This window comes from Drosophila bipectinata, chromosome XR, assembly GCF_030179905.1.
Source record: "Drosophila bipectinata strain 14024-0381.07 chromosome XR, DbipHiC1v2, whole genome shotgun sequence".
NCBI classification, from domain to species: domain Eukaryota; kingdom Metazoa; phylum Arthropoda; class Insecta; order Diptera; family Drosophilidae; genus Drosophila; species Drosophila bipectinata.
Window position 1 is genome coordinate 7,069,592 of NC_091735.1, and position 288,358 is coordinate 7,357,949.

Genomic DNA, 288,358 nt, shown 5'->3' on the forward strand with positions numbered 1-288,358 from the left:
TGGACGTCGCTAGTCCACCAAATTCGTGAAATTGTAGTTTTAGATTTAAATTGTTTAGTTTTAGAGGGGCAAAACTAACACATGTTTAAAATTTGAGTGTGTGCGTAGCAGAGAAAAACAATGAGAGCAGAGAATTCACTGAGCGAAAAAAACTTTTATTTCATTATACCCTTGCAGAGGGTATTATAATTTTGGTCAAAAGTGTGCAACGCAGTGAAGGAGACATCTCCGACCCTATAAAGTATATATATTCTTGATCAGGATCACCTCCTGAGTTGATATAAGCATGTCCGTCTTTCCGTCTGTCCGTCTGTCTGTCCGTCTGTCTGTCCGTCTGTCTGTTTCTACGCAAACTAGTCTCTCAGTTTTAAAGCTATCGTCTTGAAACTTTGCACACACCCTTCTTTCCTTTGCACGCAGTATATAAGTCGGAACGGCCCGGATCGGCCGACTATATCCTATAGCTGCCATAAAACTGATTGATCGGAAATGGTATAACTTTGGTGTTTTTAAAGTTAGAGAGTTCAACTTTTAGGTGAGAGCTATTTTTGGCAAAATAATACGACATGCTAAATTTCGTAAGGATCGGCCGACTATATCCTATAGCTGCCATATAACTGAACGATCGGAAATGACCCAACTTTGACCCAACTCGTGTTTTTGAAGATAGAAAGCTGGAACTTGGTACAGATTATATATTTGGTCAGTTGATCCGACCTACCAAATTTTATTAGGATCGGCCGACTATATCCTATAGCTGCCATATAACTGAACGATCGGAAATGGTACTTGGTAGAAATATCAACTTTCGTATTTTTGAAGATAGAAGTTTGGGACTTTTTTTAGATTTTGTATTGTAAAAAATTGGATTATATATTCCTTTTGCCATAAGGATCGGCCAACTATATCCGATGTTTGTGATATATATCCGGTTTTAACTGCAAGGGTATATAAACTTCGGCTCCGCCCGAAGTTAGCTTTCCTTTCTTGTTTTTCGTTAATTCAAAAGTTGGAATGGGCATTAAAATTGAGTATTTTATTTTAATAAAAGCTTTGCTAGCAACATTTCTTAAACAAATGAAAAACTACGCTTCCCTATCTATATTCTCCATGAAGAAAACTTTTTCCAACCCAATTTCTGAGAAAATTTTTTTGTCAGTGGAAAAATTTTGATTTTTAGTTTGGGTTGTCAAATGAATCAAAATAAGAGCAAATGAGAGAGCGTCTAAAAAAAATTTGAGATTGCTCACACTGTCAGTGTGCCGGCAGCGCTGCGGCAGAATTTCCTACCCTATACTCGCGTGCTATGTAAAATGAGAGTTTGCCCACCACTGTTTTAGATGATAATTTTAGTCTTGACCTCTCCCAAGTAAATAGTATTTTTAATGATTTATTTAAAAATTTGATTCTTATTTTTCAATAAAGTGGTTAATAATAAATTAGAATTATGCAATATACCATTAGGTCCATGTTGTGTTCTTGTTGAGTTCTATTTCAGACTGACTTTATTGTATGCGAAGCTTATAGAGTTTTCAGATTCTTAAAGTGATTCTTAAAGATTCATAGGTGTATTAGTGTATAGAATGGAGGAGTACAAAATAGATGTGAAATTTACAATATATAACACATCTCCTCCCTCAATTAAGAACGAATAGGATTTTTACGTTTTCGGAAATCCTTGGGCTTAAAACGATCTACTTCATAGCGAACACGACTACTTTGGCGAACTGGTATGCCGGATGAAAGTCGTGCTGGTTGTTTTTGCCTTGGTTGTTGGTTTGACGTCGTGGAGCTCTCGGTTGGCTCAGGTTCAGAATGACGTTGCTGAACGGTTGACGGAGTAACTGGTTCATCTTTTTGTTGTTGTAATTGTTGATCTTGCTGTTGTAGTGGTTGATCTTGTTGTTGTAGTGGATGAATTGAAGAGGGTGGAATATCCGGGATCCAAAAGAACTCTTGAGGCTTTTCGATGGGGCTGCTTGCTGAGAACTTCGGTTTTAGCTGGTTGAAATGGCGCTTGATATAACCATTTGTGGTGCGAACCAAGAAAACCATTTTTCCAATTGGACGGTCAATAGAGCCTTCAATCCACTTTTCTCCCCTTGCATAATTACGAGCGTAGACCATTTGATTTGGGACGTACTTGGTTACTGATAGCTTGGCTTCGACAGGCTGCTCGAAAAGTTGGCATAGTACGGTACGGACTGGACAACCATGGATGAACTCGGCGGGAGATTTTCCGTAGGAATTTGGAGTGAACCTGTAGGAAGCAAGGTATTTAGTAACTGCTGCTCGGACTGGTATACCGTCTTTGAGGTTTTTTTTTGACAGAGAATTTAAACGTCTGAACGAAACGCTCTGCTAATCCATTGGATGCTGGATGAAACGGTGCTGTGGTAATGTGCTTTATTCCATGAAGTTTGCAGAATTCCTCAAAGGCGTCAGCCGTTAGCTGCGGACCGTTGTCGCTGACAGGCTTTTAATGTCTGCGTCGATTGTAGGCCACCAAACATGTTGCCTCGCTAGCTGCTTCATTCGAACTATGCCCCAATGTCCTTCATGTAGCAGATTCAGGACACGCGCTTGAAGAGTTACTGGGATTACTACACGACTGGCATCTGTGTGTAGGCAAAGCAATTTTTTGTTGATTGTGAGGGCAAATTTTCGATTAAAGTATGGTGATAATGCTTCCTCGCCTTGCTGAAGTTTTTCTGGCCATCCAACAGTAACATACCGTAAGACTTGTTTGAGAAGTTTGTCCTTTTCGATGTGGTTGCGAATGATCTCAGAATTGGTCGGTGGTGACTGTTCCATTTCGCTGTGGCAGGCTTCTTCTTCTCTGTCGAAATTCGGATCCATGCCCACGGGTAGGCGCGATAGGGCATCTGCGTTGCCATGAGCAGATGTAAAAAAATATAGGCCATGAGAAAGATGGCCCAGCGCTGTAGCCTGTTTGATGTCATTAAAGGCAGATGCTTGCCTGGATTGAAAATCGTTACTATTGGCTTGTGATCCGTTATAAGGGTAAACTTTCGGCCGTACAAATATTGGTGAAAATGCTTGTCAAGCGTTTTGGATGCGAAAACAATAGGTCTCTCCTTGCCATTCCGTTGGATATGTGAAAGGACTACACCAATACTAAAAAATGATGCATCCGTCGCTAGGACTAGTGGTAGATTTTCATCGAAATGAGCTAGCTGAGTCGCGTTGATAATATGGGACTTCAGGGCTGTAAAAGCTTGTTGTTGTTGCGGCCCGAAAAGGTATGCTACATTTTTTCTACAAAGTTGGTTTAAAGGTGCGGCCAACTAAAAATAGTGTCTGGAAGAATCCCTTAAGCGCTGATTCTTCGTCCTAAGTACTCAATTTCGTCCTTGAAAAAAAAACATTTTTCCTTTTTGCATCTAATACCGTTCTCACGAAGAATACTGAGAACTTGGTCGATTCGCTTTAGATGTTGCTCGCTTGTAGGTGCTGAGATAATGATGTTATCTAAGTAGTTTCCACATCCTTCTACTCCTTTTAGAAGCTGTTCCAAATACCTCTGGAAGATTGCTGGAGCACTGGCAATCCCGTAGGGAAGGCACTGGTATTGAAAAAGGCCATTTGAAATATGTATTGAATAGGTATTGAAATAGGTTTTTGAATCCTCATCCAGTTCCATTTGAAGATATGCATCTTTTAAATCTATTTTGCTGAACTGCTTGCCGTGACGTATTATGTGAAACAGAGACTCTTTTGCTGGTAACGGGTACTGTTCGACATCGATCTGCGCGTTGACTGCTTGCTTAAAATCGCCACATATGCAAATAGCGCCACCTGGTTTAGGTGCTAGCACAATTGGTGATGCCCAATTACTGAATTTGATCGGCTTCCAAATTCCGGCTTGATTAAGTCTGTCTGCTTCAGCTCTGAATTTGTCCATCTGTGCGAATGGAATTTGACGGCACTTTAAAAACTTTGGTGTTGCTGATGGCTTTAAAAAGACACTTGCTTTGAAGTCTTTTATGACACCCATGGCTGGTTCGAACACTTCGTTGTACTTACTGCAAAGGTCACGTAATTCGTCTTCGTGCACCCCTTGAACGTTTGATACTTGCATGATATCAAAGCCGAAAATTTTGAATAAATCCATACCAAATAGATTGTTTGACGTCTCAATGTTCGCAGCGATAATAACTACTTGCTCCTCTTTTTCACCGCACTTTGCAATTGTGTGCGGCTCCCCAAACAATGGTATTGGTGTATGACCAAACGCATGTAATACTCGGGAACAATTGCGTAATTTAGGCTTATTCAACAGCGCGTATGTAGTGGCGTTGATCACGGACGCTGTGGCTCCGGAATCCATTTGAAATGATATAACATTGCCGTGTATTTCAAGATCTATAAGAATCTTGTTCTGCTGACGCTTGACTTGACCTGTAACACTGTTTACAGCTTCAATCGTTTCGATTTCGTTTGCTTCGGATTTGCGACTTTTTTGCTTTATCCATTTACTTTTGTCTTGCTTCGACATGCATACAACAGCTATATGACCTTTTCTACCGCACTTGTGACATACGGCATCGCGAAAAATTTCTCTCTGGCATGATTGTGTCCACAATCAGAGCATGATTTTAGCGAGCTTTTGTTTGATTTGGCATCACTTTCACCACCACCAAGAAATGGTTTCTATGTATAGGTGTGAACTGCGTTTATTGGGTCTTGCTTTGATACTGTTTCTTTGAGGGCTGCCACGGTTTTTGTTGTTGTCTCATAGGTTTCTGCAACTATAAGCACATCTTCAAGAGTTGGCTGGGACTTCTGAAGAGCAGATGCACGGATGGCATCGTATGGTGTATAACTATGATCTGATCTCGATTCATTTCATTTACATAGTTAGAAGAACAACCGTTGGCATTACAGACGAATTGGCTTTTCCGAGCGAACCCGCTTAAGTCGGCTACCCACTCTCTGTGTGTTTGTGAATGCTTCATCTCCCTTTTAAAAAACTCACAGCGAGCAGCAATAACGTGTTGTTTTGTTGTGAAATGTTCCGTTAACTTGTCTGTGAGTTCCTTTTATGTATACGTGTTCAGATTGTTGCTTCCGAACAGATTTTTCAATAGTTCGAATATGTTTATGCCACACCACGAAAGAAAATAAGCCTTTTGCTTTATTTCTGCACTAACTGAATACGCGTTAAATTGCTGGGTTAACTGTTCAAGGTAAGACTCCCAGTTTTGATTGTCTTTGTCGAATTTGTGGAATGGGGGACACGCAGATAATTCACCCATGTGGCTTGAATCACCCTGCCCTGGAGAAGCGTTTCTATCCATCATTCCTTGCATCCATTTTTGTTGCTGTTCCATAATGTCTCTTGTAAATGCTTGCTGTTGAGCAAGTATCGATTGGATTAAATCCTCATCTGCCGGCATCTTGATGAAAATCAACGACTACTCGACACGATTTACGCGATTTTACTGTTTTTATCTTTCGACTAAAAACTTCACTTTTTTCTCGTCGCTAATATGTTGTGTTCTTGTTGAGTTCTATTTCAGACTGACTTTATTGTATGCGAAGCTTATAGAGTTACCAGATTCTTAAAGTACTAAATAGGTGTATTAGTGTATAGAATGGAGGAGTACAAAACATATGTGAAATTGACAATATATAACAATCCATGTGATATTCACCACAAGCCGTTAGTAATTCATATTGAGTTAAATAGTTTTTTTCCCTTCTGCTTCACCCATTTCATATTATCATCTGAATGATCTTAGCTTGTAACTTATTAATGCTTCTACTTCAGGTTTTGATTGGGTTTCCCTTTTTTTCGGAGGGCTTAATTGATGATTGTTACACAAAATTTTTGGTTGCCCATTTTAATATGGTATTAATGCCCCTGTAAAGGGATGAAGATCCTATAGGCTTCCCTGGTATAAAAAATGTTACAAAAAAAACTTAAAGAACAGAAGGGATAAGCATTAAAAACGATTTATAAAGACAGGAGAGCCTCGAGCAGGAGAGCTGTACCGGCAATTTAAGCGGGAGTTTGAATTCCTCAACAAGTTTCTTTACAAACAGTATATATCCGATGTCGAAGATAGCCTCTGATCCGATCCTATGCATTTTTGCGGTTTTTTAATAGCAAAATGTTAAAATCGGACATACCTTCTTCCATATCTTATGGTAATTTAGTAGCCGACGCAGATCAAAGCTTTTTGGAAAGTTTTGGCGTTTTGCTTCTGACATGGTCTTTACTTGCCGCCGAAGGTTCCTTGGAATGATAATGAAACTCTTTATACCATTGAGCCTTTTCTTAATATGAGTAATATGGACACCTGACTTGGATGGTATTTTTCTTTCGTTTTTAAGAAGAGTATTGCTTCATTCTCTACTCCCCTTCAACTGCTGTTTGTTGTCGCTCTCATCAGGTAGATTCCCCTATCGGTGAAAGATTACTTCTATCACGCCTATTCACAAAGGTGCCAGTAGGTCTGATGTTACCAACTTATGACCTATAGCTCAAATTTGCAACGTCGCTAATCATAGCCAGACATGGTTTCTTGCCTATGTGAAACACTAAAAATAATTTTGCGGTCTTTTCTAAGCACTGCATTAAGCTTTTGAAAACTGATTTAAGGTTGATGCCTTTTTTAACTGACTTTTCCAAAGCTTTTTGACATAATTGACATGCTGCCCTTCTGGCCAAGTTATAAAAATTAAGTATTCATTCGGCTTAAGTCTTATCTGGCAGACCGACCTTGCCACGTTTCCATTGGAGACGCTATCTCAAATCCATTTTTCACCTCCTCTGGTCTTCCAAAAGGAAGCTCTCTGGGCCCTTACCTATTTATTATCTTCATTAATGACATCTTTTCATGCTTTCCCTTTTTTTTATGTATGCAGATGACCTTAAAATCTATAAGGCCAATAGTGGGTTTAGTGAAAGTTATTTGTTACAGGAAGATATACCCAGAGTTTACTCATGGTGCTCCTGTAATCTTCTCCCATTAAACTTATCGAATTGTCTGCTTACTCGTTACAGTAAGGAGTTACTCGTTACCGGTTCTGCGTCTTAGGTTTCATGATCCTTCATTCTGAGCCTTCATTCAGAGCTGCTGCCTTCTTCTCAATGTTTGCAGGTTGGAGGATCGACGTACACTGACAGCTTTGGCTTTTGGCAATAATGTAGACGCTGATAACATTGATTGCTCTTTTTTACTGGGACTTATTTATTTAAATATTCCTCAAAGGGATCATCGTACCTTTTCCCCCTTTCTTTGCACTTTGCACACACCCTTCTATCCTCTGCACGCAGTATATAAGTCGGAACGACTATATCCTAAAGCTGCCATGTAACTGATTGATCGGAAATGGTATAACTTTAGTGTTTTTAGAGTTAGAGAGTTCAGATTTTACATAAGAGCTATTTAAGATTTATAAATCTTAGCTATTTATTTCGCTAATCTTAGCCGTAAAATAATTAAACTGACTTCTCCAAAGCCTTTGACAAAATTTTTCAAGCTGCCCTTCCTGCCAAGTTATATAAATTAGGTATTCATTACTCCTTATTGAGTTGGTTCGAGTGTTATCTGACAGACAGACCTTGTTCCTATTGGAGACGCTATCTCAAGTCCTTTTTTCACCTTCTCTGGTCTTCCAAAAGTTCTCTTTGGAACCTAACCTATTTATTATCTTCATTAATGGCATCTCCCTACTGTTTGATGTATGCGGAGTACCTTAAAATCTATAAGGCCAATAGCTGGATAAGTGACAGCTATTTGTTACAGGGGGATATATCCAGAGTTTCCTCATTAAGCTTCCGTAATCTTCTCCCATTTAACATACCGAAATGTTAGTTTGCCCTCTAGAGTACGTCGACCTTTAACATCTGCATGGCTTATTTATCGACAGTTATAGTTTTACAGCTGGAGGTGTTAGATCTAGGTGTCTTATTCGACAACAAATTTAAATTTTCCGGTCACTTAGACTCACATAGGCTAAAGAGGAGGTGTTAGATCTAGGTGTCTTATTCGACAGCAAATTCAAATATTATTTTCGAGCCTCAGCGTCAATGCATATGTTCGGTCAAGGCTGGAATATGCTTCAATCATTTGGAATCCGGATTGTAAAGTTGTTTCCAACAGAATTGAGCGACTCCAGAAAAAATATTTTAAATTTGCTCTTTTGCCTCTAAGGTTTCAAGATCCATCATACCAGAGCTGCTGCCTTCTTCTTAATGTTTGCACGTTGACGGATCGGCGTACACTGACAGCTTTGACTTTTGTCAATAATAAAGTCGCTGATAACATTCATTGCCGTTTTTGACTGGGACTTATTAATTTTAATGTTCCTCAAAGGGATTGTCGTACCTTTTTCCCCTTTCGGATCAAGTAGCACAGGGCCAATTATCATTTAAATGAGCCGATGAAGCGGGTTCTTTCATATTTTAACTCTTTTCCGCCTAGCCTCCGAATTAAGAGGTGCTCTGATAGGGGTGTTTTTAAAGGCTTGATAATCAGTCATTTATTATGTAGGACATACTACTAGTTACTTATTAAGGATTTACCCATTGGCGAAATTAATAAATATATGGGAAATATGTGATAGATGAGGAAATTTTGGCAGTCGATGAATGTGCTTATTTAATTTTATACATACAGTATTTTTATGTACAGAAACTTTTCCACTGACAATTGTAGCAGTTATTTAGAAAAGGTTTCGGTAGATGGGTTTCGAACAATTTGAACTGGCGTTTTCATCAGTTGTTCCAAAGTCGCGATGACTTAAAGCAAACAATGATTTCATGAATAACAGGCTGGAATGGTAGTCGAAGAAATTACCCTGCATTCACATTGCTCAAAAAACTTGTTGGCGTTATTGGTCAATTCTTCTACGTCTATCAACTGTACCAGGGGCATATGAAATTTCTCTGCCGCACACCCACACACACTATTAATGTACGAAACATTACGCTCACAGTCTACTTTCTGTTGTTCGTTGCTTTAAGTGGAACCATTTTGGAGGAGTAGAGTTAGATTAATTAATGAATACCCCCCCTTAAAAGTAAGAGGCATAAAAAATAGATGCAGTCCTATTATCAGGCCTAATGGATATTTACAAAAAATTGCATCTCTTTCCTCTAATTGCGACAAGGCAATCTGTATTTTTTTCCACTCTGTTTCCAAGGGTAGTGGAATTGTCACAACCCAATCTTTATTTTTTTTGTTGTGTTTATTTATTTATTTACAATCTGTCTACTAAAAAAACAATAAGTAAATTTTATAAATCATGTTAAGTTAACAGAAATGGCAGTTTTCCAATGAGCCCTACTATTATATATTACATATTTACAGTATTTTGAATTTATCTATCGGGAAGACCGAGAATATGGTATCTTTCCAGTCTTCTTACTGTTAAGCTATTGTCCACTAGATTTAAGGCTAAATTATTTTCGTGATTGTGGAGTCTGTCGATGTATTTCTTACTAATTTTATTTATTTCTTCTTTTATGGTTGAGATGTTGAGATCTTTATGAATGTTTGCATTAGTTACGTAGAATGGAGCATTGACAATTTGTCTCAACGTTTTGGATTGGTAACGCTGAAGAATTTCAATATTCGAGTTGCTAGCAGTTTCCTAGAGATGCATCGCATAGGTCCAGACGGGCTTTAGTATAGCTTTGTAGAGCCAAATTTTGTTTTCCAGAGTGGTTTGTGATTTTTTTCTTAACAACCAGGACATTTTTAGTGTTTTAAGTCTGAGCTGTTGACATTCTGCTTTGATATGATTTTTCCATGTTTCCATGTGTCGAGATGCAACCCGAGATACTTTACACATGTAGTTTGTGGAATTGCTGAGCCGTTAAGTGCAACATTTGGGCAGCTGCCTGGTCTTACGGAAAAAGTGATTTGGACTGATTTCAGGGAGTTGATTCTTATTTTCCATCGAAGAAACCATTCTTCAATAAGGCTTAGCTCACGCTGCAGGAGTTCGGATGCTTCATTTTTGGATATGCTTGTGGCCAAAATGGCTGTATCATCAGCATATGTTGCAACAGTGCATGTGTTTCTACCTGGCATGTCAGCCGTGTATAGGGTGTACAGAATTGGCCCCAGTACGCTTCCTTGTGGGACGCCGGCATTAATGCGATTTAGTGAAGATGAGTCGTTTTTCTGATGAACGTAAATCCTCCTTTCCTTTGATGAATATTGGGCGCAATAAGCCAAGGGGGCTAAACAGCTTCGACGTCACCAAAAGAATGTTCCGCTTAGTCATCCTTCGATCCATAACTGAATCATCAATTTCAAAGTTAAATATATATTTTTAGGAACCCAAGCGATTCCTAAAGCTTTAGTCAGCTCTGATTCCAAATGTGTATCTGTTTTTCAAACATGAGAGTTTCTAAACCACTTTCTCAATAAACACCAAGCGTTTTTGAATAATTTACTTACAGAGTTCCTTGAGACTTCATTTTTTTAAGCTCCTCAATGCAACAATCACAATTTGTCGACAGTAGTCTGGTAGTAGTCTGACCCAACAGCTTCACTCAACCTCTTCAAGCAACTTATGAACTCTGATGAGTCTTTCCGCCACAAAATCAACTGATATCGCCTATCGGCTTCATTTACCATAACTTGGCGATACATTATTTTTTCGGCTGTCAGAGCGAATCTGTATAGCCGAAATCAAGGAAGAGTTTAATATTACTCCTCCTGGATTGTAGGCATGTCGTTTAGGCATGTCTGTGTAAATGTAAAACAAAACGCATTAAAAAGGTCTCGTAGTTTCGGTGGGGTGTAAAATAGTGTGGAGTAGTGTAGTGTATGCAGTTTTTTATAGTCAATGATTACTGTACAAAAAATATGAACTAAGCACTGGGCAACAGCAGTAAAACTAACTGCTGAGCTTGATTTTCTGAAAGAAAGCCTCCAGCCACAAAAGCTTCCCAAAACCGCAACTCACTCAGCAAATATTAAAGTTATAAATGAAATTAACAATCCACCATTTCCAAAGCCTTTTCCGAAAAAACGTTATGTGTGCCCGAAAGACTGTCCTGGACCAGTAAATGCTTTAGCATGCAAATTCACATCCATAAAACTAGGCCAAAAGCCAGCAAGGGAAGGGATTTCGTGCCCTTGTAAGAGCCGCGCATAACCCAGCGGCACGCGCGCATTTACGAACGAAAGGAACTCAATCTTTCGGATGTCGTTCTGGAGAGTGGATCTTGGAGAACAACCCAAAACGCCGTCTGGTGGGCGAGGGGGACAAACGCCGACGACGAAGATGAGCAGGAATAGTCGGGGGAACAGCATGCATTCGACGGAGGAGCAGAGTAAGTTTGAATTAAATAGCCACATTGTAAAGACTCAAGGCATTTAAGCTCCTCAATGCAACAATCACAACAGCTTCAGCAGCATGAAGAAATGTATTTTTCGCGGATTCACTCAACCTCTTCAAGCAACTTATGAACTCTGATGAGTCTTTCCGCCACAAAATCAACTGATATCGCCTATCGGCTTCATTTACCATAACTTGGCGATACATTATTTTTTCGGCTGTCAGAGCGAATCTGTATAGGAATCAAGGAAGAGTTTAATATTACTCCTCCTGGATTGTAGGCATGTCGTTAAGGCATGTCTGTGTAAATGTATAACATGAATTCATTTTATTTGATTTTCTCTTTGAATATTGGCTTCGTATCTGGATACTGAAAATAGAAACAACAAAACAAAAAATACATGAAAAATGTAAAGAGTTGATTTAAACAGTTTTTAAATAAACGAAAACTGAATGCCATTAGTTTTTATTTAAATAAAAAATGCATACTATGAACTTTACAAAACAGAAAAATGTTACTAAAGTTACTAATCAAGTCGATACACTCCTGCGACTATTTCCTAAATCAAAAGTTGATTATTGAAAGCTTTTATATAACGATTTTCAATAGAGCTAGTAAACTTTATTTAAGATACAAGAAAGCCAATTTAATCGATTTTGGGTTTTTATAAAAAATAGCCTTTTTCAGAAACGCGTCAATTTATTAAAGTTGAAGACATGTTTAAGATACACTGAAAACAAGTACATTTTACTAAATGTGCGATATATATAATAAACACACCATATATTTTACAACGGTTATTAGTTTTGTTAAATATTTATAGGTTATAAATCTTTTTTATTTAATTTTATTTAAACCGTGTTGACAATACATTTGATAGTTCATTAAAAGCTGCTTGTCCAACAGCTTGGTTAACTTGCCCACGCATATGGTCAGGAACGTAACGATTCGCACCACTTTGTTGTGTGATTGCTCCTCCGATGACTCCTGTAATACGTCTTTTAAACAAATTGTACATATAACTTTTATTAGTATTTAATTTTTAAGTACGTGCTTCTAAAAATAATGAGAGCATATTTAAAATATGTCGAATATAAAAAAAACAAACAAAATAGGACGACTATAGTCGAGTTTCTTTTTTTTTTTTTTTTTCGCGGTCTTTCAGAATTTGGAAATGGCTTGTGCATCAATAAGAGCATCAGCTAGCATTCCTGTATTCATCATAAAGCTTAGAGGCCCAGACGACCGAGGGGTGCTCGAGAAACGATTTGTTAGTACATATTAAGCTATTTGAAATTTGTTAAGCTAAGAGGAGTTAGTAAGGAAATTTAAAATTCTATATTTTAAATTAGAGGGACAGGAAAGAGATGTAATAGAGTAGAGACCATTGTAGTTCGAACATAATACCCTAAAAGGGTCATGCAGTGCATATGTCGATCTACAACGGCTAAGGTACAGAGGACTAAAGTTTCGAGTCCTTCTATTAGGAATGTTAAAATTTTAGCGTGTTAGTAAATGCTGGCTATCTACATCCCCGTTAATAAGGTTATGCAGAAAAACTACACCGAGCATTGTCCTACGATTTGTTAAGCTACGTAAGTTTATAAGTAAAAGTCTGCTACTGTAGGATGGAAGCTGAAGATTTGCATCCCAGTATAGACCTCTAAGTACGAATATTAAAAAGTTCTTTTGTACGGATTCTATGCGGACCTTATGTACTCCATATTGGGGACTCCAGACACATGAACCGTACTCTAGTATAGGACGGACCAAGGAAATAAATAATGTTTTGGTTATATAGGGGTCATAAAATTCTTTTGACCACCTTTTGATAAAACCAAGGACTCCTTTAGCCTTATTAACCATTAAGGAAATATGGTCGGCAAATTTAAGTTTGATGTCTAATAGGATGCCGAGATCATTAACCTGGGTTAATTTTTCTAAGGCAATCCCATTAATAGAATAAGTAGCTTACAGAGGGCAAGAACGATAAAAAGACATTTGTTTGCATTTTGATCCATTAAGTATTAGATCATTAGCGAAACACCATTTTTGAAAGTTATTAAGGTCAGACTGAAGACTGCATTGGGCAGAGATGGATTTTTACTGAAGACAAAGCTTTACATCATCTGCATACATAAGAACTAGAGAGTTCTTTAAAGCAGGGGGCAAGTCGTTTATAAAAAGCGTAAATAATAACGGGCCAAGATGACTTCCTTCAGGGACGCCGGATGTAGCACGGACCAGACGGGACTGAATGTTTTTAAATAAGACTCTTTGTGTCCTTCCATCTAGGTAGCTGAAGATCCACGTTAAGAGGTCTTTAGGAAAACCCAGCATATTCAGTTTACTCAACAAGAGTGAGTGATTAACTGAATCAAATGCTTTGCTGAAGTCTGTGTAAATTACATCGGTTTGATATCCCTTACAAAAGCCATCTATGATGTCAACTGTGATGAAAGGATGTCAACTCCAATAAGTTTGTGGTGGTGGAGCGACGCTTAATAAAGCCATGCTGACAAGGAGTAATAATCGAAGAGCAAAGGTGTTGCAAATGAGGGGTAATTAATTTTTCAAATAACTTTGGAATTGCCGACAACTTAGAGATGCCTCTGTAGTTGGCAGCCTCGGACTTTTTCCCTTTTTTATGTAGGGGAATTATAAATGATTCCTTCCACTTAAGGGAAAAAATCGAGGTTTCCAAAGATAAGCTGAAAAGTCTTAGAAGAGGTTTGCACAGAGCCTTGGCGCAGTATTTTAGCACACACCCTGGTACTCCGTCGGGGCCTGGCGAATAAATGGGGTTTACCCTTAAAAGACCAGATAATAAGTTGTTCTCAGAAAAAAACGGACAGAAAATAAGATTTGCTGCTTGAATTTTATAATCGTAAGGCTGATCAGTCAATTTAGGCGGAGAATAAGTTGTGTGAAAAAATTCTGCTAATAGATCAGCAATGGCCTGATCCGAAGTCGCAGAGGGATTTTCAAACGTAAGCAGGGGTGAAAAAGATACGTGTTTACGCTTAGTGTTTACAAAATTATAAAACTGCTTTGGATCCTGAGTAAATTGAATCCGGCAGCGGTCAATATAATTCCTATAACATTCAGCGTTATGCACGGTAAAATTCGACCGAGCTAGTAGGTATCTTGAGAAATCAACACTACTGCAGGATTTTTTTATATTTAAGTAAAAGCTTATTTTTTTTATTTTTTAGGTTAGTGAGGCACCTTGTAAACCAAGGAGGATTTGTTGAAGCGGACGGATATTTCCATGGCACACAGAAGTCAAAAAATTTCTTTAAAGTACAGTACAATTTTTCTTAAGTGACGTTAAGATCAGTGCATGCCAGAATATCGGACCAATCGTATGTATCGATAAGGCTATTAAGTTTCTGAAAATCAGCTTTACGGTAACAGCGAATCTTATTTACCACGCTCGGAGACATCTGATCGATACCAGGAGTGGTTTCGATTGAGACCTCCAGCGTGGGGTGATATGGATCCTCTGGGGTTGAAAGGGGAAAAGCTCTGGAGAGAGCAGTACAGATACAGAACATAAGTCTAAGAGCCGACCTAGCGAATTTCTAACATGATTGATCTGACCTAGGGACATGTCAAACATGCCCGCGGTGAAGTCATGGTAAGTTATAAGTGACAAAGATGGTGAGTTATCGACGTTGGACCACTTTAATTCTGGGATATTAAAGTCGCCCACCGCTACGAGTTGGTCACGATCCGTCATAAGATTAGAGACGTATCGAATAGCGGACAAATGCTGCCAATATGTGGGCGGTTCAGACATAGGAGGTATATATGAACATGTAATGTATAAAGCTTTCACGGACATAGTGATTTTAACGCAAATAAATTCTATGTCACCAAACTCTTGGGATTTCACCTCTTCAGAAGCAAAAGTAGAGTCTACCGAAATGAGTCTACCGAGTCTACGAAATAGACTCCACCTCCTCTTCGCTGAGATCGAGATCTGAGATCGTGTACTTACTTGGAAAAACTTCGGAGCTAAAGATCTCCGGATTTAACCAAGTTTCTGTAAATGCTATTATATGGGATGCAAAGAAAGAACTACCAGAATATAGCTTGGGGAGTTTGCTACGTAGCCCCCTAGTATTCTGATAGGTAAGAGTTAGTAAGGAAACTAGTTTTTTGGGTTAGTGGCCAAAGAAGAGGTGGAGGGTTGGTCAGTGGTTCCGATATTGGGAAGTCTCACTCCCACTGGTTTATTAACTTTTTTTTGTCACGGAACTAGGTTAATGTTCTTGGACGAAAAGATTCTCTGGCCAAAAACTGGGAGAACAAATCGTCTTGAACATCAGCGCGGGCACACGAATCTTGAAAGAAGACGTGCGCCTTGTATAATTATAATTAAATTTTTGTATGTCCTCCACCTTTATATCGGCTTTAGTTTTGACTTTGACATAAGCCGAGATATCAATCTCCGAAGTATCAGGGGCAAGCCGAGAAACAAATATATGTTTCGATGGAGGAATCACCTGTAAGGGTTTTGGTGTCGCAGGTACGAGAACTGCAGCATCAGTCGGTGCCGGTGGTCCGGACTGTGGAATACCCTTTTGGGTGACTTTAATGGGGGTTTCGTTCCTTAGGACCTGTGGCATCACTTGAAGGGATGCCATGGCGGACATATCAGACAATTGCTCATTCTCCCTGAGAAATTCTGACGAATTGTTCTCAGTTCTAGCCCTTGGGGTGGCCAGAGATATAAGCGGCTGATCAGAAACAGCGGATTTCTTACGCTTAGGGGACTCATTTAGCAGCTGAAGGCCACTAAATTGAGTGTCAAGCGCACAGAGCTGGTCATTGATTTTACGAAAACCAGTGATCAGCTCTTTAAATCCATTTTTGGTCTGTCTCATGAACGACCTCATTTCGCCTTGCACAGCACGACAGTTTTCACAACAATAACGGGAAATGGCATCCGAAACTGATGCAGTGAAACCGGCACTAGGCTGGATGCTAGGCTGGGATGTGGAAATTGTCTTGTTACAAGACTTAATGGCACAGACAAGTTTTAATTCCATTTTATTTTTATTTTTTTTTTTATTTAATAAAACAAATTTAATATTTAAATAGTTAAAAAACACAATACCTTGAACCACTGTGCCAAATAGGAAGCCGAAGCGAGAGCTTTGAAATAGTGCAAAAGAGAAATGCAGAAATATAGATAAGCCGGGGAAGAAGCAGAGCTGAGCTATGCTTGGAATAGAATTTAGACAAATTATTAATTCGACTCAAAATATACCACAGCACTCGCGAAGCGATACTTCACAAGATTTAATTCACAAGTATGTAAACACCGGTTTACCAATATTTTTAATAAAACGCAGTGCGCACAAAAAAAACACGACCGTTCGCTTGAAAGAACGGCAGGACAGGGAAGTCTATAGTCCCGACTATATTATACCCGATACTTATCTTTTCTACCCATTTAATTTTATGTTTGGGTTTAACAGACGATGAGACTTTATGGTGATAAGTCAGCAGTTTTCTGTCGTTATATATCTGTTGTTTTGCGGGAACTTTAACAATCATAAAGTACATAAAGATGCACAAGCAAATATGGCTTAAACGGTGTGTTTGTTCATTGGGGGTTTTTGATGCCAGTAAAAAAAAAACCTGAATTTGTGTAGTTTAAAACATTATAAATGTTTATTCCTGCATTAAGATGAAGCCGGATGATCAGAGATAGACCAGCTTATGGTGCATGCAGGGACTCAAGTAAAGTACAGAGAGGGCGGCCCAACCTAGACATTGCGAAACTAAAACTCGGCGGAGCTAAATCCGAGAGAGAGTCGGCTTGCGATCAACTAAGCTATTTATACATACTTAAGCCTAATAAATAAATATTACACTAAACATTACATTAACATTATTTAAATACCAGCATTGAACGTCGCGCTGCTGCCTGACCCGACACGGTGCTTTAATGCAAAAGGATCCGGAAGCTCAGCAGTTCGTCAATAAAATACGCAGGTCGCAAAAGGATGCTTGCGACAATAATTATAGAGTATAATAGCAAAGAATATAAAGTACATATATGGGATATCTCAAAGAAACACAATTTTTCTATTACGGGTTCCAGCGCTGGAACTAGCTGGAACGAGAGGGTAAAAGAGGCGTAAAAGTTATATGACGCCTTACTCAACGGCTCTTACCCCAAACGGATAGACCCGAGATAAATCCGTAGTCAGCTATTCCTGTCAAGTACGGCTTCAAGGTATTCCTACTCAGATCAGTTCACAGAGTCGGCTGAATGAACCCTAATGTCCGCCAACGTAAGAACAAAGATCCCCTAAGCGATCCCTAATTTCCTACCCAGATCGCCAACAAGCTCGACGAAAAAAGTTGACCGTTTTGGGTCCTGGTGTTTCATTGATCTTTGATTACAGTTTTTTTAAGGCTTTAGCTGTGGTGAATGTTTTGAGAAAGTACTTAGTTACTACTACTTACTTACAATTAATTAAAATAAAATATCTAAAAAAAAAAGTCCCAAGCTTCTATGTTCAAAAATACCAAAGTTGGTATTTCTACCAAATACCATTTCCGATCGTTCAGTTATATGGCAGCTAATCCTAATGAAATTTGGAAGGTTGGATCAACTGACCAAAAATAGAATCTGTACTAAGTTTCTATCTTTAAAAAAACGAAACAACCATCGAACTACCGAACTGAGCGGACGTGCTTTGTCTGAGCTCCGGGAATACAGCTAATCAAAAAACTGGGGTAACCCAATATAAGCGAAAAGACGCTGAACTACAATTTATTAAAAGCAGGCGCTATGAATATCAATGTGGAACGCTATTGGTGTCTCACGGCATAAACTTGAATTGTCTCAATTCTTGACCGAAAACCATATTGACGTTATGCTAATAGTGGAAACCATCAATCAAATACAACTTTCATATAAGAGGCTACACAATCTACCGCACAGATCATCCAGATGACCCACGGCGGAACTGGAGTTCTAATTAGAGAACGCATTAAACACCATTTTCACAAAAGGTTTGAAACAAACTTCTTGCAGGCAACATCGATACAATTTCAGTCAAGCAACGAAATCCTTTCAATCGCTCTAGTGACTCTAGTGATCACGTCTAGTGACTCCCAAAGGAAGACAATTGTACAATGGAGTTATAAATGCTAAAAATAAACTAGACTACGTTTTCCCTGGAAGTCCCACATACTGGCCAACAGACTCACGAAAGCTCCCAGACCTTATTGATTTTGCAGTGACAAAAAACATACCTCGCAATCTAATAAGTGCCAAAGCAGTCTCGGACTTATCATCAGACCACTGGCCTGTGCTTCTAACGCTCCTTTATAGCCCAGAAATAACCGAACATGATGACGCATGATGACGCCAAAAACGAACTGGCTAAAATACAAAAAGTACGTGAGTGCCCACAAAGAACTCGCCCCGGAATTTATCATGGAATCGGACTTCGACTACATTACGAGCGCCCTGGAAGAAGTACTCGTTGCAGAAGCTAAAATCTCTACTCCTCATGGGAAAGAATAGACCGAAACGAATACTTCAAATCTAATCAGCAAATCGAACAGCTCGTGTGAGAAAAGAGGCGCACGCGTCGTGATTGGCAAAACAGCAGATCACCAGCTTTAAAACAACGTCTTAAGGAAGCAACCCGATCACTCGACCAGGCTCTTCACCAACAGGAAGAAAATGCACAGCTGAGGTACATCCAGAATCTCTCGCCAACAAGCACAAAGTACCCCCTGTGGAGGGCCCACCCAAATCTTAGCGCCCCAATTGAAACGACCACCCCGATAAGAAACTCTTCGGGATGCTGGGCTCGCAGCGACAAAGACCGTTTGTTTTCCAGCCAAACCCAGCCTCAAATCATTTCTCCTGCCAGTAATTCAGCCAGAGTCCGTCCTCCCCACAGCCAGCAATACCTTCATACTGGCCGAACGAAATCAAAAAAGTCAAAAGTCATAAAACCAAATACAATAATAATACAACTTTCATATAAGAGGCTACACAATCTACCGCACAGATCATCCAGATGGGAAAGCCCACGGCGGAACTGGAGTTCTAATCAGAGAACGAATTAAACACCATTTTCACAAAAGGTTTGCAACAAACTTCTTGCAGGCCACATCGATACAAATTCAGTCAAGCAACGGAATCCTTTCCATTGCTGCCGTTTACTGCCCTCCTCGCTTCTCAATCTCGGAAGGACAATTTATGGACTTCTACAATTCACTTGGGGATCGATTTATAGCCGCAGGAGACTACAACGCCAAACATACGCACTGGGGATCACGTCTAGTGACTCCCAAAGGAAGAAAATTGTACAATGCAATTATAAATGTGAAAAATAAACTGGACTACGTTTCCCCTGGAAGTCCCACATACTGGCCAACAGACTCACGAAAGCTCCCAGACCTTATTGATTTTGCAGTGACAAAAAACATACCTCGCAATCTAATAAGTGCCAAAGCAGTCTCGGACTTATCATCAGACCACTCGCCTGTGCTTCTAACGCTTTTTCAAAGCCCAGAAATAACCGAACACCCCTTCAGTCTGACGACGACAAAAACAAACTGGCTAAAATACAAAAAGTACGTGAGTGCCCACATAGAACTCGCCCCGGATTTTAACATGGAATCGGACATCGACTACACTACGAGCGCCCTGGAAGAAGTACTCGTTGCGGCAGCTAAAATCTCTACTCCTCATAGGAAAGAAGTAGACCGAAACAAACACTTCAAATCTAATCAGCAAATCGAACAGCTCGTGCGAGAAAAGAGGCGCACGCGTCGTGATTGGCAAAACAGCAGATCACCAGCTTCAAAACAACGCCTTAAGGAAGCAACCCGATCACTCGACCAGGCTCTTCACCAACAGGAAGAAAATGCACAGCTGAGGTACATCCAGAATCTCTCGCCAACAAGCACAAAGTACCCCCTGTGGAGGGCCCACCCAAATCTTAGCGCCCCAATTGAAACGACCACCCCGATAAGAAACTCTTCGGGATGCTGGGCTCGCAGCGACAAAGACCGTTTGTTTTCCAGCCAAACCCAGCCTCAAATCATTTCTCCTGCCAGTAATTCAGCCAGAGTCCGTCCTCCCCACAGCCAGCAATACCTTCATACTGGCCGAACGAAATCAAAAAAGTCAAAAGTCATAAAACCAAAAAAGGTTCCCGGTGGTGACCCATTGATGCTGATCGAACTTCCAAAATGCGCTATAGAGGTCGTCTGCAAACTATTTAATGGAATCATTAATCTTGGCTATTTCCCAAAAAATTGGAAGAAGTCCATCATAATGATACCAAAGCCTGGAGAAGACCACACAATTCCGTCATCATACAGACCAAAAAGCCTTCTATCTTGTTTGTCTAAATTGTTTGAAAAATGCTTGTTAACTCGCATAACACTACATCTGGAAGCTTGCAATATTATCCCGGCACACAAATTTGGGTTCCGAAGAAACCACGGAACCATCGAACAAGTGAACACATTAACATCCGAAATACGCCCAGCCTTCGAACAGAACGTATCTCAAGCTTTCGACCGAGTTTGGTTCATGCACAAAATTAAACCGTATTTGCCAACATACACCCACAAGCTACTGAAATCATAACTCCAACTCATGATACCGCTATCCTTAGTCGCTCCAGATGGCCAATGCAGGCAACAACCCAACTGGCTAATCATCCCATACTAGTGGAAAGGTGGTTATCCGACTGGCGCATTATAATAAACGAACAAAAGTGTAAACATATAACGTTTACTCTTAATAGACAAACATGCGCTCCGCTTTTACTAAACGGTATGCAGATCCCTCAAGCTAACGAAGTAACGTACCTTGGCGTCCACCTTGATAGACGTCTTACCTGGCATAAGCACATCGAATGCAAAAAGATGCACCTAAAACTGAAAGCTCTCAGCCTCCACTGGGTCATAAACTTACGATCGCCACTGTGCCTGGCGACACGTTTCTACTCTACAATTCAGTCCTAAAGCCAATCTAGACGTATGGCTCCCAGCTGTGGGGAAACGCGAGCAGCAGCAACATAGACATCATACAGCGTGCACAATCAAAAATCTTAAGAACGTTTTAATTACCTTAAAACCTTAATAAAAACATCCGCCGGGATCTGGGCATCCTCGCAGTGAAAGACGAAATCCAGAAGCAAAAAGAGTCATACAAAGAAAAACTGTCTTCGCATCCAAATTTTCTCGCTCGGGGATTGACTCGGGTTTCTAGCGTATCCCGCCTTAGACGCAACGACCTCCCAACCCAGCAATCGATTTTTAGGGCCGTCTAACTCCGTATCAGTCAATATGACTGTTAGTTAAGTTAAAACTATAAGATTTAAGACACCTCTTGTTAGGCTCGCAAAGAGAAGATTCATAAATAAAAGCAACGTTCAAAAAAAAAAAAAAAACACGAAAGTTGGGTCATTTTCAAACATTCAGTTATATGGCAGCTATAAGATATAGTCGACCGATCTTTATGAAATTTGGCATGTCGTAATGTTTTGTCAAAAATAGCTCTCGTGTTTGAACTCTCTATTTCTAAAAACACGAAAGTTATACCATTTCCGATCAATCAGTTATATGGCAGCTATAGGATATAGTGGGACGATCCGGGCCGTTTCGACTTGTATACTTTGTGCAAAGAAAAGAAGGATGTGTGCAAAGTTTCAAGACGATAGCTTTAAAACTGGGAGACTTGTTCGCGTAGAAACGGACAGACAGACGAACATGCTCATATCAATTAAAGAGGTGATCCTGATCAAGAATATATATACTTTATAGGGTCGGAGATGTCTCCTTCACCTGCACACTTTTAGACAAAATTATAATACCCTCTGCAAGGGTATAAAAAGATAAAACAAGTTGACGTTCTCGCCTAACAGCCTTTTTAGTTTATAATTGAACAAACCAAAATGATTGAATTTAGGCAATAAAAATAGTTCTTGGAGCGTCATTCATTCTAAATGAAATCATTTAGAATCATCTAACAGAAACTGAATCAACAAAACCCGACGTCATCATCTTAAAGGATCACAAATTAAACATAAGACCCACGCCAGGCTAAACGTTAAAAATCTTTAGTTAAAAACAAAAATATGAATGATCATCGATAAGCAATTATAAAGTAACACAGCCATCCAAAGGTTAATTAAAATCTTTACCAAGGACTCAACAGAACAACGCCTTAAGGAGGTCTATTTCGATGAACGACTGCAAAAGCTCACACACGTATGGGCCCAATTAAAAAAAAGCAATTCAAAGCTCCGCGCACTAAAACTGTTAAATTATCATTTTACAAAAGAAAAGGCTCTCGCGGATCTTGTGCAAAAATACGAAGCCATAAACTGGGCGATACCAGGTAAGCGCCCCCAAATAATGGCATTATACATCTGTATAATTGTATAATTATAAGGTACACATGGGTAAAATGGCACTGGCGACCGAGCAAGGCGGTACACACAATGTACCCCATCGAAGCTTTAATGGATCAACCAGGGGACAAAGAACGCCTTCGCGATGAGTTGCAACGATTGCTTAAAGGGGGAAGCCGTATGGCCCTTAGGGGCAGGACCAGGGACGAACGTGACAAATTCGCAAAACCGAAAAGCGTCGAAGCACCGCAACCGCAAACTACACCCACTCGAGAGACTTATAGCAAGGTTGTGAAAACGCGAGCGTACGGGGAAGCCCTTCTCAGGGGCAAATCAGACAACTGCGGGAGAGGTGCCTGAAAAGAAAAACCGTCCCGATCGAAGGGGGATGGAAATTCCCGATGGAAATGGGGGAAACTCCGACAAGACGAAATCTTAACGAAGTTACCAACGAATTCGCGAAACGGAAAAGCGTCGAAGAGGAAACTCTACCTACCCCCACTCGGGAGACTTATAGCATGTTTGTAAAAACGCGAGCGCTCGGGGAACTCTCTCTCGAAGGAAAGTCAGATAACTGCGGGAAAAGTGGCTACAAAGAAAAACCGTCCCGATCGACACTAAAAATGTGGGAAACTCTTATGGCGAGCTTCTTAAGCTGGTAACTTCCCGACAACACGAAAGCTAAGCAAACTTACCAAAAGATTGAAGAAGATCGGAAGGAAAGAGTGAAGGAGGTCTTGGATCCCCTTAAATTGCGGCACACCCTGACCCATGTGCTTGGGGAGACAGCGAGCGTAAATATATGAAATATATGTGAATTTGTTAAACATTTTTTTTTTTAGGAATCTGGGAACCACATGGACGCAAGAGGCCAAGTTCTTTCTGTCCAAAAAGCGCAGTCGCCAAGACGGAACAGCCACATGTTGCCGGTCGCAATATATGCCCTTAGGCATTATAATATATGCCCTTGGGCATTATAGAGACAAGCAGGCGGCTATTAAGATAGTTCAGATTACCCTTAACTTGTGGGAAATAGCCTACTCCAACATTATGTAAGAGAAAAAAGTCTTAATGAAGCCCTTATTAGCGAGCCGTTTAAGAAAGTTAAGAGAGAAAACTACATCCTTTACTCCACGCAAACTGCGGCAATCTGCGTCACCGGCAGCCAAGCATCTATCGGCAAAGATTTTGTTCAAGCCAAGGTGAATGACCTTTTGTTTTTCAGTGGCATCGACCGGAGCGTTTCATATTCCAGCAGATTGGACACGCTCTATGGTATATGAAGAAGTCGATGAGGCTAGGTACAAGGCCGATGTGCTACTTGGCGGGGACTTCATCGGCTAGGCGGAGAAATGGGGTTCAACCCGCACCAATGTTAGAGGTTGAAAGACTTTTGCGACACTAGAAGTGACCCTCCTGAACAATGGAGCCCGAACACGTTCAGTAGGGCAGGATGTAGATCGGTAATTAATCTCACCTTTTGCAGCAATCCGGATCGTTAAGAAGACGTCGTGGACGTCGCCAACCACTTTTTTTGGCCAAAATCCCTTTTTTTAAATTTTAGATATTAATGCAGTGGTGGGCAAACTCTCATTTTACATAGCACGCGAGTATAGGGTAGGAAATTCTGCCGCAGCGCTGCCGGCACACGTATAGTGTGAGCACGCTCACATTTTTCAAAAGCTCTCTTTCTCAGCCCAAGCTTAAAAATCAAAATGTTTCCACTGAGAAAAATTGGTTCAGAAATTGGGCTGGAAAAAGTTTTTTACTGTTGTTTTATTGCATGCCAGTGTAATAGAGATAAATTATTTCAAAGTATCAACGAAAATTTGTTTAAATTCGTAGATAAAGAAAAATTATCTTTTGTGTGCACTGACGGAACACAAGTCATGGAAGAAAACAAGAAAGGACTTGTGGGTATGTGTTTGTCCCACGTTGCACTGCATCATACACCAACAAACCCTTTTTTCAAAACACTTAAATTTGGTAAAATTTATGGACATTTCAATTAAAAATTATAATAAAACAAGAAAGGAAAGCTAACTTCGGGCGGAGCCGAAGTTTATATACCCTTGCAGTTAAAACCGGATATATATCGCAAACATCGGATATAGTTGGCCGATCCTTATGAAAATATGATAATATAACCCAATTTAATATAATACAAAAACCAAACCTAAAACTATCCCAAACTTCTATCTTCAAAAACACGAAAGTTGGGTCATTTCCGATCGTTCAGTTATATGACAGCTATAGGATATAGTCGGCCGATCCTTATGAAATTTGGCATGTTTATAATTTTTTAGTTTATAATTGAACAAACCAAAATGATTGAATTTAGGCAATAAAAATAGTTCTTGGAGCGTCATTCATTCTAAATGAAATCATTTAGAATCATCTAACAGAAACTGAATCAACAAAACCCGACGTCATCATCTTAAAGGATCACAAATTAAACATAAGACCCACGCCAGGCTAAACGTTAAAAATCTTTAGTTAAAAACAAAAATATGAATGATCATCGATAAGCAATTATAAAGTAACACAGCCATCCAAAGGTTAATTAAAATCTTTACCAAGGACTCAACAGAACAACGCCTTAAGGAGGTCTATTTCGATGAACGACTGCAAAAGCTCACACACTTATGGGCCCAAATTAAAAAAAAGCAATTCAAAGCTCCGCGCACTAAAACTGTTAAATTATCATTTTACAAAAGAAAAGGCTCTCGCGGATCTTGTGCAAAAATACGAAGCCATAAACTGGGCGATACCAGGTAAGCGCCCCCAAATACTGGCATTTGCTGTAAAATATTTTAAAACAATTAAAGCTACATCTGTATAATTGTATAATTATAAGGTACACATGGGTAAAATGGCACTGGCGACCGAGCAAGGCGGTACACAAAAACGTTGGGCGGAGCCGAAGTTTATATACCCTTGCAGTTAAAACCGGATATATATCGCAAACATCGGATATAGTTGGCCGATCCTTATGAAAATATGATAATATAACCCAATTTAATATAATACAAAAACCAAACCTAAAACTATCCCAAACTTCTATCTTCAAAAACACGAAAGTTGGGTCATTTCCGATCGTTCAGTTATATGACAGCTATAAGATTTAGTCGGCCGATCCTTATGAAATTTGGCATGTCGTAATTTTTTGCCAAAAAAATGTCAATTTTGAACTCTCTTACTTTAAAAACGTCAAAGTTATACCATTTCCGATCAATCAGTTATATGGCAGCTATAGGATATAGTCGGCCGATCCGGGCCGTTCCGACTTATATACTGCGTGCAAAAGAAAGAAGGGTTCGTGCAAAGTTTCAAGACGATAGCTTTAAAACTGAGAGACTAGTTCGCGTAGATACGGACAGACAGACAGACAGACAGACGGACAGACGGACATGCTCATATCAACTCAGGAGGTGATCCTGATCAAGAATATATATACTTTATAGGGTCGGAGATGTCTCCTTCACTGCGTTGCACACTTTTGGACAAAATTATAATACCCTCTGCAAGGGTATAAAAATGCATGGTGCAAAAGCAGTTACATAAGAAAGTTTTACCCGACTAAGACGATGCGGAGTTAAAGCTCTCGCTAACCGACGGAGTGGCCCGACCTAGACATTGCAAAGCTTAAATTATAGTACACAAGTCCGAATTTTTTCTTTCATACTTCATGCTAAAACTATTTAAATTAATAGTATTAGCAAAGATAATAAAGTACATAGATGGGACATCAGGGCCCAAAACGGTCAACTTTTTCCGTCGAGCTTGTTGGTGAGGGGGGAACGCACAAGCATACGATTCTATTTTTAGAACTTTTTACATGTATCCGTCAACAAAAATGTGAGCCTTTGTATGTATGTGTGACTGCTAGCACGACGGCGTAAAAATGTTTTGGCTTCCAAATTCCCGCTCGTCCCACTGAACCCGGAACCAAGCGCTATGGCAGGCTGATTCTGGTTTAAGCCATCCAAATGATGTACTTCTTTTGGCATACATTGAAAAAACACAAATAAAATGTGTCAGGAACCCCAAGGTTTATTTCTATATTTGCAAGTAATAAAACCTATCACCACTCCCTGGAATATGCATGTGGTTTCCAGCAAAGCTAAGGCGATGATTTTGCATCTGGTGATAAGCGGTTTCTTTTTCGTTATTGATTTTCAATATCGTTAGTTACAAAAATCACGTCTTATTGGTTTCGTTATTAAATTTTGACATCAGCTCCGTAAGCGGACCACCATGATGAAAATGAATAACAAAATACTCTTCGTATATATGCATGTGGTTTCAGAGCTAAGGCGATTTTTTTTGCATCTGGTGATAAGCGGTCTCTTTTTCGTTATTGATTTTGAATATCGTTAGTTACAAGGAACTTCTTTTTATACCCTTGCAGAGGGTATTATAATTTTGTCCAAAAGTGTGCAACGCAGTGAAGGAGACATCTCCGACCCTTTAAATTATATATATTCTTGATCAGGATCACTTCCTGAGTAAATATGAGCATGTTCGTCTGTCCGTCTGGCTATCCGTCTGTTTCTACGCAAACTAGTCTCTCAGTTTTAAAGCTTTCGACTTGAAACTTTGCACACACTCTTCTTTTCTTTGCACGCAGTATATAAGTCGGAACGGCCGGGATCGGCCGACTATATCCTATAGCTGCCATTTAACTGATTGATCGGAAATGGTATAAATTTGGTGTTTTTAAAGTTGGAAGGTTCAAATTTTACAAGAGAGCTATTTTTGACAATAATACGACATGCTAAATTTCATAAGGATCGGCTGACTATATCTTATAGCTGCCATATAACTGAACGATCGGAAATGGTTTTTGGTAGAAATATCAAATTTGGTAGTTCTTAAGATAGAAGCTTAGTATTTTTTTGTGAGATATTTTATTGTAATCAATTGGTTATATTATCATATTCTCATAAGGAGCGGCCAACTATATCCGATGTTTGCGATATATATCCGGTTGTAACTGCAAGGGTATATAAACTTCGGTTCCGGCCGAAGTTAGCTATCCTTTCTTGTTTAAATTTAAATCCATTTTTTGCAACTGATTTTTTTTAAACTGAGCTTACGAGAGTAGGCTGATAGAAAGTCCGCCTTACAAAGAATAAAATTTTTTAAAAATTTGAAAATGTATTCGATTAGTGTTTCCTATAAGCTTATTACTGTGAAAGTTTCATGCGGTTTTATTAACACTGGTAATTTTGGCGGAACTTTTTGCGCATTCACTTTTGCATTGTCGTCAACATGAATAAAATCGAATACCGTTCTGTCATAAGATTTCTGTTTAAAAAAAAAAATCCAACGACGATATTAAAAATAAGTTGGACAAAGTTTATAAGGTTCAGCTTCATCGTTTTGAACAATAAAATATTGGACTGCTGAATCTAAACGCGGGCGGACACGCATTTTTGACGATGATCGTTCGGGTCGTCCCAGAGATGTGACAACACCAGAAATTGTGGATAAAGTCCATAGAATGATATTGGATTGATCGCCCAATCAAGCTGCGAGAGATTGCAAATGCTCTAGACATTTCTCGGGAACGCATTGGAAACAATTTGCGAGCGATTGCTCACAATGGAAAATAAACGCAACCGCTTGCATATTGCGAAGGAGTGTTTGGCATTGCTTAACGCAAACAAAAACGAATTTTTTCGTCGTTTTGTGACTGTTGACGAAACTTGGACTCATCACCATACACCAGAGAGTAAGGAACAGTTAAAGCAATGGATTTCAACTCGAGAAACGGCACCGAAAAGGGGAAAGATAGGTTTGTCGGCCAACAAGGTGATGGCAACGTTTTTCTGGGAGGCCCGAGGTGTAATTCATGTGGAATATCTAGAAAAAGGCAGATAAATTACGGGAGAATACTATTACGGGAGAATACTTTTCCAATCTCTTGGGACGATTTGATTCGGAGCTGAAGAAAAAAAGGCCGCACATGGCGAAGAAAAAAGTTTTGTTTCACCAGGACAATGCTCCCTCTCATAAGAGCGTTGTCGCCATGTCTATCTGTTAGTGTTTACTGGGGCCTTGCATGAAAACACTTTTTCATATACTTTCAAGTTACTCTAAACTTGTTTTCGGTAGGTACTGTTAAATTAACTTCAATCAAACATAATCAAAATATAAATATGACATGTTATTTTACAGCCCAAACTTAAAAAACAGAATAGTTCCACTAAGAAAAATTTTCTCAGAAATTGGGTTGAAACTCGTTTTCTCCATAGGAAAATATAGATAGGGAACGTTGTTTTTCGGTTGTTAAAGAACTGTTGCTAAAAAAAAACGTTCTTTAAAATAAAATACACTATTTTAGTATCCCTTCAAACTTTTGAATTAATAAAAAATTAAATTAAAAGTTTCAAAACTTTTTTTCGCTCAGTAAATGCTCTGCTCTCATTGTTTTTTCTTCTACGCGTACACTTAAATTTTAAACATGTGTGCGTTTTGCCCCCCACTGCACTAATGAATGAATCTTCTATTTTTGATTGATCTATTTGATTTGCTTTACAAAAAAAAAAAAAAAATTATAAAAAAATAATTGATTATATAATGTATATGTATATATGTATTGTGTTTTATTTCTTCAAGGAAATTTTTTTCAACAACTCGGCACGGCGGATATTTCATTACGAATATTGGAGGACCACTTCCACAGCCGAATCTCTTAACAGCTTCTTAACGTTGAATTCCTAAAATTACCGCCAGCAATAAGATCTTCGCATCCCACTGGAAATTCATCAATCTCGTCAACAGCCAGCTGGTGAAACGCTCGCGTGGCCGCTATGAAATACATTTTGTTAGCTTTCAGTTTCAGTTTGTATCAAAGTCTCAACCAATAAAGAGCCTTTTAAATCAAATCTCCAGCACAGCCGTTAAATAGTAAATTCATTTTATTGAATTGGTCACCGTGCCTCAAGGGCCGTGATAACGGAGCAAGTGCTCCCATCATAGAAGGAACTTTCCTCGGCAACCGCCAGGGACCCAAATATCACTCACTACTTACAAGGAGAAGGGCCGTCAGCCAACGGGTACAACAGGGGCACCTACGCGCACGCAATTGCGTGCCGTAACTGTGTACACCGCTGGTAGTGCGACTATACTCTCCACGTGAGGGCGGCTGGGAACAGGTCCCGGTAAGGTCATGTCTCTGCCGAGGATGCTGGCGAATGGTCGTCGGGCGGCGACAAGAACACTCCCTTCCTTAAATCACCCCAATACAAGGTGGAATAGCATATGCCGAAGGATGCGTGTCCGAGGGGGGGCTCGGACGCTAATATGCAAACTCTGGGGGACCGGCCGACCTCCCAGTTTTAACCAGGCTTATCGTGACAAGCGGGCTATGTCATGATGGACGAACCCCTTCCCGCCTACTCGTGGGACCAAAACATGAATTCTAACTTACCGAACAAAAACCTAAGTGGAGGACGGAACTCCCGAAAAAAGTCCGGAAATGGGGTCAGTGACCCGTCAAACTTTAAGGCACTCAAAAGCCAAGGAGTTGCTGAGATGGAGAAGCCCCCACAGAGGGGCAACATCTGGAGGCGGGACGCGCCGGTGCGGAGGAGGTTGCCAAGGCTTCTTCTTCCAAAGTAGGGCTAGCGATGGGACCACCGAACGGCGTGGAGAGGAAGACCCCAGGGACAACCTCCAAACCAACCGGCGGGGCCCCTAAAGCGAACCCTGGTCCGAGAGCGTCTCACTCGACGCAGCGTAAAGGCTCTTATAAAGACAGGAGAAGAGCAGCCTTCATTCTGATGAGAGCGACCCATCAGCCGAAGCCAACCCAGACAAGGCCGAGATCATTAAGTGGGCAAGGGAGATCCTGCCCGACTTTAATCCGGAAAAGGCGGGAGTGAGGCTGGATCCGAACAAGCGTACTGGGTTAGACCCTGCCAAGGACATCGTGCAAAGCGCGAAACGACAGAGGTCCACGAAGGGAGAAGACCCCCAGGCTAAGAAGAGGAAGGCCCAGCCGCAGCCGTCCAACCGCTCGTTCGCCGAAGTGACGAAGGGAAGAACCCTAATTGGAGTCCTGGACAAGGGCTCCAAGGATTGGCTCATCCCCAAGGACCTTTGGCGGCGAGTGGTAAACGAGTTGCATGGGCGCTTCGTGGAGGATATGCTGCGATGCGGAGGACCCCACCAGAATGCGAAGATGCAGGATGGTACCAGGGTAGCGTCAAGGTAATTGCCTGCCAAGACGCGCGACAGGTAGAGACCTACAATCGTATGTAATGTATGTTCGGCGTATATGGGCCACGAGGCCAGGAGGCCCTCCCCCCGCACCCGCTACTCAAACAGCTGGTGGAAGACAACAAGAAGCACAAGATCAACCTGATCATAGGTTGCGATGCTAACGCCCATCACACGAACGAAAGGGGTGAGTCAATCCTCGATTTTATCCTTGTTTGTTACAAACAATCAAGTTAAACAAACCACCATGGTGGTCGCAAACACTTGCGCCCTTTAAGACCAAGGCCCGCAAGGCCTTTAATTTTGCCAACAAGACAAACTCGGAGACAAACCTGGAAGACGTATAAAGCGAACCTTAGGCAATATAACAAATAACTTCGTAAGGCAAAAAGGAATGCCTGGACCAAGTTCTGCACGAACACTCAGCAAACATCAGAGGCCTCCCGACTCCGGAAGGTCCACGCAACTACTGCACCAAATGTAGGATATATTAAAACCTCAGAAGGTCGTCCAATGGACATCGTCCAGCAAAGAAACCCTAGAAGCTCTCACAGAGGCACATTTCCCGGGATGCTCTCTAGAAGTAACAACCCTGGAAACGCAGAGACAGGGGGATAGCCCCTCCCTCCCTGGGCTATAAATAGCTTCAATCCTTTCAAATCCCCAGGCCCAGTTGGCATTGTCCCGGCTCAACTAATTAAAGCCGGACCCAATCTGAGGTCTTGGGTCAAGAAAGCTTTCTCAGAAATTTTCAGAATGGACATCGTACCCGCAATGTGGTTGAGGACGAAAGTCGTATTTATACCCAAGGCGGGAAAACCATCGCACTGCACCCCTAAGGACTTCAGACCAATAAGCCTGTCGACCTTCCTTCTCAAGACAATGGAGAGATTAATCAGCATCCATATTAATTTTACTTTCAACCCAGATGATATCTCGGGAACACAGCATGCGTATAGGAAGGGACGATCCACAGAGACGGCAGAAACGGAGAAACACTCTCCCTTAGCGGTAGCGCCAAGTACCTAGGAATTACGCTAGACAGGAAACTGGACTGGAAGTCAAACACTATGGATAGAGCAAGTAAGGCAACAATCGCGCTCTATAGATGCCAAAAATGCAATGGCCTTAAATGGGGAATGTCCCCAAAAATAGTAAGATGGCTTTACACAGCGGTCATAAGACCCATCCTTTTCTACGGGGTGGTGGTCTGGTGGCCTACTCTCACAAACTCCACAATTAGAGAGAAACTTAGAAAAACGCAAAGGATGGCGGAGGTCTATATCACAGCCATCCTACGTACTACACTGACGGATGCTCTAGGCTTCATACTCGACCTATTACCTGTAGAGATAATGGGGGCCAAAATAGCTACAGTATCGGCAATTAGACTACGCGAGACGGGCATATGGAAATGAACTGACTATGGACATACCAAGTTGGATCTACACCACTGCACGCCAACGGGGACTACAGACTACTGCGTACCTGTTGATCATCCCACCTTAAAATACAAGGTTTCCATTCTAACAAGGGAGGAATTGGCCACACAAACCAGCCGGGACCAGCCGGTTCCTTCCATATTTACACAGACGGTTCAAAATTGAATGACCAGGTGGGAGGCGGTTTCCATTGCGAACGGCTGTGTCTAAATGAGTCCTTCAGACTCCCCGACCACTGTAGTGTGTTCCAAGCAGAAGTAATAGCTATCGGGGAAGCATTTAGATCCCCAGCACTTACTGGCAATCAAGAAACAAACTGTATCTTCTCAGAAAGTCAAGCGGCACTCAAAGCCCTTGACGGATTCCCATCCAACTCCAGGACAGTAAATGACTGTCGCAGATCTCTTAACGAGATGGCAGAGCAGTATGACATCCACCTCATATGGGTGCCCGAACATAGGGACCACGAGGGTAATTGCGCCGCCAACGAACTAGCAAGAGCAGGTACTACCAATCCTCTCCTCCTGGAGAAGGAACCAGTAGGCATCCCCTTAGCTACGTGTAGGCTAAAATGCAGGGATTACTTTTACCGCGCATCACTGAGGAAATTGAGAAATATCCAAAACTGCAGGAACTCACGCATTATATGGCCCATCCGCTCTATGAAGAGGTCAATGATGCTTATCGCCCTTATTAGGCAGGACTGTAGTCTGACAGTCAAGGCCATTACGGGACACTGGTTAATAGGAGCACTGGCCCCGCATCGCCGCCTCAACCTAACGTAACCTACAAAAAGAAGCAACCCCCTCGGCAACTGCCAAGGACGACTACCCCATCATCTCTCTAGTATCTGCGACACCACTGACTGCAGCGAGGGATTACCGATTATAATACAATATACCACCCCATGGTTTAATTTACTTATATAACCGTGTTCAAATTGATGATTGGCAACTCATTTAAGCCCAGGAGGCTGACTAGTCGGGATCGGAGACAAGTTTTTTCTTGAGGTGACTACGAGTACCCAGAGCCAGAATCGAGCAGCGCTAACCAAGCAATTAACTTCCAGAGCGGTTTCGGATTCGGAGGACATTGGCGGTGGCTAGCAGCACCATTTTACCAAAGCAATTCCAAGCTACGAGAGAATTGTCGGGTGCGGACGCTGATGATGAGACGACGCTACTGGAAAACTTCGGGAGCAGAGGGTTGATGGTGGCGCTTTCAAAATGAAGCAGGTTTTGGTGCAGCTTGACGAATTACAATGCCGGGATAGGTCAAGGTACTTAGAGCAAAGTATCGGCGACAAACTTAGAAATGTGCGGTGGGAGTTGATTATGTGAGAACGCCCATAATAGACCATTTACACGGCAGTAGATGAATTATTGATCACAAATGTAGAGCTAACTAATAGGGGCGTGTGATGTGGTCGCAAAATCCGGAAGTGCTCTTCTAGTCCAATGTCCACCTAATAAAGGCTGCAATGGAATTCCACGATGTGATGCAATCCTCAGAGTCAATTTGCATTACCTTCCACTTGCTCTGGGTGGCAACATCAACCTTCTACAACAGTACTTGTAAAATGCTACACCTGGCAACCTGTTTAGTTGTAACTATGCCAACAAGGGCCCGAACTGAATTTGTCCGAGAGATCGCAAAGCGATCAGCTGTAGCACTCAGCTGTAATATCTTAAATACACGAGCTTGAAAAATCAGCTGCCGCTTCCTAAACCTTTGGCAGCTTTAAGATGGCGTCATAGTTTTTGCCGTCAACTCCAACGCACGCACATACTCTAAGGCCGTCTCACAAAGACCGAACTTCAGTCACGGGAATCAGGTGCAGAAGCTTTTCCATCCGACTTATAAATAACACCAGATGAAGATCCGGAAGTAACACCAGATGAAGTTACAAGAGCACTGATGGAGAAAGGTTTTAATGTAAAAAATGTTAGTAACATTTTGAATAGAGAAAGAAAGCCTCAACCTCTTTTCAAGGTAGAACTTGAACCCGAAACCAAATCCAAGCCTCTGAAAAAAAATGAAGTGCATCCAATTTATACTCTCCAGTTCCTACTACACCGCAGAATTACGGTAGAGGAGCCGCACAAAAGAAATGGACCGGTGCAGTGTAATAATTGTCAGGAATATGGCCACACAAGGTCTTATTGCACGCTTCGTCCAGTATGCGTTGCTTGTGGAGACCTTCATGAATCTCACAAATGCCCAAAAAATAAAGAGGATCCCAGCAGCAAAAAGTGCGGAAACTGTGGAGGCAACCATACGGCTAACTACAGGGGTTGTCCAGTCTACAAGGAACTGAAAAGCCGCACACACCAAAGAGTGACCACTGCTCACTCACATACACCACCTATGAAATCTACACGTAATGTCATCCCCCCTTCAGCTGTTAAATCTTTAGCCAATAATGAGGTCACCGACAAATCCGCAAGCTATGCAACTGCTCTAAAATTGGGTCTTAAAAGTACCGCTCCCACCAATCCAAGATCATCAGTTCCCCCTCATCAACCAGAAGAACCGTCTACGAACAAACTTGAAACAATGATATGTAATCTTCAACAAAGTATGATGGAATTCATGTCATTCATGCAGACAACTATGCAAGATCTTATGCGAAACCAGAACGTTTTGATTGAGCTGCTTGTTGCTCAAAAACAGACTAAATAATCAATGGCTCCACTCCGTATAGCACTGTGGAACGCAAACGGCGTCTCACAGCGCAAACTCGAGTTAACTCAGTTCCTTATTAATTACCATATCGATGTAATGCTACTCGCAGAAACTCATCTTACAAATAAATATAATTTTCAAATTCGAGGCTATCTATTCTACAACACGAATCACCCAGACGGGAAAGCTCATGGAGGCACTGGGATTCTGATTAGAAATCGCATCAAGCACTGCTTCCACAACAGCTTCGCCACTAACTTCATGCAAGCTACATCAATAGATGTGCAAATGGATTCCCGATCTTTAAAGCTTGCCGCCGTATACTGTCCTCCTCGGTTCACAATATCAGAATCCCAATTCATGGAATATTTCAACTCTCTGAGTGAACAATTTATAGCAGCAGGAGACTTCAATGCCAAGCACACGCACTGGGGATCTCGACTTGTGACTCCTAAGGGAAGGCAGTTATACAATGCAATAATAAAAGCAAGCAACAAGCTAGACTGTGTGTCACCTGGGACACCTACATATTGGCCAACAGATCCTAGAAAACTGCCAGACTTGATAGATTTTGCAGTCACAAAAAACATTCCTCGCAACCTGCTAAGTGCCAACTCCTTACCAGATCTATCGTCCGATCACTCGCCTGTACTTTTTCATCTTAATCTACATCCAGTTGCGGAAGATAAACCATTCAGACTAACAACGAATAAAACCAATTGGCTTAAGTACAAAAAATATGTAAGTTCGCACATCGAGTTGAATCCACGTCTGAATGACGAAGCTGATATCAACTTATCCACAAACGCTCTTGAATCCGTCTTGGTCGCAGCAGCTCGCGTATCAACTCCACAAACCCCAAAAACATCGTACAATAATAGATACACGAACGTTGAAATAGAGCAGCTCGTTCTGGCAAAGCGACGCTCACGGCGAGAATGGCAATCCAACAGATCACCAACCGCAAAACAAAGGCTGAAAGACGCTACAGAGAGGCTCTCAGCTGCACTTCGTCATGAAGAAGTAGGGTCGCAAAAACACTACATAGAGCAGTTATCCCCAATGAGCTCCAAGTTCCCACTTTGGAGAGCACACTCATCTCTCTGCGCACCAATCGAATCTGCAATGCCAATAAGGACATCCACAGGCAACTGGGCTCGAAGCGACGAAGAAAGAGCCGACAGATTCGCAGAGCATCTTCAAAATGTATTTCAGCCCAACACATCATCAAACGGGATCTCACTGCCAGCAACATCAGATATCGACACATCAACGTATGAACCTATTGTATTTAGGCCACATGAGTTACTCAAAATCATAAACGAACTCAACCCAAAAAAATCTCCAGGATGCGACCTAATATCACCAAAAATGATTATTGAACTTCCTCTCTGTGCTGTTCGAGCTATTTGCCAGCTCTTCAATGCAATAACGAGACACGGACACTTTCCAGAGAGATGGAAAAAGTCGATAATTATAATGATACCAAAACCTGGCAAAGACCGCACAATTGCTTCATCATATAGACCAATTAGTTTACTAACGTGTCTATCAAAACTCTTTGAAAAATGCTTCTTGGCACACATTACCCTATATCTCAGAACACACAGCAAAATCCCTATTCATCAATTCGGTTTTCGAGAAAAACACGGAACCATTGAGCAAGTCAACCGCATAACCTCAGAAATCCGAAATACATTCGAACAAAGGGAGTACTGCACTGCGATATTTCTGGACGTATCACAAGCTTTCGACAGGGTATGGCTAGAAGGTCTAATGCACAAAATTATAGAAATGCTCCCAACCAACACTCACAAACTTCTGAAGTCATACCTATACAACAGGAAATTCTCAGTAAGATGTAATTCAGCCATGTCCGATGACTACACAATTAGAGCCGGAGTTCCTCAAGGCAGCGTGCTTGGACCAACACTCTACCTTATCTACACTGCGGACATCCCAACGAGCAGAAATCTAACCACATCCACTTTTGCAGATGACACAGCGATCCTAAGCCGCGCGAGATGCCCCAAGCAAGCAACGGCGCAACTTGCTACACATCTGGTGGCAGTGGAGAAATGGCTATCCGACTGGCGAATCAAAGTTAACGAACAAAAATGCAAACACGTAACGTTCACTCTTAACAGGCAAGACTGCCCTCCACTTACTCTTAACAACACAGTGGTTCCGATTGCAAATGAAGTAACATATCTTGGCGTACACCTCGATAGACGGCTTACCTGGCGCAGCCACATTGAAGCCAAAAGAACGCATTTAAAGCTCAAAGCCAACAGCCTCCACTGGCTTATCAATAGCCGTTCGCCCCTTAGCTTGGACTACAAGGTACTCCTCTATAACACCGTCTTGAAACCAATCTGGATGTACGGCTCCCAGTTGTGGGGGAATGCCAGTAACAGCAGTGTGGATATAATGCAACGAACTCAGTCAAAAATTCTCAGAACCATCACCGGGGCCCCGTGGTACGTTCGGAATGAAAACATCCACAGGGACCTTCACATACCACTCGTCAGAGAAGAGATAGCACAAATCAAAACAAAGTACTACAACAGGCTATCAGTACATCCAAATCATCTCGCGAGAGCCCTCACGCGAGTTTCCAGCAGTTCTCGTCTTCGCCGCAACGACCTCCGAATCCAGCGCTAATTATTAGGACCACGTAGTCTCTATTCAGTTCAAAATAAACTGTTAGATATTGTATTATTTTAAGATTTGCAACCTTATTGTTAGACTCTTAAAGAGTGATCCAATACAAACAAACTAAGCTTAAAAAAAAAAAAAAAAAAAAACTTATAAATGGATTTGTGCCAAAAATGGTGGAGAACATTTAACACGTCAAAATTGGAGGCGGAAGTAGGGTTAACCAGGGTCGATACAGGCAACCAACTGAAGCATCGAAACATATTTGGCACAAGACTAATAATTGTTATGTTACTTATTGGAAGCTCTCTAGCTAAGGATATTTTTTCTCCATAATTACAGTGGTACAGACAACGCTAACATAGCTGTCGATTCCATTCTATGTGGAAGAGGGGAGCTATGCAGTCACTCTGTTGCGTCGCAACCACCAAACTACATACCCTAGCCACCTACTCAAACAATGATAGTCGGCGCTAGTTCTCTTTAATAGAACATAATGATCCCACCCCTTACCTCACCGAAACGAAGCAACCAGTCTCTCTTTCAGCAATAGGACTAAGTACGTAGAGGCATTAATAGATGGAAGCTAAACTGGAAAGCTTAACTCTTCACCTGCAAAAAAGCAATAGAACTCAAAAAAGGCATGTCACCCTACATATCACCCTCTGACCCTGTCAGAGCTATACTACTGTAAGACAAACTGTACTACTGTAAGGCGTCGACTTATAGGGGCCAGGGGGCATATAGGGGTTAGTCAAAACCGCAGCTCTATACATCAGTGATACTCTTCGATCGACTCCAAGCAAAGCTCTAAATGCCTCTCCTAGCCTACCCAATCCAAGCGTAGCTAGTATCAAAGATTATAAAGTACATAGATGGGACATCTCATACAAAGAAAAATTTTCTATGGCGGGTTCCAGCGGGTTTTCGCGCGACAACGAATGAGGAATATCCGAGTGGTAGAGTGCTTGGCTGGTGTGCAAAGTAAAACGAGTTCAAACCAGGCTCGGGACATCCATTTTTTTTTTAAATTTTAAATCTAATTATATTATATTTTTATTCTTTTGATATGTTTTCCTAAATTTATAATCCAATAAAAAAAAATACAAAATTGTAAAATCACCTTTACATCGTCTCAGTTCGTAGTGGAACCCGCTGTAAAAATGTCTATAAGTGCGGGTTCTACGGCACTTTGGTAGGCCGCGTCATGGAACCCGCTCTCAAATGTTTTCCTTTTTTCTGTCGTGGAACCCGCTGTTATAATGAAAACACTTGAGAGCGGGTTCCACTACAAACGACTGGCAGATGAGATAGGGAGAGAGAGAATTCTATTTTTAGATCGTAACATCTTTGGAACGATGAAAGTTTGAAACGTTGTAATCGAACCAATGTAAGAGTAAAGAGATCAGAAATATCTTTTACTATTGTTACTCGTCATCTCTGTTTTTGGTATGGATTCTAGCCCCTCCTTTAACACCAATTTTAAGTATCATAAAATCGACTTCAAGGGTAGCCTAGATGAATAGTGCGCGGTCTTTATTCATGGGGTCCTGGGTTTGACTTCATTAGCGGGCGGTTGTTTCGATTTTGATAAAGTTTTAGTTTTATGATTCTTTTTATATTTACTTTTATTTTTTTATTATTATTTTTTTTTTTACTTTTAATTTTTACGTTATTATCATTATTTTTAATTGCATTCTATAACAATTGAAGTAAAAATAAGTGACGGACGTGTCGGATGACAACATGCCGGAAGGACTCCCTTGAAATTTTATTAGCCGGACATAATGAAGAACAAAACAATTTTACAATTGTTAAATTAAAGAAAAATATTATAACTAAGGAAAAATAAAAAAATAAATAATTATAAAAGAACGAAAAAGTTCAAAGACCTTACGAGGATTTGAACACAGAAAAATTACAGATAGAGTAACTACTTTATGCATTACGCTACCATCCTGTCTCGATCTGCGGCGATCAAAAATACTATTTGTTCTACCAACTACCACATCGGCGCATCGAAAACAGAAACGAGAAATTGAAATTGAAATTTGGAAGCCAAAACCTTTTTACGCCGTCGTGCGAGCAGTCACACATACACACATAGGTTCACATTTTTGTTGACGGATACATGTGAAGAGTTCTAAAAATAGAATCGTATGCATGTGCGTTTCCCCCCTCACCAACAAGCTCGACGCAAAAGTTGACCGTTTTAAGCCCTGATGTCCCATCTATGTACTTTATAATCTTTGCTAGTATAAAGCAGGCGAGAATAGCGGCGATGACAAGCGAAACAATTGGTTTTATTTCGGTAGTTCAAGATTCATTACGAGAGTAACTTTAAAATTAACTAACTACTTATTGGTTAAAGGAGGCTTGGGTTTCTTTAGTGTCTCTTGTGCAATTTCTTGTGTCTCTTGTTCTCTTCTTCGTTGATAGTCTGGACAAGATTTATATTTAATTTTTTTCCATGCCATTTTCTATTTTCCATGCGGCACCAAACCGATCAAACTTGATCCTAATTTAGCGATCCATTTCGGTCTGTGTGATCAAAAGCACATAACCTTAGTAAATCGTCTGAGATAGCTTGTATGTGTCATCCCTAAAGATGAAACAGCTCGCTCGGATAAAACGTTTTATTGGACTGACGCCTTAACATAATCGTTCTACGTTGCTAAATAAAGACGTTTAGAGATGAAAGACTTTCGCGGTCAAAATGGGGAGGGAGGGATCAAAAATCATCTAAACCGTACGATTTGGGCATCGCCAAAGTTAAAAATGTTTATTAATAAGTCATTTTAAATGTGGTCAGTAGGGCAGGTCGGGTGGTAAATTAAACGGTATAAGAATATCTGAAGAAGAAAGTAGCGGTCTAAAATAATTGCTTACCGAACGCCGAGAAAGGTAAACTTTTCAAAAATCATTTGGCTAAGAACTTCAACGAAGATCCTGAAATATCCAATAAGAAAAGATTTGCTCTCTTGGGAGAGGCTAACATAAGTTGTCAGGGTCTAAATAAAGACCCTGGGTCTCCAAGCCTAGTCCCTAAAATAAAACTTTGAACTCACTAGTAATATCTTGCTCCGGTTAAAATGGTAACTTTCTTCTTATTGCGGTTATTACAGTCAAGTTCCAATACCTATTGCATCGTAGAATATTACCGTACAACCAATTATAGTTGTATATACCGTACAATATGTTATAGTTCCCATGCACTCCCAAAACAAACGGTCATATGTGCGCACTGCGTGCCTTCTTAATAAGTAAACCCGCATTGTAACCTGGTTGTAAACAAACGGCGTTTGCTTATTTTATATAAATATTGCAAATAAAATACTTGAAAAAATTCCATATCGCTTAATATCGTAAATCTAATGAATGTAACCCAATAATGGCTTATTCATTGTAAATTAATAATATGTTTTAATTTTATTCCAAAAATGGTCCTACTTTAATAAAGAATAAAATTCGGCCTCCGAATATCTCTGTATTAATGAGCAATTTGTTGATATGACCACCGTGGCATGCAAATAAATTAAACCCCGTAAAAAAATTCCCCTAACAGAGTTTCTTATCATCAGAACCCCCGGGGCCAACTACATATCCACTGCGTCACCAAAACCTCTACGGATGATTTCTCCATCAATACATATTTTTGTTTGCCGCCCCTGTCCCGCACGCTTCGGAGATTGATATTAGAGGTCTGCAGGAATATTTTTACCTTTGGCATAAAATACATTCGAATGGAATAGAATGAGTGAAAGAGACGCAACTCATGAGCATTCTCTTACTTTGAAACCGAGTGAGTTGGGGTGGGAAGTAAAAGGAGTGCTTTTGGAATGAATGCAGCTGAATTTTAAACTATGCTCTATGCGTTTGTTTATTAAAGTGGTGCCCAAGCTCTGCATATGGAAGAGCACACTCCCATACCAATGCAGAAATCATCAATACATTGGTGCGAGAATTTTTTTCCCATCCATGTGGGTGCACTGAAAAATACAATTATAGTAACACTCATAAATGGTTTAAAAACATCACTATAATAAAAAATTAATTTTATTACAGAAATTATTAGATGGCACTACATTTTTTACAACAGCTTATTATAAGAGACTATGACAAATAATGCAGAGCTTCTTACTTCAACAAAAAATGTTCTGCGAAGAACAAATTCATCGCTTCAGGTCGAGTATTTTGGCAAAAACAAAAATATGAATGAATTTCTTGCAGTAAAAAGTTTTCGGCACTCCAACAACAAAATGCATTCGGATTAGCACGATTGAGGAGTATAGGAAAAACACGAAAAATTGTTATTGTAATTGCCCTTTGCTTATGCTGGGACCAACGAAGCTTTTCGCGTGAGCAACGGAACCTTATGGCGTGAGCAGTCGCACACAACTCCGTATTCAAGAGCATTTGCAAAAACAAATAAGCAGCGAGAGCAATGGGATGAGCAACACTGGTTTATTCTCTTCTGTTGAGTAAAACGCTTCTTTTAATACTTCTTTAATAATGAGTGAGTTGACTGAGAAGTGATTTGAAATGTAGAGTTTTTTTCGCGAATGTATGAATAATTATTTTTTACTTATGGTTTATTTACCGTTATTATCATTTTCTAAGTGTTTTTATACCCTTGCAGAGGGTATTATAATTTCGTCAGAAAGTATGCAACGCAGTGACGAACGTTACCTCTTTTGAGTTAAACATTTAATTTGTATTTTTCTTTCCTTTTATTAAACCTTTTAAGGGGTTATATACAGTTGTGATTGATTAAAAAATTCATTTATTGCATATTCTTTAAGTACATACTGTTGAGAATACTTGCACAAAAATTCATAACGATCGGAGCATTATAACCGAAGTTGTAGCTATTTATAGCGCACTACCTGCATATAAAACTTGAACAAACTTGAAACTTTAAACGCGATTATCTCAGAATCTTTTTTTTGGGAAATTACCTTTGCGGTGGACACGATTACTAAAAAACTACTAATCCGATCAACACCACTTATTTTGACCACTTATTTATTATGATATTAGTTAGTCCGTGAACGAGGGATTTTCAATTTTTTTGAAAACTCCTTTTTTAAAGCATAAAAATCGAAAATCTTATACCATGAAAAAGTATGAAAAAATGAAATTTTTTTATGAAAAAATTTAAATAAGTACCCAGAAACCTGTACTAAACAACGTCGCTAAAACATTTTTCATAAATATTTTCTATAGTGTCAAAAAAAAATCGATAAAATTCCATTTTTTTGTGCGGTACAACTGTACATATATAACTCCTTGAATGACATTTTTTTTAAAGCAAAGGGCAAGTCATAACTGAAAAGTTATGACAAGTCATAACTGAGAAACGCTAGATGTAGCACGGACCAAGCGGGAATGTATATTTATACCCTTGCAGAGGATATTATAATTTTGGTAAAAAGTGTGCAACGCAGTGAAGGAGACAACTCCGACCCTATAAAGTATATATATTAGGATCACCTCCTGAGTTGATATAAGCATGTCCGTCTGTCCGTCTGTCTGTCCGTCTCTCTTTCCGTCTGTCTGTTTCTACGCAAACTAGTCTCTCAGTTTTAAAGCTATCGTCTTGAAAATTTGCACACACCCCTTTATTTTTTGCACGCAGTATATAAGTCGGAACGGCCCGGATCGGCCGACTATATCCTATAGGTGCCATATAACTGATTGATTGGAAAGGGTATAACTTTAGTGTTTTTAGAGTTAGAGACAGTTCAAATTTTACACGAGAGCTATTTTTGGCAAAATAATACGACATGTCAAATTTCATAAGGATTGGCCGACTATATCCTATATCTGCCATACAACTGAACCATCAGAAGTGACACAACTTTCGTGTTTTTGAAGATTGAAAGCTGGAACTTAGTACAGATTATATTTTTGGTCAGTTTATCCGACCTACCTACGATCGGAAATGGTATTTGGTAGAAATACCAACTTTGATATTTTTGAAGATAGAAGCTTGGGTTTTTTTTACATTTTTTATTGTAATTAATTGGTTTTATTATGATATTCTCATAAGGATCGGACAACTATATCCGATGTTTGCGATATATATCCGGTTTTAACTGCAAGGGTATATCAACTTCGGCTTCGCCCGAAGTTAGCTTTCTTTTTTTTGAATTGAAATTGTTCATGCTCCTAAGCTGGAAGTGTGTCCCTCTTCAAGGAAGGTAATCAAACAGTCTTCTAAAGTTTTTTTTTTTATTTTTGGTAAGTTAGAAGCGGATTTCTCTTTAAGGAAGAACTTAACTTACATTTTATTAGAATCTTTGGTCATTTTTGGATTGATATGGTACAAGCATTGGGCGAACGGAGCTTTTCCCTCTCCAAATAAGACATTTAAAAATTATAAAATAATTTTAGTTCCTTGGCTAAAAAGACTAAAGTATAATAAATAGGCTTTTAACTAATGGCGAGAGTTCTGAAGGATTAGTCCCAATTAAAATTAATAATTAATAATTTCATAACGAAAATTATTGATTTACCTTTATCAATCAACAATACCCATACATACATAAATATAATTTCATTACGTAACAAAACATCCATTACCCTACTAAAATTATCATGCAAAATTAAAGTAACAATTATAATAATCGTTCGAGATCATGGCGGTTAGACGAAGTCTTGAAAATATCCCTGCATTGTCACAACCCAGGGAATCTCATAGTTGCACCATTTGCAATGAAGCTTATGAGGAAGCAGAATGGACTACGACCACGTGTAGGCATCAATTCTATTTGAGGTACCTCACAACTTGTCTTGAACCCAATGCCACTTGTCCACTCTGCAGAAGAGCATGTAGTAAAAGCGAATTAGGGAATACTGAAGCAGGTGAGGACCGACAGTTCATCAATGTAGTGCCATCGACTGGCAATAGTCGGCGTACAGGCACCGTTCCGCGTACACGTCCTCAGACCAGGCAGGGCTCTCGTAATAATCGATTTGCCACCACCATTTCCAGGGTAATTTGGAATTCCGTGCAGATTCCCGAAAGGGCGAACAATACGCGAAGTTCTTCGGCTGGCAACGGCGTCTCAGAAGCAGAGTCAACCTCTAATCAAATTAGTGCCACCATGACAAATTTAAATTTGGGTCCAAGTTGTAGAGGATCCCGGGGGGAAATTCCATTCGAATGGGAATATGAAGTACCCAGTTTTATGTCTAGGAGTAACCAACCTCGCGATAATTTCTGAGAAAACGTTCCGTCAAGAAACCGATTAAGCAATCACTCAGTAGATAGACCAGATCGAGTATCCGTCGTAATTTCAAACTGAAACCTTAAATTGAGCGGTTTCAATGGGGAAATCCCTGTCGAGGACTTTATATATCGAGTAAATATTTTAACCGCTCAGTGTCTTTTGCAAACTTACTATTTACTGGACCGGCATTAAAGTTTTATTGACAAGTACATCGGTCTCCCGATCTCACAAATTCGTTTTGTTTGTGTGGCCGACTAAAGGAAAGATATCAAGATCAACAATCAGACCGCGATATCGAAGAATCTCTACGACTTCGAAAGCAGGGAAACACAGAAACCTTTGATGACTTCCTAGATTCGATGTTAAAGATCGCGGACGCGTTAAGGGATCCGTTGTCTGACTCCGAAATAACGGAAGAGGTCCGACATAATCTTAGGGCGTTTCAACACCAACCTTGGCTGCGTTACGCACTGATTGCCACAGGCATGAAGAATTTTTCAAAGGATTTCGTAATAGAGCCGTCCCGCGAACAAATACTCGACCTTCACTTAACGAAATGCAATTCATTAACCAGACGGAGGAGGATTTCGAAGGCGACCAGGTATCAAATGAAGTGTGTGCCATTCGTTCGATGGACAAAATCAAATGTTAGAACTGTGACGAATTAGGACAACGTTATTAATATTGTCTAAAAAGACGTCGCATATTTTGTTATGGATGTGGGTCGATTAACACTTATAAACACAATTGTTCGAAATGTCATTGTTACCGTCGTCATAGAATTAAGTTTATATTTGAAAACTGAAATCGTTAAAATTAGTGTTGAATAATGTTTAGAATAAGTTTTGAAAAACGCTAGACGTAAGCTTATCGATATTCGGAAAAATGGCGGAAGAACGAGGCGTTTGCGATCGCTAGGTGAAGCTAACGAGGCGAGGGAAAACGACGAAGTTTTTTAGCTCTCTCACTCTCGCGCGCCATGATTTGAGTTTAAATAAAGGAAAGAACAACCAAATCCATGTTTGCTTAAAAAATCGTGCATCAACCTCGCCCCGACCTCAACATTTCTAAAAAACTTCCTCCAAAACTTCGTTACCTGCGGATTAAGGCAGAAAAAACAGCGTCGCGTCGCTAGCAGACAACAGCTAGACCGACAGGAGGCGACAAATTTTGGAAGTAACGAAAGTGAAGGCGTCGCGTCCCTAGCAGCCAAGGCTAGGTCGAGTTGAGCTCGCCATTCTTGGGGAAAACCAGAACTCTTGCGGATAAAGGCAGAGGTAAGGCGTCGCGTCCCTAGCAGCCACAGGCTAGGTCGAGTAAGCACGCAGACGAGAAGAAGAAAAACAGACGCCATATTGCAAGCACGCCGGACGACGCGAAGCATGAACATTGAGGTGTGCAGAAATTGCGAGAACAAAAACGAAACAGCGTCAGAAAACTGGGTACAGTACGACGTTTGCGGAAGGTGGTACCATTTCGAGTGGACCGGCGTAGAGGACGACATTGAGAGCAAGGATTGGAGCTGCGATTACTGTCTTGCGGGTTGCAACCACATAGCACCGTTCAGCGGTATGCAACGATCACCAGTACAGCCTCAAACACGTGAAGACGCAATGGATACCCCTGAACCGCACGGCAAAGCGCTAGCCGTCGATACGCTAATCGATACTGCCGGCAACGGAGAGAACATGAATGTTCGGGAAGGCAATCCGGACATGAACAAGAACCAACTCTTGTTAGATATGCTCGAGGAGAAAAGACAGTCTGAGGCAAAGTTCATAGAAGAAAAGTACAAAATTCTCATGCAGATGAACCCCGCTGACATAGCGGTAGCTGGTATATTTCGAGCCACAGATTCACCTACAAGCACTCAAGTAGCGGCCCGGCAAGCTATACCCAAGGACCTTCCAACATTCAGCGGGGATCCTGAGGACTGGCCGTTATTTATCAGTACATTTGAACACAGTACGACAGAAGCGGGATATACGAATGTGGAAAACATGCTACGTCTGCAAAAGTCGCTTAAAGGGAAAGCTCGTGACTTGGTTAGAGATAAACTCCTACTTCCTAACCTAGTTCCAGAAGTCACCAGCACTTAGAAGATGTTCTTCGGCAGACCAGAGCACATCCTAGAAAGAATGGTGGAAAAGGTGCGAAGACTGGCACCACCCAAATACAGATTGGAGGCGTTAATAGAGTACGCGCTGGCAGTGCGAAACGTCTGTGCTACTATGGAAGGTATGACGTGCGATATGAAGGCGCATCTCAACAATCCAATGCTGGTCAAGGAGCTGGTAGATAAGCTTCCCAACCAACACAAGCTAAACTGGGCAATGCAACCCCGCGACGATAGAGTGGCCGCAGTCAAGGCATTCAGTGATTGGCTGTATAAAATCGCAGATGCAGCGTCATTAGTGGTGGCGCCATCGTTTTACAAAACTGGCGCAGTTAATTCCCACAACAGTCGCCGCCCGGACAAGGGAGAGGCAGATGAGACTGGACCAGCACGAGGACAAACGCGATCGAACGCGATCCATACGGAAGCAGCTCAGCAGCAAGTTCAACAGAGGTGCGTAGCTTGCGGCGACCCGAGTCACAACCCAGCACAATGTCAGGTATTCTCGAACCTTGACGCGGAGCACAGGTGGCAGGTAATCAGAGCGGGTAAAGCCTGTTTCTGCTGCCTCAAGGTACACCGGAATAGATGCCGAACCGGGAACTGTGGAATTAACGGCTGTACAAGGAGACACCATGAGTTACTTCATACAGAATATGTTCCCAACACAATCGGCCAAGACAGACCACAGAGTCACGTGAGTACGCATCGAGACGATAACCACGGAAGTCAGTTCTTTCGCATCATTCCAGTCAAGCTGCATTACGGCAGCAGGCAGACCGAGATCTACGCCTTTTTAGATGAAGGATCATCCGTGACCTTAGCAGATGCATCCGTATTCCAAAGATTGGGAATACAAGGCCAGGCAGCGCCAATGTGTTTGCAGTGGACCGCAGAGACGACTCGACTCGAGAGTGGATCCGTGAAAGCATCCGTCCAAATCTCGGAAATGAACTGCGATAAGGTTTACTGGTTGAACAATGTCCAGACCGTTCAGAACCTAGCACTACCGAGAAAGACAGTCAACATGAAGGAGCTATGCGACAGATTCCAGCATTTGAGAGACTTGCCGCTACAGTCCTACTCTGCCCAGCCGACTTTGCTAATCGGAACCAATAATTAGAAGCTGGCAGTCTCTCGCAAGATCAGCGAAGGAAAATGGAACGAGCTGATAGCATCGAAGTGCATGCTGGAATGGAGCATCCAAGGATGTGTGCGAACCTACAACGATCCATTTTCATGCACCGCTGCGACTGCGACTGGCAAGAACTTCATGACGACATCAAGGAACATTTCAACCTTGTTGCACTCGTACCACAAAAGCTACACTCAGCTGAAGATGAGCTGGCAGTGAAGATACTGGAAAGCACCTGCCAAAAGAAGTCCGGAAAATATGAAGTTGAACTTCCGTGGCGCGGTGGTATCGACAAACTTCCTGAGAGCCTAACGCTCTGAAGCGGCTTACTTACATGAGGAAAAAGGTCTCTCAAGAACCAGATCTGTATGAAAAGATTGACGCCCAAATCAAGAACCTCCTAGACAAAGGATACGTGGTTAAGCTATCCGAGGAAGAAACTAGCCGGGAGAACAGCCGTACATGGTATCTGCCAATATTAATGGCGCTGAATCCAAACAAGCCGAAAAAGATAAGGCTCGTATGGGATGCAGCCGCAAAGGCACACGGATACGCGCTAAATGACTACTTACTCAGGGGACCAGATTGCCTGAATCCACTCATAGATGTCTTGCTACCCTTTCGGGTCAACAAAATAGCGATTTGTGGTGACATTGCGGAAATGTTTCATAGGATCAACATTCGCGAGGAGGATATGCAGGCGCAGCGATTTTTGTGGTATGACAAAGGCAGCGACAAAGTAGACACCTACGTCATGCGTGCTATGACTTTTGGGATTAGCTGCGCGCCGTTTATAGCGCACTTCGTTCGAGATAAGAACGCGGAAACCCACCAAGAAGAGTTTCCATTGGACTTAAACGCCATCCAAAGGGCGCACTACGTTGACGACTTCATCGATAGCATGAGGAACGAACAGGAGGCCAACCAGATCACCAGAGAAGTCATAGAAGTACATCGCAGAGGCGGATTCGAGATCCGTAACTGGTCGTCGAATTCGGAAGAAGTGCTCAAAAGCTCGCAGGATAATGGCAACGCTGGAACCCAAAAGCCCGTGGATTTTTGTGCAACAGAAAAGATACTTGGCATGTTCTGGGACCCACATAATGATATGTTCAAATTTATCTGCAGATTTTCAAGGCTGAAGCGTGATGTGCTGGCGGAAAACGTAGTCCCTACCAAGCGAGAAGTATTACAAGTTTTTATGTCGATCTTCGATCCATTGGGATTTTTATCATGCCAAACGATTGGACTAAAGATACTCCTCCAGTGTATATGGCGGCAAAAAATTGAATGGGATCAGGAGCTACCTGAGAGGATTCTAGAAGAATGGCGCCAATGGAAAACCATCTTGCAAGACATAAGAACTTTCGAGGTCCCTAGATGCTTTTCCCCAGCCACATCGGAGCCATGTCAAATTGGACTCCATACATTCGTCGACGCCAGCGAGCAAGCATATTCTGCAGTCTGCTACTTGCGCGTGGCAACGGATAACAGAGTCGTCATATCTTTGGTGATAGCGAAATCTAAGGTGGCACCTTTAAAACCTCTTTCGATTCCGCGTATGGAGCTGAAGGCAGCAGTTATGGGAGCACGCTTAGCCCAAAAGGTGATAAGCACACGCAACCTTCGAGTTGACAACGCCACATACTGGTCGGACTCCAAGACAGTGTTGCAGTGGCTAACTATGGACCCCCGCAACTTTTATCAGTTCGTGATGCACAGAGTCGCTGAAATTCTGGAAACAACACTGGTCGAGCAATGGCGGTGGATTCCTTCAAAGCTGAACGTAGCAGATGGAGCTACCAAGGTCACCGGGAAAACCCAACAAGAGACGTGGATAACGGGCCCGGAGTTCCTGAAGACCGATGCGAGCCGATCCATCGCCTTCCCAGCAGAACTAAAAACGTTATCCGCGGGAACGGCGCTCCTCAAGGGAAGCAGATTGGCCGGATTGAACGCGTGCCTGGACAACGATGGAGTACTACTAACAAAAGGCAGATTGAACGCAGTTGACATAGCTGAGGACGCCATCATACTAGCTCATTGATGCCGGATAACCAACCTCATAGTTAGGAGCTTCCACGAAAAGTATCACCATCTCGCTCATGAGACTGTAATAAACGACATCAAAAATTCGTTTTATATCAGCCGGCTACGAATACTGCACAAATCTGTGCGAAACACATGCCAACGATGCAAGATCGACAGAGCAGTTCCCAGACCACCCCAGATGGCACCGATCCCGAGGGCAAGAGTTGGAAGCTTCGAGAGGCCGTTCACCTATACAGGCGATGACTATTTTGGCCCGTTATTGGTGAACGTCGGCCGGCGCAAAGAGAAGAGATGGGTAGCTCTGTTCACCTGTCTTAGGTTGCGCGCGGTGCGCGAGATCGCCTACAGTCTAGATACTAGTTCATGTATCATGTGCCTAGCCAATTTAATGGCCCTTCGAGGGACACCGAAGGAAATATTCTCAGACAACGGTACAAATTTCAGAGCCACGGAAAAAGCCGTGCGCGAGGAGCTGAAAAAGATCGAGCACGATAAGATAACTATTAAGTTCGACGGCATAAAGTGGCGATTCAACCCACCAGGAGCACCGCACATGGGTGGAGCATGGAAGAGACTCGTCAGGACAACGAAAGGAATCTTGAAGAACATTTGCCCAAGTTACTCTTTCAACGACGAGGGGTTGAGAAACGCACTGATGGAGGCGCAATTTATAATCAACTCGCGGCCTCTCACGTTCGTAAGTTTGGATTCCGAGGATGACGCTGCATTGACTTTAAACCACCTGCTGCTAGGATCAGCGAACGGATACAAGCCGCTGTCAAAAGAGGGAACGAATCTGAAGCGTAGATGGAACGAGACTCAGCGCTTCGGAGACCGCTTTTGGCAACGATGGGTTAAGGAATATGCACCCGTGTTAACCAGGCGCACCAATTGGCTTGAGAAGGTGCCTCCAATCACCATCGGGAGCATCGTCGTAGACGTGGATGAGCTTCTTCCCAGGAACCTGTGGCTAAAAGGACGCGTGACAGACGCAATGATGGCCAACGATGGACAAGTTCGGCGGGTGACAATCAAGACGCAGCATGGTGCTATAGAAAGACCAGCAACAAAGGTAGCAGTTCTGGACGTCGGCTTGGAGAATGGTAACTGACCACGGATCGGGATCAATTACGGGGGAGGGAATGTTACCGCCGTCATAGAATTAAGTTTATATTTGAAAAATGAAATCGTTAAAATTAGTGTTGAATAATTTTTAGAATAAGTTTTGAAAAACGCTAGACGTAAGCTTATCGATATTCGGAAAAATGGCGATCGCTAGGTGAAGCTAACGAGGCGAGGGAAAGCGACGAAGTTTTTTAGCTCTCTCACTCTCGCACGCCATGATTTGAGTTTAAATAAAGGAAAGAACAACCAAATCCATGTTTGCTTAAAAAATCGTGCATCAACCTCGCCCCGACCTCAACAGTCATCCCGGGTCGGAAAACCGATCTCGGGATATTCGTCAAAACCATTAAGCGAATATCCTCTTCAAATCTCGAAATTAATCAAATCAGAACTCGATAAAGACGAACTTTACTTAATCCCTATCAAATTTACTCCCTCTTTTTAAATCATATACGGTAGACAAGCTGCTATCTGACGGCGAAAGTGCGCGGAGCGCATTCTAAATTATTTTAGAAACGTTCGGGAGCTAAAAAAAAGTCGTAATTTCATCACTCTTACACAAGCATAACGACATTCATTCTTTTCACAAATACACATATTAGGTCAATCATATTTAGCTCTGCTGGACAGCGGAGCCAACAAAAGTGTAATAGGTGGTGCTTTAGCATAAAGCATACTGGCGGATAAAAATAATTTTAAGTCCCGAAAGGGGAAGGTAAAAACCGCCGATGGGCAAATGCAGAATATCGCTGGAGTCACCACCGTATCATTGACTTTTAACACCAGACATGACAAAATAGAGTTTCTAATAGTACCGTCAATAAATCAGGATGTTATTTGCGGAATGGATGTCTCGAAGAAATTAGGAATTTCGTTATCTTTGGTGGGAAATATAAGTGAGATAAGCCATACGAAAGGGGAAACAGAAAAAGAAAAAACTCATCTTTCTCTTTCGGAGAAATGTTTAAAATCGGTAATAATTCTTTGAGGTAGACGGGTTAGGGAAAACTTCTCTAGTATAACATTCTATCGACACAGGGGAGGCCAAACCTATCAAACCGAGATTTTATCCGTTGTCTCCTGCCAGGGAAAGGCTTTTATGTGAAGAAATTGATAGATGTATTTGAAGAAGCACCTTCATCAGCGTGGTCATCACCAGTTACGCTGTTAGTAAAACCAAACAAGGTTCGATTCTGTCTAGACGCAAGGAAACTAAACTCAGTCACCGTGAAAGATGCATATCCGATGCCTATATTAGAAGGGTTGTTGAGTCGACTACCACCTGTGCACTGTATTTCGAAAATTGATCTCAAAGATGCCATTCGGCAAATCGGATTAGATTCTCAATCAAGGGCAAAAACAGCGTTCACAGTCCCCAATTGACCGTTGTATCAATTCAAACGTATGACATTTGGATTGTCCAATGCGCCACAGACTTTTTGTAGACTAATGGATATGGTGATTCCATATAATATGAAACCTCATGTTCTCATGTTTACCTTGATGACTTATTTGTTCTATCTCTAACATTTGAGGATCATCTGCAACACTTTACTGAAGTAGCTGTCCAACTTCGAAAGCCAGGGTTAACTATAAATGTCGCAAAAAGTCAATTGGGCTTGATATAAGTACAATACTTGGGTTTTATTGTAGGAGAAGGAACGTTGCAAACCAACTCCGAGAAGGTTAGAGCGGTAGCCGAATTTCCCGTTCCCAGTACTCAGAAACAGCTAATGCGTTTTTTGGGAATGACTGGTTGGTACCAGCGGTTCTTATCCCAATTTTCCACCATAATATTTTCACTAACATAGCTCTTAGGCTTTCAAATGGAATGAGCAAGCTCAATCCGCATTTGAAAAAATTAAAAAGCGACTGTGTTCAGTACCTCTATTAATGCACTCCAATTATGAAAAGCCTTTAATTGCCCAATATGACGCATCTTTTCATGAAGTTGCAGCGGTATTCGCTCAGTCAGACGACAACAACATAAAAAGACCAATTGCGTACATGTCAAAGAAATTGAACAACGCTCAGCGTAATTATACCGTAACCGAAATAGAGTGTTTGGCTGTCGTTTTGGCAGTTTTGAAGTTTCGAATGTACATCGAAAGGCATCCTTGATCATGCCAGTTTACGGAGGTTAATGAACCAGACCGATCTTAGTGGTGGATTGGCCCGATGGGCACTCAAATTACAACGATACACCTTTCAAATTGAACATCGAAAGGGATCGCAAAATATAGTTCCCGATGCGCTTTCTCGTTCTTTCGAAGAAGTGGATGTGGGAAATGCAACTGAGTTAGAGCTTTCACCAACAATTGATTTAACGTGAAGTGCCGTTCAATCCAAAGAATACACGGCACTAAAAGACAAGTTTATCAAAGTCGGATTACCCGATTTCCAGGTTATCAACAATTTTATTTACCAGCGAAATCGCTTTTCCACAACTGAAAATAGGGATGAGGTTTGGAAATTGTACGTTCCAATCGCCCCGCGAGAGTATGTTATTCGCTCTAGTCATGATCAACCTTCTTCGGCACATGGGGGCGTAGCCAAATGTTTGGAACGGCTCCGACGAAATTTCTTTTGTCCAGGAATGGCTTCAAACGTTCGGCAATATATTGCAAAATGTGAATTGTGTTGGGTGTCAAAGTATGCAAATCATAGCCAAAGACCACCTGTGGGAAGCCAAATCATCAGGGAACGACCTTTTCAAAGATTGTATATAGATTTCATAGGGCCTTTTCACGCTCGAAGAAAGGTAATATAGGTATTTTCATCATACTTCACCACTTCTCCAAGTTTACTTTTCTCAAGCCAGTTTGGAAGTATTCGTCCCAGATTATTAGCGACTTCTTAAGGGATGAAATCTTTGCGTGTTTCGGAGTTCCCGAATACAGTGTAAGTGACAATGGATCGCAATTCAAAACTCATGAGTTTGCAGCATTTCTTACTAAGTATGGTATTAAGCATATCTGCACTGCGGCGAACGCCCCTCAAGCTAATGCCGCCGAACGAGTCAATCGCTCCATTAACGCAGCGCTTCGAACTTATGTACGCCATACTCGTAATCAAAGAGAGTGGGATATTATCCTGCCCAGCATAAACCGCGTATTGAGAAACTCAATACATCAATCAGCCGGAGCTGATCCTTATCGTATTGTGTTTGGTTAGACAATCATAACGCATGGAAAAGATTACACGTTGCTTGGGAAGTTAAATCTGTGAAATGGTGGAGCAGGACATATACATACAGAAGACGAATTTACAAACATTCGTGCTGATATTGGGAAATATTTAAAAAGGGCATTCTCGAAAAATAGAAGGACTTACGATCTGAGAGCAAGACCAAAATCGTTTGAAATAGGGAAAAAGGTTATCAAACGAAATTTCAGCTTACTAATTTGGCATCGAATTTTAATGATAAATTGGGGCAAATCGGCATCAAAGCTAGGATATAACATAAAGTTGGCTCTGCCATTTATAGATTGAAAGACCTTAAGGGGAAGGATCTAAGCAATTTTCATACTAAGGATATCTGGAAGGCCTAATTCCAACTCGCCGACCATTTTTCAGATTTTATTTAGGCATGAATACCAAAATAAAACCAGTGATATAGGGGTCGCTCGTTAGACCAAACCCAAAACAAAAAAATAAATAAAAGAATAATTTGAAAATTACAAAAAAAAATAGTAAACAAAAAACATCTGGTCTTATTTACTTATCTGACCCAATTCAGCTATGTATAGCTGAATTATAAATTATAAATATTATAATTATAATAATTATATTATAATAATTATAAATATCGATAGGCTTAGCTGACCCCAACTGATAAAATAGAGGTGAGCAAATATTAAGCTCCACGCCATTCCCTGCATTGGCTTAGTGTTTATTTTCCCGTTTAGGGGATTTTTGTTGCTCAATGACCCTCGATGCCAGTGGATTTGGAGGTCCCACCTGTCCTAACCCCGGCATCCATCCAACGTGAGCACCACGGTGCCACGGTAGACTCTTCTACGGCAGGAGATCTTGTCAAGCTTCTGGAATTATTATTTGCGGACATACAGTCGAATCCCGATAATTCGTACCCCGCTAAATCAAAAATCGCGATAACTCGTAAAAAATTCTGTCCCCTTGAAAAAAACTCGTTATTTCACAATAAAGTACGCATAAGACTTTATCAATCGCACAAAAACAAAACATTATTTCAGCGATTGATAATGAAACATAAAAACAATTCGACAGGTAGCGAAACAATTCGATGTCGCTCCATCAACAATAACATCAATTCTACAGAAAAAAGAGTTTATAATGCAAGCATCCTCTAGTAGTAAACTGAAATGACAGAAACATGCTGAATACCCGAATGTAGAAAAGTCTCTACTTTTGTGGCTTACAATGCCGTCAAAGTAATTGGTGGAAAGTTATTGAAAGAAAAAGCGTAGTTTTTTGCCAAATCTATGAACATAGTGGATTTTAAGGGAAGCAGTGGTTACCAATTACCAATTACTTTAAAGCTTGATTTTTTTATAATTCATACGTTTTTTATAATTTAATGTTTCTGCTTAATTGTTTAATTTTTTGTTAAAGTTTTATGTTATTGTTTAATTTTCCTTTAATTTAAAAAACGTACAAATGAATGTACATACTTATATTGTTTGTTTAATTTTAATAAACTTAAATACATATGTAAACATGATATGAAATGTAAAAACCCGTTCATTCGACTCTTTCATTTTTGAGCCCCGTTAAATAGAAATCTCGATAAATCAAATTCCCGTCTAATTCGTAAAAAAAGTGATCATTGCCATTTCCATACAAAAAAGTGAAAATGGCAAGAGAAAAAAGGGTGAGTTCAAAGTTTCAAGTTGATAGCTTTAAAACTGAGAGACAAGTTCGCGTAGAAAAAAACAGACAGAAATTAGCGGTGTCGAGGTTTAACCTCGGGAGTGAAAGGAAAAAAAAAATTCAAGGATTATATCTCGAAGGGTAAGTGGCTCTATTCCATTGCCCTGTGGCGATTATATAAATGGTTTCCTATTTGGTGATAGCATCAGCTGCAATTGTGTTTACAGTACGGAGGAGCAGCGCTTTACAGAGGAGCAGCGTTAGTAGGAAACGCGGTTCTCAGCTCGGCGGTCGGCGGCGGTATATCCCCTCCAAACGTAAGGTTTCGTTATTCGATCTAAGGCCAAGGCAGGATAGGGTCTCTTAGACACTAGTTTTCTACATAAATAAGCTATAAGGAAACACAATAATGTGAAGTGGACAAAATTGAAAAGAAAAAAAAATCCCCCAGAAAAAGACTAAGTCGATAATGAATTCAGTTACGGTCGTCATATGGGAAGAGGCGAATTAAACGGTCTGTAAGCTCCCTTTTCAGCCGCACCCAGGAAAGCGCTTTCGTGGATCCCTGCCTGGTTTACCATTATTGCTTATAAAACAATTATTGAGAGTTCCCTTTATTGTGAATGGAGCAAAACTTGAAGATAAGTGAAAGCGCACTTGACGGTCCCGTAGGGTCGGTAACAGAATATATTAACGAAATTTAAATTCATTCATTTGGCATGTGTGTATATATGCTGTTAACGAGAGGCCCTTTAGGAAATTTTGTGAAGAGATTAGTTTGGTTTTGAATTATTTTTTTTTGAATTGGCGATTAATAATTTATATTACTATTAATATGCTAGTTAATAAATTTGTTTTTAAATTACAATAAAATCCTTATAACTTTTTTAAGAAAAATTCAATTTTGATCTCCGCTAGGAAACTCCTTCCATAACTCCTTCACTCCCCTCTCTTTCTTTCAAGCGAACGGTCGTGTTTTTTTTGTGCGCACTGCGTTTTTGACAAATATTGGTAAACCGGTGTTTACATACTTTGTGAATTAAATCTTGTGAATTATAACAATCTTAAAGCCTAAACCGTATCGCTTCGTGAGTGCTGTGGTATATTTGGAATCGAATTAAAAATTTGTCTAAATTCTATTCCAAGCATAGCTCAGCTCTGCTTCTTCCCCGGCTTATCTATATTTTCTGCATTTCTCTTTTGCACTCTTTCAAAGCTCCCGCTTCGGCTTCTTGTTTGGCACAGTGGTTCAAGGTATTGTGTTTTTTAACTTTTTAAAAATTTTAATTTTTGTCTTATTAAATAAAAAAAAAAAATAATAAATAAAATGGAATTTAAACTATTCTGTGCCATTAAGTCTTGCAACAAGACAATTTCCACATCCCAGCCTAGTATCCATTGCTGGTTATGTGAAAACGTCGTGCACGCCAAGTGTGCCGGTTTCACTGCATCAGTTTCGGATGCCATTTCCCGTAGGTCTGGGATACATTATTGTTGCGAAAATTGTCGTGCTGTGCAAGGCGAAATGAGGTCGTTCATGAGACAGACCAAAAATGGATTTAAAGAGCTGATCACTGGTTTTCGTAAAATCAATGACCAGCTCTGTGCGCTTGACACTCAATTTAGTGGCCTTCAGCTGTTAAATGAATCCCCTAAGCGTAAGAAATCCGCTGTTTCTGATCCGCCTCAGCCTGCTCAGCCGACATTAATGCAGCCGCTTATATCTCTGGCCACCCCAAGGGCCTTAACTGAGAAAAATTCGTCAGAATTTCTCAGGGATAATGAGCAATTGTCCGATATGTCCGCCATGGCATCCCTTCAAGTGATGCCACAGGTCCTAGGGAACGAAACCCCCATTAGAGTCACCCAAAAGGGTATTCCACAGTCCGGACCACCGGCTCCGACTGATGCTGCAGTTCTCGTACCTGCGACACCAAAACCCTTACAGGTGATTCCTCCATCGAAACATATATTTGTTTCTCGGCTTGCCCCTGATACTTCAGAGATTGATATCTCGGCTTATATCAAATCCAAAACTAAAGCCGATATAAAGGTGGAGGACATACAAAAATTTAAATATAATTATACAAGGCGCACGTCTTCTTTCAAGATTCGTGTGCCCGCGCTGATGTTCAAGACGATTTGTTCTCCCAGTTTTTGGCCAGAGAATCTTTTCGTCCAAGAACATCAGCCTAGTTCCGTAAAAAAAAAGTTAACAAACCAGTGGGAGTGAGACTTCCCAATATCGGAACCACTGACCAACCCTCCACCTCTTCTTTGGCCACTAACCCAAAAAAATAATTTCCTCACTAACTCTTACCTATCAGAATACTAGGGGGCTACGTAGCAAACTCCCCAAGCTATATTCTGATAGTTCTTTCTTTGCATCCCATATAATAGCATTTACAGAAACTTGGTTAAATCCGGAGATCTTTAGCTCCGAAGTTTTTCCAAGTAAGTACACCACTTTTAGACGGGATCGATCTCAGCGAAGAGGAGGTGGAGTCCTCATTTCGGTAGACTCTACTTTAGCTTCTGAAGAGGTGAAATCCCAAGAGTTTGGTGACATAGAATTTATTTGCGTTAAAATCACTATGTCCGTGAAAGCTTTATACATTACATGTTCATATATACCTCCTATGTCTGAACCGCCCACATATTGGCAGCATTTGTCCGCTATTCGATACGTCTCTAATCTTATGACGGATCGTGACCAACTCGTAGTGGTGGGCGACTTTAATATCCCAGAATTAAAGTGGTCCAACGTCGATAACTCACCATCTTTGTCACTTATCACTCACCATGACTTCACCGCGGGCATGTTTGACATGTCCCTAGGTCAGATCAATCATGTTAGAAATTCGCTAGGTCGGCTCTTAGACTTATGTTTTGTATCTGATCCGGATGGTACCGCTCTCTCCAGAGCTTTTCCCCTTTCAACCCCAGAGGATCCATATCACCCCACGCTGGAGGTCTCAATCGAAACCACTCCTGGTATCGATCAGATGTCTCCGAGCGTGGTAAATAAGATTCGCTGTTTCCGTAAAGCTGATTTTCAGAAACATAATAGCCTTATTGATACATTTGACTGGTCTGATATTCTGGCGTGCACTGATCTTAATGTCACTTTAGAAAAATTTTATTTTACTTTAAATACATTTTTTGACTCATGTGTGCCTTGGAAACATCCGTCCGCTTCAACAAATCCTCCTTGGTATACAAGGTGCCTCACTAACCTAAAAAATAAAAAAAATAACCTTTTACTTAAATATAAAAAAACCTGCAGTAGTGTTGATTTCTCAAGATACCTACTAGCTCGGTCGAATTTTACCGTGCATAACGCTGAATGTTATAGGAATTATATTGACCGCTGCCGGATTCAATTTACTCAGGATCCAAAGCAGTTTTATAATTTTGTAAACACTAAGCGTATCTTTTTCACCCCTGCTTACGTTTGAAAATTCTTCTGCGACTTCGGATCAGGCCATTGCCGATCTATTCGCAGAATTTTTTCAAACAACTTATTCTCCTCCTAAATTGACTTATCAGCCTTACGCATATAACATTCAAGCAGCAAATCTTATTTTTTGTCCGTTTTTTTCTGAGAACAACTTATTATCTGGTCTTTTAATGGTAAAACCCATTTATTCGCCAGGCCCCGACGGAGTACCAGGGTGTGTGCTAAAATACTGCGCCAGGGCTCTGTGCAAACCTTTTCTAAGACTTTTCAACTTATCTTTGGAAACCTCGATTTTTCCCCTTAAGTGGAAGGAATCATTTATAATTCCCCTACATAAAAAAGGGAAAAAGTCCGAGGCTGCCAACTACAGAGGCATCTCTAAGTTGTCGGCAATTCCAAAGTTATTTGAAAAATTAATTACCCCTCATTTGCAACACCTTTGCTCTTCGATTATCACTCCTTGTCAGCATGGCTTTATTAAGCGTCGCTCCACCACCACAAACTTATTGGAGTTACATCCTTTGTCATAGACGGCTTTTGTAAGGGATATCAAACCGATGTAATTTACACAGACTTCAGCAAAGCATTTGATTCAGTTAATCACTCACTTTTGTTGAGTAAACTGAATATGCTGGGTTTTCCTAAAGACCTCTTAACGTGGATCTCCAGCTACCTAGATGGAAGGACACAAAGAGTCTTATTTAAAAACATACAGTCCCGTCTGGTCCGTGCTACATCCGGCGTCCCTCAAGGAAGTCATCTTGGCCCGTTATTATTTACGCTTTTTATAAACGACTGCCCCCTGCTTTAACGAACTCTCTAGTTCTTATGTATGCAGATGATGTAAAGCTTTGTCTTCAGTATAAATCCATCTCTGCCCAATGCAGTCTTCAGTCTGACCTTGATAACTTTCAAAAATGGTGTTTAGCTAATGATCTAATACTTAATGGATCAAAATGCAAGCATATGTCTTTTTATCGTTCTTGCCCTCTGCAAGCTACGTATTCCATTAATGGGATTGCCTTAGAAAAATTAACCCAGGTTAATGATCTCGGCATCCTATTAGACATAAAACTTAAATTTGCCGACCATATTTCCTTAATGGTTAATAAGGCTAAAGGAGTCCTTGGTTTTATTAAAAGGTGGTCAAAAGAATTTAATGACCCCTATATAACCAAAACACTATTCATTTCTTTGGTCCGTCCTATACTAGAGTACGGTTCATGTGTCTGGAGTCCCCAATATGGAGTACATAAGGACCGCATAGAATCCGTACAAAAGAACTTTTTAATATTTGCACTTAGAGGTCTATACTGGGATGCAAATCTTCAGCTTCCATCCTACAGTAGCAGACTTTTACTTATTAACTTACCTAGCTTAACAAATCGTAGGACAATGCTCGGTGTAGTTTTTCTGCATAACCTTATTAACGGGGATGTAGATAGCCAGCATTTACTAAGACGCTTAAATTTCAACATTCCTAATAGAAGGACTCGAAACTTTAGTCCTCAGTTCCTTAGCCGTTGTAGTTCGACATATGCACTGCATGACCCTTTTAGGGTATTATGTTCGAACTACAATGGTCTCTACTCTATTACATCTCTTTCCTGTCCCTCTAATTTAAAATATAGAATTTTAAATTTCCTTACTAACTCCTCTTAGCTTAACAAATTTCAATTAGCTTAATATGTACTAACAAATCGTTTCTCGAGCACCCCTCGGTCGTCTGGGCCTCTAAGCTTTATGATGAATACAGGAATGCTAGCTGATGCTCTTATTGATGCACAAGCCATTTCCAAATTCTGAAAGACCGCGAAAAAAAAAAAAAATAAAATAAAAAAAATAACACCTTCAAGGGGCCATCCTATTTTTATGGGAGGAAATTATGGTATGTTGCCAAGGTTGGGTGGGCACAACAGGAGCCGCAACACCAGCAGCGGATTTCACCCGATTGACCCCGAATTAGTGTTGTCCTGTATATTGTCATAGCTCGTTTTTGGTTCGTCTTGGACGTTTCTTTATTATAATAAGCCAGTAGGCCTCGGGATATGGCAATATACCATAACCCCCTCTTTTGACAAGCCAGTAGCCGGAAATCATACGTGCGGCCATATCCGAGCACCCCAACATCTTGCCTACAAACGGTTACCCATTACATGTGTGCAACACAGTGAAGAAGACATCTCCGACCCTATAAAGTATAAATATTTTCGATCAGGATCACCTTCTGAGTTGATATGAGCATGTCCGTCTGTCTGTTTCTACGCAAACGAGTCTCTCAGTTTTAAAGCTATCGACTTGAAACTTTGCACACACCTTTCTTTCCTTTTTACGTAATATATAGTCGGAACGGTCGAGATCGGTAGACTATATCCTGTAGCTGCAATAAAACTGATTGATCAAAAATGCTAAAACTTTGGTGTTTTAAGAGAAAGTTCAGATTCAGATTACGAATGATATTTTTGGCAAAATAATATGACATACCAAATTTCATAAGGATCGGCCGACTATTTCCTATAGCTCCCATAAAACTGAACAATCGGAAATGACCCAACTTTCGTGTTTTTGAAGACAGAAAGTTGGAGCAACGCATTATTTCGGTGTAAGTCCAAATGTTTAGTTTGTCCTTTTCTGAATCCATGTAATTTAGTCTCATTCTGCACTTTTTCGTACTAAGTACTAGAGTCATTTACATTTTGCATATCTTGCCTTTTCTTGCCGGGCGGAGAAGGGAATTAATTGTTTGATAGAGGCCGACGGAGTCGGTCCAATAAAAGTGGCACTTTTTGTGCCAACCTATATTAACATCTTTGTTGTGATTAAAATGGGGTGTAATAGCGTTGTTACACTGCACTATAGGCCGGATAACCACTTTTTCTGGCCAAAATTAATAACTTCTAAACGAAACAAAATATTTGGGCTCTGTTTTTTGATTTGGGTTCTTAGTAAGCTAAGGAACATATTTTTTATAAAATGGCGTGTCACCCACACTTTCTGGCAGGAACTATGGACATGTTTTCTACAGTTGCTGCGCCCGAACCGTTTAAAGTAATTATTATTAAAAAGGCCTGACAGGTAAAATATAATCTAAACTGTTTCACATGCGCACCTAATCAACATCTTCTTCGGTCTCAAGTTCCATATCCCTGATCTCAAGTGGATCGTCTTCAATATTTTCAAACTGATCATCAGCGCTCCCCAAGGGACTGTCGAGCAATTCTAATACTTCTTTTGGAATAAGCAATCTGTTTTTTTGTTTGATACGGTTGGCTAGGTTAACCGATGATATTATATGGTCTGATGATCTGTGGAGGACATATTCCACAGATCATTCCACAGATTAAACTGTTGCTTCGACTGCTTGTTCTCGCATGCTTTTTCTCGGCTTCAAATACAGAACCAGCTATAGAAACTTTGTATCTAGCCAATATTGCGATCTCTTTCGCACATTTGGTCGCAGCAGATCTCCAAACATCGAACAACTCCATGTTGGCGAGCCTGAGGTTGTGACCTTAAAAAGTGAATTACGCAGAAAGTGCGCAAAAGGGCACTTTTATATTACATTTATATGAACAAGATTGAATTACCTTCAATCCAGTATAAATATTAGGGTCAAACTAGCTAAAAGACCGTTTATATCTCTAACTAAACATTGGTTATTGTTATTCATTAACACACACAAAAGCTCTGTTAAAAACACTCAATTACAGGGACAATCACAAACAATCCAACATTTGAGAATCGCAAACATATAGTAAAAACCACTCCCTTTCGATGCCATAACAACTTTTTTTAAAATTACTAAGTTTAGTGCCTTTTTTATTAGCTTTAAACGAACTCTTTTTTCCGATAACAAGCGCACGTGATCACGACACTCCGAACAGCTGTTTTTGAAAGCAGATAACTTAACGGAGCGTGCCTCTATTAAAATTTCTGTTACGTAATATTTAAGTCTGATATTATACTAATATAATCACGTCATAAAATCTTAATTATAAGAACTTTCGAAATATGGCTTTTTGGCCAGAAAAAGTGGTCATCCGGCCTATAGTGCACTGGCGACGAGTAAAAAAATATGCATAGTAATAAGTTACCCAAAGCATTGAGAATTTTGAAAAAGACGAGTTCACAGGAGTCTCAAAATCAAACGTGCAAAGTGACAAGAAGAGCAAGAAAAGTACCGCTTCGAACTCTAAGAACTTGAGCGTAAACAAAAGTAAAAAAAAAAAAAAAACGTTTCATTTGCGAGAAACACGCCAATACCCAAAGTGTGCCGGTACACATGTACATACAGATGTACATAAATGGGTATATAATGATTGAAGTGGCGTGCAAGGCAATAAAACGTAAGTAAAATAAAACTTGTACGGTGTCAGCTGATTAAATTGCGGCTACTGCATAACCAAAGTCTATTTTAAAGGAAAGAGAAGAAGGGAAATAAAAGAATTAATTTCGAAAGAAGAAAATTGGTCCTAAGAAAGGAGATTTTATACAATGTCAGCGTCAGCCGATTAAATTGCAGCTGCTGCGTAATAATAAAACAAAAGGAAAAAATAATAGAAGAGCGAAATAAAGGTTAAGCTAAAAAAAAAAACACTCGTAATTCAATGAATGAAAATTATTTGAAGAGAAAATGACATAAATTGACCAAGAATCATTCGGATTTTAAGCCTTTTTTTTTGTTTTGTTATGATCATAATTCTTGAAATCATAAAATCATTTTTCTTTCCAGTTAAATATAATCAAGACTGATCTCAAACCATTTCTGTGCCAGGCAATGGACAAACGCTATGGCGGAGGCGTGGTTGCACGCATTTGAGATCTATATAGATACGGAGGAGATTACCTCAGCTTATAAGAAGAGAAACAAGCTTCTGAATTTCGGCGGATCTCAGCTTCAAGCAGTAGTTTACAACACTCCAGGAGCCTTAATTCCGTTTGACGAGGAGAAGAAGAACGATGTTTCACACCCCCCATCATTAAGCTGAAGGCATATTTTTCGCCGCAGTGGAACTTGTTTGAAAGACTTCTGTTTAGAACCATGATGCCGCTAGAAGGAGAAGGTTTCACAGAGTTCCTAACCAGGCTGCGCAGCCAAATAGTTAAATGTTCATTCGGTGAGACTAAGGATAAAATCGAGGAGAACTGCTTGAAGGACAAGATCATTGATGTGTAGACTTCGGTAGACTCAAAAAAAAATCTACTCGAAAAGGAATTCACATTGCAGGAGGTTATAGGGACCTGTAATATAGACGAACTGGTGAACAGACTGACGCAGTCTGACTTACCAGGACAAGCCAATCAGCATTAAAAAATTTGTTCAGCGAGGTGTGAGCGGTTAAAAAACGAAGACGCACTGAAGATTCGACAATAAAGGCTATATCTGGTAATATTGGCATTAAGACTGTTAGCTCCATGGATACCGGTTCATTTCAAGTTGGAGAAAAGACACTACAGAAGGCAGAAATCCCTTGTAAAATTGGTGGCGATACAGTCGATATGATTATTGACTCAGGCTCGAAATACAACCGGATAAGTCAGTCAGATTGGCAGAAACTTTGTGGAACAAGAACAATAATGTTTAACCCTCGGGTGGAATCTGCAAACCCGTTTCGCGCTTACGCATCCAACAGTTTACTCAAAGTGCTGCAGGTTTTCGAAGCCCCGATTTCCGTACAGAATAATCCAGAACTGATTGCTACGTTTTACGTAATCGAAAAGGGTAAAAAAAAACTGTTGAGACGCGTCACAGCCATCGAACTCAACGTTCTAAAACTTGGGTTAGACATTAATCCAGTTGAGAAGGCTGTTCCATTTCCCAAATGGGACAATGTCACAATTAAGCTCTCCGTTGACGAGTAGGTAGTCCCGGTACAACAACCCATGAGAAATCTCTTGGACCTCTCCAGTCGTAATCGCTATCAAGGACGATGGGGTTCAAGTATATCTTGATATGCGACGGGGAAACAAAGCCATCCGGCGCGAAAATTATCCTTTGCCAACTTTCGATACGTTTATGACGAAACGTATGACCTTCCCTCTCTTTCTTTTAAGCGAACGGTCGTGATTTTTTTGTGCGCACTGCGTTTATGATAAATATTAGTAAACCGGTGTTTACTCATTTTGTGAATTGAATATATTCTGAATCTTAAGAATCTTAAGCTTAAACCGTATCGCTTCGCGAGTGCAATGTATATTTGGAGTAGAATTAATAATTTGAATAATTTCAATTCCAAGCATAGCTCAGCTCTGCTTCTTCCCCGGCTTATCTCTATTTTTGAATTTTTTTTTGCACTCTCCAAAGCTCCCGCTTCGGCTTCCTATTTGGCACAGTGGTTCAAGGTATAGTGTTCTTTAACTTTTTATATATTAACTTTGTTTTATTTAATAAAAAAAATGGAATTTAAACTTGTCTGCACTATGAAGTCTTGTAACAAGACAATTTCCATATCCCAGCCTACCATCCATTGCTGGCTATGTGAAAACGTAGTACGCGCCAAGTGTGCCGGGTTCACTGCCTCAGTTTCGGATGCCATTTCCCGTAGATCTGGTATACACTATTGTTGTGAAAATTGTCGTGCTGTCCAAGGCGAAATTAGGTCGGTCATGAGACAGACCAAAAATGGATTTAAAGAGTTAATCACTGGTTTTCGTAAAGTCAATGACCAAGTCTGTGCGCTTGACACTCAGTTTAGCAGCCTTCAGCTACTAACAGAGTCTCCTAAGCGTAAAAAATCTGCTGTTTGTGATCCGCCTCAGTCTACTCAGCCGTCAATAACGCAGCCGCTCATATCTGTGGCCACCCCAAGGGCTAGAACTGAGATCAATTCGCCGACCGAATTTCTCAAGGAAAATGAGCAATTGTCTAAGCAAATGTCCTCTGTGGTATCCCTTCAAGTGATACCACAGGTCCTATTAAATGAAACCCCCGTCAGGGTCACCCAAAAGGGTATTCCAAAGTCCGGACCACCAGCACCGACTGATGCTGCAGTTCTCGTACCTGCGACACCAAAACCCTTACAGGTGATTCCTCCATCTAAACATATATTTGTTTCTCGGCTTGCACCTGATACTTCAGAGATGGATATCTCGGCTTATATCAAAGTCAAAACAACAGCCGATATAAAGTTGGAGGACATAACTAAATTTAAATATAATTATACACGGCGCACGTCTTCTTTCAAGATTCGTGTGCCCGCGCTGATGTTCAAGACGATTTGTTCTTCCAGTTTTTGGCCAGAAAATCTTTTCGCCCAAGAACAACAACCTTCCACCTCTTCTTTGGCCACTAACCCAAAAAACTAGTATCGTCACTAACACTGATACTGATGATACTATACCTATCAGAACACTAGGGGGCTCCGTAGCAAACTCCCTAAACTATATTCTGATAGTTTTTCCTTTGCATCCCATATTATAGCCTTTACAGAAACTTGGTTAAAGCCGGAGACCTTTAGCTCCGAAGTTTTTCCAAGTAAGTACACCACTTTTAGACGGGATCGACCTCAGCGAAGGGGGGGTGGAGTCCTCCTTTCGGTAGACTCTACTCTTGCTTCTGAAGAGGTGAAATCCCAAGAGTTTGGTGACATAGAATTTATTTGCGTTAAAATCACTATGTCCGTGAAAGCTTTATACATTACATGTTCATATATAACACCTATGTCTGAACCGCCCACATATTGGCAGCATTTGTCCGCTATTCGATACGTCTTGATTCTTATGACGAATCGTGACCAACTCGTAGTGGTGGGCGACTTTAATATCCCAGAATTAAAGTGGTCCAACGTCGATAACTCACCATCTTTGTCACTTATCACTCACCATGACTTCACCGCGGGCATGTTTGACATGTCCCTAGGTCAGATTAACCATGTAAGAAATTCGTTAGGTCGGCTTTTAGACTTATGTTTTGTATCTGATCCTGATGGTACCGCAGAGGATCCATATCACCCCACGCTGGAGGTCTCTATCAAAACTATTCCTGGTATCGATCAGATGTCTCTATGCGTGGCAAATAAGATTCGCTGCTTCGCTGACTTTCAGAAACTTAATAGCCTTATCGATACATACGATTGGTCCGATATTCTGGCATGCACTGATCTTAACGTCACTTAAGAAAAATTTTACTGTACTTTAAAGAAATTTTTTGACTTCTGTGTGCCATGGAAATATCCGTCCACTTCAACGAATCCTCCTTGGTATACAAGGTGCCTCACTAACCTAAAAAATATTAAAATTAAAGCTCTTACTAAAATATGAAAAAACCTGCAGTAGTGTTGATTTTTCAAGATACTTACTAGCTTGGTCGTATTTTACCGTGCATAATGCTGAATATTATAGGAATTATATTGACCGCTTCCGAATACAATTTACTCAGGATCCAAAGCAGTTTTATAATTTTGTAAACACTAAACGTAAGCACGTATCTTTTTCACCCCTGCTTACGTTTGAAAATTCCTCTGCGACCTCTAATCAGGCCATTGCCGATCTATTCGCAGAATTTTTTCAAATTATTCTCCGCCTAAATTGACAGATCAGCCTTACGCATATAACATTCAAGCAGCAAGTCTTATTTTCTGTCCGTTTTTCTCTGAGAAAAACTTGCTATCTGATCTTCTAAAAGTCAAACCCATTTATTCGCCAGGCCCCGCCAGGCACCAGGCTGTGTGCTAAAATACTCTGCCAGGGCTCTGTGCAAACCTCTTCTAAGACTTTTCAACTTATCTTTGGAAACCTCGATTTTTCCCCTTAAGTGGAAGGAATCATTCATAATTCCCCTTCATAAAAAAGGGAAAAAGTCCGAGGCTGCCAACTACAGAGGCATCTTTAAGTTGTCGGCAATTCCAAAGTTATTTGAAAAATAAATTACCCCTCATTTGCAACACCTTTGCTCTTCGATCATCACTCCTTGTCAGCATGGCTTTATTAAGCGTCGCTCCACCACCACAAACTTGGAGTTGACATCCTTTGTCATAGATGGTTTTTTAAGGGATATCAAACCGATGTAATTTACACAGACTTCAGCAAAGCATTTGAATTAGTTAATCACTCACTCTTGTTGAGTAAACTAAATATGGTGGGTTTTCCTAAAGACCTCTTAACGTGGATCTTCAGCTACCTAGATGGAAGGACACAAAGAGTTTTATTTAAAAACATTCAGTCCCGTCTGGTCCGTGCTACATCCGGCGTCCCTCAAGGAAGTCATCTTGGCCCGTTATTATTTACGCTTTTTATAAACGACTGCCCCCTGCTTTAACGAACTCTCTAGTTCTTATGTATGCAGATGATGTAAAGCTTTGTCTTCAGTACAAATTCATCTCTGCCCAATGCAGTCTTCAGTCTGACCTTGATAACTTTCAAAAATGGTGTTTAGCTAATGATCTAATACTTAATGGATCTAAATGCAAACATATGTCTTTTTATCGTTCTTGCCCTCTGCAAGCTACTTATTCTATTAATGGGATTGCCTTAGAAAAATTAACCCAGGTTAATGATCTCGGCATCCTATTAGACATCAAACTTAAATTTGCCGACCATATTTCCTTAATGGTTAATAAGACTAAAGGAGTCCTTGGTTTTATCAAAAGGTGGTCAAAAGAATTTAATGACCCCTATATAACCAAAACACTATTCATTTCTTTGGTCCGTCCTATACTGGAGTACGGTTCATGTGTCTGGAGTCCCCAATATGGAGTAAATAAGGACCGCATAGAATCCGTACAAAAGAACTTTTTATTATTTGCACTTTGAGGTCTATACTGGGAGGCAAATCTTCAGCCTCCATCCTACAGTAGCAGACTTTTACTTATAAACTTACCTAGCTTAAGAAATCGTAGGACAATGCTCGGTGTAGTTTTTCTGCATAACCTTATTAACGGGGATGTAGATAGCCAGGATTTACTAACACGTTTAAAATTTAACATTTCTAATAGAAGGACTCGAAACTTTAGTCCTCTGTTCCGTAGCCATTGCTGAAAGACCGCGAAAAAAAAACAATTAAAAAAAAAAACAAGAAAGGAAAGCTATTTTTTTTTTTTTGTGTTTTTTTTTTAACGTTGCTTTTATTTCTTGAATCTTCTCTTTGCGAGACTAACAAGAGGTGTATCAAATCTTATATTTTTAACTTAACTAACAGTCATATTGACTGATACGGAGTTAGACGGCCCTAAAAATCGATTGCTGGGTTGGGAGGTCGTTGCGTCTAAGGCGGGATACGCTAGAAACCCGAGTCAATCCCCGAGCGAGAAAATTTGGGTGCGAAGACAGTTTTTCTTTGTATGACTCTTTTTGCTTCTGGATTTCGTCTTTCACTGCGAGGATGCCCAGTTCCCGGTGGATGTTTTCGTTGCGAACATACCAAGGTGCCCCTGTGATAGTTCTCAGGATTTTTGATTGTGCGCGCTGTATGATGTCTATGTTGCTGCTGCTCGCGTTCCCCCACAGCTGAGAGCCATACGTCCAGATTGGCTTTAGGACTGAATTGTACAGTAGTAACTTGTAGTCCAGGCACAGTGGCGATCGTGAGTTTATGATCCAGTGGAGGCTGCTGGCTTTCAGTTTTAGATGCATCTTTTTGCATTCGATGTGCTTACGCCAGGTAAGTCGTCTATCAAGGTGAACGCCAAGGTACGTTACGTCGTTAGCTTGAGGGATCTGCATACCGTTTAGTAAAAGCGGAGGGCATGTTTGTCTATTAAGAGTAAACGTTATATGTTTACACTTTTGTTCGTTTATTTTAATGCGCCAGTCGGACAGCCACCTTTCCACTGTTGTGAGATGATTAGCCAATTGCGTTGTTGCCTGCGTTGGGCATCTGGAGCGACTAAGAATAGCGGTATCATCGGCGAACGTTGACGTTGTTAGTTGTGCGCTCGTAGGAATATCCGCAGTATACAAAACATATAGACACGGCCCGAGTGCGCTTCCCTGTGGAACTCCAGCTTCGATGGTGTAGTCGCCCGAAGTAGCTGCGTTGCATCTCACTGAGAATACCCTATTGAAGAGGTATGATTCCAGTAGCTTGTGGGTGGATGTTGGCAAATACGTTTTAATTTTGTGCATGAGTCCGATGAGCCAAACTCGGTCGAAAGCTTGAGATACGTCGAGGAAAATAGCGCTGCAGTATTCTCGCTGTTCGAAGGCTGAGCATATTTCGGATGTTAATCTGTTCACTTGTTCGATGGTTCCATGGTTTCTTCGAAAGCCAAATTGGTGTGCCGGGATGATATTGCAAGCTTCCAGATGTGGTATTATGCGAGTTAACACGCATTTTTTAAACAATTTAGACAAACAAGATAGAAGGCTTATTGGTCTGTATGATGACGGAATTGTGTGGTCTTTTCCAGGCTTCGGTATCATTATAATAATGGATTTCTTCCACTTTTTTGGGAAATAGCCAAGATTAATGATTCCATTAAATAGTTTGCAGACGACCTCTATAGCGCATTTTGGAAGTTCGATCAGCATCTTTGGGGTCAATAGGTCACCACCGGGAGCCTTTTTTGGTTTTAGCCCTCTTATGACTTTTTCGATTTCGTTCGGCCGGAATGGAGGTGCGGCTGGCTGAGGGGAATTAGGGACTCTGGCTGAATTACTGGCAGGAGGAATGAATTTGAGGCTGGAAGACACTTTGGAGATGTGTGGCGAATGTTTCAGCTCGGTCTTCGTTGCTGCGAGCCCAGCATCCCGAAGAGTTTCTTATCGGGGTGGTCGTTTCAATTGGGGCACTAAGATTTGGGTGGGCCCTCCACAGGGGGTACTTTGTGCTTGTTGGCGAGAGATTCTGGATGTACCTCAGCTGTGCATTTTCTTCCTGTTGGTGAAGAGCCTGGTCGAGTGATCGGGTTGCTTCCTTAAGGCGTTGTTTTGAAGCTGGTGATCTGCTGTTTTGCCAATCACGACGCGTGCGCCTCTTTTCTCGCACGAGCTGTTCGATTTGCTGATTAGATTTGAAGTGTTTGTTTCGGTCTACTTCTTTCCTATGAGGAGTAGAGATTTTAGCTGCCGCAACGAGTACTTCTTCCAGGGCGCTCGTAGTGTAGTCGATGTCCGATTCCATGTTAAAATCCGGGGCGAGTTCTATGTGGGCACTCACGTACTTTTTGTATTTTAGCCAGTTTGTTTTTGTCGTCGTCAGACTGAAGGGGTGTTCGGTTATTTCTGGGCTTTGAAGAAGCGTTAGAAGCACAGGCGAGTGGTCTGATGATAAGTCCGAGACTGCTTTGGCACTTATTAGATTGCGAGGTATGTTTTTTGTCACTGCAAAATCAATAAGGTCTGGGAGCTTTCGTGAGTCTGTTGGCCAGTATGTGGGACTTCCAGGGGAAACGTAGTCCAGTTTATTTTTCACATTTATAATTGCATTGTACAATTGTCTTCCTTTGGGAGTAACTAGACGTGATCCCCAGTGCGTATGTTTGGCGTTGTAGTCTCCTGCGGCTATAAATCGATCCCCAAGTGAATTGTAGAAGTCCATAAATTGTCCTTCCGAGATTGAGAAGCGAGGAGGGCAGTAAACGGCAGCAATTGAAAGGATTCCGTTGCTTGACTGAATTTGTATCGATGTGGCCTGCAAGAAGTTTGTTGCAAACCTTTTGTGAAAATGGTGTTTAATTCGTTCTCTGATTAGAACTCCAGTTCCGCCGTGGGCTTTCCCATCTGGATGATCTGTGCGGTAGATTGTGTAGCCTCTTATATGAAAGTTGTATTTGCTTGTAAGATGCGTTTCCACCAGTAGCATAACGTCAATATGGTTTTCGGTCAAGAATTGTGACAATTCTAGTTTATGCCGTGAGACACCATTGGCGTTCCACATTGATATTCGTAGCGCCTGCATAGATTATTTGGACTGTTGTGCTACGAGCAGCTGTATCACCATGTTCTGGTTTTGAACAAGCGTTTGCATGGTCGTTTTCATGAATGACATAAGCTCCATCATACTTTGTTGGAGGGTAAGCATCATAGTTTCCGTTTTGCTGTGTGGCTGTTCTGGGGCCTGTTGAGCGCTTTGAGAGTTAGGCTGAATTGGAATTTCCCTTCCAGATCGTAGAGCATCGGCATAGGAGAAGCCGTTGGTGGTGTTTAGTGGACCGAATGAGGATCTCGCAGCTTTGGCGAAGAAGACGTCTGGCGTGGTTTTTGACGAAACGTACGCATTCTGTGGATTTTGGTTGCGCGTTGCGGTCGCTTGACGCATGCGACTCTTTAACTCCTTATACACAATACATCCTCTATAGTTTGGCGTATGGCTGCCTCCGCAGTTTCCACATTTCTTCACGGTACTGTCCTTGTTTGTAGTGCAGCAAGCGGACTTGTGGGCGTCCCCGCAGACTACACAGACAGCCCGAAGTGTGCAGTAAGACCTTGTGTGTTCATACTCTTGACAATTAGTGCATTGCACTGGACCGTTACGTTTATGTGGCTCTTCAACAGTGATTTTCCGATGCAAAAGATATTGCAGGTTGTAGATTGGGTGGACTTCGTTCTTCTTCAGCGACCTGCTTTCAGGCTCGAGCTCGACCTTGAAGAGGGGTTGTGGCTTTTTATCTTTATTTAAAATGTTAATAACATTCTTGGCGGCGAAGCCCTTTTCTTTAAGGGCGGTTTTTATTTCCTCGGCGGTAACATCAGGTTCTATTCCCTTTACTACCACTTGTAGGCCCTTACTGCTTTTCAGCTGGTACGTGTAATAGTTTTTCTGTACAGTGTCCAGATATTTGGACACGATTCGGAAGTGCTCTTCAGTCTTGGTTTGCACCTTTGTTTCATGGATGTTCCCTTTGATAAGCGGAACAACATGAAAGTTTTCACCGTTCCCGATCAACGACGCAATTTTGTTGACCAGGGCACTCGAGCTTTTTTCCCTAATATAGATTGGAGGGGGCTTGGGTTTTTTTTGCGGTGTCTTGGGCTGGTTGGTTTTCCTCAGCCTCCGCCAGTAGGGCAAATCTGTTAGTAGTGGATCTGTCTGGTTCATTATCGTTATTCAGGACACGGTTAATTTTTGTTTTGTTGCCTGCCGGATTACTCTGCGGGCTAAGCTTGCGCTTAATTTGGATGTAGCGATCCATTCCAGTCTGTGTGGCCGTTGCCGCTTTGGCACTTTCCGAGGTTGTTGTTTTTGTACTCGCTGTAGTCGTTGACGTCGTGGTACTCTGAGTTGCAGGGGTTTTCGCTGTTGTTGCAGAAGTTGTAGCGCTGCTTTTTGTTGGTGCGAAATTTGTTTCCGATATTGGAGGGGGGGTTTTACACTGCGAACTCCATGACGCGGGAGTCGGAGTGAGCAGAGCGGGTGAGCAAGACCGTGCCCTTTGGGTCTCAGCGGTCAGTAAAGCCGGGTTGCTTTTAAGCGCCGATTTTTCCACTTCGGTATCGCGGGTTGAAAAGTAAGAGTAGAAGCCGTTTCTTTGGTTCACTGAACTTCTACGCTCGTTCTTTTGGTCGTTGCTCAATGAGCTCATTGCGTGGTACGTATTTTTTTTTTTCAACAATGCACTAGTTTTGGTTTAGCACATTACAACTGTTATAAAAAAAAAAAAAAGCTTGTCTGTCGCTTTTAATAAATTGTATTTCAGTGTCTTTTCGCTTATATTGGCGAAAATATAAGCGAAGTGAAGTTTTCCCGGAGCTCGGACAAAGCACGTCCGCTCAGTTCGGTAGTTCGATTTCGATCCATCACACAAATCACAAATCCATCTCTGCCCAATGCAGTCTTCAGTCTGACCTTGATAACTTTCAAAAATGGTGTTTAGCTAATGATCTAATACTTAATGGATCTAAATGCAAACATATGTCTTTTTATCGTTCTTGCCCTCTGCAAGCTACTTATTCTATTAATGGGATTGCCTTAGAAAAATTAACCCAGGTTAATGATCTCGGCATCCTATTAGACATCAAACTTAAATTTGCCGACCATATTTCCTTAATGGTTAATAAGACTAAAGGAGTCCTTGGTTTTATCAAAAGGTGGTCAAAAGAATTTAATGACCCCTATATAACCAAAACACTATTCATTTCTTTGGTCCGTCCTATACTGGAGTACGGTTCATGTGTCTGGAGTCCCCAATATGGAGTAAATAAGGACCGCATAGAATCCGTACAAAAGAACTTTTTATTATTTGCACTTTGAGGTCTATACTGGGAGGCAAATCTTCAGCCTCCATCCTACAGTAGCAGACTTTTACTTATAAACTTACCTAGCTTAAGAAATCGTAGGACAATGCTCGGTGTAGTTTTTCTGCATAACCTTATTAACGGGGATGTAGATAGCCAGGATTTACTAACACGTTTAAAATTTAACATTTCTAATAGAAGGACTCGAAACTTTAGTCCTCTGTTCCTTAGCCATTGCTGAAAGACCGCGAAAAAAAAACAATTAAAAAAAAAAAAAAAGAAAGGAAAGCTATTTTCGGGCGGAGACGAAGTTTATACACCCTAGCAGTTAAAACCGGATATACATCGCAAACATCGGATACAGTTGGCCGATCCTTATGGGAATATGAATATATAATCCAATTTATTACAATACAAAATCTAAAAAAATTCCAAAGCTTCTTCCCAAAAAACACCGAAGTTATACCATTTCCGATCGTTCAGCTATATGGCAGCTATAGGATATAGTCGGCCGATCCGGGCCGTTCCGACTTATAAACTGCGTGCAAAGGAAAGAAGAGTGTGTGCAAAAACTTTAAAACTGAGAGACTAGTTTGCGTAGAAACAGACAGACGGACAGACAGACAGACGGACAGACGGACATGCTCATATCAACTCAGGAAGTGATCCTGATCAAGAATATATATACTTTATAGGGTCGGAGATGCCTCCTTCACTGCGTTGCACACTTTTGGAAAAAAATTATAATACCCTCTGCAAGGGTATAAAAATAACAGATATAACAAATAACAGATAAGATTGAGTCCGGCAAACTAAGTGTCGAAATTTCCCATTCTGCGGCGATGCCTCACAGGTAATATATCGAAAAATCCTACGTGTGTCGATAGCTGTTGAAGTATAGAAACTAACGAAACTTGATTTTTTGTTCTACACTGAAAATTAAGGACTTTAGGTGTCCGGCCATGGACCCCCTTAAAAAAAAAGAGGGCCTACGAAGAAATGCTGCACAACCGCCATTTTGTTTTCGATTTATTCGAATTTATTCGCCACGTTGTGGCAACACTAACACAAACAAAATTTATATAAATGGCATTTTTTAAAAATCCAACAATAAATATACATACATTGTTTAGTTTTCTATTAATAATTACTGTTAACCGTTTTTTATATCTAGTTTTATGTCGGAACTTTACTGAAAAAACGGGCCTATCTTCGGTTAGCTCCGCAATGTCTAGTCGTAACGCACACTCTGTTCACAAAAAAACTTTTTATTAAGGACCGATTGACCGAAGAAGTCAATGTAAAAGGTATTTTCATTAATATACGATCTTTTCATATATTAAGTTGTGTAACTTTTTGAATGAAAACAATTAACAATTAACAGAGCGTTTAGGGTTTGTTTTATTTATTGAACTCTGTCGTTTGCTTTAAATAAATTGTAAAAATGTTTACTTAATTTAGTTTCAAACTATCTTAATACCATAAAATTAATGTACTTTTTTGTTTAATAAACTCCCTATTTTTAACGCCCCACGGACTTTCACATGCGGAAATTACCTTTTAATCGTCTCTCAAAGAAGAACGGTCCGGAAAGGAGCAAAGGAGAACAGAAAATACTGTTCGTCGGTGGAGCGAGAGAGTTATAATATGAAAAATGCAATCGATTGTCCCCAGACTTTTGACTCATAGTCTAAATGAAAACAATGACAACAATTTACAACAATGAAAAGTTTGTACGCAAGTTATTTTTATCCATAAAAAAACCTATTGAAAATAGTCAGGGACATTGTTTGAATAACATAAATCAATGTTTTACGTTTTAAACGTTAACAAAAAAAAACAAAAATAAAAAAAGCCCACCCGATTGTAGTATCCAAATATTATTTTATAAAAAACATACATGTATATACATGTATATCTTGAATGCAAGATATTCTCAAATAAATACTTTTAAGAAACAAACAAATTGTTTTTTTTTTCTGTACCATATTCGGCTATATTTAAGTTTCCCGAATATATTTTACGCAGTTCTCCTCTCGTCCACTAATAAAACCACTGAAGCAATTCATAAGGGAAGCGGAATAGAAAGAGTATAAGTCCTTACTGGCGCTATGTAAGAACTGGCGCTATAACGAGATTTCCGTTTGGGGGCGGAAGTAGGTGTGGAAATTGACACAAACATGTTCTGCAAGAATACCATACGAGTCCAAGTTCCAAATCGGACAGTTCTATTTTCTATAGTCGATAATATCCATACGTTCACAATTTTAACACTTTTGTATGGGAAGTGGTAAATAAAAGTCCTCCTCTTAAAATCGCCCGATTTGGCTGAATTTTATTTTCCAGATATAAATTAACTAATGAAATAGTTTCACATCAAAAGTTTTTTGAAATATCTTCCTTTACATGTCGCTAAAGAAATATTCGATTTTAAGGGGCGGAAGGGGGTTTCCAACCTTGAACTGCGTTGGTATTATAGAAATGGAATTCCTTACCAGTAGTAAGGAATCTTACGCCGAATCCTATAGCTGTACCTCTTATAGTCTCTGAGATCCACGCATTCATACGGACAAACGGAAGGACGTACAGACGAACATGTCTTTATCGACTTAGCTGCTGATGGTTATCAAAAATATATTTACTTTATGCGGTCGGAAGATTCCATCTTTATATTACATACATACACATGAATACAATATAACCTTGTACTCTACGAGTACCGAGTATAAAAAGTTTAAGGAGAATAATTGACGAATTCCAACATATGTGAAGTGATGCTAGAATCTCTTTTTATATTTTCCTATACTGAAAATAGATATTTATTCAGCCAATTGAATATAAAACAGTAAATAGTGTTTATGAAGCGTAGCTTTATTATTAACGTTAAATTTATATTGTTGACAACAGTTTTCGGAATGAATGTTTATTGTAAACCAATTTAACTTTTTAAATTTTCGAAAATTTAATTTATATATAAATAAACAGTAACAATTTATTTTTAACAAGATTCGCCGATTCACAAATATAAACAAAAGGACAAGCACGCTTCGGGCAGAACCGAAGCTTATATACCCTTGCAAATTTAATATTATATTGAACTCCCAAATTTCGCGAGAATTGTTGGAAATAAACGACCAATAATAATTGTTATATGTAAACGAACCCATTTCTTACAAAATAAATCTCAAAGAAATTATAAAATGACAGGTATATGACAGATAAAAGATTAGTTGACCGATTTTAATAAAAAATTTTAAAATTCGTTAGTACAAATTTAAGTCCATCAAGGGTATACATATGCCAATTACGAGTGTTCAGATCCCAGCCATTCCTACATACATAGGCCATTACTCACTAAGAGTAAAATATATCTTCACATCATCATCCATTAAAACTCAACGACTTTTTTGCATTTAAATAAACAGAAAATGTGTTCTATTTATGTTGACTCGGAAGGTGATCGCAATTAAATCCCAATTTCCTTTAAAAGAGTATCATTTTTTCCTTCACTGCATTGGACGTTTTAGGACAAACTCAATTATAACACTCTGCAAGGGTATTTTTTTTCTCAGGTTTTGTCTATGCACAGCTTTCATATCTTTTTAAAAATGTTTTTAAAACAAAAATTAATCAAAGATAAATAGGATCCTCAATGTAAATAGATACTTTTAAATAAAACATATACGTACAATAACTACATTTTTGTATAAGTACAATGGAATGATCTGTGACTTAAATATTTGTAAGCTTGCATATTTATGTTTATATTTTATATTATAGAATACTCTTAATATAATATTCAACAATAACTCAAAAATAAGTTTATAAACACAATTTAATTTTCTTTTTCATTAAAGTTTTAAGTGAATCCACCACAATGCTTGTTTCACGCATTATTATATATAGATATATTATTTTGAGCATATTTTTGACAATATCATCTTTAAATATAATCAACACGTATATTTTCTGGGCTTAAATCAAGAACTTGGATTTTCACAGGGTTATCTTCGTTTATTAATGAACATTAACGTGTCAGAATAATAATATACTACAATTACACAGAAACAATTTTAAGTTTGTAATTTCTTGATTTGACATCGTGGTTATCTATGCTGATTATGCCGGAATAATATCATAGTTGACGCTATCGAAGAAAGATTTGTTGTTTAAATAGACAGCAAGTCATATTTAAAGGTGAATCGGCTATAGATGCATCTCGGTGGCTCACAATAATTTAACGACGTCTGGCATGATGACATACATATTTTTAAACATTGTTACGGATTTTTGTGATTATTTTACAGATGCGTGGTGTATACATGAAAAAGATAGAAAAAGAAAAAAATCGGCAAAATCAAATGAATTAACTTTATCTTTTGCAATAAAATTGTATAAAACCAACACAAAAATCGGAATTTAAAAAAAATATATATAAATTCTTAAAAATTTATTAATTTTACGTTGGTAATTATGACCACATAATTTTAAAAGATCTTGTTTTTTACATTGCGACACACCTTGCGTGACCTTTTTAAAGAGTATTATAGTAGGCACTCATCACATAACTTTTTTTTATTATTAAAATCTGACTTAAAGGGTTTTACGCAGTTCAAATTTTCCAAAAAATAAAAAATAAAATTTTTGTTATCCTAAATACATACATATGTACATGTCCTTTAAAAAAACTCAATCCTATAAATATTTTCGGAGCTATACATGTACATATTTGTATGCTCAAGTTACAGTTTAAAGCATCAAAGGAAGCCGAAGAACTTTGCAAGTGTTTTTCTCAAAACAGCGTTTCTATAGTCAGTGATTTCGATTTCTCGGTAAACCGATCGGTCTGAATTTACACAATCTTCTTCGATATATTCTCCAGGAAGGAATTTTTTTTGAAAAATGTATTACTATTTTTTTTTTAACAATTTATAGACGCTATAAATAAACAAAGCGCTATTTGTTTTCAAAGTTTTGTTAAAAATTGAAACTTGGTTCAAGAACGTTTCGTGCTACAGAAATGGAATTAGAAAATATTCTTTACTTGATCTACATGCTTTTATCTTCTTTCGTACTTTTTTAAAAATAAGTACGAAATAAAATTTTTCGTACAAATTTTAAGACATTTGGACAACTACAATCGACAAAACAAGCAGCTTTTGATCATCGGTCGTAAAATGATCTATGCATTAACCAGATTTTACCAGTATAAAAGCTACATCCAAGCTCTGGATTTACTTTAAAAAATAAATTTTATATATTTGCCCGACTATATCCCATAGCTGGAATATTAGGGATGCCAAAAATAACACTTCCACTGAAATTTCGCTTCAATTTTACTTTAAGGTATCAACAAAGATTATACAGTACATAGATGGGACATCTCATAGAAACAAGTGTTCTTATATGTATGTACGACAAAGGCTAAACCGATGAGAGAGCACAAGGGAGAATTATATTTTTAGACCGCAACATCTTTGGAACATTGGAATAATAAAACGTTAACATGGACCCAAGAGGAAAGAATCAGATATACCCATCGGTGTTATCTTCTATTATCGTTACTCCGTAAATCCATTATCAAATTCGGCTAGGGTCCTTTTCTAGCGTAAATTTTTTTTATTTACACTTATAATTTTGTTTTCTCTTATTTATTGATACTATAAAAAAACATATATAAAAGAAAACCGCATCGATATCATTTGTCTATCTATAGCTTAATTTAGGGTTATTGCAATATTGTTGCTAAAAACCTTTCAAAAAAAAAAAAGAATGTTTATCAAAAAATAAAAAAAGGAAACAGTTTCCCCATAGAACCTGCGACAATACGTTTTAAAGCCAGCATCTCAACACTCTACACCACAATGCCTATTATAGATGCCTATTATAGTGATAAATACGACCACTATTGTCCTCCTGCTCATTATGCAGAAGCCGATATCGTCAGAAATTGAAGGTTGGAATGTAATGTAAAGAGTTCCAAAAATAGAATCGTATGCATTTTTTTCCTCCTCCCGGACTAACTTGATGAAAAAGTTGACCGTTTGGGCCCAGATGTCCCATCTATGTATGTATTTAATGATCTTTGGTTTCACACACTCTTGTTTTGGGTGATTTCAAAAACACCGCAAATCTTACCTAATGTTGTGCCTAAAATCAGTAATGAAACTTCACCTTTATGTGAAACGTTTGATTGATCCATAAGGAGTGTTGTGGCACCAGTGTATAAATAAACGATTGGAAATGACAAAACTTTGGTGTTTGGTACTCGTAGAGTACAAGGGTTAATTGTAGTCGTGTGAATGTATGTAACATAGAGAAGGAATCATCTCCGATCCCATAAATAATGCATATCAGTTTTCAATCTGTCGTCTTGAAACTTTGCCCTTCTTGCCCGACTTGAAACCCTTCTTTTCTTTGCACGCAGTATATAAGTCGGAACGGCCGGGATAGGCAGACTATATTCTATGACTGCCACATAACTAAAAGATCGGATATGACCCAACTTTCGTGTTTTTGAGCTTTCTACATATAATATTTTTTGCCAATTAATTTGAACAAAAAATTTTATTGGGATTGGCCGTCTATATCTAAAAGCAGCCATATAACTGAAATGTCGGACTTTTGCATTTGTTAAAATACAAAATTGGGTATTTTTGAAGCTAGATGATATTTTTTTTAATTTTGTATTTTAATAAATTGGTTTTATAATAAAGTTCTCATAACAATCGGCCATCTATATCCGATAGTTGTGATTTATACCTGATTATAACTGCAAGGGTATATAAACTTCGGCTCCGCCCGAAGTTAGCTTTCCTTTCTTGTTATACCCTTGCAGAGGGTATTATAATTTTGTCCAAAAGTGTGCAACGCAGTGAAGGAGACATCTCCGACCCTATAAAGTATATATATTCTTGATCAGAATCACCTCCTGAGTTGATCCGTCTGTCTGTCCGTCTGTCTGTCCGTTTCTACGCGAACTAGTCTCTCAGTTTTGAAACTTTGCACACACCCTTCTTTCCTTTGCACGCAGTATATAAGTCGGAACGGCCCGGATCGGCCGACTATATCCTATAGCTGTCATATAACTGATTGATCGGAAATGGTATAACTTTGGTGTTTTTAGAGTTAGAGAGTTCAAATTTGACACGAGAGCTATTTTTGGGCTAATAATTCGAGAGCAAATTATTACGACATGCCAAATTTCATAAGGTTCGGCCGACTATATCTTATAGCTGCCATATAACTTAGGAAATGACCTAACTTTCGTGTTTTTGAAGATAGAAAGCTGAAACTTAATACAGATTCTATTATTGGCCAGTTGATCCGACCTACCAAATTTCAGGATCGGTCGACTATATCCTATAGCTGCCATATAACTGAACGATCGGAAATGGTACTTGGTAGAAATATCAACTTTCGTATTTTTAAAGATAGAAGTTTGGGACTTTTTTTAGATTTTGTATTTTAGTAAATTGGTTTTATTATAATGTAATCATGAGGATCGACCAACTATATCCGATATTTGCGATATATATCCGGTCTTAACTGCAAGGGTATATAAACTTCGGCTCCGCCCGAAGTTAGCTTTCCTTTCTTGTTTTATTATGAAATTCTCATAAGGATCGGCCAACTATATCCGATATTTGCGAAACATCCTAACTTAAGGGGTTATATACCTTCTTTTTCGAAGAAAAAGAGGAAAGTTTGAATTTTTTTTTAGGTATGTAGCAATTATTTAATTACACGGATGTTTTAATATTTTAATAGTACACTTTATTAAGAATGTTTTTACAAAATTTGGTGAAAAAATATTGAATAGTTTTTAAGGGGTGGCTGTTTTCCTTAGAGGCCTTTTTTTTTTTAGAGCCTTGCGGTGACAGTTCCCCAGGTCAAACAGGTCAACTTAAATCATAAAAGTAAAAAAATTTCATTAGTTTAGAGTAATCTCTTGTGCTTGAACGATCGATTTTAAAATTTTTTGTTTTTGTTTCGATATGGCAGCGTTTTATGCTAAAAATGAACGTTTTGGTCTCTAGAAATTTCACTAAAAAATTTATTTCGCCGAAAAAAAATTTTGCGCGTGAAAAGTCGATCGTTCAAGCACAAGAGAATTTCATTACGAACATTTTAAAAAAAATTTGAAGTAAATCGGTTCAGTAGTTTTCCGTCAATCATTGTCACCGCAAAGTCATTTTTCAAGAAACACCATTTCGAGATATTCGCGTTTAATGTTTCAAGTTCAGTTCAAGACCGCAATGAGGCGCGCGGTTAGGAGCGCTGTAACTTTTTTTCTACTGCTCCAATCTCTATGAAAATTTGGGAAAATGTTCTCAAGGAATTGTTCTTTAAGATAAAGCAATAAAAAAATTTTCGATTTTTTGAAAATAAAAAAGGTATATAACCCCTTAACTGCAAGGGCATATTACCTTACCTTATATTACCACCTTAAGTATGCTTTCCTTCCTTGTTTGTTAAAATTGTATTATTAAATATTAATTTTTTTGTATTTTATTGACTCCTGCTCCTGCCATGGAAATATTCGTCCCGCTCAACAAATCCGCTTTGGTATCCAGAGCCTATATTAAATTTAAAGAACTTTTTTTTTTGTCCATCCTTATCTAAAAGTGGTTTATTATCGGATCTTCTTAAGGTTAGACCCGTTCATTCGCCAGGCCCAGCCAGGATATACTATACTCTATATAGTATGTACTATAACTTTTATGATAATGCACATATAATCTAATACTTTATTCCTCTAAGGATTGGTCAATTGTATTCGGTATCTGCGATATTTTTGTATATATGTCCATGTATATACATACATATATATATAAAATATATGTACAATTTCGTTAAATTCCAAGGATATAACTGCACATATAACTATAACTTAAGCTCCGTTCGAAGTTTTTTATCCCTTCTTGTTTACATGTAAAAATTATATATAAAGACACGAAATTTTTTTTGACCCAAAACATTTTGTTTATTCGTTTTGTTTTGTCGTATACGTATTACATTTTACACATACATTTTGTATATTCCTGTCTGTCCGCCGCGCTCCGATCGAAAATTCGCTTGAAAAGTCGCAAGGGATGGCGGAGTTCTGCATATCAGACAGTCGGTGCACTTCGCCTAATGACACCTTTAACACCATTATAGACCTTGTACCAACAGAAACAAAAGGGACCAAAACGGACAATCTCTCAGCGATGGGGCCGAGATGAGGCACGATATGAAAGGGAAAACTGATTACTTAACGATGACAAAAAATTGAAGTGGGTTTTTTGTGAAGAACTGGCACTAAACGAATGGTTTCGACTCCCCAATTACTGCAGCGTATTTCAGGTCAAAATCTTTGCCATTATGGAGACACTGAAATTTTCAATCGTGTGCTTTACAAGAGAGATTTTACAATTCCTCTGTAGAAGCTAGACAAGGTTCTAATCTGATGTAGTGCGGTAAAACAATAGACGCATGCGGTCCATATAGGCAAGGCATATAGGCGTGTGCTTTACAAGAGAGATTTTACAATTCCTCTGTAGGAGCTAGACAAGGTTCTAATCTGATGTAGTGCGGTAAAACAATAGACGCATGCGGTCCATATAGGCAAGGCATATAGGCGTGTGCTTTACAAGAGAGATTTTACAATTCCTCTGTAGGAGCTAGACAAGGTTCTAATCTGATGTAGTGCGGTAAAACAATAGACGCATGCGGTCCATATAGGCAAGGTGTTCTTTAGGCAAGGATGGATGAAAATATTAATATATCTGTATACATACAGTAGCGAACAATGAAATTCGGACACCTAACTAGTTGCACTAAATGTGAACTTTGGATAAGTGTGTTAGTAGCGCGTGTTATTTTATCGAGTTGAAATTTTTTCGTTATATGCGGAAGGTTTAGCTTTCATGATCTAAAAGTATTTTTTAAATTATTAAACTTCTTATGTTAAAAAAAAATTTTTTTAAATATGTCGAAAATGACTGAAAATGTCCAAGGGGCCATATTGGCCTTACATCGTGCGGATGGTCTGGATGACATTGAAGAAACAGGACGAGACTGTTGGATCATCTATTTGGCGTTGGAAAAACTGGACGCAGATATTCGACGCAGGTGGATCGAACGCAGTGTGGGGTCAGACTCACCCACACTAGAGGAATGCTTCAAATTCTTGGATGCGCGTTGCGAGGAGCTGGAGCTAAGCAAACGCGAAACAACTAGAGGTAAAACGGCAGGGTCTATTGGTGACAAAACAATGAAGGTCACACATTCGTTGGTTGCGCTTGATGGAAACAAGTGCAGCAAATGCCATTCTACAGAACATCGTCTGTATGGATGTCCAAAATTTTTGGGTATGTCTGCAGGACAAAGAATCTCGTTTGCTAAGGAGAAATTTCTATACTACAATTGTCTGAAACCTGGTCATGGGGTCAGAAAATGCAAATCGACGTTCAACTGCAGACAATGTAAAGGTCACCATACACTATTGCATCTGCAAGGTACGCAACACGCAATTGGTACAATCGCTCAAACTGGTGAGTCACTGGTGACTCACAAACAGAAGGCTCCGCAGCAATTGTATGTGCAACAGACACTGCAAGTTCAACACAATCACATGGATGGAACAGAAGCACCCTGCCCACGGCTATGGTCAACGTTCAACCCGCTAACAGGGATTTGGTAGCATGCCGACTCCTTTTGGCTCAGAACTGTCATATGTATCTGAACGCTGTATACACGGACTTAGTTTGGCCCGTATATTGGTCACTGGAATTTCATCAACTAAAGCAGACACAACCCGGGGATGCAGCACCCTACGCATCCAATCCCGTATTTCAAAGGATCAACAAGTAGTCCAGGCTCACGTGCTTGGAAAGATCACCTCATCATTGGAAAGGCACATCATCGACGCGTCTCCACTACAAGTCTTTAACGATTTACAACTACCAGATTCACAATTCAGCACAAGTGGCCCAATCGATATTCTTTTCGGCAGCGAGCATGTTTGGAGTGCTATTACTGGAAGAAAGATATTTGACAACAAAGGCAAGCTAATCACTATTTTATCAATTTTTGGATAGGTAATCACATCACTGTTTTTACCAAGGGCGAGCAATACTATGGCCCTCACAATGACAATCGACATTGACGCTACACTCAGACGATTCTGGGAATTGGAAAGCGTTCATCGCAAGGCAGAAGTTCAACCTAAGGACAAAGATGTCGATAAACATTTTCTCAACACACACACTCGAGACGATAATGGCAAATACATCGTGGAGCTTCCTTTTAATGCCTCAGGTCCTGAATTTGCAGACACCCTTTGCAGCGGTTCAAATCGGTTGAACCCCGTTTTGAACAAAATCATTTTGAACAAAATCATCAGCTACGTAAGGACTACGTAAACTTCAGTCTTCGACGGCTCATACCGGGACGCCAAAGGCAAGGCGCTAAACGACACACTGTCGATCGGACCCAGTATTCAGCGAGACCTGTTTGCTGTATGCCTGCGGTTCCGTACGCACAAATACGTACTTTCAGCGGATATAGTCAAAATGTTCCGTCAAATCTGAGTGAGCGAAAAACAGAGAAACTTTCAGAGAATTGTATGGCGAGAGGATCCATCAGATCCCATCAAGCACTTTGTACGGTGACGTATGGAACATCATGCGCACCATTCCTAGCAGTTCGAGTACTGGAACAACTGGCTGCTGACCACCAGAAGGAGTTTCCAACTGCAGCAAAAATCTTGATGGAAGACTTCTATGTGGATGACGTTCTCACTGGATCTAATAGTGAGGATTGCGTCCCGCAATCGGGACGAACTCGTCCAACTGATGTCCTGTGCTAAGCTAGAGCTCGGGAAAGGGGTATCGAATACCAAATACATTGTATCGGAGGATAACAAGGATTCATCACACTCATCGGTAAAGGTTCTAGGGCTGCATTGGAACCCTAAGAAGGACACATTGTCGTACACTGTGAATCTAACAAAGAGTCCAAGTTGCACCAAGAGGCAAGTGTTGTCGGATGTGTCACGCATATTCGACCCTCTCGGTCTATTAGCACCAACCGTAGTTCAATTCAAAATACTATTTCAAAAACTCTAGGTGTTAAATTTGAATTGGGACGACGAACTACCGAACTACCGAGCCGACAAGTGGCTTAAATGGCGAGCAGATTTAGAAATCCTACTACAATTCCAGATACCACGCTTGGTCGAGAGCGACACCGACAAGATCGAATTGCACGGAATTTCAGACGCGTCCACGAAAGAATACTCAGCAGTAGTGTACAGCCGAATGGTTAAGGACGATGTAACCATTTCGGTAGCCATACTTGCAGCAAAAACAAAGGTGGCACCTTTAAAGCAACAATCTCTGCAACAAACTTCTTCTAATCCAACTTTTGCAATCCATCAAGGCTGGATTAAAACACAAGGATTTGACAATCTATGCATGGAGCGACTCCACAATAGTCCTATCATGGCTAGCGTACTCACCAGCCCAACTAAAGACGTTTTTTGGGAACCGCACCGCCGAAATCTTGGAAACTATCCCTAAACATGCATGGCGGAATGTGGACTCAAAATCGAACCCAGCGGATTGTCCATCCCGGGGCTTGGGTATATCCGAGCTCATTGACTTCCAATTTTGGTGGAAGGCTGAGGAACAAGGATCAAGTTTTGGTAAAGTTGAACAATTCTCACAACTGTTCCTCTCTTTCAGACAAAAGCGTACAAAGGGAGATATAAATGTCGGTACTGAGCTCAACACAACACAAGGATCACGTAGCGAACTTTCTAGCAGACGAAGGTATTCGATGGACCTTCATCCCACCGCGTGCTCCACATTGGAGAGAAAAGTGGGAATCAGCAGTTCGATGTGTCAAACTGCATCTTCGACGAGTCATTGGCAGCAGCACACTAACACATGAGCAAATGCGCACCTTGCTGGCACAGATCAGTGCGGTTGCCAACTCACGACCCTTATGCTACACGTCGGATGCAGATAGCAACTATCTGTCACCAGCCCATTTCCTGATCGGGCGACCATTTACGACGATCCCGGAGGAGGATCTTGGCCACATTTCTGTCATACTGTCAGAGTATCCAAACGATGTACCAAGGTTTCTGGAAACAATGGCACCAGGAGTACCTGACTAGTATTAAGCAACGACCAAAGTGGACCAAGGCAACACCCAACATCAAGATCGGCAGCGTTGTGCTCGTCAAGGAGTCCAATACACTACCAGCATCATGGCACCTAGCGACGGTAATCGAAACCTACCCAGGAAAGTACAACGTCGTGCGAGCAGTAAGGCGTCAAGATGGCATCAGGAAAATTGACCCGGCCAATAAGGAAAATTGCGGAACTTCCTTATCCAGAAACCGTGTTTCAGAGTGGGCCGGGGTTTTTGGAAACTATCGCTTAATTATTAAGTAGTACACACTACGAATAAGCACCACCTATGGCAACATTTCCAATTTTTATTAGTACCAATTAGACAGCGAAACAATCAAGAACAATAAAATATACAGTGCACTACACAAAGGCTCTACGCATTTAGGATCAATCTTAACAAAAACAAGAAAAGAAAGCTAATTTCGGGCGGAGACTAAGTTGATATACCCTTAAATTTAAAACGGGTTTTATATCGCATCGGATGTAGCTTTACCGGTGATTTTTGCTAAAAAATGTAGTTATTTATGTAGAAAATTTTTTTCTTGTTAGGCGTGTTTCTAACATGATACAAAATTTTCATTCGATGTAGAAAATGCGACAGCTTTAGCTTGTGCTGGGAAATTCCGAGCTGCATGGGCATTATAGGAGTCTCCATGCCAAATCCTATAGGTCTATCTCAACATCATTGCTAGGAAAATTAAAATTAAAAATATATAGGTCATTTATAATGCCAAGAGGTCTAGGTCAGCCAGGATTCTAAAAAAACTTCTATTACTGTTTTTACGTAATTTAATACCTAATAGCTACGCTTTAAAAGTATTTCCATTATTTTGAACTACTGTTTTCTAGATAAAGGTGAAGTACGACCTACAAAGAAACCCACAGGATCTATTTATTGTCGTCGGTTTAATATGACAATGAACAACAAAACAAATCCTTTTTTTTTTTTTTTTCTGATTAATATAAAATTGTCACTTTTTATGAAGTACAATTTTTAAGATACTTACGATGGTAATATTGGTGGTGGCAACGCTCCTACTGGGCGACTTCCGGGAAGAGGCGGTGCTCCACCCCCTGGGCGATTTGGAATCGCTGGGGCTGGGCGCCCTGTAGATGGTGGCAAGGGGGGATTTCGTCCACCTATGTTGCTCTAAAACCACAATGATACAAATCAACCCGAAAGATATGAAAATCGAAAATATTACCGGTGTGGGTCCTGGCTTACGTGGGGCCCCGGGACTTGGCGGAGAAAGTCGCGAATTATCTAAGCCACTCGGTAGCCAATCATTTTTCACTGGAGGTGGCAAAGGCGATGATACAGTTGCCATAGATACATCACCTTAATAAAGTATTTTTTATAATATAACTTAACTTTGAGAAGTTCCAAATGTACTCAAAACATTTACCTATAATTTGTAGGGCATCTTTGCAAGCCCGATACATTCGCAGCATTTCCTCCCTCCGGGTGGCGGACTCAGCTGACTCTTCCATCATTTGTGCCTGGAGATTGTTACCATTTTATGTAATCAATAATAGAATAAGGTTCGGTCAATTTGTTTATTTTAAATACCTGATCTCCAGATGCATAGAGATGAGCAAGAAGTTCTCCATTAATGAAATCCTTGGCATTGTTAATAATGAGCATCATTATTGCTTTTGGAACCATGTCACGCGTAGTCTTCGTAACGATTTTCATATAGGAATCAACGAGATTGCGTATAGTCTCGACTTGACGTTCCAATTGTGGGTCTGACGAACTTTCCTCACTAGTCGACTATGTTAATGAAAATATTTATTTTAAAATTGTTCTAAAAAACACTCTACACATTTTTAAAAATATATTATTTGAATATGAGTGGTGTGAGTTCGGATTATAAAGTTTTAAACGTATGAAATATGTGATAAATAAAATTTTATTTCTTTAATGAAAATTAACATGAAAATCAGTTTTAGTACTTGCGTTTGACTCAAAAAAATATTCTTTATAATAAAAATATTTGAAATTATTTAAGGAATTAGAGAGGACGGATAAAGTCAACTTTATCTACCTTTCAGGGAAAAAAATTATTTAGATAAATTTTGTTGCACAACAGGATTTTTACTTTTTCCTGAAGTCATAATAAAAATTGATGCATAAAATTGGGGATCCTTAACATAGCATTGCCAGAATTCAACTGTTATCTGTTTGTGTCCACTTTATTTCCAAATAAAACTGTCAGGCAGAAATACAGTCTTAGACGTCATGTCAATCTGAATAAGTCTTTATTTTTAAAGACCAACTTAAATATCTTATTCATCAATTTCTACGCCAATAACACTAGCCTATGAAATACAATTTTTTTTCTGTACGCATAATTTTTCCCACTTTATAGCCTCGTTTGGGATAACCTTGGATTTGGATATAAATATTTCAGAGGATATTATAATTTTGCCTAAAAGTGTGTATCGCAGTACACCTCCTACCCCACAAAGTATATATATTCTTGATCAGACTCACGTCCGGAGTGGATATAAAAATTTTTACCCGAACTGGTCTCTCAGTTTTAAAGCTTTCGAAGCTTTAAACTATTCACTCACCCTTCTTTCCTTTGGAGTATCCATGGAGTATATAAGACGGATAGACCGAGATCGGCCGACTATATACCATAGCTGCCATAATACTAGACGATCGGAAATGACCCAACTTTAATATTATTAAATATCCTATAGCTGCCATAAAACTAGACGATTGAAAATGACCCAACATTAAAAAATTTTTAAAGATAAAAGCTTTTTGGACCCTTGCAGAGGGTATTATAATTTTGGTCAAGTGTTCAACGCAGTGAAGGAGACATCTCCGACCCTATAACATTAAAATTCCGACTTCCTGAGTTGATATGAGCATGTCCGTCTGTCTGTCTGTTTCTACGCGAATTAGTCTCTCAGTCTTCTTTCCGTTGCACGCAGTATATAAGTCGGAACGAACGGTATCGGCCGACTATATACTATAGCTGCCATATAAGCTGCCATATATAGCTGCCGTTCCGACTTATATACTGCGTGCAAAGGAAAGAAGGGTGTGTGCAAAAGTTTCAAGTCGATAGCATTAAAACTGAGAGACTAGTGCGTAGAAACAGAGAGACAGACAGACGGACAGACGGACAAGCTCATATCAACTCAGAAGGTGATCCTGATCAAGAATATATATACTTTATAGGGTCGGAGATGTCTCCTTCACTGCGTTTCACACTTTTGGACAATATTATAATACCCTCTGCAAGGGTATAAAAAGAGAGGGAACAAGAGCAAGAGATTGTTATTAATACTCATTTTTTATGACTAGAAACACAAAGTTCCACAAAAAAAAGGTGAAAGGGGACAGTTAGTACCTACATATATACGTATGTATATCATATGTATGTGTCGTGATTTCTTCTTAAATTCTAAATATTAATTAAGAACCATTTAAAATTTAAATTATATGTTTGAGAGACCTACTTAGTACTACGTATATAGTTCAATTAACATACTTTTTGCTAGATACCAAACGGAAGTCGAGTAATATATTCAATATATATTACGCATTTTGGGTAGATATAGTAGATTGGAGAAATAGAAGAAAAACATCAGATATATTAATAAGCTATAAAATTAAAATTATAAAGCCGAAAATCCGGCTATACATTTTTAAAATTTAATTATTTAAAATTAAATGTATATATGTAGGTATTAATCATAAGATATATGTATGTTGAGATTTTTGAGATTAGAGATTTAGAGATTTATTTTCTCTCGATGGGGTGTTTATAACAGTGAATCAATAGCATTCTTCTATGGCTGAGGCAATAAGTATGTGTTCCAGCAGACCTCTAGTCTGAAAACAAAACATTGTTATAATTTGAATGCATTAGCATTAGTAACAACTAACAGGAAGAAATAAAAAATTTAATTTAGTATTTTTTTTATACATATACAAAAATACTTCAATACCTTTTATATGCCTATACAAAAATACTTCAATACCTTTTATATACCTATACAAAAATACTTAGGACTTTAGGTCGGAACTAAAGAAAATTTACAAAAAACAAGAAAGGAAAGCTAACTTCGGGCGGAGCCGAAGTTTATATACCCTTGCAGTTAAAACCGGATATATATCGCAAACATCGGATATAGTTGGCCGATCCCTATGATTACATCATAATAAAACTAATTAACTAAAATAAAAAATCTAAAAAAAGTCCCAAACTTCTATCTTCAAAAATACGAAAGTTGGTATTTCTACCAAAAACCATTTCCGATCGTTCAGTTATATGGCAGCTATAAGATATAGTCGGCCGATCGTTGTAAAATTTGGTAGGTCGGATGATCTGACCAAAAATATAATCAGTACTAAGTTCCAGCTTTCTATCTTCAAAAACACGAAAGTTAGGTCATTTCCGATCGTTCAGTTATATGGCAGCTATAGGATATAGTCGGCCGATCCTTACGAAATTTGGCATGTCGTATTATTTTGCCAAAAATAGCGCTCATGTAAAATTTGAACTCTCTAACTCTAAAAACACCAAAGTTATAGCATTTCCGATCAATCAGTTATATGGCAGCTATAGGATATAGTCGGCCGATCCCGGTCGTTCCGACTTATATACTGCGTGCAAAGGAAAGAAGGGTGTGTGCAAAGTTTCAAGTCGATAGCTTTAAAACTGAGAGACTAGTTTGCGTAGAAACGGACAGACAGACGGACAGACAGACGGACAGACAGACGGACAGACGGACAGACGGACAGACGGACATGCTCATATCAACTCAGGAAGTGATCCTGATCAAGAATATATATACTTTATAGGGTCGGAGATGTCTCCTTCACTGCGTTGCACACTTTTGACCAAAATTATAATACCCTCTGCAAGGGTATAACAAGAAAGGAAAGCTAACTTCGGGCGGAGCCGAAGTTTATATACCCTTGCAGCTAAAACCTGATATATATCGCAAACATCGGATATAGTTGGCCGATCCTTATGAAATTTGGTAGGTTGGATCAACTGACCAAAAATATAATCTGTATAGCTGTATTAAAAAATATAATCCAAGTTCCAGCTTTCTATCTTCAAAAACACGAAAGTTGGGTCATTTCCGATCGTTCAGTTATATGGCAGCTGTAGGATATAGTCGGCCGATCCTTATGAAATTTGGCATGTCGTATTTTTTTGCCAAAAATAGATCTCATGTCAAATTTTAACTCTCTAACTCTAAAAACACCAAAGTTATACCATTTCCGATCAATCAGTTATATGGCAGCTATAGGATATAGTCGGCCGATCCCGGCCGTTCCGACTTATATACTGCGTGCAAAGAAAAGAAGGGTGTGTGCAGTTTCAAGACGATAGCTTTAAAACTGAGAGACTAGTTTGCGTAGAAACAGACAGACGGACAGACGGACATGCTCATATCAACTCAGGAGGTGATCCTGATCAAGAATATATATACTTTATAGGGTCGGAGATGTCTCCTTCACTGCGTTGCACACTTTTGGACAAAATTATAATACCCTCTGTATAAAAACGCCATAAGTCGGAAAAAATATTTTCATTTGCATGCAATAATGTTCAGTCAACCCGTTGTTTGCAGTGCTAAAAGTAGAGAGCGCCCAACGCACATTTGTCAAACTAAGCAGAAAATTCAAAATTTTCGCGTAATGTCCGTTTAAAATCCGAAGTATGTGTGGGCCCCCGGGGGCTATGGCTGCTCAGCCCTGCTTCAGTCCCAATAAATTAAAATAGGAACTAATTTAAATTCTCCTTTTGTTAAAGGAGTACACAAAAAGGCTATAAAATAATATCTGTATTATTTATAATACTTATAACTAATTAGTGCACCAGCTAGCAGTCCTGCATTCATCACAAAACTTAGAGGTCTAGAAGACCGAGGGGCTCTCGGGAAACGATTTATAGAACTAAATAGAAAAGTCCGAAAAATAACTAAAAAGAATTACTTGGAAAATTTAAAATTCAAGTTTTTAATTTTGAAGAAGAGTAAATAAAGACAATACCCTATCCATTGTAGAAACCTTTGTAGCTAGAACATAAGACCCCATATAGAATAACTTTAGGAATAGAGGACTAAAGTTTCTCTGTTAGTCCTTTTATTCCTTTCCTTTTCAATTTCAATATTCCTTTTTTAGTCCTTTTATTAGGAATATTGAAATTTAAGGGTGTTAGTGAATTCTGGCTATTTACATCAATGTTAATGAGGTTATGTAGAACAACGACACAGCATTGTGGGAAGGGGAATAAGTTTATTAGTAAGAGTCTGCTACTATAAGAGGGAAAAAAAGATTTGCATCTTAGTTAAGGCCCCTAAGTGTAAACGTTAAAAAATTCTTTTGTGAGGATTCTATGCGGTCTTGATTGGGGGATCCAAACACATGAACCTTACTCCAGTATCGGACGGACCAAAAAAATAAATAAAGTTGTAGTAATGTATGGGTCGTTAAATTCTTTTGGCCGCCTTTTAATTAAACTAATGACACCCTTAGCCTTATTAACCATTATTGGAAAATTTGAGTTTTAAATCTAATAGGACACGAAGATCATTGACCTGAGTTAATTTTTATAAGGCAATTCCATAGAAAATATACGTAGCCTGGAGAGGGCAAGAACGATAAATATGTAAGTTTGCATTTTGATTAATTTAGTATGAAATAAATTGCTAAACACCATTTTTTGAAAGTTTTCGAGATCGAACTGAAGTTTGTATTGAGCAGAAGCGGATTTGAAAATAAAGCTTAACATCGTCTGAATACATAATTTTTTGCATGCCTAATAAAGCTATGCTTACATAGAGAAATGGTCGAAAAGCAAAGGTGCAAATGAGGAGTAATTAATTTTTCAAAAAACTTTTGAATTGCCGACAACTAAGAGATTCCTCTGTAGTTGGTAGCATCGGACTTTTTCCCTTTTTTATATAGGGAATTATGAAAAATAATTATGATGCTGAGTTATTTTTCTACTACTCAGCATCCTGAGTAACTCCGGCAGCGGCGAACTGCAGCCCTACTTCCTTCAACGTCACCTCTACTGATTCAGTAGGGAAGCAGACTATAAAGTCTATAACTCCTCTGAAATTATCCAATTTGGTTGATTTAAAAAATTTTTCCTTTTTCCATTTCAAAACATTTTTAGGGTCGGGAGTGGGCGTAGCAATATTTTGACACAAAATTGATATTCGCAGATACCATACGAGTCCAAGTTCCAAATCGGATATCTCTATCTACTAAAGGGTTCGAGATCTACGCGTTCAAAATTTTACCCAGTTTGTATGGGAAATGGTATATACGTACATTTTTGTATGAACTTTGTTTTTCAGATATATATTATTTATAGAAATAGTTTTACATCAAAATTTTGTCAAAAACCTTTCTATACTTGCCTTACAGAAATTCAAAATTTGAGGGGGCGTGGAAAAATTTAGAAAAAACAAGAAAGGAAAGCTAACTTCGGGCGGAGCCGAAGTTTATATACCCTTGCAGTTAAAACCGGATATATATCGCAAACATCGGATATAGTTGGCCGATCCTTACGATTACATCATAATAAAACTAATAAACTAAAATAAAAAATCTAAAAAAAGTCCCAAACTTCTATCTTCAAAAATACGAAAGTTGGTATTTCTACCAAAAACCATTTCCGATCGTTCAGTTATATGGCAGCTATAAGATATAGTCGGCCGATCGTTGTAAAATTTGGTAGGTCGGATGATCTGACCAAAAATATAATCAGTACTAAGTTCCAGCTTTCTATCTTCAAAAACACGAAAGTTGGGTCATTTCCGATCGTTCAGTTATATGGCAGCTATAGGATATAGTCGGCCGATCCCGGTCGTTCCGACTTATATACTGCGTGCAAAAGAAAGAAGGGTGTGTGCAAAGTTTCAAGTCGATAGCTTTAAAACTGAGAGACTAGTTTGCGTAGAAACAGACAGACGGACAGACAGACGGACAGACGGACATGCTCATATCAACTCAGGAAGTGATCCTGATCAAGAATATATATACTTTATAGGGTCGGAGATGTCTCCTTCACTGCGTTGCACACTTTTGACCAAAATTATAATACCCTCTGCAAGGGTATAAAAACAAGAAAGCTAAGCTAACTTCGGGCGGAGCCGAAGTTGATATACCCTTGCAGTTAAAACCGGATATATATCGCAAACATCGGATATAGTTGGCCGATCCTTATGATTACATCATAATAAAACCAAATAATTACAATAAAAAATCTAAAAAAAAGTCCCAAGATTCTATCTTCAAAAATACGAAAGTTGATATTTCTACCAAATACCATTTCCGATCGTTCAGTTATATGGCAGCTATAGGACATAGTCCGCCGATCCTAATGAAATTTGGTAGGTTGGATCAACTGACCAAAAATAGAATCTGTATTAAGTTTCAGCTTTCTATCTTCAAAAACACGAAGGTTGAGTCATTTCCGATCGTTCAGTTATATGGCAGCTATAAGATATAGTCGGCCGATCCTTATGAAATTTGGCATGTCGTAATGTGTTGCCAAAAATAGCTCTCGTGTCAACTCTCTAACTCTAAAAACACCAAAGTCGGCCGATCCCGGCCGTTCCGACTTATGTACTGCGTGCAAAGGAAAGAAGGGTGTGTGCCAAGTTTCAAGTCGATAGCTTTAAAACTAAGAGACTAGTTTGCGTAGAAACAGACAGACGGACAGACGGAGATGCTCATATCAACTCAGGAGGTGATCCTGATCAAGAATATATATACTTTATAGGGTCGGAGATGTCTCCTTCACTGCGTTGCACACTTTTGGACAAAATTATAATACCCTCTGCAAGGGTATAAAAACTTGAGTGGGCGTGGGCTTTTATGCCAAATCCTATAGCTCTATCTCTTATAGTCTCTGAGATCAACGCGTTCATACGGACAGACGGGCATGGCTATTCGACTCGACTGTTGATGATGATCAAGAATGTAAAAGTTAATTATATCCGTTTTCAGGATTTATTTAAGACTTGCATGACTGCGCGAATGAGACGAGTCTGGGGCTACGACTGGGGCTTTAGCGAGGCAACGACCGTCACCGTTTATTTCCAAAATTCGACTAAATATTCAGTACATAAATACTTATTCGAATATCAAAAGAAGACTCTGGGTTTAGCGCGGATACGACCGTCACCGTTTATTTCCAAAATTTTCATGTACTCTACGCGTACCGGGTATAAAAAAAACTCTTTCCTACTCGTTTATACACTTAAAATTAAAATATATTTTTCTCAAAATGCATATATATGTATATATAATTAAATATATATAGCTTAGTTGTTGATTAAGATGGGTAAATTAATAGGGTCATAATTAAACGCAATAATAACACATCCACACGAAAAAAAATTAATAGGGTCATAATTAAACGCAATAATAACACATCCACACGAAAAAAAATATTTTTTCGGGTTTGGAGGTTAGACCATGTTTACTATATGTTTTCAGGGTCCCTGAATTCAAATCCGAGGTCCAAAAATCCGAGGCGCTTTCCTTTTAAGTTCAATAACAAGTTTCATAACAAGTTTATTACTTCAAAATCGTAATTAAGTAATATTTGAAAGCCCCCTTACATTCAACTTTCCAGTTGCTTTTAAGGTTTACCACTCAACTTTTTTGAATGTACAGAGCGGAAAAAAATGTGATTTTTCCGCTGTAGAAGATTTTATAGTATAACGTTTTTTTGAATACAACTTGTTATGTGCCAAACAGATCAGGTAGTTTTTTAATAATCAATTATAAAAACTCGTAGGAAAGATTGACCGTTTGAAAGTATGTATAACACTCGCAGGGTATTACCAAAGTTGGTTTTTCTATCAAATACCATTTCCAATCGTTCAGGTATATTGTGTGGCGAAAATTGCACGTCGAAGTGCGTTTAGAAGGCTGGAAATCGGAAAGCTGCAATCACAACAGGCGAAGAATGCATTCTCCACTCACGTCTCGGGGCTATTAAGCCGAGCACCTTCAATACCTGAAGACATAAGCGATATGTGGGCGCTCATATCTCACACCCTGCGAGCTTCGGCAGAAGAAGTGATTGGCTCATCTTTTATCTGGCTCAAGCACAGACTCTGAAGACTATGATCCACGAACCCCAATCTATGGCACTGATATTGAAGTGCCAATCCCAAGTCATATCGAAGTCAAGGATGAAATCCAACGACTTAAAAACAACAAGTCTGCAGGTGCTGACGGCCTGCCGGCAGAATTGTTTAAGGCAGCTGGTGATATGTTGGTAGGGAGCATGCACCAACTAATCAGTATGGCTCAAGGAGAGCATGCCCGAAGATTGGAACCTCAGCATGATCTGTCCCATCCTGAAGAAGGGTGATGCCACGGTGCGCACCAACTACCGCGGAATTAGTCTTCTTCCAGTTGCATACAAGGTCCTAACGAGCGTATTGTATGAAAGACTGAAACCCCATGCTGAAGCACTGATTGGACCTTATCAGTGCGGGTTCAGGCCTGGCAAGTCCACTGTTGACCAGATTTTCACCTTGCGCCAAATCCTGGAGAAGTCTTACGAAAACCAGATCGACACAAACCATCTCTTCGTCGACTACAAAGCCGCATTTGATAGCCCCCGGCGAGTTCGCCTATATGCCGCCATGTCTGAGCTTGGTATACCAGCAAAGCTGACTAGACTTTGCAGAATGACATTGAGCAACATCATTAGCTCTGTCAAGGTAGGAAGTGGCCAATCCGAAACCTTTACTACCAAGTGTGGCCTCAGAGAAGTCTTGTATATTCTTCAATATTTTAATGGAGAGTATTACAAGAAAGGCTGGTGTACATTGGACGGGCACGATATTAACCAACAGATGTGTCCAGCTCATTGGTTACGCTGATGATATTGATATCATTGGCCGCACCAAGCGTGATGTCACAGGAGCCTTCGGAGCTATTGAAAAGGAATCAGCAAAAGTAGGACTAGCAGTGAATATGGAGAAAACAAAGTTTATGGTGTGCTCTAGCAGAGAATTGCGGCGTCTTGATTCTCAGCTGACTGCAGAAAACTATAGCTTTGGGTCCGTCAAGGAGTTTATCTACCTAGGCACTGCTATAACAAGCACAAATGATATCAGTCTGGAGATTAAGCGAAGAATAACACTTGCCAACAGGTGTCACTTTGGGCTCAGTAGGCAGTTCAATAGTAGAGCTCTCTCTCGACGCACAAAAACCAAACTCTACAAGACGCTCATTCTTCCAGTACTCCTATATGGTGCGGAGTGCTGGACAGTGACGCAGTCAGATGCAACTGCTCTTGGAATGTTCGAGAGGAAAATTCTTCGCAAAATCTTTAGTCCAATCTGCGTGGACGATGTTTATCGCATCAGATACAACCACGAGCTGTATGAGCTGTACGGTGATGTTGACGTAGCCAGTCGAGTGAAATCTCAAAGACTTCATTGCCCGAATGGAGGAAGACGCTCCGGCTCGTAAGGTGTTTAATGCGGTAATTGTTGGGACATGAAGGAGAAGACGACCCCGAACGCGTTGGCAAGACCAGGTGATGGAAACCCTGTCCACACTTGGTGTTACCAACTGGCGAAGGCGCGCTCAGGACAGAGACGCGTGCAAGCACATTGCGCTTCAGGCCGAGACCCGATAAAAGGGTTGTCATGGCCATATAATAATAATAATTGCCCTTTGCCTATGCTGGTATTCACACACGTATATGACTTGCATTTACCATATGAAAGATCATTTCCAACAACAAAGAAGCAACGAGAGCAATGGGAGTCACCCCTGTTTTAGTCATTACATATTGTTGGTAAATAATTAAATTACCCTACAAATATATAAACGATTTTTTTCTGCGTTTATTCTTGTGGCACCCTTACATCAAGCTTTTTTGTCGTAGTAGTATTGTAAAATATGTCGAACGTTTTCTTTCTCTTTTCTCTATGTTTGCAACGCTATAACTCACTTCCCGCCTAAAATCACTTCAATCCAAGGCGGAACAGCATATGTCGAGAGTGTTCCCGGACCCTTCAGTTTAAACTAGGTTTATCTTGACACGGGGACACGTTTTGAAATGTCATGAAAAACGAACCCTTTCTTGGCCACTCGTGGGTTAAAGATATGAGCTCTATAAATAAAAATAACTACAAAAGTGAAGAACGGAACTCCCAAAGAAAGTCTGTATATGAGATCATTGATCCGTCAACCTCCAAGGCAAACAAAGGCCGTGTAATACAGAATCTCACCAAAAGGGGATTACATTTGGAGGCAGTATCCTGGAAGGGTATACCTAGGAGGAAAGTGACTTGGCCAGGGCTCTGAGAGGCGGCGTCGAAATATAGGAAGACTCATTGCTGACTTATTGCTGGAGGCGGAAGTTTTAGTTACTGATACAACAGAACCGAAGTCCTAGGCATTAGTCTCTTCTCGGACTCTCTGGCGGACGCACACACAATTTGGTGAGTTCTATTTCCTTCTAAAATTACCGATACGTAAAAATAGAGGTCAAATTTGAGAACTTTATACAGCTAGCAATACGCACCCTAAGAAGGAAATTGGTATTTTGACAAGAAGACAATAAATCCTTGAAAGGATCTGCAATCGGTAATTTTGGCTTCATTAACCCAATAATAAATACTCCCATTTACTTATGGTAGCAAACCAGAAAAGTTACAATAATCAAAAATAATTTGTGCTGGCTTTGAAACGAAATAGCACGCAAACATGCACCCATGTATCTATTTGAATGGGTGAACACGGTAGTGAGCATGGGTACCTAAAACTCCTTTCCAACTTTGGAATAAAATACTAATATAGCTTAGTTTAGGTAGGTAGGTCAAAAACTACAATTAAATTGATGAAATTCTTTTTAACTAACTCTAATTAATTCAACTCGAACTTTTCCTTAAATCAAAAAATTGTATATGATATTATGTTCTGATTTCAATAGGAAAAAAATCGTTCATAGGAAAATGTTTGGGGAAAAATCATAGAAGGAGAAAAGCAAATGTATAAAATCGAGGATTTTAACTTTTGGTGAGTATTCCAAAGATATGGTGCAAGCTGTATGACATTTTTTAATTTGAGTTGGTACACATAGATTTCAAAAGCATGAAAGGAAAGCTAACTTTTCGCGGAGCCGATTTTGAAATACCCTTGCAGCTAGGATTAGGTATATATCACAAATATCGCATAGAGTTGGCCGACCCTTATTATATTTTTATTATAGTAGTAATGTATTAGAATACAAAGTTGCCCCTTAGCAACATGAAAGTGCCAGCTCTAAAAAAAATGAAGAAATCTTCACACCTGCAGGAACTCGCGCATGCGCTGACCCATTCGTCTTAGAAAAACTTTCAGGTAGCTTTCATACGCGAAAAAACACTAACAATGTTTAAAATTTAAGAACACGATTTAAGATACAAATTCCAAAGATTGAGTTTCAAGTGATCGGACCCATAAAAATACGAGATAAACAGCATGGGTTAAAACCGATATCATGCAGCCTAACACAAATACATAAGTAATGCACTTCTCGCACTTAAGAAAGGGTCGTATAGCATCGTGCAGCGTGCAGTCAGCGTGCAGTGCGTTGATTAGTAGTTTTCAATAGATTTAAGATTTTCTTGTATCTTTCGTGTAAAGAAAAGCGGCTTGTTTGCGCTCATCTTTCGTTCATCTTACGCTCATATATTCATTGAATTCTTTATGTTTTTCAGTCTCTGAAAGGAGCGCGATGAGAAGGTTGGTCTGCGCTTCGGTTGCATATGTGCTTGCGATTTCGTTTTGAAGCCAGGGCAAACAAATTTTGATTTTTCTAACTTTTTAAGCTTGCTACCCTAAAAAAATTCGGGTATTCGTTATTGGGTGAAATTCCGAAAGAAATTATATAATTTGTTATATTATTTCAATATTACATTTATTTAGGACTAAGATGAAATGTTAGCAGTAACATTTTTGTTATATATATTTTTTTACGAATCATTAAAAATAAATATACTGAGATAGGAACAGGGTAAATATCAGTCGGAGTTACTTAAAACGCCGAATGCTTTTAAGTTTTTGTTGTTCTGCAAGAGCCTGGTGCATATGCATGCAACGATGGATTGAATTTTAGGGGGGTGTAAAGACACGAAAACAACTGATTGACTTGTTTCGATGATTCGTTAAAATATATATGTATATAAAAAACAGTTTACTGCTAACACATAATCTTATTCCTAAATAAATGTAAAATGTATGCTGAATTCTTAAAAACTATATTATATTTTTCTTCAAATAATATAAAATTATAATGTCTAACAAATAATATAATTTCTTGCGATATTTCACCAATAACGAATACTAGAATTTTCTTAGGGTAGCAAGCTTAAAAAGTTAGAAAAATTAAAATTTGTGTGCGTTGGCGTCGAAACCAAATCGCACGCACACATGCAACCGTGTATGAGAATGTGTGACACGCATTGTACATACAAAGATTAATCGAAGTGCAGACCAAACTTCTTCAACGCGCTCCTTTCAGAGACTGAAAAAAAGAGAGCATTCAATGAGAATATGAGCGAAAGATCAACTACAGATGAGCGTAAGAAAGAGAGTAAGATCTCGCTCTGGGGCCTGCTGGAGCCTGTCGCAAGAAATTTTTACGTCCATTTTCGTTGTATGAAATGGGTAGTCTATATGCTGTATGGTTAGTGCTTTTGGTCAACTCATTTATTTTTAACGAAGCATTAAAAGAAACGTTTTGCTCAACAAAAGAAAATAAACGAATGCATAGAGTGTGTTAAAAAACCATTCGACACATTCAGCTGCATTCCTCCCAACCCAACTCACGCGGTTTGAAAGCAATAGAATGCCCATGAGTTAGAATCCTCTTGTACACCCTCACTCCCACTCACTCAATTCGTTGTGTCACTGGCACTAATTCATTCTATTCCATTCGAATGTTTTCTAAGGCAAAGGCAATAAAAATTTATTCCTGCAGACCTCTAATAAAGAGCCTTAGCGCCTCAAGTGGATGCGGGAGGTTTCCTTGGTCTCACATTGCCGCCCAACTTACCCTACCTTACTAAGACTAATTCATTGAATGCTAATAACAATAGCAGTTTAAATACTACTTAACTTATATAATACGAGATTATAATGTTAGTATAATACTAGCGTATTTATTTCGAAAGCAGTGGTCAGCACGGCCCTATCCCGAGGGCATAGGAAATTTCTCTGCCCGACCTCTGCCACACACACACAGTATAAATGTGTGAAACGTCATGCTCACAGCCTACTTTCTGCTATTCGTTACTAACACTAATGCATTAAAATCATATCAATGGATTGGGGTGCCGACCACTGTTCTAAAGTATTTTTTGCGCCTATACTTCATTCGCTCTGCTGTCATCTTGCACCCAAATTTTTACTACGGCTACGGCTGCTGCACAGGGAAATAACTTGGTTATTACTATGGCTGTAGTTTTTGCTCCGAGAAAACTGGTAGCAGAGCAGAGCACATCAGGTTATATTTATATGCTATAGCTCTGCTTAGCATAGCAATATTTTCATAAATCTGGCTGCTACAGAACAATATATTCCGACCCTGTGCCCATACAAGGTTACTGGCCCTTTTAAAAAATATATAAAATCTAATACGATGATATTTTTTTGCTCAAAACTTAATTTGACATTCTTTTGTCGCTCAAATTTGATTTGACAAGGGTATATTCTTGCAGAGGTTTTTATAATTTTGTTCAAAAGTGTGCTACGCGCCGAAGGTCTTGCTTGTGGCGAGATAGTATTATGAGCTTCTAGATATGGTATTATGCGAGTTACCCTTGCCTTATATACCCTTTTATACCCTTGCAGAGGAGGGTAGTGTAATTTTGGTGAAAAGTGAAGCAGTGAAGGAGACATCTATGACCCTATAAAGTATATATATTCTTTATCAGGATCACCTGAATTGATGTATCCTTCTTTCCTTTGCACGCAGCATATAAGTTCAAACGGCCGAGAAACGGCCGACTATATCCTATAGATGCCATATAACTGAACAACCGGAAATGACCCGTGTTTTTGAATATAGAAAGTTGGAACTTCGTACAGATTCAATTTTTGGTCAGTTAATCCGACCCACTAAATTTCATAACGATCATTCGACAATTTCTTAAAGCTGCCATAGAACTGAACGATCGGAAATGGCATTTGGTAAAAATAACAACTTTGGTGTTCTTGAAGATAGAAGTTTGGAACTTTTTTTATATTTTGTATTCTATTAAATTGGTTATATAATGATATTCTCATAAGGGTCGATCAGCTATATTCGATGTTTGCGATATATATCCGGTTTTAACTGCAAGGGTATATCAACTTCGTCGACCAACTATATCCGATGTTTGCGATATATATCCGGTTTTAGCTGCAAGGGTATATCAAGTTCGGTTCCGAGCGAAGTTAGCTTTCCTTTCTTGTTTAAAATTCACATTATACCCAATTGATCTAATACTTAAGTCCCAATATGTATTCCTATCCGATATTTATCATAACATAAGAAATTCCATTGCAACTGAAGGGTGTAACAACTCTGGCCTACCCGAACATAGCTTTCTTTTCTTGATGTACTCAAAAATAACAAAATTTTGTATGTCAAAAAAAAACCTGTTATCAAAATCGGAATCTATGAAGTATTTTTTGAATATTTCCGAAAAAAGTATAGATTTAAAACAAATTATTGATGGTAAGGATTTCAAACTGTTGTATTTTTAGTGTTTTTTTAAGGTTTAAAAAAAAACAACAAACGGTAACCAATAATATTTGCACAATTTTAATTAATTTATGCAACAAAATTTATATAATTTAATTTAAGTTGTTGTTATAGTTACATACTCAGTGAAAGATTTAAAAACTATGCGGTTAAAATATAAAACTTTAATTCCAACAAAAATTAAAATGAAAAAATAAGAGCAGGCATATTTTAAAACCAAATTTGAAACAAAAAAATAAAACTTGTATATGGTAATAACGGCTCTTCGTGGTAAAAAGAAAAAAAATATCAGTATGAAGTCCTCAAAGTGTGTTCAAAAAACTACAATTTTCGTCAAAAGTGCACAACACAGAACAAGGCTTTTCCGGGTTTTAAAATTTTAAACATTTTTTTATGGAGGTCATGTTGTGTTATTTGGCTATCAACAAACAAATTGACCGATCGCCTTCAAATTTTTATCACATGTTCAGTTTATAAGTGGCTATAGCAAAAAATAAAAAAAAAAAACTAGATAAAAAAGTATTTTTTTTTGTAATTTTTAAGTCGTGTAAAAAGATTATTTATGAATACTGTTTGAAATCTTTAGTTCACGTTACAAGCACTGATATACAAATTAAGATGCTTTATTTCTTCTTTTAAATAAACTAGTTTGGCTGAATCGTGATCGCCAGGAGGAGCTCTTTTTATTTTATGCTACTTCATCTGGCAATATCTTCTTTAATTAACATTTTTATCAATTTAAAAAATGTACATGTATCCTTAAATATAGGTTTCATATACATATGTTAACAAAATTAAAGGTATATGTTTCAATGGGCCTAAGAAACGAATTCAGAAAAATCGTCTTCAACACAAAATGACCCTTTTGTGTATTACATATGGGCTATTCCGGCAGATGGTATACCAGGAACGAAAAAATAAATGTCCATATACCTCGATTCTTAAATGTCCATATTCCTGGATTCTTTTTTTGTATTTTTAATAATAAATATCCAAATTTTCATAATCTTTAGGATTCATAGAATATCTAGCTTTTTTTATACCCTTGCAGAGGGTATTATAATTTTGGTCAAAAGTGTGCAACGCAGTGAAGGATACATCTCCGACCTTATAAAGTATATATAATCTTGATCAGGATCACCTCCTGAGTTGATATGAGCATGTCCGTCTGTCTGGCCGTCTGTCTGTTTCTACGCAAACTAGTCTCTCAGTTTTAAAGCTATCGACTTGAAACTTTGCACACACCCTTCTTACCTATGCACGCAGTATATAAGTCGGAACGACCGGAATCGGCCGACTATATCCTATAGCTGCCATATAACTGATTGATCGGAAATGGTATAACTTCGGTGTTTTTAGAGTTAGAGAGTTAAAATTTTACATGAGCGCTATTTTTGGCAAAATAATACGACATACCAAATTGTAATAGTAAGGATCGGCCGACTATATCCTATTGCTGCCATATAACTGAACGATAGGAAATGACCCAACTTTCGTGTTTTTGAAGATAGAAATCTGGAACTTAGTACAGATTATATTTTTAGTCAGTTGATCCAACCTACCAAATTTTGTAAGGATCGGCCGACTAAATCTTATAGCTGCCATATCGGAAATGGTTTTTGGTAGAAATACCAACTTTGGTATTTTTGAAGATAGAAGTTTGGGATTTTTTTAGATTTTTTATTTTAGTTAATTGGTTTTATTATGATGTATTCATAAGGATCGGCCAACTATATCCGATGTTTGCGATATTTATCCGGTTTTAACTGCAAGGGTATATAAACTTCGGCTCCGCCCGAAGTTAGCTTTCCTTTCTTGTTTTTCTTAAAGTAGCATTTGAACTCTTTAACTCTAAAAGCACCAAAATTATACCATTTCCGTTCAATCAGTTAAATGGCAGCTATAGGATATAGTCGGCCGATCCCGGCCGTTCCGACTTATATACTGCGTGCAAAGGAAGGGTGTGTGATAAGTTTCTAGACGATAGCTTTAAAACTGAGAAACTAGTTTGAATATATCAAGAATATATATACTTTATAGAGTCGGAGATGTCTCCTTCACTGCGTTGCACACTTTTGACCAAAATTATAATACCCTCTGCAAGGGTATAAAAACAATAGCACAGCCACACAAAAAAAAAATTTTTTTCGGGTCTGGAGGTCAGACTATGTTTACTATATGTTTTAGGGGTCGCTGAATCCGTATCCGAGGTCCAAAAAACCCCAGCACGTCAGGGTTCTGACATAACCTCAAAAAACCTGATACAAAATTATATTCGAGTCCGTGGGTCAGACCATGTTTAATATATGTTTTCAGGGTCGCTGAATCCGAATTCAAGGTCTAAAAAACTCCAGAATGTCAGGGTTACGACATAACCTCAAAAACTTGATAAAATTTTTATTTTCCGAGTTCTGGGCTCTGATCATGTTTACCATATGTTTTTGGGGTCGGTCGGAAAATACAAATTTTATCAAGTTTTTGAGGTTATGTCGTAACCCTGACATTCTGGAGTTTTTTAGACCTCGGATTCGGATTCAGCGACCCTGAAAACATATGATAAACATGGTCTGACCCACGGACTCGAATATAATTTTGTATCAGGTTTTTTGAGGTTATGTCAGAACCCTGACGTGCTGGGGTTTTTTGGATCTCGGATTCGGATTTAGCGACCCCGAAAACATGTAGTAAACATAGTCTGACCTCCAGACCCGAAAAAATATTTATTTTTTTTTGTGGCTGTGTAGTTAAACAAAAAACATTTTTTCCCCAAAAATCGCGTGTTTAACTTGAAAGTTCTCCCAAAACTCGAACAATTTAGTATTCGAGAAACCCATTACCGTTACCTGAGCTAATTGATTCTCTTACGATATAATTTTAGTTTTGAATTTTTGATTTTCCATCACCAGCCGTATTGCCGTATTTGTCTATTTATATACATATCTCAACAAAAATACAAACAAAACTTAACAAAGCACTAAAATGATAAAACCTACTCCCATCATAAGGAGTTTTTATAAAACTGTAGGTTGTTTGTTTGTTTTTTAAATTACTATACCGACAAAAAAAAAATTTGACGACCGCTCCTTCCGCAACCATCAAAGGTCATAAAGTTGCTGTTTCAAACTCCTTCCAGGAAATCTATCAATTGTATGCTTCTTGAATATGTATTATATGTATTTATTCATTAGGGATTAGGATATATTAGAGAGGGGTGCAGAATCCACCTAGCACTTTATTATAAATATAGACCACTGCACACTGGGGATTTTGCTGTATTCAAATTTTGGATTATTTACATACCAAAACATACATACCTTGTCTTACATACCAAAAATGGTATTTTTAACGTGGTGTATTTCTAACAATTTCTAATTATAGAAGGGGGTGTCCTTACAAAGCATTCGTAATAAAAGATCAACTTTGGGAAGAGTTTTGAAAAAATTTTTAGGTTTGTTGAGTGAGTGGGTATGTCCATGTTGTAGACTCTACAATGTAGATCAGAGGTCGGCACGGCCCTATCTCGGGGGCATAGGAAATTTCTCTGCCCGACCTCTGCCACACACACACAGTATACATGTGTGAAACGTCATGCTCACAGCCTACTTTCTGCTATTCGTTACTAACACTAATGCGGTAAAATTATATCAATGTATTGGGGTGCCGACCACTGATGTAGATCCATAAATTCTTAATTCAGAACATCTAGCGCCTTTTTCCGAAATTCAGGAAGAAAGGCTACAATAAGAAATGCGGTGCTACTGGAAGTGTGAGGGCAAAAAAAAATTTGCGCGGGGGTGGGACACGCCTACTATGCTTCAAAAACTTTTCATGGAATGTATAACACTAGAAAAAAAACACATACAAATATATTGCCTCGTTTGCAACAGAGCGAATTCCCTGCGATTTTCCGCAAATAAAAAGTACGACCACGCCCATTTTTTTTACAAAATGCATAAATCTACCATTATTGTCATAAAAAATGCCCAAACTTTTTTTTTTACTTTTTACCATAAAAAGTAAAAAAAAAAAAATCAATTAAAAAATAGGCGGAATTATCCCATTTTTTTTAAAGATTTCTTTATATCTTTGTTATTAAATTAATTTAAAAAACCCAATAAAAATATGTTGGTTTGTTTTTTGTTATTTTTTGTTTGTTTAATGCAACAAAAACAGGGAAAATTCCCCACTGTGTAAAAACGCAATGGTTGCATAACACACACATGTCTAAAACTTAAGTGTGTGCGTAGCGGAGAAAAACAATGAGAGCAAAGCATTGACTGAGCGAAAAAAACGTAGTTTTTGATTTCATATTTCGTAAATTCAAAAGTTGGAATGGGCACTGAAATAGTGTATTTTATTTAAAAAAAGCTTTGCGAGCTTCATTTTTTCGTTCATTTTCAAAAAAACATTTTTTAAGTTTGGGCTGACAAATTAAGAAAAACGGGAGCAAATGAGAGGGCTTCTAAAAAAATTTCAGCTTGCTCACACTGTCAGTGTGCCGGCAGCGCTGCGACAGAATTTCCGACCCTATACACGGGTGCTTTGGAAAATGAGAGTTTGCCCAACACTGATATAGACCTAGGTTGGGAAGTTTTTTAAAAATATTAAAAAATACAGCTTCTTATGTGAAATTATAGTTATGGCGTCTCCAAGTTCGCACTATGTCTGCCTGCTTTCTGTTGTTGTCGACCTTTTGTACTACTGTCTGATGTGGTTTTTTTTACTGCTGCTGCTGTTCTTTTACTCCGGTTGACTGCCGCTTTTACTAGCTCGTTTCTCTTTTTAATCTCTTGCGACTTTCTTATTAGCATCCTCTGCCTGTATTTGTTTTACCAATCGTGTCTCTTCAAATTTCCGCTTCTGGTTATACTGCTGCTTCTGAAACTGCTTTCTGTCACTGCTTTTTCGTGGATTTCTACTGCTCCTTCTTTATACTATCTTACATGTATGTAGATACGGTCATTTTCGTTGTCCTTAAGTTTCATTACGTTGTTAGTGCATACCACAACCCTACAATCGATACCTGATTGGTGGCTATCGATCTCGAGACCCCGGTCCCTTTGGAAAGCGGGACATCTCTAGTTTTCTTCCTTACGACTTCTAAGCTTACGACTGAACACACATTTTTTGTTACATTTACCCATTACACATTTTGTTATATCTAAAATCAATTCAAATTAAATTCAGTGACATATCCAACCCTGTGTTTTTATAAAACGGCAACAGCAAAGTCCCCATAGCAGACTTCTGCTAATCATTGACTCCCGTCTATCGGCGCAGTCACAACAATTTATTTATTTATTTATTTATTTATTTATTTCATTTATATTAAAGTGGAAAGTTTTAGTTTTCTTTTACATTTTAAGATAAATTTACTTGGTTTCCTTTATTATTATAGGAATTATTATTATTATAAATACATACCAAAATTGAGTCATTTTCGATCGTTCAGCTATATGGCAGCTACTTATAAGCTTTGGTCAGCCGATAAAATTTAGTTAAAAACAAGAAAGGAAAGCTAATTTCGGGCTGATCGTTATGGAATTTGGTAGGTCGGATTAACTGACTAAAAATAGAATCTGTACTAAGTTCCAGCTTTCTATCTTTAAACACGAAAGTTGGGTCATTTCTGGTCGTTCAGTTATATGACAGCTATAGGATATAGTCGGCCGATCCTTACAATTACAATTTAGTATGTCGCATTATTTTTCCAAAAATAGCACTCATGCAAAATCCGAACTCCCTAACTCACATGCTCATATTTACTCAGGAGGTGATCCTGATCAATAATATATGTATATGCTTTATAGGGTCGGAAATGTCTTCTTTACTGCGTTACACACTTTTTACCAAAATTATAATACCCTCTGCAAGGGTATAAAAACTACGTTTTTTCGCTTAGTAAATGCTCTTCTATCATTGTTGCTTGCTGCTTTACTGCCAGTGCTTTAAAGGTATGGATTCTTTGCAACCAATTTTTACCAAATTTTGCGCAAATCAACACCTTCAGCCCCCCTACGACCATACTGCCGATTTAGTAGGGAAGTAGACTAAAACGTCTATAACTCCTCTAAAAATTATATGATTTGGCTGTTTTTTTTTTAATTTGTGAAGATTAGCAATTGGAATAGTTTGGCAAAACATTTTCCAAAAATTTTAACGAATTGGCGTTAGCACCATGTTTCTGTTTTGGGGGAGGGAGGGGGCGTGGAAAAACACACAAACACAAACTTGATCACCCCGGATACCACACAAGTCTTAGTTCCAAATCTGATAGTTTTATCTCTTATAGTCTTCGAGATTCACGCGCTCAAACTTTTATGGGATGGGAAATTTTTTATGGGCGTTTGTATGGGAAACGTCTGTGTTTCGATGTCTATTTATTGTTTTGCCAATAGCACCCACTTTGACGCGACGATCAGCCATAATTCTTATATGGATCTGCTCTTCTTTCGATAATTTAGTTGGCCGTGGCATTTTTTTAATACCATTTATTTAATGAAAATCCTTTTTTTAATAATTTTATAATGTAAGCATTCATATTAGTTATCTTTGTTTTACTAGAACATCGCCGGAACCCACTCCAAACGTGAATGACGATTTTGCACATACGAGAGTAGGCTGATAAAAAGTCGGCCTTACAAAGAATAACATTTTTTAAAAATTCGAAATTAGTGTTTTCTATCAGCTTATAACTGTGAAAGTTTCATGCGCTTTTATTAACACTGGTAAGTTTGGCGGTACTCTTTGCGCATTCACTTTTGCATTGTCGTCAACATGAATAAAATTAAATATCGTTCTGTCATAAGATTTCTGTTTTGAAAAAAAAAAAATCCAACGACGATATTAAAAAGGAGTTGGACAAAGTTTATAAGGTTCAGCTTCATCGTTTTCAATAATAAAATATTGGACCGCTGAATTTAAACGCGAGCGTACAAGCATTTTTGACGATGATCGCCCGGGTCGTTCCAGAGAGGTGACAACACCAGAAATTGTGGATAAAGTCCATGGAATGATATTGGATTGATCGCCCAATCAAGCTGCGAGAGATTGCAAATGCTCTAGACATTTCTCGGGAACGCATTGGAAAAATTTTACCCGAATTTTTACACATGAGTAAGCTTTCGTCAAGATGGGTGCAGCGATTGCTCACAATGGAAAATAAACGCAACCGCTTGCATATTGCGAAGGAGAGTTTGGCATTGCTTAACGCAAACAAAAACGAATTTTTTCGTCGTTTTGTGACTGTTGACGAAACCTGAATTCATCACCGTACACCAGAAAGTAAGGAACAGTCAAAGCAATGGATTTCAACTGGAGAAACGGCACCGAAAAAGGCAAAGATCGGTTTGTCGGCCAATAACGTGATAGCAACGGTTTTCTGTGACGCCCGAGGTGTAATTCATGTGGATTATCTGGAAAAAGGCAGAACAATTACGGGAGAATACTATTCCAATCTCTTGGGACGATTTGATTCGGAGCTGAAGGAAAAAAGGCCGCACATCGCGAAGAAAAAGGTTTTCTTTCACCAGGACAATGCTCCCGTTTACAAGAGCGTTTCCGCCATGTCGAAATTGTTACGAAATTCTTCATTCATTACGAAATTCTACCCCATCCACCCTATTCTCCAGATTTATCACCGTGTGACTAATATTTTTTTCCAAACTTAAAAAAATGGCTTGGGGGTAAGAAATTTCAGTCAAATGAACAGGTAATCTGTGAAACAAACCCCTATTTAGAGGACCTGGACAAATCTTCCGACTTTTTATCAGCCTACCCTCGTATATATTCACTTTTGCTTTTTTTTTTGGCAGTGCAATAAGAAATTTGAAGGAACATCCTGTGATAGTATGAGTCCAAAATTGTTTTTTTTTTTTTTTCGGCTGTGGGTCCCAGCAGTATGTTTCAAAACATACCTAGTATAATTTTTCCCAAAATATACATTTTAAAACTTTTTCATCTAACAACAGTTCTTAAACAAATGAAAAACTACGCGTCCATGTCTTTTTTTCCTATGGAGAAAACTTTTTCCAATCCAATTTCTGAGAATATTTTTTGCTCAGTGGAAACATTTTTTAAGTTTGGGCTATTAAATGAGGCAAAATGGGAGCTAATGAGAGAGCTTCTAAAAAATTGAGAGAGTGCTCACAGTGTCAGTGTGTGCTGGCCGCGCTGCTGCCTACCTAATGCACTCGTGCTATGGAAAATGAGATCTTGCCTCCACTGCTTTATAATAATCAGTCGTTTAAACATTTGTAGAAAATTTGGCTGTAGTAGGTTTTCCATTAGAATTAAAATTCTTGTGTTATCGCAAACGTAAGGGTATTATAAACAGCTCATTGCCCAAAAGTCTACATCTGAGTAGAATTTTGAAAAAATTTAAAAATTTGTTTTTCGCTTAAAAAATTCTATAGGGTCTTAAAAATAACATATCAAAGATAGAGTCCGGCAAATGTGTCTAAGTGTCGAAATTTTTTATTCTGCGGCGATGCCTCACAAGTATATCCCACAGTACTTAAAACTTTAAATGAGTTTTTCTCGAAACCGTTTTTTTTTTGAGACGGCCGGAAACATAACTCGAACAACTCTTAACCTATCGATCTGCGATTTTAACAGTATATAGAAAATACCTTTGTCTATCGACACACGTAGGATTTTTTTTAAATAGTTTCCTTTATTTATCAACAATTTTGTGATGTTTTTTTTTTCGTGAAAATGTTAACTTTTTTTCAATCACTCACCATTTTGCAAAAAATCAATATACCGAAAAAATCTTATGTGTGTCGATAGTTGTTGATGTATAGAACTTAACCAAACTTGATTTTTTGTTCTAGATCATTTAGGACGTTAGCTGTCCGGCCATGGACCCCCTTCAACAAAATAGGGCCTACGAATGCCCTTATTGTCGGCTGCAGAGCCGCCATTTTGTTTTCGATTTATTAAAAAAAAATTTCTTTTGTACTTTAAATCATTTACAAATTGAGGCTTTGACTTTTTCATTTGGCCAACAAAAATTCCAAAAAATCCCCTTTTTTCGCGTGTTACTCAGATGTCCCCCCTTAAGTTTAAAATTGAAAGGTTATTTAAATGGTTGATGGAAGAAATGAGTACCGGGTATAATATAAATACAATGTGTAAAATGGAAGAATAGTGCGCAAAATGTAAATCGGAAGTATACAGGTATATATAGTGTTAAAAATGTCCCGTTCACTGCGTGGCACACTTTTGACGATAATGAAATATGTATATAAAATATATATCAAATAATGTATTTAGTGGTATATACAGAGGTATAAACAACAAATAATACTGCATTTAAAAATCTTACGAATTAGTTATAGAAAAAAGAGATGTTAAGTTAAAAGGATTGAATAACAAACCTCTGGTCCTTCCTGTAAGAAATAATGTTCATTAAAAAATAAATTTCGAATTTAAAAACATTTTTTTAAATATGTTTTTTTTTTGAATACATATAAACATAATAATTTAAAAATGTATTGCATGTTAGCTTTTGTAAATTTTATATTCATTAGAGAAAATGTATTCAAACCCTTTGCCAAGACATATCTTAGCAACAACTGGCACCACATCAACCGGCCCAATTTATGAGTATGGGTATGAATATTTTCCTGCTCAAGAACACTTTATAACAGAAAGAAAATTATTCACGTACCAGCATAGCCTTAGACAGTCACATATCCAAATGAAAACAATGATTTTAATGCAATAATAAACTTTTGGCATAAAATTGCTTTTGGTATACCATTGCAGATGGTATTATAATTTCGGTCAAACGTGTGCAACGCTGTGAAGGAGATATCTTAAAAAGTCTATATTCTTGATCAGCACCACCTTCTAATTCAGTCTGTTGTTACGCGGTCTTTATTGAAGTCTTATGAATTGACTACACACAACTCATCTGTATATCCAATTTTAAATATAAAGACTGCCACACAAAACACATCCACTCAAATTTCACTTCAATATATCTTTAGGGTGCCACCCACGCCTATTTTAATTGGAAAAAATTGGTAAAAACAAGAAAGGAAAGCTGACTTCGGGCGGAGCCGAAGTTCATATGCCCTTGCAGTTAAAACTGGATATACATATATCGCAAACATCGGATATAGTTAGCCGATCCTTATGATTACATCATAATAAAACCAATTAATTACAATAAAAAATCTAAAAAAAAGTCCCAAGCTTCTATCTTCAAAAATACAAAAGTTGATATTTCTACCAAATACCATTTCCGAACGTTCCGTTATATGGCAGATATATGATATAGTCGGCCGATCCTAATGAAATTTGGTAGGTTAGATCAACTGACCAAAAATAGAATTTGTACTACTGACAAAATAGTTACAGCTTTTTATCTTAAAAAACACGATAGTTGGTTCATTTTCGATCGTTCAGTTATATAGCAGCTATAAGATATAATCGGCCGATCCTTATGAAATTTGGCATGTCGTAATAAGTTGCCAAAAATAGCTCTCGTGTCAACTCTCTAACTCTAACAAGAAAGCAAAGCTAACTCTTCGGGCGGAGCCGAAGTTGATATACCCTTGCAGCTAAAACCGGATATATATCGCAAACATCGGATATAGTTGGCCGATCCTTATGATTACATCATAATAAAACCAATTAATTACAATAAAAAATATAAAAAAAAGTCCCAAGCTTCTATCTTCAAAAATACGAAAGTTGATATATCTACCAAAAACCATTTCCGATCGTACAGTTATATGTCAGCTATAAGATATAGTCAACCGATCTTTATGACATTTGGTAGATCGGAATAACTGACCAAAAATAGAATGTGTACCAAGTGCCAGCTTTCTATCATCAAAAACACGAAAGTTGAATCATTTCCGATCGTTCAGTTATATGGCAGCTATAAGATATAGTCGGCCAATCCTTATGAAAATTGGCATGTCGTAATATTTTGCCAAAAATAGCTCTCATGTCAAATTTGAACTCTCTAACTCTAAAAACACCAAAGTTATACCATTTCCGATCAATCAGTTATATGGCAGCTATAGGATATAGTCGGCCGATCCGGGCCGATCCGGGCCGTTCCGACTTATATGCTGCGTGCAAAGGAAAGAAGAGTGTGTGCAAAGCTTCAAAACGATAGCTTTAAAACTGAGAGACTAGTTCGCGTAGAAACAGACAGACAGACGGACAGACGGACATGCTCATATCAACTCAGGAGATGATCCTGGTCAAAAATACATATACTTTATAGGGTCGGAGATGTCTCCTTCACTGCGTTGCACACTTTTGACCAAAATTATAATACCATCTTCAAGGGTATAAAAATGAGTCAAAACAAGAGGAAAGCTAACTTCGGGCGAAGCCGAAGTTGATATACCCTTTCAGTTAAATACAGATATACATATATCGCAAATATCGGATATAGTTGCCCGATTCAAGTTGAAAGGAAAAAAGAGCACTATCTGAACAAGCAGTACGCAAAATGACATCAAATTCGACTTTGTCCGCAGCTAAGGAATTAGCCGGAGTAAAAGCAATCCTTTTGACTGTTCAGCGTATAATCAGAAATGCAGAACACCTAAAGCTTCTAAAAATCATGAAAAAACCTCTACTGAATGCCATATGCAAAGAAAAACGGCTTCAATTTGGAAAAGAATACATGACGTATAATGTTCAAACTGACACTCGGCCTAATGATTGGCGTTCTGTTGATTTTACTGATGAAAAACATTTTAATTTAGATGGCGACCATATTGATATTCTATTGACCATAAAATTCTATTCTATTCTATTGACCAAGAAAAATGTTGCTTGAGACTTATTTTAAGTTGCTTGAAAACTTTGGTAATGTTGAAAACACAACTTATGTTGTACTTTTATAATATTTTGAATATTATAATTGTAGTATTATTAAATAACCAAGGATTTTGCATATTAACTTTTTTTCAATAATCATTAAAAAACAAGAAAGGAAATCTTGGGCTGGAGCCGAAGTTGATATACCCTTGCAGGTAAAACCGAATATGTATAAAAAAAAACGTCGGATATAGTTGGTTGACTCTTGTTACAATATCATAATATAACCAATATAAAATCCTTTTCAAAAATACCAAAGTTGGCCGGCCTTTCCGACTTATATACTGCGTGCAAAGGAAAGAAGGGTGTGTGCAAAGTTTCAAGTCGATAGCTTTAAAACTGAGAGACTAGTTTGCGTATCAAGAATATATATACTTTATAGGGTCGGAGATGTCTCCTTCACTGCGTTTCACACTTTTGATAAAAATTATAATATCCTTTTGTAAAATACCCTCTGCCAGGGTATAACAAGAAAGGAAAGGTAACCTTTGGCGGAGCCGATATACCCTTGCAGTTAGGATCGGATATGAATCACAAATATTAAATATAGTTGGTCGACCTTTATGACAATTTTCTTATAAAACCAATTTATTTGAATACAAAATTATATATTAGTTATATTATATTATTATATATAAATAGTATATTTATATATTCAAAATTACCAAAGTTGGTATTTTTACCAAATACAAAATACTATTGCCGATCTTTCAGTCACATGACTGCTTATCCTAATACAATCTGTAGAAATTGCAAACCTATTTTTAAAAACACGAAATTTGAGTCATTTCGGATATTTTAGTTAGATGGTAGCTAAAGGATATAGTAGGCGTTGCACACTTCTGACCAAAATTATAAGAGGGCTATATTATAAGGCTATAAAAACAAATTTTATAAAGCTAACACCTCGTGCTTAAAGAGGTTTAATTTATTTTTGAATAGAATATTTTCTAATATTCTAAATAGATAGTAATATTAAATTTCTAAATAGAATAAAAAGGTCACCACCTTTCAGGATTTTCATCCTGACTAGTAATTAGGAAGTCAATGACTAAAAATTAAAGTATATGGATAGCTCCATTTATAGTATAAATGTGATAATAAATTTAAAAAAATGTTGCTCAAGATGTTTCTAATAAATAAATGTTTCTCATGAAGCTTACCTCGTCCCCATTTTCTTGGGTCTCCTGTTTTTCAGGGTAAACGCCTGCACGTAAGAATGAGGCTTTCCATGATTCAACATCTTCGACGGTCTCGCAAGAAAGCTCCAACTGTTTGTAGTCCTAAAATATATAAATCAGAATAATCGGGAAAGCGAGATAAATTGTATTTCTACATAATTGCATACGTTTTGGGTTCAATATATTAAATATATGTAAAATGTAATAAATGTATGTTTAAAAGGTCCATAAAGTTTATTTTATTTGTAAAAATTTATGAAACAAAGAAGAGTAATTTTGGCTGACACAAGTTTAACATTTGAATGTTTGCGTAACCAGCAAAACCAATGTACGCAGGACATTCACTGAGCACTGAAATAGTGTCTTTTTATGTTAACGAAAGCTTTTCTAGAAACAGTAGAAATATTTTTCAATAAAAACATTTTAATGCCCGGTACTTGTATAGTAAATGCATCATTAGAGTATCCGTATATAAAACATAGAGAAGGAATCATCTTCGACCCCAAAAAGTATATATGTTCGTGATCAAAATCAACAGCCGGGTCGATGCAGCCAACAGCTACATATGTCCGTCCGTCTGTCCGTCAGTTTGTCCGTATGAACGCGTGGATCTCAGAGAGATAGTGCTAAAGGGTTTGGCATGGAGGCTCCTATAATGCCCACGCAGTTAAAGTTTGTTTAATTTATTTTTTAATATATTTAATATATTTTTGCAACGCTCCCTCCCGCCCCCACAAAATGCGAAACTCTGTATCGCAAGTACTGGAAAGTTCTTTAAAAAACTTTTGATGCCAAACTATATCTACAGGTAATGTATATCTGAAAATAAATATCTGTATATCTGAAATTTCATTTAAATCAACAGATTTTTTGAGGAGATATATACAATTTCCCATACAAACGCCTATCACAATAACTTCCATCCCATCAAATGTTGAATGCGTGGATCTCGTAGACTATAAGAGATAGAACTACTAGATACTACGTTTTAGCACTAACCATACAGCATATAGACAACCCATTTCATACAACGAAAATGGACGCGAAAATTTCTTGCTACAGGCCCCAGCAGGCCCCAGAGCGGATTTCTTACGCTCTCTTACGCTCATCGTTCGTTCATCTTACGCTCATTCTCGCATTAAATGTTTTCTGTTTCTCAGTCTCTAAACGGAGCGCGATGAAGAAGGTTGGCCTGCGCTTCGGTTGATCTTTGTATGTATGCGTGTCACACATTCACATACATGGGTGTATGTGTGCGTGCGATTTCGTTTCGAAGCCAGCGCACAAAATTTTGATTTTTCTTACTTTTAAGGCTTGCTACCCTAACAAAATTCGGGTATTCGTTATTTGATGAAATGACGAAAGAAATTATATTATTTTGTATATTATATTTTTTTATTATTTCAGCATACATTTTTAATTTATTTAGGAATAAGATTAAGTGTTAGTAGTAAAATGTTTTCTGTATATATATTTTTACGAATCATTAAAAATCAATATACTGAGAAAGTGTCAGAGTATATTTCGGTCGGAGTCACTTAAAGCGCCGTTTGCTTTTAAGTTTTTGTTGTTCTGCAAGAGGCTTGTGCATGCCTACTCTAACGATGGAATGATTTTTAGGGGAGGGTGAAGACGGGTGAAGAATTAAATTACTTTTTAAAGTTATTATATATAAGGAAATATATATAAGGAAATTATTAAATTAACGACAATAATTTAATTAAATCTCACAATAACCCAAAATATAATAACAAGTGCCTGAAAAATTGTAAACAAAAAAGGTAAACAAGTCCATCAGCTGTTTTCGTGTCTTCACCCTCCCCTAAAAATCATTCCATCGTTAGAGTAGGCATGCACAAGCCTCTTGCAGAACAACAAAAACTTAAAAGCAATCGGCGCTTTAAGTGACTCCGACCGAAATATACTCTGACACTTTCTCAGTATATTGATTTTTAATGATTCGTAAAAATATATATACAGAAAACATTTTACTACTAACACTTAATCTTATTCCTAAATAAATTAAAAATGTATGCTGAAATAATAAAAAAAAATAAAATAAAAAATAATATAATTTCTTTCGTCATTTCATCAAATAACGAATACCCGAATTTTGTTAGGGTAGCAAGCCTTAAAAGTAAGAAAAATCAAAATTTTGTGCGCTGGCTTCGAAACGAAATCGCACGCACACATACACCCATGTATGTGAATGTGTGACACGCATACATACAAAGATCAACCGAAGCGCAGGCCAACCTTCTTCATCGCGCTCCGTTTAGAGACTGAGAAACAGAAAACATTTATTGCGAGAATGAGCGTAAGATGAACGAACGATGAGCGTAAGAGAGCGTAAGAAATCCGCTCTGGGGCCTGCTGGGGCCTGTCGCAAGAAATTTTCGCGTCCATTTTCGTTGTATGAAATGGGTTGTCTATATGCTGTATGGTTAGTGGTTTTAGTCTACTTCCCTAATAAATCGGCAGTATGGACGTAGGGGGGCTAAAGTTGTCGATTTGCCCAAGTGTGTAGGAGACATCTCCGACCGTCTAAGGTATATACAGGGTGACAATAAATAACCCGGACAAACTTTGAAGCAATCTATTATAAATGTGTTATGATGCAGCCCTTAAATAAATGCATTTATCGATAGCTTGTACTTTTCTGAAACAAATATATTTACTTTTTTGTGATTTCCATAACTTTGATATTTGTTTCGGGATGTCTAACAATCGTTGTGCAATTTTAAAACTGTTTCAACAAGGAAATCGCCAATGCGACATTGTTCGTTTGCTTGGCATACCAAATCAAACGGTCTCTGACGCTATCCGGCGATTTGATGAGCCTGGCCATGAAGGTGACCGTCCCGGACGAGGCAGACCATGCACCGCTAACACTTCCAGAATTCGCCAGATCGTGAAAAAGCGGATCACTCGGAATTGCAGAGTCTCGGTCAGAAAAAAAGTCCGTGAAATCGGAGTGAATCGAGAAAGTGTTCGGTTGATTGCAAAAAATAAACTTAATCTCAAGCCCTACAAGCTCAAAAAGTGCATCTTCATACGGATGACAATAAGCGCGTGAGACTCCAAAGATGCCATCAACTAAAGCGTCGGGACGCAGGTCAAAATGGGAGCGTATTCTCTTCACGGCAGCCCAAGGAAGCCACTTCGAAACCGGCTGAATATATGTTAACACAATACCTATTTAAAAGTTGTGTATCTGCATTTTTTCTCAAATACAGTTCCTTAAAAAGTTATGATCAAAAATGTTTGTCCGGTTTATTTATTGTCACCCTGTATATTCTTGATCAGGATGACTTCCTGAGTTAATATGAGCATGTCCGTCTGTACGTCTGTCTGTTTCTACTCAAACTTGTCTGTCAGTTTTAAAGCTATCGACTTGAAACTTTGCACACACCCCTCTTTCCTCTTTCCACCCCTCTTGCACGCAGTACATAAGTCGGAACGGCCCGGATCGGCCGACTATATTCTATAGCTGCCATATAACTGATTGATCGGAAATGGTATTTGGTAGAAATTGAACTGGCATTTTTGAAAATAGAAGCTTGGGACTTTTTTTTTGTAGATATTTTTTTGTAATAAATTCCTTATATTATGATATTCCCATAAGGGTCGACCAACTATATCAGATGTTTGTGGTATAGCAGAAGGAGCAGCAGAAAGCATCGAAAGAGCAGTGACAGAATGCAGTTTTAGAAGCAGCAGTACAACCAGAAGCGGGAATTTGAGGAGAGACGATTGGTAACACAAATACAGGCAGAGGATGCTAATAAGAAAGTCGCAAGAGATTAAAAAGAGAAAGCGATCTAGTAAAAATGGCAGTCAACCAAAGTAAAAGAACAGCAGCAGCAGGGGCTTCATGGGCAAACTTTGAAGTAGGCAGCTCTAAAACTGAGAGACTAATTCGCGTAGAAACAGACAGACAGACGGACATGCTCATATCAAATCAGGAGGTGATCCTGATCAAGAATATACATATGTATATACATACCAGAGAACTGCAAAAATTACTACTTTTTTGATTTAATCATATGCGAACTTTTTCAATTAACTCAACTAACTGAACGAAACACAGGGATGAGTAAAAATCAACTCATTTTGCCGTACGCATCATTCCGTTCCAAAAAATGAGCAGGTGTATACGAAAGCATCAATGGGATCAACTTGAGTTGAGTGTGGATGACTAAACGATTAGAGACAACACGACACAATGTGAGCGTTACGACTGCATGTACAATAACAATTTCTATGCCAGCTTCTTGTAGTTTAGCTTGTAGTTTGTAGCTTGTCCTTTTTTTTTTTGACTTTTTGTTGACTACAGCGAAACCAGAGGACAAAAAAGATGCTATTGACGCATGTGTGAAATGGGTGACACAGGACTGCCGACCCTTTTCATCAAATAATGGCAAGGATTTAGGAACATGGCAAAGTTTCTAGTCAATATTGGTGGAAGGTATAAGGAAGGAGTTGATCTTGATGACCTGCTGCCTGATGCAACGACGGTTTCTCGAGCTGCGCAAAAGTTGGCGGATGAGAAAAAAAACATGATTAAAGATGAGATTGCTAATAGTGGTGGAGCAACTGCCACAGTTGACTTGTGGACGGACAGTTACGTTCATCGCAACTTTCTTGGTGCCACCTTGCATTACCAAAAAGATTTTAAATTGGTAGATCTCATCTTAGGTGTCAATGGACTTTGAGCGTTCAACTAGCACAAATGTTTTAAACAAGTTGAACACTTTGTTTGCTGAATTCGGCATATATAATTTGAACCAAATGAAGTTTGTTACCGATCGAGGAACAAATATCGTCAAAGCTTTGCAGAATAATATTAGGTTAAACTGCAGCAGCCATTTGCTTTCCAAAGTTTTGGAGAATTCGTTTAAGGAATCTAAAGAAGTTGATGAATTAGTAGAAATGTGCAAAAAAATTGTCAAATATTTTAAGAAAGCTAATTTACCAACAAGATGGAATTCGAATTTCACAATGTTTAAGGATGTAGTCTCATGTGTGAGGTTGAAAATATCAATTTTTTTTTTTTTTATATTTTGATAGTGGTGTTTATTATGAATGTACTGTTAAAGTTTCAAATAAAAATATCAAATAATGACAGAGATACAGCCCATAATCGAGAGCGCGCCTACACCGAACAGTATGAGTTTCTCGGTAGCGTCTAAACTTTAAACGCGTTTTTCTCGAAACGACATTTTTGTGTGCGGCGCAGGTGATTCACAAAATTCTATGGTACCGATCTAGCCGAAATTTGGATATGTTGTTCTAAAAAGTAACACCTCTGTCCCGTACTAGAATCATTTATTTTTAATGATTAGTTTTTTTTTTATCATTAATTTAAGATAAATTTTTTTAATTTTTTTTAATTTTTTGTTTTGTGAGTTCGCCATTTTGTTGTTTATTGATAAAAATATTTCATTCTAGTACGGGACAGAGCCATTAGCTTACAATCTATTCTAATTTTTTGTTTCGGATGACTCTAGCAGTCGAAATCACCTGCGCCAGGGACCTATCTTTTTTTTTTATATGCATACTTGGCATGCTATAAAGTGTATTAAACTACACAAGAATAAATTAAACAAAATATTTTCAAATAGTTTATGATGCTTATAAAAACATATTTGAAAATTGAAACGATCGCATTATTTTTTATTACAAAAAAAATTTTTTGAAATAACCTCTAAAAAGTAGGCCGGCACATGAGACTACATCCTTAAGTCTATTGTGGACGATTGGTTCAACATTAATGAAATTCTAATAGAAAAACAAGAAGATTGTCAGCGATTGTTGCTTATAAACATATCAACCCTAAAACAATTGGTAGACTTATGTAGCGATTTCGAAATAATTTTTAAGAAGCTTCAATTCTGCAGTTCTCCATCCCTGTGTTTTGTGATACCTTCAATTGAAAAAATGAGGCATATTTGCGCGCCACAAGAGGAAGATGTACCGGCACTGGTAACATTAAAAGAAAAGATATGTAATAACGTTAATGAAATTTGGATTCCAAATATTTGTGTGTGGCATAAAGCTGCTTGTTTTTTGTTTCCACCTGCGTTACAAATGCAGCCTAACGATCAAGACGCAATACGAAAATTTTGCATTTCACAAATTAAGAACTTGGACGTTCCATCAACTAGTTCTTCTCAAATTATCCCAAGCACACCAAACGGCAATTTCTCAGAATTTACATTTGAAAGCTCAACTTTTTCAACAAGGACCCAAGCAGACAAGGATCAGAATGTTTCTTTTTTTTCCCCAACCTAATTAAGAAGTCCACTCTGAATAGCTTCAAAACACCTGAAGATGAGCTGGAAAGCTATTGTAAAAAAATAGTTGATATAGGAGATGACTTTGATGTTTTAAAATGGTGGAAGGATAAAAATCAGACATATCCCAGACTCTCAAAATTCGCACTTAAAGTCCACTCAATGCCGGCAAGTAGTGCTGCTGCAGAGCGCGGATTTTCTTTGGCTGGAAACGTCATTACTGAAAAGAGGAACCGTCTTTGCCCAAAATCTGTCGACAGCCTAATATTTTTAAACTCGTATTATAAAGCATTTGACCATTGATTCTGTTTTTCGATCCTTTAATATAATTTACTAATAAATTTAAAATCAAAATTAAAACATGAAAATAAACGCTTTGTTTTAAAATCATTTTCATTGTGTTGCATTTCACCTTCCTCTTCACACATTTCATCTGTGCAAAAAAAGTTCAGTTTGCGTGAATGAGTAAAATCATATTTCCATGAGTAAAATCATTCGAGTTGATTTTTGTGAGTTGAGCGCTATTCTTGTTCAAAAAAATGATTGTTGAACCGAATGAGTAGCACCCGAAATCATTATGCTGAACACGAGCCGAACAATTTGGAGTGACAAAAAAATCGCTCGCACCTGAGAGAATTTAAAATCTATAACGAAAATGTGAGCGCATGCAAGTTTGATTGGCTGATCCGAACGGTGCGATTATTCGGCTGTTGAGCGCGTACGAATTTTTTTCATTCACCCGAATCCGTTCTCTGATACATACTTTATATGGTCTGCGCTTGTCTATATGTTCTATATACTGCGAATATTCCTACGAACAAACAACTAACAACGTCACCGTTCGCCGACGATCGCTCCAGATCCCCAACCCAAGAAACAAACCAGCGAGTTGGTTAGTTGGTTTTAATCATCCTAGAGTATTGGTAAGATGGCTGTCCGACTGCCGAATTAAAATAACCGAACAAAAGTGTAAACATATAACGTTTACCCTGAATGGACAAAGGGACATTACTTCGTTAGCGAGAGGGATCTGCATACCGCTTAGTTAAAGCGGAGGGTTGCAATATATACAGCGCCCACAATCAAAAATATTGAGAGTTTCACAAAGGGACCTTGGTATGTTCGCAACGAAAACATTCACCGGGACCTAGGAATCCTCGCAGTAAAAGATAAAATCCAGAAGCGAAAAGTTTCCTACAAAGAAAATCTGTTTTTGCACCCAAATTTTCTTGCTCGGGATTTGACTCAGGTTTCCAGCGGATCTCGCCTGCTACGCAACGATCCCAACCCAGCAATGGATTTTTAGGGCCGTCTAGCTCTGTATCGGTCAATATGACTGCTATGTTAACAATTTTAAATTTAATTCATCTCTTGTTAGTCTAGCAAAAAGAAGTAAAACAAAATAAAACAAAAAAGGAAAAAACACCTTGGAAACCGATTCTTTATCGAAACATCAGAGGTGTGAGTCCTAGATTCCAACAGGATACAGAAATTCACTGCTAGCCTAGAGTTTTCAGAACACGGAAAGAGAAGAACCCAAATACGGTATCACAAGAATTAAATCAGACAACTGTCTCAACATAACCTAACCTATTTAAAATTATGGTACCTCGATTCTAGCAAAGTTGACGAAGCTTTCAAAGCTTTAAAACGCCCTCCTGAATCTTCTTATCAAATCAATCTTCTTAGTTGCGTTATTTTTACAGCACTTTTTATTTGATTATTTTTACAGCAATAAATATCCCCGTTTGTTTGGACGAAAATCGTTTTCATATCCTTGCAGAAGCTATTATAATTTTGGTCAAAAGTGTGCAACGCAGTGAAGGAGACATCTCCGACCCTCCCTTATCTCCTGAGTTGATATGAGCATATCCGTGTGTTTATATGCAAACTAGTCTCTCAGTTTTATAGCTATCGACTTGAAACTTTGCACACATCCTTCTTTCCTTTGCACTCCGTATATACAGTTTGTCAATTGCAATTCATTGTAAAGTTGAATTTTGACTAATAATAATACGATTTATTTCATTTTTTCTTTAACATTATTATTAAAGCACTGAGGAACTACAAATATAAACTAAAAAAATCATATTTCTATATAAAACACAACAATAATCCATAAAAAGAAAAAATAGGCAATTTATACGCTGTCAATTATTTCTTTGCAAAATGCAAACAGGAGCTAAGAAGACACGAAAAACAAAGGAATGGTAGAAAAATTCCGGGAAATATTTACGCTTGGGTCTTTGCAATGTTCTTAGCTCCCGTTTTCATTTCAATTTGGGTTTTGTAAACTTCACAAGTAATCGTATTCCGCAAGTTAAACAATGCCTGGCAAACGAGTTGATGAAAACCTAATTCAATTAGTTTACCTAAACTATTACAAGGGTAAAACGGCAAAGGAGTTGTCAACAATGTTTAATATCAAATTAAGGACTATTTACAATATAATAAACCGAGCAGAAAAAGAAAACCGGCTGCACTTAAACAATTCAGCTGGAAGACCACCAAAGCTTACCAGGTGGGACCATACAAAAATTTTGAAAACAATTGAAGATAATCCGCAAACTACACTCAGGCAGTTGGCCTTGGATTTGAAAAATGATTGCAATAAGATAGTGAGCCACGAGACTGTGCGGAAAGTGCTAAACACCCACAAACACTCCTCACACATAGCCAGAAAGAAGCCTCTACTTTCTCCTCTCAACATTGACAGGCGGCTACAATTCTCTATTGCCAACGCTAACAGGTCGGCCGAGTACTGAGACGATGTAAAACAAAAGTCATGTTGTACTATCACGATGGTCCCAGCAAGGTATGGAGAAAGCCCAACACAGCCTTTAAACTAAAAAACATTATACCAACAGTGAAGTTCGGCAAACTTTCGGTAATGGTGTGGGGATGTATTTCATCCAAGAGCGTTGGACAGCTGCGGATATTTAATGACATCATGACGAAAGAATTTTTATTTGGACATATTACAAAAGGAATTGAGTACAAGCGCGATGAATTTTGGCTTCATTAACCCTTAAAAACCAGAAAAACTGAATTACAAACTGTATCAAGATAACGACCCCAAGCAAAAGTCGTTACTTTGCAAGACCTGGATTCTGTATAATTGCACCAAAGTTACCATTGAACCCTATTGAAAATTTGTGGGCGTTATTAAAGAAAAAGGTGGCTAAACGGGGACAAATAAACAGGCTTTAATTAAAGCAATCCAAGAGGAATGGACGAAAATTCCAGAATATTACGACCTAAAACAACTTATTTATTCTATGCCTCGTCGCCTGAATGATGTCCTAGATGCCAAAGGACACCACACCAAGTATTAGTACTATAGTTTATAAGTTTTCATTACAAATGTAAACAATCTTTTAATTTTGCAAATAATTAATTGACAGCGTATGAATTGCCTATTTTTTGTTTTTATGGATTTTTGTTATGTTTTATATGGAAATATCATTTTTATACCCTTGCAGAGGGTATTATAATTTTGGTCAAAAGTGTGCAACGCAGTGAAGGAGACATCTCCGACCCTATAAAGTATATATATTCTTGATCAGGATCACCTCCTGAGTTGATATGAGCATGTCCGTCTGTCCGTCTGTCTGTCCGTCTGTCTGTTTCTACGCGAACTAGTCTCTCAGTTTTAAAGCTATCGACTTGAAACTTTGCACACACCCTTCTTTCCTTTGCACGCAGTATATAAGTCGGAACGGCCCGGATCGGTCGATTATATCCTATAGCTCCCATATAACTGATTGATCGGAAATGGTATAACTTCGATGTTTTTAGAGTTGCAGAGTTCAAATTTGACATGAGAGCTATTTTTGGCAAAACATTACGACGTGCCAAATTTCATAAGGATCGGCCGACTATATCCTATAGCTGCCATATAACTGAACGATCGGAAATGACCCAACTTTCGCGTTTTTGAAGATAGAAAGCTAGAATTTAATACAGATTCTATTTTTGGTTAGTTGATCCAACCTACCAAATTTCATAAGGATCGGCCGACTATATCCTATAGCTGCCATATAACTGAAAGATCGGAATTGACCCAACTTTTGTGTTTTTAAAGATAGAAAGCTGGAACTTGATACAGATTCTATTTTTGGTCAGTTCATCCAACCTTCCAAATTTCATAAGGATCGGCCAACTATATCCGATGTTTGCGATATATATCCGGTTTTAACTGCAAGGGTATATCAACTTCGGCTCCGCCCAAAGTTTGCTTTCCTTTCTTGTTTTTAGTTTATATTTGTAGTTCCTCAGTGCCTTAATAATAATGTTAAAGAAAAAATGAAATAAATCGTATTATTATTAGTTAAAATTCAACTTTAAAATGAATTGCAATGACGTTTTTCATTTTGCAAAGAATTAGTTGACACACTGGAGGTCGGAACGGTATTAAGTATGAAAGCAGTAGAGGTAGAGAACTATAGATAGTGACCGCCATCGATATTCGACGACAGTAATTTGGCTCGCCAAATGTTCTTGAATGTTCTTTCCGATTTAACGGATGTAGTGGGAATTCAAAGCTGCTTGTCAGCGCTTGAAGCACTAAGTGTGGGAGATACTCGACGTTACCCTAAAATTCAACACATTATCGATCCAAATACTCGTACATAATACAAATATACCATTCTTTAAAATTCGACTCATATCGATTTTATTATTGTTTTATTATTTTTTTTACAGAGAATCATCATTGAAGAGCGACTAACAAAACCATCAGGAGTACGTATTACAGCACTCCGTACTTGGCTATCCTTTGCACGATGAACATCTACGGCAACTCCCTATCGACGAATGTTCCCCTTGCTCGTCTCATCCGCGACCAGGATTGACCTTATTATGCGTTCCCAATATTGGATTAACAGGTGGATTAAATGCAAATGTAATACCGGATACTTGCATTCCACATCCGAAGTTCGATCCATTGTCTGATAGAATCTTAATAGGTACGCCTCGACGCGCAGTAAATAGTCTCAGAGCCAAAGCCAAAAGAACTGGACGAACTGTCAAATATCTGAATAATGTTTCCAATATTTTCTCTTGTTGTCTTCCAACAGAAACTTGAAATAGTTCGAAATAATCGACTCCACTACTATTAATCGTACACTACTATTAGATCAGTAGGCCGCAAACTTTCATTTCCCTTAGCACGCGTTTATAGGGTCGGAAATTCTGCCGCAACGCTGTGGGATCGATCACTCTACATTTTTTTTAGAAGCTCTCTCATTTAGCCTCTTTCAGATAAGGAAGCGTAGTTGTTCATTTGTTGAAGAACTATTGTTAAAAAAACGTTTATTAAAATAAAATACTATATATTAGTGCCCATTCCAACTTTTGAATTAACGAAAAATTAAATAAAAAACTACGTTTTTTTCGCTCAGTGAATGCTCTGCTCGTATTGTTTTTTTTTCTCAAATTTTCCACATGTTTGCGTTTTGCACCCCAGTGTATTAGAAACGTTACTAGGTGGGCTATGGTTCATTGGCTAGAACCATAATTTTTCCTCGAACAGCTTCTAAAGCAGCTCTTCTATGGCCCTTCTGAAGTCTTAAAAAATTTACTGCGTTGCTGAATCCACATTTGTGCCTGCGTCAACATGATAGCACATGACCCTGCATTTACGAACTAATTGTTGGCAAAAGGTGATATGTGATTGCCTATTTCACCAGCATTAGGTCCGGTGCTGTTGGTGTTTAACCCACTTTATTGGTATTGATATTCAAGGTAATACACATTCGGCCAACTGACGGTACAAATCTTGCGGAATTGCCTTGGAATCCAAACTTGGCTGCGTGCAATGGCATTCTGAGGTGGAACCTTCTGCGCAGCACTACAATAACTGTGTGGCATATGGCTTATAAACCTCTATTCCTTCTTTTCAAGCGAACCGGTTTACTCATTTGAGAATTGAATTTGGAGAAACTTCACTTTTGACTAAAACCGTATCGCTTCGCGTGTGCTGTGGTATGTTTGTAGGCCAATTAATTTTAAATTGCATAATACTGACTCTAACCAAAATTCAAATGTTGTTCCACGGTGTGAAACGAATGAAAACGTTGCTTTAAAACTGTTGAAAAAGATTCTACTTGTAAAAGTCATTATTGCCCCTAGCATCTCTGAAGTCGATATCGAAACAAGCCGTAATAAGAGTAGAAAATAATTCGAAATTTAAATAAAAATATTTTATGCTGCCGTCATTCTTCTAGTCACGTATAGCTTAGCACGGGTAAACATATTCGTACAAGAAGTTAGAATTCAGTTGAGTACAGTTAAAAAAAAACCGAGCCGATTTCGGCTCTGCCCGAAGTTAGCTTTCCTTTCTTGTTTTAAGCTGCATTGCTGCAAAACTCCATTTTCTTTTGCTAGGATACTTCGCCCTCAGAAGTTTGAAGCTTTCAGTTAAGCCGTCCTTCGTTAGCCGTTATTTATCAGGTGTCTCAGGTCGCTCCGTTGTCTCCTCTTCTTTATATTGAACAACTTTTTGGGGAAATGTGTACATCTGCATGCCTTCACTCACAGCATACGATGAAATGAAATAATTCGAATTGAATTGAATTAGGTGAATGCGTCGCAAAAGAGAAATGAAGTTTTATGAGTTTGTGAATGAGAACAAATTTTTGTAGTTGTTTTGTGATGTAGTTTTATTCAGTTTGGTTCCTTACAATTTATTTGGGCTAGTTTTTTGAAAACAATATCAATCAAGTGGCAACTTTTATTAGCAATTACAAAATGACTCCTTTTTCTGCGTTAGCCATTACCTTTCCGAGCATCTCTGGTGTTATAGCGTCGATTTTAGCACGACGTCCCGGGAATTTTCGTTGAAACCAGTAACCATTTAGACCTTTCTTACGCATTTGCGGGCAGACATTACGAGCCAACATCCACTCGTAAAAAAAAAGAGTCATTTTGTAATTGCTAATAAAGGTGGCCACTTGATTGATATTGTTTTCAAAGACTAGCCCAAAAAAATGTTAAGGAACCAAACTGAATAAAAATACATCACTTATAGGTTGTTTTTTCTTAAAGTTATTCCAAAAAAATGTCATTTTATTTCATGTACTGCATTACATGAAATTTCATTTTTTTCATAAATAAATCCATAGTATGTACTACCAAAGATTATACAGTACATAGATGGGACATCTCATACAAAGAAAAATTTTCTATGGCGGGTTCCAGCAGTGGAACCCGCTGGAACGAGCGGGTTCCATTGCGCGACAAGTTAAGTTTGAGAAATTTTTCGCGAGACAACGAATGAGAAATAGCCGAGTGGTAGAGTGCTTGGCTGGTGTGCAAAGTAAAATGAGTTCAAACCAGGCTCGGGACATCCATTTTTTTTTAATTTTAAATCTATTTATATTATTTTTTTATTATTTTAATGTGTTTTCCTAAATTTATAATCCAATAAAAAAAAAATACAAAATTGTAAAATCACCTTAACATCTTCTCAGTTCATAGTGAAACCCGCTGTAAAAATGTCTATAAGTGCGGGTTCTACGGCATTTTGGCAGGCCGCGTCGTGGAACCCGCTCTCAAATGTTTTCATTTTTTCCGTCGTGGAACCCGCTGTAAATGAAAACATTTGAGAGCGGGTTCCATGACAAACGGCTGGCAGATGAGAGAGGGAAAGAGAGAATTCTATTTTTAGATCGTAACATCTTTGGAACGATGAAAGTTTGAAACGATGTAATCGAACCAATGTAAGAGTAAAGAGATCAGAAATATCTTTTACTATCCTTACTCGTCAGCTCTGTTTTTGGTATGGATTCTAGCGCCTTCTTTAAGACCAATTTTAAGTATAATAAAATCAACTTCGAGGGTAGCCTAGATGGATAGTGCGTGGTCCTTATTCATGGGGTCCTGGGTTCGACTTCATTAGCGGGCGGTTGTTTCGATTTTGATAAAGTTTTAGTTTTATGATTCTTTTTATATTTACTTTTTTTTTATTTTTGTTTTTTTACTTTTAATTTTTACGTTATTATTATTATTTTTAATTCCACTCTATAACAATTAAAGTAAAAATATGTGACGGACGTGTCGGATGACAAAATGCCGGAAGGACTCCCTTGAAATTTTATTAGCCGGACATAATGAAGAATTAAACAATTTTACAATTGTAAGATTAAAGAAAAATATTACAATTAAAGAAAAAAAATAATAATAATTATAAAAGAAAGAAAAAGTTCAAAGTCCTTACGAGGATTTGAACACAGAAAAATTACACATAGAGTAGCTCCTCTATGCATTACGCTACCATCCTGTCTCGATCTGCGACGATCAAAAATACTATTTGTTCTACCAACTACCACATCGGCGCATCGAAAACAGAAACGAGAAATTGAAATTGAAATTTGGAAGCCAAAACATTTTTACTCCGTCGTGCGAGCAGTCACACATACACACATAGGTTCACATTTTTGTTGACGGGTACATGTAAAGAGTTCTAAAAATAGAATCGTATGCATGTGCGTTCCCCCCTCACCAACAAGCTCGACCCAAAAAGTTGACCGTTTTGGGCCCTGATGTCCCTACATAAACTTCCGTAACCAACACGTAAATGAAAATTCATTGTTCATATATTTAATTCGCTATTAGCTTATTTTGATTTGCTTATATTGTGTTATAAACTTTGGACTTTATCTAATTTTATTTTTTCTACTAATTTTTTGTAGATCTTACAGACAAAAAAAACCTATTGTTTCTATTTCTTTGAATTATACTTTCTGTTTTGTCCAAAAAAATTTAGCTTGGCATTAAAAAAGTTTCTTTCAAAAATCGCATTTGAAAGCCATTACTTCGTCTTTTGTTGTTTCAATGTGTTGCGACTGAGTCGGACGGTAGAGCGCTCACTCACTCTAACCGAAACGGCTACGCAGTCAATTCATGTAATTCATTTTGTGTAGAGGTAATAAAAAATTCTGTTACCCAGAATAAGCTGACCAATAAACAGCTTAATTATCTGGAGTCGATATTTATCAATTATACAGACCTATCAGTGGAACAGTCTACAGCAGTTGTGCTCATCCCATTGCTCTCTTGCAGTCAAAACCGGATATATATCGCAAACATCGAATATAGTTGGCTGATCCTTATGAGAATATGATAATAAACCCAATTTATTAAAATAAAAAAATTTAAAAACAAGAAAGCAAAGCTAACTTCGGGCGGAGCCGAAGTTGATATACCCTTGCAGCTAAAACCGGATATATATCGCAAACATCGGATATAGTTGGCCGATCCTTATAATTACATCATAATAAAACCAATTAATTACAATAAAATATCTAAAAAAAAGTCCCAAGCTTCTATCTTCAAAAATACGAAAGTTGATATTTCTACCAAATACCATTTCCGATCGTTCAGTTATATGTCAGCTATAAGATATAGTCGGCCGATCCTAGTGAAATTTTGTAGGTCGGATTAACTGACCAAAAATATAATCTGTACCAAGTTCCAGCTTTCTGTCTTCAAAAACACGAAAGTTGGGTCATTTCCGATCGTTCAGTTATATAGCAGCTATAAGATTTAGTCGGCCGATCCATATGAAATTTGGCATGTCGTAATGGTTTGTCAAAAATAGCTCTCATGTCAATTTATACTATTTCCGATCAATCAGTTATATGGCAGCTATAGGATATAGTGGGCCGATCCCGGCCGTTCCGACTTATATACTGCGTGCAAAGGAAAGAAGGGTGTGTGCAAAGTTTCAAGTCGATAGCTTTAAAACTGAGAGACTAGTTTGCGTAGAAACAGACAGACGGACAGACGGACATGCTCATATCAACTCAGGAAGTGATCCTGATCAAGAATATATATACTTTATAGGGTCGGAGATGTCTCCTTCACTGCGTTGCACACTTTTGGACAAAATTATAATACCCTCTGCAAGGGTATAAAAAAGTCACAAACTTCTATCTTCAAAAATACCAAAGTTGGAATTTCTACCAAAAACCATTTCCGATCGTTCAGTTATATGGCAGCTATAAGACATAGTCTTTTCGTTATGAAATTTGGTAGGTTTTATTATCTGATCAAAGGTAGTATTTGTAAGTTAAAGATTTATATCTTCAAAAACACGAAAGTTGGGTTATTTCCGATCGTTCAGTTATATAGCAGCTATAGGATATAGTCGGCCGATCCTTATGAAATTTAGCATGCCATTTTATTTTGCCAAAAAGAGCTCTCACGTAATCTCAGTAATTTGAACTCTCTAACTCTAAAAACACAACAGTTCTACCATTTCGGATCAATCAGTCATATGGAAGCTATCAGGGACCGTAAATAATGATTATTGTCGCTGTCGGGTCAAGCAGCAGCACGGCGTTTAATGTTTATGTTTAAATAATGTTTATGTAATGTTTAGTGTATTTATTAGTGTAATGTTTATTTATTAGGCTTAAGTTTGTACAAAGGCTTTGTTGATCGCAAGCCGACTCTTTCTCGGCCGCTCGACTCAACAAGCTTTCTATAGAGAGTTTTAGCTCGCAGTGTCTAGGTCGGGCCGCCCTCTCCATTATTCGAGAGCTTTAGCTTCGCAGTGACCAGTCGGGCCGCCCTCTCTAAACTTTACTTGAGTCCCTGCATGCACCATAGCCGGTCTATCTGCGGATCATCCGGCATGATCTGCATGCAGGAATAAACATTTTTTATAACGTTCAAAAGTAACAAATTCGTCTTTTTATTTACGGCATTGAAAACGCTCAATGACCAAACAGTCGCTATTTTTAAATGAATAAATCAATCACTTCCAATCAACATAGAACAAGCTTGACTAGCACGTTTTTATCCTTTAAGGATGAAATTGTTATAATTGTTTAATTAATTTAATTGTTTTACTCTTCTATGGTTAAACATTATTTTTGATCGAAAAAAATAAAAATCACAAATAATCATTAAGCTTGAACAAAAAAAATAAAACTCAAAAATAATGAATATTCGTAATTTTTATTTTTTTTGATTAAAAATAAAACTCACCAAGCAATAACTTTTGATCCTTTAAGGATATGGCCAATATTGTCCTATGTCCTTGTAAAGGGTCCCTAGAGCAATAATTGACAACAACAACAACAAAAATGCATTTTACCAGCAGCAGCAGATATACACAATTACCAACACCATGATAATAATGATAATCATCATAATGATCAATGTGATAAAACTTACCTTAGGCCGAAAGCGTACGAGAAGAGAAAACAAAAGAAGACAGCGGAAGCGCACGCGCTTAGATCTATTTTTAGTAGCGCTATCAGGGTCTATGCATATGAGACAGGAGTTTCCCAATTCTGAGCATTTTTGCGGGCGTTTTTGGAGCAGAAATTCTTTCAATTCTTCCAGTTGTTGCTGGTAGCGTTTGCCATCAACGGTTACACTCGGATTTAGGAGCTCATACCAAACGATTCCGGCCTGATCCCGGAAAACGCTCAGCATGGCTTTGCGGCCGAAACGGTTTGGCCGAGATTGGGATTGGGCCGGCTGGGCTGGGATAATATAGGATTTTTTTCATTTTGGGTTTTGAAAATAGATCCACATTGTATTTCCAGTGACAATGCAATGCAAAAACGAGAATTTCCAAGAGAATTTCGCAAGTCAACATATTTATACCCTTGCAGAGGGTATTATAATTTTGTCCAAAAGTGTGCAACGCAGTGAAGGAGACATCTCCGACCCTATAAAGTATATATATTCTTGATCAGGATCACCTCCTGAGTTGATATGAGCATGTCCGTTTGTCCGTCTGTCTGTTTCTACGCAAACTAGTCTCTCAGTTTTAAAGCTATCGACTTGAAACTTTGACCCAACTTTCGTGTTTTTGAAGATAGAAAGCTGGAACTTGGTACAGATTATATTTTTGGTCAGTTGATCCGACCTACCAAATTTCATAACGTTCGGCCGACTATATCCTATAGCTGCCATATAACTGAACGATCGGAAATGGTTTTTGGTAGAAATACTAACTTTGGTATGTTTGAAGATAGAAGTTTGGAAATTTTTTTAGATTTTGTATTGTAATAAATTGTTTTATACATTTATATTCCCATAAGGATCGGCCAAATATATCCGATGTTTGCGATATATATCCGGTTTTAACTGCAAGGGTATATAAACTTCGGCTCCGCCCGAAGTTAGCTTTCCATTCTTGTTTTTAGATTTTTTATTTTAGTTAATTGGTTTTATTATGATGTAATCATAAGGATCGGCCACCTATATCCCATGTTTGCGATATATATCCGGTTTTAACTTCAAGGGTATATCAACTTCGGCTCCGCCCGAAGTTAGCTTTCCTTTCTTGTTTTTTTATACATATCGACACATTTCCTCGAAAGTATCGTAAGTCGCTTTTTTTCGAAATTGAGATTTTAATGCAAAATTGTTAAGCACCTGATGTCTCACTACCCTGTGAAATATAACTGAAAACCCTATAGTTTCGAGAAAAATTTAGTTTCAATTTTATCGTATGTTACAGTGCTTTTCAATGTGCGAGCGAAATTACCGTATGTCCACACTGATGGTGGCTGCAGAGCTTCAAAAGATCATTGTTCTCGTGGTTTTGTTGATAATCAATACGGCCGAGTCTAAAACTGCAGAGTTTCATGCAACTAGGTCGCAAAGTGGCATTTTTGGGAAAGAACTGGGATGCGGGTTAAGCAGGATCAAGCGGCGGTGCTAATACTTAAAGCTTTGCCTTTAACAAAATATTTTAAGCAACAAGTTGTTGTCAAACAAAACAAAGACCCATTTTGATACATATTTACTTGATTTAGTTGACTTACTGAGTCTCAGTCGCTGACCAATGACAGGTTTTACTCACTTAATCCGGCAGTTAGAGGCGTACCTGTGTGTTATGCTCAACCCGAGAGCGAGACCCAGAACCCAAAAATGTAAAAAAAAAATAAATAAATACAAAAAAAATTTTGGATTTTTTGTTTCATCTTTCCCAACAAAACCACCCGGTTAACCCTTTTTTAAAGCTCTGGTTAAAATACAACTCTATAATAGTTAGATTAACCTTTTACAATTTTTAACTAACCTTGTAAACGTTACGTCCATCGGGGCTAAATAGAGCAAATGTTACTCGCCTAGACATTGACATAAAACCCTGTTCGATGTCCCGTAGTTTCAAACCATCCAAGGGCAGCATAAATTTTTTTTCTTTTTCATCTTCGTCCTTGTACCACGATATACTTTCCGATGTTAAAACAAACCAATATGGACGAGATCCACCTGCAAAAATTATTTAAATTAAAACAATTGGTAATGAAAAAATATAAAAAAAATTTTAAGGTGTGTACATATATTTTATTCGTTATTTTTCAAAAAATACTTAACGGATCTAAAATAAATGCTTTACCACCGCTGATAAGGACAAAAATTTAAAATTGTAGTGTGTAAAAAAAAATTACAAAAGCATGTGTTACTTTTAATGTGTAGACTTAAAACGATGGCTTAAACTACAGTAAGGTCTGCGAAATAATTCACCTTATCACCGAATAAAGTTGTTAATAAAACCAAATTCTTTATAATTTTAAATTAATTTTAATATTAATTTAAAGTTACAAAATAGCCTAATCAGATCCAGCTGTTTTCAACTTAAAAAAAAATATTAGAACATTTTCTTAAAAATAATGTAATTTATTTTAGAACGAAATAAATGAACTGATCGAATTAGAATTATGTTAATAGAAGTAGGTTTTTTTTGTTTTATTATCTTTATAAGCTAAATATGTCCTCCATTATTTTTAATAACCTTTAATATGCGGTCTGGCATTGAGTTCACCAAATTTTGAAGAAGTAATCCATCAATTTTGTTACATTCAGCTACAATAGCTTCCTTTAAATCCTTTAAAGAGCCAAATTGCCGCCCATGCGCATAAAACTTGCTGGACAGGATTCCCCAAAGGTTTTCGATCGGGTTTAGATCAGGACTTCTAGCAGGCCAGCCTAAAACTGGTATATTTCTTTCTTCAAAAAACTTTTTTGTGTATTTGGAAACATGGATGGCAGCATTATCCTGCTGAAATGTCCAAGAATCCCCGTAAAATTTTTCACCAAAATTAATAAGAGCATCGTCAAGGAGCTCCACATATTTTTCGGAGTTCATTTTGTGGGATACGAAGCAGATCGGACTCTTTCCTGCAAATCCAAAAGCTCCCCATACCATAAGAGAACCACCTTGAAAATTGCGCGACACATTAACTTGCTTGGGGGTCCTGATATCGCGATAATAATATTGATAGCCATCTGGACCATCCAAATTAAATTTTTTTTCGTCGCTAAAAATAAAATTTTGCCATTCCTGGTCCCAAAATTTATGCGTCTCTGCAAATTGCATGCGGGCAGTTTCGTGTCGTGGGAGAAGTTGGCATTTGACACTTTTTTTTTATACCCTTGCAGAGGGTGTTATAATTTTGTCCAAAAGTGTGCAACGCAGTGAAGGAGACATCTCCGACCCTATAAACTATACATATTCTTAATCAGGATCACCTCCTGAGTTGATATGAGCATGTCCGTCTGTCCGTCTGTCTGTTTCTACGCAAACTAGTCTCTCAGTTTTAAACCTATCGACTTGAAACTTTGCACACACCCCTCTTTCCTCTTTCCACCCCTCTTGCACGCAGTATATAAGTCGGAACGGCCCGGATCGGCCGACTATATCCTATAGCTGCCATATAACTGATTGATCGGAAATGGTATAACTTTGGTGTTTTTAGAGTTAGAGAGTTCAAATTTGACATGAGTGCTATTTTTGGCAAAACATTACGACATGCCAAATTTCATAAGGATCGGCCGATTATATCCTATAGCTGCCATATAACTGAACGATCGGAAATGACCCAACTTTCGTGTTTTTGAAGATAGAAAGCTGGAATTTGGCACAGATTCTATTTTTGGTCAGTTGATCCAACCTACTAAATTTCATAAGGATCGGCCGACTATATCCTATAGCTGCCATATAACTGAACGATCGAAAATGACCCAACTTTCGTGTTTTTGAAGATAGAAAGCTGGAACTTGGTACAGATTCTATTCTATATACAGATTTTTGGTCAGTTCATCCAACCTACCAAATTTCATAAGGATCGGCCAACTATATCCGATGTTTGCGATATATATCCGGTTTTAACTGCAAGGGTATATCAACTTCGGCTCCGCCCGAAGTTAGTTTTGCTTTCTTGTTTCATATGAAATTAACGGATCTGCTCTTAAAATCTGTTGGAGTCGACGCCTTAAAACAGGAAGGGTTAGTTCTTGGCAAATTTCAGCTGCGCTCAAGTTTTCTTTAACCGCCAAACATTTTATTTGCCGTTTAGTGCGATCTTGTACAAGGGGTGGGCGCCCTGAACGTGGCTTTTTACCATGATTAACAGGATCTTTTAGAAACATTTGAATTGTGAAAAAGCTTCTTTCCATTTTCGATGCGATTTTACGCAAAGACATCCCAGTTTCACGATATGCCAATATTCATCCGAAAGGTATCTTTGTTTAGGTATTGTTACTAAAATACGCAAAAACTTAGATTACAGAAACTAATTTGTCATCAGATCTAACTTGTTGTATTTATTTTTCAACTAGCAGTACCCTGCCACGTTTCGCTGTGGCATATTGTTGTTGCACGCATAAAAAATAAGTCAAACAAAAAAGAATAATTTTCAAATTAATTAAATTCTGTAATACTTGTGGGTATACAATATTCTTTGTTTCTCCTCCTTAATCATTCATTATTATTTCTGTATTTTAGTACATAGGTTGCTCTTCACTTAAGCACCTTGTGATACACGACATTTTTTGTTTTATTATCAGGCGCAAAAACAAACAACGCAGATGGTCTTCCGACCCGTGAACATGCCACGTATAATTGACCATGGGAAAAACATGAATGTTCTAGATTTAAACCACAAACTTTTAAGGATTGGCCTTGTGATTTGTTGATTGTCATGGCAAATGCAAGACGTATCGGAAATTGAAGTCTTTTAAATTCAAACGGCATATCGGTTGGGATCATCGGGATCCTCGGAATGAGAACTTCCTCACCTTTGAATTTTCCTATCATTATCGTAGCGTAAATTACATTGTTCATCAATTTACTAACCACCAAACGCGTACCGTTGCACAGTTTTGGTTGGTTTATGTTTCGAAGCATGATTACTACGGAGCCAACCTTTAGGCGTAAATTGTGCGGTGGTAAGCCAGGCACGTCCAAAGAGTTTAAAAATTCAATTGGATAGTTGGTGGCTTCATCTTCATTTGTGACGCAGTCAATAGATTTGAATGAATGCATTGTTCCAATGATCTTATTTTGAATTATGTAGTTCAGGTCATCTACATCTTTATTCTTAGCCGCTAAAATTGCTCGCTCACTCAACCATTCATTATTTTTGTAGTTAGAAATAATATTTGGAAATACATTGTTGATAAGTTCGTCTTTTGATGAGACAAAATTACAGAAATTATTTGGAAATGATATTAAACCGCTCGATTCATCGACAGGTACTTGACCATTACCGATAGTCAGCAATTGCTCCGAGAAATCTTCAGCAGATGTATCATTAAGCAATGTAACTCTCATGTTTGTTGTCAGCTGCAGTTTCTTCACATAGCGCCATAGATTTGACGATTTGAGGCAAGCGTTTATTTCGTCTGCAGCCGTAGATCTTGGAATTACTGGCAGTATTTGGCGGAAATCGCCAGACAGTAAAATCATTGCTCCTCCAAAACATCTCGAGTCATTGCGTATGCCGTGGTCGCATATTGCTCCAGAATTGCTTAATACTGGATGTACTTAACCAAAATAAATGAAGAAAAAACAGCTAGCCCTTATAGAAAACAAAAAAGGCCAAAACAACGTTTGCCGTGGTCGCATTTTAAATGTTCAATGACAACTCTTAAACAACCTGACCAACGCATGATGTTCATGAAGCAGACACTGCAAGTCTTGAAGAATTGCTCGCTTCATTCCTGCATTGATCCCTAGGCGTCGATCAAGTTGTTCTTCCATGTTGCCCATGAAATTGTATATTTGTAAAAATTTATTCTGTGTACCTTCGAAAGGTAGTAATGATCCAATTCGATGGTGAATCTGTCCTTGTATCTACAAAAAAAAACCAGATTCTTTAACTACATTCTATGTAAGTACAAAAATAAATACCTTAATGTCGGATTAAAACCTTCTTCTTCGATAATGTCTGCCCCAAATGACGTCATTTGGAAACAACTATTTTATTTTCGAGTATTTGCAAGAAAGTGGCGTGATTCTTGTGTTTCGCCGCAAAGCAATGAATACAATGGCTCATGTGGCGGAGTCAACACTGGCAATTTCACTTTACCATTAACGCAGCATAATCCAGGCGTTTCTCCGGAAAACTTTAATGCACCACAATACTCGCAAACAACGTCCATTTGCCCAATGCAAACGCTAGGATGCAAGCTGTAATCATTGCTGCAATCGTATCGAAACGCAGCTCGATTCAAATCAGCTAAATATCTTGTTTTGCGTCGCAAATTAAAATCTATTTGAGAAGCACGAAGTCGAGCCATACTATTGCGGCGCTGTTCACGTGCAATTTCTTGTTCTTCTTCAGTACTTTCATATGCAATATTTTGTATTCTTCTTGCATTACGGCTTTGTCGGGAAAGATTCGACCGTCTTGGTCGCGGCATTATTAATTAAACTTCACTTCACTTCAATCCACTTGTTAATTATTTATTTAATAGAAATAGTTTTAATATTGATTTCAGCGCAACACAATCTTTTTGGTTCGTTGTTAAATTTGAGAGCCTGACTATGAATTTGACTTCGTTTGTAACTGACATTTTGACATTTGACATTTTCTTCTTAGCTGTCTGCCTAAATAAAAAAGTATGGGCCAGGGAGGAACGCTGTCGAACGGGACAAAAAGTATCCTATGTCCTTCTCCTGGCTCTAAGCTACCTCCCTACCAATTTTCACTCAAATCTGTTCTTCCGTTCTTGATTTATAAGTGTTGTAACATAAAACACGTTGTTCTTTTATATATATAGATAAAAAAGTAACTTTTAGTTAGCTACAGACTTTACTGGTTAGACACAACGACGAAAACTGATATGATCAGCTCAATTATTTCGTTGTGTACACCAAGTTGCCACAGAGCATAAAAAAAAACTAACGGTAGCTAGTCAAATTTTCTGTTTTACCTTTCAGTTCTTGGAAAAGAATTTGTTGAAAAAAATAATGCAATAAAAATAAAATTGAAAAAATTCATCTCTAAAGCTTTTATACAACGATATTTGTTCGATAAGGTGAATTATTTCGCAGACCTTAATAGCTATAGGGACGGATAGGAGATTTGTTGATTTGACAAAACTGGATAGAACGAAAAATAAAACAAAGCAAAGCTAACTTCGGGCGGAGCCGAAGTTGATATACCCTTGCAGCTAAAACCGGATATACATCGCAAACATCGGATATAGTTGGCCGATCCTTATGATTACATCATAATAAAACCAATTAAGGGGGGACATCTGAGTAGAGTTTTGAAAAAATCGAAAATTTTTTTTTTCGCTTAAAAAATTCTTTTTGGTCTTAAAAATAACATATCAAAAGATAGAGTCCGGCCAAAGTGTCTAAGTGTCGAAATTTTCCATTCTGCGGCGATGCCTCACAGGTATATCCCACAGTACTTAAAACTTTAAACGCGTTTTTCTCGAAACCACTTTTTTTGAGTTGGCCGAACACCTAACTCGAACAACTCTTAACCTATCGATCTAAAATTTTGACAGTATACTCAGAATACCTATGTCTATCGACACACGTAGGATTTTTTTTTTATTTTGCTTACTTTTTTTTTATCAACAATTTTGTGACGTTTTTTGTTAGTGAAAATTGAAAATTTTGTTCAATCACTTGCCATTTTGGAAAAAATCAATATATCGAAAAAATCCTACGTGTGTCGATAGCCGTTGAGATAAAGAAACTAACCAAACTTGATTTTTTGTTCTAGATCAAAAATTAAGGACGTTAGGTGTTCGGCCATGGACCTCCTTTAAAAGAATAGGGCCGTCGAATAAGGGCTGCAGGGCCGCCATTTTGTTTTCGATTTATTAAAAAAAAATTTTATTGTGTAGTTTAAATATAATATAATAAAACCCCATTTACAAATTTTCGATTAGCTGTTTTGATTTGGCCAAAAAAAATTCTAGGAAAACCGCTTTTTTTTGGCCTGTTACTCAGATGTCCCCCCTTAATTACAATAAAAAATCTAAAAAAAAGTCCCAAGCTTCTATCTTAAAAAATACCAAAGTTGGTATTTCTATCAAAAACCATTTCCGATCATTAAGTTATATGGCAGCTATAAGATGTAGTCGGCCGCTCGTTATGAAATTTCGAGTTAGGTCGGGTTAACTAACCAAAAATAGAATCTGTACCAAGTTCCAGCTTTCTATTTTCAAACACGAAAGTTGGGTCATTTTCGATCGTTCAGTTATATGGCAGCTATAGGATATAGTCAACCGATCCGGGCCGTTCCGACTTATATACTGCGTGCAAGAGGGGTGGAAAGAGGAAAGAGGGGTGTGTGCAAAGTTTTAAGACGATAGCTTTAAAACTGAGAGACTAGTTCGCGTAGAAACAGACAGACAGACGGACAGACAGACGGACACACGGACATGCTTATATCAACTCAGGAGGTGATCCTGATCAAGAATATATATACTTTATAGGGTCGGAGATGTCTCCTTCATTGCGTTGCACACTTTTGACCAAAATTATAATACCCTCTGCAAGGGTATAAAAACAGAATTTAAAAATGTTGGTTTTATTTTAGGTTATTAATTAATGCCACAAAAACAGGGGGAATTCCCCACTGTAAAAGAGTAAAGGTGAGACATTGGGTAAGCTCTATCTCTTTAAGGGGTTATATACAGTTGTGATATATGAAAAAATCGATTTTTTTTTGTTGCATATTCTTTAAGTATATTCTATTGGGAATACTCTCACAAAAATTCAAAACGATCGGAGCATTAGAACCGAAGCTGTAGCCATTTATAGCGCACTATCTGCATATAAAACTTGAACAAACTTAAAACTTTAAACGCGATTATCTCAGAATCTTATTTTTGGGAAATTACCTTTGCGGTGGACACGATTACTAAAAAACTACTAATCCGATCAACACCAAATTTTGACCACTTATTTATTATGATATTAGCTAGTCCGTGAACGAGGACTTTCAATTTTTTTGAAAACTCCTTTTTTAAAGCACAAAAAACGAAAATCTTAAACGTTGAAAAAGTACATTTTTTGTTAAAAACGTCGCCATTTTTTTTTTAATCAAAATTTTTAAAAATCCCTCGTTCACGGACTAGACAATACAATATACTAACTAAACTTTTTTGAATTTTGGATTTCGGATGAACCGTTTTCGAGAAATCATGTCCACCGCAAGACACCATCGAAAAAAGACGATCCGGGAATTCGGCTATAACATTTTTATTACCATATGTAATATTTTTTTATGAAAATATTTAATTAGGTACCCAGAAACATGTACTAAACAACTTCGGTAAATTATTTTTCATTAATATTTTCTATAGTGTCAAAAAAATCGATAAATTTCCATTTTTTGCGCGGTACAACTGTATATAACCCCTTAAGTCCCTAAGATCCGCTTGTTTAATATAAACTTGTACTCCATTTACTACACTAGAAAAAATCATTTTGGTCCAAACGATATTTTCAGTGCACTGACTTACCGAAGAGAATGTTATTTCTCATTTCTCGCACATTTCTTTATCAAATCAGTCGTTCGGGTACTGTCTGTACAAAAGTCAAACGTGGCTATGACTTGCCAGCACTATAGCATATAGCTCAATTCTTATCAATGTACAGATCTGCGTACACCTTGCATAAAAGTGCATGATTTCGAGATTTCCATTGTAATGTAACTGTATTCACAATCACGCCACTTTATCTTATGTTAGATTTAAGTCTATCTAAGATTATTTATTATAATCTACTAACTTAAGTCAGTCAAATTTTTTGCTATCAACGCAAGCCCAGCGCATCGGAAATATATTTTTACATTATTAAAGATTTGGTGCATTCAAATTATGAAAGACTAAATACAGATCTATCTCAATTGGGGGGTTTGATTTATAATCATACAAGTTAACTGGTCATTCGAACCGGATCGCCGCAAACACATTTGGATTCTGGATGTTTTAAAACATTATTTAATTTGGATTAAAACAAACAACCTTATTTACCATGCGGAGTCTGATTCAACAAAGCGTCTTCTGCAAAGCAACTATCACCCGAGCATTTAACTCGGGGTCAAAGTTTGTGGAAGCCCAACTTCAGGACAATTACCTACGCTTTTTTCAACTTTCGGAGGAACTCTACAGGTTCCAAGATAAACCAGATTGGGAAAACCTTGACGATGACCTAGTCATCCATGGGAAGAATCATTATAGCAGACACGCCTTATTTAGCAGCGCAATTACGGAGCTGAAATTGGTAGCTGCTGCCAGCAATGTTGCTCCAGTCTATCATACACAGAAAAAGGGAGCCGATCCCAGTCGGAGCGCATTAAGGTTCCAACGTTTTCTGGAAATAATGAGGATTGGACGCATTTTTCGGATACGTTTATCTAATCCATCAGCAGTAATTTAAGAAATATCGAATCCTGAAATCATATTTAAATGGAGAAGCCATTCAGTCTGCAGAAGCATCAGTCTGCATCTAGCTTTCATTGAGTTGGGACGTTATCTTTTTCGCTCATGTCGCCTCTCGTGTGCAACGAGTGCAGTGCAGAAGTTACTGCTACCCAACTTCGTGGGTGTGAGGCCGTTCGGTGCGCGTCGATTTGCCGGCGTGCCTACCACACCGCTCGTGTGGATTTGCCCTCGGAGGCCATAAAACTACTTATTAACATTCCGAACTTAATGTGGCAATGTGATAGCTGCGTCATTGGAAATGATTCGTATTCCAAAATAGATGAGCTAAATCATAAAGTTCTGGATCTGGAATCCTTTTTCGAAAGCCTTAAAGCCAAACTAGACCAAGCCTCGTTAAATAGAGCGGCTAGACCTGCTGGAAGGGCCTCTTCGGCTGGGGTGCATGTTGTTGCTCCACCTTCTATGCCTACCAGCACTGGGAGCAAAAAGGCTACACTGGGCCAGGCCCCAACGGCATCTAAGGGGGCTGTCCCGAGGAAGAAGCGGATCAACCCTAATAGGCGCATTGTGGAACAAGTACCCAGTTGCGCTCAGCTTCAAAAGCTTCCCACCTTGAAATACCTTCATGTTGGTAAATTCGCGACGTCTACCCAACCGGTTATTTAGCCTGTGCTAGGCTGACCAAAAAGGATGCTGACATCAACGCCCTCAAGTTCGTCAATTGTAAATTGGGAACGCAGAGCAACATTTCCCTACAGTCTTCAATGATAATTTTTGACCTATGTCGGTAAAAGTCAGCCGGTTTATTCATAGAGAGCCTGCTAAGGTTATTGACCTCCTGGCGATTCACCTTTACCACAATCGCAATCTCCAAAAAAAAACCCCAGTAAGCGGCGTCGCTGGCGCTGGTTACTTCTTATTCTTCTCAAGCTTCAGTTTGTCACCCCGGTTGCTCTCTGCTGCGTTACCAACAACAATCGGCGTGGGCGTTCATGGTAACGGTTGACGCTGTCTTCAATTCCTCCAATAATTTGCTACGCTTGCTGATCGATATTCTTCAACAACAACAACTTTTTTCAAGGCGAGTTGTTTACTTCTTATCTTCACTTGTGGATGTCCAGCAACAACAAGACGATGGTAATCGAGACGATGGCAGCGCATCGCTGCTCATCTTATCTTTTTTCGCTGGACTACTCGCTGGTGATTTCTTTTCGCCGATGGAAGATGTTTATTTACATTTTGGACGTGTGGGTGGATCTTTGCTGCGTTTGGATGTGCCTGACTATGAACGCTCAATGTTTTCACCTGGCACTGGATTTGCCCGGCAACTGGACTCTCGCAGGCCAACCTCGAGTCTAATGGAAATTTCTATGTGTCCTCGTCGGCTATCTTGAACCAGTACCAGGAGTGCACTTTCATCATTGCCGCCTTGCCGTCCAATTCCCAGTTTGGACTGTAGATTTTGATGTAATCATCCTTGTGGAAACGTGGCTCAATGACAAATTTAGCTCCTCTGAGTTCTTCGAGCCTAACTTGTATTATGTATTTCGAAAAGACCGAGATGCATTCAGTACCCAGTGTGGGCGTGGTGGGGGTGGTGGTGTGATCATCGCTATCCGTCGATCTCTTTAGGCTGCACCACTGCGCCTTCCGGTGGCCGACCCTCTACTGGATTAGATTGCCGTTTTAATCCAGGGCGTCCATGGCCCGTTCGACATCATTGCATCATACCCCCTTGCATCATATCCCTCCGAAAAACGCATTTAGTATATATTATGCGCATATAGAAAATATCACTAGTGTCTGTGCTAGAACGTCGGACCCTACCGCTTTGATGGTAGCTGGCGATTTTAGCTTAAGCTCCATTGTCTGGTCTTGGGACCCGGAATCTTCCTGCATGCTACCTAGCAACGTTCACCAGAGTCATGAAATTGTAGTTTCAGATAATATTTGTAGTCTGGGCCTCTCCCAAGTAAATAATATTTTTTATGATTTATCCAAAATTTTTAATCTTATATTTTTAAATAATTTGGTTAATAGTAAAGTAGAATTATGCAATGTACTATTAAGTCCATGTCATATGAACCACAAGCCGATAGTAATTCATATTGAGTTGTATAGTTTTTTGCCTTCTGCTTCACCCATTTCATATTATCATCTGAATGATCTTAACTTGTCACTTATTAATGCTTCTATTTCAGCCTTTGATTGGGTTTCCCTTTTTTCGGATGGCTCAATCGATGATTGTTATACTAAGTTCCTGGCTGCCCTTTTTAATATTATTAATACTTATGCCCCTGTGACGGTACAAAGATCCTATAGGCTTCCCTGGTACACAAAAGGTTTAAAAAACTTAAAGAATAGAAGGGATAAGCATTACAAACGATTTATAATGACAGGCGAGTCTCAAGCAGGAGAGCTATACCGGCAATTTAGGCGGGAATTTGATTTCCTTAATAAGTTCCTCTACAATCGGTATATATCCGATGTCGAAGCTAGCCTTTGATCCAATCCTGAAGCTTTTTGGCGGTTTGTTAACAGATAAAAGTAAAAATCGGACATACCTTCATCCATATTTTATGGTAATTTAGCAGCCGACTCGGATCAGGGCGTTTCTGAACTTTTTGCAAAATACTTTGCCTCTAACTTGGAGCCGAAGGTTCCTTGCGAATCGACAGCAAATTTAAATTTTCTGGTCACTTAGACTATATTCTGCCTAAAGCGTATTCTATGCTGGGCCTTGTGAAGAGGCACGTGAACCAATTCCTTCAATGTGAGTAACATGGACGTATTGGAATGTGACCTAGTTGAAGCCACAGGACATTTTACCGAGTATATAAATATCGAGTAAGAAGAATATCCCTTCCCTTTCTACTCCCCTTCAACTGCTGTTCTCCCTGCCGCTCTCATCTGGTAGATTCCCCTTCCGGTGGAAGATTACTTCTATAACGCCTATTCACAAAAGTGACAGTAGGTCTGATGTTACCAACTATCGACCTATAGCTAAAATTTGCATCGTCGCTAAGATACTGGAACGGATAGTAACTAAAAAATTGACTTTTCTGGCTCGTAATTTTATATTCCCCAACCAGCATGGTTTTTTGCCTTGGAGGTCCACTACAACTAATTTAGCGGTCTTCTCTAAGCACTGCTTTGAAGCTTTTGAAAACCGATTTAAGGTTGATGCCATTTACACTGACTTCTCCAACGCCTTCGACAAAGTGTGTCATGCTGCCCTTCTGGCCAAATTATATAAATTAGGTATTCATTCCTGCCTATTTAGTTGGTTCGAGTCTTATCTGGCTGACCGACCTTGCCACGTTTCTATTGAAGATGCTATCTCAAGTCCATTTGTCACCTCCACTGGTCTTCCTCAAGGCAGCTCTCTGGACCCCTTCTATTTATTTTTTCCATTAATGACATATCGTCTTGCTTTCGTCATTCCTACTTCTTAATGTATGCAAATGACCTTAAAATCTATAAAGCAATTAGCTGCATTAGTGACAGTTACTTGTTACAGGAGGATATATCCAGAGTTTACTCATGGTGCTCCCGTAATCTTCTTCCATTAAATTTATCTAAGTGTTTGTTTACCCGTTACAGTAAGCGGTCTCTTGAAATTTAAATTTTCTGGTCACTTAGACTATATTCTGCCTGAAGCGTATTCTATGCTGGGCTTTGTGAAGAGGCACGTGAACCAATTCAAAAGTTCACACTTGAGCCTCAGTGTCTACGCTGCATTTATTCGTTCTAGGCTGGAATATACCTCAATCATTTGGAATCCGGATTGTAAAGTTGGTTCCATCAGAATTGAGCGACTCCAGAAAAAATATTTTAAATTTGCTCTTTTGCCTCTAAGGTTTCAGAATCCTCTACCTTCATACCAGAGCCGCTGCCTTCTTCTCAATGTTTGCACGTTGGAGGATCGGCGTAAACTGGCAGCTTCAACTTTTTTGAACAATGTAGTCGTTAATAACATTTATGTCCTTTTTTATTGTGACTTATTAATTTTAATGTTCCTCAAAGGGATCTTCGTACCTTTGCCCCCTTTCGGGTCAAGTGTCACAGGGCCAATCAACTTTTAAATGGGCAGATTAAGTGGGCTCTTTCTTATTTTAAATCTTTGCTGCCTAGCCTCCGAATTGAGTAGGGCTCCGATAAGGTTGTGTTTAAACGCATGTTGATCAGGCACTTATTAAGTTTTTATTAGTATTGTAATATTATGTATTAGTTTGTAAGTTGTTATTATGTAGCCATGTAAGGATTTATCCGTTGGCGAAATAAATAAAAAAAATAGAGAAGCCATAGGTGGAAACATCAGTACTCTACGTAAGCTAGCGGATGGGGCCGACGAGGTGAATTGTGGACTTCGATCGTTGGATTGCGTCATATTGTCATCCAAATTGGACATCGATACGTGCCAAGCTTGGATCGCGAGGAATGATTTTGACGATCGCGAGGAGTGCTACCATCGCGTAATTCTGTGACGATCAGCTGCTACACGCGTGCAATCGAGTCTATCAACTTTGCTGATGCGCTTAATTTATGGGATTGAATCTAACTATCCGTCGTAATTTTGTCATGAATCACAAATTGTGCTTCAATTGCTACACCCCTGCACACATGGTTTAAAATTGCTTATCAAGACACGTCTGCCGCGAGTGCCGGCGTATACATCACTCGCTACTTCATGAAGCATCTCATCAAATTGGAAATGGAAATAATGACAGTACCCATTAGATATCTGCATGATTACATTCATAACATAGGTCTCAAGAAATACTTTCGAATTTAATAAAATGGTCAAAGGAATGCTAGAAATGAAATGTCATTGAATGAGTACAAGTTTGTGTTCCTCTCATAATTTGACAGGTCAAACTAAATGAAAGAAAATGAACGAAACGAAAAGTGAAAGTAAAGTTTTGACAATGCCTTGTATACTTGAATTACACAGTGCGACAGTGATTTGGAACTTTTGAAGAGACCTAGTAGGAATTGTTCATTAGGTCGAGTATAGTATAAAACCATGTTTGAAATTTTTCCTACACCCTCAAATCTTGATTTATTTCGAAAAAACGGTTTTTCGAAAGTGTTTTGCTCTTAAAAATTCCTGAACGCGCAATTATTAGAGTTGTTTCATAGGATTTCGACATATTTCTTTTTTGACAACTCCAGAACAAAGAAGAAAATATGGGCAACCAAATAAAAAAAAGAAGCCTACTTTTAAACGCAAGAAATTTAATTGCAGAAAAGCGTTGTCCAATATCCAATAATTCGGAAAATATTAAAAAAAATAAGGTTTTTGCATTCGAATTTAAATGAGTTGTAAGTTATTGTTAAGGGGTCGTTCAAGTATTACGTAACGCATTTTTTGGCTGAGCTTCCAGCAACAGCGCGAGCTCTTAGCAGCAATGCCAATGTAGATGACATACCGACTGGAGCCAACACTATTGAGAAGTTGGTGGCGTTAAAGGAGGATTTGATTCAAACTACGAAAGTGGAGCTTTCGTCATCACATAAGACGACCGGTATTATGATCCTAGCCAACTCAACAATATTTAGGCCGTAAACCATTTTATTAATTTCATCCGAGGCCGAAAACGATTCGCACAATATCTTACATCAAGGGAGCTAGAGGACACAACATTTCTCCTTATTCGACACGTCCATAAAAAGGAGTTCTTAAGGGACCGAACTGATCGAGAGGACTGGCCAACTCTAAATATTATTCGAAAAACTGTATTTCATGGCAGCAAGCCTTGTTTTCTACTGCGGAAGGATCATCATAGGACAACTCCCAGTTCCACGGGTCCAACCGACCAGATGTTGCGTGTCCGAAGGTGAAACATGAATTCTTCTAATCAATCAAAAAACCATAGCGGAGAACGGAACTCCCAAACAAAGTCCTAAAAAAAAAAAACTCCAAGACCCTCAAAAGCCAAGTAGTTGCTGGGATGGAGAAGCTCCCTACAGAGGGGCAACATCAGGAGACGGGACCCACCGGTGCGTAAAAGGGTGCCAAGGCATCTTCTTCTAACGCGGGGCTAGCCATGAGACAACCAAACGGACCACCACTGTTCAAACATTAGGTTGAACATAACATATAAAAGCTTAAATAATTTTAAAATATTTAAAATTCAAATTAAATAATTCTTGCATAAATTATTAAAAGAAAAAAAATGTATTAACAAAATACGAAAACAAACATTTATACAGTCCACTAAAAATTATAATCGAAGAAAAGGTTAAAGTAACATCAAATTTATCCAAAAAATATTAATCCAAAACACATGAAATTTACGCCTCTTTTTGTGGCCCTTTCCAGAATGTTCAAGCATTGAACACTATTTTGTATAGAAATTCTTAAGTTAGAGTTTCAAGGGATCGGACCCATGAAATATGAGTCAAACACATGGTTCAAAACCGATCCCCTGCAGCCTAACACAAGCAAATACATAAGTGGTGCGCTTATCGCACTGGAGAAAGGGTCGCATAGCAGGTCAGCGTGCAGTGTGTTGACAAGTAGTTTTACATAGATTTAAGATTCTCATGTATCGTACTTATAAGAGAACTTTGACGAATAAAATCAGTTTCCAAAAGGAGCTCATTGGAGTAAGACACATTTATTTAGGGCTCCTCTTAACAACCACTATGGTCCAGCCGACCACTTGGCACTTTTGTTGGCATAAATTAATAACTCACGAATAAAACAAGATTTTTTTATTTAATTTTTTTTATTGGATTAATATAATCCATAGGAAGTGGAAAAATGGGGAACAAAAATGGGCGTGGCAACGACCAATTTTTTTTTTTGTGTTTGAGGTTATTTTGAACACGAAAGCTATTAATATAAGTAACAAAATCATTTTTTGTTACTTTAAAAAGTAATATTTATTCTCTTGGATTGTTTTTATACTGCTTATACTGCTCTTTGCTATGGTTTTTATCAAGTAGCAAGGCTTCAAACGCAGAGTCGAAAAAGCTTTACAAATAAATTTGTCCTTTTCCGGGCATAACGACAGCAAATTTAACACAAATGCAAGGTCGTGTTTACCCTGTTCTCGAGCGGCCATCCTTGCTGCCTGTATCAAGTTGTGTCTCCTCCTTGAGATATCACAAGATCGGCCAACCAGTTTACGTTTCGCCCTACGAGGTTCTCGACTATATGTCAATGCAGGGCGTCCCACTGAATTATTTCTCTGGCCAACTGATATACACGTTTTGTGTTTAGCCAATCAGAATATCTCCTTTGAAATACTTTTGCATTATGCCTGCAACTTTTCCATTTTGTCGCCAAACGATAACAACATTTTTTGCCAGCATCTGCAAAGTCTTGAATAATTTCCTCAGAAATATTGCTGACAATTACCCTTTAAAAAAAATTGGAGAAAAGCATTCTTCTTGGATACTTGGCCTATGTTAGACTTCCACAAGGCAAAAAATTCCGAGTTGTTGAATTTGAGGTTTCGAACTTAAAATTAAAATTCCTAAATAAGTGGTTGAAAGTGGCTATTCAGACTATATACAATTGAAAAAGAATTGATAACTACTATACGACACACAATAGGTTTCAGGGTTGGACTAGTTTGGACTCACTTTGTACACCTTTTCGAAAATGAGATTCAATTTCAATATTACACTTGTTAGACGACTTACTTTTACATATAACTTCGAAAACATCACAACAAATTGAAACATTTCATATTACAAAACACGTAGTACAAACCCCACCCACAAATTTTATTCAAATTTTTTTTTTTTTTTAAACAAATTTTTTTATTGAAAATAACATTTAAAAGTTCGTTATTTCACTGCACGAGCTTTTGCATTCAAACAGCTGACTTTAAAGGCTGATATTGCGAAAGCGGCGCCATCTATGCAAATTTTTGGAACAAAACATTTATGGCCACTCTTTTTTTGTTAGAATGTGAACAAAATCTCATAAATATCTAAAATTAAAAAAAATGGATTTTGGCTAACAAAAAGGCAAAGTTCAACAGAAGGAGGTGGCCCCCAAGCGAAGAAGAAGAAGGCCGCAGCCGTCCAAACCCTCGTTCGCCGAGGTCACAAAGGAAAGAACCCTCATTGAAATCCTGGACAGGGGAACCAAGCATGGGCTTATCTATAAGGACCTTTGGCAAAGGTAGTAAACGAGTTGCATGGGCGCTTCATGGAGGAGATGCTGAATAGCGGATGACTCCCACCAGAAGGCGAAGACGCAGGCTGGTATCAGGGTAGCGTCAAGGTGATAGCATGCCAAGACGCGCGTTCGGTGGATAGGTACAAGCGTATGATAGCCTCGCTTGGAGAAGTCTACCCTGGGGCAAAACTCAAGGTGGCGGTTGACTAGGCTGAGATCCCAAACAAGCCGAGGGCTCGAGTATGGCGCACCGAAAAAGTTCTGAGGATGTGCAACGGGACGCTTCGCACTGCGGTCTGGAGAGTCGCCAAGGTAGAGGAGGCGGTAGGACTATAGGCACCGGATAATAATATACGGATTAGAACACGTGACGGTCCAGGTATACAAGTCCGATTAGTAAGACTAGGAGTAAAACTGGAGCCAGACTTGGTGGAGACGACCGAAGGCACCCGGGAGGAACGTCAGATGAGGAGGAGGGCAAGGGTAGGGTCTAGGGTCCCTTCTCAGGGTCCTGGAAGGGTACACCTCAGAGGAGAGCGACTTGGCAAGGGCACTTAGAGGCGTCGGGATGAAGGAGGACTCTCTACAGAGCTCCGAGACGGAGGCAGAGGTTACTGTGGTGGAGAATGTCAAGAGTGTTTCTGACAATCTTGCAGATACACCTCCACCACAGTAAGGCGGCGTCAGCTGCCCTCCTACTCCATCTCGCCGAAAGTGGAGCTGATGTGGCCCTCATCCAGAACCCCAGAATCCTTGGCGACAGGATTTTTTTGTTGGGGGCGTCAGAGTATAGGCTCTGTAAAGCCAATACAACAGGTAAAAGGCGAGCCTCATTCTCGCAAAGAAGAACCTTAACCTTATTTTGCTACCTAATTTCAGCAATGAAGATTATGTAGCCGCAGCAATAGAATGCCCAATGCGACCTCTAAGGGTAAGCTCGGCGTATATGGACCACGACCAGGGTGCCCTCCCCCCGCACCCGCTACTCAAACAGCTGGTGAAAGACAGCAGAAAATCGACCGGATTAGAGGGTGCGATGCCAACGCCCATCATCATCAGTGGTGAAACACTGACGCTAACGAGAGGGGTGAGTCAATATTAGATTTTATCCTAAGGTCAAATCTTCTGGTGGGTGACAGGGGCACAGAACCCACCTCCATCGACAAGAAAAGATGGGAGGTACTTGACAATACTTTGACTTGACTGAAGCAGACAGGATTGTTAGATGGGGAGTCCTAAAGAAGCAATCCTTCTCGGTCCATAGATGCATAAAATTATTGGTTAATTTCAAGAACTTCACTCGGCTAGCAGTACGCCATCCTAGGAAGACAAACTGGGAGCTCTACAAGAAAAAACTTCACAGATTCTTGGAGGAACCTCCAACAAGGGACGTTAAAAGCAGGGAAAACCTGGACGCCTTGTTGTGCACGCTAATGGCGGCTTGCACCAGGGCATTCAAAAGGGCCGGCCCAAGAGCAAACACTCCGCCCATTAAGACCAAGACCCGTAAAGCTTTTAACTTCACTAATAAAGCAAACAAATATGTAGCAAAGAGCCAGGAAAGAGTCCAGCCTGGAAACCCTAGAGGCTCTCACAAATGCACATTTCTCAGGGTGTTCTCAGGAGAAAACAACCCAAGGAAGCCAGGAGGGGAGTTTCCCCTTTCCGAGCCAGATCGAACACCTCCTAAGTAATAGGAATCTCAGTTGGGCGATAAACAGTTTCGAGCCCTTCACATCTCCATGACCAGATGGCATCTTCCCGGCACAACTAACCAAAGCCGGATCCAATCTGTGGTTATGGATTAGGAGAATCTTCACAGCAATCTTTAGAAGAGGGATCGTGTCCGAGACGTAGTTGCGACGAAGGTTGTCTTCATGGAGAGACTTATCAGCCTTCACATTCAAACTTCTGGGTGCAGCAACACTCACGGACCTAACAGACCTTACGGGGATAGCTCCACGTGGACTCGTTGCCTTCATCCAGAAAGCTGGATGGCACCGCGAGTAGCCTAAGGAAGGGTAGAATTGCTTGGGCACTCTAGTATATATGATGGGGTGGGGTCCCCTTGCCGGATTTCTTGCCGGTGCGGGAACACAAGGAGCCCCAGCGGTCCAAGTGGATTAGGCCGCCTCAGCGTAATCTAAGTATAGTTCGACTCTGCTTCTTCATCTTTTTTGTGTTGCGACTCTTTTGCCTACTCCCAAGCTTTGTCTCTGTGATACATGGTTTAAGGTACAATGGTTTGTTTCATATTTTTGATATCATAATGGAAAAAAACTGGGCGACTTAATAAAGTCTTGTAATAAGACAATCTCGTGATCCCAGCCTACCATTGCTGGCTTTGTGAAACCGTAGTCCACGCCAAGTGTGCCGGGTTGACTGGCTCATTTTCGGATGCCATTTCCAGTAAGTTTGGTCTCCATTATTGTTGCGATAATTGTCGTGCTGTCTTAGCGGCCTTCTACGTAAGAGAGCGTAAAAAATCTGCTGTTAGTGATCCGCTTGGCCTGCTCATCCGACATCCGACAAGGGCTAAAACTGATAATTATTATCCGTTCGAATTGCTCAGTACAAATAGTATACAAGGTTTGTGTCAAAAGTTTCCAAACTTTTCAAAAAGAAAAAAAACTACAAAATAGTTTGGAATGAAACTTTGCATTTATTCAAAATAGTCTCCCTCCGACTACAACGATTTGCACGATTTAAAAGTGATTCGAATGAGTGTTTTAGCTCGTCAACCGGGATGGCCATGAGTATGTCGGTCGTCGCCTTTTCAACGGACTTTATGTCATCAAAATATCTTCCTTTCATTACCAATTTTAATTTTCCGAATAGGAAAAAGTCACACGGAGCTAAATCAGGTGAATATGGTGAGTGGTTGACGGTAAGAATGTGATTTTTTGTTAAAAAATCGGTCACAAGTCATTGTCAAATCGGTCACCTTTTCGTGCTCTTTGAGTGTGTGTGGAACAAACCGTGCACAAACCTTCCGCATACCCAAATGCTCAATCAAAATGCGATGAATAGACTTATAGGATATCTCCAACTCCATTTCCATGTATCTCAACGAAGATTTTGGTTCTTTTTTGACAAAATCACGAATAATTTGAATGTTTTCATCAATAAGAGCACTTTTCGGACTGCCCGAACGTTCGTCGTCTTCCAGGCTTTCACGACCATTTTTAAAACGATTAAACCACTACGGGGTACGGGATAGACAATCATCACCATAAACTTGTTTCATCAATTTATGAGTCTCGGTGAAAGTTTTACCGAGTTTAAAACAAAACTTAATAACCGCTCTTTGCTCCATGATTTTTGTCGACCAACTAACACAAGGTACTGTCACTGGTACTGTCAATAATTCCAATTCCACTGTTCCAAATGTCTTGAAATTTGGAGGGAAAATCGGTGAATAATGTATTTTTCAAACGCATATACTCACACAAAGATGGCGGCACCAGAAAATGCCCTGCCAGAGAAGCTCGGAAACTTTTGACACACACCTTGTATGTCCTACGTGATTCCTTCTTTATGTTATATACATGACTACAATATACTTTTGTACTCTAAGAGTAGCTGGTATAAAATCGACACCCAGCATTGTTCACCCATATTATTAGGAGTCTGCATCGATGCAGAGAAAGATGAAGATTTGCATCTCAGCTAAGACCTCTAAGAGAAAATGTTAGGAAATTTGTTTGTACGGATTCTATGTGGTCTTGATGTACTCCAAATTGGGGACTCGGCATAGGAAATTTCTCTACCTCAGCGCCGCTGCACATCGTGCAAAAAACCTTTGAAGCAAGAAAGCAGGTAAGCAGAATAAAATGTCTAAAAACTTTTTTTTTTTTTTTTTTTTTTTTTTATGGAAAATCTTTTCATGACAAAATATTTCCATAGTTAATTTCTATCGAACGGCGAAGCCGAAGTTTATATACCCCTTCCCTTTAAATCGGATATGTATCGCATATATTGCATATTAGTTGGCTGATCCTTATGAGAATAAAACCAATTTATTAATATACAAAATCTAAAAAAAAAAAACTCCCAAGCTTCTATCTTCAAACATACCAAAGTTGGTACCAAACATACCATACCAAATAAATACCATTTCCGACCGTACAGTTATATGAAAGCTATAGGATATAGTTGACCGATCCTTATGACATTTGGTAGGTTGGATCAATTGACCAAAACTAGAATTGGAAAATTGGAAATTTTCAACTTTTTATCTTCAAAAACACGAAATTTGGGTCATTTCCGATCGTTCAAACAAATGGCAGCTATAAGATATAGCGGCCGATCATTATGAAATTTGGTATGTATTTTTTGTCAAAACTAGAACCATTTGACTACCTAGTTCTAAAAACACGCTAGTTTTAGCATTTCCGATCAATTAGTTATATGACAGCTATGGGATATAGTAGGCCGATCCCGGGCGTTCAGAATATAATTCTGCGTGCAACGGAACGAAGGGTGTGCAAATTTTTAAGTCGATAGCTCTAAAACTAAGAGACTACCTCGCGTAGAAACATACAGACAGGCGGACATGCTTATATCAACTCAGGACGTGGTCCTGATCCGGTATATATATACTTTATGGGAGATATCTCCATCACTATCTGCGAGGGAATAAAAACAAATTTCAGTCAAATCGGCAGATTTTTAGAGGTTATACAGACATATATTTTTCCATTTCACCTACAATCTCGAAGACTATAAATGATAGAATTATTTCAGAACAGAACTAACCGATTTGGAACTAGGAGTCGTACGGTAACCGGGTAGATCAAGTTTGAGCCAAAATTTTTCTATCACCTATTTCGCCCTTAAAACGCAAATCTCGTTTTAGCGCCAGTTCAAACATGTTTTTAAAACAATCACAATCGTTATCGGAGGTACAGACTTTTTATCTACTTCCCTGCTGCGTTGATTCAATATTTCTTTTCCCCGAGAAACTCTTAAATGTTAGATAAAATGTGGATAGATAGACTCGACTATAGACGTTCTTTTTTGATTTATTTTATTTTTTGTTTCCTTTTTTAAAAGTTACTTTTTTTTTCTAAATTATAGAAATAATTATTAAGATTATTATTATTTTAAACACTCTTACGAGATATTATATAAATTGTAATGCAGAATTATTTTTATCTGCATTTTTCATACCTTTCATAATTCCTAGGTTTTGAATGACCATGTGACCCTTTCGTATAACTTGGTTGCCAAGCTGACGAGTTCCAGTTTTATTTGCATTTTCAGATTTATTTTGGGCGCTAAAAAGAGTAATTTTTTATAAGCATACAAAGTAAAGTTTAAGTATTTATATTCGAAAGGTTTAATTAAGAGGGGACGGTAAACTGAATGGGGGCAATTACCACCTTGTAATACTTTTATTAAATTCTGATGGTGAAACTTTAATTTTTTAAGCTCCTTTTCATAATAATGAAAAATATTAAAAATTTTGCAAATTACAGGCAGGAGCTGAACTCTCCGCAGGATCACAGGATAAAAAAAAAACAAAAACAAAATTTAAGGATGTAGTCTCATGTTCCGGCCTTCTTTTTAGAGGTTATTTCAAAAAAATTTTTTTGTAATAAAAAATAATGCGATCGTTCCAATTTTTACATATGTTTTTAAAGGCATCATAAACTATTTGAAAATATTTTGTTTCATTTATTCTTGTGTAGTTTAATACACTTTATAGCATGCCAAAGTATGCATATAAAAAAAAAAGGTAGGTCCCTGGCGCAGGTGATTTCGACTGCTAGAGTCATCCGAAACAAAAAATTAGAATAGATTGTTGTTTTGTAAGCTTATGGCTCTGTCCCGTACTAGAATGAAATATTTTCATCAATAAACAACAAAATGGCGAACTCACAAAAAAAAAAATTTTTTAACATGTAAAAAATTTATCTTAAATTAATGATAAAAAAAAAACTAATCATTAAAAATAAATGATTCTAGTACGGGACAGAGGTGTTACTTTTTAGAACAACATATCCAAATTTCAGCTAGATCGGTACCATAGAATTTTGTGAATCACCTGCGCCGCACACAAAAATGTAGTTCCGAGAAAAACGCGTTTAAAGTTTAGACGCTACCGAGAAACTCATACTTTTCGGTGTAGGCGCGCTCTCGATTATGGGCTGTATCTCTGTCATTATTTGATATTTTTATTTGAAACTTTAACAGTACACTCTTAATAAACAATTCTATCGAAATATGTGAAAAAAAAAAAAATCAATTTTTGCAACCTCACACATGAGACTACATCCTTAAACGCATTGATGACAAACCAGTTTATCTCGACAATGCTGCTGGATAATTCTATTGTTTTTATTTGGTATAGCACTTAGAATTAAAATAAATGATGTTCTCCCAGAAAACCATGTAGTTTTTTTTTGACAAAAAATTATTGAAAAAAAAAAAAAAATAAAAAAAATAAAAAAAGAAACGCTAGCTTCGTGCGGAGCCGAAGTTGAAATACCCTTGCAGTTAAGATCGGATATATATCGCAAATATCACATATGGTCGGGCAATCCTAATAAGTATTTCATAAGAAAAACAAGAAAGGAAAGCTAACTTCGGGCGGAGCCGAAGTTTATATACCCTTGCAGTTAAAACCGGATATATATCGCAAACATCGGATATAGTTGGCCGATCCTTATGAGAATATGATAATATTACCCAATTTATTATAATACAAAAACCAAACCTAAAAATGTCCCAAACTTCTATCTTCAAAAACACAAAAGTTGTGTCATTTCCGATCGTTCAGTTATATGGCAGCTATAGGATATAGTCGGCCGATCCTAATGAAATTTGGTAGGTTGGATCATCTGGCCAAAAATATAATCTGTATTAAGTTTCAGCTTCCTATCTTCAAAAACACGAAAGTTGGGTCATTTCCGATCGTTCAGTTATATGGCAGCTATAAGATATAGTCGGCCGATCCTTATGAAATTTGGCATGTCGTAATGTTTTGCCAAAAATAGCTCTCTTGTCAAATTTGAACTCTCTAACTCTAAAAACACCAAAGTTATACCATTTCCGATCAATCAGTTATATGGCAGCTATATGATATAGTCGGCCGATCTGGGCCGTTCCGACTTATATACTGCGTGCAAAGGAAAGAAGGGTGTGTGCAAAGTTTCAAGACGATAGCTTCAAAACTGAGAGACTAGTTCGCGTAGAAACGGACAGACAGACAGACGGACAGACGGACATGCTCAGGAGGTGATCCTGATCAAGAATATATATACTTTATAGGGTCGGAGATGTCTCCTTCACTGCGTTGCACACTTTTGGACAAAATTATAATACCCTCTGCAAGGGTATAACAAGAAAAGGAAGCTAACTTTAAGCCGAAGTTCATATACCCTCGCAGGTTAAACCGAATATACATTAAAAACATCGAATATAGTTGGTTGACCCTTATGAGAATACATAATATAACTCAACTGTCTAAATATATATATAAATATATAAATATGTACGAAGTTCCAACTTTCTGTTTTCAAAATGCAAAGACAGTTGGGTACTTTCCGATCGTTCAGTTATATGGCAGCTATTAGATATAGTCGATCCTTATGAAATTTGGTAGGTCGGATCAACCAAAAATCTAATCTGTACTAAGTTCCAGCTTTCTATCTTCAAAAACACGAAAGTTGGGTCATTTCCGATCGTTCAGTACTCACAAACTCTAAAAACACCATAGTTATAGCGTTTCCGATCAAAGGGTGAAGGATGAATAAATAGGCGGTCAGTCAGACTGATACGCCCATATCAACTCAGGAGGTGATCATGATCAGGGTGAGGAGGTGACCCTGATATATGTACATATACACTGCGTTTCACATGAATAGCACACTTGACATAGGGAATTTCAAATATCGATATCTTTTAAACAAAAAGAAAAATCGTTAATGTTTTTGTTTCTATTTATAGAGTAATCAATTTTAATTATAAGAAAAGTAACCAAACTTAAATTAAATTAACAATTAATAAAGATTAACAAAAAAACTTAAAAACTTCAAAAATTCCACAACAATTTTGTTTCACATGAATAGCACATTTTTTTTTAAAAGTATATTTAATGAACTTAAGTATTAGGAAATGTGTTTTTTTGCAATAGTAAGTGTTAATGTAAGTATATATGTTAATTTAATAAGGGGTCGAGCCCCCCTTATTCAATATAACCTCTTAGATCCTGTTGGGCAGCGAATCATATAGACTTTTAATGTAGTCTAGGGATATTGTAGCCCAGGCCCTCTGAATGGCGTCAATTAGTTCGTCTTTTGTTGAAAATTGTTTGCCAGACTCATAAACCTTTCTGACCAGCCATCCCCAAAAATTTTCAATTATATTCAGATCCGGCGAGTATGGTGGCCAGTTCAGAGTTTCAATATTTTTATCTTTTAAAAAAGATTTTACAATACGTGCAGTATGTATTGGGGCATTATCGTGCTGGAATGTCCAAGGCAAATGATTGAAAAAATTTTCCAATGGTGGAAAGCTTTTTCGAGGAAGTTTAGATACGCTTTTGCGTTCATGTTTGAGGATAAGAATTAGAGTTCACAAGTCCCATAGTAAGATATGGCTCCCCCAAGATATTGCATATTCTTTTAGTATATTCTATTGGGAATACTCTCACAAAAATTCATAACGATCGGAGCATTAAAACCGAAGCTGTAGCTATTTATAGCGCACTATCTGCATATAAAACTTGAACAAACTTGAAACTTTAAACGCGATTATCTCAGAATCTTTTTTTTTGGGAAATTACCTTTGCGGTGGATACGATTACTAAAAAACTACTAATCCGATCAACACCAAATTTTGACCACATATTTATTATGATATTATCTAGTCCGTGAACGAGGGATTTTCCATTTTTTTGAAAACTCCCTTTTGTTTTTTTGTTTAAAACGTCGCCATTTTTTTGTTAATCAAAATTTTAAAAAATCCCTCGTTCACGGACTAGATAATACAATATACTAACTAAACTTTTTTGAATTTTGGATTTCGGAGGAACCGTTTTCGAGAAATCCTGTCCACCGCAAGACACCATCGAAAAAAGACGATTCGGGAATTCGGCTATAACATTTTTGTTATGTAATATTTTTTTTTGAAAAAATTTAATTAGGTACCCAGAAACATGTACTAAACAACGTCGGTAAAACATTTTTCATAAATATTTTGTATCGTGTCAAAAAAAAATCGATAAAATTCCATATTCTTGCGCGGTACAACTGTATATAACCCCTTAAGAATCGGGTCTGAACAAAACACTTTAAAGGGTTTTTGCTCTAAAAGTGTTCTGCTCATAGCTAAACACTATAATTTTGTTTACTATTCGATTTGGTCTGTCATAGACACGGTCTTATTCGGTTTTTTTTTGTTAAAAGTGTCTCTTTAAAGTTTAAACCAGTGGGGGGCAAAACGAACACATGTTTAAAATTTGAGTGTACGTGTAGCATTTTTTTTCAAACGCCCATAAAATTGGTTTATTTTCACCAAAATTGATTGTCGTTAGGTATAAGCCATAGGAAATTTCATAAATTTTAATAATTTATATACATTTCTAATTTCAGTTCACTACCAGAGGCCCGACACTTGACAAAGCGGAAAAAACGAGGTCGACGAAATCCGCCATTTTGAAGGCGCCATTTTGAATTTCTTAAATATCGAATACTTTTTTTTATCGTATATAAACAACGAATCAAAGCTCAAGTTCGTATGTCTTTTCATTTTCCCGCAATCCATTCTCAAATTTTGCTTCATTTTCGGCCAAATCCAGGGGAAGGTCCCCTTAAAAAAATTAACAATCGCGCTTCCCTATCTATGTTTTCTATGGAGAAAAGTTTTTCCAACCCAATTTGTGAGACAATTTTTCATAGTGGAAACATTTTAATTTTTGGTCTGTCAAATGATTCAAAATGAGAGCAAACAAAAAAGGAAAGCTAACTTCGGGCGGAGCCGAAGTTGATATACCCTTGTAGTTAAAACCGGATATATATCGCAAACATCGGATATAGTTGGCCGATCCCTATAAGAATATCACAATAAAACTAATTAATTACAATAAAAAATATTAAAAAAAAAAAACACAAAATTTCTAACTTTTAAAATACTAAAGTTGGTATGGCAGCTACAATATATAGTCGACCGATCATTATGAAATTTGGTAGGTCGGGTAAACTGACCAAAAATCTGTACTAAGTTCCAGCTTTCTATCTTCAAAAACACGAAAGTTGGGTCATTTCCGATCGTTCAGTTATATGGCAGCTATAGGATATAGTCGGCCGATCCTTATGAAATTGGTCGTATTCACGTCGTATTATTCAACTTAGAAGGTGATCCTGATCAAGAATATATATACTTTATAGGGTCGGAGATGTCTCCTTCACTGCGTTGCACACATTTGGACAAAATTATAATACCCTCTGCAAGGGTATGAGGGCTTCTAAAAAAAATTTAAAATTGCTTTCAGTGTCAGTGTGCCGGCAGCGATGCGAAATAAGAGTTTGCCCCCCAGTGCTTTAAACAGAGTGTGTATGTACATAAGTATGGCACAAATAGACAGAATAGAAATAGAAAAGAATAGAAAAGTTATTTGAAAACTCTGATTTTTACAACAAATTGGGTTGCAACCAACTCTATTTATACATACTTTGCAAATCCAATAAAATCCTCATGATTAGTATTCATGTAAGCCAACTCAAAATCTATCAGCAAAAGAATTTGTTCTTTGCAACTGTGTTCCCTTTGGCGCACATGAGTCGTAATTATTCTTTCTGTTTCTTCACGCAAACGGGGATATCGGCTCATCTGTTTTATTAAACAAGAATAAATAAAATTTATCGGAAACTTTTTATATAAATTTATATCTTACCTTAGCCGTGCACATACGAACAACAACAGAAAGTTCTTGAACGACTAGGTCAACGCATTTGATAACTGGTTCCTTCAATAGAGCTATCTGTCGTTTAACAATTGCTTCAAAAGCCATATCAGGTGTAAAAAGACCGACACGAATACCATGAATATTGCGAATTGCAAAAGAGATCTCTCTACGCAATTCTTTCTCATCGCACGCCATTTTTACTATTTCAAAGCGGAGACTGAAAATGTTAATCAAAATGTATTTTAGTTATTATTACTTAACAAAACTTACCGTTCATGAAAGATCCGATTAATCTTGGCACCACCTGACAGCTCATTGGTATTGACTAATGCAGAACCGCTTCCTTCAATAGTTCTTTCAAAGTCCGACTGCAACTGCTGAATCATTCTACAAAATTACAATTTGAATAACAGGTGATTATGCAATATAGCATTAAAAGGCCCCACCGGATTTTATTTTTAACTTAAATAGTTTTTGAGTATTATATAATTTAAAATATCGTAGTATATTGTCGCGTTATTTTAGTTCCGATATAAGCCAAATTAATAATTTAGACAAATATTTATTTAGAAACGGCAATAAACCATTAAAAAAGCTGAATTCATGGTCAGAGTCGAAATTGAATTTAAATAAATTCTATTGAAAGGATTTATTAAGATTTATTCATAATAAGGCTCCAATCTACACAGAAAAATGCAACATTTTTGACATTTCTGAAGGTTTATGACAGATGAACATGACAGGCAAATGACGGATATTTTTACAAAATACCAATGTTTTACAAAATAGCAAAGCTGGTATTTTTATAAATAATAATAAAATACCAAATACTATCGTTGTCGATCGTTAAGTACTATAGCAGCTATAGGATATAGTCGGACGCTCCTCATGAAATTTTGTACATCGTATTATTTTCCTAAAAATATAATCCACAGAAAATTCCAACTCTTTAACTCTATTTCAAATAGGAGTTGGATAAAAAGCCGTGTTTTTATTTCAATCGAACGAGCTATCATTTTTGACAATACGAAAGTGAAAAAACACGAGAACGATACTAATTTAATTGTGAAAGTTACAAAATATAAGCAGTTATTTATTATACCCTTGCAGAGGGTACTATAATTTTGTCCAAAAGTGTGCAACGCAGTGAAGGAGACATCTCCGACCCTATAAAGTATATATATTTTTTATCAGGATCACCTCCTGAGTTGATATGAGCATGTCCGTCTGTCCGTCTGTCTGTCCGTTTCTACGCGAACTAGTCTCTCAGTTGTAAAGCTATCGTCTTGAAACTTTGCACACACCATTCTTTCCTTTGCACGCAGTATATAAGTCGGAACGGCTCGGATCGGCTGCCTATATCCTATAGCTCCCATATAACTGATTGATCGGAAATGTTTTTAGAGTTAGAGAGTTTAAATTTGACACGAGAGCTATTTTTAGACGAAAAATTACGAAATGCCAAATTTCATAAGGATCGGTCGACTATATGCTATAGCTGCCATATAACTGAACGATCGAAAATGACCCAACTTTCGTGTTTTTGAAGATAGAAAGCCGAAACTTGGTACAGATTCTAGTTTTGCTCATTTGATCCAACCTACCAAATTTCATTAGGACTATATCCTATAGCTGCCATATAACTGATTGATCGGAAATGCTTTAACTTCGGTGTTTTTAGAGTGAGAGAGTTCAAACTTTACACCAGAGCTATTTTTACACGAGAGGGCAAAATAATGCGACATGCCAAATTGCATAAGGATCAGCCGACTATAACCTATAGCTGCCATATAACTGAACGATCGGAAATGGTTTTTGGTAGAAATACCAACTTTGGTATTTTTGAAGAAAGATGTTTTGGACTTTTCTTAGATTTTGTATTATAATAAATTGGGTTATATTATTATATTCTTATTAGGATCGGTCAACTATATTCGATGTTTGCGATATATAGCCGGTCTTAACTGCTAGGGTACATACTAGAGGTCTGCATGAATACAGTCAAAGCAGCATTTGGCACTCTCAATCAAAGTTCTGACTGACTGAGTGAGACATTGAGTAAAACGGATTTGGCAAATGTGGTAAAGGCATGAGTAAAAGATTTACTCTATCCGAACGGCGACGCAATAACCAAATGAGTTTTGTAACCGAGTACTCGGTTAGTTGTGCGTCGCATTTGTGACGTCAAATTTATTTTTTGTTTTTGTTTTTGTGTTGCTTTTCAATACAAGAAATAGAAAAATAGAAAGGCATGGATTAATTATTATATATACATATGTACATATGTCATTTATTTAATTTTTCATAACAGAATGCAAAAACATAATTTTTTTTATTGTATCTGCATTTTTAGCAATAATACATCGCTTTTCAGAAATTAAATTTCTAGCATCTGAAAAGGCTCTTTGCAGGTAGCTGCTTGCTACCTGCTTGCCGAGCTGCTTGCAGGTATTGTGCAAATAGTTTTAGCTTCTGCTCTAACTGCCATGAATGACGAGAATGCCAAAATTTTATCCGAGTACTCAAAGCATTTACTCTGCATACACTCATTCTATCCATTCCACATTGGTTTGATATTCACTCATTTCGCATACAACGAAAACAACCCTTACCAATCCGCAATTCACTTTGTTGAAACGGTTTGGCACGCTCAATTGAGACAAACTTATTGTACTCAAATAACCGAAAATTTTGAGTGCAATCATGCAGACCTCTAGTACATACATATATTAACTTCGGCTCCGCCCAAAGTTAGCTTTCCTTTCCGGTTTTTCTATTATATTTATTAAAAGTTCAGCATATATATAAAGAGTAAGGGTTTTGGGTATTTATTGAACTCCGTCGTTCGCTTAGAATAAATTTTAAAGCTGAAAATGCTCTCTCAACAGATACTTGAGTAGCCGGGATGGCCAAGACTAGATGTGCAAGCGCACTCAGTTTGGCCATTTTAGCCATACATTTTTATAATAATGTAGTATATCGTCGTTTTAATTTTTTTTATTTCCCGTCCCATTTTCGTTTTAATTATTTTCTCAATATCCAATGTCACAAAGGCAAATGAAACAAGATCCACTAACTTTGACATACACACCTACATACAAAAAAGACTTTTTGAATCGTCGCACAAAGTCGAATGGTCCTGGAAAGAACAGAGCAATTGGGAACAGAAAATTGAGCGTCATTTGAGCAAGAGAAAAATTTTCATACGAACAACGCAAACGGTTGCTCTCAGACTTTTTAATCAAACACTCATTGAACAACACCTATTTTGAGACCCCAACAATCGGTTAACAGTTATTTGCGAGCTATGGTTAATAATATCTGTGGGACCGAAAAGTTTGGAATAAAAAAATAATAAATGTTCTCGCCAGATAGAAATAAAAATTTTAACATTTTGTGTCCCTATACTGAAAGCATTGAAAAACTCGTTAAACAGGTATCGGCATGCTCTGAAAATGATAAAAATACCGTATCGAACTAATAAACCTTCTGTTAAAATGAGACTACGAATATTTTAAATATAATTCTTATACAAAATAAGAATTGGTCGACACCCCTACATATGACACCTCTGAACCAGGAGTGTACCTGAGTAACAAACGTAAGAGTATATTGGTGAGAACAATGCGACGAACCAGAATGTATTCTGTGTGAAAAGTTTTAAGTCACTAGCAGGCGCGGGTCAAGGAAGATCCCTAGCTTATTTTAGTAGTCGGTATTGTAAGCTAGCATTGATAGCTTTCAAACTTTACATCTCCAATTAAATATATTTATTATATACTAATTTTTTTATTTGCCACTTCAAAAATGTTTTAAGGTTTTTTTCCATGAATCTACTAAGTTAACTGTTTCCGTTTCAAACAACCTTTCTATTTTAGTTTCAATTATAGGATGTATAGAAAGTCGACTATATATCCCCAATATCCAGCGCTGGAACCCTCTAGAAGGAGAGGAGCCCGATGTAAAAATCTCTATGAGTGCGGCAAATTGACAGACCGCATAGTGGAACCCGTTGTAAAAATGAAAACATTTGAGACCTGGTTCCACGATAAACGGCTGGAAGATGAGAAATTTTTTTAGAACGTAACATCTTTAAAACGATAAAAGTTTGAAACGCTCAAATCGAGTGTGAGAGCAAAGAGATCAGAAGGATCTTCTGTTATCTTTTGAGTGAGGTTGTTTCAATTTTTAAAAAGTAAATTTTAATTTTATGATTATTTTTATATTTACTTTTATTACTATTTACATATTATTGTTAATTTCTATTATTTTGGTCATTGAGATTTTTCAATGCCGTAAATAGAAAAGGTATTTGTATTTAATTTTGAAACGTTATAAATATGTTTATTTCTGCATGCAGATGAAGCCGGATGATCCGCAGATAGACCAGCTTATGGTGCATGTAGCGACTCAAGTAATTTTACAGAGAGGGCGGCCCGACTAGTCATACGCGAAGCTAAAGCTCCCAATAATGGAGAGAGCTGCCCGACCTAGTCATGTTTACATGTGACATGTAGACATGTTTACGTAAAGAGTTCTGTGAATAGAATCGTATGCATGTGCGTTCCCCTCTCACCAACAAGCTCGACAAAAGATTGTATCTTTGTATTGTATAATCTTTGGTGACACATTGGCGTAAGCATTTCTGTAAAACCACTGAGATCCAAGAAAGATTACCAGTCGCTGAAAACTATGAATGAAACTACTAAGTAAAACTACAACAAAAGTCGTTGGGAGACAGGTCTGTTGCGGAAATATAAGAATGTGGAATTGACTCATTCTAATTCCATGGCACTCAAGTGTCGTGAGTCAAAGACCCAGAGCTAACCAATTTGGTGATCGACACCATGTGAAATACGCCAAAAATTATGTTCGAGAAAAAGAAACATCTGTTCTGGGATGCCGCACTACAGGTGAATAGAGTATCGGTTAATGATATCCTCATGATAAGACAAAGAACAGGAAACATCGCTTTAACAGGAGACATCGCTTTAACAGGAAACATGTCGAGAAATGTTTTACCAAATTAAATTTTATGCCTCCAAACCGTCCGTGCAGAAGTTCCTATGACAAAATTAAGAGATCGATCGTTCACCGGATTAATTTGTAATGCAAGTGACAACTTTTGACGCTGCTTGTCCCTGGCTGTCCTGGCCAATTTTCTAAAATCGAAAAATTCAGAGCGATTCGGATAAAACTATCCATATGCTATAGACGATTTTTCAAAATACTTTCGACGACGATTGCTTAGAGTCAGTGGATACGGAAAATGAAATGGTTCAACTCGCAGACAACGTCAAAATGATCCACCTGAAGGGCGGATTCGAAATGAGAATTCCAAGAGTGTTTTTCAATCTCTCAGTTTCCCAGAAGAGTCGCCTAAATATATGGGAGGAAACAAAAAAATTCAGGAGAAAATTGGGAATGTAGTGGTTTTTCCAGTTAGACATGCTAACGTTCGTTATTAGACCTAAGATGCTGCAGAAATCCGCATTCAGTACCCACACTGGGTACATTGCATTGGGTACTGAATGTAGTAATATCCATGTTTGATCCCTCGGACTACTTGGATTCTTTAACAGTCCTGCCAAAATATTCCTTCAAAATATTTCAGAGTCAAGATGGCCACCGTAAATCGGACCCGCTGTAAGCAACGATGCCACTTTGCTACGCGAGGACAAGATGATGCGAACAGACCCGCTAGCATAAAAACATTAACATTGAGTTTTACTCGATTTTCTGTACAATCGTCGACGGTAATCCGAGCATCAGTAAGGTGGAAAAGCTGCAAAGGTTGCGATCTTGCCTTCGGGAGTCCGCTTTCGAAGCAGTTCGCTCCTTGGAGGTCTCCGATGAGAATTATGATGTCGCGCTGAATTTGTTGGAGAAACGATTTAATAGCCGTCGTTTAATATTTCAGGCTCATGTGAACGAGATTCTTGGCCTCACTCTAGTGGGAGGTGATTCAATAACAGGTCTTCGAGGATTATCCGACAAATTCAATGCCCATATGAGAACTTTGAAGAATTTGGGTTCGACAAATGAGATAGCCGCCTGCATCATTGTCCAGGTGCTTTTTCAACGGTTGGACCCAGCTACCCAGGTTAAGTGGGAGGAGAGTCTAAATTCTTCAAGTTCCGACGCCATCCCTACTTGGGAGACGCTGGCAGAGTTTCTGGAGCAGCGATGCAGGACTTTGGAGGCTATGGATGTGGCCGCTGGCCAGAGCTATAGAGCTGATCCCTCTTCGGGTTGGAGTGCTTTGCTGGTAGCGGATTAAGCTGTACCTCGCCCCTTACGAATGTTGTTGGAGGACAGGCCCCAACGGAGGAGGGAATGTCGGGTCAGGCAGCAGCCCACCGGTGTAATTTTAATGTTTAATTATTATTAGGCTTAGTATTAGGCTTAAGTTTATACAAAAGCTAGTTGATCGCAACCCGACTCTCTCTCGGCCGCTCGACTCAACGGACTTTCTTTAGAGAGTTTTAGCTCGGCAATGTCTAAGTCGGGCCGCCCTCTTCAGCTTTAGCTCGAGGTGACTTGTCGGGCCGCCCTCTCTCTGTATTTACTTTCGTCCCTGCATGCACCATAAGCTGGTCTATCTGCGGATCATCCGGCTTCATCTGCATGCAGAAATAAACATTTTTTATAACGTTCATACTAAAGTCAAATTCGTCTTTTGATTTACGGCATTGAAAATTATCAATGACCAAACACCCTCTATTTTTAATGGAAATAATACATAGCTTCTTACTTAAAAATGTTCTGCGAAGAAGAAATTCATCGCTTCCCGTCGACCATTCTGACAGAAGCATAAACAACAATGTATATCTTGCAGTTAAAAGATTTCGACAATCCAGGAACAAATTTCATTAGGATTATTAGCACTATTGAGGTGAATAGGGAAAACACGAAAAATTGTTATTGTAATTACCCTTTGCCTAGGCTGAAAACCACACATGTATATGACCTTGTATTTCCCATATGCAGACTAATCCAACAAAAAAGGAGGAAGAGAGCAATGGGAGTGGCCACCCCTAAACTACATAGGCGTTGAAAATAAGGTTTGGAAAGGCCGACAGTTTTTGATACCTCTATAGCTGATCGTTACCTATTCTTAAAGTGAAGGCATGCCAGAATATCCGACTAATCAAATGTATCAAAAAGGTTGTAATGTATTAATAAGGATTGTGAATGTCAGCCCTACGGAAATAGAAACTTTAGTAGAGGTAATTTTGGAGTGACAAGATAAAAATATTTAAATAAGCAACTCTCCGTTTCATCCTGAACAGCACGAAATCCATTGCAAGGGTGGAGACTAGTTTGACTGGAAATGACATGAGAACAAGATGCAGAACAAGAAGTCTAAATTAAATAAACGGCGGAAGTTGAGACCAGCATATTGCACGAGTTTAACGAATAAACGGCAGGAAAATCTATAACAAGTCAAAAATTACAGAAAAAAATGAACCTTCAAACACAGTTCAACAAGGGTAAAAAAAAGAATTTACAGAGAGCCAGATTTATTTTATTTAAACGAGAGACAGAGTGAGCTAAAAAAAAACAAGAAAGGAAAGCTAACTTCGGGCGGAGCCGAAGTTGATATACCCTTGCAGTTAGAATCGGATATAAAGCAAACATCGGATATAGTTGGCCGATTCTTATGATTACATCATAAAACCAATAAATTACAATAAAAAATCTAAAAAAAAAGTCTCAAGCTCCTATCTTCAAAAATACGAAAGTTGATATTTCTACCAAGTACCATTTCCGATCGTTCAGTTATATGGTAGCTATAGGATATAGTCGGCCGATCCTAATGAAATTTGGTAGGTTGGATCAACTGGCCAAAAATATAATCTGTATTAAGTTTCAGCTTTCTATCTTCAAAAACACGAAAGTTGGGTCATTTCCGATCGTTCAGTTATATGGCAGCTATAGGATATAGTCGGCCGATCCTAATGAAATTTGGTAGGTTGGATCATCTGGCCAAAAATATAATCTGTATTAAGTTTCAGCTTCCTATCTTCAAAAACACGAAAGTTGGGTCATTTCCGATCGTTCAGTTATATGGCAGCTATAAGATATAGTCGGCCGATCCTTATGAAATTTGGCATGTCGTAATGTTTTGCCAAAAATAGCTCTCTTGTCAAATTTGAACTCTCTAACTCTAAAAACACCAAAGTTATACCATTTCCGATCAATCAGTTATATGGCAGCCATATGATATAGTCGGCCGATCTGGGCCGTTCCGACTTATATACTGCGTGCAAAGGAAAGAAGGGTGTGTGCAAAGTTTCAAGACGATAGCTTCAAAACTGAGAGACTAGTTCGCGTAGAAACGGACAGACAGACAGACGGACAGACGGACATGCTCATATCAACTCAGGAGGTGATCCTGATCAAGAATATATATACTTTATAGGGTCGGAGATGTCTCCTTCACTGCGTTGCACACTTTTGGACAAAATTATAATACCCTCTGCAAGGGTATAACATTTTATGTAGTATAAAAAGGTTTGGTAAGCGCAATTACACGGGCTTTAATGTGATACTGTGGTAAAATTCAATAAACTTCTTCTGTCAGGTATGCCTGACAAAACTGAAGCTGATTGTTGACATACCTATGTGTACATGTATGAGTGGATATTGTAAGCTGCTGGCCTGTGTTCTTTTTAGTATTTTTAAATATTCCCAATAAACCTATAAAAATTTTAAAATATCTTAATAGCAGAAATTTAGTTAAATAGCCCGTTGGATCAGGTTGTAAAAAATACCTAAAGAAAGGTTCCATGACTGAAAGTCCGATAGATGCGAGAATGAAAGAGAGAAGCATTTAATTCCTTTTTTCGAACGTTTCTTCTTATTTTCTTTCTGTTCGAATATCTTGTCTTTCTCTTTCCATCTGACGTCGGCTAGTTTTCAGCTACAGCTTTTGTCTCTAAAAGCACAGAGCAGGAATATCGCCTGATATTCTTACTCAATAACTCCATGGTTTCTAATTTTACCATGACATAAATGTTTTAATAACACAGGCCGTCAATTTCGAATTTTTTCCTCCATGCATAATTTCATATTCTCCATAACCTTTAGGTTCCCCTGAACCAAAGTCAAAAACAAACCCAGGTTTCATCACCCACAGCTTCCGCAATACACCTAAGAGAAGAAATTGATTAAATTTTACCATATATTGAGTTATGTAGGCCGTGTAATTGCGTTGACCATCATTTATGTATACTAGAGGTCTGCATGGATACATTCCTGTTGTCTCAGCAATACAATACATTCGAATGAAATAGAATGAATGAGTGCAAGAGACAACGAATTGAGTGAGTGGGTGTGAGAGAGTACGAGAACATTCTAAATCAGTGGTCGGCACCACTGATACATTGATATGATTTTACCGCATTAGTGTTAGTAACGAATAGCAGAAAGTAGGCTGTGAGCATGACGTTTCACACATTTATACTGTGTGTGTGTGGCAGAGCTCGGGCAGAGAAATTTCCTATGCCCCCGAGATAGGGCCGTGCCGGCCTCTGTTCTAAATCATGGGATTTGAAAAAGAGTGAGCTGGGATGGGAGGCAAATAGAGTGCTCTTGGAACTCCGAATACTCATTTATACGAATGAGATGACTGAAAGTTAAGTTATAGGGTTAAATGAATGTATACTAGAGGTCTGCATGGATACATTCTTGTTGCCTCGGCAATAAATTACATTTGAATGGAATAGAATGAATGAGTGAGAGAGTACGAGATCATTCTAACTCATGGGATTCTCTTGCTTTGAAACCGAGTTGGGGTGGGAAGCAAATGCATTTGGAAGAGTGAGTGCTTTTGGAATAAGAAACGCAGCCAAATGTCTGAATGGTTTTTAACACACTCTATGCATCCGTTTGTTTTCTTCTGTTTAGCAAAACGCTTCTTTTAATACTTATTTAATAATGAATGTGAATGAATGAGTTGAGTTGAAAGGCAAGTTATATATAGTGTTAGTTCTTTTTTTCGCTAATTTGAAATTAATATAATCTCAATTATTCTCTTATACTTATGGTTTTTAATAATATTTTCTTAGTGTTTTTTGGTTTATTTTTCTTGTAATTTTATGGGTTTTCATAAATTGAATTGTTCTTAAATTATTTTACAATATGACGAATGACGCGCGACGACGAATGGGGAATAGCGAGTAAAACGAGTTCAAACCAGGCTTTGGACATCCATTTTTTTTTAATTTTAAATCTATTTATATTATATTTTTATTCTTTTAATGTGTTTTCCTAAATTTATAATCCAATAAAAAAAAATACAAAATTGTAAAATCATCTTAAGGGGTTATATACAGTTGTGATATATGAAAAAATCGATTTTTTTTTATTGCATATTCTTTAAGTATATTCTATTGGGAATACTCTCACAAAAATTCATAACGATCGGAGCATTGGAACAGAAGCTGTAGCTATTTATACCGCACTATCTGCATATAAAACTTGAACAAACTTGAAACTTTAAACGCGATTATCTCAGAATCTTTTTTTTGGGAAATTGCTTTTGCGGTGGACACGATTACTAAAAAACTACTAATCCGATCAACACCAAATTTTGACCACTTATTTATTATGATATTAGCTAGTCCGTGAACGAGGGATTTTCAATTTTTGAAAACTCCTTTTTTATAGCACAAAAAACGAAAATCTTATACGTTGAAAAAGTACATTTTTTGTTAAAAACGTCGCCATTTTTTTTTTTAATCAAAATTTTTAAAAATCCCTCGTTCACGGACTAGACAATACAATATACTAACTAAACTTTTTTGAATTTTGGATTTCGGATGAACCGTTTTCGAGAAATCATGTCCACCGCAAGACACCATCGAAAAAAGACGATCCGGGAATTCGGCTATAACATTTTTGTTATGTAATATTTTTTTTTTGAAAAAATTTAATTAGGTACCCAGAAACATGTACTAAACAACGTCGGTAAAACATTTTTCATAAATATTTTCTATGGTGTCAAAAACAAATCGATAAAAATCCATATTTTTGCGCGGTACAACTGTATATAACCCCTTAACATCGTCTCAGTTCGTAGTGGAACCCGCTCTCAAATGTTTTCATTTTTTCCGTCGTGGAGCCTGCTGTAATAATGCAAACATTTGAGAGCGGGTTCTACGACAAACGGCTGGCAGATGAGAGGGGGAAAGAGAGAATTTTATTTTTAGATCGTAACATCTTTAGAACGATGAAAGTTTGAAACGTTCAAATCGAACTAATGTGAGAGCAAAGAGATCAGAAATATCTTTTACTATCCTTACTCGTCATCTCTGTTTTTGGTATGGATTCTAGCCCCTCCTTTAACACCAAATTTAAGTATCATAAAATCAACTTCAAGGGTAGCCTAGATGAATAGTGCCCGGTCTTTATTCATGGGGTCCTGGGTTCGATTTCATTAGCGGGCGGTTGTTTCAATTTTGATAAAGTTTTAGTTTTATGATTCTTTTTATATTTACTTTTATTTTTTTTGAATTTTTTTTTACTTTTTTGCATTCTACACAATTGTTGTAAAAATAAGTGACGGACGTGTCGGATGACAAAATGCCGGAAGGACTCCCTTGAAATTTTATTAGCATTTTAGCGGGACATATTGAAGAATAAAACAATTTTACAATTGTAAAATTAAAGAAAAATATTACAATTAAAAAAAAATAAAAAAAATTCTCATATCAACTCTAGAGGTGATCCTGATCAAGAATATATATACTTTATAGGGTCGGAGATGTCTCCTTCACTGCGTTGCACACTTTTGGACAAAATTATAATACCCTCTGCAAGGGTATAACATTTTATGTAGTATAAAAAGGTTTGGTAAGCGAAATTACACGGGCTTTACAATTTGATACTGTGGTAAAATTCAATAAACTTCTTCTGTTAGGTATGCCTGACAAAACTGAAGCTGATTGTTGACATTCCTAGGTGTACATGAATGAGTGGATATTGTAAGCTGCTGGCCTGTGTTCTTTTTAGTATTTTTAAATATTCCCAATAAACCTATAAAAATTTTAAAATATCTTAATAGCAGAAATTTAGTTAAATAAATAGAAATTTAGTTAAATTTATGTATACTAGAGGTCTGCATGGATACATTCTTGTTGCCTAAAGAAAAGTTCTAAAGATTCTAAAAAAAATTCTAAATTCTAAGAAGAAACATTCTAAAGAAAAATAAAAAAAAAAAATTATTAAAGAAAGAAAAAGTTCAAAGTCCTTACGAGGATTTGAACACAGAAAAATTATACATAGAGTAACTACTCTAAGCATTACGCTACCATCCTGTCTCGATCTGCGGCGATTAAAAATACTATTTGTACTACCAACTACCACATCGGCGCATTGAAAAAAACAAACGAGAAAATAAAATTTGGAAGCCAAAACATTTTTACGTCGTCGTGCGAGCAGTCACACATACATACAAAGGCTCACATTTTTGTTGACGGATACATGTAAAGAGCTATAAAAATAGAATAGTATGCATGTGCGATCCCCCCTCACCAACAAGCTCGACGAAAAAAATTGATGGGGCTCTGATGTTCCATCTATGTACTTTATAATCTTTGGTTTGAGTTAAAGATCACATTCGAGTTGTTTCGAATGCATTATAGAATATACAGTACAATTATGCAAATTTACCTGTATTTTTAGACGCCGATATAAAAATAATTTAAAAGTTTATATACTCATTAGTCATTATTATACCCTTGCAGAGGGTATTATAATTTTGGTCAAAAGTGTGCAACGCAGTGAAGGAGACATCTCCGACCCTATAAAGTATATATATTCTTGATTAGGATCACCTCCTGAGTTGATATGAGCATGTCCGTCTGTCCGTCTGTCCGTCTGTCCGTCTGTCCGTCTGTCTGTCTGTTTCTACGCGAACTAGTCTCTCAGTTTTAAAGCTATCGTCTTGAAACTTTGCACACACCCTTCTTTCCTTTGCACGCAGTATATAAGTCGGAACGGCCCGGATCGGCCGACTATATCCTATAGCTGCCATATAACTGATTGATCGGAAATGGTATAACTTTGGTGTTTTTAGAGTTAGAGAGTTCAAATTTGACATGTGAGCTATTTTTGGCAAAACATTACGTCATGCCAAATTTCATAAGGATCGGCCGACTATATCCTATAACTGCCATATAACGGAACGATCGGAAATGACCCAACTTTCGTGTTTTTGAAGATAGAAAGCTGGAACTTAGTACAGATTTAATTCTTGGTCAGTTGATCCAACCTACCAAATTTCATTAGGATCGGCCGACTATATCCCATAGCTGCCATATAACTGAACGATCGGAAATGGTATTTGGTAGAAATATCAACTTTCGTATTTTTGAAGATAGAAGTTTGGGACTTTTTTTAGATTTTGTATTGTAATAAATTGGATTATATATTCCTATTCCCATAAGGATCGGCCAACTATATCCGATGTTTGCGATATATATCCGGTTTTAACTGCAAGGGTATATAAACTTCGGCTCCGCCCGAAGTTAGCTTTCCTTTCTTGTTTTTTTCTGAAATACTTTTTATTATTTTGTACAATTTATTTTACATATCTTACATGCTACTATTTTATACGTATAATGCGTATTTGATACTATTATTTAATACGTATCAACAAAATCTGCCGCTAAACGAATTTTGTAAAATAATTTAGTTTAAGAAATCTAAAAAAAAATCACAAGAAAACAAAACAAAATCCACTAAGAAAATAATAAGAGTTAAAAACCATAACATTTAAAGAATAATTCATACATTCGCGAAGAAAAAACCAACACTATATATATATTGTCTTTCGGTCAACTCATTCATTATTAAAGAAGTATAAAAAGAAGCGTTTTGATAAACGGAAGAAAATAAACGAATGCATAAAGTGTGTTAAAAACCATTCGAGACATTCGGCTGCATTCCTCATTCTAATAGCACTCTATTTGTTTCCCATCTCAACTCGGTTTCAAAGCAAGAGAATTCCCATGAGTTAGAATCCTCTTGTACACCGTCACTCCCACTCACTCAATTCGTTGTGTCACTGGCACTTATTCATTCTATTCCGTTCGAATGTATTCTATGGCTTAGTCAAAAACATTGTTTTCTTGCAGACCTCTAATTTGACGGTCGTTTTTAGCTATTCATGCAGACCTCTAATGTATACCAACTCAAATTAAACAAGAAAGGAAAGCTAATTTTGGGCGGAGCCGAAGTTGATTTACCCTTGCAATTAAAACCGTATATACATATGTTACAAACATCGGATATAGGCCAATGCGTATGAGAATATCAAAATAAAACAGATTTATTACAATACAAAATGTAAAAAAAAGTCCCAAACTTCTTTCTTCAAAAATACCAAAGTTGGTATTTCTACCAAAACCCATTTCCGATCGTTCAGTTATATGGCAGCTATAAGATATAGTCAGCCGATCGTTATGAAATTTGGTAGGTCGGATCAACTGACCAAATATAGAATCTGTTGGAAGTTCCAACTTTTTATCTTCAAAAACAGGAAATTTGGGTCATTACCAATCGTTCAGTTATATGGCAGCTAAAAGTCGACCGATCCTTATAAAACTTTGTATGTCGTATTATTTTGAAACTAGAACCTTTGGACTACCTAGTTCTAAAAACACACAAGTTATACCATTTCTGATCAATTAGTTATACGGCAGCAATAGGATACAGTCGGCTTATGCCGCCCGTTCCGACTTATATACTGCGTGAAAAGGAAAGAAGGGTGTGTACAAAGTTTAAAGACGATAGCTTTAAAACTGAGAGACTTAAAACGATAGTTTGAAACTGACGGACAGACGGACATGCTTATATCAACTCAGGAGGTGATCCTGATCAACAATACATATACTTTATAAGGTGGAAAATGTCTCCTTCACTGCGTTGCACACTTTTGACCTAAATTGTAATTCCCTCTGCAGAGTATAAAAATGGCATCTAGAAGTTACCATATCTTTGGATTATCCAAAGTTAAAATCTTCGATTTTATCCATTTATTTTTGTGCTTCTAAAATTTTTCGTTGACCACGAATTTTTTTCTTTTTGATAACAGTACGAAAGTATCCACTTTTACACGTTTGTGTTTTGGTAGGGTAAGTTTTAATTGTTCCAAAATATTTATATATTATTTTACTTTCTATGTTGCTAGGCAAAATATTCACTAAATCGTGTATTGTTTATTTTGAAATATTTTTCGTGACCATTTCGGGGCATCGTTGTACTTTCCCAGATTTTTTTTTGTCCGGATTAACTATGTTGAAAAATGATTTCGTCTTTGACAAATTATTCATTTTAATTATTCATTAAAATTGTATGAATGTATTGAGCGCCGACCACTGGTTCGACAATCGTTTTACAGCAGTGGTCGGCACACAACACATTGATATGATTTTAATGCATAAGTATTGGTAACGAAATAGCAGCAAATAGGGTGCGAGCGTGACGCTTCGTTCGTTACTTTGTGTGTGTGGCAGAGATCTTGCAGAGAAATTTTCATTCCCCTGGAATAGGGCATTGCCGACCACTGTTTACAGTGTCGGTGTGCAGGAAGAGGCCGGGCAGAGAAATTTCTAACCACATGTGATAGGGTATTTAGCACCATTGGTCTAGTCTTACCTAATAACACTTTTCCAGTCGTCTAATATCAAGAACTTGTGATCTTCAAAACATAACAGACGTGCTGCTTTATTTTCTCCGAAAGGGAGAATGAAGTGGTACATCTCCAAACATAACAGACGTGCTGCTATATTTTCTCCGAAAGGGAAAATAATGTGGTTCTCCGTCAGATGATTATCTGACGATGTGGTACAGTGTGGTTAAAGGCCCACTGTGAAAGTCGATGGTACTATGAAAATTGGAACAATATCTTCAATATCTAAAAATTTTAACTCAATGCGATAAATATTTTCGGAGCTATACACTAATTTGTATACTCATGTAAAAGTGGCACAAAAAAGAGCCGGATTTCTTTGACTGCGTTTTTCCCGAACCCGGGTTTCTAAAACCGGTGATCAGAAATGTTCACACAATCTTTTTTAAAATATTCCCCAGGTATCATTACCTGGGCAATTACTTTCATACGTTACGTACGTATGTTATTATTTAATATGTATTTCAAAAAGCTTTGGAATGCCTGACAGCTTAGAAATGTTTCTTCGGCAGCGTCTGATTTTTTTTTTAGCAGAGAAATAATGTAAGATTCCTTTCACTTGAGGGGAAATATCGAAGTTTCCAGAGATAAGTTAAAGAGTTTAAGGAGAGGTTTTCATAAGGCCTCGGCCTGGTACTCCATCGGAGTTTGGCGAATCAATGGGTTTAACCTGAAAAAGATCTGATAAAAATCCACTTTCGAAAAGATTGACAAAAAATAAGGTTGGCTGAAGGCTACGCCGGAATGGGGAAATGTTTGAACAAACAAACAAAAAAAAATCGGCAATTGCCTGATCGGTCAGTTTTCAAACGAAAGCAGCGAAGGAAAAGTTACAGTTTACATTTAGTGTTTACAAAGTTTTAAGAGCAAACTGAATCCGGCAGCGGAAAATATAAGTTTTCTAACAATTAGCGTTATGCACTGTGAAATTTAACCGAGCTACCAATTATCTTAAAAAATCTACACCATTCCATGTTTTTTTCATATTTTATTGAAAGGCGGTGTTTAGTATTTTTAGTATTTACGTTGTAAACCCAGGAGGATTTTTTTAAGCGGACGGATATTGTATTAAGGGGAGAGTAAGGTCAAATCATGCGAAAAAAGCCATGTTTTTGTGATTTTTTTCCTGACGACACAGTTAAAATTTATTTATTCAACCAACGGTATATTAAAGTATGACATTAGAAGAATGTTTTATCAAATTTTTACAAAAAAATATTTAAAAATATGGCAATGGTAGCAATTGTCCGGACGTGTCGCCAAAAAAAGAATTGAATTGCGGTGCCCCTCATAACTCGTTGCTGGATCATTTGTAATCAAATGAAAGTTCATTCGTTAGATAATAGTTCGCCCCAGGTAACGCTGTGAAGGTTTTTTGAAAATTGCAATTTTTTAATTTTTTCGAAGACTTTGAAGTGAAAAACTCAATTTTTTGGGAAAAAAATCGGTTAATTTGTCATTGCCAAATCAAAATTATGAACAACAAAAAAAAAAAACTCGACAGCGTTACCTCGTAAAATATGTACAGAAATGGTGTTTAAAATTTCAAAAGGATCGGTGCAGTAGTTTTGATGTTATGAGGGGCACCGACTTTGAAAACGTGAGTTGTGGGAAAAACGCTTTAAAGTTTTAAACACAAAAAAATCCAGTGTAAAAAGTTTTTGAGCACATTCGTCAATAACTAATAACTTCGTCAATTTTGCTTTAATTGACTTGAAATTTTGACACAATGTTCTTCAAATATTATGCATTCAATTTAAAAAATAAAAAAATTAATACATTACCCTCCCCTTAAATAATATTAAATAAGACATAACTTTTATTTAAAGTATGGCACAATACTCCTAAGGTCACATTAAATCGGTCAATTAAATATATTAATTGGGTTATTAAGTTACTGAACATCAGCCTTACGGAAGTAGGGAATCTTATTTGCCACACAGGGAAACTTGCGATCGATACAAGAAATGGATTCAATTAAAATTACAAGCGTGGGGCAATATGGATCCTCAATATTGAGTTTTCTGACATGAGTTTCAATATTTGATCATGTGAGTTCGCGTCAATTATCACTGTCGGACATAAGATTAGAAACCGACTGAAAAGCAGACAAATGATGCCAGTACTTGGGCGGTTTGAGAGACGGACAGGTGAAATACAAGAACAGGTAATGAAAATCAATTCAGCCGACAATATTACTTTAACGCGGATACATTTGTAATCACCAAACTCTGGTAACTTTACGTCTTCAGAAGCGAAATTTAAGTCGGAAGATATTAGGACTCCTGCTCCTGTTAGCAGAGGTCGCTTACGTCTAAAAGTGGTGTTTCTACCTGGAAAAACTTCGGAGCTAAGGACCTTCGGCTTTAACCAGATTTCGGTAAAGACTATGACTATGGGATCCAAAAGAAAGACTATCAAAACAGAGTCTGATAGAATCGATTGGTTGTGAAATCAGATTTTGACTCCAAGAGGCTCAGAGTTCTTTTCTTCACCACACTCGGCTGGGGAATGTGTGGTACGAATATTTCCTCTGGCCAGAAACCAGGCCAACATAGCGTCGAAAACATCGGCACAGGCACACGTATCGTATTTACAATATTTACAATTCCTAATGTCTTCTACTCTTATAACGACCTGGTTTTGGCTTTAATATAAGCCGAGATGTATATCTCAGAGGTATCTCATAGGAGAGATACCATGTTTTTACTTGGCCGGCATACTATTATTTAATTTTAAGTAAATATGTAATTATATTTCTCTGAAGCCAATTTGAGATGCCGCTTTGTTCCAAATTTTCCTCCGTTTATAAATACTCGAGCAGAGTAACTACCCGCCTTGTGTGGATGGAGTCGTTATCTTCATGATAAGTCCAGCTATGTCAATAAATGTTGCTGGAAAACTCAATAAGTTTAGAGGCCAATACTTTAACATACATAGTGGCACTCATGCGAATCGATACGAGTCATATACATATACATAGGTGTCTTTAACAAGTATGCAAAACTTTGATCATAGGTAAGGATTAAAAGAGGTTGTAGCAAAATCCGGCCCATACCATCGAGGGCTTGTAGCAGGACCTTCGTTCCTGGCAAAAGTCTCGCCAATATTTTTTGCAGCTCACGTCGTCTAAATAATCTAATCTTTTTCGTCTAATACCCTTCGGTCACTTTATGTACTATATATTTGTATTTGATGAATTTATCTTAAGGGGTTATATACCTTTTTGAGCGAAAAATTGAGGGAACTTTGGATTTTTATTTCGTGTGTGTAGCAATTATTTTATGACACTGAAGTTATTTTTTATTGAAAGTACATGTTTTTATTGAAACAATAAGCGTTTGTTCTTAAAAAAATATAAACAATTTACAAAGTTATGGCAATTCTCTCGGAACCCTTTTTTTTTTTATAGCGGCTTGCGGTGACCACGATAGCAGTCCAGCCGGTCAACCAAAATCCAAAAACCAAAAATTTTTTATTAGTATAATATTATATCCAGTTCGTGAACGAACAGCATACAGTAAACATTTTTCCAAAAAATTGATGTTTTCAGTTCTAAAAATTTTATTAAAAAATTTTTATCTGCGAAATAAAAATGGACGCAAAAAAACTGAATCGTTCACGAACTCGGCACAATCATTACGAATAATTTAAAAAAAAATTGAAGAAGATCGATCAAATAGTTTTTGTGTAATCGTGGTCACGGCGAAGGCACTTTTGGAAAAACACGACTTTGAGATAATCGCATTCAAAGTAGCTTGACGCTGTCCGCAGCCGTGACGAACCCCGCCTCAAAACGCTGCTTTCCTATCGAACTATTATTCGGATCTCCATAAAACTTTGGGAAAATATTCTCTAGGAGATATACTTTAGGATTCAGCAAAACAAAATTTTTCGTTTTTTTTAAGAAAAAAAAGGTATATAACCCCTTAATGATGAATTTTCCAAATGCGCTTCATCGAATAATCCACTGCTAGATGTCGGTCACGAACCACTTCCTTAGTGTCAGGAAAATTCCTGTTTTAAAAGGATCAGCATTGAGTCCCGACCTGAACCCGATCGAGCATCTTTTTGACGATCCTCTCTGCCGAGATTTTTTCCGAATCAAAAGCGAAAAGAACGTAGTTTTCACTGCGTTTCATACTTTTGACTAAAATTATAATACCCTCTACAAGGGTATAACAAGAAAGGAAAGTTTAATTTGGAAGAGGCCGAAATTGATAAACCTTCGGATTTATCGCCAATATCTGCAAAGTTGGCCGATCCTTATGAAATTGGTCGATTCTGCAGATCAGTTGCCCAATAACAGAATCTTTAGGAAGTCCCAACCTTCTTCAACCAATAGTTTATTTATATGCAAGGTATAGGATATTGTCGAATCAATTGGCCAAGCGAAAAATCCAAAGAAAATGCAACTCTCTTACTCTAAAACAGTGGGGGGCAAAACGCACAAATGTTAAAAATTTGTATGCATAGCAAAAAAAAGAATGAGAGCATTCACTGAGCGAAAAAACGAAGTTTTTTATTACATTTTTCGTTAATTGAAAAGGTTGAATGGGCACTAAAATAGTGCATTTTATATTAAAGTAAGCTTTTCCAGTTACCAGTTCTTAAACAATGAAAAACTACGCTTCCCTATGGAAGCGTTTTCCCTATTTTCTATGGAGAAAATTTTGTACGAACGCAATTTTTGAGAAATTTCCCAATTTTTCAGTAAAAAATTGTTTTTTAAATGGGCTTTTAAGTGATGCAAAATTGAAGCAAATGAGAGAGCTTCTAAAAAAATTTGGTAGTGCTGTCAGTGGGCGGCACCGCTGCGGCAGAATTTCCGACTCTGCACGCGTGCTATGTAAAATGAGAGCAAACTCTCTCTCACAAACCCCCACTGCTCTAAAGTAATAAATATCACTGTGCTACTGGTACTATTTTTTCACAGCTGTACATGTCTAGATCTCCTGCAATAATCAGCCGATTCCAGTTATAAATTAACTATAAAAATAGTTTGGCAACAAACATTTCTCAAAATACCTTCCTGCACTGACGCTGCAGAAATATGCGACGTTTGGGGCGAGATTATCCTTATTATAATCTTATTATTTCAATTATACAAATAAACTTGACCAGCGCTTCTATCATAGGAGTCTATCATAGAAAAAAACTTATCTAACTCATATTCTCTAAGATCAACGCATTCATACGAACAGACAGTCAGAGGGACATGGCTATATCGAGCTCTACAAGTACCGCGTATAAAAATTGTATATTTATTCTAAAAAAAAAATAAAAATCATTTTGTCTGTGGGTTTTAATTATTTAACTTGTATTCCTATACTTACTGAAGCATAGCCTTTGTCTTAATACTGGCATCCCCTGGCTGGAAGTGTTTAAACTCTTCTACCTCCTTTTCCAGGGTCAACATTTGCTTCTGCAGTTTATCGCGCAATCCAGGTAATGTATCGCGTATATGATTAGTCAATTGCTGGTTCAGGACTCTTTGCAAGTAAGGAGTACCAAGGCGGTCGGCCATGTGACGGTATGATGGGTGACTTAAAAAAAATTTGCGTTCAGCGGCCAAGGCCTGATGAATGTCTTTGCGTCCCTCTATATCCTTTTGTGACCGATTTACTACACCAATGTATCCGCGCCGTAAAGGCAGTAACTTGTTCTCTAGGATATCTCGAGCATCAGTTCCTTCGTCCATGAGATCTAGTTTTGTAATGACTCCGATGGTACGCACTCCTTGAGGATCCACCTCCTTTGCTAGTTTAAGCGCATCCGAATTAGCTAAATCCGTATTTGCAGGTGTAACGGCAAGTATTAAACATGTTTCTTTTCGAATAAACTGGAATATCATTTGCTTTATTTGTTGCTCAATATCTGCAGGTTGATCACCAATTGCCACTTTAGTGAGGCCAGGTAAATCTATCAATGTTAAATTAAGAACATGAGGGGAGTAAACGCGCAAATTTATCGGAATGTTAGATATGCCTTTATTACTACCAGTCACGCGATCTGTTTCATCCTCTATTTCCTTTCGAATCTCATCAAAGCTGGAAAACTTTTTACCCTTGCAATGCAAAAATTCTCCGTATTCTAATCATAAAAAAAAATTTTAATTAAAATCATAAGAAACACAATTTATAGCTAACTTACCAGTCACTCCATTAATCAGTTGCAAAATGAGTGGTCTACGGGTGACAATACCAGAACCACGAGGCAAGAAATCTCTGCGAAGATAAACACATAATTCTATATGATTAAAATGAAAATTAACAGATACAGAAATCAATTAACAGATACAGAAAGATTTGGCCGGAATCTTTAAATATTAAAATGGCAATTTTTTTTTCGCGGTCTTTCAGAATTTTGGAAATGACTTGTGCATCAATTAGAGCATCAGCAGCATTCCTGCATTCATCATAAAGTTTTGAGGCCCAGACGACCGAGCCGCGCTCCGAGTATTTACCGAGTATTTATTAAGCTATGTGTAAATTTATTAAGCTAAGAGGATTTAGTAAGGAAATTTAAAATTCTATATTTTAAATTTGAAGGGCAGGAAAGTGATGTTATAGAGTAGAGACCATTGTAGTTCGAACATAAGACCCTAAAAGGGTCGTGATGTGCATATGTCGACCTCAAATGGCTAAGGAATAGAGAATTCAAGTTTCTAGTCCTTCTATTGAGAATGTTAAAATTTAAGCGTGTTAGTAAATGCTGGCTATCTATATCCCCATTAATTAGGTTATGTAGAAAAACTACACCGAGCATTATCCTACGATTTGTTAAGTGAGGTAAGTTAATTATTAGGAGTCTGCTACTATAAGATGGAGGATGAAGATTTGCATCCCTCTAAAAGAAAATGTTAAGAAATTCTTTTGTACGGATTCTATACGGTCCTGATGTACTCCATATTGGGGACTCCAGACACATGATCGGACCAGACATCAGTATCAGATGGATCGAAGAATTGAATAACTGTTTAGTTATTTAGGGAGTAATTGTTTTTACTACCTTTTAATGAAACCAAAGACTCCTTTAGCCTTATTAACTATTGAGGAAATATGGTCGGCAAATTTAATTTTAGTGTCTAATACGACGCCGAGATCATTAACCTGAGTTAATTTCTCTACGGCAATCCCATAGAGAGTACACGTATCCTGCAGAGGGCAAGAAAGATAAAAAGACATAAGCTTGCATTTTGATCCATTAAGTATTAAATCATTAGCTAAACACCATTTATGAAAGTTTTCAAGATCAGAGTTTTCAAGTTTTCAAAGACTGCATTGGTTCGGTTTAAAAACCATCGGTTTGAAATCCCTTTCGAAAATCATCTATGGAGCGGTGGAGCGACGTGACGTGAAGCCATGCCGACGTAAAGAAATGATTGAAGCGCAAAGGTGTTGCAAATGAGGAGTAATTAATTTTTCAAATAACTTTGGAATTAACGAAAATTGAGTCTTTTTTTTAGAGAGAAAGAAACGGAGAGAAAAGGGAATAGAGTCCCTTGTTTATGTAAGGGAATTATGAAAGATTCCTTCCTTTTAAGAAGGGACATCTGAGTAACAAGAGCGGAAAAAGAGCGGATTTTCTGGAATTTTTTGTGGCCAAATGAAAAAGTCTACCGAAAATTTGTAAATTACGTTTTATAATATTAAATGCGAAGAACAAAATTAATTTTTTTCGAATAAATCGAAAACAAAAAACCGGCAAGTCTCAAAAAAAAGTGGTTTCGAGAAAAACGCGTTTAAAGTTTTGTCGTACTCTATCTTGGGGTATGTTATTTTTCAGACCCTAAAGAATTTTTCAAGCGAAAAAAAATTTTTAGATTTTTATAAAATGTTACTCAGATGTCCCCCCTTAAGGGAAAAAATCGAGGTTTCCAAAGGTAAATTGAAAAGTCTAAGAAGAAGTTTGCACAGACCCCTGCACAGTATTTTAGCACAAAGCCTGGTACTCCATGAGGGCCTGGCGAATAAATGGGTTTGACCTTTAGAAGATCAGATAATAAGCTATACTCGATGTTATTCGACATTCTCTCGATGTGAATGTTGTATGCGTAAGGATGTTCTGTCATTTTAGGCGAAGAATAAGTTTTTTAAAAAAAATTTTGCGAATAGATCGGCAATGGCCGGATCAGAGGACGCAGATGAAAACGGATTGAATAGAGGAAAAATGATGTCAATATGTGGGCGGAGCGGACGAATGCGGTATATATGAACATGTAATGTATAATGATTTATAATGTATAATTATGTAATGTAATGATTTAGCGGACAAAATGACTTTAATGCAAATAAATTGTTTGTCACCAAACTCTTGTGATTTCACCTCTTCAGAAGCAAATGTGGAGTCTACCGAAATGAGGACTTCACACCCCCCTTCGCAGAGGTCGATCACGTCTAAAAGTGGTGTACTTACTTGGAAAAACTTCGGAGCTAAAGATCTTCGGCATTAGCCATGTTTCTGTAAAAGCTATATTATGGGATGCAAAGAGAGAACTATCAGATTATAGTTTAGGGAGTTTGCTACTTAGCCCCCTAGTATTCTGATAGGTAAGTGTTAGTGACGATACTAGTTTTTTGGGTTAGTGGACGAAGAAGAGGTAAAAGCTCTGCTTTTAGAACTTTTTTTCACGGAACTCTCGCTGGTTTTAAAAGTTTTTTTTCACGGAACTAGACTGATGTTCTTGGACGAAAATGTTACTGGGTGTACAAATCGTCTTGAACATCAGCGCAGGCACACGAATCTTGAAATAAGACGTGCGCCTTTTTAAATTATATTTTAATTAAGCAATGTCCTCCACCTTTAAATCGGCTTTTGTTTTGGCTTTGATATAGGCCGAGATATCAATCTCCGAAGTATCATGGGCAAGTCGAGAAACAAATATATGTTTCAATGGAAGAATCACCTGTAAGGGTTTTGTTATTCGGTGTCGGTAGTCCTAACGGGTGACTCTAACGGAGGTTTCATTTACTAGGACTTGCAAAATGTTCTCAGTTTTAGCCCTAGGGGTGGCCAGAGATATGCGCGACAGCGTTAGTATCGGCTGAGGCGGTTCTCATTTAAGACGAGCTTAAATTCCATTGTAAAAATTAAGAATATAAAAAAAATATACATAAAAAGTTAAGAAACACTATACCTTGAACCACAGTGCCAAATAGAAGCCGAAGCGAGTGTTTTGGAGAGAGCAAAGGAAAGTTGCAGAAATAGAGATAAGACCTATATTGCGAACGAAAGAAAATAAACAAATGACGGAGAAGAAGCAGAGCTGAGCAATGCTTAGAATTGAATTTAAACAAATTATTAATTCGCCTCCAAATATACCGCAGCACACGCGAAGCGATACGGTTTAGGTAAAAACTGAAGTTTCTCAAAAAATTCGATTCTCAAGCAAGTAAACACCGGTTTACCAATATGTATCATAAACGCAGTGTGTGTTATAAAAACACGACCGTTCGTTTAAGAAGAAGAGAGAAGTGAATTTAATATCTAATTCTAATATAATATTCGATATAATAATCTAATTTCTAATATCTAAAAAATACCAATTAAAAACAAGAAAGGAAAGCTAACTTCGGGCGGAGCCGAAGTTTATATACCCTTGCAGTTAAAACCGGATATATATCGCAAACATCGGATATAGTTAGCCGATCCTTATGAGAATATGATAATATAACCCAATTTATTATAATACAGAATCTAAAAAAAAAGTCCCAAACTTCTATCTTCAAAAATACCAAAGTTGGTATTTCTACCAAAAACCATTTCCGATCGTTCAGTTATACGGCAGCTATAAGATATAGTCGACCGATCGTTATGAAGTTTGGTAGGTCGAATTAACTGACCGATACTAAAATCTGTACCAAGTTCCAGTTTTCTATCTTCAAAAACACAAAAGTTGGGTCACTTCCGATCGTTCAGTTGTATGCAGCTATAATATATAGTCGGACGATCCTTATGAAATTCGTCGTGTCGTATTATTCTGCCAAAAATTGCTCTCGTGTATTGAACTCTCTAACTTTAAAAACACCAAAGTTATACCATTTCCGATCAAACAGTTATATGGCAGCTATAGGAAATAGCCGATCCCGGCCGTTCCGACTTATATACTGCGTGCAAAGAAAAGAAGGGTGTGTGCAAAGTTTCAAGTCGATAGCTTTAAAACTGAGAGACTAGTTCAGACAGACAGACGGACCAACGGACAGACGGACATGCTCATATCAACTCAGGAGGTGATCCCGATCAAGATCCTTCGTTGCACACTTTTGCACAAAATTATAATACTATAATCGACTTGAAACTTTGCACACACCCTTCTTTCCTTTGCACGCAGAATATAAGTAGAGCGGCCGGGATCGGCCGACTATATCCTATAGCTGCCATACAACTGAACGATCGGAAATGACCCAACTTTCGTGCTTTTGAAGATAGAAAGCTGAAACTTGGTACAGATTATATTTTTGGTCAGTTAATCCGGCCTACCCAATTTCATAACGATCGGCCGACTATATCCTATAGCTGCCATACAACTGAACGATGGGAAATGGTTTTTGGTAGAAATACCAACTTTGGTATGTTTGAAGATAGGGACTTTTGGGACTTTTTTTAGATTTTGTATTATAATAAATTGGGTTATATTATCATATTCTCATAAGGATCGGCTTACTATATCCGATATTTGCGACATATATCCGGTTTTAACTGCAAGGGTATATAAGCTTCATCTCCGCCCGAAGTTAGCTTTCCTTTCTTGTTTTATGAAGAAATTTAAATAAGTACCCAGAAACATGTACTAAATAACGTCGGTAAAAAATTTTTAATAAATATATTCTATGGTAGAGGTCGGCACGGCCCTATCCCGAGGGCATAGAAAATTTCTCTGCCCGAGCTCTGCCGCACACACAGTGTAAATGTGTGAAACGTCATGCTCACAGCCTACTTTCTGCTATTCGAAACTAACACTCACTAATGCGTTAAAATCATATCAATGTATTGGGGTGCCGACCACTCTCTCTTCAATGGTGTCAAAAAAAATTCTATAAAATTTCATTTTTTTGCGCGGTACAACTGTATATAACCCCTTAAGCGACCTGCAGGTTTGTTTTTTTTTTTTGTACACTTGCAATATATCCGATGTCTTGCAGCGCTTTTCTAGCGGTCCATTCACTAACATTCTTGTTGATAGCCAAAGAAGCATCCTTAAGTGTTAGGAGCTTGTTCCTCCTCATTTCAGACAATCTACATTAAAAAATGTGCTTATTCTGAAAAAGAAATGGTTTTTTTTTTTTTAACAAGATAGGGATCCGAAGCACACTTCGAAAATTGTTAAGGAATGGATTGAAAATTTTTGGTCAATCATGAAAACACGGCTCGGGCTGTACAAAACAGCTCCATTAAACATGGGCAACCTTATGTCTCCTCGAATTCACCTGCATCATCATAGTTTTTGCTTAGAATTTATTAAAAATTTAATAATTAATAGCAAACAAAAAATTGGTCGGATTTTGTTGTGCGATTATGATTTTATGGATGACGAAAGTATGAGTCGTGAACATATACATACTCAATTTTGCTCACCACTTTAAGTATCATTTCTGAATCATAATCAAGTGGTTCTTGATCGTGCATAAGTTTTTTGTGGTAGATAGAATAAAAGGTTCGGACCATGCATCGGACCATAACGTTACAAAACTGGAGCGTGCTATAATGTGGACCAAAACGGCCATACGATGTATTCGCGTTTCATGATTTTTTTCCCCGGTATTGGTAGAGTATGTATTCCGACCCCTTACAGATTATATATTCTTGATCAGCATCGACAGCCGAGTCGGTATAGGCATTTCCGTTTCTCTGCATGAACGCGTGGAACTCAAAAACTATAAGAGATAGAGCTTTAGGACTTGGCATAGAGACTCCTATGATAGAAGCGCAGGTCAAGTTTTGCCACGAAAAATTGCGTATTTCTGTAGCGCCAATACAAGTTTTTGAAAAATAATTTATAAAGAACTCTTTCTATAGTTAATTTATATATCAAAAACTGGATTTCAGTCTAATCGGCCGGTTTTTGGAGAAGATATAGACATTTATGTACCAATTCCCATACTAACTAGTTATTGATTTTTGATTGGTTCATTTTCGATGGTTCAGTTCAATGGAAGATAAAGGATATAGTCGGCCGACCTTTATAAATTTTGATGATTTGAACTCAGAGCTTTCAAATAACTGGTACCCAGGGACCCTAATCAAGATTTATTTTAAAAATCACAAAATAATTATTTTTCTATGAGTGAAATAATCATTTTAAACAATCATTTAATTTTTCATTTTAATTTTTTTTCGCTCATAAATTTCCTCATTTCGCGCTTTTTAATATTAGATATTTATTATCTAGATATTTTATAGCCGCCTAGAAAGTAAAGTGCTCTGATTTCAAATTCACGAATTTCAAAATTCTTAATACGACAGCTGGAAATCCAACTGAATTTGAAACAAACAATTTTTTTGTTTTAAATTCTATTTAGTTGTGTTTAAAGATATAAAAAATGGAACAATAATAACACATTCTATTTATTATTGAGCTTAACGAATAATAGGGATTTTAATGTTTCTGCATTAAGTGCAGAATTTCGTTTAAACTGTAGATGAAAACCTTGGAAGGTAGTACAGCTAGCAAAACGTGTGCGATCGAATTTAAGTAAGAAGCTCGTTATAAAATTTCAAAAGCTATGCAACAAAACAGAGGAAAAAATGGATGATAAACACAAAAAATGGGAGAAAAAAATTAAATTGATAAATATCTAAAAGATTTTTGTTTTTAAAAATCTCCAACAAACGGTCAGTAAATCATCTGATCAAATTTGAAAAAAAAAATTCAGTTTATCTCTAAGTGAGACCCTTCAAGTCTCAAGCTTCTACCTTTAAAAACTCTACCTTCTACCTAAACTACCATTGTGTTATGGCATTTCCTATCAATCTGATACATATCACAGCTGAAGGATATAGTCGGCCGATCCTGACCGTCCCGACTTATATACTGCGTGAAAGGTACGTGAAAAATATGAGAACCTGGTTATCACGTATTCGGGAAACTCGACTATAGCAGTCCTTTTTTGTTTTTAAAGGGTATTGTAATTGATATACGCCTGCTTTGTATATTTTTATTGAATTGTATATGTTATAATATATGTTTTTCGGATCGAATATACATACAGTATGCATTAGAACAGTGCACTATGGGGTTTTTGACCTGTTTTTGTGGCATTAATTAATAACTCGGTCAGTTTTGGATCTATCGACATGAAACTTTACCAATCGTTATTATTTGATCTTAGGCACATATAGTATGAAAATCGTTCGGATCAGGAAAATATATCCTATAGCTCCCATAGGAACGATTTGGTAAAAGTAAAGATAAATTAATGAAATTTAAGGAGCTGATATTTGTTGCTATTTTAATACGATATAGCAATTTTGAACCAAATCGGACAACGCTTTTCCTGGGAACTGTCAGTTTAAAATACCGGATTTCAGTGTTCTTCCATACAAATGCATATAAAAGTTGAAAAAGAAAAATTCCTTCATACAGTAGTATTAATCTTATTATTCTTTTTTTTTCATTTTCTATTATAGATCAATATTATCTAAAAAAAAAAGCTGGAATCGTTAAATTCGTCATCTTCGAGACAAACATTATTTTCGTATTCGTACGAAAGCATCTCAATTACCTCAATTGGAAGTAAAAGACTCTTTACTTTTTTATGCATCTCGATAAATTAAGGACGAAATAATTGGATCTGATGCATCCATAGCTCTGTTGAACACATCAGAAAAGGAATGTAATCGGTTGTGATTTCTTGAATGGTGACGCCTGTCTGATTTATACAGCTTGTTCCAAGCAGCGACCAAATCGACTTTGGAGAAAGTGAGGTTATCTTAGAAAAATTCAAATTGCTCCAATAGTGGAGAAAAGTGCACAATAAGACTAACAGCCTTTGCTCAGCATTGACAACGCTACAACATACACTTGGACGCAAAACTTTCTATTCCTTCTATTTCAAAACTCTTCCCAAAGTTGAAACTTGTTTCCCAAAATTCAGCTTAAGGTGCATCTATAAAATGACAAAATGTTAGTATAGACACACACAATTTAAACAGTTAATACATTTAACATGTAGTACAAACCTGTGAAATCAGTGTCCATTACTATTTTTCTTTTTAAATGGAGTTTTAAACAAATAATCTAGTTTCACAAATCACTATGTGAAAATTGCAAACTTAGCGCACGTGCTTTCGGATGCAACAGCTGACTTTGCAGCTGTTATGCTAGCATATGGTGCTAATAATTAATATTTTGAGTATGAGGCATAATAGTTTGATGTTTTCTTAATACATTCCCATTAATTTTTTTAAATCAGAGAACTTTCAAAAAATGATTAAATGCCACATAAAGTGGTCAAAAACCCCATAGTGCAGTGGTCGCCAGAGCCCTATTTCAGGGGTGTAGGAAATACTTAGCTCTCTGTCCGAACTCTGAGGTACACACACAGAATAAACCAGTGGGGGGCAAAACGCACATATGTTTAAAATTTGAGTGTATGCGTAGCAGCAAAAACAATGAGAGCAGAGCAGTCACTGAGCAAAACAAGTAGTTTTTTATTTCATTTTTTGTTAGTTCAAAAGTTTGAATGGGAACTATAATACTGTACTTCATTTTAAAGAAAGCTTTGCAAGAAAAAGTTCTTAAACCAATGAAAAACTACGCTTCCCTATCTATTTTTTTATGAAAAAACTTGTGCCAGCCCAATTTTTGAGAAAATTTTTCTCAGTGGAAACATTTTTTTATGTTTGGGCTTTCAAATTAGGAAAAATGGGAGCAAATGAGAGAGCTTCTAAAAAAATTTAAGAGGGCTCACACTGTCAGTGTGACGGTAGCGCTGCGGCAGAATTTGTGACCCTATGCACGAGTCCTATGGAAAATGAGAATTTCCCCCCCCCCCCGCCCCCCCCCCCCACTGCTTTATAATAATCAATCGTTTAAGGGGTTACGCCACCCTGACCGCGTGGAAACGGGACGGTTTTTCAGGAATTTCTTGTGACTAAACTAGTTGAGATAGGATTTTTCCACTTTTATTTCTATTCAATACAACTAATGAGCTTTATAAATTCTAAAAAAAAACTTGTTTTCTATGCAAAATGGCGGAGATATGAATATCGGCGATCATCGGTTTTTCCGGAGTGCTCCTTGATGGAGGGCATGATTCACGTGTCAATTTTCATCTCAATCAAGTAAACAAAATTTTTTTTTTAAAAAGTAATAAATTTGGAACAGAGTGACGTAGCCGTTTAAGAAAAAAAAAAATTACGCAAATGAGAGCACTTCAAATATTGACTCAATTTTTTGGGCAAAAAATTTCGTACTAAAAATTGCATAAAAAAAATTTCTATCCATTGGATCGAAAAAATCCTACGTCACTCTCTGGAAAATCTATGTAAGAAGTTTCAATTTTCAAGTCAATCTGTTGAACAGTTTTTGAGTTATCATGCCCACCGTCTTGAAAAAAGTGGTTTCGAGAAAAACGCAAAAGAAGAACAGAAGTGTCTTAGGTGCCCCTTCTGCCGTGCCGATTTCAAATAAACACAACTTCCATAATTATCAAGATATTGTCTTCGGGGACGTCTTAAAATACGCGTAAGAATATAGTGTTTTAATTTAAGTAAAAAAAAATGGAAATTTTTTGAAAATTTCAGGGTGGCGTAACCCCTTAAACATTTTTAGAAAATATATTTAGGCTGTAGTATGTTTTGCAAATTTTCACTACCATTATTTTGACCGATTGATTTTTTGTCAAATTCATTATTTTTATTTTTGTTTGAAAAGTTTCTTGTGTTATCCCAAACGTTAAGGTATTAAAAACAGCTATTATTAAGGTTACATCAAAATTTTAAATAATTTTCCTAAGTCACTAATGGGCACTACTATAATTTGAACCGCTGCTGTACACTTCCCCTTTCTTGTTTTTTTTTCGAATATTTCACTGTGGTGTTGACCTTTAAACTGAGTTTATGTAAATGGCTGCTGTTTTTTTTTTCTATCCAAAAATTTAATTTACGTGTTTACATTTTGGTACCATAACATTTACTTTTTGAAAGGGTATCTACTTGTGATCGAAACTGTATGTGCAGGTTGATCCGTAACAAGAAAGGAACGCTAACTTCGGGCGGAGCCGAAGTTGATATACCCTTGCAGTTAAAACCGGATATATATCGCAAACATCGGATATAGTTGGCCGATCCTTATGATTACACCATAATAAAACCAATTAATTAAAATAAATAATCTTAAAAAAAATCCCATTCGATGTATCGAATGTCCTTAAGGGGGGACATCTGAGTAACAGGCAAAAAAAAAACGGATTTTCTGGATTTTTTTTTGGCCAAATCAAAACAGCTAATCGAAAATTTGTAAATGAGTTTTCATTATATTATATTTAAGGTACACAATACAATTTTTTTTTAATAAATCGAAAACAAAATGGCCCTGCAGCCCTTATTCGTAGGCCCTATTTTTTTAAAGGGGGTCCATGGCCGAACACCTAACGTCCTTAATTTTTGATCTAGAACAAAAAATCAAGATTGGTTAGTTTCTGTATCTCAACGGCTATCGACACACGTAGGATTTTTTCGATATATTGATTTTTTGCAAAATAGTGTGTGATTGAACAAAATTTTCAATTTTCACTAACAAAAAACGTCAACAAAATTGTTGATAAAAAAAAAAGTAAGCAAAATAAAAAAAAATCCTACGTGTGTCGATAGACATAGATATTCTGAGTATACTGTCAAAATTTTAGATCGATAGGTTAAGAGTTGTTAGAGTTATGTGTTCGGCCAACTCAAAAAAAGTGGTTTCGAGAAAAACGCGTTTAAAGTTTTAAGTACTGTGGGATATACCTGTGAGGCATCGCCGCAGAATTAAAAATTTCGACACTTAGGCACTTTTGCCGGACTCTATCTTTTGATATGTCATTTTTTTGAGAACCTAAAGAATTGTTTAAGCGAAAAAAAAAATTTCGATTTTTTCAAAATTCTACTCAGATGTCCCCCCTTAAAGGACATATTACAGGATTCCTCAATGATTCAATTTATTTGTTGTTTTTTGCTACAAATATGATGTTGCGGTGATGATTGGCAAACAACATGCAGCAGCAAAAGGTACCGTGCCAAACCTCATAAAGTATTCATATTTTTTATCTCTCCTACTACAGTGATCTCTCAAACCTGACAAAATGATAATTCATTAACAAGTAATTATAAGATCTGTTAAAGTTTTTAAAAACATTTTTAGGACCTGTTTACTGTTGTCATTGCAGATGCCATTGTTTAAAACATTTTTCTTCACATAATTCACATAATCGAGTCTTCCTTTTGTAATGAACACGGTTATTTATTGAATTATTAAGGAATCCTGAAATATGTCCTTTAAGTACATTCATTACATGATTTGAAAGGTACTGCGCCACAGATCATAAATATGTTAACCGTTTTTAATAGTCCACTCGGTTCAGAAGTTATTCGTCTTCCATTTTCCTTCAATCACAATTTTTATTTTTATTTTTTTCATAAAAAATTGAAAAATAATTCTTACTCTTAATTATTATTATAAAAATTGAAAATAAGAGTTATATTTCAATTTTAACAATAGAAATCGAAATAAAAGTTTATTGAGTTTTCGGATTAACTGTTAAAAAATGGCGTATGTGCCTTTTTCCCACTCCCCGCAAAAGCCTTTTTGTTGTTCAATTTTTTTGAACCCAAGTCTTATTTGCAGTCCCTGACTAAAATTAAGAATATGAATATACTTTATAGGGTCGGAGATGTCTCCTTTACAGCGTTGCCCAGTTTTCACCAAAATTATAATACCCTCTATTATTAAAATATATTTTATTAGTGCAACTAGAACGTAAATAAGGAAATACCGGCGCATGCGAATTTGAACGATGTTTTATAGAAGAAATGATGATTATGTAACCAATTTCGCTTTTGCCTGGGTACGCACATTATTTAAGCAACCTGCTTTTATGCCAAATACCTTGACTTGTATTTTTATTTTATCTTTATACGATATTTAAAATAAACTTGGCTGTAACTGTTGCGTATTTAAAAATGCAGGCATGTATAGATATGACATGTATAGATGTCAAAGCAGATTTCAGCATTTTTGCTCTAATTATTATTTTCGAGAATTAAAGAATTTAAATTTAATATTAAGAAAAAATTTAAATAAAAAAATATATTGATTTTTATTGGGCGTAAGAATATGTTAATTATTTTAAAAAACAGAGGGAGGTAATGTGAGAGAGAATGAGAGAACGCGCAGGCTGGTACATACAAATGAGAGTAAGGCCACTAGTAAATGGCTTTCCATTAAAAAAGTTGTAAGGCTTTACTTTAATAATTTTTTATTGTTTACTGCAAAGAAATATGTTCACTAACTAAAAAATGTTCATACGGATATTATAAATAAAATTGTACGTAATTTTATCGTTTAAATAGATTTGATACTTGGCATACATACACATACACAATAAGTGGAATCAAATTAAATTATACACCTTACAACAATCGTTTTAAAAAAAAAAATATTTTGCCATATTTTTTCCGTTATAAGAGAATTATGGCGTTTACTCACTTTCCAACAAAGTTTTCCAGAACTGAACTTTTCCCCGCCGATTGACCTCCAACAACGGCAATCTGTGGCAAATCCAATTGCATATGGACGCCAAGCGACGTAAATGCATCTTGCAACTTGTTAACAATGTTTATTAAGTTATCCATGATGATAAATATGTATTCTTTGAAAACCGAAATTGATTTGAGAGCCTCGCGTCGCTAGAAATGTCCAATTAGCTCCTGTGGCACTGCGCAACGGAAATGTCGGCGCCTACCCTTTTGGTATATAGAGGATTCTAGACTGGATTTTGATGTATTTTTTTTCCAAAAGCTTTTTCTGTATAATTGACAATTATATACTAGTTAGTTTATGCAGTCAGTTTATATAATGCTTCAAATCAGAGCTTATATATAAGCTACTTATTTTTAAATGTGAACCACACATTAACGTTATCTTTTTGTGCTGAGTTTTATAAAGAAACTCAAAGAGTTTACTCGAGCGGGAATATATAAAGATAAAACTCTAGGTGACAAAAGCAACCGCACATATGTAAGTATACTGAGGAACAGACCACAAAAAAAAAATTAATACTGCATGTTTAGAAACGATTCTTCAAATCGAAATCATTGATTTTCTTCACAAAAATTAAAGAACAGGGAGTAGATACGACTGGAATATGTAATTCAGTCTTTGTATGCAAACTGACTGCCTACCAATAGTTTTCTTTTGACTAAACATGGGGAAGGTACACACGCTGTGATAAGACGGCATAAAATAATCGAAATATAAAATTAATCGAAACTAAAAGCGCCACCTATTTTAAAATCGAATAGGGTTGCATTTGAGTCAGCTGTTGAGCTGTCAATTTGACAACAGGAAGTGACAATATATTGACAGACGAAGTGTAGGTTCTTTTCTTTCAACTGCTCGTTCAAGAAAGTTGTTCCTTTTGTGTATTTCGCGTTTCGTGTCGAAAACTGAAGACTTAAAGTAAGTGAAATATGAATTAAGTTCAACATTTTTCATTTGTTTGTATAATGTAAAGTGCGTTTCTTAGTTTACTTCCTTTTGATTTTAATGGATTAAAAAGAAACATTTTAATGGCTTAAGTAAAATACAATTTTCATGTAAAACAAATGGTTCGGTATTTGATGTTAAACCACTAAACCATAAGGTTTATGTGTATATATTTGTTTAATATAATCTAGATTTTATATATGTATTTATTTTTTTTATATATTTAAACCACTTTTATATACGTACATATGTATGTATGTCGGATAAACTTTAAAAATTCTTAGCTGTTTTAAAATACTTAAAAGAAACAATTTTTTTCCATAGCATGCGTTACGTGGCTGCATATTTGTTGGCGGTTCTTGGAGGAAAGGATAGTCCTGCTAATGCTGACCTCGAAAAAATCCTCAGTTCTGTTGGTGTTGAAGTCGATTCAGATCGTTTGACGAAAGTCATTAAAGAACTAAGCGGAAAAAGTATTGAAGATTTGGTAAAGGAAGGTCGTGAAAAGCTTTCTACCATGCCCGTTGGTAGTGGTGGAGTTGCCACACCGGCTCCTGGTGCTCCAGCTCCTGCAGGTTCTTCCGACAAAAAGGAATCAAAGAAAGAGGAAAAGAAGGAGGAATCGGAATCTGAGGACGACGACATGGGTTTCGCTCTCTTCGAATAAGCAAAACGTTAAAATTGTGTACATTTTGCAAAACAGTTCTGCTTCGTTGAAAATATTCCATGTTTTTTATTAAAGGTGTGTATAATTAACTTTCGATATCAGATAGCGAAAAATTATGTGATGAACTAACTTAACCATCTTTCGACTGAAAAAAGTGATGCTTAAAAGTTTGTACTGAGTTTGAGCAACTTTTTACTTACATTTTTATTTTTTAAACCTCAAAATATATGAATTTTCTTGTTTTCATTTCAGAGCACACTCAAAAGCAAAAACGCTCCAAATAAAATTGTATCACTAGATATAATATATCCTTGGAATATAAATGTGCAGAGGTTTACTTGATGTACAAGATAATTTAACAATAAAACAAAGCTATCCTATTGATATTTTTATAAACTGGCATGGGATATATATGTTCTGATTTTTAAAACTCACTGTTTGATTTGTTAATTTTATGCATTCATGTACACATGTACTTACATATATCAGCGTTGCCCAAAACTCATTCACATGTGTTTGGAAATTTCTCTGCCTTCACACAACTGTGAAAACGACTATGGTTGTGTGAAGAATTATACTTATTTGAAACAAAATAAGAGTCAAACATGTGAAAGTATTTGTGTGAGCACTTGCAGTGGTTATATAATTATATATGTACTTGCAGTGGTTGTATAATTTGTCAAAAGTGTGTAATGAAGTGACTGGGATATCTCCGAATCTATAAAGCGGTGGTTTATAGAGCCCTATTGCACGAGGGCATCAGTTCGACAACTTCGTAGCCGCCTAAGGAAGGAAAATTATAAAATACACATTCACATATCAAAATACATCTTTTAAATTATTTTTCATGACAATTTTTTTTTTCAAGCTCAGTTTTTTATAAATGGCTTAAACATTTTTTAAGCTTACCAAATGTTTGTTTAAAAAAATTGTTTTTTAATAATTGTTTTTGTTTAGTACATATTTTAAAATATGTTTCCTTTTAAGGGGACCCCCCCCATTCTCGATTTTAAATTTTGACGATTTTCAATGGGCTGGCAAATGAACATAAATTATTTTTTAGGGTTGTAACTGTGCTTACATATATTAAGACACAAAAAGGAAGAAAATCATTTCACAGAATTTTTTTTTGTTTTGTTTTTGTTGTTGTTTTTTGTGATCAAAGAAAAGCCCTTCTTTTCGGCGGCGCATGTGATTTCCGCTCACTGGAACATCTGAATCCAAAAATTCAAACGGGATTAGAAAAAGTACATGTTTGGCTCTCGTATGAACTAGGATTATTAACTTCGCTCAAAAATTAACAAAATGGTGGACCTTTGAAATTTTTTTTTGGAAATTTCCATTTTTTTCATCCACAAATCGAGTTGAAAAGTAAGGAAGATCTTCACCGATTAGATTTATCCTAGTTCATACGAGAGCTATATATGTATAGAATAACGTGTTAAAATTTGGAACCGATTGGATTAATAGTTTTTGAGTAACCTCATGCGCCAGTCGTAAAAACACTGTTTCGAGAAAAACGCGTTTAAAGTTTTGAGATGGCTCTCGCCGTCGCCTGAGGCTTCCACCATAAATCGGCTATATCTTTAAGAGTTTTTGAAATTTTTACTTGAAATTTTCAGGGAACATTCTTGAATAGTTACAAGTTCGAATTAAATTAAAAAAAAAAAATCGATTTTTTAAAACCGAGAATGGGGGGGGTCCCCTTAATAACCCAATTAAGGGGTTATATACAGTTGTGATAGATAAAAAAAACGCATAGATGAAAAATAAGTATATACTGTTGGGAATACTGTCACAAAAATTCATGACGATCGGAGCATTAGAACCGAAGATGTAGCTATTTATAGCGCACTACCTGCACATAAAACTTGAACAAACTTAAAACTTTAACGCGATTATCTCAGAATCTTGTTTTTTCGAAATTACCTTTGCGGTGGACACGATTACTAAAAAACTACTTATCCGATCAACACCAAATTTATTTATCTTATTTATTATTACCACTTATTTATTATGATATTAGCTAGTCCGTGAACGAGGGATTTTCAATTTTTTTTAAAACTCCTTTTAAAAATTAAAAATCTTATACCTTGAAACATTTTACAAGGTACAACATTTACATTTACAACAGTACATTTTTTGTTAAAACCGTCGTCTTTTTTTTTAAATCAAAATTTTTAAAAATCCCTCGTTCACGGACTAGACAATACAATATACTAACTAAACTTTTTTGAATTTTGGATTTCGGATGAACCGTTTTCGAGAAATCATGTCCACCGCAAGACACCATCGAAAAAAGATGATCCGGGACATCGGCTATAACATTTGTTTTATGTAATATTTTTTTATGAAAAAATTTAATTAAGTACCCAGAATATTTTCTATGGTGTCAAAAAAAAATCGATAAAATTCCATTTTATTGCGCGGTATAACTGTATATAACCCCTTAAAAGAAGCAGAACTAAATAATATTGTTCCACTCTTGAGTTATTAATTTAGTGCGAAAAGAAGTGGCCGTTCTATCCAATGTGTTGGAGCCATGTTTTCTAGTCGTTTTGGCCATAGGACGATTTGTATTGCAGACAAAGCTTAACATTGTGTACGTAGATAAGTAACAGCGAAACCGTTAAAGCTGGGCTAGGCATTACCAAAAGGGTAGGGTAACGGGAATGTAAAGTTAATTGGGTGCAAAAGCTACCACAATAAGACTTTAAACACTTTCATGCCCAAATTAAACTGGGAACACAGAAAATATTTAACGCCATAAATGATTAATAGGAGCCCCAAGTAACGTTCATTTCGACTTTTGATACTCTAAGTCCGTTGGTATGTCCTTACTGAAATGTTGCCTATAGGCAAAATTCACTTTTTTTTGTTGAACACAATTATTATCGTACCAGCGAAACGAGATCAAGCTATAGGTTGCTTCGACCTTTATGTCAAAAGATCCACTGCCTTTTTATTGACATTTTTTAGACGGTTATTGCGGATAGTGCCAATAGCTAAGATACCCCTATCCTTTAATGCTATCATCAGCTTACTGAAGTAAACCAGTTATCAATATAGTTTACAGTTTAATATAGTTTAAAGTTTTGATTGTCAGGAATGTTTGGTTCCGTCTCCAAAGTAAAGGAAAAATCATATGTAATACTACACCCCAGCTCTAGAAAACATTTTTGCTGTGTAATTATTCCCTAAGGGAAAAAATAAAAATCATAAATAATTATTCGCTCAAAAATATAACTCAATTCATGATTTCGCGATATTTATAATTTTTTTTGGATATTTGACATAAGTAAAGAATACTCGATCAAATCCAGTGTACATATGTCTTTTCATTTCTTAAAAAAATCTAAATTATTGCTCGACTCATGACCGAACACAGGAAAAGGTTTAATTTAATTAAACCTATAATTTAAATATGCTATACATGTGCCACTCCCATTACAAATTAGGTTTAACTGAATTCAATCTCCTCATCCCAGCTTAGCATCCATTGCTGGATATGTGAAAAAGTCGTACACGCCAAGTGTGCCGGATTCAATTTCTCTGTTTCCGATGCCATTTCCCGTAGGTCTGGTCTCCATTGTTCGTTTTTATTATTTTTTTTTTGCGGTCTTTTAGAATTTTGGAAATGGGTTGTGCGTCAATAAGAGCTTTAGCTAGCATTCCTGTGTTCATCATAAAGCTTAGAGGACCAGACGACCGAGGGGCGCTCGAGTAACGATTTATTAGTATATGTTAAGCTACTTGTAATATATTAAGCTAAGAGGAGTTAGTAAAGAAATTAAAACTGCTATATTTTAAATTTGAAGGACAGGAAAGTGATTTTATAGAGTAGAGACCATTGTAGTTCGAACCTCAGACCCTAAAAGGGTCGTGATGTGCATATGTCGAACTCAAATGGCTAAGGAATAGAGGATTCATGTTTCTAGTCCTTCTATTGAGAATGTTATAATTTAAGCGTGTTAGTAAATGCTGGCTATCTACATCCCCATTAATTAGGTTATTTAGAAAAACTACACTGAGCATTATCCTACGATTTATTAAGCTTGGTAAGTTTATTAGTAAGATTCTACTATTATAAGTTGGAAGGTGAAGATTTGCATTCCAAATAAGACAGTGAGAAAGTTAAGAAATTCTTATATACGGACTCTAGGCGTCCTGATGTACTCCATATTGGGGACTCCAGACACATGAACCATGAAATGACCATGACTTTTGACCACCTTTTAATGAAACCAAGGACTCCTTTAGCCTTATAAATCATTGGGGAAATATGGGAATAGGACGCCAAGATCATTAACCTGAGTTAATTTCTCTAAGGCAATCCCATAGAGAGTATACGTAGCCTGCAGAGGGAAAGAACGATAAAAAAAATAAGCTTGCATTTTTTTTTAAGCTAAAATATAGTTAAGAATGAAAAATAAATAAGAATCGTTACACATGCTGCCTGGGTGGAGAATCGGGAAGGATCCTACTTGACCAACTTGGCCATCATGTGGGTCAGCTTTTCCTCGTCGGAGCTCGAGAATCGGCCCACTTTGCGATTATTTTTGAGGGTGACGAACGTGGGCATGCTCTGGACGCGGTACTTCTCCGAGAGCTCCTCGAACTTGTCCACATTGACCTTGACGTCCTTGAGAACCACCGCCTTGGTGGAGTACTTCCGCGCCAGGGTCTTGACGGTGCTGTCGATGGCCTTGCAGGGACCGCACTAGTCGGCGTAGAAGTCCAAGACCAACATGCGCTTGTAGTAATCGGTTTTCAATCTTTTCTTGTTTTTTTGGAAAAGAACTATCGACTTTAAGCGTCGAAATCACGTGGAAAAGACTTCAACTTTCCAAAATGGCGGTTGTTAAAGAAAATAGTATTACTTTTTCTATTTTACGATCTCGAGACACACCGTACAGAGTTGGAGCTGCTTCTGCCATTAGGTATTAAATCATTTGATAAACACAATTTTTGAAAGTTTTCAAAATCAGGTTGAAGACTGCATTGGGCAGAGAGTTCGTTAAAGCAGGGGGCAAGTCATTAATAAAAAGAGTAAACAGTAGCGTGCAAAGATGACTCCCGAGGGCCCCAGATGTAGCACGTACCAAGAGGAAATGTATATTTTTAAATAACACTCTTTGTGTTCTTCCATCTCAGTAGCTGGATATCCACGTAAGGAGGTCTATAAGGAATCCCAGCATGTTCAGGTTACTGAACAAGAGTGACTAAAGTCTTTACTAAAGTCTGTGTAGATAAAATCCCTTTGAAATCCCTTTCGAATGCCATGACAAAGGATATCAACTCCAGTAAATGAGTGGTGGTGGAGCGACGTTTAATGAAGCCATTCTGATATGGAGAGATGATCGAAGAGCAAAGGTGTTGCAAACGAGGAGTAATTAATTTGTGAAATAACTTTGGAATTGCCGATAATTTAGAGATACCTCTGTAGTTAGCAGCATTCGACTTTTTCCCTTTTTTATGTAAGAATTTATGAAAGATTCCTTCCACTTAAGGGGAAAAGTCGAGGCTTCCAAGTCTATGAAGAGGTTTGCGCATGGCACAGTATCTTAGCACACAGCCTGGTACTCCGTCGGGGTCTGGCGAATAAATAGGTTTGACCTTTAGGAGATAAGATAATAAGCTATTCTCGGAGAAAAACGGACAGAAAATAAGATTTGCTGAGTGAATTTTGTATGCGTAAGGGTGATCTGTCGACTTAGGCGGAGAATAAGTTGTTTGAATAAATTTTGCGAATAGATCGGCAATGGTCTGATCAGACGTCGCAGATGAATTTTCAAACGTAAGCAGAGGTAAGCGACAGCGGCGTGTATAATTCCTGTAACATTCAGCGGTATGCACGGTAAAATTTGACGGAGCTAGTAGATATCTTGAAAAATATATACTACAGCAGGTTTCTTACATATTCTAAGTAAGAGCATATTTTTAGTATTTCAGGGAGCAGCGCAACAGAGCTTGAGTGAAAACTTGCCCAGGCAGATGAGTGACAATCTGCAAACGGGACTTGGAGTGACGTCATCGCTGCAGTTGCCGGCACAAATTAGTGAAAATTTGCCGCCACAATGGAGTGGAAATTTGGCGCCGACGCTCTGGCGGCCATTGTGCAAACGGGCAACCTGTCACACGGACACACACACCAACAACAACAGTAGGCTATTCTCCGCCGTGTGACCGCCACGGCGCAGCCTGGACTAGGTTATGTTCATCCGCCACGGGAGCCGACTCACACTTTGGAGGTATCTGCACCATCGCCCCAGTCATATGGAGTAGCGACGGCGAGCATACCTGCATGAACGTAGATTGCCTGATCTTCCCGATTTCGAGGGTCAGCCAGAGGAATGGCCAATATTCGTGTGCGCTTTCACGGAGACAACGCCAGCCTACCAGTGCACCCAATTGAAAAATAACCAGAGGCCAGTGAAAGCCCTGAAGGGCGAGGCCTGCGAGACAGTGAAGTCGCTGCTCATCCATCCTAACAACGTAGAAGCTGTTATGGAGCAGCTTCAATTCCAGTATAGACGTGCGGAGCTACTCATCCGTAGTTGGCTACGATAGCGTGTGCGATGTGCAGCCAATTCAGGAGGCCAACGTCGCAAGGATCGTGCCGTTCGCGACGAAGGTGAGCAACCTGGCAGCGTTCCTGCAGTCAACCACGATTGGCAACCAGCACCTAGGGAACCCAACCCTAATGAAGGAGCTGATCGCCAAGTTGCCGCTGAGCAAGAGGTTGGACTGGGCGAAGCACGCGGTCACGATACAGCTGTATCCGACAGTGGTGCACCTGAGCGAATGGCTTCATGAATTCGCAAGACTGGTGTGCACTGTCACGGATGCTGGAGCCAAGGAGCAATCGAAGCGAAGGATCCTGCACGCGAATAGTGTTCGCGTTTCTAGGCGTTTCTACAACGACGCGGATCGAGTCCGCGAGAAAGCTGAGGCTATGCTTTTCATGTCTGGAGCCGCGGATGCAATGTTCACGGATCCACCTACTGTCCAGGATGTCACCTGGACATCCCAGACGGCCGCCAGTCGCAGATGGAGGCCGCAGGAGGGATCATAGAAGCAGTCAGGACCGACGGCTGTACAGAGACAGCAGCAAGCGGAGAGGAATGCCACGACCAGTGGATTCCAACGAGAGGAGCCGTCCTTCGACAGCCGCAGTTATAGACGCGGGGCGTGAGCAGGATGAAAGGCGATCGAAGTGTGACCGCCAGGAATTGCCGCATCGAAACCTGAGCTGCGTCGATTCGATTGGATGCCACCTACTATTCCGGATTCTACCCGTGACGCTGTACGGAAAGAATACGCAGGTCGACACCTATGCACTGCTGGATGAAGGATCGTCTGTCAGGCTCATCGACGACGAACTCATCCGCAGCCTGAACCTGAAGGGCGAGAGTCGCCAACTGAACGTGCAGTGGTTTGGTATGCGACCGGGCCGCTACGGAGAGACAACGAGGTGAGACTGCAAGAGAGCTACAATATGGCGCTCAAGAGACTCGTTAACATCGAGAGAAAAATCAGGCGCGATGTGTACTTCGCGCGGGCCTATAAGGCACAATGGAAGATTACGTCAAGAAGGGGTACGCACGACGACTGGAGCCCCAGGAAATCTAGAGGTTTCAGGAAGGCAATTTTTGGTACCTGCCGCACTTCGGGGTGGAAAACCCGAACAAACCTGGAAAAATCCGGCTGGTCTTCGTCGCGGCTGTCAAGATGAACGGCGTTTCCCTTAATTAAAATCCTGTCCACCGCAAGACACCATCGAAAAAAGATGATCCGGGAATTCGGCTATAACATTTGTTTTATGTAATATTTTTTTATGAAAAAATTTAATTAAGTACCCAGAATATTTTCTATGGTGTCAAAAAAAAATCGATAAAATTCCATTTTATTGCGCGGTACAACTGTATATAACCCCTTAAAAGAAGCAGAACTAAATAATATTGTTCCACTCTTGAGTTATTAATTTAGTGCGAAAAGAAGTGGCCGTTCTATCCAATGTGTTGGAGCCATGTTTTCTAGTCGTTTTGGCCATAGGACGATTTGTATTGCAGACAAAGCTTAACATTGTCTACGTAGATAAGTAACAGCGAAACCGTTAAAGCTGGGCTAGGCATTACCAAAAGGGTAGGGTAACGGGAATGTAAAGTTAATTGGGTGCAAAAGCTACCACAATAAGACTTTAAACACTTTCATGCCCAAATTAAACTGGGAACACAGAAAATATTTAACGCCATAAATGATTAATAGGAGCCCCAAGTAACGTTCATTTCGACTTTTGATACTCTAAGTCCGTTGGTATGTCCTTACTGAAATGTTGCCTATAGGCAAAATTCACTTTTTTTTGTTGAACACAATTATTATCGTACCAGCGAAACGAGATCAAGCTATAGGTTGCTTCGACCTTTATGTCAAAAGATCCACTGCCTTTTTATTGACATTTTTTAGACGGTTATTGCGGATAGTGCCAATAGCTAAGATACCCCTATCCTTTAATGCTATCATCAGCTTACTGAAGTAAACCAGTTATCAATATAGTTTACAGTTTAATATAGTTTAAAGTTTTGATTGTCAGGAATGTTTGGTTCCGTCTCCAAAGTAAAGGAAAAATCATATGTAATACTACACCCCAGCTCTAGAAAACATTTTTGCTGTGTAATTATTCCCTAAGGGAAAAAATAAAAATCATAAATAATTATTCGCTCAAAAATATAACTCAATTCATGATTTCGCGATATTTATAATTTTTTTTGGATATTTGACATAAGTAAAGAATACTCGATCAAATCCAGTGTACATATGTCTTTTCATTTCTTAAAAAAATCTAAATTATTGCTCGACTCATGACCGAACACAGGAAAAGGTTTAATTTAATTAAACCTATAATTTAAATATGCTATACATGTGCCACTCCCATTACAAATTAGGTTTAACTGAATTCAATCTCCTCATCCCAGCTTAGCATCCATTGCTGGATATGTGAAAAAGTCGTACACGCCAAGTGTGCCGGATTCAATTTCTCAGTTTCCGATGCCATTTCCCGTAGGTCTGGTCTCCATTGTTCGTTTTTATTATTTTTTTTTTGCGGTCTTTTAGAATTTTGGAAATGGGTTGTGCGTCAATAAGAGCTTTAGCTAGCATTCCTGTGTTCATCATAAAGCTTAGAGGACCAGACGACCGAGGGGCGCTCGAGTAACGATTTATTAGTATATGTTAAGCTACTTGTAATATATTAAGCTAAGAGGAGTTAGTAAAGAAATTTAAACTGCTATATTTTAAATTTGAAGGACAGGAAAGTGATTTTATAGAGTAGAGACCATTGTAGTTCGAACCTCAGACCCTAAAAGGGTCGTGATGTGCATATGTCGAACTCAAATGGCTAAGGAATAGAGGATTCATGTTTCTAGTCCTTCTATTGAGAATGTTATAATTTAAGCGTGTTAGTAAATGCTGGCTATCTACATCCCCATTAATTAGGTTATTTAGAAAAACTACACTGAGCATTATCCTACGATTTATTAAGCTTGGTAAGTTTATTAGTAAGATTCTACTATTATAAGTTGGAAGGTGAAGATTTGCATTCCAAATAAGACAGTGAGAAAGTTAAGAAATTCTTATATACGGACTCTAGGCGTCCTGATGTACTCCATATTGGGGACTCCAGACACATGAACCATGAAATGACCATGACTTTTGACCACCTTTTAATGAAACCAAGGACTCCTTTAGCCTTATAAATCATTGGGGAAATATGGGAATAGGACGCCAAGATCATTAACCTGAGTTAATTTCTCTAAGGCAATCCCATAGAGAGTATACGTAGCCTGCAGAGGGAAAGAACGATAAAAAAAATAAGCTTGCATTTTTTTTTAAGCTAAAATATAGTTAAGAATGAAAAATAAATAAGAATCGTTACACATGCTGCCTGGGTGGAGAATCGGGAAGGATCCTACTTGACCAACTTGGCCATCATGTGGGTCAGCTTTTCCTCGTCGGAGCTCGAGAATCGGCCCACTTTGCGATTATTTTTGAGGGTGACGAACGTGGGCATGCTCTGGACGCGGTACTTCTCCGAGAGCTCCTCGAACTTGTCCACATTGACCTTGACGTCCTTGAGAACCACCGCCTTGGTGGAGTACTTCCGCGCCAGGGTCTTGACGGTGCTGTCGATGGCCTTGCAGGGACCGCACTAGTCGGCGTAGAAGTCCAAGACCAACATGCGCTTGTAGTAATCGGTTTTCAATCTTTTCTTGTTTTTTTGGAAAAGAACTATCGACTTTAAGCGTCGAAATCACGTGGAAAAGACTTCAACTTTCCAAAATGGCGGTTGTTAAAGAAAATAGTATTACTTTTTCTATTTTACGATCTCGAGACACACCTTACAGAGTTGGAGCTGCTTCTGCCATTAGGTATTAAATCATTTGATAAACACAATTTTTGAAAGTTTTCAAAATCAGGTTGAAGACTGCATTGGGCAGAGAGTTCGTTAAAGCAGGGGGCAAGTCATTAATAAAAAGAGTAAACAGTAGCGTGCAAAGATGACTCCCGAGGGCCCCAGATGTAGCACGTACCAAGAGGAAATGTATATTTTTAAATAACACTCTTTGTGTTCTTCCATCTCAGTAGCTGGATATCCACGTAAGGAGGTCTATAAGGAATCCCAGCATGTTCAGTTTACTGAACAAGAGTGACTAAAGTCTTTACTAAAGTCTGTGTAGATAAAATCCCTTTGAAATCCCTTTCAAATGCCATGACAAAGGATATCAACTCCAGTAAATGAGTGGTGGTGGAGCGACGTTTAATGAAGCCATTCTGATATGGAGAGATGATCGAAGAGCAAAGGTGTTGCAAACGAGGAGTAATTAATTTGTGAAATAACTTTGGAATTGCCGATTTAGAGATACCTCTGTAGTTAGCAGCATTCGACTTTTTCCCTTTTTTATGTAAGAATTTATGAAAGATTCCTTCCACTTAAGGGGAAAAGTCGAGGCTTCCAAGTCTATGAAGAGGTTTGCGCATGGCACAGTATCTTAGCACACAGCCTGGTACTCCGTCGGGGTCTGGCGAATAAATAGGTTTGACCTTTAGGAGATAAGATAATAAGCTATTCTCGGAGAAAAACGGACAGAAAATAAGATTTGCTGAGTGAATTTTGTATGCGTAAGGGTGATCTGTCGACTTAGGCGGAGAATAAGTTGTTTGAATAAATTTTGCGAATAGATCGGCAATGGTCTGATCAGACGTCGCAGATGAATTTTCAAACGTAAGCAGAGGTAAGCGGCAGCGGCGTGTATAATTCCTGTAACATTCAGCGGTATGCACGGTAAAATTTGACGGAGCTAGTAGATATCTTGAAAAATATATACTACAGCAGGTTTCTTATATATTCTAAGTAAGAGCATATTTTTAGTATTTCAGGGAGCAGCGCAACAGAGCTTGAGTGAAAACTTGCCCAGGCAGATGAGTGACAATCTGCAAACGGGACTTGGAGTGACGTTATCGCTGCAGTTGCCGGCACAAATTAGTGAAAATTTGCCGCCACAATGGAGTGGAAATTTGGCGCCGACGCTCTGGCGGCCATTGTGCAAACGGGCAACCTGTCACACGGACACACACACCAACAACAACAGTAGGCTATTCTCCGCCGTGTGACCGCCACGGCGCAGCCACGGGAGCCGACTCACACTTTGGAGGTATCTGCACCATCGCCCCAGTCATATGGAGTAGCGACGGCGAGCATACCTGCATGAACGTAGATTGCCTGATCTTCCCGATTTCGAGGGTCAGCCAGAGGAATGGCCAATATTCGTGTGCGCTTTCACGGAGACAACGCCAGCCTACCAGTGCACCCAATTGAAAAATAACCAGAGGCCAGTGAAAGCCCTGAAGGGCGAGGCCTGCGAGACAGTGAAGTCGCTGCTCATCCATCCTAACAACGTAGAAGCTGTTATGGAGCAGCTTCAATTCCAGTATAGACGTGCGGAGCTACTCATCCGTAGTTGGCTACGATAGCGTGTGCGATGTGCAGCCAATTCAGGAGGCCAACGTCGCAAGGATCGTGCCGTTCGCGACGAAGGTGAGCAACCTGGCAGCGTTCCTGCAGTCAACCACGATTGGCAACCAGCACCTAGGGAACCCAACCCTAATGAAGGAGCTGATCGCCAAGTTGCCGCTGAGCAAGAGGTTGGACTGGGCGAAGCACGCGGTCACGATACAGCTGTATCCGACAGTGGTGCACCTGAGCGAATGGCTTCATGAATTCGCAAGACTGGTGTGCACTGTCACGGATGCTGGAGCCAAGGAGCAATCGAAGCGAAGGATCCTGCACGCGAATAGTGTTCGCGTTTCTAGGCGTTTCTACAACGACGCGGATCGAGTCCGCGAGAAAGCTGAGGCTATGCTTTTCGTGTCTGGAGCCGCGGATGCAATGTTCACGGATCCACCTACTGTCCAGGATGTCACCTGGACATCCCAGACGGCCGCCAGTCGCAGATGGAGGCCGCAGGAGGGATCATAGAAGCAGTCAGGACCGACGGCTGTAAAGAGACAGCAGCAAGCGGAGAGGAATGCCACGACCAGTGGATTCCAACGAGAGGAGCCGTCCTTCGACAGCCGCAGTTATAGACGCGGGGCGTGAGCAGGATGAAAGGCGATCGAAGTGTGACCGCCAGGAATTGCCGCATCGAAACCTGAGCTGCGTCGATTCGATTGGATGCCACCTACTATTCCGGATTCTACCCGTGACGCTGTACGGAAAGAATACGCAGGTCGACACCTATGCACTGCTGGATGAAGGATCGTCTGTCACGCTCATCGACGACGAACTCATCCGCAGCCTGAACCTGAAGGGCGAGAGTCGCCAACTGAACGTGCAGTGGTTTGGTATGCGACCGGGCCGCTACGGAGAGACAACGAGGTGAGACTGCAAGAGAGCTACAATATGGCGCTCAAGAGACTCGTTAACATCGAGAGAAAAATCAGGCGCGATGTGTACTTCGCGCGGGCCTATAAGGCACAATGGAAGATTACGTCAAGAAGGGGTACGCACGACGACTGGAGCCCCAGGAAGTCTAGAGGTTTCAGGAAGGCAATTTTTGGTACCTGCCGCACTTCGGGGTGGAAAACCCGAACAAACCTGGAAAAATCCGGCTGGTCTTCGTCGCGGCTGTCAAGATGAACGGCGTTTCCCTTAATTAAAATCCTGTCCACCGCAAGACACCATCGAAAAAAGATGATCCGGGAATTCGGCTATAACATTTGTTTTATGTAATATTTTTTTATGAAAAAATTTAATTAAGTACCCAGAATATTTTCTATGGTGTCAAAAAAAAATCGATAAAATTCCATTTTATTGCGCGGTACAACTGTATATAACCCCTTAAAAGAAGCAGAACTAAATAATATTGTTCCACTCTTGAGTTATTAATTTAGTGCGAAAAGAAGCGGCCGTTCTATCCAATGTGTTGGAGCCATGTTTTCTAGTCGTTTTGGCCATAGGACGATTTGTATTGCAGACAAAGCTTAACATTGTGTACGTAGATAAGTAACAGCGAAACCGTTAAAGCTGGGCTAGGCATTACCAAAAGGGTAGGGTAACGGGAATGTAAAGTTAATTGGGTGCAAAAGCTACCACAATAAGACTTTAAACACTTTCATGCCCAAATTAAACTGGGAACACAGAAAATATTTAACGCCATAAATGATTAATAGGAGCCCCAAGTAACGTTCATTTCGACTTTTGATACTCTAAGTCCTTTGGTATGTCCTTACTGAAATGTTGCCTATAGGCAAAATTTGTTGAACACAATTATTATCGTACCAGCGAAACGAGATCAAGCTATAGGTTGCTTCGACCTTTATGTCAAAAGATCCACTGCCTTTTTATTGACATTTTTTAGACGGTTATTGCGGATAGTGCCAATAGCTAAGATACCCCTATCCTTTAATGCTATCATCAGCTTACTGAAGTAAACCAGTTATCAATATAGTTTACAGTTTAATATAGTATAAAGTTTTGATTGTCAGGAATGTTTGGTTCCGTCTCCAACGTAAAGGAAAAATCATATGCAATACTACACCCCAGCTCTAGAAAACATTTTTGCTGTGTAATTATTCCCTAAGGGAAAAAATAAAAATCATAAATAATTATTCGCTCAAAAATATAACTCAATTCATGATTTCGCGATATTTATAATTTTTTTTTGGATATTTGACATAAGTAAAGAATACTCGATCAAATCCAGTGTACATATGTCTTTTCATTTCTTAAAAAAATCTAAATTATTGCTCGACTCATGACCGAACACAGGAAAAGGTTTAATTTAATTAAACCTATAATTGAAATATGCTATACATGTGCCACTCCCATTACAAATTAGGTTTAACTGAATTCAATCTCCTCATCCCAGCTTAGCATCCATTGCTGGATATGTGAAAAAGTCGTACACGCCAAGTGTGCCGGATTCAATTTCTCAGTTTCCGATGCCATTTCCCGTAGGTCTGGTCTCCATTGTTCTTTTTTATTATTTTTTTTTCGCGGTCTTTTAGAATTTTGGAAATGGGTTGTGCGTCAATAAGAGCTTTAGCTAGCATTCCTGTGTTCATCATAAAGCTTAGAGGACCAGACGACCGAGGGGCGCTCGAGTAACGATTTATTAGTATATGTTAAGCTACTTGTAATATATTAAGCTAAGAGGAGTTAGTAAAGAAATTTAAACTGCTATATTTTAAATTTGAAGGACAGGAAAGTGATTTTATAGAGTAGAGACCATTGTAGTTCGAACCTCAGACCCTAAAAGGGTCGTGATGTGCATATGTCGAACTCAAATGGCTTAGGAATAGAGGATTCATGTTTCTAGTCCTTCTATTGAGAATGTTATAATTTAAGCGTGTTAGTAAATGCTGGCTATCTACATCCCCATTAATTAGGTTATTTAGAAAAACTACACTGAGCATTATCCTACGATTTGTTAAGCTTGGTAAGTTTATTAGTAAGATTCTACTATTATAAGTTGAAAGGTGAAGATTTGCATTCCAAATAAGACAGTGAGAAAGTTAAGAAATTCTTATATACGGACTCTAGGCGTCCTGATGTACTCCATATTGGGGACTCCAGACACATGAACCATGAAATGACCATGACTTTTGACCACCTTTTAATGAAACCAAGGACTCCTTTAGCCTTATAAATCGCCATAGGAATAGGACGCCAAGATCATTAACCTGAGTTAATTTCTCTAAGGCAATCCCATAGAGAGTATACGTAGCCTGCAGAGGGAAAGAACGATAAAAAAAATAAGCTTGCATTTTTTTTTAAGCTAAAATATAGTTAAGAATGAAAAATAAATAAGAATCGTTACACATGCTGCCTGGGTGGAGAATCGGGAAGGATCCTACTTGACCAACTTGGCCATCATGTGGGTCAGCTTTTCCTCGTCGGAGCTCGAGAATCGGCCCACTTTGCGATTATTTTTGAGGGTGACGAACGTGGGCATGCTCTGGACGCGGTACTTCTCCGAGAGCTCCTCGAACTTGTCCACATTGACCTTGACGTCCTTGAGAACCACCGCCTTGGTGGAGTACTTCCGCGCCAGGGTCTTGACGGTGCTGTCGATGGCCTTGCAGGGACCGCACTAGTCGGCGTAGAAGTCCAAGACCAACATGCGCTTGTAGTAATCGGTTTTCAATCTTTTCTTGTTTTTTTGGAAAAGAACTATCGACTTTAAGCGTCGAAATCACGTGGAAAAGACTTCAACTTTCCAAAATGGCGGTTGTTAAAGAAAATAGTATTACTTTTTCTATTTTACGATCTCGAGACACACCGTACAGAGTTGGAGCTGCTTCTGCCATTAGGTATTAAATCATTTGATAAACACAATTTTTGAAAGTTTTCAAAATCAGGTTGAAGACTGCATTGGGCAGAGAGTTCGTTAAAGCAGGGGGCAAGTCATTAATAAAAAGAGTAAACAGTAGCGTGCAAAGATGACTCCCGAGGGCCCCAGATGTAGCACGTACCAAGAGGAAATGTATATTTTTAAATAACACTCTTTGTGTTCTTCCATCTCAGTAGCTGGATATCCACGTAAGGAGGTCTATAAGGAATCCCAGCATGTTCAGGTTACTGAACAAGAGTGACTAAAGTCTTTACTAAAGTCTGTGTAGATAAAATCCCTTTGAAATCCCTTTCGAATGCCATGACAAAGGATATCAACTCCAGTAAATGAGTGGTGGTGGAGCGACGTTTAATGAAGCCATTCTGATATGGAGAGATGATCGAAGAGCAAAGGTGTTGCAAACGAGGAGTAATTAATTTGTGAAATAACTTTGGAATTGCCGATAATTTAGAGATACCTCTGTAGTTAGCAGCATTCGACTTTTTCCCTTTTTTATGTAAGAAGTTATGAAAGATTCCTTCCACTTAAGGGGAAAAGTCGAGGCTTCCAAGTCTATGAAGAGGTTTGCACATGGCACAGTATCTTAGCACACAGCCTGGTACTCCGTCGGGGTCTGGCGAATAAATAGGTTTGACCTTTAGGAGATAAGATAATAAGCTATTCTCGGAGAAAAACGGACAGAAAATAAGATTTGCTGAGTGAATTTTGTATGCGTAAGGGTGATCTGTCGACTTAGGCGGAGAATAAGTTGTTTGAATAAATTTTGCGAATAGATCGGCAATGGTCTGATCAGACGTCGCAGATGAATTTTCAAACGTAAGCAGAGGTAAGCGGCAGCGGCGTGTATAATTCCTGTAACATTCAGCGGTATGCACGGTAAAATTTGACGGAGCTAGTAGATATCTTGAAAAATATATACTACAGCAGGTTTCTTATATATTCTAAGTAAGAGCATATTTTTAGTATTTCAGGGAGCAGCGCAACAGAGCTTGAGTGAAAACTTGCCCAGGCAGATGAGTGACAATCTGCAAACGGGACTTGGAGTGACGTCATCGATGCAGTTGCCGGCACAAATTAGTGAAAATTTGCCGCCACAATGGAGTGGAAATTTGGCGCCGACGCTCTGGCGGCCATTGTGCAAACGGGCAACCTGTCACACGGACACACACACCAACAACAACAGTAGGCTATTCTCCGCCGTGTGACCGCCACGGCGCAGCCTGGACTAGGTTATGTTCATCCGCCACGGGAGCCGACTCACACTTTGGAGGTATCTGCACCATCGCCCCAGTCATATGGAGTAGCGACGGCGAGCATACCTGCATGAACGTAGATTGCCTGATCTTCCCGATTTCGAGGGTCAGCCAGAGGAATGGCCAATATTCGTGTGCGCTTTCACGGAGACAACGCCAGCCTACCAGTGCACCCAATTGAAAAATAACCAGAGGCCAGTGAAAGCCCTGAAGGGCGAGGCCTGCGAGACAGTGAAGTCGCTGCTCATCCATCCTAACAACGTAGAAGCTGTTATGGAGCAGCTTCAATTCCGGTATAGACGTGCGGAGCTACTCATCCGTAGTTGGCTACGATAGCGTGTGCGATGTGCAGCCAATTCAGGAGGCCAACGTCGCAAGGATCGTGCCGTTCGCGACGAAGGTGAGCAACCTGGCAGCGTTCCTGCAGTCAACCACGATTGGCAACCAGCACCTAGGGAACCCAACCCTAATGAAGGAGCTGATCGCCAAGTTGCCGCTGAGCAAGAGGTTGGACTGGGCGAAGCACGCGGTCACGATACAGCTGTATCCGACAGTGGTGCACGACCAGTGGATTCCAACGAGAGGAGCCGTCCTTCGACAGCCGCAGTTATAGACGCGGGGCGTGAGCAGGATGAAAGGCGATCGAAGTGTGACCGCCAGGAATTGCCGCATCGAAACCTGAGCTGCGTCGATTCGATTGGATGCCACCTACTATTCCGGATTCTACCCGTGACGCTGTACGGAAAGAATACGCAGGTCGACACCTATGCACTGCTGGATGAAGGATCGTCTGTCACGCTCATCGACGACGAACTCATCCGCAGCCTGAACCTGAAGGGCGAGAGTCGCCAACTGAACGTGCAGTGGTTTGGTATGCGACCGGGCCGCTACGGAGAGACAACGAGGTGAGACTGCAAGAGAGCTACAATATGGCGCTCAAGAGACTCGTTAACATCGAGAGAAAAATCAGGCGCGATGTGTACTTCGCGCGGGCCTATAAGGCACAATGGAAGATTACGTCAAGAAGGGGTACGCACGACGACTGGAGCCCCAGGAAGTCTAGAGGTTTCAGGAAGGCAATTTTTGGATCCATCCATTGCTGGATATGTGAAAAGTCGTACACGCCAAGTGTGCCGGATTCAATTCCTCAGTTTCCGATGCCATTTCCCGTAGGTCTGGTCTCCATTGTTGTTTTTTATTATTTTTTTTTGCGGTCTTTTAGAATTTAAGAAATGGGTTGTGCATCAATTAGAGCTTCAGCTAGCATTCCTGTGTTCATCATAAGGCTTAGAGGCACAGACGACCAAGGGGCGCTCGAGAAACGATTTATTTGTATATGTTAAGCTATTTGTAATATGTTAAGCTAAGAGAAGTTAGTAAAGAAATTTAAACTGCTATATTTTAAATTTGAAGGACAGGAAAGTGATGGTTTATTAATGAGGTTGTCGGGTCAAGCAGCAAGCAACTAATTTAAGCATAATAATTAATTAGTAACTGATGTTTTGTTGGTCGCAAGCCGATTCTTTTTCGGCCGCTCGGCTTTGCTACTTCGGCGTTTAAAGTTAGCGAGCATCCGCTCAGCCTATTCTGGAAGGTTGGCGCCACTCTCGTTCGTCTTCTTACTGCGCTCGCATCCTAAATTGGATTTCAAATATTGTGCATAAGTCCTAATTTCATATGCGGCCTGAATAAAGTTTATAACGTTGAAATTAATTAAATTCCTATTTTTTATTTACGGCATTGAAAACGCTCAATGACCAAACATTGGTGAACCCCGACGTGATCGTTAATATATTTATATACACATAAACAAATTACTAAAACAAAAACAAAACAATTTTGTAAACAGTGTTATGTGGAAAAATATCATACGTGGATAATAAGTTTGTTTACAATAATAAACAAATTATAATATATTATTATATTATACATACATACAGGCATGAACATAAACGTTAGTTAAAAAGCACACATACATATTTACGATCCACAACGCAAGTGCATTCGCCCGCGCATAGACTTCATACAAACATACGATCCACAACGCAAGTGCATTCGCTCGCACATAGCTTCATATATATATACATTCCAAAATTCCGCTACGTTTCTGAGCGCACAGTGGGACAGGTCGTGTTCGCCGCGAGCAAATAAAATTTCTTTCGGGTTGTTCGGAACTCAATATAATAAATCATGAACTCCAGCGGCGCCGTCACAGGAGCACCCACTCCAACTCGGAGTGCTATTTTAAAGTGCAAGGCCCTGGGTATTCTCCAGGACTTACAGAGGATCCAAGGAGCTCTTCAGCCTATTTCCAAGGTGGATGATGCCATGCTACACGTCCGACATGGTCAGATAGCCACCATGTTCAGCAACTTCAAGGCCATCCACGGGGAGCTTGAGGATTTGGTCATTTTGCAGATCAGCAGTGACCTTCGATGGACTGTTTCGGAGCTCGTAGCGACGATGCAGGCAGAAATTGAGCACGAGACGACCCTTCGCTCATCTCGAATTGCTGCCCACTCCACCCTTGCCAACGGAATGTCCACCATGCAGGCTGACCCAGGGTTAGGTCAAAGTTTTCAAGTGCTGCCTCCTTTGCCGCTCCCTACGTTCAGCGGTGGATACTCGGAATGGGCGGAATTTTACTCGATCTTCTCTACAATCGTCGACAGCAATCCTCGTATTAGTAAGGTGGAAAAGTTGCAAAGGTTGCGATCTTGCCTTCGGGAGTCCGCTTTCGAAGCAGTTCGTTCCTTGGAAGTCTCCGACGAGAGCTATGATGTTGCGCTGAATTTATTGGAGAAACGATTTAATAACCGTCGCTTAATATTTCAGGCACACGTGAACGAGATTCTGGCCCTCAGTCTGTTGGAAAGTGGCTCAATAGCAGCTCTTTGAGGTCTTTCGAACAAATTCAATGCCTATATGCGACCCTTATGCGATTTGGGTTCGTCAAGTCAGATCGTCACCGAATTTTTGGAGCAGCGATGTAGGACGCTAGAGGCTATGAACGTGGCCATGGCTGCAGTAGATCATCCTTTATTGTTACTAATTCGCTTCCTTCTGCCTGTGCTTTATGCGGTGGATGGTCTCATATAATGTCTGCATTCCCCCGATTTCTGACAATGCCCCCTGAGATCCGCCTTGGTGAGGCCAGGCGACTCGGTCTTTGTGGGAAGTGTCTACAAACGGCCATCACATGCGTGAGTTCCTCGCTGCTAATTGACGAAGTTGTGGAAGGAGGCATCACAGTCTGCTGCATTTTCTGGAGCAGCCGGCATCTAGCCAGCCTTTGGTTGGTCCTCCCACGTCAGCCATAGCCAAAGGCGCCGAGCCTGTAGCCTCTTCGCCGTCCACTGCTAATGCACTAGTTGCTCAAGGTCGCGCCGGATCCGAACTCTGTTGGACTCTGGATCGCAGGTGCACGTGATCACTTACCGGCTGGCAAGTCAGCTGCAGCTCAGGAGGTACAAATCATTCATTGCGGTGTCTGGTATTGGCGATACCGGTTTTTCGACAGATGGATTCTCTGTTGATGTTCTCCTGCGGTCCCACTGCTCCGAATACTCGGCCCTGGTTAACGCCGTCATCGCCGCCAATATCACGGACCTGCAGCCTAGCTTCAGTTTGGATGTCTCCAGTTGGAATATTCCTAGCAATCTTTCTTTGGCTGATCCTGAATTTTTCCGCCCACAGGGCATCGACCTTCTTATCGGAGCCAGTCTGTTTTACGAGCTGCTGTGTGTTGGGCAAATGAAGCTCTCAGCCGGCCTGCCATTGCTGCAGAAAACCCGACTTGGATGGGTCGTGTGTGGAGGCGGTTCACATGCCCAGAGAAGATCATTCGTTTCCACTGCCCATAAGGATGTTCCGGAGAGCGCAACAATGCTGGATGATCAGCTGGGTTCTCTACTCCGCCGGTTTTGGGAAATCGAAGACTGCTCCGAGCTTATTGTGAAGCGGACGAAGGAAGAGCTAGATTGCGATGCGCATTTCGTGCAACATGTTGCTCGGCTGGATTCCGGCGCTTACGATTTAAGGCTTCCGTTAAAATGCGGTTCTAAGTTGCTGTGAGAATCTTACCCCCAAGTTGTTTGACGATTTTTTTCCCTCGAAAGGAAGCTCTGTCGCCGTCCTCAATTGAAGGAGCAATATGCTGCCTTCATAAAGGAGTATTTGGACTTGGGTCACATGTCTCCAGTCTCTGCTGATGCGAGGTTCACTGGTCAATACTTTCTTCCACACCATTGTGTTTTAAAGGAGGACAGGTCAACAACCAAGATCAGGGTTGTCTTTCATGGATTTGCTGTCACAACGTCCGGATATTCATTGAATGACGTGTTGATGTCTGGCCCAGTTATTCAGCCAAAGTTACTGCATATTCTGTTAAGGTTCCGATGCCATCGGGTGGCCATTACTGGAGATATTTGTAAAATGTATCGTTGCGTCAGGGTTTTTCCTGAGGCTAGCTATCTTCAGTGCATTCTTTGGCGGGATTCCACACAGGATGAGTTACAGGTTTTTAAGCTGAATACTGTCACCAATGGAACGAAGCCTGCCTCATTTTTAGCAGTTCGGACAATGCATCAGTTGGCAGATGATGAGCAAATAATGTTTCCAAAGGGGGCCGAAATTCTGCGTCGCGACTTTTATGTGGATGATCTGCTTTCTGGAGGCGACTCTATAGATGAAGCTATTAGTATAATCACTAACCATACAGCATATAGACAACCCATTTCATACAACGAAAATGGACGCAAAAATTTCTTGCGACAGGCCCCAGCAGGCCCCAGAGCGGATTTCTTACGCTCATCGTTCGTTCATCTTACGCTCATTCTCTCATTAAATTTTTTCTGTTTCTCAGTCTCTAAACGGAGCGCGATGAAGAAGGTTGGCCTGCGCTTCGGTTGATCTTTGTATGTATGCGTGTCACACATTCACATACACGGGTGTTTGTGTGCGTACGATTTCGTTTCGAAGCCAGCGCACAAAATTTGGATTTTTCTTACTTTTCAGGCTTGCTACCCTAACAAAATTCGGGTATTCGTTATTTGATGACATGACGAAAGAAATTTATTATTATTATACATTTATTATTTATTATACATTTTTAATTTATTTAGGAATTAGATTAAGTGTTAGTAGTAAAATGTTTTCTGTATATATATTTTTACGAATCATTAAAAATCAATATACTGAGAATGTGTCAGAGTATATTTCAGTCAGAGTCATTTAAAACGCCGATTGCTTTTAAGTTTTTGTTGGTCTGCAAGAGGCTTGTGCATGCCTACTCTAACGATGGAATGATTTTTAGGGGAGGGTGAAGACACGAAAACAGCTGATGGACTTGTTTACCTTTTTTGTTTACAATTTTTCAGGCACTTGTTATTAATTTGGGTTATTGTGAGATGGAAATGACGGTGTGTAAATACGGTAGTGACATTTTTATATTTATGTATATATTTTAAATTACACTGCAGATCATACAATAAGAATCCATATAAAAGCATAAAACCAATGTATATATATAATATATGTATATATCTGTAACAATTTTTTAACTTTTTTAAAGCTCCAAAATATATAAGAAAAAATTTTAAATTAACGACAATAATTTAATTAAATCTCACATTAAATTTAATTTAATAAAATTATTGTCGTTAACAAAAACTTAAAAGCAATCGGCGTTTTAAGTGACTCCGACTGAAATATACTCTGACACATTCTCAGTATATTGATTTTTAATGATTCGTAAAAATATATATACAGAAAACATTTTACTACTAACACTTAATCTAATTCCTAAATAAATTAAAAATGTATAATAAATAATAAATGTACAATAATAATAAATTTCTTTCGTCATGTCATCAAATAACGAATACCCGAATTTTGTTAGGGTAGCAAGCCTGAAAAGTAAGAAAAATCCAAATTTTGTGCGCTGGCTTCGAAACGAAATCGTACGCACACAAACACCCGTGTATGTGAATGTGTGACACGCATACATACAAAGATCAATCGAAGCGCAGGCCAACCTTCTTCATCGCGCTCCGTTTAGAGACTGAGAAACAGAAAAAATTTAATGAGAGAATGAGCGTAAGATGAACGAACGATGAGCGTAAGAAATCCGCTCTGGGGCCTGCTGGGGCCTGTCGCAAGAAATTTTTGCGTCCATTTTCGTTGTATGAAATGGGTTGTCTATATGCTGTATGGTTAGTGGTATAATGCAGCAAACTTTCGCGATCCTTGCCAAAGGCCATTTTCGGTTAAGGAAGTGGTGCTCCAATGTTGCTGACGTGCTGGAGAAGGTGCCTGAAGAAGACCGGGAATCTTTCCTAAAGTTTGATGGTGGTAGCAACTTCACAAAGACACTGGGTCTTGCTTGGGATCCTGCAACTGACCGCTTGCTATTTTCTTTTGAAGGGATTCAGTCAATCTCAAAGCCCACTAGGCGCATTGTGCTTTCTTCAGTCGCTCGGCTTTATGACCCATTAGGCCTTGTTGGTCCTGTAATTTCAAAGGCAAAGATCTTTCTCCAGAAACTGTGCCGTGAGAAGTTGTCCTTGGATGAAAGTCTTCCTCGAGCTCTTCACTGCGACTGGAATATGATTTGTAGCAGCTTTGTTAGTACGCAGCGCGCCGAATTCCCTAGATGGGTGCTAACATCGAAATCCGAGGTGGAGGTCCATGGATTCTGTGACGCCAGCATTGAGGCGTATGGGGCATGCGGTTATGTCGTATCCAAGGGCGCAGGATCTGAAAGCTATTTACTCTGTTCGAAGTCCCGAGTTGCGCCGTTAAAGACTGTTACGGTGCTGGAGTTATCGGGAGCCGAGTTGTTGGCTCGACTTATGTCGGAAGTAGAGCAGTTGAAGGTCTACGTTGAAAAGTATTTTTGCTGGTGCGATTCTGCTGTGGCTCTGTCTTGGATTCGAGAAAAACCCTCTCGGTTTAATGTTTTCGTCGCCAATCGAGTTTCCACCATTCAGAAGCTCACTAGAGAAATGGAGTGGCGGTATGTTCCCACTTCTTTGAACCCAGCAGATATCCTGTCGCGTGGTGCTCTTCCCAATGAATTGGTTGAGAATAAGCTTTGGTCTTACGGTCCTCCGTTTCTCATTGGATCCCAAGAGGCGTGGCCAACCGCGGTCCCATCTGAGAGATCAACCCTGGAGTTACGTGCAAGGGTCCTGCTCATTCAGTCTCCGTACGTGGATATAACAGCGGTTTCTAAATACGCTAATTCGTTTCCAGCACTGCAGAGGGTATTCGCTTACGTATACAAGTTTTCTCAACGAATTCACCACAACGGTGTTACGGCTAGCGATATAAAATCTGGAACACAGCTGTTGCTGCGGCTAGTGCAGCGTGTGCATTTTTGGGAGGACATAAAGGCTCTTCAAAATGGAAAAGAGATAGCGGTATCCAGTGCCCTTGCCTCATCCTCTCCCTTCTTGGATAAATTTGGACTGTTGCGCGTAGACGGTCGGCTGAAAGATTCGTCGTTGGATTTTAATAGTCAGCATCCAATTATACTTCCAAGAAGCCATCCAGTTACGCAGGCTATAATTGTTGACTTCCATGAGCGAAATTTACATACGGGACCTCGCGCACTGTTGGCAATTATTCGGTCCCAATATTGGCCAATTGGGGGGAGAAAAACCGTGACGAAGGCAATACACAAATGCATCCGATGCTTCCGGACTAAGCCTCGGTTGTTGGAGCACATTACGGCTGATCTTCCGGAGCAAAGAGTTAGCGGCTCTCAGGTCTTTGGAGTCACTGGTGTGGATTTTTGTGGACCGTTCTATTATAAGCCGGAAGTGCGTAATAAGGCTCCAGTAAAATGTTACGTTAGCATTTTCATTTGTTTTGCTACCAAAGCCGTCCACCTGGAGCTTGTAAGGGATCTGTCCACAATGTCTTTTTTGCAGGCTTTGAAGCGTTTTATATGCACCCGCCGAAGGCCTCAACATATTTGGTCTGACAACGCAACCAACTTTGTTGGAGCCAAAAACGAGCTAAAGGAGCTGCGCCGATTATTTCTAAGCGAAGAGCATCAACGGGCACTGCTGGAGTTTAGCTCTATGGAGTCCATCGAATGGCATTTTATTCCTCCTCGATCTCCGCATTTTGGTGGTCTGTGTGAAGCGGCTGTTAAAACCGCCAAGCACCATTTTTACCGAGCTGTCGGATCTGCAGTTCTTGGATTCGAGGAGCTGCGAACGCTGCTGTGCCATATTGGGGCTGTTATAAATTCACGACCCTTATTGTCTCTTTCAGAAAATCCTGCATACCTTGATGTTCTGACCCCGGCTCATTTTTTAACTGGTGGTCCGTCAGTCAGCTTTATCGAGCCTGATGTCACAAAGCTGAACTTTGCGCGTGTCTTTCCTGCAGCAGTCTTTCTGGTCCCGATGGAAGGTGGAGTACCTAAGCCTTCTCCAGCAGCGCTCCAAATGGCGCGCCTCCGGTCCTGCCTTGGCCCCGAACGATGTGGTGCTAGTAAAGGACGAGAATCTACCCCCGATGAAATGGCCGCTTGCGAGAATAGTGGAGTTAATCCCTGGTCGAGATGGTATCTTTCGAGTGGCGGTGATAAAAACCTCATCTGGAATTACCAAGCGAGCAGTGACTAAGCTGTGCCTTTTGCCCCTTAAGGATGAAGTTGGAGTAGAAGCCCCAACTGGGGGGAGAATGTCGGGTCAAGCAGCAAGCAACTAATTTAAGCATAATAATTAATTAGTAACTGATGTTTTGTTGGTCGCAAGCCGATTCTTTTTCGGCCGCTCGGCTTTGCTACTTCGGCGTTTAAAGTTAGCGAGCATCCGCTCAGCCTATTCTGGAAGGTTGGCGCCACTCTCGTTCGTCTTCTTACTGCGCTCGCATCCTAAATTGGATTTCAAATATTGTGCATAAATCCTAATTTCATATGCGGCCTGAATAAAGTTTATAACGTTGAAATTAATTAAATTCTGATTTTTTATTTACGGCATTGAAAACGCTCAATGACCAAACAGAGGTTATGTAGAAAAACTACACCGAGCATTATCCTACGATTTGTTAAGCTTGGTAATTTTAGTAAGAGTCTACTATTATATGTTGGAAGGTGAAGATTTGCATTCCACTTAAGACAGTAAGAAAGTTAAAAAATTCTTTTGTACGGACTCTATGCGGTCCTGATGTACTCCATATTGGAGACTCCAGACACATGAACCATGAAATGACCATGACTTTTGACCACCTTTTAATGAAACCAAGGACTCCTTTAGCCTTATAAACCATTGGGGAAATATGGGAATAGGACGCCAAGATCATTAACCTGAGTTAATTTTTCTAAGGCAATCCCATAGAGAGTATACGTAGCCTGCAGAGGGAAAGAACGATAAAAAAAAAAGCTTGCATTTTTTTTTAAGCTAAAATATAGTTAAGAATGAAAAATAAATAAGAATCGTTACACATGCTGCCTGGGTGGAGAATCGGGAAGGATCCTACTTGACCAACTTGGCCATCATGTGGGTCAGCTTTTCCTCGTCGGAGCTCGAGAATCGGCCCACTTTGCGATTATTTTTGAGGGTGACGAACGTGGGCATGCTCTGGACGCGGTACTTCTCCGAGAGCTTCTCGAACTTGTCCACATTGACCTTGAGGTCCTTGAGAACCACCGCCTTGGTGGAGTACTTCCGCGCCAGGGACTTGACGGTGCTGTCGATGGCCTTGCAGGGACCGCATTAGTCGGCGTAGAAGTCCAAGACCAAGTGCTTGGTGCTGGCGTCCTCCATGCGCTTGTAGTAATCGGTTTTCAAGCTTTTCTTGTTTTTTTGGAAAAGAACTATCGACTTTAAGCGACGAAATCACGTGGAAAAGACTTCAACTTTCCAAAATGGCGGTTGTTAAAAAAAGAGTATTACTTTTTTCTATTTTACGATCTTGAGACACACCGTACAGAGTTGGAGCTGCTTCTGCCGTTAGGTATTAAATCATTTGATAAACACAATTTTTGAAAGTTTTCAAAATCAGGTTGAAGACTGCATTGGGCAGAGAGTTCGTTAAAGCAGGGGGCAAGTCATTAATAAAAAGAGTAAACAGTAGCGTGCAAAGATGACTCCCGAGGGCCCCAGATGTAGCACGTACCAAGAGGAAATGTATATTTTTAAATAACACTCTTTGTGTTCTTCCATCTCAGTAGCTGGATATCCACGTAAGGAGGTCTATAAGGAATCCCAGCATGTTCAGGTTACTGAACAAGAGTGACTAAAGTCTTTACTAAAGTCTGTGTAGATAAAATCCCTTTGAAATCCCTTTCGAATGCCATGACAAAGGATATCAACTCCAGTAAATGAGTGGTGGTGGAGCGACGTTTAATGAAGCCATTCTGATATGGAGAGATGATCGAAGAGCAAAGGTGTTGCAAACGAGGAGTAATTAATTTGTGAAATAACTTTGGAATTGCCGATAATTTAGAGATACCTCTGTAGTTAGCAGCATTCGACTTTTTCCCTTTTTTATGTAAGAAGTTATGAAAGATTCCTTCCACTTAAGGGGAAAAGTCGAGGCTTCCAAGTCTATGAAGAGGTTTGCACATGGCACAGTATCTTAGCACACAGCCTGGTACTCCGTCGGGGTCTGGCGAATAAATAGGTTCGACCTTTAGGAGATAAGATAATAAGCTATTCTTGGAGAAAAACGGACAGAAAATAAGATTTGCTGAGTGAATTTTGTATGCGTAAGGGTGATCTGTCGACTTAGGCGGAGAATAAGTTGTTTGAATAAATTTTGCGAATAGATCGGCAATGGTCTGATCAGACGTCGTAGATGAATTTTCAAACGTAAGCAGAGGTAAGCGGCAGCGGCGTGTATAATTCCTGTAACATTCAGCGGTATGCACGGTAAAATTTGACGGAGCTAGTAGATATCTTGAAAAATATATACTACAGCAGGTTTCTTATATATTCTAAGTAAGAGCATATTTTTAGTATTTCAGGGAGCAGCGCAACAGAGCTTGAGTGAAAACTTGCCCAGGCAGATGAGTGACAATCTGCAAACGGGACTTGGAGTGACGTCATCGCTGCAGTTGCCGGCACAAATTAGTGAAAATTTGCCGCCACAATGGAGTGGAAATTTGGCGCCGACGCTCTGGCGGCCATTGTGCAAACGGGCAACCTGTCACACGGACACACACACCAACAACAACAGTAGGCTATTCTCCGCCGTGTGACCACCACGGCGCAGCCTGGACTAGGTTATGTTCATCCGCCACGGGAGCCGACTCACACTTTGGAGGTATCTGCACCATCGCCCCAGTCATATGGAGTAGCGACGGCGAGCATACCTGCATGAACGTAGATTGCCTGATCTTCCCGATTTCGAGGGTCAGCCAGAGGAATGGCCAATATTCGTGTGCGCTTTCACGGAGACAACGCCAGCCTACCAGTGCACCCAATTGAAAAATAACCAGAGGCCAGTGAAAGCCCTGAAGGGCGAGGCCTGCGAGACAGTGAAGTCGCTGCTCATCCATCCTAACAACGTAGAAGCTGTTATGGAGCAGCTTCAATTCCAGTATAGACGTGCGGAGCTACTCATCCGTAGTTGGCTACGATAGCGTGTGCGATGTGCAGCCAATTCAGGAGGCCAACGTCGCAAGGATCGTGCCGTTCGCGACGAAGGTGAGCAACCTGGCAGCGTTCCTGCAGTCAACCACGATTGGCAACCAGCACCTAGGGAACCCAACCCTAATGAAGGAGCTGATCGCCAAGTTGCCGCTGAGCAAGAGGTTGGACTGGGCGAAGCACGCGGTCACGATACAGCTGTATCCGACAGTGGTGCACCTGAGCGAATGGCTTCATGAATTCGCAAGACTGGTGTGCACTGTCACGGATGCTGGAGCCAAGGAGCAATCGAAGCGAAGGATCCTGCACGCGAATAGTGTTCGCGTTTCTAGGCGTTTCTACAACGACGCGGATCGAGTCCGCGAGAAAGCTGAGGCTATGCTTTTCGTGTCTGGAGCCGCGGATGCAATGTTCACGGATCCACCTACTGTCCAGGATGTCACCTGGACATCCCAGACGGCCGCCAGTCGCAGATGGAGGCCGCAGGAGGGATCATAGAAGCAGTCAGGACCGACGGCTGTACAGAGACAGCAGCAAGCGGAGAGGAATGCCACGACCAGTGGATTCCAACGAGAGGAGCCGTCCTTCGACAGCCGTAGTTATAGACGCGGGGCGTGAGCAGGATGAAAGGCGATCGAAGTGTGACCGCCAGGAATTGCCGCATCGAAACCTGAGCTGCGTCGATTCGATTGGATGCCACCTACTATTCCGGATTCTACCCGTGACGCTGTACGGAAAGAATACGCAGGTCGACACCTATGCACTGCTGGATGAAGGATCGTCTGTCACGCTCATCGACGACGAACTCATCCGCAGCCTGAACCTGAAGGGCGAGAGTCGCCAACTGAACGTGCAGTGGTTTGGTATGCGACCGGGCCGCTACGGAGAGACAACGAGGTGAGACTGCAAGAGAGCTACAATATGGCGCTCAAGAGACTCGTTAACATCGAGAGAAAAATCAGGCGCGATGTGTTCTTCGCGCGGGCCTATAAGGCACAATGGAATATTACGTCAAGAAGGGGTACGCACGACGACTGGAGCCCCAGGAAGTCTAGAGGTTTCAGGAAGGCAATTTTTGGTACCTGCCGCACTTCGGGGTGGAAAACCCGAACAAACCTGGAAAAATCCGGCTGGTCTTCGTCGCGGCTGTCAAGATGAACGTCGTTTCCCTTAATTCAGCGCTAATGAAAGGCCCACAGCGCTACAAGCCCCTCCCAGCAGTGCTCTTCCTTGTGCAGACATGGGCAGTTGGGGTTTGTGCAGACATCAAGGAGATGATTCATCAGGTACTGATGCAGCCACAGGACAGATGTGCCCAGAGGTTCCTGTGGAGAAACGGAGATGACCAGCGGGAGCCGGACGTATGTGAAGACCTTGAATGCCTCGCAGTACAGAAGCACGGATCCGCGTGTTCCACTCCCATTATAAAATAGGTTTAAATGGATTTAATCTCCTCTTGAATAGAGAGTATCTCCTCGTCCCAGCTTACCATCCATTGCTGGATATGTGAAAAAAGTCGTACACGCCAAGTGTGCCGGATTCAATTCCTCAGTTTCCGATGCCATTTCCCGTAGGTATGGTCTCCATTGTTGTTTTTTATTATTTTTTTTTTGCGGTCTTTTAGAATTTAAGAAATGGGTTGTGCATCAATTAGAGCTTCAGCTAGCATTCCTGTGTTCATCATAAAGCTTAGAGGACCAGACGACCGAGGGGCGCTCGAGTAACGATTTATTAGTATATGTTAAGCTACTTGTAATATATTAAGCTAAGAGGAGTTAGTAAAGAAATTTAAACTGCTATATTTTAAATTTGAAGGACAGGAAAGTGATTTTATAGAGTAGAGACCATTGTAGTTCGAACCTCAGACCCTAAAAGGGTCGTGATGTGCATATGTCGAACTCAAATGGCTTAGGAATAGAGGATTCATGTTTCTAGTCCTTCTATTGAGAATGTTATAATTTAAGCGTGTTAGTAAATGCTGGCTATCTACATCCCCATTAATTAGGTTATTTAGAAAAACTACACTGAGCATTATCCTACGATTTGTTAAGCTTGGTAAGTTTATTAGTAAGATTCTACTATTATAAGTTGAAAGGTGAAGATTTGCATTCCAAATAAGACAGTGAGAAAGTTAAGAAATTCTTATATACGGACTCTAGGCGTCCTGATGTACTCCATATTGGGGACTCCAGACACATGAACCATGAAATGACCATGACTTTTGACCACCTTTTAATGAAACCAAGGACTCCTTTAGCCTTATAAATCGCCATAGGAATAGGACGCCAAGATCATTAACCTGAGTTAATTTCTCTAAGGCAATCCCATAGAGAGTATACGTAGCCTGCAGAGGGAAAGAACGATAAAAAAAATAAGCTTGCATTTTTTTTTAAGCTAAAATATAGTTAAGAATGAAAAATAAATAAGAATCGTTACACATGCTGCCTGGGTGGAGAATCGGGAAGGATCCTACTTGACCAACTTGGCCATCATGTGGGTCAGCTTTTCCTCGTCGGAGCTCGAGAATCGGCCCACTTTGCGATTATTTTTGAGGGTGACGAACGTGGGCATGCTCTGGACGCGGTACTTCTCCGAGAGCTCCTCGAACTTGTCCACATTGACCTTGACGTCCTTGAGAACCACCGCCTTGGTGGAGTACTTCCGCGCCAGGGTCTTGACGGTGCTGTCGATGGCCTTGCAGGGACCGCACTAGTCGGCGTAGAAGTCCAAGACCAACATGCGCTTGTAGTAATCGGTTTTCAATCTTTTCTTGTTTTTTTGGAAAAGAACTATCGACTTTAAGCGTCGAAATCACGTGGAAAAGACTTCAACTTTCCAAAATGGCGGTTGTTAAAGAAAATAGTATTACTTTTTCTATTTTACGATCTCGAGACACACCGTACAGAGTTGGAGCTGCTTCTGCCATTAGGTATTAAATCATTTGATAAACACAATTTTTGAAAGTTTTCAAAATCAGGTTGAAGACTGCATTGGGCAGAGAGTTCGTTAAAGCAGGGGGCAAGTCATTAATAAAAAGAGTAAACAGTAGCGTGCAAAGATGACTCCCGAGGGCCCCAGATGTAGCACGTACCAAGAGGAAATGTATATTTTTAAATAACACTCTTTGTGTTCTTCCATCTCAGTAGCTGGATATCCACGTAAGGAGGTCTATAAGGAATCCCAGCATGTTCAGGTTACTGAACAAGAGTGACTAAAGTCTTTACTAAAGTCTGTGTAGATAAAATCCCTTTGAAATCCCTTTCGAATGCCATGACAAAGGATATCAACTCCAGTAAATGAGTGGTGGTGGAGCGACGTTTAATGAAGCCATTCTGATATGGAGAGATGATCGAAGAGCAAAGGTGTTGCAAACGAGGAGTAATTAATTTGTGAAATAACTTTGGAATTGCCGATAATTTAGAGATACCTCTGTAGTTAGCAGCATTCGACTTTTTCCCTTTTTTATGTAAGAAGTTATGAAAGATTCCTTCCACTTAAGGGGAAAAGTCGAGGCTTCCAAGTCTATGAAGAGGTTTGCACATGGCACAGTATCTTAGCACACAGCCTGGTACTCCGTCGGGGTCTGGCGAATAAATAGGTTCGACCTTTAGGAGATAAGATAATAAGCTATTCTTGGAGAAAAACGGACAGAAAATAAGATTTGCTGAGTGAATTTTGTATGCGTAAGGGTGATCTGTCGACTTAGGCGGAGAATAAGTTGTTTGAATAAATTTTGCGAATAGATCGGCAATGGTCTGATCAGACGTCGTAGATGAATTTTCAAACGTAAGCAGAGGTAAGCGGCAGCGGCGTGTATAATTCCTGTAACATTCAGCGGTATGCACGGTAAAATTTGACGGAGCTAGTAGATATCTTGAAAAATATATACTACAGCAGGTTTCTTATATATTCTAAGTAAGAGCATATTTTTAGTATTTCAGGGAGCAGCGCAACTGAGCTTGAGTGAAAACTTGCCCAGGCAGATGAGTGACAATCTGCAAACGGGACTTGGAGTGACGTCATCGCTGCAGTTGCCGGCACAAATTAGTGAAAATTTGCCGCCACAATGGAGTGGAAATTTGGCGCCGACGCTCTGGCGGCCATTGTGCAAACGGGCAACCTGTCACACGGACACACACACCAACAACAACAGTAGGCTATTCTCCGCCGTGTGACCACCACGGCGCAGCCTGGACTAGGTTATGTTCATCCGCCACGGGAGCCGACTCACACTTTGGAGGTATCTGCACCATCGCCCCAGTCATATGGAGTAGCGACGGCGAGCATACCTGCATGAACGTAGATTGCCTGATCTTCCCGATTTCGAGGGTCAGCCAGAGGAATGGCCAATATTCGTGTGCGCTTTCACGGAGACAACGCCAGCCTACCAGTGCACCCAATTGAAAAATAACCAGAGGCCAGTGAAAGCCCTGAAGGGCGAGGCCTGCGAGACAGTGAAGTCGCTGCTCATCCATCCTAACAACGTAGAAGCTGTTATGGAGCAGCTTCAATTCCAGTATAGACGTGCGGAGCTACTCATCCGTAGTTGGCTACGATAGCGTGTGCGATGTGCAGCCAATTCAGGAGGCCAACGTCGCAAGGATCGTGCCGTTCGCGACGAAGGTGAGCAACCTGGCAGCGTTCCTGCAGTCAACCACGATTGGCAACCAGCACCTAGGGAACCCAACCCTAATGAAGGAGCTGATCGCCAAGTTGCCGCTGAGCAAGAGGTTGGACTGGGCGAAGCACGCGGTCACGATACAGCTGTATCCGACAGTGGTGCACCTGAGCGAATGGCTTCATGAATTCGCAAGACTGGTGTGCACTGTCACGGATGCTGGAGCCAAGGAGCAATCGAAGCGAAGGATCCTGCACGCGAATAGTGTTCGCGTTTCTAGGCGTTTCTACAACGATGCGGATCGAGTCCGCGAGAAAGCTGAGGCTATGCTTTTCGTGTCTGGAGCCGCGGATGCAATGTTCACGGATCCACCTACTGTCCAGGATGTCACCTGGACATCCCAGACGGCCGCCAGTCGCAGATGGAGGCCGCAGGAGGGATCATAGAAGCAGTCAGGACCGACGGCTGTACAGAGACAGCAGCAAGCGGAGAGGAATGCCACGACCAGTGGATTCCAACGAGAGGAGCCGTCCTTCGACAGCCGTAGTTATAGACGCGGGGCGTGAGCAGGATGAAAGGCGATCGAAGTGTGACCGCCAGGAATTGCCGCATCGAAACCTGAGCTGCGTCGATTCGATTGGATGCCACCTACTATTCCGGATTCTACCCGTGACGCTGTACGGAAAGAATACGCAGGTCGACACCTATGCACTGCTGGATGAAGGATCGTCTGTCACGCTCATCGACGACGAACTCATCCGCAGCCTGAACCTGAAGGGCGAGAGTCGCCAACTGAACGTGCAGTGGTTTGGTATGCGACCGGGCCGCTACGGAGAGACAACGAGGTGAGACTGCAAGAGAGCTACAATATGGCGCTCAAGAGACTCGTTAACATCGAGAGAAAAATCAGGCGCGATGTGTTCTTCGCGCGGGCCTATAAGGCACAATGGAAGATTACGTCAAGAAGGGGTACGCACGACGACTGGAGCCCCAGGAAGTCTAGAGGTTTCAGGAAGGCAATTTTTGGTACCTGCCGCACTTCGGGGTGGAAAACCCGAACAAACCTGGAAAAATCCGGCTGGTCTTCGTCGCGGCTGTCAAGATGAACGTCGTTTCCCTTAATTCAGCGCTAATGAAAGGCCCACAGCGCTACAAGCCCCTCCCAGCAGTGCTCTTCCTTGTGCAGACATGGGCAGTTGGGGTTTGTGCAGACATCAAGGAGATGATTCATCAGGTACTGATGCAGCCACAGGACAGATGTGCCCAGAGGTTCCTGTGGAGAAACGGAGATGACCAGCGGGAGCCGGACGTATGTGAAGACCTTGAATGCCTCGCAGTACAGAAGCACGGATCCGCGTGTTCCACTCCCATTATAAAATAGGTTTAAATGGATTTAATCTCCTCTTGAATAGAGAGTATCTCCTCGTCCCAGCTTACCATCCATTGCTGGATATGTGAAAAAAGTCGTACACGCCAAGTGTGCCGGATTCAATTCCTCAGTTTCCGATGCCATTTCCCGTAGGTATGGTCTCCATTGTTGTTTTTTATTATTTTTTTTTTGCGGTCTTTTAGAATTTAAGAAATGGGTTGTGCATCAATTAGAGCTTCAGCTAGCATTCCTGTGTTCATCATAAGGCTTAGAGGCCCAGACGACCAAGGGGCGCTCGAGAAACGATTTATTTGTATATGTTAAGCTATTTGTAATATGTTAAGCTAAGAGAAGTTAGTAAAGAAATTTAAACTGCTATATTTTAAATTTGAAGGACAGGAAAGTGATGGTTTATTAATGAGGTTGTCGGGTCAAGCAGCAAGCAACTAATTTAAGCATAATAATTAATTAGTAACTGATGTTTTGTTGGTCGCAAGCCGATTCTTTTTCGGCCGCTCGGCTTTGCTACTTCGGCGTTTAAAGTTAGCGAGCATCCGCTCAGCCTATTCTGGAAGGTTGGCGCCACTCTCGTTCGTCTTCTTACTGCGCTCGCATCCTAAATTGGATTTCAAATATTGTGCATAAATCCTAATTTCATATGCGGCCTGAATAAAGTTTATAACGTTGAAATTAATTAAATTCTGATTTTTTATTTACGGCATTGAAAACGCTCAATGACCAAACAGAGGTTATGTAGAAAAACTACACCGAGCATTATCCTACGATTTGTTAAGCTTGGTAATTTTAGTAAGAGTCTACTATTATATGTTGGAAGGTGAAGATTTGCATTCCACTTAAGACAGTAAGAAAGTTAAAAAATTCTTTTGTACGGACTCTATGCGGTCCTGATGTACTCCATATTGGGGACTCCAGACACATGAACCATGAAATGACCATGACTTTTGACCACCTTTTAATGAAACCAAGGACTCCTTTAGCCTTATAAACCATTGGGGAAATATGGGAATAGGACGCCAAGATCATTAACCTGAGTTAATTTTTCTAAGGCAATCCCATAGAGAGTATACGTAGCCTGCAGAGGGAAAGAACGATAAAAAAAAAAGCTTGCATTTTTTTTTAAGCTAAAATATAGTTAAGAATGAAAAATAAATAAGAATCGTTACACATGCTGCCTGGGTGGAGAATCGGGAAGGATCCTACTTGACCAACTTGGCCATCATGTGGGTCAGCTTTTCCTCGTCGGAGCTCGAGAATCGGCCCACTTTGCGATTATTTTTGAGGGTGACGAACGTGGGCATGCTCTGGACGCGGTACTTCTCCGAGAGCTTCTCGAACTTGTCCACATTGACCTTGAGGTCCTTGAGAACCACCGCCTTGGTGGAGTACTTCCGCGCCAGGGACTTGACGGTGCTGTCGATGGCCTTGCAGGGACCGCACTAGTCGGCGTAGAAGTCCAAGACCAAGTGCTTGGTGCTGGCGTCCTCCATGCGCTTGTTGTAATCGGTTTTCAAGCTTTTCTTGTTTTTTTGGAAAAGAACTATCGACTTTAAGCGACGAAATCACGTGGAAAAGACTTCAACTTTCCAAAATGGCGGTTGTTAAAGAAAATAGTATTACTTTTTCTATTTTACGATCTTGAGACACACCGTACAGAGTTGGAGCTGCTTCTGCCGTTAGGTATTAAATCATTTGATTAACACCATTTATGGCCATTGGGCAGAGAGCCCGTTAAAGCCGGGGGCAAGTCATTAATAAAAAGAGTAAACAGTAGCGGGCAAAGATGACTTCCGAGGGACCCCAGATGTAGCACGTACCAAGAGGAAATGTATATTTTTAAATAACACTCTTTGTATTCTTCCATCTCAGTAGCTGGAGATCCACGTAAGGAGGTCTATAAAAAATCCCAGCATGTTCAGTTTACTGAACAAGAGTGACTAAAGTCTTTACTAAAGTCTGCGTAGATAAAATCCCTTTGAAATACCTTTCGAATGCCATGACAAAGGATATCAACTCCAGTAAATGAGTGGTGGTGGAGCGACGCTTAATGAAGCCATTCTGATATGGAGAGATGATTGAAGAGCAAAGGTGTTGCAAACGAGGAGTAATTAATTTGTGAAATAACTTTGGAATTGCCGATAATTTAGAGATACCTCTGTAGTTAGCAGCATTCGACTTTTTCCCTTTTTTATGTAAGAATTTATGAAAGATTCCTTCCACTTAAGGGGAAAAGTCGAGGCTTCCAAGTCTATGAAGAGGTTTGCACATGGCACAGTATCTTAGCACACAGCCTGGTACTCCGTCGGGGTCTGGCGAATAAATAGGTTCGACCTTTAGGAGATAAGATAATAAGGTATTCTTGGAGAAAAACGGACAGAAAATAAGATTTGCTGAGTGAATTTTGTATGCGTAAGGGTGATCTGTCGACTTAGGCGGAGAATAAGTTGTTTGAATAAATTTTGCGAATAGATCGGCAATGGTCTGATCAGACGTCGTAGATGAATTTTCAAACGTAAGCAGAGGTAAGCGGCAGCGGCGTGTATAATTCCTGTAACATTCAGCGGTATGCACGGTAAAATTTGACGGAGCTAGTAGATATCTTGAAAAATATATACTACAGCAGGTTTCTTATATATTCTAAGTAAGAGCATATTTTTAGTATTTCAGGGAGCAGCGCAACTGAGCTTGAGTGAAAACTTGCCCAGGCAGATGAGTGACAATCTGCAAACGGGACTTGGAGTGACGTCATCGCTGCAGTTGCCGGCACAAATTAGTGAAAATTTGCCGCCACAATGGAGTGGAAATTTGGCGCCGACGCTCTGGCGGCCATTGTGCAAACGGGCAACCTGTGACACGGACACACACACCAACAACAACAGTAGGCTATTCTCCGCCGTGTGACCGCCACGGCGCAGCCTGGACTAGGTTATGTTCATCCGCCACGGGAGCCGACTCACACTTTGGAGGTATCTGCACCATCGCCCCAGTCATATGGAGTAGCGACGGCGAGCATACCTGCATGAACGTAGATTGCCTGATCTTCCCGATTTCGAGGGTCAGCCAGAGGAATGGCCAATATTCGTGTGCGCTTTCACGGAGACAACGCCAGCCTACCAGTGCACCCAATTGAAAAATAACCAGAGGCCAGTGAAAGCCCTGAAGGGCGAGGCCTGCGAGACAGTGAAGTCGCTGCTCATCCATCCTAACAACGTAGAAGCTGTTATGGAGCAGCTTCAATTCCGGTATAGACGTGCGGAGCTACTCATCCGTAGTTGGCTACGCTAGCGTGTGCGATGTGCAGCCAATTCAGGAGGCCAACGTCGCAAGGATCGTGCCGTTCGCGACGAAGGTGAGCAACCTGGCAGCGTTCCTGCAGTCAACCACGATTGGCAACCAGCACCTAGGGAACCCAACCCTAATGAAGGAGCTGATCGCCAAGTTGCCGCTGAGCAAGAGGTTGGACTGGGCGAAGCACGCGGTCACAATACAGCTGTATCCGACAGTGGTGCACCTGAGCGAATGGCTTCATGAATTCGCAAGACTGGTGTGCACTGTCACGGATGCTGGAGCCAAGGAGCAATCGAAGCGAAGGATCCTGCACGCGAATAGTGTTCGCGTTTCTAGGCGTTTCTACAACGACGCGGATCGAGTCCGCATGAAAGCTGAGGCTATGCTTTTCGTATCTGGAGCCGCGGATGCAATGTTCACGGATCCACCTACTGTCCAGGATGTCACCTGGACATCCCAGACGGCCGCCAGTCGCAGATGGAGGCCGCAGGAGGGATCATAGAAGCAGTCAGGACCGACGGCTGTACAGAGACAGCAGCAAGCGGAGAGGAATGCCACGACCAGTGGATTCCAACGAGAGGAGCCGTCCTTCGACAGCCGCAGTTATAGACGCGGGGCGTGAGCAGGATGAAAGGCGATCGAAGTGTGACCGCCAGGAATTGCCGCATCGAAACCTGAGCTGCGTCGATTCGATTGGATGCCACCTACTATTCCGGATTCTACCCGTGACGCTGTACGGAAAGAATACGCAGGTCGACACCTATGCACTGCTGGATGAAGGATCATCTGTCACGCTCATCGACGACGAACTCATCCGCAGCCTGAACCTGAAGGGCGAGAGTCGCCAACTGAACGTGCAGTGGTTTGGTATGCGACCGGGCCGCTACGGAGAGACAACGAGGTGAGACTGCAAGAGAGCTACAATATGGCGCTCAAGAGACTCGTTAACATCGAGAGAAAAATCAGGCGCGATGTGTACTTCGCGCGGGCCTATAAGGCACAATGGAAGATTACGTCAAGAAGGGGTACGCACGACGACTGGAGCCCCAGGAAGTCTAGAGGTTTCAGGAAGGCAATTTTTGGTACCTGCCGCACTTCGGGGTGGAAAAACCGAACAAACCTGGAAAAATCCGGCTGGTCTTCGTCGCGGCTGTCAAGATGAACGTCGTTTCCCTTAATTCAGCGCTAATGAAAGGCCCACAGCGCTACAAGCCACTGCATCCCAGCAGTGCTCTTCCATTTTCGGAAAGGAGCAGTTGGGGTTTGTGCAGACATCAAGGAGATGTTTTATCAGGTACTGATGCAGCCACAGGACAGATGTACCCAAAGGTTCCTGTGGAGAAACGGAGATGACCAGCGGGAGCCGGACGTATACGAGATGCAAGTGATGACGTGCGGAGCAGCTTGCTTACCATGTTCGGCGGACTATGTGAAGACCTTGAATGCCTCGCAGTACAGCAGCACGGAACCGCGACCAGCCACGTCTATTAAGGAATAACACTACGTGGACGACTATGTCGACAGCTTCACCAATGAAGAAAAAGCTTTCGCCATTTCGATACGGGTGAGAGAAATTCATGCAGATGCAGGTTTTATCTTTTGTCGAACTTCCAGTTCGGAGAGTGTGGTCAGAGCGTTGAACCCACTTGAATCCATCGCTAGCGTTAAATAAACCGAAGCTGAGGAAAAGGTACTTGGTACATATGACTTCAAGTTCAGCGTCAAATATCATCAAGTCCCGAGAAGCGTGATGACAGAGGAACGCGTCCAAGAGGGAGTTCCTTAGCCTGCTCATGTCCACGTTTGACCCGATTGGATTCCTGAGCTGCTACATGGTGACTGCCAAATTGTTAATGCGAGAGATTTAGCGGAAAGGAGTCGAACTGAGACGAGCCGCTACCAAATAATTTGGCCGCAGCCTTTGAGGACTAGCGGCAACGAATGAGCCAAATCGAAGAGTTTTGATGTCCACGCTACTACTTCGGCGGTGGATGCTGCGGATGCTATAGCTGCACATTTTCGGGGACTCCAGTCAGTCGGCGTTCGCAGCAGCGGCCTATTGACGGGCCACTTACGAGAACGGAGACGTCCAGGCTCATTTCATAAGCTTCAACACGAAATGCGCTCCGATGAGGACTATGTCGACCCGACGACTGGAACTTCAAGCAGCAGTATTGGGCACAAGAATGATGGACACCGTCAAGCAGGAGCATGGTGTGGCGATCAGCGACTGCGTTTATGGACGGACTCAAAGACTGTGTTGCACTGGATAAGCAGCACCCACCGGAGATACAAGCAGTTCGTCGATAACCGGGTGGCAGAGATCTTGGAATCCACGGAGGCGTCCCAGTGGAGATGGGAAAACGTGGCAACGTCGTCCATTTGCCGAAAACGTGGCAAATGACAGGACGAGGCCGCGCAAGGCCGTGGACCTGAGCATCGATTCGCGATAGCTAAGCGAGCCACTATTTCTACGAGGACCAGAGGAGAGCTGGCCAAGATCGAGTGAAGGATGGATTCCACCGATGACTGACGAAGAGGAAATATAATGTGAGTTTGCCTTGGTTATGGTAAATTTCATATCCTTGCAGAGCTTCTCCAACTACAATCGACTGGCGAGGAGCACCGCAGGGGTGCACAGATTTATTCGACGGTGTCTTGGAATACGATACGGTGAAGAGGATCACGAACTGAAGCTGAGGTACGGAAATCGCAGCGAGAAGCGTTTGCTGAAGACAGCCAAGGAAAAGCCGCCAAGGGAAGCCGACTGCATGGACTGTCCCCATACTTCGACGAGGATGGAGTAATGCGAGCCAGCGGAAAAATCGACGACGCGACGAATGTTCCATACAGCGCACGTTGGCCCTACTGTCTCACAAGGAGGCATTGGCGGATAACAAAACACGATGGCAACCATCGGAGCGATCCGGCAGAAGTTCTGGACTACGAACATACGGAGGCTGCTACGGAGGGTGGTGAGCAAATGCAACGTTTTTAAGCTGCGAGGAGCACGACCAACTCAGCCTGAGATGGGTCCCCTGCCAGAGTTTACCGGATTGGACTATTTTGGACCGCTATTTGTGACGGTTGGACGTCGCATGGAAATGAGGTGGGTGGCACAGTTTACGATTTGTCCACCGATTCCTGCATAATCGTCATAAGGAACTACATGAGCCGACGTGGACCCGTCGTCAGGATTAGGAGCGACAATGGAAAGAACTTCGTTGGAGCTAACCGCGAGGCTAAGAGGTTCAGCGAAGTGTTCGAGACTGTACAGATCCAGAGCGAGCTGTTGTCTAAAGGAGTTGAATGGATCTTCGATTGCCCAGGGAACCCAGCTGAGGGTGGCGCCTGGGAGAGGATGGTGCAGTGTGTGAAGAAGGTGCTGGCGCACACGATGAAGGAACTCGCGCCTAAGGAGCACGTGCTGGAGAACCTGCTGATTGAAGCGGAGAGTAAAGTAAACTCTTGTGCGCTCACACATCTACCAGTGTCGGTGGACCAGGAGGCTCCACTGACACCCAACGACTTGCTGAAGGGAGCACCCAATGCTTCAGATCTTCCCAAGCATGACGGACAGGAGTCCCTGAGATGCGCTACCAGGAAGCAGTGGCGCATTGCAAGGATGATGCGGGATCGGTTCTGGAAGCGATGGGTGCATGAGTATCTGCCGACTCTTGTGCGCAGGGAGAGATGGTGCAAGCACTCCGAGTCCATTTGTCGAGGAGACCTAGTGTTCATCTGTGATTCACCCACAAATGGCTTACGAAGCTTACGAAAGCTTCATTTGTCAGCTTACGATGTGGGCAGTTGGGACGAAGGCGGTATATATGAACATATAATGTATAAAGATTTAGCGGGCAAAATGATTTTAATGCAAATAAATTCTGTCACCTAACTCTTGTGATTTCACCTTTTTAGAAGCAAAGAAAGAACTATCAGAATATAGTTTAGGGAGTTTGCTACGTAGCCCTCTAGTATCCTTATAGGTAAGTGTTAGTGACGATATTAGTTTTTTGGGTTAGTGGACAAAGAAGAGATGGAAGGTTGGTCCGTGGTTCTGATATGGGGAAGACAATATATCACTCCCACTGGTCTTTTTTCTTTATATAACTAGGCTGATGTTTTTGGACAAAAATTTTCTCTGATTAAAAACTGGATGAACAAATCGTCTTGAACATCAGCGCGGGCACATAGATATTGAAAGGAGAGGTTGAGGAGGAAATCTTATATAATTATAATTATATTTAGCTATGTCATCCACTGTCATTGCTATGTCATCCACTTTCATGTCATTGCTACCCAATTTTAGTAATGAAGACCACGTAGCCGCAGCCATAGATAGCCCAAAGGGCCCTCTAAGGGTGTGTTCGGTGTATATGGGCCACGACCACGAAGCCCTCCCCCCGCACCCGCTACTCAAACAGCTGGTGGAAGATAGCAGGAAGCACAAGATCGACCTGATCATAGGTTGCGTTGCCAACGACCATCATCATCAGTGGGGAAGCTTTATTTGAGAACTTTATTCGACTAACAGTACGCAACACGAGAAAAGCGAACTGGGAGTTATATAAGAAAAAACTAGAAAGATCTTTGGGGAAATTCCTGGATGCCATGGTGGACACGCTTACGGCAGCGTGCGCCAGGGCATTCAATAAAGCTTGTCCCAAAATCAGATCGGGCAGTAGCAAGTCAAAGAAACCACCATGGTGGTCGCAAAGACTTGCGCCCTTTAAGACTAAGGCCCGCAAAGCCTTTAATTTCGCCAGTAAGGCGGACACGGAGACAGCCAGGGAGACGTACAAAGCGAACCTTAGGCAGTACAACAAAGAACTGCGTAGAGCAAAAAGGAATGCCTGGACCAAGTTCTGCGCGAACAATCAACAAACATCAGAGGCCTCCCGACTCCGGAAGGCCCTCGCAACAACTGCACCAAATGTAGGATATATTAAAACCTCGGAAGGTAACTGGACAACGTCCAGCAAAGAAACCCTAGAGGCTCTCACAGAGGCACATTGCCCGGGATGCTCTTTGGAAGAAAAAACCCTGGAAACGAAAAGACAGGGGGACAGCCTCTCCCTCCCCCCCAACCAACTCGAATACCTATTCAAGATTCAAGCCTTTCAAATCCCGAGGCCCAGATGGCATTGTCCCGGTTCAACTAATTAAAGCCGGAACTAATCTGTGGTCATGGGTCAGGAAAGCTTTCACAGCAATTTTCAGAATAGGCATCGTACCCGCAATGCATTTGCCTTCTCTGGGACATTTTTCCAGACTTTATGTGACTGCTTGACGGACAAACTTAGGGTCCTCTCAGTTAGGAATGGACTAGGTGTAAACCCATCCAAAACCGAGCTTGTCCTCTTCACCAGGAAGTACAAAATACCAAACCTAGTACCTAGGGATTATGCTAGACAGGAAACTGGGCTGGAAGTCAAACACTATGGATAAAGCTAACAAGGCAACCATCGCGCTCTATACATGCCGAAAAGCCATTGGTCTTAAATGGGGAATGTCCCCAAAAATAGTAAGATGGCTTTACACAGCGGTCATAAGACCCATCCTTTTCTACGGGGTGGTGGTCTGGTGGCCTGCTCTCACAAACTCCACATGTAGAGAGAGACTTAGGAAAACGCAAAGGATGGCGGAGGTCTGTATCACAGGCAGTCTGCGTACCACATCGACAGACGCCCTAGACTTCATACTCGACCTATTACCCGTAGAGATAATGGGGGCCAAAATAGCCACGCTATCGGCAATTAGGCTACGCGAGACGGGCATATGGAAAAGGAGCGAGTATGGACATACCAAGTTGTACCTACATCATTGCACGCCAACGGGGGCAACAGACTACTGAATACCAGTTAAGCATCCCACCTTAAAATTTAAGGTATCCATTCCAACAAGGGAGGAATGGGCCACACAAATCCCGGGACCAGCCGGTTCCCTTCATATTTACACAGACAGTTCAAAATTGAATGGCCAGGTGGGAAGCGGTTTCCATGGCAAACGGCTGTGTCTAAATGAGTCCTTCAGACTCCCCGACCACTGTAGTGTGTTCCAAGCAGAAGTAATAGCTATCGGGGAAGCACTTAGATCCCCAGCACTTACTGGCAATCAAGACGCAATCTGTATCTTCTCAGACAGTCAAGCGGCACTCAAAGCCCTTGATGGATTCTCATCCAACTCCAGGACAGTGAATGACTGTCGCAGATCTCTTCACGAGATGGCAGAACAGTATGACATCCACCTCATATGGGTGCCCGGACATAGGGACCACGAGGGAAATTGCGCCGCTAACGAACTAGCAAGGGCAGGCTACGTGTAGGCTAAAATGTAGGGATCACTTTGACCGCGCAGCACTGAGGAATTGGAGAAATTTCCAATACTGCAGGAATTCACCCATGATATGGCCTCTCCGCTTTAGGAAGAGATCAATGATGCTTATCGCCCTCAATAGGCAGGGCTGCAGTCTGGCAGTCAAGGCCATCACGGGACAAGTTTATTCAATAATCATTCAAACATACTCTTATTTTTTAAGGACCTTGCGTCATACACAAATCTTTCGAGGGCCTATTTGGTTTCGACAGCAAATGAAAAACAAATTTTAATTTCCAATCGCTCCAATTGCTGAATTTTTCTGGCTGGGCTGTCCGTCTATGCACAACTCGATTGTTGATTCTTCGGGCTTTTATATAATACATATGACATAATTTAGGGTTAAACAGATAAAAGTACGACAATATTCTCAATCATTCATATGGTGAAGTAACGGCATTACAATTATTTCCTTGAAATATGGGATCGCGACTGCTTTACAAATAAACTGATAAAATTCAAAAATTTCTTGAAAAGATAAAGGCTCCGTGTCTACTAGGTATTAGGTAGATCCAAGTCAGAAGATCTTATAGGCCACATATAAAAGTTCCGCACATTCTTTAATCGTCTTCCTCTAAATGTATTTTTCATAATTGATTCTATTCACATCGAAATATCTCCTTCAATGTAACAAACATTGTTAGGTTCCTTCTGGATTAAGGTTCAATCGCTTCTTTTTAATATTATTAAATTGTTTCTGTCTTGGATGGTTAAATTCGGTTCTTCGTCCATTTTCTGGTGAATTTGCTCCAGAATGATTGTTGGCTTTCTGTCAAAATGTGTTGAAAATAATTTTTAAATGCATAAACAAAGCCTTTAACTGGATCGACAACCTGTTTCACCGTTTCTTTTACATGTAGTAAGCTATGTATGTATGTTAAATGACACTATTTTTTTCAAATATTATTGGAAAATTAAAAACACATAGGTTCAACATTGCTGACACGGTTTCAAATTAACGTTTCGCTGATATGGGGAGCAAAGCATCCTATACGCACAATGCACTAAGAAAAACACATAGTATTGGTCGTCAGATAATTTATTTTTGAGAACGAAAATCCGTATTTTACAATCATTGCACATTGGGATGAAATGGCATTATTTTGGCCAAAACCTGAAAAGTTCGTTTTAATATATCAATAATGTTACAATTATTTCAAGTTAAGAAAAGTCCCTAGACATCGAAAATATTTAATTTGTATTTTATTGTAAAGCCCTCGTCTTGCACCAGCTCTTGAAAGTGACCTTTTCTTGCCACGCGGTGCGTGCACGCTTGCTGATTAGTGAAGTTCCTAAATTTTGGCGTTCTCGAATTTTTAAACAGTTTTACCAATTAAAATACTTTAAAATGAAAAATGTTTCGCATGGTATGTAGAAAATATTTGTATAAGTGTTTAATTATATGTGCTTTTGTGTTGTCATGTTTTTTATGTAATCGTAAACAGTAGTTTTGTTGATTCTAACCTGAAAATATTTGTGTTTCGTGGAGCATATCTAGCAAGATACAACAGGATTCAAATAACAACGTATGTGGTAGTATGAGTTATTATGTGAATATTCAGATCGCATTTAAATAATTTGCGGGAATTTGCGGAGGGGCTAAATGTGTCAACAGATTCAAGCAAGGTTGCTATTCGTCGAGGTGACACTAGAAGTTTGGCTGGATGTAAATCGAAATTTCAACGCTATTTTTTACTGGGTTTGCGTCTAAGTAATTCCAAATGGTTTTCCGGAAAACGATTTGTGATTAAACGAGGTGATTAAAAACAAAATAAAAAACTTTATTGTTCAAATTAAGAGACTGCTGAATAAAGCACACAGAAATATTCGTCGTTCCAAATAAGAAATTGCTAACTTGCTTACATCGGTGCTAATATTTTATTCAAAAGATGATTATAATTGTAATCTCGGTGGACGACCTCGGCTCTCTTATAACGAAGGAATATTACGGCATAAAAGAAGATTTGCTTCCGAACATGCAAAGGAAAATTCAACACTTCTACTTGTTGAAGCAGCTGCTATGTCTGCTAAGAAGGCAAAAAATGCGTTCAAAATCACACTCATTGTCAGGTGAAGTTATTGCATTTTTAGTTTCTCCAAAACCGGAAAATGCACCCCAAGTATATAGTGTTGAAGACGAGATTAAAAGTATACAATTTTTTTATTTTTTAAAAGTATACCACTTTTTTAAAAAAAGTTGTAGAGTAAAAGAAAAATACGAAATTCACAAATAATATAAGCAGCAATTTCTCCAACTTTTAACATTCTAGCTTATAAATTACGGCTATGGCCAAAATAAAGGCATTTCATCCCAAGGTTGTCTTAATCCCGTTGCTTTCCAGTTATATAGTTCACTTAAGGGTCTTGGCTTAAGGATCAATATATTATAAGTCTTATTTTTCCTCAATCAAACAAGAAATTTACGCATGACTCCTAAGTCTAATAAATGCCTGCAGTCTAGTGGAATTTGGGAAACCATTTTTACATTTACGGTCTTAAAGGGTGCCTATTTTGTCAAATACTGTTTTAAGTGATGAACGGAATATTACCTACTTTTGAATTCCTCGTCGGTTATTAAGTCTTCACTCGTTGTTGTGTATGTTAAAACACCATTTATTTATTTGCCGACTTAAATGCAATTTTAACTTCTATGCCAAGATGTATGTCCTGGAGTCCTACTGATGAAAGCACTAGCTGGGGCATCACAAACAATAGCCCTTAACTGTAAATTTTAAGTAATTTTAATTTTTTTTAACTGTATATTGCTTTTTTTTTGTCAAATCCATTTTGAAGAAGGTTTTTAAGCTCGCAAGATAATTGGCTTAGAAATTCGTCACGACTATTGGGCCATAGTTGTGAATTTTACCTTTTGAATAGAGGTAAAATGATCCTGTTTGTGATCCTCCTCAGCCGGCTCAGCCGACATTACACAGCCGCTCATATCTCTGGTCCCCCTTAGGGCTAGAACTGAGAACAATTCGTCTTTGAATTTTTCAGGGAAAATGAACAATTGTCCGACATGTCCTCCGTGGCATCCTTTTAAGTGATACCACAGGTCCTAGTGAATGAAACCACGGTTAGAGTCACCCAGCAGGCTATTCCACAGTCCGGACCACTGGTATCGGACTGATGCTGTAGTTTTCGTACCTGCGACACCAAAACCCTTACAGGTGATTCTTCCAGCGAAATATATATTTTTTTTTCGGCCTGCCGCTGATACTTCAGAGATTAATATCTCGGCTTATATCAAAGCCAAAACGAAAGCCGATTGGTAAAGGTGGATGACATAGGTTAGGTTAGGTTAGGTCAATGACTTATAGACTGCGTGCAAAGGATAGAAGGGTGTGTGCAAAGTTTCAGGTCCATAGCTTTAAAACTGAGAGACTAGTTTGCGTAGAAACAGACAGACAGACGGACAGACGGACATACTCATATCAACTCAGGAGGTGATCCTGATCAAGAATATATATACTTTATAGGGTCGGAGATGTCTCCTTCACTGCGTTGCATACTTTTGGACAAAATTATAATACCCTCTGCAAGGGTATAAAAAGAGTACTAAAAACATTGCTGGTTTTAAACATAAATGTTGAATGCAACATCTACTCTCAGGTCACAAAACCTTTATTTTCGTTTACTATATACCTTAAACTTTGAGATAATGCTAAAATGGATTTCTAACAGAGAAAATCAAAAAGAGTGTCGCAAACATAAAAAGACATCGATCAAGCCTGATTCAACACCTGAAAATTGTATAGTACCATATGTCAGCTTTGAGAGCTTTCAGATGATCTAGTTAATCAACTTCATTTTGTTGATTTCAAACAGACAATATCAAAAAGAGTGTCGCAAACATAAAAATACATCGATCAAGCCTAATTCAACACCTGAAAATTGTATAGTACCATATGTCAGCTTTGAGAGCTTACAGATGATATAGTTGATCAGGGTTATAGGTTTTGTGTATTTTTTTTACGATATTCAATTATTTGACTATCGGTAGACTAAAATTTGCTTAATCTGACGCTAAAATAGCCAAATCAGCCACTGCACTATGGGAAAAAAGTTTTTTTGCATAAACTCTAGTTTTAAAGATAAAAACTGAAAACTGAAATTTGTTATGTATACTATTAAGATTAATGTGTAATTTCGGATTTTGTTGCTTTTTGAATCGGATAATTGCCTTCATCCACCCACCCCCCACCAATAAATTAAATTTGTAAAATGGCTGCAAGCCACTTATAATTTTTTTTTTATTTTTATATTTTTATTATAATTAATGTACAGTTTAATCAGATTCCTCTTCCTCTAAATATATTTCCAAACAATCACTTTCATTATCGTAATCGGATTCATCTTCGGACAAACTTACGGAGGTACCTGTGTCCTTTTCATTCAATATTGGCTCCTCAAAAATATAGATAACCTCTGCTGGTAGACGCTTTCTTTTTTTTTGCCCTTTGGTAATGCGGAGATTAAAGAGTAAAGGATTGGACGAATCTACAGCCCTGTGAAACACATCAGACATATTGTCAATGCGGCTACATTTTCTTGCGTGATGCTTTCTGTCAGCTTTAAATAATTTATGCCTTGCTTCCGATACACCTTCTCCCAAAGAGGCAACTGGAACGATTAATCCGATTGTATGATTTTATATCATTGTACTACAGTCGGAGACATGGGGTACCACGGATAGCTCGACATTGTATATGTGGTGAAAGTTTCAAAACAAAATAATTTGAATTTTTCAGAATTTATGGGATAATTATAATTTATAGCAATCAAAATAATGTAAAGGCGATGAATCAAATGGTGGTCTACTCCTAAAATCGAAGACAATTTCTCTTTTAACTGACCAACAGATTCTGTTGAAGCCGCTTTCTGAACCAACAGATTCTGTTGAAGGTGGCAGCGTGGAGTAAAAGAAAATTGTTATTTCTTCTGCAAGTTCAGATGCTATTTTTCTTTTGAGCCTTACGCCAGCATCCTCATAATTCATTTTTGGGCGACCTCGTTTATTCGATGACATATTTTGAGCAAAAACGCTTAAACTCATATTGCCGGCTAGCCACAAAGAGTGTTTTTTCTTAAATTAGTCCATTATACGGTAGCATTTTGGCAAATGTTTTTTAATATAACCAATGAAACATTTAATTTTGGTTGATTTTTGCTGATTTAAAGTTTAATCAAATTGCTCGCCGTAAAGTTGTATTTGTATGTATCTTCTTAGAGCATCTTCCGAGCGCCTGTTTTTCTCCCAAACTTCGAAAGGGGCAGGGGAGGGAGCTCATAAGTTGCTGGACATAAGTCACTTTTTTGAAAAAACGTGCAAAAAGTTGCAAAAATGATTAGTTTTGCGATATTAAGGATACGTTTGGTAATAACTTTGAGCTTTTACCTTTTTGCAACGTTGTGCCATTTATAAGTTATACACCACGGAACACAAACAAACTTGTTAGTTTTAAGCTAAAAATATACACATATAAAACAATTCACAGTTGGACAACAAGTCATAATAATCAAAACATGTAATCTAAGATAAATTTATAAATATCTTTGCTACGATTTGCCATAATCAGAAATAATAAATCAATTTGTTGCTCCACAAAATAAACAGTGAAAGTTTGCAAAAATTTTTCACTAATTTAAGCACACAACAATGTCAATCGAACAGCTGACTTTGTTCGTTTATTAAAACTATATTGTTGTTAGTAAAAAATCTTAGATAACGGCTCTTGGCTAATTAGGGTATGTAAATTAAAAAAATATATTTTATTTTTAAAAGTAAATTGTAAAATAATTTGTTTTATGCCAAAAAAATTGACTTTTTTCCCATAGTGCACTGTGCGCCAGAGGCGACGATCTCGGAGGCAAGTTCGTCTGAGATCTTTTCTGGGTTTGCGTTGCCTCCGGAGTCTGATCTGTATACTTCTACGGTGACACAGCTGAAATTGAAGCTAAGCTCCCCATGAGGGCCTCTATACGAGCTAGCGACTCTTTATTTATGATAAGCACCGCCTGGTTTGTTGGTCCCTGCATTACTTCAACCTTCGTCACACGCCAGTCCGTCGTGGGAAGGTGCGGGTTAAAGCATTGGAGCTTTGTCAACATCTGACTCTGCTCGTTTATGGATGCCGGCATCCATATCCTTGTTCGGGGCTATAATGGATGTCACACCAGCTTAGCGCTATGAGTTTGGCACCCTTGTAGTTCTCTTCGAGCTCCTGGATCGCAGAATTGAATAGCTCCACCGATTGCTCATCGTCATAGGCTACAACCATGACATTCTCCTGTAACCACCCCTGTCCTGGAACAACCTGTCTTCACAGACAGGTGCGGGGCCCGGTTCCCTCGCAGGGATCTCGAAGCACTCCTTAGCTAGGGTGGCCTTCATCCATTTTCACTTTTCCGCTCCATAAGATGGGAGCACGCTTCTTGTCCATTCTACCATTTTGAGCCACTCCTCAGAGCTCTTGGCAGTCTTTGACCGTTCGTGGCTTCGAAGGATTTGTCCGGCAGACCTCTTTTCCGCGCATGTATGTTTCTTTCATCCGCTGTCGCCAGCTTCTGGAGGACCACCTTCTTTTGTCGCACCTCAGGGTGGTATCATGGCACTTAGGCCGGGAGATGACATCGTGGTAGCAGTTTCGAAAGCCTTTCCTCCAGCCATCCCCAATTTGGGGCGGGGCCCTAACTGACCTGACTTAACGAATTTGGCTTGACGGGACTCACTATTCGATGTCTTAAATTGAGTTTTTTTTTCAGATCCCTACTCTTTTTTACCCTGAGCCCTCCGTTAGAGACTGGGAAGAATATCCCGGGCCCCCAGCCAAGCTGACCATCGCGATGCATCGGCACGGGTCGAGTAACACCTTAGTCCGACCCGGGGTGGAATGGTGTTTTGGGCCAAGAGGAGAGTCCTACTACTATGTTTAAAAAAAGAACACGAATACCATGAATATTGCGAATTGCAAAAGAAGTCGCTTTACGTAATTCGTTTTCATCACACGCCGTTTTTACTATTTCAAAGCGGAGACTGAAAATTTTAATCAAGAATTTTTTCTAGTTACCGTTCATAAAAGAATCGATTAATTTTGGCACCACCTAAGAGCTCACCTTAGAGACCAATGCAGAACCGCTTCCCTCAATAGTCATTTCAAAGTCGCACTGCAATTGCTGAATTTTTCTAAAGAAATACATTTTTTCTATCAAGTGATTTTATAATAGAGCAATAAAAGGTCTCAATAGATTTTATTTTCATTTATTTATTATTATTTACGCATTGAAACGACACTAAAAAATTTAGAAAAAAACCAAATTCAGGGTTAGAGTGGAAATTGATTTTGAAGAATTTATTATTCTTGTATTATTATAATAGCAATAAAAGGTCTCAATAGATTTTATTTTCTTGATGATGATGTAGTTTAAAATTAATTAAGAAAAATATCGTGGGTCACAATATTGGGCTATTTTATTTGCGATGTAAACCAAATTTATAATTTAAACCATTATTTACCATTATTTAAAAAATTTAGAAAAAAACCAAATTCAGGGTTAGAGTGGAAATTGAATTTAAAGAATTTATGATTAAGATTTTTATATTTTAAGATTATCAAGATTTTTTTGGATAGGCCAGATAGGCTAATTTGTGATCGTGTAGGCACATGACAGATACAGCCGTCCCACTAATAAGACAAAGAAAAAAACCTTATATGGGCAAAGAAGAGGCAGAAAGAAAATGGAAAACGATAGCTTCAAACCAGGGAGATTAGTTTGCATAGAAACTGACAAATGGTTTATTTAATATATTATAGACCAGCTATAAGCAACAAGCTATACCTATAAATAAATAGATTGAATACTATAAATATGCAATACATTTTATTGTTTAAAAAACAAACAAACATTTTTTTTATATTTATCAATAACAAGAAAGGAAAGCTAACTTCGGGCGTAGCCGAAGTTTATATACCCTTGCAGCTAAAACCGGATATATATCGCAAACATCGGATACAGTTGGTCGATCCTTAATTCCTCCTGAAATTTGGTAGGTTGGATCATCTGGCCAAAAATATAATCTGTATTAAGTTTCAGCTTCCTATCTTCAAAAACACGAAAGTTGGGTCATTTCCGATCGTTCAGTTATATGGCAGCTATAAGATATAGTCGGCCGATCCTTATGAAATTTGGCATGTCGTATTATTTTGTCAAAAATAGCGCTCGTGTAAAATTTGAACTCTCTAACTCTAAAAACACCGAAGTTATACCATTTCCGATCAATCAGTTATATGGCAGCTATAGGATATAGTCGGCCGATCTGGGCCGTTCCGACTTATATACTGCGTGCAAAGGAAAGAAGGGTGTGTGCAAAGTTTCAAGTCGATAGCTTTAAAACTGAGAGACTAGTTCGGGTAGAAACAGACAGACAGACGGACAGACGGACATGCTCATATCAACTCAGGAGGTGATCCTGATCAAGAATATATATACTTTATAGGGTCGGAGATGTCTCCTTCACTGCGTTGCACACTTTTGACCAAAATTATAATACCCTCTGCAAGGGTATAAAAATTATTTAATTAAAACAATATCTTTAATTTAGTGTACTACTCATTTAGATCAAATGCGCAAAGAAAATTGGTAATTATTGGCTTTATATTATAAGGAATAAGTCATTTCAAGATCATACTTCTAGTTGTATTCATCGCATCAGGTATACTTCATCTTGGTAGAAACGTATTTTCACGTCCTAAAGAAGTCATAGTCAATTTCTCAAACATGGAGCAAATTAAAGAGAAAATCTGGCATATTTTACAATACTACTACGACAAAGACAAAAATTCATCGCAAGCTGCCAATAAAATTTGTGAAGCTTAAATTTCAATGGCACAACGATGGTTTCAACTGATGAATCCTGGTGTTGGTCGTGACTTAGTAGCAGCTGTAGCATCGGCCAAGAGCTGGTCATGAGTCATAAAACCGTTTTAAACCATTTGAAGAAGCTTGTATTTACAAAGAAGCTCAATCTACGGCTATCGACGTATAGAAAACAAAAAAATTGACCCGTTTCTGAAGCAGATGGTGACTGGCGATCAGTGGGTTACTTACGACCAACGGTCACCAACGAGAACGTCCAGTGTATCGAATCCGAGCAGTATTAGGCATGTTTATTCCCTTGCAGACGGTATTCTAATTTTGTCCAAAAGTGTGCAACGCAGTGACGGAGACATCTTCGACCCTATAAAATATATATATTCTTGATCAGGATCACCTCCTGAGTTTATATGAGTATGTCCGTCTGTCTGTTTCTACGCGAACTATTCTCTCAGTTTTAAAGCTATCGTCTTGAAACTTTGCACACACCCTTTCCTTTGCACGCAGTATATAAGTCGGAACGACCGGGATCGGTCGACTATATCCTATAGCTGCCATATAACTGATTGATCGGAAATGCTGTAACTTTGTTGTTTTTTTAGTTAGAGAGTTAAAATTTTACATGAGAGCCATTTTTGGTAAAGTTATACGACGTGCCGAATCAGCCGATCGACGTAAGGATCGGCCGACTATATCCTATAGCTTCCATATAACTGAATGATCGGAAATGACCCAACTTTTGTGTTTTTGAAGATAGAAAACTGGAACTTATACAGATTATATTTTTGGTCAGTTGATCCAACATACCAAGTTTCATAAGTCTTGAAACTTTGCACACACCCTTTCCTTTGCACGCAGTATATAAGTCGGAACGACCGGGATCGGTCGACTATATCTTATAGCTGCCATATAACTGAACGATCGGTAATGGTTTTTGGTAGAAATACCAACTTTGGTTTTTGTGAAGATAGAAGCTTGGGACTTTTTTTTAGATATTTTATTGTAATAAATTGATTTTATTATGATATTCTTATAAAGATCGGCCAACTATATCTGGTTTTAACTGCAAGGGTATATCAACTTCGGCTCCGCCCGAAGTTAGCTTTCCTTTCTTGGGAAAGGAAAGATGTCAAGTCCACCTCGGAACATAGCGATTTATCCATTCTGCTCCTGAAAATGTGATCTACAACAGCAAAACTCTTCTTTATGGCATCTGCTTCCTCATGCCATACTGCAAAAAGTGATTGCTGAAAATATATTTTACAGGGGCACGTAAGCTTTAACTTTGAGAAAATGTTGAAATTGATTCCAAACAGACAGAATCAATAAAAGTGTCACAAATATGAAAAGACATCGATCAAGCAGAATTCAAACCCAGAAAATTTATAGTACCATATGTTATCTTTGAGAGCTTACGTTTGATCTAGTTGATCAAGTTTATAGGTTTTGGTATTATTTTGCCGATATTTAATTTTTAAACTATCGGTAGAAAAGAAAATTTTAATGAATGTTGAGTTGAAAATATGGCTAATATGACGCTAGAATAGCGAAATCGGCCACTATGAATCGGCCTCCTTATATATTGCTTAAAGCGCCTGTTAATCCTCCCGGATTCTGCGCCTGCCGTTAATCCTGCTTTCAAATAACGGTACGTTGCCGTTGGCGGGTCGCCGTCCGTGCCCCCTCTCCTTTCCTGGCCACGGACCTCATCTGTACCCCCTTCCCCCCGTACTGATCCTTGGGATACTTCCCGTGGTTTCCCTGTTTTTGACCGGTTCTCGACCCCTTTGGCCGCTTTTCTCGACCCTCCTTTGCCCCCGGCTACCTGTCTTGGCGTCTGGGTTGGTTGGTTTCAGTGTTTTGCCCTTAAAGACCATTTTCGCTTGCTTGGTGCCAAAGACGGTTTTGCTTGATATTTTCTTATGTAAATGATCACATTATCAGCGGTCCGACATAGATATTGTGGAGCTAAACCTCTCTTATAATAGGCCTGTTGAAGTCGAGCGGCCGAGAAAGAGTCAGCTTGCGCTTAACTAAGGCGATATTTCCATACTTAAGCATAATAAATAAACCATAAACTAATTCAGCAGCCTGACTCGACAGTGATTTATGACCCTTTCTAGGGTTTTAAGCAGGAAGAATATAAGACTGTGTATGGGCGTTATTTATCTTTTCTATTTTTTTTTTTCCAGCGAGCTTAGAGTCCACCCAGATTTCTCCCGTAAAGCTTTATTTGTCTTTCTTTCCTCTTTGTAAAGTAGTGGTTTAAAAAGAGTCGTAGAGCAAGCAAGGCAAACGGAGTGGTAGAGAAGGTCAGGGTACAAACCACAGGGGATTAAAACTGACCCATTCCGAAATAATTAAAACCTAACCAACATAAACCACATTAAATAATTAGCAAGCAAATAAATAAATGAAGTTCAATTCATTAACTCAGGCTAGTCGGTTAGATTCGAAAGTCCCCCGAGCTGAACTGTGCTCAACTATGACATTCCGCCCATGAAAGACATTTGCCACAACATTTTTGGTGGCCCATGAGGGGACAATCCATACACGACTCCAGAATCCACGGTCATCTCCGATAGTTTTATTAAAGTCTTGAATAGAAACCTTACCTCATCACTTAACCATTATTGTCCTTCGCAACTTCTTCATTCTCTTCGACAAAGTGGAAGCGAAAAAAACGTGATCAAACTTCGCATCGCACGCGTCGCGCAAACGCTAGCCCAATGTCGCTCTCCAGTTCGAAGAGGAATTTATCACACCGTTTTGTTTAATATCTACGGAGTGCGAAACACTTTTCCCCAGTCAGCTTCCAGCGTGCGCCGATCAACAAGCGATGCCTGATGCAAGCACTGTCAAAGAGCAGGACCAAGATGTACACCAAATGGAACTAACGGATGGCTAACTACACTATCGCAAGGGATTTTATCATCAAACGCTATGAAACGAACCCACGTTTACAATTCATGCACCACATGAACGCCCTCTACGATTTACCCTTTATCTCAAGGGAAAGCTCATCCAAGATAAAACATATGCTGAAACGAATATCCATGCTAGCACGCAATGAATAGTCCATCATTTGATCGCTAGAGTACCTACGACAACTGTACAAGCCTGGGAACATTGCTTGGGAAACTCCAGTGACATTCCGAGTTTCCTCGACTTGGAAACCTTCCTCAACAATCGCCTCGTCAGTATGAACATCATTAAGAACCGAAAATGTTTCAGCCAACGGAAAACTCTACGATCAACAAATCAAAAATTATCCCCACCAAAATCGCAGCAAGTTCCACACCACGACTGGAACCAGCCATTCAGCACCCATCTCTTACATAAATTGTAAGGGGCAACACATTTCGCGGCGATGTCCTGAGTTTTTGTCCAAACAAATGCATGTCTATATGACATTACCATACAAAGGCATGTCTAAATTTCCTCAGCATCAATCATCCCTTGTCGCAGTGTGGCAGCAACAAAAATCGTTTACAATGCGGACATCGTCACCATACCCTGCTTCACTTCCCCACGACGTATATCAGCTCATCACCGATTACTCAGAACGCAGCAATGGAGCGCTTCGATCCTGATCAACCTTCCGATTCTACTACAGTGCTGATGGCCACTGTAGCGCAGTCAACTCAATTCATTTTGCTGGCCACAGCTCTAGTACAACTACATAATAACAACACCGGACAAACTGCAGGTATTCGAGCCTTGATCGATCATGGCTCTAAGGGCACGTTAATCACAGAACGTGCCACTCAGTTACTGGGACTTCCACGTCAACGAGTCACAGCACAGTTCACCGGGATCGGTGATAACTCAAAGAAAATCTGTAGATTTAGTACAGAGTACTGTAGTTTAGTAGTTTAGAGTATTGTTTAGTACTGTAGACTTCTCCAATTTCACCATCTGGTGCGACCAGCGTATGTCCTTAACTCGATAACCTCTCATTTACCAAAAAGCAACGTGAACGTGGATACATGTCAGCATCTTCAGGGCTAACACTTGGCCGATCCCACCTTTACCAGACCAGGCCGCATCGACGCGTTATTTGGAGTAGATCTAATACAGTGGTCGGCACCCCAATACATTGATATGATCTTACCGCATTAGTGTTAGTAACGAATAGCAGAAAGTAGGCTGTGAGCATGACGTTTCACACATTTATACTGTGTCTGTATAAATGCCGACCTCTGATCTAATACCATATTTGTTACTGCCAGATTTACGGAAAGGAGCTCCAAATCAACCTTTTGCTCAACTCACTCAATTGGGTTGGAACGTGTTTGGCCATAGCAATAAAACAATGGAAAATGTGGTAACCATTCGATGCCAATTTGATCGATCTCGATCAAATCAGCTCTGAGAGATCGGTAACAGCAGAAGAACAATGGTGTGAAGATCATTTCCAGCGTACCTGCACCAGACAACCCAATGGAAAATACCTGGTCCGGCTTCCGTTAAAAACTGAATTTGACAAGAAACGAGTCATCGGGAAGTCTGACCAAATCGCACTCAATAGATTCTCAATCCACCTAGAGACCACTGGGAGAGTGAGCACTGCTCTATTGACACGCCCACTAAACCACTAACAATTCCTCGAATTGAAATCTCTGGCGCAGTGTTGGCTGCCCAATTGACTAAATGGGTACTAACGCAATTTTTTATCCACCGGAATTCTCATGTCCGTTAATTTCAAGACTGATGCATATACATCGTATCATATGTATGTATCGTACAATATTGGATTAAAGGAAATCCGACATGCTAGAAGACTTTCGTTTCCTAAGTACTAAGTACGACAGCCCAAGGGCAGCATGTACCTTCGGGGTTTTACGCCTCACCAGCTATCCAGCATGACATCTGGTGGTTCGGTCCCGATGGGCTACGGGACGATGTGAATCGGTGGCCGAAGAATACTTACTCTCATCCCCCTGACCAATCACGAAAAAAGAAGACAACCAACCAACGTGATAGCACATGTTTGTTCAGTTGATGACTCTATCATCACCACTTATTCATCATATAACAAATTTTTATTAGTTATGGCTTACGTCCAAAGGTATCTGCATCACTTAAGCCACCCGCAAGGACTTCGACATTTGAGCGCGATTCAAGTTGCAGAAGTACGAGAATCTCTGTATAAAATAGTAAGAATGGTGCAGAAAGAAGCCTTTTTTCCAGAGATGAGCCAAAAAACAGTTCGTTGCAAAGAAGCACTCCTACACCTCAATTCATACAACCTCGCACACAGCGAAGTCAACATATAAAGCGACAATCAAGCAACTCAAAAACAGTTTCAGACTGTAGATCATATCTTCACGAGATAGCCAATTAGTATGACAGCCTCGAATGGCTCTATGGTCATAAAAAAAACACAGGAAACTGCATAGCAGACGAATTGGTTTGTACTGCACTGTGGTCCGGCTTGTATGGAGAGAGCGGTCAAAAATACTTCTAGTTGAGGTAGGGACTTTTCACAAAATATTTTTATGTTTATTCTAAAATAATATGTTAAAATCAGCCAGATCGGATAACTATATCATATAGCTGCCATCAACAACTGGCGACAGCGGCGCTAGGGATATTTTGACGATCCCGTTTATGAAAAAGGGCCGGGAGGTCAATAACCTTAGCAGTCTGTCTTTCTAAAAGTCAGCAGTCAACCTGGCTAACTTTTACCGGCATAGGCCAAAAGTTATCACTGAAGACGGTAGAGAAATGTCACTCCGAAACTCCCAATTTAAAATTAACGATCTTGAGGGGGTTGATGTCAGCACTTTTTAACCAGCTCATGACAGGCTAGATCATTCGGCTCTCTGTTCAGCTCATCAGCGACAAACTTGCACAATGCATCAGGTTGGGTAGACGTCGCGAATTTACCGGTATGAAGATATTTTAGGACGGGAAAAACTTTAAGCTGAGCGTATCTGGGTGCTTATCCCACAATGCAAATATTATGGGTTTTCTTCTTTTTTTTTTGGGAAAGACACATTTGACGCAATTAGGGCCTGGCCTCTTTGTTTTCAGTGAGCCTCAGCCGAAGAGGCCTCATGAGTCCAGTCGAATTTACCAGAACTTGATCTACTTTAGCTTAAAGACTTCGGTAAAGGAATCCTAGATTCCAAACCTTGTGATTTGGCTTATCCATTTTAGAGTGCGAGATAAAAATGAACATAAATTCTCCTGGGGATGCCAACCAATGAACCAATGAACGTTTGACAAGCTCTTAGTGCGAAGATATTTGTGTGCCAAAGTCAAGATTATGAGTTCGAGGTGCTGAAAATCATCTATCCAACTCAAAGAGTATAAGAAAGGGAGTAAAAAGAAAATCCTTCTAGTCATATAGATGTATAACCAAAGATTATAAAGTACATAGATGGGACCTCTCATACAAAGAAAAATTTTCTATGGCGGGTTCCATCAGTGGAACCCGCTGGAACGAGCGGGTTCCATTGCGCGACAAGTTAAGTTTGAGAAATTTTTCGCGCGACAACGAATGAGGAATAGCCGAGTGGTAGAGTGCTTGGCTGGTGTGCAAAGTAAAACGAGTTCAAACCGGGCTCGGGAAGTCCATTTTTTTTTAATTTTTAATCTATTTATATTATTGTTTTATTATTTTAATGTGTTTTCCTAAATTAATAATCCAATAAAAAAAAAATACAAAATTGTAAAATAACCCTAACATTGTCTCAGTTCGTAGTGGAACCCGCTGTAAAAATGTCTATAAGTGCGGGTTCTACGGCATTTTGGTAGGCCGCGTCATGGAACCCGCTCTCAAATGTTTTCATTTTTTCCGTCGTGGAACCCGCTGTAATAATGAAAACATTTGAGAGCGGGTTCCACGACAAACGGCTGGCAGATGAGATAGGGAGAGAGAGAATTCTATTTTTAGATCGTAACATCTTTGGAACGATGAAAGTTAGAAACGTTGTAATCGAACCAATGTAAGAGTAAAGAGATCAGAAATATCTTTTACTATCCTTACTCGTCAACTCTGTTTTTGGTATAGATTCTAGCGCCTCCTTTAACACCAATTTTAAGTATCATAAAATCGACTTCAAGGGTAGCCTAGATGGATAGTGCGTGGTCCTTATTCATGGGGTCCTGGGTTCGACTTCATTAGCGGGGGGGCGGTTGTTTCAATTTTGATAAAGTTATAGTTTTATGATTCTTTTTATATTTACTTTTATTTTTTTATTATTTTTTTATTATTTTTTTTTTTTACTTTTAATTTTTACGTTATTATTCTTCTATTACAATTGTTGTAAAAATAAGTGACGGACGTGTCAGATGACAAAATCCCGGAAGGACTCCCTTGAAATTTTATTAGCCGGACATAATAAAGAATTAAACAATTTTACATTTGTAAAATTAAAGAAAAACATTATAATTAAGGAAAAATAAAAAAAAAACATAAATATAAAAGAACGAAAAAGTTCAAAGTCTCATAGAAAGTTCAAAGAAAAATTACTCATAGAGTAACTACTTTATGCATTACGCTACCATCCTGTCTCGATCTGCGGCGACTAAAAATACTATTTGTTCTGCCAACTACCACATTGGCGCATCGGAAACAGAAACGAGAAATTGAAATTGAAATTTGGAAGCCAAAACATTTTTACTCCGTCGTGCGAGCAGTCACACATACATACATAGGTTCACATTTTTGTTGACGGATACATGTAATGAGTTCTAAAAATAGAATCGTATGCATGTGCGTTCCCCCCTCACCAACAAGCTCGACGCAAAAAGTTGACCGTTTTGGGCCCTGATGTCCCATCTATGTACTTTATAATCTTTGCTGCCATATAACTTGTCATAAATTTCCAATGCAAAATGCTGTGTCGACCTTGAAGAAAAAAAAGAGACGATGTTAGTATATTGTTGATTATGGCGTTTTTAGAGTTAGAAAGTTCACATTTGAGAGCCATTTTTGGCAAAATAAAACGTCCCACCAAATTTCATAAGGATCGGCCGTCTATATCCTATAGCTGCCTTATAACTGAACGATCGGAAACTACCCAACTTTCGTATTTATGAAGATAGAAACAAATAACTTTGTACAGATTCTATTTTTGGTCAGTTAATTCGACCTAATTTCTTAACGATCGGCCGACTACATATAGTTGTCATATAACTTGCCATACAACTACAATGCAAACAGCTGTATCGACCTTGAAGAAAAAAAGAGACGATGTTAGTATATTGTTGATTATGCACACATCAGCCAATATTAGTAGCTACACTTAACATTTATTATCTTAAAACATTGACAAATACACTGATAACACTAAGAAAGGGGGAATCGGGGGGCAACATATCTAAAAGCCTACTTAAACAGACAAAATGACGTTCACAATACACAAAATATGAGTATTAATTAAAAATACACAATATCAAATAATAAATAAATCAAATTAATTTCAGTAGAAGAACTTATGAAAGTAAATAGCTTCAACTTTAAAATCCATTTTAAATTTTTAATTCGATGTGTTGTGAAATTGAACACGTGTTAACGAATTCTATTCTATTTTTAGAAAGTCCCGTTAGAATTCGGGACGAAACTGTTTTGCCAATGCAAAATTTGGACAATTTGGATCGGATTTGCTTACATTTAGAGTCTAAATGTGGGGGGCAAAACTAACACATGTTTAAAATTTGAGTGTGTCCGTAGCAGAGAAAAACAATGAGAGCAGAGAATTCACTGAGCGAAAAAAACGTATATTTTTTATTTCATTTTTCGTTAATTCAAAAGTTGCAATGGGCACTAAAATTGAGTATTTTATTTTAAAACAAGAAAGCAAAGCTAACTTCGGGCGGAGCCGAAGTTGATATACCCTTGCAGTTAAAACCGGATATATATCGCAAACATCGGATATAGTTGGCCAATCCTTATGATTACATCATAATAAAACCAATTAATTACAATAAAAAATCTAAAAAAAAGTTCCAAGCTTCTATCTTCAAAAATACGAAAGTTCATATTTCTACCAAATACCATTTCCGATCGTTCAGTTACATGGCAGCTATAGGATATAGTCGGCCGATCCTTATGAAATTTGGCATGTCGTAATGTGTTGCCAAAAATAGCTCTTATGTCAAATTTGAACTCTCCAACTCTAAAACCACCAAAGTTATACCATTTCCGATCAATCAGTTATATGGCAGCTATAGGATATAGTCGGCCGATCCCGTTCCGACTTATATACTGCGTGCAAAGGAAAGAAGGGTGTGTGCAAAGTTTCAAGACGATAGCTTCAAAACTGAGAGACTAGTTCGCGTAGAAACGGACAGACAGACAGACAGACAGACGGACATGCTCATATCAACTCAGGAGGTGATCCTGATCAAGAATATATATACTTTATAGGGTCGGAGATGTCTCCTTCACTGCGTTGCACACTTTTGGACAAAATTATAATACCCTCTGCAAGGGTATAAAAAGCTTTGCTAACAACATTTCTTAAAAAAATGAAAAACTACGCTTCCCTATCTATATTCTCCATGAAGAAAAGTTTTTCCAATCCAATTTCTGAGAAAATTTTTCTCAGTGGAAAAATTTTGATTTTTAGTTTGGGCTGTCAAATGAATCAAAATGAGAGCAAATGAGAGAGCTTCTAAAAAAAATTTGAGAGTGCTCACACTGTCAGTGTGCCGGCAGCGCTGCGGCAGAATTTCCTACCCTATACTCGCGTGCTATGTAAAATGAGAGTTTGCCCACCACTTATTTAGACTTTATATTTTTAGATCAGAGGTCGGCACCCCAATACATTGATATGATTTTACCGCATTAGTGTTAGTAACGAATAGCAGAAAGTAGGCTGTGAGCATGACGTTTCACACATGTATACTGTGTGTGTGTGGCAGAGCTCGCGCAGAGAAATTTCCTATGCCCCCGAGATAGGGCCGTGCCGACCTCTGATTTAGATGGATTTTTTTATTTTTGGCGTATGGACGCAACCACTGTGCACTGGTACCATTTACTACTTTCACCGATCTTATATGATATGAAGGATTCTGGTATACCAATAGGCTTTCATAAACTCTATAAAAATAAATTTAGGAAAGCCAATAAGGAAAAAACCAGCTCAGCTTGGACGCTGGTTGGCCCGCCAAATCTGGCTGAAAATCTTAATAAAAGGTCATCCCAATTATTCAGGATGGATAGGGCCGAAATCAGCACGACTATAAGAGTCATCATGGGGCACTCGCTAGTGGGAATACCATAAATGCTTGGAGAATGAATTGGTCTCACAAAGACAACTACCACAGCTGTAGGGACAAAGAGTACGAAAGCTTTCAACCATCATTATATGCCACTGTCCAGCCCTGCAGTCTCACAGACTACACATGTAGGTGATGGGTGACATCATGAAGGTGTCGGATGTATTTTTTTTCGCGGTCTTTGAGAATTTTGGAAATGGCTCGTGCACCAATTAGTGTACTACCTAGCATTCCGGCATTTATCATAAACCATTTATCATATCATAAATCATCGGGAAATGATTTATTTTTATTTGGTTATTTATTAAACTAAGAGGTATTAGCAATAAAATTAGTAATACCTCATTTTAAATTAATAGGACAGGAAAGTAAGATGATAAGGTAAAACCATTGTATTTTGAACATAAGACCCTAAGAGAGTCGTTTTGTGCATATGTCGAACTAAAATGGCTGAAGAATAGAGGACTAAAGTTTTTAGTCCTTCTATTAGGAACATTAAAATTTAAGCTTGTTAGTAAATGCTGGATATTTACATCACCATAGATTAGGTTATGTAGAAAAACTACACCCAGCATTGTGATACGATTAGTTAAGCTAGGTAAGTTTATTAGTAAGAGTCTGCTACTCTAAGAGGGAAGATGCAGATTTTCATCCCAGATAAGATCTCTAATCGCAAATGTAAACAAATTCTTTTTTACGGATTCTATGCGGTGTTGATGTACTCAATAGTAGGGACCCCATACACATCAACCGTATTCCAGGATCGGACGGATTAAAGAAATAAATAAACTTTTAGTATTGTAATATAGGGGTCGTTTAATATTTTTGACCACCTTTTAATACTATTTTGCCAAAAATATCATTCATGCAAAATCCGAATTCTCTAAAACTTTAAAAAAAGCAAATTTAAAGCATATAGGATATAGTCGACCGATTCCTGTCGTTCCGACTTATATACTGCTTACAAGGAAAAGAAGGGGGTGTGCAAAGTATTAATTCGATAGCTTTAAAACTGAGAGGCTAGTTAGCGTATAAGCTGACAGACGGACAGAAACACGGACATGTTCATATCAACTCACGAGGTGATACTGATCAAGAATATATATACTTTATAGGGTCGGAGATGTCTCCTTAACTGCGTTGCACACTCTCGACCAAAATTAAAATACCCTCTGGTAGGGTATAATGAAGTGAATGAATTGGCTGCGTAGTCGTTTCGGTTAGAGTGAGTGAAAGGCCGAGCTTCCAACTCAGTCGCACAGCATTATTTATTTATTTCATTTTTTTTTTAACATATTAAATATAGAATTAAATACTAAAGTTGATGTTAGTAAGGCGCTATATACTAAGTCCATCGGCCTGGTATGTTGATATTTGGTATTGAATTGTAAGTACGGAGGTGTATTTTTCTAGAAAAGTTGTAAGATTTTTGTATATTTGGTGTTGTAGTAGATAAAAGGACGGAAGATAGGGGGATGGATGTTCCAAAAATTGAGTTACGTGTGGGCCCTTATACCGGACAAGAGTCTAGCAGATGACAAGAAAGGATTGCACCGCAGAACCGACATGCCAATCGAGCGCAACCTTGTAGAAGATGTAGAGTGTGCACTATATAGTATAGTGAATTTAGGTAAAGTGTGCACTTGTGTTTGTTGAGTCCAGGAGGAAGTGAGGTTTTTTAGCGGGATGGGTTCATGAATTTGTATATGTGCTTATAGACACTGCAATACATTTGTTGCTTTTGTTCAGTAGTTTTTATAAGCCTTTTGATATCTTTGGTGTTAGTGGGGGAAAATTGGATAGTTGGTGCCGTGTTCATGTATCGGGCAGCTACGTTGGCGTGTTCGTTTCCAAGAATTCCCTGGTGACTCGGAGCCCAAACAATAATTATCTTTGTTTTGGTAATTAAGGAGTTAAGGCTCGGAAGGGTCCCGCCGGATAAAATTACGTTGTCACTCTTCACAACAGCGAAAGCCATCGGAATAAAGCCAGATCCTATGGCCCAATTGACTTCTCAAAAGTGCGAATTTTGATTGGAAGACTTCTTTTGGTGCGTCGCTTTTGGTGTAGGGATGGTGTAGCTGCTTGTTTATTCCAGAAGATATGTGTTTCCAAGGTGAAAGGAGGCGAGTGTTTGTGTTTTATTTGCGCGGTGGCAGGCCCAGCAGTACCGAGAAGTTGGAGCATTTATGAAGGGTTGAGAGAATTCTGGGAGCGCGTTTTATCTTTGAAGTAGATATAAAATCTTTTACTAGCGATCGGTTAATGCTAGTTAGCAGCCTAGGAATAAAACTCTTTGTCGACATTTCTAAACGATCGAGAATGCTTGGTAATCCTGTTTCTGCCAGAACACACTGTATTGGTGATGTTGGGAATGCATTGATTGAACGACGAGCTGATGAGTGATATCCAACCGTAGATAGGGAGGCCGTAATCAATTTAAAAAAAATGAGGGTACGGGTTAAGTTCGTGAGAGTATAAGGATGGATATGTGAAAATATGGATCACAGAATTTTGATTATGTTAGCTCGGGTTTAATGTTGTTTTCTTAACAAGATACAGTGATCCTTAAAGCTGAACCTGGAATCAAAAGTGATCCCGAGTATTTTTAAGTTCGGAATAGGATGTTCAAGCATTGACGTTTTCAGATAAAAATTCTAAAGATAGGGTTTCAAGGGATCGGACCCATGGAAATACGAAACAAACAGCATGGTCTAAAACCGATCCCCTGCAGCCTAACACAAACACATACATAAGTCGTGCGCTTATCGCATTTGAGAAAGGGTCGCATAGCAGGTCAGCGTGCAGTGCGTTGATCAGTAGTTTTAAATAGATGTAATGTTTAAATGTATTTTTCTTATTGGAGAATTATACAAAATAAAATCAGTTTCAAAAAGGAACTCATTGGAGTAAGTCCTTTTTTTGGGGCTCCTCTTAACAGGATGAATAGATTTGTTATTGAATTCCAAAGTTGGGAAGCAACAATGGATTTTACGGCACTTGTGCAAAGTGTTGCATTTTTCAATGGAAAGCATAGACCAAAGTGTAGACCCCAGGCTTCTAAATCTTGAAGAACTTTAGTGAATGTGTTTTTTACATAAATTAGATTTTTAGCTCTGGTATAGATTATGATGTCATCTGCAAATAAGAATATTTTTATTCCCTTGTATCTAGCTACAGTAATGTTGATTTCGTAGAAGACAATGATGAAGAGGACCACAGATAGAGGTGACCCTTGAGGGATTCCGTTTGACAAGTTAGCAGCTCCAGAGGTGTTATCGTTGACTCTGACTTTAAAGGTCCTCTTCGTCATAAAGGCTTTCACAAGATTGAAAAGCCTTGGACCTATGCCCCAATGCTGGAGTCGAGAGAACACTGCATCACGCGATCGAAGGCCTTTTTGAAACCCGTCGCCAAGGTGTTGACATGGTTCCATGAGAAATGGCACTCGACACGAAGTGTTGGACTTTAAGGAGAGCGTCCATGGTACTGTAGTGGAATTCGAATGCAACCTAGTTGCCGTTTGTCAAGTTATGTCGGTTGATGTACCACATAAGTCGGAGGGCCAGCATTTTTGTCGATTATTTTTCTAAGACATGGGATTAATGATATTAGGGGACTGGGGAGAGCATGGAGTTTTAGATAACCACGATTCGTTGTTTAAGGCTTTGAGGAGTGTGTTTTAAAATGGGATAGGAGATTTTATCGGAACCGGGAGTTTTACCTGCGGCTGCATGAAGAGCCGCTTCGAAATCTCACCATATTTAGACCAGACTTAACTGAATTTTTCGGCAATGGTTCAATATTCTGTCGGGTCAAGCAGCTAGTTGCTAGTTTAAATAATTAACTAATAATTTAGGCATTGTTGGTCGCAAGATGACTCCCGACTCCCTAAATTAGATTTATCACATAAATAAGATCCCAATTTCATATGCGGAAAAGTAAAGATTGTATAACGTTTTAATTGAATTAAATTCTGCTTTTAATTTCCCGGCATTGAAAATTCTCAATGGCCAAACATTGGTGAGCCCCGAGGTGATCGTTAATATTTATAGTTATATACATATAAACAAATTACTAAAACAAAAATAAAATAATTTTGTAAACAGTGTTATGTGAACAATTTTCAAATTTCGCCCGCCTTCACTCGCCAGCATTCGCCCGCGTATAGACTTCATACAAACATACGTTCCACAACGCAAGTGCATTCGTCCGCATAAAGCATCATACATATAGACGTTCACAGGAGCACCAACTCTAAACCGTAGTGCTATTTTAAAGTACAAGGCCCTGGGTATTCTCCAGGACTTACAGAGGATCCAAGGAGCTCTTCAGCCTGTTTCAAAGGTGGATGATGCCATGCTCCACGTGCGACATGGCCAGATAGCCACCTTGTTCAGCGACTTCAAGGCTATCCACGGGGAGCTTGAGGATTTGGACGTTTTGCAGATCAGGAGTGACCTCCAATGGACTGTTTCGGAGCTCGTAGCAACGATGCAGGCCGAAATTGAGCACGAGACGACCCTTCGCTCTTCTCAAATTGCTGCCCATTCCACCATTGCCAACCAAATGTACACCATGCAGGCTGACCCAGGGTTAGGTCAAAGTTTTCAAGTGCTGCCTCCTTTGCCGCTCCCTACGTTCAGCGGTGGATACTCGGAATGGGCGGAATTTTACTCGATCTTCTCTACAATCGTCGACAGCAATCCTCGTATTAGTAAGGTGGAAAAGTTGCAAAGGTTGCGATCTTGCCTTCGGGAGTCCGCTTTCGAAGCAGTTCGTTCCTTGGAAGTCTCCGACGAGAGCTATGATGTTGCGCTGAATTTATTGGAGAAACGATTTAATAACCGTCGCTTAATATTTCAGGCACACGTGAACGAGATTCTGGCCCTCAGTCTGTTGGAAAGTGGCTCAATAGCAGCTCTTTGAGGTCTTTCGAACAAATTCAATGCCTATATGCGACCCTTATGCGATTTGGGTTCGTCAAGTCAGATCGTCACCGAATTTTTGGAGCAGCGATGTAGGACGCTAGAGGCTATGAACGTGGCCATGGCTGCAGTAGATCATCCTTTATTGTTACTAATTCGCTTCCTTCTGCCTGTGCTTTATGCGGTGGATGGTCTCATATAATGTCTGCATTCCCCCGATTTCTGACAATGCCCCCTGAGATCCGCCTTGGTGAGGCCAGGCGACTCGGTCTTTGTGGGAAGTGTCTACAAACGGCCATCACATGCGTGAGTTCCTCGCTGCTAATTGACGAAGTTGTGGAAGGAGGCATCACAGCCTGCTGCATTTTCTGGAGCAGCCGGCATCTAGCCAGCCTTTGGTTGGTCCTCCCACGTCAGCCATAGCCAAAGGCGCCGAGCCTGTAGCCTCTTCGCCGTCCACTGCTAATACACTAATACGCTCAAGGTCGCAGCGGCGATACATCTTTGCTTGCTACAAAGAACATTCTTGTTCGTTGGATCAACATTCACTGGATCCCTTGTTCCATGCCGAGCTCTGTTGGATTCTGGGTCGCAGGTGCACGTGATCACTTCCCGGCTGGCAAGTCAGCTGCAGCTCCGGAGGTCCAAATCATTCAATTTGGTGTCTGGCTTTGCGACCGACGAATCTCTGTTGATGTTCTTAAGTCCCACTGCTCCGAATACTCGGCCCTGCTTAACGCCACGTGATCACTTCCCGGCTGGCAAGTCAGCTGCAGCTCCGGAGGTCCAAATCATTCAATTTGGTGTCTGGCTTTGCGACCGACGAATCTCTGTTGATGTTCTTAAGTCCCACTGCTCCGAATACTCGGCCCTGCTTAACGCCGTCATCGCCGCCAATATCACGGACCTGCAGCATAGTTTCAGTTTTGATGTCTCCAGTTGGAATATTCCTGGCAATCTTTCTTTGGCTGATCCTGAATTTTTCCGTTCACAGCGCATCGATCTTCTTATCGGAGCCAGTCTGTTTTATGAGCTGCTGTGTATTGGGCAAGTTAAGCTCTCAATCGGCCTGCCATTGCTGCAGAAAACCCGACTTGGATGGGTCGTGTGTGGAGGCGGTTCACATGTCACTCGTTTCCACTGCCCACAAGGATGTTCCGAAGTGCGCAACGATGCTGAATGATCAGTTGGATTCTCTGCTCTACCGGTTTTTGGGAAATCAAAGACTGCTCCGAGCCTATTGTGAAGCGGACGAAGGAGGAGCTCGATTGCGATGCTCATTTCGTGCAACATGTTGCTCGGCTGGATTCCGGCGCTTACGCTGTGAGGCTTCCGTTTAAATGCGGTTCTAAGTTGCTGGGAGAATCTTACTCCCAAGCCGTTCAACGATTTCTTTCCGTCGAAAGGAAGCTCTATCCCCGTCCTCAATTGAAGGAGCAATATGCTGCCTTCATAAAGGAGTATTTGGAGTTGGGTCATATGTCCCCAGCCCCTGCTGATGCGAGCGTCACTGGCCAGTACTTTCTGCCACACGATTGTGTTTTAAAGAAGGACAGGTCAACAACCAAGCTCAGGGTTGTTTTTGATGGATTTGCTGTCACCACTTCTGCATATTCACTGAATGACGTGTTTATGTCTGGACCAGTTATTCAGCCAAAGTTACTGCATATTCTGTTAAGGTTCCGATCCCATCGGGTGGCCATTACTGGAGCTATTAGCAAAATGTATCGTTGCGTCAGGGGTTTTCCTGAGGACAGCTATCTTCAGTGCATTCTTTGGCGGGATTCCACACAGGATGAGTTACAGGTTTTTAAGCTGAATACTGTCACCAATGGAACGAAGCCTGCCTCATTTTTAGCAGTTCGGACAATGCATCAGTTGGAAGAGGATGAGCAATTAAGGTTTCCAAAAGGCCGAAATTCTGCGTCGCTACTTTTATTTGGATGATCTACTTTCCGGAGGCGGCTCCATAGATGAAGCTTTTAGCATAATGCAGCAAACATCCGGCATCCTTGCCAAACGCCAATTTTGGCTAAGGAAGTGGTGCTCCAATGTTGCTGACGTGCTGGATAAGGTGCCCGAAGAAGATCGGGAGTCTTTCCTAAAGTTCGATGATGGCAGCACTTTCACAAAGACCCAGAGTGGGTCTTGCTTGGGATCCTGCAACTGACCCCTTGATATTTTCATTTGAAAGAATTCAGTCAACCTCAAAGCCCACGAGGCCCATCGTTCTTTCTTCAGTCGCTCGGCTTTATGACCCATTAGGCCTTGTCGGTCCTGTAATTGCAAAGGGGAAGATCTTTCTCCAGAAGCTGTGCCGTGAGAAGTTGTCCTGAGATGAAAGTCTTCCAAAAGCTCTTCACTGCGACTTTTTTTTTTTTTTTAAAACAAGTTAAATTTTATTATAGTCGCCGGAATCGTTCAGAACCATTTGAACATAACCGGGCGCTTAGAAGATGGGGCGAATATGGTACATATGGGATATGAGCCTAGACTATATACAATAATTATACAATTATATACAATATACAATGGTCCACAAAGACAATTTAAGGTGGGTCGAGCGTGCCTATATTATCGCTCGCCTAATAATTTTTTATTTTTTTATTATCTTTTTCCTAGTCACTTGGCATATGTTTCGTTTCCATTATTATTTTAATCATGCTTTGGTGGTGGGCTACCCAATCTCAACAAAATTCACAACATATCCAAATTACAGGTTTTCAACCATATCCCTGATTTTTCTTTTGGCCGCAACATCGGCACGCGTCACGGACTTTTCCAAAGCCAAATACATTCCCATCGTTGATGGTCGAATCCTGATATGGGAGGAATTTGCTTTTGTAAAGCACTCAGCAAATCTCTCGGAATATAGGCGCGTCATCGAAGAAACTAATGGGATGACCGTCATGTTCCCGCAATCCCACATGCAGACACTCCTTTTTTTTTTTTTTTTTAAAAAAGTTAAATTTTATTTTAGTCGCCGGAATCGTTCAAAACCATTTGAACATAACCGGGCGCTTAGAAGGTAAGGTGAATATGGTACATATGGAATATGGATTATGGATACTTTATACAATAATTTACAGTTATTTACATTAGTTTACAATATTATTGAACACGGGAAGACAGATCGCTGGGGTGAAATCTCTTAAACGCCTAAGAGTTTGCGGGTCGGCCAGCCGGCTAGCCAGTGGATTTGGGTGACTCGTTAGCCTGTCCGGGTACCGTCGGCTGTATTGGTTTAGGAGGTCGCCCACCGGGACAAGGCGTAGGTCGTTTTGGATGGCCTGGTTTGTCACGTACCAGGGAAGTCCGGATGCCCGTCGAGCACGTGCCTGCACTACCCTCAGCCTGTTTAGCTGGTGCTTGGATGCGGTGCGCCATACCTCGATCGCATACGTCCAGGTTGGCGTGAGGATTGCTTTGAGCAGCAAAACTTTCGTCGAAAGCTGGAGGCTTTTGGATTCCAGGAGCCAGTCGAGCTTTTGTAGTTTGCGAACACATTTGGCTTTGATCGCCGTGATGTGGGTGTTCCTAAAAAGCAGTGAGAGGTGGCTTTTTTAATAGCGTCACCATTGAAGGTATGTACGATGTCGATCACAAGTCTTAGGGAAAAAGTGACGCATGCCGACTTGCTGCGCTCCATTGCATTCAGCCAGTCCTGAACAGCAGCCGAGGCTGACAGCTGAGACGAGTGGGCTGCAAGCAGGGCCGTGTCGTCGGCGTAAGTAGCCAGAAGCATACGAGCGTTTGTGGTGGGCGACGGAACTGGCATATCACTCGTGTACATCGTGTATAGGAACGGGCCAAGTACACTTCCTTGGGGCACTCCTGCGTGAATGTGTGCCAAGCTGGTCGTGAGTCCCTTACTGCTACAACGAAGGTTCGATCGGCAATGAAGGACCTCAGGATGGCGAAATAGGGTGTAGGGAGAAGTTCCTTGATTTTGTAAAGAAGGCCCTCGTGCCACACCTTGTCAAAGGCTTGCTTTACGTCGAGGAAGATGCCTACAGTGTGCAGTTTATGCTCGAGTCCATGGGTGATGTGTTTGACCAGGCGATGGACTTGATCTGGGCAGCCGTGGGATTTTCTGAAGCCGAACTGATATTGAGGAATATGGCCTTCTACTTGTGATAGCTCCAACAGTCGGCTGAGTAAAGTCCGCTCGAACACTTTCAAGAAAGTGGATAGCAGGCTGATTGGCCTACCAAGTCGATGCGCGATAATGGCTTGCTTGGCTTTGGGATCATGATGATCCCGGCTTGCTTCCACTGTCTTGGAAAATTTTCACCAGCGCTAGCACTCCCTTGGGTGGAAGAGCCTTGGCCGCCTTTAACTGCAGCGTGACTTGTTGCGGCGTGGTGTGTCTGATGGGGCGCGCTGGCTGAGAAAGAGCGTGTAAGAGGTTTGCAACTTCATCGCGGTGTGAAGCGTCTGGAAGTTCAAAAGGAGTGAAGGTGGCAGACAGATGTTCCGCAAAAGCGTTGGAGTCTTTGTCGGAGTCGTTCTTAAGCCAGCGGCAAGTGTGGCTTTGTATTGGGGATTGTACAAATAGCTGTCTTTTAATTCCTCTCGTTAGCTTTCATATCGAAAAATCGCTGCAGTTGTCCGGGCCAGCTCAATCCAGCAGGGTACCGATGTTCTTTTGGCGGGTTTTCGCTAGCAACCTGCGCAGTCTATTAGTAATGCTAGATAGACGCTGCTTAGTTGCAGGATTGCCTGACACAATGAATTGCCTTCTGAGGTGCCTTTTTAGATCCAGGAGTGCCCTTGCCTCCGGGGTTAGTATTGGTGCCCTTCTATTAGATGGGTGACCAGATTGGCGCTAAGGTGGCGTAGCTCTCTGTGCGACTTCAGTAATTGTAGAGGTGAAGCTATCTACGTATGCGTCCAGATCGCTGCAGGTTGCTTTTGGTGTGTTGATCACGGTGTGAGCATCGATGTAGGACTTAAAAATGGCAACGTTTGCATGCGCAGGTAGCATTTTGGGGACTCCTTTATGGAATTGAGCTTCTTCGTTTATTATGAAGAGCAACGAGAGGTGGTCGGAAGATAGCTCGGTGAGTGCTCTGACAGAGACCTGCTGTTGTCTGAAGCCTTTTGAGATGCCAAAGTCAATTGCACTGGGGGTGGCGTTTGCACGATAGGGGTAGCATGTGGCTTCTCCAGTTGCTACAATGTCGACATTGACATTGGCCAGGACAGAGCTGAGGGTCCGGCCTCTGGCACACATCCTGTAGTTGCCCCACCATCTGTGTTTGGCATTCCAGTCACCTGCAGCAAGAAACTTATTTCCGAGATTGGAGAGGAAAGTCGTGAAGTCTGTTTCCGTCCACCTGACACCAGGGGGTAGTACACCGAAGCAACGTTAGATATCTCGATGGAGACGGCTTGTATGTGCTCTTCCGAAAGAGTGAAAGAGAGTTGATGGGCACTTGGGGATTGCTAACGTGAAGATAGGTAAGACAATTGCAGTCCTACAGTGAAGGAACTTTCCGAAAGCTTTGGGTTTTATGTTTGAATAGACTTGATGAATCACCAATAACACGTCTTACTCTTGCAAAAGCTCGACTCGACTGGTCACTGCGACTGGAATATGATTTGTAGCAGCTTTGTTAGTGCGCATCGCGTCAAATTCCCTAGATGGGCGCTTACATCGAAATCCGAGGTGGAGATCTATGGACTCTGTGACGCCAGCATTGAGGCGTATGGGGCTTGCGTTTATGTCGTGTCCAAGGGCGCAGGATCTGCAAGCTATTTACTCTGCTCGAAGTCCCGAGTTGCGCCTTTAAAGACTGTTACGGTGCCGAAACTGGAGTTATCACCGAGTTGTTGACTCGACTTATGTCGGAAGTAGCACAGTTGAAGGTCTACGTTGGAAGGTATTTTTTCTGGTGCTATTCTGCTGTGGCTCTGTCTTTAATTCGTGAAGAACCCTCTCGGCTTAATGTTTTCGTCGCCAATCGAGTTTGACCATTCAGAAGCTAACTAGAGAAATGGAGTGGCGGTATGTTCCCACTTCCTTGAACCCAGCAGATATCCTGTCGCGTGGTCTTGTGCTCTTCCCAATGAATTGATTGTGAATAAGTTGTGGTCTCACGGTCCTCCGTTTCTCATTGGATCCCAAGAAGAGTGGCCAACCGCGGTCTCATCTGAGAAATCGACCCTGGAGTTACGTGCAAGGGTCCTCTTCATTCAGTCTCTGTACGTGGATATAACAGCGATTTTTAAGTACGCTAATTCAGTTTGAGCACTGAAGAGGGTATTCGCTTACGTATACAAGTTTTCTCAACGAATTCGCCACAACGGTGTCACGGCTAGCGATATCAAATCAGAAACTCAACTTTCATTGTGACAAGTGCAGCGTGTGAATTTTTGGGAGGTCATAAAGGCTCTTCAAAATGGAAAGGAGATAGTGGTATCCAGTGCCCTTGCCTCATCCTCTTCCTTCTTGGATAATTTGGATTGTTGCGCGTAGACGGTCGGCTAAAAATTCGTCATTGCATTTTGATAGTCAGCATCCAATTATACTTCCTAAAAACCATCCACTTACGCAGGCTATAATTGTTGACTTCCATGAGCGAAATTTACATACGGGACCTCGCGCACTGTTGGCAATTATTCGGTCCCAATATTGGCCAATTGGGGGGAGAAAAACCGTGACGAAGGCAATACACAAATGCATCCGATGCTTCCGGACTAGGCCTCGGTTATTGAAGCACATTATGGCTGATCTCCCGGAGCAAAGAGTTAGCGGCTCCCAGGTCTTTGGAGTTGGAGCCAAAAATGAGCTAAAGAAGCTGCTCCGATTATTTCTAAGCGATGAGCATCAACGGGCACTGCTGGAGTTTTGCTCTATGGAGTCAATCGAATGGCATTTTATTCCTTCTCGATTGCCGCATTTCGGTGGACTGTGTGAAGCGGCTGTTAAAACTGCCTAGCACCATTTTTACCGAGCTGTTGGATCTGAAGTTATTGGATTCGAGGAGCTTCGAACGCTGCTGTGCCATATTGGGGCTGTCATAAATTCACGACCTTTATTGTCTCTTTCAGAGAATCCTGCAGACCTTGATTTTCTAACCTCGGCTCATATTTTAACTGGCGGTTCGCCTGTCAGCTTTATAGAGCCCGATGCCACAAAGCTGAACTTCAACCGGTTGGACAGGTGGCAGCGCGTGCTTTTCCTGCAGCAGTCTTTCTGGTCCCAATGGAAGGAGGAGTACCTAAACCTTCTTCAGCAGCGCTCCAAACGGCGTGCTTCCGGTCCTGGCTTGGCCTTGAACAATGGGGTGCTAGTAAAGAACGAGAACCTACCTCCGATGAAATGGCCGCTTGCTAGTATAACGGAGTTAATCGCTGGTCGAGATGGAGTTGTTCGATTGGCGGTGTTTAATACCTCATCTGGATTTACTAAACAAGCAGTATCTAAGCTGTGCCTGTTGCCCCTTAGGGATGAAGTTGGAGTAGAGGCCTCAACTGGGAGGGAGAATGTCGGGTCAAGCAGCTAGTTGCTAGTTTAAATAATTAATTAATAAGTTAGGCATTGTTGGTCGGAAGTCGACTTCCGTTCGGCCGCTCGGTTTCAACTAATTCGGCATCTAAAGCTAGCGAGCATCCGCTCAGCCTATTATTAAAGGTTGGCGCCACTCTCGCTCTTGGTCTCTTTGCGCTCGCATCCTAAATTGGATTCATCACATAAATAAGATCCCAATATGCGGCAAAATAAAAATTTTATAACGTTTTAATTTTATTAAATTCTGCTTTTCATTTCTCGGCATTGAAGACTCTCAATGACCAAAAAGAGTCTGTCAGAGTCTGGGTTGAAATTGAGCTTGGGAGTTCGAGTTTGATACCATCGTACAGGAGGTCTGAATTTATTTTGATTCCTGAAATATGAAATGTGAAATATGTTCTTTTATGAGTTTAGCTACTCCTTGTTTTGCGTACGTATTTTGGGAGTAGTTCAGAAAGTACCCTTTAAAGCCCATTAAATTTATAAAGCTTAGTGGCAGATGAGCCTTTTGAAGGCATTAAATAGGGTTAAATAGGTTTTGGTTAGAGGGAGTCAATTTGAGCTGACTCGGGGCCAGCATCACCCATAGAAGCATCAGAGTCAGAGTCAGAGGAGGAGTCTGTGGGTGAGACGGATTTAATTTCATTTATTAGCTTATCGGCTTCACTTCTGAGAGCGCGGGTTCCTTGCTTGCAGTGAGATTTTTAGTGATTGTGAAGTTTGGTTGTTGCTCCGAGCTTAGGCAGGGAACACTAGATATCGAGAGAGTAGATGGAGAGCGAGTGAGTGTTATGTTATCTTTCATTACATTAAAGGTATTTATCATGCTTGAGGAAGGTTTATATGAGAGAGGTTGTTGCTGAGAGACTGGCTGGGGAGTCTCTTGAGAGTGGTTGGCGATGTTGATGGCAGTTTTTGCAAAATTTTGCCGTGTGGCTCAGTTTTTGGCAAGTCTTGCAACTCATAGGGTTGGGAAAGTACTCCCTGACCTTGACGGTGTGCCATGAGACGTCTAGCTTGCTGGGTAGGTTGTAGAGGTCGAAAGTTACAAAAATAACACCGGAGGGTTTTGGGATGGCGTTGACCTTCCTGGAACACCGAGTGGACGTTTTGGCTGGGCAAGGGGAATAAATGGTTCCTTTAACAAAGTTGAAGGAATCGTGCACTCAATTTGCACTCAATATCGCATTTTCCAGCTATGATGTTTGTTGAATTTACCGGCTGCGGCTTTATTTTTAACAAGCATCAAAAGGTTGCCATCCCGAAGAGTAGAGATGGACAGAATTTCTTTGCTAATAATTTGTAACGCATGGCTTACAGCAAAGCAAGAAAACTCGAAAATTTTTTTTGCTTGTGTTTTTTGACGGTATAATGATAAACTTTGGATTTTCTTTTGTGGTTTCGGATAGTTTCGGAAACACCTCTTTAAGTTTTTGGAAAGGTCTTTTTTTTTAATTTGGGGCTATCGCTAAGTTTGGGGGCCCCAGGGGGCATGTTTTTAATTTTTTTTTAGTTTTTAGTTTTAAATTTTAAGACTGTTAGGTTTAGGCTTAAACACTTCCACTGAAGCAAAATAACAAAAAACCGTTTTTAGCGGATAAGGGCTTGAAACGAGGCCACGAAAGAAAGCGGGATTACACGAGAGATAAGGCACGGACGTCTGCGCACGATGAGAGTTAGTCAGTGACAGCGCACAACATTTAAGTGACGAAGTAATGGCATAAGAATGCGAAAGAATAAATGCAACTTTTCGAATGCATTTGAATGCCATAAAATGAATATTAAAATGTTGAACGCATGGAGACATCTGATCAATACAAAGAATGATTTTGATTGAGACCTCCAGCATAGGGTCATATGGATCCTCTGGGATCGAAAGATTTTCTAACATGGTTAAGTTGACCTAGGGACATGTCAAACATGCCCGCGGTAATAAGTGATAAAGATGGTGAGTTATCGACATTGGACCACTTTAATTCTGCGATATTAAAGGACCCCACAGCTACAAGCTGGTCCCGATCAGTCATAAGATTAAAAACGGATTGAATAGCGGACAAATGATGCCAATATGTGGGCGGTTCAGACGAAGGCGGTATATATGAATATTTAATGTATAGAGATTTCGCGGACAAAATGATTTTAATGCAAATAAATTCTGTCACCAAACTCTTGTGATTTCACCTTTTTAGAAGCAAGTTGGGAGTCTACCGAAATGAGGACTAAATGGGTTAGTGGACGAAGAAGAGGTGGAAGGTTCGTCCGTGGTTCTGATATGGGGAAGTTTCACTGCCACTTTAAAACCTTTTTCGTCACGGAACTAAGCTGATGTTCTTCGACAAAAATGTTGTCTGGCCAAAAACCGGTTAACTGCAGCATCAGTCAGTACCGGTGGTCCGGACTGTAGTATACGCTGTTGAGTGACTCTAATGGGAGTTTCGTTCACTTGGATCCGTGATAGCAGCTGAAGGCCGCTAAACTGAGGGTCGAGCGCACGACAATTTTTGCAACAAAAACGGAGACCAGACCTACGGAAAATGGCAATCGAAACTGAGGCAGTGAACCCGGCACACTTGACGTGTAAAATGTTTTTAAATAGCCAGCAATGGATGGTACGCTGTACGAGATTGTCTTATTACAAGACTTTATTAAGCAGACCAGTTTGAATTCCATCATTTTATAAAAAATATATAAAGTTTGAAAATCAATGTACCTTGAACCACTGTTCCAAATAAAGCCAAAGTGGGAGCTTTGAAGAGAGCGATTGGAGTGGGCTAACGAAGTTGCAGAAATAGAGATAAGAACCTCTATTGCACAAGAAAACAAGAAAGAAAAGCTAACTTCGGGCGGAGCCGAAGTTGATACACCCTTGCAGTTAAAACCAGATATATATGGCAAACATCGGATATAGTTGGCCGATCCTTTTGAGAATATGATAATATAACCCAATTTATTATAATATAAAATCTAAAAATAAGTCCCAAACTTCTATCCTCAAAAATACCAAAGTTGATGTTTCTACCAAAAACCATTTCCCATCGTTCAGTTATATGGCAGCTATAAGATATAGTCAGCCGGTCGTTATAAAATTTGGTAGGTGGTAATGTTTTGCCAAAAATAGCTCTTGTGTCAAATTTGAACTCTCTAACTCTAAAAACACCAAAGTTATACTATTTCCGATCAATCAGTTATATGGCAGCCATAGGATATAGTCGGCCGATCCCGGCCGTTCCGACTTATATACTGCGTGCAAAGGAAAGAAGGGTGTGTGCAAAGTTTCAAGACGATAGCTTTAAAACTGAGACACTAGTTTGCGTAGAAACAGACAGACAGACGGACATGCTCATATCAACTCAAGAGATAATCCTGATCAAGAATATATATACTTTATAGGGTCGGAGATGTCTCCTTCACTGCGTTGCACACTTTTGACCAAAATTATAATACCCTCTGCAAGGGTATAAAAAAAGGAAGAAGTAGAACTGAGCTATGTTTGAATGTAAATTAAACAACTTATTGATTCACCTACAAATATGGTATATCCAGCACACGCAAAGCGATACGGCGGCTTTTCTTGAAATTGAGTAAAGTTTCTCTATATTAAGATCTTAAGTTAGAAAACACCAGTTTACCGCAAGATTAAGTATATAAATGCACTGCGCACAAAAAAACACGACCGTTCGCTCTAGAAGGAACAGAAGTAATGGAATTAATTAATATACAAAAATAAATTAGCAATTATACAAATAAATTAAAATTCCATTTATAATAAATGAATAGAATTAATTTATTGTTTAAATATTTATTTTTATTCTTGAAAATAAACAGAGTGAATCAAAAAAAAAAAATTAATTTTAAGAATTATTTGTACAATTTTTTTGGTTCTTGGTTTTGTGCAAAATGGATTCGAATTTTTTTTACTTCAAAAATGTTCCTGTTCCAAATCCTTTGCGCTCAACTGCACCCAAGCCCATAAAAAACTCAAATTAAAGGCAAAATTGATCTAAATTGTACATATATGTATATATTACATTTTTTAGGCCGTGTAAATGCGTATACTAAAATTGTTCACTACATAGAATTTTTAACGTGCATATGTATTATATTAAACCAGAGGTCGGCACGGCCCTATCTCGGGGGCATAGGAAATTTCTCTGCCCGAGCTCTGCCACACACACACAGTATACATGTGTGAAACGTCATGCTCACAGCCTACTTTCTGCTATTCGTTACTAACACTAATGCGGTAAAATCATATCAATGTATTGGGGTGCCGACCACTGTATTAAACTAAAAATGCTGGGAAAGCTAACTAAAGGAGCCCAATTTTATGTTACCTTGCAGTTAAGATGTGATATATTACATATTTATCTTAAATTTGGGATAAAGTAGGACATTTTTGATTGTTCAGTAATATAGCGGCGGCTATACGATATATTCGGCCGAATTTAATAAAAATTGAATTAAAAAAAAAAAAAAGAAATAAATCATCGAGTTAACTTTAATAACATACTCAACACAATGAATTAGTTGCATTATTCACAACTGCATTAGAGCGCATGCCATCAGATAATCACAAAATTGTCATCAGAGCCGATAATGCGCCTGCAGGACAACATGCTGGACGTTTTAATGCGCCAACAATTGATGAAGTGGCTATTGTCGTCGTAGGAGAAAATTTAGAAAACCGAGACATTGTTTTACATCGGTACATATGGTATGATGCCTTACCAATATCCTATCCTTTTTTGGCAAGGTGAAGACTATCGATAGGACTATCGGCTATCATTTTTCAATTAAGATAATAAATCCAGTTACAGGAAAATGGTTTGGTGGGGCTATGATACTATTGGCAGGTGATTTTCGACAAATATTGCCAGTTGTCCCCACGCTCAACGCTTGCTGATGAACTGAATGCGTGTTTGAAGTCGTCCATTTCATGGAAATACATTAAAACACTTAAATTGAGTATAAACATGAGAGTCGAATTGCAGGAAGACCAGTCTGGAGAAGTGTTTTTCAAACAACTGCTCGATATTGGTAATGGTATTATTGGTGTTGATGCATCATCATCAATACATTACATTCCCTTCCAATTTTTGTAACTTTTGTAAATCAAAGACCGAACTCATGGAAATGGTTTTCCCAAACATTGCTCAAAATTACGTAAAACACGTTTGGTTCAGCGAACGTGTTATATTGGCAGCCAAAAATGTTGATGTGAATGAAATGAATTTTCAGATTCAAGAGAAAATAGCTGGCGAATCGAAGAATTACAAATCATTTGATTTCATTATTAATGAAGATGAAGTTGTCAATTATCCAACAGAATTTTTAAATTCGCTGGAATTGCCCGGCTTACCACCTCATAATCTGAAATTAAAAATCGGATCAGTAATTATTATGTTACGGAACATAAACCAGCCACGTCTGTGCAATGGCACCTGGCTTGCGGTGAAGAAATTATTGAACAACGTCATCGAAGCCACATTTTTGAAAGAGAAGTATAAAGGCGAAAATGTTTTTATCCCACGCGTCCCTATGATACCGAACGACATGCCAGTCAGCTTTAAACGTTTACAGTTACCACTGCGGCTTGCATTTGCAATGTCAATAAATAAATCGCAAGGGCAGTCGCTAAATGTATGTGGCATCAACCTAGGAAATCCATGTTTTTCACGTGGCCAATTATATGTCGCCTGTTCTCGTGTCGGAAAAACAACAACATTATTTATTTACGAGCCAGAACATAAAACTAAAAATATAGTTTATCAAAAAGCATTAGAATAGAGAAGCAGTAATGGGTATAGAAGCTATTAGTTGCTACTAAAACTAAAATACTATTACGGACCCTAAAACGAAACAGTACCCAGGCGAAGCCGGGCTGGGAAGCTTGTAAATTTATAAATTTTAAACATGAACAAAAATACACATATATACAGTCCGTTACAAATTGTAATCGAAAGAGAACATGAAATCTATATATGTCAGGAAATGTTGGCCGATTTCATCTGCCATTTTTCTGCAATGACCGCACCGAGTTGCAATGATTTTCTTTACGTCCGTTCACTCCTTAGGGCTGTTCTTGATTGCCTTGCTCCTCCTCTTCCTCCTCTCCATGATTGCGCCACACTCAGCAGGGCTTTACTCTCCTTCCCCACCGCGCTCCCATTCAAAAAGCTTCTCTCTCAAATTTATTTCTCATCATTTATTTCTTATTAATCTATACACTGAAAACTTATAATTAATTAAATCAAACTTATCTCCGACACGGCCTTCCTGACAATAACACGTCCTCGTGTTGCTCTGCATAGTACAAGATTTATCCCGAAACTTCATTACCGATATCCTATATTACTTATCTTACTCTAATGATTAAAGCTTATTTATTCTTCACGACAAATTCAATTTGTCGCCTTCAAGCGTTAGATGGACGGGATAACGCTTCTCAAATTCTCTAGTCTCTAGAGTCCATAGAGTCTCTAGAGTCCATCAGAAATTAGCTTAGCAGGATAACTTTCATTTCTTTTTACATCTTTTAGAGTACGCGCTCTCTTCCGCTCAAGCTCAATCATCTGGTTACCAATTCACTTATCACTAGGCTCTCTTCTGCATAAAATCTTTCCTCTGCACCCCTCTTAGGTCACAAATCTCTTGATTGCACGCATTAATTTCTTGCCGGCACTATATTCTTCCGCTAATTCCAAAGTCTCTCTATCTTTAGGTACACTACGCACACTATCATATTTATACACTCGTCTATTTTATTATTAGAAATAAAATTTTCGAAACTCGCTACTTGTAAAGCATCTGCCTTATTGATTCTGCCTTAGCATCTGACAAATATTGACATTGCAGACTTTACATGTCACACAATTTTCTTCAATATTTCGAACATTTTTTGAAATTCCATCAAACCAATATTAATCGTAAATCTTAACAAGCGTTTTTTGCCACCCCAAGTGCATTATAGCCTCGTGAACATTATTAACAACTGACCACCTAAATGCCTTGGGTACGACTGGCAAGCATCGTGTCTTCCAATTTCTATGAATTTTACGATGCAGAAAACTATTCCTGATTTATATTTCTTTCATCACTATTTAAATCGGTCAAGATTTGCGATACGTCTTGATCACGATTCTGTTCGGATATAACCCAGTTGTGGGTTATAGTTGCCAAGTCAACTCGTCCCTCCACTACCTTACTCAAACTTTCCTGCGCTACTACAGTGACGGGATTTCTAGCCAAGCAGCTAACAAGAGCCATTTAGCTCCCTTTCTTGTATTCTACCTGGAATTCGAATGACTGAAAAAATGACCACCAACGATGAACCCGTGGTGTCAATACCGCTTTCTCTTGACTTGCTCTAACAGAATTACAATCCGTATATACTGTAAACTTTCTGCCGCTTAAATAATGTCGGAAATGTCTGATCGCGTTGTACACCACCAATGTCTCGAGTTCATACAATTGATATTTTGATTCGGGTATTGTGGTGCATTTACAGTAGTACTCAACTACACGGCGTTGATCATACCTGGTGCAATAGCCTAGCACCATACCCATTGGTAAGTTGGGATCGAATATAATCAACACGGAGTCACTAGTTAGCACCTTAATAATTTTTTTGCGAATTTTCCATGCTTTTCTTTCCAGTAAAAATATGTTTGGTTTTGAAGTAAACAGATTAAGAGGCTCCATCACTTCTGAAATGAGGGACAAATTTCCTAAAGTACAATGCTAAATCTATTAACTGTCTAGTTTGTGTGACTGATTCTAGTTTGGGCAGTGCGGTCAATGCTTGTATTTTCGAGGATTGGGTTTTAGCTCGCCATCTTTTATAAGAAAACCTAAGTACTCTATCTTCGTTTGCAGAAATTGGCATTTTTTAATATTAAAGGAAAAACCTGACTTTGATAATACGCTTAGCACTGTTTCCAATCTATCAAATGCTTGCTCTATAGTATTAGAAACAATTAATACGTCATCGATGTTTACTACTGCGTATCTATTAACCGTCCCATAAAGCTCAAACTATGGCACGTTGAAAGACTGACGAAAGTTTTTGAGGCCGAAGGGCATGGCTAAAAATTCGTATTGACCCTTTGGGGTTACGAGTGCAGTTCGCTCAACCGAATCGGGGTAAATGGGCACCTGATAGAAATCACTGCCCATGTCTATGCTAGAGAAATACTTACCGCTTCGCAGGCGATATATTTGGTCTGATATTAATGACAAGGGGTATCTATCTGACACAGTATTTGCGTTGAGTTCTCGATAATCTATGTCTAGTCTAGCACTGCCGTCTTTCTTTTTAACTAATAACATTGCACTAGAGAAGGAGGAGCTGCTTGGTGGAATTACGTTGGATTCTAGCATTTGCTCAGTCTTTTTTTTCACTATTTCTTTCTCGCCCTCGCTAAGACGATATGGTCGTTTCTGAACCTCTTTGTTTATGTCGACTTAAAAGATTTCTAAAGAACCTGTAGATTCACGTCTACTTGGAATACCATCAATGAGAAATTTGGAATATTTGGCAATTATGGCATCAAATCGGCGTCTGCATTTTAAATCTCTTCTTTTCGGGTCCCTCCATTCCAAAAAAATCTAAATTTCTGCTGAACGTGTGCGCCTTGAGTTGTTGTTGCAGTTCAGCACGTGTTTTTATGTTTGTAGTGAACGCTACACGCTGTCTGGGGTTAATTTGGGATGCATGAGCCAAGACTAGGGATATGGCAATCTTCTCTTGGGCTTGATTTCCACTTGGTCAATAATGATGAAGGCATTCATTTGCTTTGGGGCGTCCCTTGACCATATTGAGCAACTCTGCTGCCAGCGTCTTGTTGCCTTCGTAGCGTTTCATGAACAATTCTCGGAATTGCGACTAGTTCATTCCAGGAAAACAAATTTGCGACAGCCCGGTAGATGCACTACCGAGCAGCAAGTTGCTGAGCGGATGTTCACTTATAATCATATTCGCCCTTTTGCACCATGCTGCTGCGTCGGCTTCTGCAGCTTCGGGGTTGACTATCGGTAACATCGCGGAGACTGCGGGTGTGTCAGGCTGCGGCGTGGCTTTGGGTAATTTGCGATTTGCGTTGCTATTTTTCGATTCTAATAGCCTGCGTTAGCTATTTTCCGAGCTGTTACAGACTCCGAGAAAACTGTTTTCGGGACTTTTTTGCGCCTAAAAATTCAATACCGAAACACTTAACATTAAACCGGTTTAAAAATTTCCGACTTTTTTCAACAGGTTAATTTTGTAGCTTTTGAAAAAAAATATATATCGTAAATTTTTTTAAATAAAAAGGATACAAGAAACTCCCAAGCAAACAACTCCCACTCCCTATTATATTGGAAAATAATTATACAGTTCAATCTTTAATAGTTTTAATAATATTTCACTTCAAACGCGACCACCAAGGGGGGCGCTAATCTGGTGACGCGCAGTGTATGGACCTACAAGTAAAAATTCAGCCAAATCTGTCAATTTCAGAAGAGTTATACATGTTTATTCTACGTTCTAAATTGCTATTAAATCATACTAAATTTTATTTGTTGTTATTTCGTAAGCATAAAAGTGTGACAAATTTTTTTTTTGGTTGCTTTTGTTGTCTAACGTTGTTACATAATAACAACTTACAAACTAATAAATAACCGTACATACTAATAAAAACTTAATAAGCGCCTGGTTGACAGGCTGATAAACAACCTTATCAGAGCCCCACTTAATTCGGAAGCTAGGCGGCAACGAGTTAAAATAAGCAAGAGCCCGCTCAATCGGCTCATTTATAAGGTAATTGACCCTGTGACACATGATCCGAAAGGGGGAAAAGGTACGAAGATCCCTTTGAGGAGCACTAAAATTAATGAGTCCCATTAAAAAATAGCAATCGATGTTATCAGCGACTATATTGTTCAAAAAAGTTAAAGCTATCAGTGTACGCCGATCCTCCAACGTGCAAACATTGAGAAGAAGGCAGCGGCTCTGGTATGAAGCTAGAGGATCCTGAAACCTTAGAGGCAGAAGAGAAAATTTTCTGAAGTAGCTCAATTCTGTTGGAACGAACTTTAAAAGCCGGATTCCAAATTATTGAAGCATATTCCAGCCTTGGCCGTACAAATGCAGCGTAGACGCTGAAACTCGAGTGTGGACTTTTAAATTGGTTCACATGCCTCTTCAAAAAGCCCAGCATTGCATACGACCAGCAAATTTAAATTGGCAAATTTAAATTGGCAAATTTAAATTGGCTGTCGAATAAGACACCTAGATCTAATACCTCCTCTTTAGTTGTGACAAGTTGTAGTGGAACCCAGGCAAGAAACCATGCTGGTTGGAGGATATAAAATTACGAGTCAAAAACCTATATTTTGTAGTAACTATCCGTTCCAGTATCTTACCGACTTTGCTAATTTTAGCTATAGGTCGATAGTTGGTAACATCAGAACTACTGCCACCTTTGTGTATAGGCGTGATAGAAGAAATCTTCCACCGTTAGAGGAATCTACCAGTGACAAGGAGAACAGCAGTTGAAAGAGAGTAGAAAGGGAAGCGATATTCTTCTTAAGAAAGAATGGGGATATACCATCCAAGTCAGGTGTGTGTGACTCGGTAAAAGGTCCTGTGGCTTCAACTAGGTCACAGTCCAATACGTCCATGCTACTCACATTAAGAAAAGGCTCAATGCTAAGAAGAGTTTCATTATTACTCAAAGGAACCTTCGGCTCCAAGTTAGAAGCAAAGTATTTTGCTAAAAGTTCAGAAACGCCCTGATCCAAGTCGGCTGCCTAATTACCATAACATATGGTTGAAGGTCCGATTTTGACATTTTGCTGTTAGGTTAGGTTAGGTTGAGGCGGCGATGAGGGCCGGTTCTGACCCCCATCCACTTGAGCCGCTGGGGCTCCTTGTGATACCGCACAGGCAAGGATCCTACAAAACGACCTCTCCCTTCCCACTACTTATGTGCCCAAGGGTGCTCTATCCTTCTTGAAGCGGCTCGTGGTCCCATCCAGATTTACGGATGAAGGCTACGAGTCTGTGTGGAGCGACCTCCGCGAGGTCTGTAAGGTCTGTAAGTATTGCTGCGCCCAAGAATTTGAGTCGGATGCGCCCCAGCGCAGGGCATTGACACAGGAGGTGTGCGACTGTCTCTTCCTCTTCTTCGTCTCCACAGCTTCTGCAGTAGTCATAATGTGGCACCGCTAGTCTAGCCGCGTGTGCTCCTATTAACCAATGTCCCGTAATGGCCTTGATCGCCAGACTACAGTCCTGCCTATTCAGGGCGATAAGCATCATTGACCTCTTCCTAGATCGGATTGGCCATATCATGCGGGAGTTCCTGCAGTTTTGGAGGTTTCTCCATTTCCGTAGTGATGCGCGGTCAAAGTGATCCCTGCATTTTAGCCTACACGTAGCTAAGGGGATACCTACTGGTTCCTTCTCCGGTAGGAGAGGATTGGTAG

General features: G+C 39.3%; 4 protein-coding genes, 2 long non-coding RNA genes, 1 other non-coding gene and 6 pseudogenes across 12 annotated transcripts; 4 read left to right on the forward strand and 9 right to left on the reverse strand.

Annotated features, from left to right (window-relative positions):
* Window positions 1–11,750: 11,750 nt before the first annotated feature.
* Window positions 11,751–199,955, reverse strand: shi (dynamin-1 shibire). Of its 6 annotated transcripts, none has more exons than XM_070283145.1 (16): window positions 199,924–199,955; window positions 199,229–199,546; window positions 186,694–186,767; window positions 185,877–186,633; window positions 165,111–165,227; window positions 164,829–165,057; window positions 164,607–164,764; window positions 159,101–159,207; window positions 137,168–137,361; window positions 117,806–117,925; window positions 114,170–114,181; window positions 89,600–89,803; window positions 89,436–89,529; window positions 89,235–89,368; window positions 89,037–89,179; window positions 11,751–12,327 (listed from the first exon to the last, which is right to left on the reverse strand). In XM_070283145.1, the coding sequence occupies exons 2-16, from the start codon at window positions 199,372–199,374 to the stop codon at window positions 12,177–12,179; spliced, it is 2,640 nt and encodes an 879-aa protein (XP_070139246.1). In that variant the 5' UTR covers window positions 199,375–199,546; window positions 199,924–199,955; the 3' UTR covers window positions 11,751–12,176. The 6 variants fall into 6 exon arrangements, with proteins under 6 accessions (XP_070139246.1, XP_070139247.1, XP_043067271.1 ...); XM_070283146.1 differs by having other exon boundaries at window positions 199,782–199,937; XM_043211336.2 differs by having other exon boundaries at window positions 199,229–199,937.
* LOC138927804 (uncharacterized) lies at window positions 82,596–83,245 on the reverse strand. The gene is made up of 2 exons (XR_011444283.1): window positions 82,970–83,245; window positions 82,596–82,747 (listed from the first exon to the last, which is right to left on the reverse strand). It is a non-coding gene; the product is annotated as an uncharacterized lncRNA (long non-coding RNA).
* Window positions 199,956–200,552: 597 nt separating the features above from the next.
* Window positions 200,553–201,274, forward strand: RpLP2 (ribosomal protein LP2). Its single transcript, XM_017242831.3, has 2 exons — window positions 200,553–200,969; window positions 201,147–201,274. Exon 1 carries the CDS (start codon window positions 200,553–200,555, stop codon window positions 200,892–200,894), a length of 342 nt encoding a protein of 113 aa, XP_017098320.1. The 3' UTR covers window positions 200,895–200,969; window positions 201,147–201,274.
* On the reverse strand, window positions 200,702–201,895 carry LOC138927805 (uncharacterized). The gene is made up of 2 exons (XR_011444284.1): window positions 201,804–201,895; window positions 200,702–201,677 (listed from the first exon to the last, which is right to left on the reverse strand). It is a non-coding gene; the product is annotated as an uncharacterized lncRNA (long non-coding RNA).
* LOC122321436 (small nucleolar RNA Me28S-Am982) lies at window positions 201,007–201,080 on the forward strand. Its single transcript, XR_006246116.1, has one exon. It is a non-coding gene; the product is annotated as a small nucleolar RNA Me28S-Am982 (small nucleolar RNA).
* A 3,479-nt stretch (window positions 201,896–205,374) lies between the features above and the next one.
* LOC122321430 (thioredoxin-1-like) lies at window positions 205,375–205,644 on the reverse strand (annotated as a pseudogene).
* A 5,217-nt stretch (window positions 205,645–210,861) lies between these two features.
* Window positions 210,862–211,131, reverse strand: LOC122321429 (thioredoxin-1-like; annotated as a pseudogene).
* Window positions 211,132–216,238: 5,107 nt separating this feature from the next.
* Window positions 216,239–216,574, reverse strand: LOC108126299 (thioredoxin-1-like; annotated as a pseudogene).
* Window positions 216,575–227,549: 10,975 nt separating this feature from the next.
* LOC108128291 (thioredoxin-1-like) lies at window positions 227,550–228,288 on the reverse strand (annotated as a pseudogene).
* Window positions 228,289–232,070: 3,782 nt separating this feature from the next.
* LOC122321431 (thioredoxin-1-like) lies at window positions 232,071–232,406 on the reverse strand (annotated as a pseudogene).
* A 4,465-nt stretch (window positions 232,407–236,871) lies between these two features.
* LOC122321416 (thioredoxin-1-like) lies at window positions 236,872–238,685 on the reverse strand (annotated as a pseudogene).
* A 31,982-nt stretch (window positions 238,686–270,667) lies between these two features.
* Window positions 270,668–271,546, forward strand: LOC138925606 (uncharacterized). Its single transcript, XM_070276449.1, has 3 exons — window positions 270,668–270,699; window positions 270,783–271,182; window positions 271,289–271,546. The coding sequence occupies exons 1-3, from the start codon at window positions 270,668–270,670 to the stop codon at window positions 271,544–271,546; spliced, it is 690 nt and encodes a 229-aa protein (XP_070132550.1).
* A 4,558-nt stretch (window positions 271,547–276,104) lies between these two features.
* Window positions 276,105–276,887, forward strand: LOC138925607 (uncharacterized). Its single transcript, XM_070276450.1, has 2 exons — window positions 276,105–276,285; window positions 276,433–276,887. Exons 1-2 carry the CDS (start codon window positions 276,105–276,107, stop codon window positions 276,885–276,887), a joined length of 636 nt encoding a protein of 211 aa, XP_070132551.1.
* Window positions 276,888–288,358: the final 11,471 nt, after the last annotated feature.

What these genes read in the sequence shown, in the direction of transcription:
- LOC138925606 (XM_070276449.1), top strand. Translation starts at nt 270,668, where the DNA reads ATGTTGCTCGGCTGGATTCCGGCGCTTACGCT. An exon ending in TGGATTCCGGCGCTTACGCT is followed by an intron (nt 270,700 to 270,782) that starts GTGAGGCTTCCG and finishes TTCCGTCGAAAG; the next exon opens with GAAGCTCTATCCCCGTCCTC. An exon ending in CCACACAGGATGAGTTACAG is followed by an intron (nt 271,183 to 271,288) that starts GTTTTTAAGCTG and finishes GGTTTCCAAAAG; the next exon opens with GCCGAAATTCTGCGTCGCTA.
- shi (XM_070283145.1), bottom strand. Translation starts at nt 199,374, where the DNA reads ATGGATAACTTAATAAACATTGTTAACAAGTTGCAAGATGCATTTACG. An exon ending in AAGACAAAGGCTATGCTTCA is followed by an intron (nt 165,228 to 185,876) that starts GTAAGTATAGGA and finishes GTAATTTTGTAG; the next exon opens with AATGATTCAGCAGTTGCAGT. An exon ending in AAACCTAGGAATTATGAAAG is followed by an intron (nt 137,362 to 159,100) that starts GTATGAAAAATG and finishes TAATTTTTGCAG; the next exon opens with GTGGATCTCGTCCATATTGG.
- RpLP2 (XM_017242831.3), top strand. Translation starts at nt 200,553, where the DNA reads ATGCGTTACGTGGCTGCATATTTGTTGGCGGTTCTTGGAGGAAAGGAT.
- LOC138925607 (XM_070276450.1), top strand. Translation starts at nt 276,105, where the DNA reads ATGGCTGATCTCCCGGAGCAAAGAGTTAGCGGCTCCCAGGTCTTTGGA. An exon ending in TTCTCGATTGCCGCATTTCG is followed by an intron (nt 276,286 to 276,432) that starts GTGGACTGTGTG and finishes TGTCTCTTTCAG; the next exon opens with AGAATCCTGCAGACCTTGAT.